The following is a 243,793-nucleotide window of genomic DNA, read 5'->3' as shown; positions in this document are numbered from 1 at the left end:
GTGAAATTGTGCTCCATCTCCTTAAAACAGCTGTCTTCCAAATACTTCTGTCCACATGTGAAAGCAGAGATAGCAATGTTTTTTACCTCAGGGTGCTGAGTTTGGGTACTGGGGAGTGCAGGGGAGGCTGAGGGTGGCTCCAGCTCAGCAGTTGGATCAGCCCAAGCTCCAAGGAGTGTCTGGTGAGGGCAGTGCTTGGCAGGATGCTCAGCTCTGGCTGTGCACTCTCCTGAAGCACAGATTTGTGCAGTGTTTGTTATATCCCTGTGTTTCCAGAGTTTTTTTCCAGGTAAAATCGTGTGCTTACAGTGTGGTGGGGCAGGGCTTTTGGCATTCATAGCCTCAGTAAATCCATACCTGAACCCTGGGCTTTCACACAAGCACCTACATACCTGGCACATCCATCTGCCTTTCTGGATGTGTGACTGCTTCCACAGCATGTGTGTGCAAAGCAGTTTAAGATCATTTAGACCTGTACACTACCATTCAAATACAGGTGTTCTGAAGATCTGAGGTACTGCTGTGGATGCAGTAGAGAACAAGGATGCTTTATCTGTGCATCTTTGTATCTTCCTCATTAAGTGCCCTATGCATGTGTCAGGCAAAGGGAACTTTCCTTCCTGTGGGGACAAAGCAGACCTGTGCATATATGGTTTCATGCTGTTTCGTAACAGAAGGCAATGTCAAATTGTGTCTAAACCTACTTCCAGTTAACAGCAAAACTGCCACAAGGTTCAATGGCTTTACAGTAAAAACTGTACTGCCTCACCCACATGCAGCAGGATTTCAACAGTTCAAGAAGCAAGTGGAAAATGTTACAGCAATTTTATTTTACCTTTGCAATCTATGCACCAAATTCCCTTCTGCCTTGTAATTCACAGTCACTCAGACTTTTCCTAAACATATTCAAAATTCTCTTAAACTACAATCACAATGCTGCTTTCTCACTGCCTTGTATTTTCTCTTATCCCTGGTGCCTGGACCAAATGGCAGTAAAATGTGATCTGTGTTTCAGCAATGTTCAAGAGCCACATTACACTTGTGCATCTGGGGCAACAAGATACAGACTAATACAAGATCAGGTGTAATATATATGTGGCTTTACCACAATGCTGTAGAAACAGTAAACCATAATCCTTGTTTTAATCTGAATTGCTATTATCCTCTTAAAAGGAAACTCTGGCTGACATCTTTTGCCAAGGAATAAACACACAGGACAACACTCTGCATCCCTCCTATATGCTGGGCAGCTCTTACCTAAACAGCCCAATTAAAACCAATGGGGTTTTGTGTGCCCAAGTGCAATCCTGCTGGAGGACTGATTACAGGCTCCAGCACTTCTGGCCTGAAGATGTACCAATGTGTGATCACAGCACAGCTTAAAATATGCCTATTTTAAAACTACACTCACTCGTGTTAAAACCAACCAGTTTTAGGCAACAGCTGTGCAGCAGCCATCCGAGATAAGGATGCAGGGTTCGGATGGTGCGGGCAGGAAGGTGCTGAGCTCTTCCTGCTCAGCCCGAGCCGGGAGCCAGGCTATTCTGGTACTCGGCTTCTGTGCATCCAGATGACGAAAGGCAGCTGAATGTGCTGGCAAGGGCTGGAGGGCTGGCAGGAGCTCTGGCTGCGTTTCTGAGAGCTTCCCACTGTTTCTCTTTTTCAGCAGGTTCGGCCATTGTGCAGAGTTTAGTAATTCTCCTACGTCCCTGCGCGTGTTTTTACAGCGCTGCCGTTTTCCTCTCCCGCCTGAACACCGCAAGGGGTTAAGGATGCGCGTGCCAGGCACATTTGCACAGCCCCTCCGGGGTCCCGTTAGTATGATCTCCTTCGTTCTCGTTCATTTCCTGCCACCCTGTCCCTGGCGGGCCGCTCCGCCGCCTCACCGTCCCTTTTCCCTTTTTCCCGTTTTCCCTCACGCTTGGCCCGCGCCCGCCCGGCGCGTCCCGCCCGGCGCGTGTGAGGGGGCGGAGACTCCCGCGGCCCCGCCCTCCGCCTGCCTCTTCCTCACGGCAACGCCACGCCCCCTCCCGCCCATTGGCTACCCGCGCCTCTCTCCCCGCCTCCCGCCGCGCGGCACGCGCCTCCCGCCCCATTGGCCCCCTTCTCCGCCCTCATTTGCATGACGCCCCGCGCACCAATGAGCGGCTCCGGCCTTCTTAACATGCAAGGAAGCAGCCAATGAGCGGCCGAGGGGGCCGGGCCACCACGTGCTGTTGCTAAGCTTCGGCTTCTAAATTGTTACTACAGGGGCAGCCAATGAGCGCGGTCGGCGGGGATCTGTCAACATCCCCTGCCCCGACGGGGGGGGGCCCTCTGGTCGCCGATTGGCCCGGCTACCTCCTTACGTCCCGCCCCGCGCGCGTTCCCCTCTCGCCATTGGCTGCGCGGGCTGCCCGTCCTCTGTGTGTCAAATGTAGGTTGAGCGAGGTGCTTAAAACCGGGGGCTCGGGAGTCCCCGCGCGTGAACTCGGCGCGGGGGGCTCGGGACGGGCAGCCATGGAATTGAACTCCCTGTTAATCCTCCTGGAAGCGGCCGAGTACTTGGAGCGAAGAGACCGAGGTACAGGGCGCAGGCGGGCAGTCGGTCAGGCACCCGCAGGCGCTCCCAGCCGCTCTCGGCCTTTGTTGTGCGGCGGCCGGGCCGGGGCAGCGGCTCCGAGCCCGCACCTGCCCGGGGGGGACCCGGGCTGCGCCAGCGGCATCGCGCTGGGGGAGCATCGCTGCTCGGATCTTGGCTTTTTTTAATATAAAATCCCCTAAGCAAAGCAGAAGGGGGTTGTTTGTGCCGCCCTGGATGGGGACGGTGCGTGTGGCAGCGCTCAGGATCCCTCTCGCCGCTCCGTGTGTGGCAGTCGGTGATTGTATGGCAGCTCCCCTCCCCCAGCGCAGCGTGACAAGGGTTTGCATGATCCGCCTCGTTTTTAATGTGCACTCCAATAATCCTCCTAATTTCGACACTTCGGTGTTGTTTTTTTCCTCTTTGGTTTACCGAGTTATGTTTTTTTTTGTCTCTCTTCTTTAAGAGATGCCAGAATAAAATCCAAACAAATCAACCGGAAAAAATTCTGTTCTTTACCCTAGCGTTCCTGCAAAGGAGGAAAAAATTGCATGGAAAAAATATATTGCCACTAATGCTGACTTTGTCCCTAGAAGCAGAACATGGCTATGCATCAGTGTTACCCTTCGATAGTGACTATTCCAGAAAGAAAACAAAGGCAGGCACCATGGCCAGAAAATCCCAGAATAACAGGTAATAGACGCACCGCTTTTTCAGAATGAATCGTCAGCTTTTCCAATGTGTCTAGCTTATGTGCAGTGCATACATTTATGAAAAATAATAACTAATCCAGTGTCTCAGTTTTCCCCATCCCGGTAGTCGCCATTTTTCCCCTGGATGGGCTTGGCTCTGTTTTGATCTCTCATATAAACACTGCCACGCGTACACCATCTCCTTAGTACTCACTGCACTTCAGACCCATCCGCCCTCATCGCTCCTTCTGCTCCGCGCTCGCCGACAGCGGCTTTTGCTGCAGACCTAAGCACCATAATCGCCACCCAGATTTCTCTTTGCATGGCACCTAATTTCCCCCCCGGCATTCATTTATGAACCGCAGGCAGCGAGCCGGCCGCCTCCCCCATGGCAGCCCGAGCAGATGCAGCCTCCGGTTGCGGCGGCGCTGGGCTCCGGGCCGGGAGCGTGTGCGGGGCGGCGGGGGGGACACTCCGCCCGCCCTCCGGCCTCTCCGGGAGGTGCGGGCCGGGAAGGTGCCGGAGCGAGCTTGACCTGCCCGCGGGCTGTGCTGCAGCGCCGGCTCGCCAGCCCTTCCGCCCGGCCGGCGCACGCAGACGGGCCGGGGTGCGCGGCTCGGCGGTTGTTTGTCCGGCTGTCGCCGCGGTTCTGGTGCTGCCCCGCAGCCGCTACCTGCGCTGCGATGGCACGAGCCGAGCGCGGCTGCGCGCAGGCTCCGCAGCTTTGTTTGCTGCTCGGGCTGTGTACGTGCGGCAGGCTGGCTGTCTTACGGGGACGCTGCCGGCCCCCTGCCCGGGAGCGAGCCCGGCCCTGGGCTCTGCCCGCTCTGCTCCGCTCCGCTCCTCCAGGGCTGCTCCGGAGAGGACCGAGGAGCGTGCCCTGCTGGGCCTGCTTCGTCCCGGGGCAGCGATGCTCTGCTCTGCATGGTCATGCTGGATGGTGGCTCCTGTAGAATAGCCTAAAATGAACTTGCTTTGCACGTGACTTGTTTTCCAAAGGAGCAGTGAGTCTCGGCGGGCCCGCTCTCGCTGCTCCGGCGGGCATCCTGCGGCCGGCTCGGATGGTGCTGGGGAGGTGCCCGGCAGGCGGCCAGGAGCTGCTCGTGGGACACCGGAGGTGCAAACCGAAATCAAAAGCTGACGAACTCCCTCCTTGAGCAAAAACACGAGCTGCTGAGCGCCCTGGTGGTGCCTGCTGCGGCCGAGCTGTGTGTCTCCAAGATTTCTGAGGGGGAGCAAACTGTGCCCCCGTGCCCCTGCTCCGAGCAAGGCAACCATTTTGGGGGCTGTTAATTGCAGTACTCCTACTTTGGTTTTAGTTTTAGTCGAATTCTTTGTCTCATCATGGAGCATGAGAAGACAGTCAGTTGATTTTAAAAGAGAAAGTCATCAGGAGTGGGAGGAGTGTCTTGTGTCCTGAGACACTTTGCTCCTTAAGATTTTTAATTATTTTCATATAAAGTATGTTCACTGCCTTTAAAAAAATTCAAAACACATTCCATAAGTTTTCCAGCTGTAAATTGCTCCTTGAGTCGTACAGATTTCTTGTGTGTCTCTTGCATTCAAGAAATCTGTGTTACTTACAGAGCTATTATTCCATCGTTTCTGTTCTTAGGGCTCTTGTCATCCGCTGCAAAATAGTTATTTGTCTGAATTGTAAGCTGCTTTCAGGAGTTTTTAGGAGAGGATTTGTAATCGATCAAATACAGCAGAATTAAAAGATTTCTGGTTACAAATTTGCTAGTGTTATTGAAGTTGAGGCACACACATCCACTTGCAGTTATCTTCCTGGTTTTTTTCTGCCTGCAGATTTGTATTTATTTACCTGTTTAGCTTGTTGTTCTGATTCTCACTCCGTAGCAGTGGCAACCTTCAAAAATGCCATCCTGCAATGTGTACATTTACTCACACTTTGTTTGCTTCCAGCTGCAGTGATGAGATGAGGGATGGGTCATGTGTGGGACAGGACAGGACAGTGCTTGTCAGGGAATGGTTTCCAGTGCGGACACGGCTGGGACAGTGGCTGGTTTGGTTCAGCACGGGTACCAGGCTTGCTGGCCAGTGTGGGAAGCAGAAGGACATTGCTTTAATGCAGCTCCCTGCTCCTTCAGGGACAGAGGGGCAGCAGCAGGGCCCTGTGGGTACCTCTGCATTGTCCTTATGGGCTTTGTACCCATGCCCAGCAATCGCTGCTCACATTTGCCTGCACGCTTAGATTTGCAGGGGAGAAATTACTCCCGCATTTAAATATGCAGGGCAAAATACATGATGTACACCAGCATCACTGTTTTATTATTGTTTGGAGCTTAGAGGCTATAGGGGTCGAGCCCCAGACTAGAGTGGATTTTTGGAAACACAGTTAATTCTTCCTAAGCAACTCAAAGATTAACAGAGGGAGACGACTGGCCAAAGTTCAGAGGATCTGGAGTGGTCGTGGGCGATGTGAGCCACTGAGCAGTGTTTGTCCATGTTGTTCCACTTTAACCATTTTCCAGACTCATTGGGTTTGGAGCATTACATGCGGGGAGGCATCTGATTGCATACAGGGGATTGCATACATGTCTGAAATTCATGCCTTATTATTTTATTGTTTTTCGGGATTAAAAATACATACTTAAGGTTGGAGGAGTAGGAAAGGAGCAGCTAACTGCACATTTCAGATCTGCAGGGGCATTGTTGTTTCCATTATCTATTTTTGTATCCTGCTGCTTGCAGCATCTGATCAGATTAAAAAGTGAGAGATGTATATATGCACATACATTGTTTTTTTTTTTTCATGCCTTATGAGGTATACATATAGAAAAGCATGAAAAACATCTCCTTATTCTTGGAAAATCAGAAAAGAGGGGAGGAGGAGAAAAACTGTCAGATGTGAGGAAGCCTGGCGTGCTGTACTCTTCTTTGTTCTGTGTTTTCCCCCCTGTGTGCCTGCCTGTGGGGGGAAGAGCATACCCCGTGTGGCACAGGTGTGCTGGCCAGGCACTGCAGGCTGGGTGATGGGCAGGGACGGATTCCAGCTGCCCTGGGCTTCAGCAAGGGCACTGAGGGACCCCTCCTTGCCCTGCCGAGGTGCTGGTGATGTTCATGTAGGAAACTGTAGGATGAGACCTCCATCCCTTGTGGATGGCTGGCGAGCCCAGACCCGCAGGAGAGGGGGCAGGAGGCTGCCAGCCCTTCGGACAGGATGTCAGGTCTGGGCTAAAAGCTTGCTGGCCTCTTGACTGCAATTGAGTGAGAAGTAATTTTGGCAGGTTTTGATTTGTGCAGGGAAAAGTACCAGCAGAATTACATTTCATTAGCCAAAATCTCTAAGCTTTCTGTCCACTGTAGGAATTTAACAGTTTTGCTTTGTCCACTGTTAGCTTTGAATCAAAATTGAAAGTGGTTGTTAGCAGTTTGTTGATAAACAATATCCTCGGTGTTATTGGTAGCAATCAGACACAGTTTTTAGCCATTTCTGTTTCACTTGCACATTCAAATGTCTTGATCTTACATGTTTTCTTCTCAGTTTCCTGTGATGTGCCCTTTCCCATGTCACACAAACCAAACTGCTTTGTTTTCTTTCTGGTTTGCTGTTCGTACCATGTCCTCAGCTGAGATTCAGACTTGTTTCCCCCCAATAATTTTGACCAAAATCCTCTGGCAAATGAAACTGGATTCTTGTTTTGCGAAGAGGACAGGAGATTAGAAAAAGCCACAATATTATCTTTTGCAGGGAGGTAAACCTGGGTCACATCTTGTTACAATAACACTTATCAGGTACTTGACTATAGTATAATAAATGTCTCCGCAGAGCAGTGGCTGTATGTAGTTCCTAAAGCAGTACCATGCAGTCTAATAATTCTTGTTAAGGAGTACTTAGAATTAAAAAAAGGCATAAAACAAAGAGCTGGATTTATTGCTGTTGTACCTTGGAAATGTTCATAGCAAATATTCAAAAGTCAAGCTTGGTTTTTGCTCTAAAGAAACAGATAGGTGACACATGTGCGATGTGCCGAGGAGGAATGCGACACAAATCTGAAATTTGGTGACGTTTGCTCACAAGGCAAAGCACTCTCACGAAGGAACATGCAACCCTGCAGATAACTGGGCTTTCTTCTGCCCTGGCTGCAGTGACACTCACCAGGTGTTGGGTACCCTGAGCTGTGTGTGGGTTTGAGGTGTGTGTCTGCCCATGCACCAGGGAGCTCAGGCAGCTGCTTCGCCGTGAAAGGGTCAGAAATAAGGTAAAATGAAAAGCAAAATCTTAGTGTTAGATGCCAGTCTACTGAGGTCACAGTTAAATTTACTTTCAGAGAAAGGAATTGAATGTCGGTGATGCAGTGTGTTTGGCCTGTTAATTTAGGAGCTGGTTTATTGAAGGAGAGGGAGCAAAATAAATGCCGGGTTATAAATATATCTTCTGTGTCTATTAATTAATTAATATTTTTGCTCATATGTTATATAAATAGACATGTACTTCGTGCTGTGTTCTGGCAAAGGGTTATATGCAGAAAAAGATGAAAGCGGCATTTGGATTTTCAAATAAAAACAGAGCCTAATGTCCAAATTCCTCTGTTGATGTTGGCTCATGGTGAGGGTGAACCTGTGGCCCGCAGAGCGAGCCCCTTGCTCTCTGCAGATGTTTTTCTGTGCCCACACTAAGCAGCTTAGGGATTGGGGCCTGATTTTTGTTTTATTTTTCCTTAATTTTTTTTTTTTTTTTGTGAGAGGCCAGGAATAAAACACTGCAAAGCAGACTGTGCAGACACAGCTGAATTTTCACCTGGATTTCTGAATTCAATAGATCTTTCTCAGTTTGCCTTCCTGAAGCTAGGACAGCAATTGATATTGCCACATTTGGTTTCAAAATAATGCATTTTAGTCCCAATATAACAGACTTCACCAATGGACCTGTCCCCCCTGAGGAACTGCAGTAGGTCTGCAATGTTTGGAAGCTGCACTGCTTGTGCAGTTGAGGAAAACAAATTGCCACCGTATTAGAAGCACATTCAGACCTGGCCACTGCAAACATGTGGCAGCACCAACTTGAATATGATCCCAGAGCCAGAACTCTGCATCAAGGCTGTGCCAGTGTGCCTGGTTCCCAGATCCCAGCTGAATCTGCAAAACCGGTTAAATTTTGCTATGAGGAGAATGCAAAATTAATTTTTAGTGGATTAATTTGGTACAGGCTGTTTCTTTGACAGGCTGTAAGCAATGTATCCAGTTTGAAACAAATGGGAAAAAACCAACAACCCAGAAGCTATGAATAATAGGCAGAATATGTGTTCATGTTCAGGTTTATCTGTGCTTTGTGGAGTGAACTGTAGTATTTTCAGGTGCATTCCACAGCAGGTTAGGTATGTGGACAGGGAATTTCCTAGAATGAATCTGGATCCTTTCAATGAAAAGCTGCACAGCAGTCACATTCACACAAGGCTGCAGGTGTAAGCTTTGTGCTTTTACACACCTGCACTTTTGGGAGTGGGAACTGGTTGCAGACACTTAAGGTGTAGCACCTTGTAAAGCTTCCTGTTCTGTTTGTTCTTACTTTTTTGTCCTGGACAAAAGGTGAAGTGCTTGCAGTGTAGTTCATGTGGCTGCATGACTTGAGGTGGAGTTGTATCCTGCACATGGGCTGTATCACCCCCTGGCAGTCCTGCCTGCACCAGAAAACCCTGGCACTGGTAAGGTGCTGCCACTGTTTCAAGCACTTGGTTAAGTACCTGACTTTGCTCCCTACAGTGCTTTAAAGTGCTTTGGCAACTGGAAGTGTATTGGTGAGTCACGGTCTAGACCTGCTGCCATTAACACAGGGCAGTAAACAGCATTGCCATACATCCCTGCTTTTGTCAGGAGCTGCTGCCTTCCTGCTGAGCAGATGCCCTTCTGGTGGAGTGGATGGATGGATGGATGGATGGATGGATGGATGGATGGATGGATGGATGGATGGATGAATGGATGGAGGAGTAGGGAAGCTGTCTGAATACTGAAACAGGCTGTGCATCCTGCATACAGTGAAATCTCAGCCTAGCCTGCATGTGACCAGATCCTGCTGGCTCACCCATAAACTGGCAGCAGTGGAGGTGGAGGGGCTCTTGCCTTTTCTGTGTTAGTCTTGCAATCTCAGTTAGCACCTGTCCAAATTTCTTAGGTGTGTCTGCTGAATGTTGAATCAACCAAAAGCTGAAATCCAATACCTAGAATTGAGGAAAGGAAGGTGATAGACGGGGATGGCTCTGGGGACGTCTGTGAGAAGTAGCACAGCATCTTGCAGACCAATGGCTGCATTTGCTTGGTTCCTCCTTGTTCTTTCAAATCTTCTTTTGATAATGTCTTCACAAATAAAATTTATAGTCTGTGAACTGCTTGGCATTTGCTAAAGGGATATTAGAGCTGTCTCAGATCAACAGTGTAGTCTAAGCACCAGCATTCATTATCCCAAAATCTATGATTTTGCAGAGTTTTTTGTTGTTGGCTTTTTCCCTTTATTTTTGTCTGAACCTTTTGTTTTCCTCACTGCTACCCCCAACTTCCTCAAGCTTTTTGTGGAGATACAAACTCAGTGGAGTGAACCTAAGTTAAACACCAGAAGTCTTCCTTCTCTTGAAGCCATTTTTGAGAGGCTCCACAGACCATTTGCCTGCAAAGCACAGTCATATTTCTGTCTCTCTCTTATAAATACATATATACATATATCTTATTAGTTGTGACCTACATCTTATCTTTACTAAAGTAGTAAAAGACTCCATTTTGAAACAGGGTGCTGGGTTGTGTGGAGACCAGTTCTTACGTTTTTTCCCCTCACTTTAGGTTGCATAAACAGCAGGAGATGGATATTCTTGCAATATACTGTGCTGCAGACAGTGAAGGAAATAAAACCCAGTATTTCAAGAGGGGTTCATGTCTTCTGAAAACAAACCCAACCCTGTCATGCTTTGTAATAGGGTATTCAACTTTCTCTGTAGATGGAGCAATTCTCGGGTAAAATGACTCTTGGGTTTGGTTCCTGCCTGGGGTCTGATAGTTGGTGCATTAGTTGGCTCCTGACACCTCCCAAAATGTGTGGCTGGTGCCCACGTTTGCACACTGCAGGCGTTGCTGGGGCTTTTGTGTCCCCAAGAGCTCTGCCAAGAGGCTCATGGTCACTGCTGCTGGCTTTGGCAGCTGGCACACCCACGGCTGTGCTCCAGAGCTGCCCTGGCAGGATGTACCTCAGGAGAATGCCAGGGTCCCCTCCATGTGCCACAGGTGCCCTGTAGGTGTGCTGTGTGCAGGACTGCCAGCTGCTCACAGCATCTTCTCTCAGCCCAGCAAAGAACTCCATGCAGGCAGAATTCCTTGGCCCGTGGTTCCCATGCAGTCCCTGTGTGTGCTCACCACAGCTGCTGGGAGCTGGCAGCTCAGAACGGGCTGGTTGGAGTGATTGTGTTCACCTTTGTGTCTAATTGCCAGAAATGTCAAGGAGTTCATGTCATAGGGATGAATCCAGGCCAGCCTGTATTTCTACTCTGGTTCCAAAGTTCCCTACAAACAGTGTCTTTGATGGGCCTGTTGAGGGTGTTTGGGGACAATGGTTCCCTACTGAACTTCTGTTCTGCATGTGTTTTCATAAACACTGGTGGATTTAGCATGGTCTTTGTCAATTTTTGTGAACGTTGGTGTGGAGAAATGATTGTGGAGAAAGTCTGATCTCTGTGTAGAGAGTAGGAGTAGAATATAAAAAAAAAATCATCTTAAGATAGCCAAATGACCAAGCCCACCTTGCCCTATTAATGTAGAACAGAAAATGTGTTTAACATTTGTAGTGTTGCTGCATTGGTTAGGAGCACTTAAATGGCATTGTAGAAATACACACATTACTTGATCATGGCTCACTTGATGCAACAAAAATACACAAGGAATTCATAGGCTTTTGAGAAAAAGATGTCAGGTAATGGTTGACATAATTGATGTCCTGGTACCAACAGTGGGATGCCTTCTGGTGAGAGAGGATTAGCATCAGTGCTGAACCTTGTATGCATTTCAGTTTTACCTGCAGAGGAGCAGTTCGCTTGGTTCCTTGCAGGATCAGGAGCTGCACTGGCCTGAGATCAGCTGCTCGTGGGTTTGCTCACTGGATGTTTCTTGTGTGAGCTTTGCTTTCTATTTCCCTCTGTATGCCTGGAGTGATTTTCTGCCATCAGTCACGCCCAGGCACAGCATCAAGCAGCTCAGTGTGTGCAGGGAGAGCAGGACAGCTGGGCACCAGGCAGAATTGTGCAGGAGGGCTCCCTCGTCCCCCTGGGATGGCTCTGCTCCCCGGAGGGACCTTGGTGCACTTGCCCTGCCCAAAGGCACCTCACTCTGCACCCGTGCCCAGCTGCAGGCTGGGGTTGCAGCAGGCTCCAGCAGAGCTGCTCTGACATAATCTGCCAGCCCTAAAAGCTGCCACCGCCTCTGCATCTTTTGATCCTGACGTGCTGGGCATGTTTTCAGTGGGACAAAACTGAAAGTACGGAAAATTGCTGGTTCTGAGGCGGCGACAGTAACTTCATTTTAGGAATGTTTTTAATCTGAGCTGTGTAAATAAATAAAATGAATATTTTTAGCTGAATCAGTTTAAAAAAAAATCCCCCAAGAATTTAGGGCTGCCTCCTAATGGCAAAGAAACCGTGGCATCAGTTGAAGAAATAAAAAAAATCTTTAATCCAAGTAGATTGGAAAAGGATAACATGCTGCTGTGGTCAGTACAGGGACTATGATTTTTTTGGGTTTTATTTTCTCTTTGTAGACTGAGAAGAATTAAGAGGATTCCTCTTTTGTTGCCATTAAGATGTCAACAACAACAGCAGTGATTAGCTGCTGATTTTTCTTTCTGCTTTTCCATGGGCTTGAAAGCTGGCTTTTTGGGTGCTTTTTGGTCTTGCCTGTTACCATTTAGATCTTCGAACACTTTCTACCCCCTCATAATTTTTCTTCGCTGATAAAAATCTCGTGGGCTGTTTTTATTACTAACCTGCTCAGTTTTTAATGTTCATTTCTGTCTCTGAATGTATAGAACACTAATAAATGCAAATATATTATAATTCCCCCCAAACCTACAGTTTACTCATGGAAATTAAGTTGATACCCTGAAGAATCTAAAAGTGAACTAATTTAAAAGAAAAGCTGTTTCATAATCCATGTTAAATACGTATTTTAGAGAACTCTTTTGCAATTTATGCAGGTATTGTCTTTAAAATATTATAAATCTTGGTTTATTTATCCTTTCTCTAATATTTCTTTTCTCTTTTTAATAGGTCATCACACAACGAACTAGAAAAACATAGGTAAGTCTTGAAAAAAAGATAATTAAAATATGTATGGCTGACATTTGAATTACTGTGTTTATTGAAGAACATTTTGTTGAAATTATTTTGATTCAGCAGTGAATAATTTATTAAGTTGGTTTTGGTTTTTTTATCAACTAAAATCTAATAACTGTAGTATTATTTGGCTTTTTTTTTCCCCCCTGTTGTCTGGTATGCTCCTTTTGAAACATCCCTAATAGTTAGCTTTGGACTGATTAATGCTGTAACTGGTTAACCGAATTGTTACTAACAAAGAATCTGATTGCAGCAACTGTTTGCTAGAGGTGTTAAATGCTGTAAGTACAAAGTATTTTTGTGATTAAGGTGAATGATTTTCGGGAACAATGTGTCACACAGGGTTATTTTATGTTTCTTTTAAAGTATGCCTAAAGTGCCGTTAATTTTCATCTTGCATGTCAGTACCTAGAGATCAGTTTTTCCCTTCCGTCCGTTTCCTTGCCTGGTGCGTGTCCTGTCCGGAGAGCTGAGTGTGAGCTGGGGCAGGAGCGGGCACTGCCTGAGCCGAGCCTGCTCCGGCCAATGCAGCTCCGGGAAAAGCCGGGCTTAGCCAGGAGAGAGCTTAGAGCAGTGCGTGGTGCGGAGCTCTGCTTTGCCCCGTTCCGGAGGAGCGTTCATTCAGAGGGTGTTGTACTGTGCCAGGGTGTGTGTGCAGCTGGGCCCTGGGCTGCGGGAGGGCTCCGGGAGCATCGCTCCGAGAGACACAGAGAGACACCGCGGCCGTGCTGGCTCTGCCTGTCTGAGGGGACACGGGGAGACACCGCGGCCGTGCTGGCTCTGCCTGTCTGAGGGGACACAGAGGGACACCGCGGCCGTGCTGGCTCTGCCTGTCCGAGGGGCACCGGGAGACACCGCGGCCGTGCTGGCTCTGCCTGTCTGAGGGGACACAGAGAGACACCGCGGCCGTGCTGGCTCTGCCTGTCCGAGGGGCACCGGGAGACACCGCGGCCGTGCTGGCTCTGCCTGTCCGAGGGGACACAGAGAGACACCGCGGCCGTGCTGGCTCTGCCTGTCCGAGGGGCACCGGGAGACACCGCGGCCGTGCTGGCTCTGCCTGTCTGAGGGGACACGGGGAGACACCGCGGCCGTGCTGGCTCTGCCTGTCTGAGGGGACACAGAGGGACACCGCGGCCGTGCTGGCTCTGCCTGTCCGAGGGGCACCGGGAGACACCGCGGCCGTGCTGGCTCTGCCTGTCTGAGGGGACACAGAGAGACACCGCGGCCGTGCTGGCTCTGCCTGTCCGAGGGGCACCGGGAGACACCGCGGCCGTGCTGGCTCTGCCTGTCCGAGGGGACACAGAGAGACACCGCGGCCGTGCTGGCTCTGCCTGTCCGAGGGGCACCGGGAGACACCGCGGCCGTGCTGGCTCTGCCTGTCTGAGGGGACACGGGGAGACACCGCGGCCGTGCTGGCTCTGCCTGTCCGAGGGACACAGAGGGACACCGCGGCCGTGCTGGCTCTGCCTGTCTGAGGGGACACGGGGAGACACCGCGGCCGTGCTGGCTCTGCCTGTCCGAGGGGCACCGGGAGACACCGCGGCCGTGCTGGCTCTGCCTGTCCGAGGGGCACCGGGAGACACCGCGGCCGTGCTGGCTCTGCCTGTCCGAGGGACACAGAGGGACACCGTGGCCGTGCTGGCTCTGCCTGTCCGAGGGGACACAGAGAGAGACACCGCGGCCGTGCTGGCTCTGCCTGTCCGAGGGGCACCGCGAGACACCGCGGCCGTGCTGGCTCTGCCTGTCCGAGGGGACACAGAGGGACACCACAATCGTGCTCGCTCTGCCTCTCGCTCCCGCTGTGGCACCCTCACTGCGGGGCCTCTGCCTTTCACTCACCATTCAGGCAGCAGGATAAACGCCCGTTCGGGTGGTTTTTGTTCCTTTTTTGTGTGTTGCTTGTGGTCATTCGAGTTTCATGCATCCAGTAAAAGCGAGGGGGTGTATGTGGATATGATTTAAACCTGTTTGCTCCTAAATACCTGAAACGTGGTTGATGGCACAACAAGATTGAACTTGTGGGGTTTTTTTGTGTATTGTTCTGTGGTTGCAGTTGTGTAGGAGCTAGACCATCACTTCCCTTGCATGCTTACATGCTTTCCTGTAGTTTAATTGCAATATGAGTAAACGATAGCTGTGCCTAATAGCCACGTGGTCATCCTAGTGATGAGAGGAACTGGAGAAGGCTCAAGCTCACAAACACAGGCCTGGGCAGTAGAATGCAGTGCACTGGCTAAGGCAGTGACATCGTCAGGGCAGAAGTTCTGCTGACAGAGTCTTCAGGGAAATAACTGCATGTAAAATTGTGTCCTTTGGTCACACTTCTTAAAAGAAAAAAAATTGCCCCCAACTATGATTCTTTCTCATTCTGTTCAGTTTCTTCCTCTCCTCCTTCTTCATCATTAAGAATTTACTTTCATCTGCATATTCTTTTTTTTTTTCCTTCAGTTATTTTCCTCTTCTTCCTTTTGCTTTGCCTTAACGTGTTTAAGCAGCACAGTAAATGAGGCACAGCAGCATTTGCAGCAGATGCAGGGCCAGAAGGAGAATCTATTAATTGTTCAATCACTGATCTCACTTTCAGTTCTGTGTTGTATCTTAGTAGTAGATGGACCATATAGTACTTGCCTCGCTACCTTTTCTTTCTTTGCCATCTCAAGGTCAAAATAGGTAAACTGCACAGTATGTCTTGTGATTATACAACTAATGTTTCTAACTGCTGCTGCTTGCTGTGCCTCCTGCAGCTAAACTATACTTGAAGCCAGATTTTTATTCTTCCTGGTGAGAACCTGCAAATTAGTGCAAGATCCTTGTATGTGCAAATGGGTGCTCACAAAAGCAGATGAGGTGTGTACAGTTCTAGCTGCCTGGTGTATTGGTGTGAAGGACTCCTGCAATTTCTATTTTCTTCTTTTTAACAACCCCCTCCTCCAGCACTGTGGGTGTATGAGCAGATAATACCGATCATAGTGTTTTTCACTGTGTTTAACTAAAATTACATTAAGATCTATGAAGTGTCTTGCACGCTTTAATGGAAGATTCACAGCCGTGGTGTCTCCCTGCAGCAGAGCCTGCCTTCCCCCTCCAGTGCAGCCCTGCCCTGCCAGCTGGGAAGCCCTGGATGTTGATTTTGGAGGTGTCTCCTTTCCAGAACCAGTGCCTTGACTCAGCACTGCCATGATGCTGCTCTGGCAAGGCACACTGGATTATCTCACAGCAGCCTGTCAAGGAGGAGGAGAGGATGTCCTCCTCCCTGCCCAGTACCTCACGTGGTGTCTGAGGCTGCCCTTCGTGCTGGAGGGCAGGGAAATGGCTTCCTCATGTACACAACTCTCCTGTCCTGCTTCAGCATGGCCAGAGATGCTGGTGACTGGAAAGCCATGGCAGCCATTCATGTACATGCTGCTGTTTTGGGTTCTGCACTGCTGTTGCACATCAGAGGTCTTATCTCTGGTTTCAATGTTGGTGGGAATGGCAGTGGCTGACCTCTGTGTGTGCTGGCTTGGCCATTTGGCACTACCACTTTATTTTGTGTTTGGTACTGCTGGGTCTCTTTTCTGTGTGCTCTTGAGGGGGTGCTCAGAGGAAGACGAAAGCAGAAATGTAATTGCAAGAAAAAATTTCATTATATGATAGAATTCAGATTACATTTATGGTAAAATGTTTCTCAGTGATTCATACATGAAATTCCTTTTTCTCTGCTTTATGTTTCCCTAGAATGCCCTGCTCAGAACTTTAGTGTGGGTTTGTTACAGGGAAACTCTGTAAGGACTCGTCCCTCTAATGGCAGTCTCATTTTGGTCCTGTGCATTCAAGGTGTGCATCTTGGAGCCATGAAACAGGAAAACCCCTAAATAAAGAGCAGGAAGGCAAGAAATCTTCTATCCTAGGGACAGCTGAGGTCCCAGAAGATATTATAATAATATCTTACAGACAGGTTAGTCAGAGTGGCACTTGGATGTAACTAGCTCCTAATGACAAACATGTATATTCATGTAGGTATTTTTTGTTGTTTCCAGCCAGACCATTAGGTCTGTAGGCTTTCACAGAGCAATATAAGTAATAAGTAAATTAATAATTGTGACTTTTTGCAAGGAAATTTTTAAATCGACCTGACAGCTGTGTAGAGGAATTCAGCTTTCATAGAGTAAAAAAACACCTAAGAATTCATAAGAGACTTAAGCTTCTTTAGAAGACACAGCATAATCTCATTTATTTGCATCAATGTTTACTAGTTCTACACTAGAAGCTAAAAGCCAAGGTGTATGCCCTGTAGACTGTGCTGAGATCTCCACACTGCTCTGTGAAGGCAGGGAGAACCTGCCCTTGGCAGGTTCTTGGCTGTTCACTGTGGTCTTCTCCCCAGCTTGTGCAGGGCAGTGCAGGAAAGAGACACCTCCAGTTAAAGCACATGGAGCCCTGACAGAGGATACTGGGATCAACCCATCAGGACTTCCTTGGTGCCATTCACTCCTGCCTGGCCATGAGGAGCTCTGCTGCAGGAGGGGTTCAAGGGCTTGCCCTTCCCCTGGCAAAGTCTTTGGAAACAGCTCATTAAAGTTGATGATTTTAAAGAACAGCTTTTAAGAATTAGAGAGGAAATGAATAAGCGTACCTCAAAATCAGCCACCTGCTGCCTTCCCCAGACTGGCACCATATGAGCTGAAGAAGTGCTATGTGACCCTGGTATGGCTTGATCTAGGTCCCAGGTCCTCAGGCTTAGATTTGACAAAAGCAGGTGAGCTGAGCCAGATGGAGGTAAAAACCAGGCATTGCTGTTCAAGCTGAGACTGCTGTGGAGCTGGCCTGGATCAACTGAGTGAGACAACCCTGAACTTTGAGATGTGCAAGAAGAGAATGGGGAATACATGAGACACAGTGATTTGCAAAACCTTAAAGATGGAAAAAGCCCCAAACCTACCTTTCTTCCCAAAGGAGCTTAATGTATGTGTTGTGTAGAGTGCTGACTGGGGGAGACTGAAAGTGTTCCCTTGTGCACAGAAGGTAATACTGATGCAATTTTTGTGCAGTCCTTAAAGCTAAAATCTTTCCAGAACAAAGTTTCTATATTGCATCATTGTGTACATGAATGGGTATTCCTACAGAAACACAGGCTTTGATGAGCAATATATATTTTGATGGGAGCATTAATATGTACAACATTAGCTGATACAGAAAACAGAGCAGGTGCCTCTGAAGTTAAGTCCTGATAGATGGTTTTCTCATGGAGGAATTGCACATTCAAGAGCACAGTTATATTCATTGGTACATCAGTTTCACCCACCAGAGTTGCTTGGTGTTTGAAGTTTATATAAGCTGAGAGAATGCCTAGATGGATGTCCTGAAATCTTCTCTGTGGCTCTTCACGTTAGTAAACTGTAGGGTTAATGAAAAGCATGTAATTGCCAGTTGGTGATACACTTGGAAGTTTTGAAACAGAACTGAAAGGTCATTGAAATAATAGCATACCAAAACAATGCTTAATGTTTATTTTTATTATGGGCTGCCTTTTCAAAATCACAAATTACCATTGTGGTTAGCAGTGTTATGCAGCATAAAGCTGTAACTGCATTGATCCATCATGCTGAGTGGCTGTGGTGCCACCACTAACTGAGGAAACCCCTGAACTGGTGCTGGAGGTACAGTCCTTCCAGGGAAGGATCACCCAGTGTCTTACTGCTGTGCTTCCACCAGGAATTTAACCCTGGTGGAAGCTTAAATTCTGGCTGCACACTGGTGCTCCTGGGTCCTGCTTCCTGCCAGCACAGCAGGAGGGGAGAAGCTTCCTCCTTTGGCCAGGTCACCTTCCTGAGGCAGCTCACTGTCACAGGCACACCCTGATGTGTCACGGGGAGAGGGTGGGATGGCTTCTTGGAGTGACAGTGTTAATTTACAGTGTTAATTTACAGTACAGAGCAGTTACAGTTCACTTCTCTGTCAGTTTAATGTTTTTCTTAAGCATCCAGTTTTGGCTGCTGTTTCCTGGAAAGTGCTGTGCTGGATGGGTCTAACTGACCTGGGAAAGATCTCATTGTTATAATGGGTCTATAAAAATTGCTACCATTTCTAGGAACTGTCCAGATTGTACATAAACCATTCAGATAATGTGGCTGCTGTGTTAGTGGTGGGAACCACGTTGTCTTGCTAGCAGAATTGAACCTCTGTACTAGGTCTTTCTGCTGGTTTTCTTGTCAAGAAAAGAGCTTTTTTTACACCTTCTGGTTGGTGTGAAGTGGTTTATTACAATCCCAGTGAATTGCAATAAACATACCTTTGCACTCCTTAAGCAAGGTAATGTCTTGGGAGTGTGATTTGACTTTTGTGAGCTGAAAGCCACCCTGGTTTGGGCATCTGCTCCCCCTCCCCAGCTATGACTGCTTCTCTGAGGGTTCCAGCTGTAGTGAGCAGGTGACTGGCATTGCCTCAGCCAGTGCAAGGCTGAATGTCAGCTTAAAGCCCCTCTTACCAGGTGTTAAAAATCTCTGTAATAATATTTTTTGCAGAGCTTGTTTAGCAAAGTCTATAAAGAACTGGACCTGCAGAACTGAGATTTAATCCTGTGCTTTTGCTGAAGCAACCCATGCTTCTGAGTCTGACAGATCTGTGGAATTAAAGAAATTGGAAGGTTTAAAGCTTTGTACTTAAATGCTGTTCTTTCCTCACTGTTGCCCCATCTCTGGGCAGTCAGCAAGTGTCTGGACCTGTGACTGTCCTGCAGTACCAGCTGCAGTAGCTGCTGTGGATACTTATGCACTGAACTGTTGTCTTTTCAGTGCACAGAGCAGCTCACCTGATGATGCACTCCCAACAAATGTGTCTTCCTACCTACACTGCTGGTTTGGACAGGAGGAGTGTATTAAGCAGACAAAGCTTGAAAATTAATCTGCTCAGGAAGTTACATTACAGGTATCAGAGATGTACACATACTCATGATTTGGACAAAGCTGCTATTTTGCAATGAAAGATGGGACTAAAATACAGTTTGGACTCAATTATTATGTCCTTTTTCCTGCTGAAGTCAGCTTTGGACTGTGGAGCATGAGTGGAGTCCTGGGTCTGGGCTCCAGAAAGCTCTGTGCTTCCTGGCCAGCCAAGCAGCCAGCAGGGAGCAGATGGGTGAGAAACCAAGTGCATGCATTTTTTTCCACTTGAATTTGTTCATCCCTCTCTTCAAACATAAGTCCATTGTGTGTCAGCCTCTAATGGACTGTCTAGAAGGTGGTTTCTGTTTTCAGCATCTGCTAATTGACCTGGCTAGTTCTCATCCAGCATGGTAGAGAAAGTGGGCTGGACTTGTACAAAGTAGAGATGGATGGGCCAGACTTTCTGGTACTTTCAGTACAGTTAGGTGCTGATTCCCTGCATATAGGGCAAGAGAGGCCTGATGGTGGCTGCTCTCCTGATTGGAGGAGAAAAAAAAAGTTGAATTAGGTATTTTGAAAAAGAGGGGTTTTTTAAGCTTGCTTAGCTACATCTGGACAAGTGAGCTGGAATTTGATTTTTGGTTTTTTTAAAGGTATTTAGGCAGCTAATGGACTTTAAGAAGCTGGCCTCTGAAATGAGTCTTACATAATGCAATGGGAATCCTTGGCTGAATCCCAGCCAGTCAGGTCTGTGGAAGCCCACAGACCAATATACAGAAGTGGTACCTGCTGTGGTTTGAAGAAGCAGCAAATGTGCCTGAAAGTCAGCAGTGCAGCTCCAGCTCTTTGAGGCAAGGTTGGCTCTGCACTCAGGATTCACACCAGATCTGCAGGAGCCTGCCTTTCTTTCTCCCAAGTATGTCACGAGCATTCACTGAGTCCCAGTGCCCTTGCTTCGAGTAGACAAAAAGGGATCAACCTCAGCTGGAGGAGGTGGCTGTGTTCTGTGAGTTGCTTGTCCTGTCCCTTCCTCTCCCTGCCTCCATGCTGTATTGGCATCTGTAGCTCTATTTTTAGCACTCCTTTCCCTGGAGTGACTACCTCACTTGGGTATTGGATATACCATGGCCTGGTCCCAAATTCAAAATGTCTCTTTCTGAATGGAACGGTGTGTACTTCCCTGCTGTAGCTCATGCTCCTTTTCCCTCATGGTCTCTGTCAGCAGACACTTGTGCTTAGATTTACTGCACAGAATTCCTTTGCAGGTCAAGTAGTTTTTAATCTGTGTTTTTTCCCCTTGGTACACTGGCAGACTGTGGGCCTAACTCTGCCTCATGCCCAGGGAATTTCAGTAGGAGTTGTGCCTGCCTGCAGGCTGAACCCTGCATCACATCCAGGCAGCTGCAGAGGATGCAGAAAGGTTCCAGAAACTGTACTGAGCATGAGCATTTAGACAGCAGATTATAAATGTGAAAAAGCATAATGCTGTCCCTTCACAGAAGTTTAATTTGGGCCTTTTTTAGAAAAACAAAACCAAAACCAACTCCTCCCCTACCCCATCCCCTTCCTTGTGCATGGGATCCAGTTAAAAACTGACTCCTCTTGTCCTAAAAAACTGTGCAATCCCCAAGAATGGATAAGATATTCCTTCTACCCACCCCTCCCTATGTTTGGAAGGAGAGAGGTGTTTTGGGACTTAGATAGAGTGCTGCCTTTTGCGATGGAAATACATATGCTGAGCTATGTACACATCCTTCTAGGCTACAGCAGAGTGACAGAACTTGTCAAAGGATGTCAATTGGCTAATATTATTGTTTAATGCTAGTTTATGTTACACAAGCTTTTTTCTACATAAATTAGTGTGACTAATTTTGTAGCACGTGGAGATTGGCACAGCCGACACAGCAGAGGTGTGGGCTTGGATGTATGTACATGAGGTCATGTTGCAATGCCTCTGACTTGAAAAACTAATAACTCTGGTTGCAGGCTACATGCCCTACATGAAGAAAGCCTTTATTAGGTTCTACCTTATTGCAACAAAGCAGATTTGTGTAACAGTCAAAGACTACATCTGAAGGTGGAAAAGCACCTGTAAAAGGCTGGAGTTGTAGTGGTGAGTCCTCTTCTCCCAGCTGCCTCCTTGGGACTGATGCCTAACAGATTTATCTGCTTTTCTTTCCTTGATGGTTCAGTTTGGGTAACTAAATGAAGATACAAGATGCTAAATAAGGGGCCTGCCTGGCATGTAATTGCTGTCAGGACTCAGCAGCTCCTATTGAAGTTAGGAATACCAGCAGTGTTTGCAAATACCAGCTGCACAGACACTCTGTGTCTTACATAGCACATTAGCTGGTATTTACAAAACATAAAGGTAGCAAACCCTGTAATTCCCCAAGAAAGCTGACTTAATCCCGATTGGTAAATGCTGTTGTGTTGACTGCTGCAATGAACAACATGGGTGGAGCAAATAATTTCTGCTAGGGAAATTTGGGAGCTTGTTGTGTATGTTTGCTAGAAGCAGTTATTGGGTGTAGGTGCTAAGAGGTGTTTTAAATAGACTGTTGGGTGTCTTGGTTCCCACTGTCTGACTTTACATACTCACATGGCAAGTGAGTCCAAACTTCTGGCGCTTCCTTCCATTGCCAGATAACCTCAGGACACTGCACTTAAGAAATCTGAGCTCAATTTTGCAGGGAAGAAAGAAGGAAGGAGAGTTTTGAAAGGTGTTCCATACCTTATCATCCCCAGATGGATCATTTTCAGATTCTGCTCAACTGCACCTTATCTGGCTCAGAGACAACTAGTTTTATACTGTTCAATGGAAAGGGAAATAGGTTGGAAATTAAATTATAAACAAGGCACTACTGGTTTTGTGGCAAGCTGTATCTAAACTTGGAGGCAGGACTGTCAGATATCTTCAAGCCTCCACTGTCCCTTGATGTCAGATTTTTTCTTTTTTTGTTTGGGGGGGGTGGTGGCAGAAATAGGTGTTATTCAGCTTTTAATTCACCTGAAAGTAAAAGTACCCATTGCAGCCTTGGAAGTGACCATCTTTAATTACAGTCAGTGCATTTAATCCCTCCCCTAAATTTGTTTATACATACACCTCACTGTCTTCCATTCACCTCTAATTACAAGGTTTAAATGAGGGAGTTGGAGACATACAGCAAGACATTTGGGGACATGTGTTCTTAATTACTTCAGTGCGATTTCTTTTCTTCTCTCCTTTGTTGTTCTCACTTGGGGTCTGAACCAGCCTTCAGCTGGCTGGAACAGGCACCCTGCTGTTGTCCCAGGGCACCTCAGCTGTCTCACTGGAACACATCTCAAGTATCTGCACTTGCTGGTAAAAGCAACACCCACCACTTCCTTCCCCAATCAAGTCAATTCACTTGTGCACGCTCAAGCTGCCATCATTAGCTGCTCCCTCTAAGATGGCCACGAGGCTTTGGTAGGTGCATGTGCCGAGGAAGTAATAGCAGAAGCAAAAATGAAAGTAACACATAGCACTAAATATCTCTTTCTGATAGTTTCCTGATCAGAGCTTAAAACTTCCTACCACTGTGAAGGAGCAAGTAATTGTTTAGGTGCTGAACTGGAGACAGAGTTGCCTTAGCTCTGATGAGGTTTTAAAACTGGTGTAAATTGCTGTTGTTTCTTTTGGTGCCTTGTGCATGTGGAAGGTGGAGTCCCTACAGCATTTGTCAGGCTGCTTAAACTGAATACTTGGTATTTGGATATTGAGGTTCAATAGACAATAAAACCACAGTCACAGGTATCCAGTATTGCAAATATTAATGCTTCACACTCATTTAAGTTGATGCAGGAAAAGGCTGCTTAATTCTGGCTGTCTGCTATCCCTAGGCCTTGTGCTCAGTGTGTGACAGCAATGCATGTTTTTAATTTAGCTAAAATAATTCAACTTGACTTGCCTCTCCTTTAATTTGGCATCATACCGTGGTATTAAAAAAAACCCCAAACTTGAACACATTTCCCCTCTCATTTGACACACGTACAAAATAACTAGGTCTATAGGGAGGTTTAAAATTAGGCAGAAAAAGCTCACTAGGCCCAGTAGTGTGCTCTCTTGGCTTAGTGCTGTGCTGCAGCTCAACTTCTCTAGGCTTATTTAAGCATTGTAGTCTCCCCCACACTTTTTTTTTTAAGATCCTTCCTGTTGGCAGCTGTCCTGAGACACGATGTTCTTGCTTAGCATTTTGATGTGGGGAAACAGTCTGATAATTAAAGCCGGTTTCAAGCCATGAGCTGATTTGTAAGCAGTGACTTGCTCTGGGGTGTTGTCAGTCGATAAACGTGTAGCTCATGTGCACAGAGCTGAGCTGCACCTTGGTCCTGGAGCCCCATGTGAGAGGGACTTGCAGCTCCCAGGAGCCACTTCTGGGGGAGGCAGACTGCATCCTCTCCAGCCACCTGGTGGTGAATGGTTAATTTGTGAAAAATCATCACTATCATCCTGTTCCCCTCTGCGTGTAAACCCAGTGCAAACCTGTTGTTGCTACACAGCTTTTCTTTGTTTAAATGAGTGTAATTCTCTTTAACCCACTCTGCAGTCCTTGACAAATTCCTTCCAAGAGTACTGTGAAAGGTGGCAAAGGCCAACACACCTGTTGCAGGTCTGCAGACTCACACCATGGCTTTGGATGTGCTGTGCCAATTTGCTTTATGGTGCTCCACTGCCAGGGAGGGCCAAAGTTTTACTGCTGCACGTCCTGACCCACTGCTGGGGCTCCATGGGCAGCGTGTGAGTACGTGTGTGCCTCCATGTCACATCAAGTGGGAATTACAACTGCTTGATCCTGTAATGGCATGATCTCGTGGCAGCACTTTCCTTATCTAATTGGGTCTGACACTATTCTGAGGTAGCAGACAAACTTGAGTCTCCCTGCAGTGTAATCTAAGAAACTTGAGTGCCAGTAAGACAGATGGGTTTGAGAGGTCTAATTTAGGAGGACTACTAAATTGCAATGTGCACATTTTAATGTGCAAAACAAATGGGTGGCTGGCTGAATGAAGTATTAAATAGGTTTATTAAAAGCATGGCTGACTAGTTTTTTGTGGACTCTGTTTTCAGTATGTATGATGATATTTCCATCACTCATGTATTTCTCTACAAGGCACTGTTGTTCATCTGCCTGGATTAGGTCGGTACTGTGTGATGCTGAGCTCGTGGTACCAGGTGACACCTCCCTTGCCATTGCTTAGAAGTGTTAGAGGGGTAAATGTTAAAGACAATCAGTAGGTAACAGGGCTAAAAATTGAAGACACCTGAAAAAGAAATTCCTTTTCTATAGCTCTAAGAATTGTTCCTATTTGTCTGACGTTGACTTTGAAGGTTTAAAATACAGAAAACTGTTCTTTATAGATGAGCACAACCTAAAGGCTGAAATGCTAAAATATAGGTTGGAATCTCCTTTTTTTCCCTTTTTTTGCAGAAGAAAAGAAATCCATACAAGGGCAAAAACATACTGCAATGGGTTTCAGCTGTTTGCATAATGTTTGATTTCTGTTGCCTCACATTCTTGCAAGGTCAGAGATTTATTGCCTATGGTCAAAAGATGTAGAATCTCATACATGTAAATTTATGATGGATACCATCCAGGAAAGACAAATGATATCCAGCTGCCATTACTTTTGCTTGTGATGCTTTTGAGAATCCCTGTATAGCTTGTAAATTCCTGTTGACATTTCACATGAAGTACATCTCAGATTTCTGTGTGTTGCTGTTAGTTATTGCCGAGACACAAGAACAATGAAGGGCTTTTAAACCTTTCATGGCTGCTCTTCAGATAAGAGCAGCTTAAGACAGTGGGATGGCTGAAGCATGGGGAAAGCTGTGAGGAAAAACCTGCCTGCAGGGATGAGTCTAGAAAAAAACAAGGAGAGGAGAGTGGTCAGATGATGGTCCTGCAGCTCTTAGTGCTGCAGGGGCTAAGGCTCTGGTTCCCCAGTGGGTAAAACAGGTACCAGTGAGAGCTGCTGGTGTTCCCCTTGCACTGGAGTCCTTGCTGAGGTGCTCCTGCCTGTGCTTGCCTTGCCCAAGGGCTCCTCTGAGCCCCTCCTGGCTGCTGGCTGGGCCTGGGGGCGGTGCAGGGCCGTGGGTGAGCGTGCACCATGGTGTGACACATCCCTGTCACACCTCGCACGCCTCAGACAGCTCCTGCTCACTTTGCAGGCAGGGGAGCTCCAGTGGGAGAAGGTTGAGGAGCAGTGCAGCAACAGGCACTAACTGTGCCACTGGGCTTTTGTTTCTTCTGGTGGCCAAAGTCAGATGTGACTGTGGGACATGCATCAGTCTGTGTGCTTCTGCTGCTGGGTGGGTTCCTGAAGGGACAGCCCGTGGGCACTCTGGCAAGCCACCAGCTGCTGAGGCTCTGGTCAGGTCTCTCATGCTGGTGTTGTCCAGGTTGCTTTGCAGGGTCATTCCAGCCCAAAGCAAGCCTCGGGAGCTGCTGTCATTTGCCCTTCTTAGCTGAGGTTCCCAGGGTATACAGCACATGGGTGACCACAGCTCACCTTCTGCTGGGAACCAGAGCACAAAGTGCATCAAAATCTCCTTGTGGGAATTTTGAGAGATGAGGAGATGTTGATGTAGCCCAATGCTCTTGTAACTTAGGACAGGCAATTGTCACCGCATTCAGCAAAGAGCTACTGGAGGGAGGAGTAATGATGGGAGAGACAAAGGAGGCAACATGGGCAGCAAGGTCGCCCAGGTATTCCCTCTTTTAGGAGTCAGCAGCTTCCCTCTCACAGACCAGCTACTAGTCACCTGTTTCCAGCTTGCATTCCAGCTAGCTTTCTGTTAACTGGCCAAAAATGCATCCATTTGTGGCACTGCAGATGCTTCCATTAACTTACGTGTACTGAAAGATGTAGGAGTAAGTTCTGGTTCCAGGTCTATGTTCTAAAATGTGAACAAGTGGCATCTTTTGGAAGGTGAAAAGGTAAAAGTCAAGTGTGGAGTCTGGACTCATCTAGTGGGCTGAAGTGGCACTAAGGGAAAGTAAATAAAATGCACTGTAACTGCTGAAATGTGCATTTAGATGTAGTGTAAAAGAACCAAAATATTTTTCAGAGTGATAAAATGTGCAAAACATGGAAATCACAGGCTGTGTTAACAGGCAGCAGAGGTTTTCTCTATTTCCTTAGCATTGGGAACAGCACCAGACATTGCTGGGCAGTATTCATGTGAAAACTTGCAGATGAGTCCAGAGCAGCACTGACTCTCTGAAAGCTGGTGATGCTAAGAGGTGCTTGCTGCAGTTGTTATCCCATGTTTGGACACTTCCAAGGTGGCTGCTTTTGGTTCAGCAGAGCAGATGCACACAAGTATTCAGCATGCTGGAAATGCATATTGAGGATGAATACAGTTAATATCACAGTAAATAAAGTGGGTGGTTGCAGGGTTGTTGCATTTAATTCATTAACAATCACTGCAATTAGACACTCGCTGCTCTTCCTCCCTGTTAGTTTCCATGTGGGCTTTACTGCAGAATTTAGTTGCAGGGGTTCTATGAGGTGTTAGACACACACAAAAAATGCCTTGGATGAATCTTCACCAGTGGGCAAACTTCAGGCATTTGTTTTTACCATGAAAAAGACCCTCAGCTTCCTGGTGTTTGGTTTATCTTTCCTTGGGTAATAAAAAGCCAAGAGGTTTGCTGTAAGAGCAAGACTGCATTTTCTGGGTTTGACTCCAAGGCACTCAGCTGTGAGCAAGCTTTTCACACATCTCGGAGCAATCTGCACACTGGGTGCCTTGCTATGGTACAGTGCTTTAATACTAAGAGGTTTTCTTTCCTTTTCACTAAAGCATATTTGTTGTGTAGTTGAAATAGATTGAGCAGCTCAAGTGTGAGCTAGAGCATCCTTAAGAAAAAAAAGTATTTGAGGTATCCTTTGTAGAGAATAAAGTATTAAAAGTGTTTCTGAGTGAAATAAATTTGAAAGAAACAGGAATTTTTATTGCAGTAGAGGGCCGTTATCTTCCATTATGTTTAATATTTTGCTGGAGATATGCTAAATACTGTCTGAATCATTAATAAATAGGTTTCTTTAGAACCATTTATCTAATTGAATTTCTGTGATTTCGTAAGCTGGAAGCTTATAAATAATCTCTTTAAATGCCTTTGTAAACAAATGTGTTTTAATTAGTACAGAGTCATCTTTGGTAGCTTACAAAAAGTCTTGTCAAGCTGTAAATATGTAATTCCTGACACTTTCATTAGAGTGTTAGCTTAAAGAGGAGCGAGGCAAGTATGCTTGAGTACCAGCTTCCACTAAGCAGAGTTGGGTACATAATTGCATGATTACCAACATTGCATATGTGGCCATGATATCCAGGGCTACACAAAATAATATGAATATATTAAATTTTCAGTACCATTAAAACAATTTGCAGCAAAATTTTGTCACCACTTCAGAGTGTGACTGTGCACAGAATAAAAAGAGCTGCAGCCCTTAAAAGATGTTGCCTTGTTGTGTCAAGCTCCAGTAAGAAGGGATTGAAGCTGGTATCAGAGGACAGGCAGAGTTTCTCGCCCTCGTTTTACCTTGGTGGCAGGTGAACCCTGAAGTCACACTAGGGAGGTTTTTACTGCTACATTTCTGCATTTTTTAAAAACTTTGAAGTAATGTTGTTTATGAGTAATGATGCTGTCAGTGTTCGTCCTGACCCAGTGCATGTCACAAAGTATCCTGAGCTTCTCTTTGCTGATTCTGTCTAAAACTTGAGTGTTCCCTGTACGCAGGTATTTGCATTTCATAAATAAATCTGTGAAGAGTCTTCCTGTAAAAACATGACTGTCTTACAATTGCAGTTAGCTCACTTCTGTATTTTATGCTGAATTTCATGTCTGGCAGGGAGATAAATTCACCTTGCTTTAAGGAGGGAACACCACCATTAGTTCACTGCTGGTGTCTCTGACCCAAAGCTGTGGGCTGAGGCCAGACTGTTTTGGTTCATAGTGTATCTGGATAACATTTGACTCCAGAAGTGAATTTTTGGTGCAGAGATTCTTCTCTGACTTTACCCTATGCACATTATTAAGCCAGATTACACAGTCCTTATGCAACAATGAAAAATTTAGTAACTGCTCTATATTTAAACCTTTGTGTATTAACTTCATTGCACAGCACCAGGATAGGTTTGAATGTGGAAAAAAAAGTGAAACATTAGAGAAGGAATCAGAATGGCTTAGGTGACTCTGTCCAGTTTGTAATATTGTGTCTTCTAGATTAATTTCAAATAGGTTTCTATTCTTTGAAGTTGGGGTTTAGTTTTATTAAGTTTGTACTGAATTTGCTTTGTGATAGGGCGTGATGCTGTCTGGTTTTTGGATCAAAATGGTTAATGTACAGAAATGACAAATTTTTAATTTTTACATCTATTTCAAATCTATTGCTTATTCTCAGTGGTGTGGCTTGTAGTGATTGCATTGCTTGAGTTTGATCTATAGTGTCCTTTTCTTTTCAGAAGAGCACCAAACAAACGTATCTAGCAGTTGATTTGAGAGTATGTCAACCTCCTGTACACAGAGCCAGTTTGGTGGAGTAAAACTGGGACATCTGAAACAGACACATGTTCAGTCACACAAGTGTTTGTTCAGTCACATAAGTGTTTTTAGCACTAAGGTACCCTACAGAAAGCACAGTTAGGGCCTGCTTGTGAGGGCAGCATTATTTCCTGCCTGCTTCAGTGGTGCACTGTGGTGAGAGGTACGATGGGCTGTGCATGTGGAAGCAACATCATGTCTAACCCTGCCAACTGCTGGAGCCAGCATGAAGGGAAGATCAGGACATGCAGTGTGGGAATATAGACATTTAGTGGCTTTTTGGTCATTTCCTAACCTTCTGGATCCTTCCTCCATCAGCTGGAGATGCTGCATGTCTGAGATGCCAGTATGGCCAGGACAGCTCCACTGGCAGACTGGGAGTCTGCTAGTAGCAGGGAGCAGGTGTGGACCAGACAGAACTGGTCTGGGATGCCCACAGGATGACAGACTGCTGATAGAATGGCTTCTTCCTTTCCACAGCCAGCTCTGGGTCAGCAGAGAATGGGTGCATGGGGGAGTCATTCTTGTGCTCCATGGGGGCAGTGGAGTGAGACCTGGACGATGTGCAAGGTGAACACTTGTCATGATTTTGACTTCTCTGTAGTGAGTTTTATGCTCTTGCTCACAATTGTTCAGAAACAGATGAGCATGGCCCTTCTGACACTTTCAGCAAGTGACCTCTGGCAGTCAGGAACACGATGCCAGCACTGGGAACTGTTTATCTTTGGATGCAGCTTCCAGGAAATGCCCACCCCGTGCTACCCACCACAAACACGTGGAGGGCTGTTGGAAGCTTGTCTGGAGGGAGTGCCCAGCTGGGGTGGCAGGATGGACAGGCACACATTTCACAGGAACTCAGTAATGTCACCCTGGATCATGAGTGTCTGTGGCCGTTCAATGTCACCAGGGCCTGGCTGAGGCATGCCATGCTGAGGACTGAGCAGCTCATTTGGGATATGCCCTTGCCTTTGCAGCTGGCTTTGTGCAGCTCAGTGGCCTCTAAATAAAGCCAGTAGATTTATACTTGAATGGTTTAGGAAACACACCTTTGCTGCTGTCAAAAAACTGTGCAATTGCTGCTTGAACAGCTATCTGCTGTCTGATGGCTGCAGGCCATTTCTCTCTGCTGTGCTGGACCTGACAAAGCCCTGGAGAGCCCCTGTGGAAAGGCTGCAGTGGATCAGGTCACTCCACAAACCTACCAGCAGTCTGTCAGTCAGAGTGGCACAGGTTCAAGCCACACAGCTGGGGATGTTTTGCTGGTACATGAATAGGAGCAATCTTGTGAGTCAGATGCTGAAGGGTTACAGGCAGTTTTGTATTTACACGTTCATAGACACGGATGTGTGTCTGTGAAGGTTTATGGCTCTGTCTGGGTAAATCTTTAAGAACCTCCAAGGACTGCCTTTCTGGGCAACCTATCCTGGTTGTTCACCACTGCCCCAATAAAAAATTTGTTTCCCTGTGCCCATCCTGAACCTCTGAATCCACAGCCATTGCCTTTTGTTGCATTATTTAGCCCCACAGAGAAGTTTTTTGTTCCCATTGCAACCGCCTGTCAAGTAGTTGTAGGAATTTCTTGGAGTTGTTGCAGTTTCCTTGGAATGAAGATTATCCAGGGTGAACAATGGACTTTCTTGTTTCTTATTTTTTTTCTGCATCTTAGTATTCCATTTCTTGGTGTACTGCTTGGATTTCCATCTGGGATTTCACATATGCAGCAAAGCTTATTGACTATTATTTAATAGACTCACTTAACACAATTATGAAATTGATTAGGGTCAAAGATCTTAATAGATCTTTGTATGGCAACCCTTTCTTTGAGAAGTGGTGAACTTGCCTTTTCACAGCCAAACACTTGAGCAAACTGGAGTCTGCAAGGACTAGAGTCAGTGAGTGGTCTTCCTGTGAGGGTCTGGTGGATGTCCTTGTTCTGTAGGAAAAGTCTTAATACCACCTTTTTGCTGCTTTGTCCCTCCATGCTGTGGGGCTCCAGGTTCTGCCATGGGCTCTGAAAGCCCTGCCTCTACTGCCCATCATGCTTACATGGATTCAAAACCAGTTTAGGGCAGTTCCTGCTGGTAGCCTTTGGGTCAGTTGTCAGCAGGTGGCTTTGTCCTTTATGTGAATGTGAGGAACCACCAGACAGCTGCTGCACATGGCCCCTGCCCAGGAATGCTGACCAGCCCGGGCTTACCAAGCACTAGAGGAGCTGTAAAGCAGACTCAGAGGACCCTGCTGTGAACCTGCTTGTGGGGAAACACTGGAGTCTTGAACATCTGAAACCCCTTTATCATCTGGCACAAAGGACGATGTGGTAAATCAGACCTGGGCACCCATGCACCTCTCCATATGTGGGGCTACACCCAAAACAGAGAGCTGCAGGCTTGATTTGGATTTTGGATGGCATTTTTATATCCCTGTCTTCCCAGATGAAATCAGTATCAGTGATGGGGGGGGATATTTCTGTGCATCCACCTGAGGTGAGGAAATTGCCCTTTTCTGTCAGCTCTGGTGTCCAGGCAGATCCACACTGGTGTTGGAAGCTGGAGCAGAGTGTAATTACCCAACTTCAACCATGTTTCATGCACAGAGACTGTTACCCTGTTGCTCTGACATTAGGCTGCTTTTCTTTTTTTTTTCCTTTCTTTTTGTTATTTTTTTAGGTGGAATTTAAGGCGTGAGCTGCAAAACACAAAGCAGCTCTGGCTGTGATTACCTCTGTGAGTGCCTTTCCCTCCTCCTGTGGTCACAGGCAGCTGAGGAAAAGCAAAAGCTGTCAGGTCCCTGCAGAAAAAGAGAGAAATTAATGCTGGCAGAGCCTGTACGAGACAACTTATCTGCTGTGAAGTTTGAGTCCCTTGTTCCTGCTAGTGTGATCTGTTAATGTAACATGCCTGAAATGTTTTCTTACATTCTTACAGTTTTTTCTAAGATGAAAAACGTGAGGATATTTACTCCAGTACTAGAGGAGTTGTGGTGGGCTGGTTTTCTTTTTGTACTTTCACAATCTATGCTATTGATTATAATTAATGAATTAGTCACATAAACATGTCTGCATTTATGTAAAGATCTATGTAAAGCTTATGCTTTAAAATCTGTAATGGATTCATAGGTGTTGAGTAATTAGATGAAAGAAAAAGTCCTTTTAAGATAAAAAGTGAAGTTAGAGGAGGTCTTCCAGCAAGTGTGTTTAGCACATTAACTGCTATCAGTATCAGCTGGTAGTACTGGAAAAGCCTTAAAGCAGTTTTGTTAATATTCAGCCCTTTTAATTCTTCTCACTGGTCATTTAAAAATACTCTTCTTAGATTCAGTCCCATGTTCTTCCTGGCACTTCTGTAAAGTCCTGCTCTACTGGGCTGGCAGGTAACATTAAAGAGTTTGTGCTTTAAAAAGGCACACGGCCATGCCCCTGAACTTTGGTGATATTTCTGTGAACTCCCAGTTGATGTGGCAAGGAAGTGCACTAAAGCCTTGCTTTCTTCTCCCTGTGGTAAGCAGACTTTCCTCAGATAGCAAGAGGCAGACAAGTTCAGTATGTAGTCTGGTTTCATTAATGTTCTCCAGAATTAATACTAAGTAAATCTCACATCAACAGTTCTGTATATTCCTTATCAGACTTCTAACTGCTCCAAGTATATTGCTCATTCTATTCCTAGGTGTTTACCTCTCTATTTACTATTTGGTACCATTCTTCTCCTCTTCCTTCACATATGCTCCTTCATCTTCAGTCCCCACTTTCTTGTCATCAGTCTAGGTACTGTTGCATCCAGGTTGGGCTGAGTGAAACAGGCTCATGTGGGTATGTTCAGAGGCCATTTAGAAAACAAGAAGATTATTTGAATTTAGTCCCTGACACAAGTTTTTGTATTTAAAATGCAACTACCCCAGGTAGTTGTTAGAGATTACAGATGCAGAAATAAACATTTGCCTCATTAAGATTTTCTGTATAAATATCAGTGGTCCCTAATTTCACTATTTTAAAGATTGATATTCCAGGTTAAGGTAGCAGCCTCAGGGGATCCGATTGGGCTCTTTTTGTGAATACTTCAGCCAATCTTTGTTGGTGTTGTTTAAATAAAAGCATTTCGATGCTTAAGTTTAGAACCTTGTATTTAAAAACAAACCCCAGACCTAAACAAAAAGTCTGTCGGCAGTTTTCTCTTGTGACTCAGGTTTTTACCAAAAATCATTTTTCCCTAAGTGGCTTGAAGAAAAAATGTAAAATTTTTTGAAAATGCTTTGTGGTTTCTTAGCTAGTACACTGCTGATTTATAGGCAGACAGAACTACATATGTGAGTATGTAGTCACTGCTGTTCTGTATTAATTCTGTTTTGCTTTGGGTTTTATCAATGTTAATTCTCAGGTTGTTTTCACATTGCACTAATAATTCCAATTATAAACATTTAATTTGTCATTTGGTGCATATTAAACCCTGCTGAAGAGTGTTTGTGCCCCAGAGTGTTTGTCCATTTCAAACACTGATGCTGGACTGTGGTTCTGAACTCATTGTTCAAAAGAAGGTTCGTTCTTGACCAGAAGTGTTGAATTCCCTGCAGTGTTTGTTTCCTTCATGCAGCATTGAGCAAATTTGAAAAAGATGATTATTCCCCTCACTCTTGGGATCTGCTTCATTTCCTCTTATGGCTGTGAGGGCAATGCCAGCTCCAGGTCATGGCTTTGCTCAGCCTGTAACAGGCTGGCAGAAAGGAGGATAGCAGTTATTCATGGAAGCACTTCCACGTCCATTTCTCATTGCAGAACCATGTGAATTCCTGTTCAAGGGCTATGAATTAAAACCAGGAGAGATTTTCTTTAGGATGGAACTGCAGAAACACACTCCCATGCAGTTCTTTGGTTGGCCACTGCCTTGTTTTGGATTGGTCAAGCAACTCTTCCTTGGACTGTTGTATCGCCAGCTGCTTTCTAGTTTGGAAAACATTTGTAGAAATATACTTTGTTCATTCTCTTTTTACTGATAGATATGGCAGTAGTACAGGAGAGGTTGTTGAGAGCAGCAGTAGTGATACTTGCAAGGGAGTAACAGAGAAAGCAGGACCCTGTTGTTGAGGAATATGGCTGGAAGTGTTTCTTCTTGTGTGTTTATAATAAACACAGTGCAGTGAGAGGAAGAACTGTCTCCTTCTGAGGGGACTGTGGGTCAGTAGAAGAGACATCAGGACCTCCCTGTTAAAATACATTGATAAACCATGGCTGGAAACAGCTCTGAACTGTGAGGAGCTGCATGGATGCCCTTGGCTTGCATAGCTGGAGTGTTTCCTATTGCAGCAGGCAGGGATAGGAATGGGGAGAGGGGGATCAGGGTCTGCAGCTGCCCACAGCTCTGTCTATGCCTGCAGAAATCCCTGCATTGGAGGCAAAATCCCAGGATTTTGGCCTTACCCAGTCCCAGGTTGTGTGCAGCGTTGCCTGGATGTCTCAGATCTCTGAGCATACTCCCCTTTGGTTAAGATGGGATTGACCAGGCTGAGCAAAGTGCTCTGAAACACAGGTATGAGCCTCCTGTGTGAGTGTGCCAAGCAGCATTACTGCATTTCAAGTGACCTTTCAGTCTGAAACCCTGCCAAAGGGAGGGGAAAGGAAGCCACGGTTGACTCGAGCTCTGAGCAGAGATCCTGCAAACAGATGGTGTTTGCATATAGGAGATTCTGGTCGGGTGCAACTCCACTACAACTCTTGGTTTTTGATGATTGCAGGCGGGCTAAACTCCGGCTATATTTGGAACAGCTAAAACAGCTTGTGCCTCTCGGGCCGGACAGCACCAGACACACCACTCTAAGTCTGTTGAAAAGAGCTAAGATGCATATCAAGGTAAAAACATTCATCCATGTTTTTATTTCTTTCAAGGGAGAATCTTCCAGAATGTGTATCCATAGAGAGGAAACAAATTTTCACACAAAATCCATATCCATATGTCCAATCTTCTGGATTTATTGGCCTTTATTACTTGCAGGGATTTCAGTCACAGTGTCAAAGTTTAGTGTTTTGCAATTTAGCATCTCAGATATATAAAACAGTGGTTTTGTGATTTCTCAGTTGCTAACTAGTGTATTTAATACACTATAATTTAATTTATTTTACACTATAATTAAAAAAAATCTATCAAAGCTGTTCTTTAATTAATATATTTATTTTTAAGAACCAAGCAAAGTAGCATTGTACTGAATTTACTAAAATGTAAAAAAGCCAGGTCCATTAATGATGAAAAAAAAATGGAATCAAAAATATCCTATCTATTAGTGAGCCGTATCCCATCAACATTTTGTTGACCAGGTTCTCATTTAAATGAAACAAAAAATTAAATGCAATCTCCTGTTAGTTGCTGCTCCCCTTGTTACAAGTTTAAAACAAAAAAGAGCCTTAAATCTCACCTATGATCCAGCAGCAGTGCAGGTTCTACATTTGCACAAGTAATTCAAAGGAAATTACTCCTCAGGCCTTCTCTCTCCAAAGACACCTTCACTCCTATTTTCACTGTCATGGTTTTCAGGGAACAGGGTTATATGCAGAAATAAGACAAAGAGGTATTTAAATGTAAAAGTTAAAGAACAGGTTTCTGCTGCTGTGTCCAGGACTGTAATTACTCATCTGGCATTTTTTCAGTGTTACAGAGAAACAGGTCAAGAAAAGTGTCAGGCAAAATTGAACACTGCCAGTAATCTTGGAATATTTTGGAGAACATCCTGCTGATGCACAGCTTTAAGATTCAGTGCTGTTACAGAAGTGGGTGTGATTCATATGAAGAAATAAAGATTAATCTAAGCAAAACCATTCTTGTGAACAAGTTTACAGAGCTACTTTTTCAGCACTTCTAAGCACATTTACTCCAGCTGGGCAACCCCTGTTTTTACCATTTGAGATTTTGGCCTCTTGTTTATAATTCAGGCTAACATGCATGAAAGGCACTGCATGTGGTTTTTGTCTTGGGCTGCCCCCCTATGATGGGCTTATGCATACAAATTGAAGAAGTGTTTTTACAAGTGGCGAGTGTGCGAGATTAGCCCTGCAGTTACCATTTCAGCTGCTGATAAAAAAAGCTGGGAACAGATTCTTTCCAGATCTCTCTTGCACAGCACCAAGTACTCGTCTTTTGAAAACCCAGACTGAAGTTTAACTTTCTTTTTAAGATTTTAACTGAACCTGCCCAAACTGGGTTAGCATTTAATTGCTCCCCTTTGTCAGGTCAGCTCCCTCCCCTGCCCTGCCAGAGCTTGCCCGTGCCCAGCTGGCATTTTGAGCACAGTCATTAGTGCTCAACTTTTCACACACACACACCCCCCATATATTGAGATCTGCTCTGAAAGACTGCATGGTTTTGAGTCTCCTGGATATGAATCACTGAGTTCTTTCCTAAAGTAGTTGTTAGAGTTTAGGACTGCAGCCAGGAAAATACAGGAAAAGGAAGTCTGATCAATTGGGCACATTTGGTTTGTTGTGTACATGGATGTACCAACCCCTTTTCCTATTATAACATTGTGTATCCACCTATGATGATTATCTGCAGAGTGTATTGCCTGGGAGGGGGCTTAAAATGTGGTGGAAGAAGGTAGATTTCATTGAGCCAGGAAACTGCCCCATTCAAGGGTGTCAATTATTTTCAAACACTTCTATTTCAGGCTTGCATGGGAACAGCAAGATCTCTGAAAGGGTTTTGCTTGTGTTTTGCTGTGCACTGTCCCAGCCTGCTCTCCTCAGAAAACCAAGGCTAGGTTCATTCAGATGGCAGGGAGGAGACTTCAGCAGCTGTATTCACTCCCTGCACATCTCCTAAATCTCAGTGATCCTGTAAACACAGCTCACAGAGAAATCTGCTCACTCTTATGAGTGCTTTTACTGCTACAACCTGTAATTTACTGCATCAGATAGATAATTTTTTTAATTATAAAAGGTGTTTTGATTTGTGTATCCTTCATGCTTTTAATCCCATCATACTCTTACAAATTTTTCCCTAATTATGCAGTCAGGTTTTTTTTTAATGGCTAGCAGTGATTTGGAGAAGGGCTCAGTTCAAATACAAAAAGATACTTTATTCCTGTTACTGTATTTGGACCAACAGTGCAGCACATTTTATCGGGTGTGAAGCATTCTTTTTATTTGCAAAATTAATACCTGCTTTTATTCTGTCAGAGGGGAGATTTTAGGTAGATATGTGAAGGATCCTTTCACAGGCTGTTTGCCGAGAAATTCTGAATTAATACCACCGACTTTGTAGATGATATCACAGAATTATCATACTTGCTCTGGAGAAGTTCAAGGAAAAAAAAAAGCAAGAATAAAGAGAGTTGTTAGTAAATTCCTCCTTCTATATATAATTAATGCTGCTTATTGTTAATGAAGCATTTTAAATGCTAAAATTTTCCATAGCCTACGGTAGGAGGGAGAACATTCAGAGGCCCACGATGGTTTCTTTATGGTGATAGGTGGAATAAGAGACTCATCTAAAGATGCATTATGTTCTCACTGAAACCTGAGCTGTGCTCGAGTTATCAAAGATGATGCTAGTTTCGCCTGATAAAATGATTTAAATACTCCCCACAACCAAGGCAACAATAATTTGGTCTTAGCCAGGAAACGTCTGCTAGTGGCAGGAGAGTCTCTGAGGGATTTTTTTTAAAATTATTATTATTTTTCCCCTGTAACCATTTATCTTACCGTGAAACAAATTCAGCCTGCTAAAATTGTACTGACCTCTACAGAATGCTAACTAAAAAATCGAAATTTTAGATTTAACTCTAACTTTATATTGATTAATTAAAATACTTAAATTGCTTTCAAATTACTGTTTATGAGAAGACCTTAAGTCACTTATGCTTTGACATGGGTACAAACTGCCAGCTCACTGTGTTTCTCTCCCTTTAAGAAATTGGAAGAACAGGACCGAAAAGCTCTAAATATTAAAGAACAATTACAGCGGGAGCACCGCTACCTCAAGCGCAGGCTGGAGCAGCTCTCCGTGCAGGGCATGGAGCGAATCCGCACTGACAGCATGGGATCAACAATATCCACTGACTCTGAACAAGGTAACTCAGCCAGGCCTTCCCACAGGGCCTGCAGCAGCACGGGGCAAAAGGGAAGGAGGGAAACAAGGAAATGTCATTTAGAACTAAAATCAAGCTTTCAACGAAACCCAGACAAAATTATTCCATAATGCAGTTTGAAAAGTAAAAAATTAAGGCATCTTTTTCACAATCTTTGAAAAAGGTTTTTTTTCCTAATCACTTTTGAAGCTGTTAACATTGTGTGTATTTTTAAAGCTATTTATCCTGCATGCGTTTTTGCCAGTTTTTTTAACAATTACCATTTAATATTTTGAATTTTTAGTGTGATTATTGGTAAAGCTGGCATAATATTTTCCCATGGAAAAAAAAAATCGTACTTAGCCTAATTAATTTGTGTGAAAAAAATTATTTCCACATAATTTATTGTGAAATTTTAAAACATTTTCTGTGCAATGATCACCAAGGGTTCTCTGCATTTGGTTCTCATTTAAGACAGCTTGTCAAGCTGGCTGTTGCCATTTCTTATTTTCCCATTTGGACGTTCTTCTGGCAGAACAGTTGCCCAGGCTGGCTGTTTCTGGGCCCAGGGGGGTTGAGTAGTTGGTCTTGGGGCAGTAACCTGGGGACAGGTGGTCACACCATGGGCAGCCAACACCTGCATGGCTGGAATTACCATGGACAGTTCTGCAGTACAACCGCCTCTGAGGGCCAGCTTATTTCTAAATCAGTGTCTGTGTGCAGGTTGGAACAGTTCTGGGAAAACATCTGGTATTTATCAAAGTTTCAGGGTGCCCGCATCACAGGAATGATTGGTATCCCATTCTATTGATTTAGAAGGTTGAACAATTGTTTATTGAAACTATACTATATTACATTGCAGTTATACTAAAGAGAGATACTATACTATGCTATACTATGCTATACTATACTATACTATATTATACTTACTACTAATTGAAAAACTCATGTCTGTCTGCAGACTGACAGTCCACACAGCTTGGACCTGATAGGCTCATTAACCTAAACAATTTCTACCAGAATCTAATTACTAAATTTCTTTAGGTAAACAATTTTCTTAACACACTCACTCTACATGTGCAAAACACTAGGAGCGGCAAGCAGAGATAAAAATTGTTTTCCCTCTGTGCTTCTCCAGGAAAAAACCTGAGAGAGACAATTATGTCTCTCTCTGTTCAGAGAATGTGAATGCCACAGGTATTGATGTCATGCAGTATATTTATGTGGCTGAGGACAGAAGGGATTTTAATTCTCAGGTGGACAAGATGATCCTTTCCTCAGGAATTACTGTGCCAGTTCTTGTTTTTTTTATAATTATTGCAACTGAAGTGTGATTCAGGTGTTGATTGACACTGCCCCATGACCAGTCACTACAACTTTCTGAAAATGTGCCTTCTTATGTTTTCTTTAGAAGTAGACATTGAAGGAATGGAGTTTACTCCAGGTGAAATGGACAGTATTGGAAGTGCCAGTGATGCTGAAGACCACTACAGTTTGCAGAGCGGTTCGAGTGACGGAGGTTACACACATTCCCGCAGACTGAATGCCAGGCTCTCATAGTGCCTGAGTTACCCGCTCAACTCAGGACCATCTGACTGAAGCACTTATATATGAATATTCCAGAGGTGTCAACTGCCACTCTTCCGGGAAACCCCAACCACAATACTCTGACATGGAGGTTTCTTACCCACGGTTCCCTGCACTGTAACCACAATATTAGATATTGTAAATCATGGGTTTGCTGCAGAGAACTGTGGTTAGGTACAGTTGTGACTTAAAGCTAGCTTGATGTAGCCATCCTGCAAATTAAAGGAAATAAATTATGTCGTTCCATTCAAGAAGTATTAAATTCAAACTGTTGGAAGCATGGCGTAAGGGAGTTTGACAGTTTATTTTGATTTTGCAGAAACCATTTTCAAACATGGAAGAATAAATGAAATCTACAATGTGTTAGTGATTCAGAGATACAAAAACCTAAAACTACTTTTTGTGGTATTTTTTCATGAAAAAAACCCCAAACCCAAAACATTTTGAATGCTGTATAGTGGGCTCCATAGAGTAAATTCTTTCAGCAGTTGTTGTTTGGGTGAAGCAGGCAGATAAATCTTCAAATCTCAAATGATCTTTAGAAAAGGTCATATTTACAAGTCACTACTGTACTTCAAAATGGGGGAAAAGCCAGCTCTAATAATGACTTCATGTGGGATGATCTCAACTTTCTTTTGCTTTTTGTATTCAATATCCAACCAGCAGCAAATCATTCTATCCATGTTAACGGGAGCAGTAGAAAGCAACATGGCAGTTTTAACCTGTTACTGTGGAATGGATGACATTTGAAGCATTTCAGTGGTTTTATGGGTTGTTGTTTTCATTTCTTTCTCTGAAGAATACAGAACTCAAGTGATCCAGTTTGTGATAGTTAATCTTTCCTTGCAAGGAAATGAAATCTCTGTTTGCTTGTATTTTTTTTCTTCTCTTCTATTTACACATGTCAATACATTCTTATGGAAGGCATGGCTTAAAATTACAGTATTCAGCTAGAAGATAATTAATTTTTTTTCTTTTGCACACTATAATTGCATTTTCTATTCTTAAAAAAGTGCAAAAAAATTAAAATGTATGCTGTAAAACAGCAAAGTTTATTTAGTACTCATCAAGCTGTTCAGAACATATTTACCCAAATTGTAGCAATACTATGAAGATGTATTTTAATACAACTTCTGCTTAGTGAAGTCATTAGAGCTTGGCTTGCCGGGTAAGAAAAAAATGGACCAGTCTTTGCATTATCTGTTTAAAGAAGGTCTTTTAAAAAAAATGAAAAAAAAAAGAAGAAAAAAAAAGAAAAAAATTGAAAAAAAAAAAAAAAAAGAAAAAAGCTATAAACACTTTTAGGGAAGTGATTTTAGCAAGTGTAGTCTATATTTCCTGTAAGAGATTTTGTATTATATTTTCCTAAATGTTCTCATTTACTTGTATAAGGAGGGGAATGGTACAGACCCAGACCAGAGTCTCAGGGACTCTTCACCTTTGTCATATTGTGCCTTGGTGACCATTTATGTATGCCTCTCCTTCTCATTGTTTAAAGGACAACTAAGCTTTGTTTCAAGACCCTCTGTTCAAATGGTCAGTTGTCCACCTTCTTACGGATGAAGCAGAGAGGTGTATTTATATCTTCACCCTCTCACAACTGATTCAGTGTGGCTTTAAGTAAAATCATGAAATTAGGTTTTGGTGCGAGGGTTAATTGTCTTTGTATGAGCCCTCCCTTGGATTCTTCAGCACCCAAATCTATTTTTTGTTAGCTTATAAAGTCAGGGTCTCTGTGAGACCAGCGCTCAGTGGCTTGGGAAACACAAACGTACTGTGTAAGGCTATGGGATGTCCAAGTGTGGTGCCATTTTTAGCATTCAGATACAAGACCTCATGACAGACTGACCATAATGATCAAAAGCAAAGGTTCAGTTGTTCTTTCAACATCTGACATACGTGTCCTCCCTTTGGCTCTTACAACACGGAGTAGAAATATGAATACATTTTGTGGCAGCTTACAGATCCTTGTTTGCACTCTCGCTTACTGCTTGGAACTTGCCAACAAGGAAACATATACATTTAATTTACATAACCTAATGGATGGCCACCCCTACTTTGGCTCTGGGTAGGGGCCTAAGGTTATCAACTCTGGCAGCTGAATAAGAAAACAATTAACCTTTTCTGTGATGCAGGTTTTGGTATTACATTCTATACACCTTGCATATTACTAAAATCCTCATTGTTGGGGAAAGCACACAGCAATATACTCATTGTGTGTAGCTGACAAGCAGCAGAAATTACTAGCTCCTTTGGTGCATATGTAACTAATTTCCAAATCATGGAAAAAAAAATAAGAGTTTACTTTAACACACGACTGTTAACAGGAAAAAAAAAAAAGAGGCTAGTATATTGTTGCTGTTCATTTATTATATAATGAACACATTCATGGATTGTAAAGTGTTTCCTTTCATGACAAGCAGCTCTTGCACAGAACCTCCTAATGAAAAGAGATTTGAAACTTACAGAAGGAAAAACGAGACTTTAAATTGAACATTATTGTACCTTAGGTCAACCTGAAATTTTCCTTTTAAAGATGAATGTGCTAACTTAATGAGTTCTTCCACGCTGGGTATCCATGGCTTTGTAGATCTTATATTTTCAATAAAAATTACTCGAATAATCTTGAGTGGAAATAAAAAGGGTTTATTTGTTTTTACTTTTTCAGTTGTTACAGCTGGGAGCTATTAACGCTGGTAAAGAAAAATGACACCATACTGCCTGTGTCATTCTCCCTCGAGCACAGCCCAATTTAAGGTGGAATTTTCAGGCACAGCCCCCGGACAGCAGCAGCCCCGTTAGAGGCAGGGGCACAGCAGATCCTAGGGTCAGGTTTGGGCTGGCCTGTTCCCCCAGCAGAGCTGCAGTCAGTGGGGACAGTCGGGGCTCTGACATTCTTTAGGTTCTGCTGCTGAGCAGCCAGTGCAGCACTGCCTGTGGCCACAGCACCGGGGATGCAGCGTTATTTTTATTATTTTTTCTCAGCTGGGCACTTGTGTGTGTGCCCCGTGCGTGTGCACAAGTGTACCTGTGCCCACGGTGGGGCTGCAAAAAGCAAACTTTGCTGCAAGATGAAATCCTGCCCCCACCTTGGCAGCTCTGTCGTGTTATCGTGACGCGCTTTTAGCAGGCGAGGAGGTGCTGCTGCTCAGTTCATCCATTTCCTCTGCAGTTACCACACTGGAAAAGGAGTAGGGACAAGATTACAGGGCTGCTAGGTCGTTTTCTCTGTGGAAGGGGCTCTGGAGAGATGAAGTCATCGCAAAGTTCTTTTTCTGGAGACGCAGAGGTTTGGCCCGTTTCCTGGGGGAGAAGAAGGGAAGGGCTTTCCCTCGCAGCACGCAGGTGTCAGAGGATGCACGCCTCTGCACTGCTCCTGGATTAGTGCTTCCCCAGCGCCCTGCCTGCACTCTGGCATCACCACAGGGAGGCACAAAAAAAACCAGCCTAAAATTGTTAGTTCTTTCTGCATATTCTCTGCTGCAATTCAGAGGATGAATCCTCCTTCGCATCCATCCTCTCCCTGCCCAGCTTGTACCGTGCCAGGCCCATTGCAGCTGATTTATTTATCTTCTGAATAGAGCAGGTTTGGCAGTAGAAGCTCTGCAACACATTATTAACCAGAGACTGGACCCTGTATTGTCTTCTGCAAAGAACAAACTTGGTTCAGAGTGAGTTTTAGCAGGTTAAAACAGAAATAAAAAAGCCTCCCAAAAATCCATGAGAATGACAGTTTTCCATGTGCTGTTTATAGATGAGTTTCAATCCTAATTTCTTAGTATAAGATTTGGAGTTGAAAAAAACGACATAAAATCTAACACATCTAACTTGTTCTAAGTTACAGAATTAAGACTGACTTCAATGGTGTTATATTTTTGACATGGATGAGTATAGGTTCAACTATACCACATGCATATAATTATAGACATAGGAAAAAAGTTACTTGTTGGTCTACAAATAAGTTACAGTGACAAATACTGGTTTTCTGAGCACCTGACTGTGCACTTTGCATAACCCATTTCAGTGGGTGAACTTAAAATACCAAAAGAGGAGAATTGGGCAACAGAAAGAGGTGAAGTTACAAGTGTGGGCTCTGCCTGCAAACCTGCTCTGGGTGGGTACTTCTGCTTTTCCTGGAGGTACTTACAGCAATCTCTCCTCCTGAACAAGTGATTATTTCACCATTTTTATAACTTTTTGGCAGACTGGTAATTAGTGGTGAAATTTTTCATCCTTGCGGATCAGCCATGTGGAAAGAAACACATTTTTGAAAAGAACCACATCATCACAGCTTTTAATTAAGTAATATTAATTTTATACATTTAATTTTATGATGCTGCTGATAAAGGAATGTCTTCAAAACAAATTACTCTTTCATAAATCTGTTAAATTTGTTTTTAAATGGTAGAGGCCATCGGTTGTGTGTGGTATGAGCCAGTAACAGTGCTGATATTTAATCCATTAACTTACACTTTCCAAAATTGATGGAAGAATAATTGAGACCCTTTAGGAACCCTTTAAGGAAGAGCTGTACTCCCTACAAATACTAACGGGGCAAACACATCAGAAATTAACTTTGCCAGCAATGAAATGAACCAATTTGCTTAAGTGACTGTCTAAATGCACTGTTGTTAATTGGTAGCTGTAAAGAAAACATCCAAGCGTGTTCTGTAGCTACCCAGAATTAAAATTCAGGGGGTATATGAAACAGAAAAGACCATTTGGTCACCTTGGCTGTTCTCTCTGCCTGAAGTATTGTAAATAAGCCCAGGAAAGGATTCCTGGGGAGGCATGGCCAGCCAGAGGCTTGACTCTTGGCAAAGCAGAGTGAAGGTGCCCCAAGTTCACAATTCCTTTCTTTCATTTTGCACGAGAGGCATAAACTGTGGTTCCACAGGATTTATGGCATTGGAAGGGTCTGTGCAGGAGGGATGTTTAAGATGAAATTTTGGTGCAGGTGAAGCACTGAGTGAGAGCCTTCTGCTGCTTAGTGGTACAATTGTCACCTAAAGGTGTTAGTGGGGGGGTTCTGTGCCAGAGCCTCTGGGTCCCAGAGCCAAAGGAATGGTTCATAGTCTGTGAGATGCATTTGACTGTACTATACAGATTCATTTGTACACACGTACATGGCGCTTGCTACGTTCTGTAGCACACGGAGTATTGTGTTGTATCATTATCTCGTCATTATATAAATACAAATTTTTATACCTTTTTGTTGTGTTACTCAGGTTTTTTTTTAAACTTTCATCACTTGTTTTTTGTGCATTGTGTTTCTTCTCTTCACAGTTCTTTACATACTGCAAATCTTTACATGTCAGCTTATTTCATGTCAGCTATTTCGTAAGGGGCTCACTGAGTTTTAGCAATTTGAATTAATAGCATGGTATGAAGATTGGGGTGCCACTTAGACTTCTTTTACACACACTGGCCCATTGAAACCCCAACAGTCATTAATCTTATTTGTCTCTAACCATGGGTGCTGTATAAATTTCCACTATTACATTTCTGAAGACAAACTAACCTGTTTGCAAAGTGCAAATTGAAATGCATTAGTGTCTGTTCTAAGTAATTATACTTGAAATAATTTCAGCTCAGTGCAAGACAGGGAAAAAAGCATTAAGAGACAGCCTACAAGTTCTGCATGTTTATTTTATCAAATATGAAAGTCACATCACAAGTGATGTGCAGCCAGACAAAAACAAGCATTTTAACTGATGAGAGATGAGAGAAAGGACGGAGCTGAAACCCTTCTGTAGATTACATTGTTTTCTCTCAGCTGCAGTGTGTGACATCCACTGGTTTGTTTCAGTTTGTCATGCATGTTGGTACTAAATACAGTGGTACCTTAAAAATACAGAAATAGTAGTTTTACATTGAAATCATGGCCAGTAGCTAGTTGATACGTTTATATTTGATTTGAATAAGCTGAGCTGCTGAATCAGTAAGATGCTCATGTGCGAAGCATAGTAAACTAATTTTTTTATCACAGTTTTCTTTGCAATTAACATTATCACAAAACAAATATAAAATACAATCTAGCACTTAATAACTTTTTATAAATTAATCTCCAACAGAAAAAAATAGCTGTAATAAGATTTTAGCAGTGCTGTACTTTGTGTCAGCACCAGTTTCCTCAGCACAAGAATTGCACTGGGTAAAAAAAAAAAATATTATAAATGTGGTGGCACTATTTTTGTAAATCCTGTACAGTTTATGATCTGTACAGGTCTGTTTATGATATTTGTCATATCATACCATTTGTTTAAAAGAAAAATAAGTTTCCTCATTTTGCTAATAATGGATGTTTCAAATTTAATACTTAACATTCAGAGGCTTGCCTTGCCTATCAGGATGAAAATTAGGGTTTTCATTCAAAACAGGTTCAGGAGAGTAAACAAACAATTTTCTAGGAAAAAGAACATATCCCTTTGTGCACTATATGTTTAAACACATTAGGAGTGCTAGCCTGAACGTGTAGGAGCTTCTTGTGTATTTAAAGTACTGAATCCAACAAAGCTGAAGGAAACTAATCACTCTGACCTGCTTTTCTGGGAATACAAGGTCTCAGAATGAAATCTACCATTCCTCTGGAGAGAAGATCCATGCACTTGGCAAAGAAAGCAAGCTGGTGCCAAATTCTTGTCTTCTGACTTTGTTGTAATAAAAGTTCACGTGGCACTTTAAAGTTGTGCCTAATCAAGAATACAATTTTGCTTAAAGCAATGAATTACATTTTAGGACAGGGTGTTTCCAAAGAATAATTGTTGTTCCAACAATCTGCAGCAGGGACCTTTGCAATCCTGCTGCTGTGAGCAGATGTGCAGTGTGATGCAAAATCAAAATGCTGTACAGTTGCAGTTCACCAGCTAAAATCCTAATTCCTTGCCTCCTCTGTGTTGATTTTTTTTCCCCCCAAAACCAAACCACAACCAAAACAACCCCCTAAAGCAGTAACAAGCAAAGAGGTTGAGTTTTTCATCTGACAGATGTATCCCGGTGGGAGGGTTTAGTGCAATGCCTGTGTGGTGGCACTGCACTCCTCGGCTGCTGTGACAGCCTCAGACGATGGGGAGCCGAGAGCTCCTCTCTGAGGTGTCAGGCACAATGATGTCATATTTTGCAGTGGAACAAACAGAACATGGTAAGGATGGAATACTGCAGAGCTTGCAGACATCTTTCCAGAAATGTTTATGCCTTAATCTGCTGGAATTCACCATAAAATGGCTTGTAAAGGCAATATGCTATCTAAGCAGCCTCTCCAGTTCTAGGAAACAGATGCAAAACAACTGCTCCTAGAATGGAAAAAAAGGGTAAGGTAAGCCTTAATTATGTTTTGACTGAACACAACCAAAAAAAAAAAAGATGAATCAGAGGAAAACAATCTTGACCCAAAAGGAGCTGCAAAAGCAAATGCTGAAGGACACGGGTCTGAGGTTGGGTGGGGAAAGGGGTTGTTAGAAATTTTGATGATATATTTGTAGAAGGCTGTTGTTTAATCTCTGCCCTAAGAGCTGATGGATGGTCTAACAGATGAAAATTTGTTTCTCTTCAGAGGCTTGTTCTTTCAAAATGAGAATTTTAAGTGCACAGTGTTCTGACCTGAAATATTTCAATTCTAGCCTGAATTCCTATGCCAGCGGGGATTATGAGATCATGCTGTCTGTCAACTCCTCTTTCGTCCATCTGTTCCCTTCCTCCTTTTCTTGATAACTTCTGAACCTTCTGGCTAATTTTCACCAAATTTGACAAAGCAGAGATAGAATGGAGCCTGCAATTAATAATCCATGATGAAAACTTTCATGGAAATTCCATGTCTGGGTAGAAAGAAAAATAAATGATTTCCTGCATTGAACATGGCCAAATTGAGCTCTTCCCTGTTTTCAAGAGGTGGCCACTGGCCAGCACGGATGTAGCTCCAAACCTGCTCCAGAATGAGATGGAGTGCTGCTTCCCCAGGTGAACAGATGGGGACATAGGTTTGGGAAAGGCCACAAAGGAGGGGGGACATCGTAGCTGTGTGAGTCTGGAAAGAGGGAGAGGAAGCAGCCACACAGGGAACTGAAGGCATCAGTTGCAGCAATCCAGGCAGACAATTTGACAGACAAAAGACAGACAAACTTTAATCAGATGTATTTGTGGACTTCATTGGCAGAGCTGCCTTTGGACAGCAGGATTTTAGGAATTTTTCTAGGTGTTTAAAATTTGCTTTTGTGCAGGCATTTTTTTACATGAGTTACACTGATATTTATAAAAAAAAAACAAACCAAAACCCCAAACCACAACACTGTGAAGCACAAGTCTGCAAAATACCACTGTAGGAGAAGTTCATTTTGGTGCAAGTAACTGACTGAACTGAAACAGCAGGGCATTATGAAATAAGCTGGTGAATGCTTTTGTTCCTTCCCTGTTGGACAGACACAATGCACTCTATCTGCACGATGATTTAAAAATTCAGCCAGCCTAAGTTGCAGCTGCAGATCAGACTGTAATCTGATGGGGAGGAATTCAACACTACAGCTCTTTTTGCCCATGAGAACTCACTGCCAGGTCAGGGTTTAGTCTAAAAAGGTCTTGCACAGACCACATTATACCAGAAACCAACATTCTGCACTTTGCAAGTGATACAGGTGCTGAATTTGATCAAAAAAGCCTAACGTGAACTTGCCTTAGCTGTGCTAAGCTGCAAGATTGCTCATTTCCCTGTGTTGGTTCATTTCAACAATTGCATTAAGTGAGATTAGAGAAGCTGGACATTTAGGACAAGTAGTGGGAGGGCTCAACCACCTACATATGGGCTGGGTCAATGCTTCAGCAGGGTGAAATGTAGAGATAACATTTCTGGATACAAGAAATTATTTCTTTTTAGAATAACTGGCCCTATGAACCACAACAAAAAGAAATGCCATTCTGAATTTAGTCTTCAGCAGTGCAGAGGATCTAATTCAAGAGCTATTAGTGGGTGAGCTGCTCAATAGTAGCAACCACAATATAATTAAACTTAACACTAAGATGAATGCAAGACAAATAAAGCAAACAGATAGTCAATTTTAAGAAAATGACTTATGCAAAAATGGGGAAAAATGCCAAAAAAACCCTAAATGAGCAGTTCCAAACCAAGGAGCCTGCAAACATCTATAAGGCTTAAAAATACAGTTCTAGAAGCCAAGGTAAAATGTCTGACATAAATAAAAAAACATGGCGTAAACCTCCTCCCCCCTTGTGTGACTCAATGAGAACTTTAGGGAGGCTGTTGCAAGGCACATGGGGAAGCCCAGAAAAACGTGGCATGAGAAATGTAAAGAGGAAGTGAAGACAGCTAAACTTGAGGAGTGGCTGATAAAGGATGCTCAGAGCATTAGTGACAAGTTTACATGACGCTCGTTTGAGAGCCAGCCTTTGCAATGCAGAGGTGCTGCAATCTGTGGCCAGAGCGTTCTGGTAACTTCATGGGCAGCAGCAGCCAAAAAGCCAGGAAAAAACCAGGGAGCTTTGTAAGGAAAGCACTGGAAATGAGGATTCCATAGGAAACCTTGATACACCCATGCCCTGAGGACTCTGGTCTCAGCATCCTGAGCGAGGCACAGCGATGCTGTGAAAGGTTCAGACGAAGCTGCTGGGGACAATGAGGGGAATGGAGCACTGGAACAATGCAGGGAATGGAGCACTGGAACAATGCAGGAAATGAAGCACTGCCTCTACAGAGGCCAAATTTTGGGACTCTCCAAACTGGAGAGGAAAAAGCTAAAGGGAAATGCTCTGGGGGTTTGTAAATTGCCATGAATATCACGGGTAAGGTACATGCAGAAGTGGCAGTGACCAAATCCTGAAATGCAAGTACCAGGATCATTTGATGGGTTTTAGAGAGAGCTATAAAACAATTAGGAAAGAGCCTTTTCAAGGAGCACTTAATGATGTTCTGGGATGTTGCCTTGTGAAGTTATGTATGAGCATGTTCAAAAAGGCACCAGGCAAATCCAGGGACCTTGAGCCCATGAATGACTGAAAAGACTAAGCAGGGATGAAAACCAGCAACGCTGGGTACGGATATTGAAGCGCCCGCCGCTAGCCATGTCTGGGCTTCAAAGGAAGCTGAAGGGCACAGCGGTCAAGGCTGGACGACATCAATTGCGCTCAGGTCTGCCCCATCCTTCCCTTCCCGTGTGCTGGGAAGGGAAAACAGCGAGCAAGGGCCACGGAGAGCGGAAGGGACGGGCCCGAGGGCGGCTGAAGACCCGAGGGCAGCTGAGGGACCGGACCAAGTGATCCCGCCCCAGCCGAGCGTCCTGAGGGGAAGGGCGGCCCGGCCGTTGGAGCCCCGCCCACATGACGTCACCGGTCAGCGGGCCGCGCGCGAGGCGGAAAGCTGCGCGCGTGCGCGGGAGGCCCCGTGGGCGGAGCGGGCCCGCGCGCAAGCGCGGTGGAGGGAGAGGGGCGGGGACGCCGCGCGCGCGGCGGGCGGTTCGAGCTGCGGGCGCTTCCGTGAACCTCCCCTCAGCCTTCCCTGAACCTTCCCTGAACATCCCCTCAGCCTTCCCGCCGCCGCCCCTCACCCTCTCTGAGCTTCTTTCCAATCCTCCCGTAGCCTCCCTTCCGCCTTTCCGCTTCTTTCCCTCAGCTCTCCCTGAGGCTCCCTTCAGCCTTCCCGCCATTTCTCGCCTCGCTCCCCTCCCCTCGAGCCGCCGCTGCGGCGGAGCAGAGCTCTGGGGTGAGTATGGAGCGGTGCTGCGGGCTCGGGACTCGCTGCCGGCGGGGCGGGATCAGCCGCCGCTACCGCGCCCCCACTCCCCTCCGACCTCTCCTCCCGGCCGGGGTCCCTGTGTGGCCGGAGGCTGCGGCTGCCCCGGGGCGGGACGTAGTCCCTGGGGGCTCCACTTGTGCGGCCCGCACGGGGCCGGGCATCGCGGGGGCTCCCTCAGGGTGCCGAGCTGTTGTTTGTGGTGTTTGATGGCAGTGGCAGTGCCGCGGTGGCCCAGCGTGCCGCCCACAGGGCTGTGTGGGGGCCCATTATTTCACAGAATCACAGAATCAGTAAGGTTGGAAGGGACCTTTGGAGACCATCCAGTCCAGCCCTGCTGCAGGGTCACCTGGAGCGGGTTACCCAGGAACGCGTCCACGTTGTTTTGGAATGTCTCCGGAGGGGGATTTCACGTCCTCTCCGGGCAGCCTGTTCCAGTGCCCTGCCACCCTCAGCGTAAAGTTCGAACTCGTGCTAAAGTCAAACTCCTGGTGTTTTAGTTTATAGCCATTACCCCTTGTCAGTGGGCTCCACTGAAAAGAGTGTGGCAGCGTCCTCTTGGCGCCCATATTTATGTATTTTGAGGGCAGCCGTTTTAAGCACGTTGGGCAGAGGACGCTTGGGGCGCTGCCCTGTGACACGGGACTCGCACAACGTTCTGTGGCATCTGCAGTGTCTGAGCTAAGTCAGACACATGGGGAGCTTTAGAGGAATGGCTTTACTTGTTCAGCTCTCCAGGCTGGCAGAGTGGGCTTCTCAGGGGGAATGTATGTTTTAGGAACAAAGTATTAGGTAGTATCAAACTAAAAAAAGTCCCTTAGTGTTACTAGAGTATTGCAGGCAAGGCCTCCTGACTGTTGATAACTTATCCTATATTCTTTGCTGTCTGTTGCACACACTTTAGGATCCCAAAGCTGATTATTTGTCTGCTAAGAAACAGAAAAGCAGCAAACGCCCTTTTCATGTAAGTTGTGACCGTTTCACAAGGGTATTTTTACATTTATTTTAATTTAAATTTTTTATAATTGATAAAAAAATCTGCAGTTTTATGTTGAGGTATTATATGTTAAAGCACTTCTTGTTCCATTTTCAGAGGAAAAGGTTTAGAAGACAAGATTCTGCTTGCTGTTGGGGAAAAAAAACCCTTATAGCCAAGATATTGAAATGCTGTGCAACATCACTGTAGTTTTGTTTTTAGAACAAACTGAAAACCCTGATCATTTTAGAAGATTTAAAATAATTGTGGGTGGTTTTTTAAATGAATATGCAGAAAACCATGTAAGTAAAATCACTTTTGCAGGCCAATGAATTGCTCAGTATTAACACCTGTTGCATTTAAATTAATGATACTATACTGTTTCCATAATAAGTTTATGTGAATTAAGGAAAAACATAGGTGCTTGCAATGATCTGGGATGTAATTGATACAAAAATATGTCCTGATTTAACCAACAAAATATATTAAGATATCTGAAATTAAAATTGATGTCAAGTCTTTGAATAGCCACTTTAATCCAAAACAGCCTTCAGGGGTTTTTTTTGTTTGATTTTTGTTTTTTTTTGTGATCTGACACTTCCTTTTTCCTGTACAGACTCATTTTATTAAATACTGAATATCCATTTTAAATGACAAAAAAATTAAAGCTGGAATAATACCTCAGATTTTTTCATGTGTTTGGATCTTTTCTGCTTACAAAAATATTTCCATCATGAGCTGTGGAAAGGATTTTGTGGAAACTCTTAAAAAAATTGGATATCCAAAGGCTGATGAGCTTAATGGAGAAGATTTTGACTGGATGTTTGAGTCTTCAGAAGACAAATCATTTTTGGAATGGTTTTGTGGAAACATAAATGGGCAGCACGTGGTACCTGAAGAAGAACTGCAAGATTTTGATAATCTCCTCCAGCATGGTAAGGCTGTTTTGGAAGGAAATGCACTGGATGATGTCCTTAAAACCTTGGAGCCCACAGGTTCAACAAGCAGTAGCCAAGAGGAAGATGAGGAAGAAGTGAAGAAATTGGAGGATGAACTTCAGACTCTTCAGAAGTTAAAAAACCTTCAAATTCATCGGCATAATAAGCTCCAGCTGTTGGTTGCTACAAACAGCCACTTGTTACAAACGTTCCAGAGCAGAGAGGAAGAAGCACGGAAGGAAAGGAAGGAAGGACTGGAAGTGTTTACTGCAGCAAATAATAAGATTGACAATGAACTGCAGTCTCTTATAGCTGCAGTGAAGGAATTTGCCTCTTTCTTCACTGCTTCAGATTCACAACAAGGGTCAGATGCACATCCACTGTTTTTTTCACAAATTTCTTTGGACAGATATTTGTCTGTGGAAGAACAAAACACTGCAGCACTTACATCACACTTAAAAAAGCTTTTTTATGAAGGTATGCCTAAATGTGCTGAAAAGTCGCATGAAGACATCTTTCAGCTTGAAGATTTAATCAAGCAAGTCCCTTTTGATGAGGCTAATGATATGTGTGAAGAGAGGCAAGAGATAGCCAGGCTCCAGGCATCGTATATCTGTGGTCAGAACCAGCTAATTCAGCTGCAGGCTGAAGAGGAAGGCATCAGTTCAGCTATCAAGTGTGCAGAGAGCCTGCTGCACTCCTTGGACAAGGTAAGGTAAAAAGGTGATGGAAGGTGCTGGAGTTTGAAACAGACAGGCAAGTTCCACTGGACCTAGTGAAAGGAATTGCTGAGTGACTGTTATTTCAGTTGTTTTTATGTGTGAAATTGCACTTGGATGAAGTTTTAGTCTTGCTCACAAAACTGCTCTTGTGAAATATCTTCAATTTCCATAGTTAGAAGTTCTTCAGTGTGGTAGAGTACCTTTAATTCTATTTTTTCAGCATTACTACCTTTAAAATCCTAGAATTTATAGTACCTTTCTAGTTTAGTTTAACTTTGAATTTTCAAATTAGACCTGGCTCTTTGTACAGTAAACAGAATCTTAGCTTTGGTTGCAGTTTTGTGGTATCAGGGAGCCAATGTGATAAATGCATTCCTGTTTATATTGCACAGCATAAGCTTAAAAAGTTTTAGTTCATTCACTCTGACAACTCAAGTATTTGTACCAAATAAATGAATCTGAGAGTTAAAGCCCCAGAAGTCTTTCAACAAGTGAGTGACAGGCAGATGTGGTTAGTGGAATTTGTGAAGAAATCATAATGAAAGGAAAGGTATTTGCTTATGCCAGACATGGAATAACTTGAGGCATCACGTCAGTTTGTATATTTTCATTTATGGATGACTAGTATATAGGACTTGATTGATTAGGGTAATTTGGAAAAGATTGATTCTGCCAGCAGTGTTGATATCTGACTGAGTATAAAAAATTATGTTTGCTTGTGAGATTTCAGTTAGGCATGCTTGAAACAGGTGCTAGGTAAAATGCAGCTCTTTTATTTTTAACACAATAAACTGTTTCCTGACCCTGTGATAGAATGAAATTACTTTTTACTGAAATATATTTGTTATCTACTTTGTTCATCTGTATTTGCATTATTTTGTAAAATTCTGTAAAACTACTGTGGAGTTATCATTTAATTTTGTAGCTAAATGTAACATAAATACATGAATCTTATATGAACTGAAGAAATGTTTGGGATGTGGCTTGGCAGGAACCATGAAGAAATTCACAAATATTTTGTTTTATGCAGGATATTGGACAACAGGAAAACTTTGATGCTAAAATATCTAGTTTAAGTGCTGAAATTTCAGCAATTAAAGAAGATATAGCTCGAATAAATAATGAAGAGCTGCTTCCCCTTCTTAAGAAGAAAGCACAACTTTTGACTGCACCAGTGGTGAAAGAATACTTGGATCACCAAATTGCTCGGCAGGACTGTTATGCTGCAATTCAAGATAAAATAGGCAGGCATTTGATAAGACAGAAAACATCATTTGAACTTATTCAGCTGGCTTGTGAACTGGAGATGAAGAAACACCAGGAGTTCAGCTGCCAGCTTGAGAATTTGGTAGAATCTCTGAAACAAAGCACTGATGAGTTAGAGCAGAGACTACAGGCGATAGCTGAGCAAAGTGAGCAGGCAAAGCCAAGGAGCACTATTGGCCCAGAGGATGGCTTAGCTTGCAGGTAAGTGTTAGAGTCACTGTTGGGCTTTCTTTGAAATAATACTGGGGACATGAAGGCTCAGGCAAGGGGAGCCTTGCCTGCTGCCAAGTTCTTACTTACTTGCTGTAGCTAATTAGAATTTTGAATTTTTCAAGAACTGAAGCTTTCAACATGTGAAACTTGTTTCTTGCGTGTCCTTTGAAATTCTTTGCAGGTTTGCCTGAGGAAAAACCTTTCAATTATCAGTCTTTTTAATATTGCTGAAGGATTCCTAATTAATATCCATAACATGAAGAATGTTTAACCCCAAGCCTGTCTTATCTAGCACCTCCTGATACTCTAGAGGTGTAGATGTTAACAGCAGTGATTTCCCAGGCTGTGTGCACGGCCGGCAAGAACCCCCCGTGTGGTAGGAGAGAGGAATGACTCCTTCGGACTGTGACGTGTTCAGCTCGTTTTTGCTTGATTTGCCATCGGCTTTGAGTGTCCTGGTACCCATGTAGGAGTCTGGTTTTTCACCATCAAAATCATTAAGTCTCCTTAAAGTTCAGGTGATACAGTTAAGGATGTGCGCTGTGCTGCTCCTCTATCAAGACTAATAAACCTTTTGATGTGATATATTGTGTAATTATAGGTGTGTTACTGTCAGACTTTTCCTCCTTCTTTAGAATGATGCTTTAAGTGTGGTTTTTTTCAATAATTGATAAGTGATAGCTGAATATGGTTAGGCACAGTGAATAACTGCAAGAATTAGGCAGCATTAATTTTACTCCTATTGTGTGTTTGTGTCAGCTTGTTACATTTTTGTTCAGCTTTATTATAAAGTCTCCAAATCACTGAATATTTCTGGCTACTTTTTTTTTTTTTTAGATAAAGAGCAGTTAAGTTGAAAGATTTAAAAACCTTATAGGCTTTGTAAACAGAAGACACTTGAAAGACATTCAGTTACTTCTGAAATATAGCTCCTCTTAATAAAGCCAGTCTGATTTTATATCAGGGATTAGCTCCTGGAGATTTTGTTATGCAGGGGTGGTAGTAACATTTGGACTATGTCAAGTTGTCTGTAATCTTACTGAGCCCATTCCTGATACAGTTAAGGGTGCACTTTGCTGTAGTGTGCAATGCTGTCTTTTGCATGACTTGTAACTAATTAGAGAATTTCTTAGCAGTCTCTTCATAGAGAGATAGAAAACAGGAAATACTTCAGTAAGCTTGAAAATGTTACAAAGATGGTTCTTATTTCTCATTGGCTGTTGAAGTCTGCTTTCATTCAGCACTTAAAAAAAAACATCTTATTTTGCTCTTGAAGTGTCAGGAAATAGTTGGCAAAAGCACACTGTCAACTTCTATTTGCATTCATGATGTACTTACTAACTGTTACTTTAATATTTCATTGCTGCTAATTTCATATTGAAATATTTGGATTCCTATTAATCACTGCTATGTATAGATGGAATCCTGAAATCCATGGGAGACAAAGTAGTGTTGTAAAAGTGCCCTCAGCAGAACTTACCTTACTCATCCTCTGACTTCTCAACACAAACATGTTCCCTTAACTAATGATGATAGACACACAAATATTTTAACTTTCCTAACTTCTAACTTCGCTTGTTACAGGCTGTATCAGCTCCTGGAAGGAGGAAGTAAAAAACAACAATTGTTTAAGACATACAAGAGCCTGGAGCAGATGGCTCAGAAGTTAAAGCAGGACTGTGCCTCAGTGGAAGATGAGCTGGCAGCATCTGCTCAGGAGCAGTGTCTCCTCTTGTCCAGCCTAGAGGGGCAGGTGGATGCCCTTCGTGGTGCTCTCTATTGTGGAACAAATCGGATCCAGCTCCGCAGTCCAGTGAGCCCTTAATGATTGCTTTCAAATGACTGCATTGTTTGTCATGTTCTTTTACTGATAAAAGGATAGTGTGAAGGCTCTAGACATTAAAACTGTCCCCACTTATTAGCAACAAATGTAGTAACATAATGATGATGGATGCTGAACATTTACATTGTTCTTGGCTAATGTTGGGTTTTTATAAATGCTGGCAGGTAATAATTTTTTGGTTTCTGAGCAAACAGTTGGATCTATCTGAATTTCTTTCAAAGGCATGTGCAGTCCTGTATTCCTGTAAGTCTGTGGTGTGGGGGATCCTTTGTCTGGGTAGGGTGTCACTGGAAAACTCATTTAAGTTGCTCTTTGTTTCATATGGGCTCTCTGCCCTGTTACCTGTAAGACCCCAGTAGTATGGTTTGGCCCCTTAAAAGCCTGGCCATGGCTGGGTCATTTGGACAAAATAGAAATACCAGAATTTTGAAGGACAGCTGTAGTAGGACAATCCTCCTACACAGCTCTCAGGTATTATGCTTAGAACATCTTTTAAATAGGAGCAGGATTTGTTAAATGCACCTTGTTATGGTTTTTAAGTCCTTGTAGATACCTCAAAAATGCATCAAGGGAAATCTTCTGTTACATAATACTTTCTTGGTTAATTATATACAAATATATTTAACATTCATCTGTCAAATGAATTTACAGCATATAGAACAGTTTTTATTTAAAAATGAGACTGTAATTGGAACAGTATGTATTTAGGGATTGCACATTATTAAATAAAATACCTTCCTATTGATTTAAGTTACTTCTTAAAATATGACATCTTGTTCTACTGCTACTGTTTCTCAAGGAAAGTAATTCCTTTAATAAGGGAATAATGTGCAAGTAGATGATTACTCTGCTTATACTGAACTATTACGGGAATGCCAGCTGGGAAAGTTGTAGCTGGTATTTAATGATTTAATTGCAAAATTGATTTGGCTTTCTGTTGTGCTTTTTTCTGTTTGTTTGTTCCCTTTTAAGATTTGACTAGCAATGAAGACTTGTAATTGATAGAAAATGTAATTCACTCATGTCTCTAGGTCAGGTTCAGATTCTTGTGGTCTTAACTCATTTGGTCAACAACTAAATGAAATTACATTTGCATAATACAATATGAGTTCTGTTACATGGAGCTCAAAAATGATATACATTGAATGGAATCCCTTTTTGTCTTTGTTTCTGTTTTTTTTTATTATTCTTTGATTACAAACAAATGGCTTCCCAAAGCAAAAAACCTTTCATATTTCTACTTCAGCTGGTATATTAATAATAGAAAAGTAATAATATTTTGTCTTTTATTTTTTTGTTAGGAACTTACTGAGCAGTTTCACCAACTGGAATTGGATTTAGATGAACTAAATAATCTCCTTAAGGATCTGGTTGCTGATCTGAAGTCGAAGAGAAGCTTTTTAGAGTCCAATAGGCTGCTTCAGATGGAAAGAGACTTGTATGTGTATTTTTTCAAAGATGAAGGGCAGTTGAAAGAGATGGTGGAGAGGCTTGAGCAGCAGTCCCAGGCTAAAGCCAGTGGTCTGGAAGATGAGAATTTTACAACCAGTGCAGTTCTTAATATCTAAACAGCAACGTACTCTTAAGAAAGGAAAATGTCAATGTAAACTGTCTGAGTTTATGGAATAATAAGCATTAGCTTGTCAAGGCTGACACTTACCTGTCACTGCAGTGACTCTTACTGCCACTGTTACCAGCTGAGATTGTGCTGCTCTATGGCTTCTTCTGCCCCCTGAATTCAATCCCTGTTTTGTCAGAACTCTTGGATATGAAGTAATTGTTGGTTGTTTGAAAGAAGTGTGTTCAGGCTGCTCTTCTGCTGGCCTGTGTGTTCATTTCTTCTGCACACAGCATAGCTTCAATAGGAACGTGAACCCTTGAGTCTTTCTGCATGCTAAGAACCTTTTGAACTGCAAAATGAACGTGGAGAAGGCATTCCAGATTTTGGAACAAGGATGTAATGTGCTCATACTGAAGAGGAGAATTCTCAAAGGCAGCAGATATTCCATGATTGTTTCCCTTACAGTTCTTCTAAGAAGACTTGGTTTTGTTAGAGATGTGTTGGAATATGTACCAGAATCTGTTTTAACTACCAAGACCATCTGTTTCAAGACCATTCCAATATCTCTTAATTTAACTTAAGGCCTATCTTCTCCATTGAAACCAGTCTATACTTATTGTGGCTTGTCAATGAACAAGAATTTTAAATTTATCTTTTGTACTTCTGAGTTTGCCTTATAATTTATAATGATAGGCATTTCAATTCAGAGTGCTGATGCTTTCATACTTGTCCTTTCATGTGCATTGTTAGCCCGTTTATCAAATTTTTATATAGCTTCCTAATATACCAATGGAACTAAATAGGCTTTTATAGTATGATAACTTCCAGTCTTTTATATTTTGATGGGATCAGCTGTGCTTGCTTTCAAGCACTGTACATTTTGATGAAGGTTAGTATATTTGTTTAAATTCAGTACCAGTAGTCTTAAAACTGTTTTGATGGCACTCTTTTAACTTCTATGTGATTATAACTTATTTTTAAATGTGTTATTTTTTTAACTTACTGGTTGGGTGTCTTTATGTCTGGATTTCATGCTGCTTAACTCTATACTTTGTGTACATTATTAAATGCCAAACTCTATCAATTCAGTTCAGTGTGGTTAATATTTGTGAGTTTTTCTAGGCCTTTTCTCAGGCATGGTGTCTTGTTTGTATTTAGTCTGATGGGTTCTCATTTTGATCTGCCCCTGGGGCTGGGACTGCTGCTTCCCAGCTTGGGAAGGCAGGAGCACTTTAACCCTCTGTAGGAAAGAAGTGTTGCTCTTAGGCATAGAAGTTGGGAGGAGTTGAGTGCAGGGAAGGATTGTACTTGTGACTCCTGGAATGTCAGGGAAAAGAAAGCCTTTGCACCTCTCACTCTTTCCTTCACATGCTTCTAATTAGAACTCGATGGATATAGCCAGTGCTCATGCAGAGTGATGGGTGTTCCTCTGAATTAGATGCAAATATTTGCACTTTTAAGTATTAAAAGTTGCAAGGTACCTGTGGTCTTGAGCCAAGAAAAATATTTCCGTGTAGGCAGAGGGACTGCTGTTTGCTGATGGTTAAGTTTGACAGTCTGTTCATGCACTGGGTCCAGTGGGAGAAGATCAGAGTAACAGGAGTCCAGCTCCCCACTTGTATAGGAGTAATTGAGCAATAGCAGGTTTTGCTAGAGTGATCGATTTGTACAGCTTGGATCCTTGCAGTATTTTTTAAAATGTTGGATATTTCTCTTGTGTTTGTGACAAGTTTTACACGTTCTTCTGGTCTAACTGTAAAACAACAACAAGTCAGCAGCGTGGACACTGTTACTTGTGATTCTCCAGAGTGTGGTGTACCTAGGGATTCTGCCAAGCATTTGTAGGTATTACAGAATATGGACAGGTCAGCTGCAAAACCAGCTCCTGTTCAGAAAAGGATAACAGTTACAACAACAGTAACTGGGGTCAAAGCTTGTAGGGACTATAAATGTTACTGACCAGTTCCTTAAATTAACAAGCCATAGTAGCTATTTTAAAGTTACTAATATATGGAAGTATTTGGATGCATCAATTATACAAAATTTAAAAAAGTAGAGGTCTTTTATGATAAATATTTTCTGAAACAGCACATAACCAATGGCTGTATATTGTGATAGTATTGCTTGTTTCTTTAATCTTGTGTTGGCTTAATTTTGGCAATTACTGGAAAGTTAACTATGTCTTTCCTGATGAAATCCAAGCACTAGTGACAGTAAATGTATCCATGTGCTAGATACAGACTACTTTAAAGATGCTGGGAGGGGAAAAGTATCTCAGACATACATACTTGTTTTATTTGTCAGATTTTATTTTCTTTCAGTACAAGTTAACTGTACTTAGGACTGCTGATTTTTTAATTGGGGTATTAAAACACTATTTCAAAGAAGTTTGTTTTTATAAATTATTATATTTTTATTTCAAATACAGTACTGATAGGCATGTCTGAGAGCAAATGTAATTTTCCATTGAGAATGAATGGCTAAACATGTTCACTATATTTTGTCCTCAATTTCAACAGAATATAAGTGAGGATTACTCATGGCCCTGATTAATTCATAATTTGTGTGTTCTGTGTTTAGGTTAACCTTAGAAATGGAGCGGTACATAGGATGTGAGATTTCTAAAGTGCCTTTATCTAATATTGCTCAGAGGATTATGACAGCTTTGCAGTCTATTCCTGTAGAAGCTCAGACTAACAGAGAAAATAACCAGAGTGAGTAAAACTTAGCCTGTGTTTTTCTGTTGAAAAGTTGAAACACAACAGTATCAAACCTTTAGCCCCTGTTTTTAAATAGGTGACAAGAAAAGGTGAGACTTCAGGTTTACAGGTCTAGAAAAGGAATTAAGCTGTGACTGTGACATTTGCTGGGACTTTTCCAGTTCAATAATGTTATGTGAGTGCAAGGAATGGTGCCATCAGTTTAATTTTTTCTCTTTCTGTTTCTCCTATGTTGTACAGAATTATATGGGAATTTCAGACTGTCCCTTAAGTACTACAATGTTGTAAATTAGATGCATATGTTAACTTGACTCTGGACTAGATATTTAAAGATCACTGGAGGTACTAGGAACTTAACAGGAAACCTGTGAGCTCTCCAGACTCATGTCTGTCCTTCAAACACATATTCATTAGCACTGTGCTCCTTGTGAAATTCTAGGGGGAAGAGTGAACAAAAGTCCCAGTGAAAGAACAAATTAGGCAATGTTACAAGTACCTCAGCAGTTCCAGAGTATTGTGGGCACTAAGGAGGTTTTGCAAGGTGCAGGTTTTATTCTCAGTTCTGTGCAAATCACAGGCAGTCACATTATGGCTCTGGAAAGAAGTAGGAAGTTAAGAGTTTTGCTTACTTTCAGTTGTCTGTTTTCTCCTGACAGCTAGATCCTGGAATATTATCTGATCAATGGGCTTTAAATCTAACATTTATTCTGTGTACATCGTGGTTTTTGCAGCCACTGTTGTATATCAATTGTGGTTCAGGCTCCTCTTTCAGTAAAATATTGGATCAGTGGAGCCTGGTGATGTAGCAGTGACAAAGGTAATAGTTCATCACTGTGTAAATCACTGATACACATTTAAAGAAATGTGGGATGAGTTAATATAAAACGTTGCATTGTATATGGTACATCTGGGACCAAAACCCAGGTGATTTTAAAGAAAATTCTAGCTCTTTTTAGCCTCAGCTTGATATTTTACTTTTCTTGCTACCTTGTCATTGCCTATATATATATATTTATATATGTATATATAGCTTTGGTGTGGGTCTGTAAAAAGAAGTTTATCTCTCTTAAAAAACCAAAAACAACTGCAAACCTCTGATGTTAGTGGTCTGTTTCAGACTGCATTGAACTGTATTTTATAGAGAGATTTTGAAATTTTTAATTCTACTTAATGGAAAAAATGTTCGTCTTTAGAAGGTAAATATTGGGCTCAAATAGAAAAGATATCTGCAATGTTGACCTAATTGGTGAAATTCTGTGGTTATCCTGGCTGTGGAGCTCCAATCTTTCCATCAAGCCTTGAGGAGTTGGAAGGCAGGGATGGGTTTCTGCTGCCATCTGGTGACACTTTGCCATAATTCAGAAACTGGAAGTTGCAGATCTCTTCAATACCTGTCATACTGATTGTTGTGTGCTGTCAGAGAGAAATGTAGTGCTCATCATCTTCTCTGGGGGTTGGATTTGTCAAGGAAAAGTGTCTAGCTGTAAAACAATTAAAAGCACTGAATGTAAACTCAAATACTATCATTCTTAATGTATTATCTCGTTGTAGAAAGTGTTGAGAAAACAAAGGTAAAATGTTTGAAGCTACAAACACAGCTGTGCCATTTTGGTTGTTCTAACAGCTTAGGTTAGAATTTTGAGCTGGAGCTCAGTGTCTGATTATACACTAGCACCAACATGCATAAATAAGCTTATTTTCTTCAGTAGACAAAGGTCTTGATTGTCCAGACAAGTGTTTTTTTAAAAACAGTTCTAGTAAATTGAAATAGGTTACCTTATGCTTTTTTTGATATTGGTTAACACCATTGTTGTTTCAGGAAGTATCTTGCTGCTGATAATGCCAGTTCATAGCTGACAGCAGCAGTTTGGTGTTGTACCCAGTGTGGAGAGACAAAACACATCCTCTGCCTGGGAGGTGCCTTTTGGCTGGGCAATAAGAGAATCAAGAGATAAAGGAATCCTAACTGCAAGCTCTGGGGAGACCTGTGCTTGAGGTGCCTGTTTCTGTGCCACTGAGATAATTACTGCAAGCCTGTTACCCCTGGCTCCTGCCTTCCAGGCTTCACTTGCTTCTCCTCTTCTTGGGACTTGGGGACAGTGTTAAGGCAGAAGAGAAATGTGTGTCCTAATGGTTTCATTGTCATGCCTGTTCTGTTGCAAGATGAGCAATGTGAAAAAATCCCCTGCAGGTGAAACATGGTCAGTTTGTAAAGCATGATGTGCTAAACTCAGATACAAATAATGCTTTATAGAACAAAAGTTTTGTGGAATACTGCTGAATTCCAAGAAAACAGTTAAGCTGTGTAAAGTTTCTAGAGTTTGGATTTTTCTTTTTTTTTTTCCTTTGTGCTCATACCCCTAGCTTTACTATGACCAAAATGAGTTGTGTTTCTTTGAAAGAGGCAAATTCACATAATTATGGTATTCCTCTGAATACCATGGAGAAGGTTTTTCTGCTTTGTAGTGAATTTTAAATAATTTTTTTTCTTACTGGTGACAGAACAGTCTTTTAAATATGCATATTTTGGAACCTGCAAGGCTCCTGTCAGCATGAATACTAACTTGATAAATGGTTGTCGAGGGAAATTTTTTTTACACTTCTTTCAGGTTTGGTATAACTGTCAGTAATATAACCCTGTATGAAACCTAAGATATATGGGCTACTTGCAGACTGATTGTGAATTGTTTCTTCTTTTTTAAAGGTATAGAGAAGACAAAGGAAAATAAACTAGGTGATAAGGATGCACATCTGAGAAATGAAAAGGCAAGCATTTTGTAAGATTGAAAACCACTAAAAGCAGTCTTTTGTAGCAGGTTTGAACTTACAGATTGGTTCTTTCATAACAAGCTTTATCATGATACATTTTATGCAGTCATAGTTCAGGTAACTTCCTCTGTCTTATTTTACACTTGGCCTATATTTACCTATGAGAGTCTGGGCCCAGCTTCTGTTCCCTTTTTACAAGAAGTTGGACTTTTGTGACAGATTGATCAGAAATGAGGTTGCTGCATTCAGACAGTCAGCAGAGTTTAGAAATGTTCTCAGACTCCTGTTACTGAACAATCATAAAGTGAGCTGATTTGTATGAAAAATTACTTTGTATTAGGAAGCTTAATTTTGGGTTTAATCATTTCTCTGAATTTGGTTTGGTGTGCATGTGAGTGAGTGCCAGTGCAGGAGTGGGAGCAGGTCACTGTGGCAGCCCCAGCCCAGGCTTTGCTTGTAAAATCCATCGAGTTGATTGATGAGTTGCAGATGCTGCAACTAATCCCAGCTGCAAATTTCACAACCTTCCTTACTCTGACTCTGGTCCATGTTGCACACTTCAATTCCATTCAGGTTGCTCAGGATGCAGAAAACTGATGCCTTGTGTGGAATGAGATAGTTTCCTACAAATTATACTGGCTCACAGGCAGCTGTGGGTGCACATGGAAAGGAGTGGAACCCCTTTTTGTAATGATGACACTCTAATTTTGACTTGCTGCATCTAATGAGATCTTCCTACATTGACATAAATTATGAAACTACATCCTGGGAGTCATTTTCTCTACTTCCAGCCATGTCATTATTTCTAATAGAAGGTCAGTTCTTCACAGAAGCTGCTGTTTCTCTCTGTGGTTAATTGCAGTTCCAGCTGTATTATTCTGACTTGATAATTAAATTCCTTTGTTTATATTTTTTGAATCTTTAAAAGAGAATCGCTTATTCCTGGTTCTATAATTACTAGAGTGTCCTAATTTAAATTCTGCTGTGTTAAATGATAAAACTATTTGCAGTTTGTCTGGAGAATACACTTGAGAGAATTAGTTGTCTTTCTATGGCTCTTAAACATTTGGCCCTTCTGTGATAGGATTTTTCACCTTCTGGTAACTTTATAGTGCCCACCTTTTGATTAGCATTGCAAAAATCCAATAATTTGTCTTCATTTGGAACAGCTACTATTCATTTTGGCAGTAGCAGAAGCTGAATTAGCTTCCTTTTCCTGTTTACTTAGAGTGTTAGAATTACCTTGTAATTGTACTTTTGCTGTAGAGTAGATCCTGTGAAGTATGATCTAAAGCAGTCTTAAGCCTTTTTCACCACTTGACTCTATAGTTCTAAGGTTTGGGAATATGGGAACTGGTTTGAGGGATATTGTGAAACCATAAAAAAGCCCCAAACTTACTGGCTTTGTCATTCTGGCTTGCTCAATCAATTCAGATGGGATGGAGGTGGACAGTAGCCTTTGATCAGTGACAAAAGTCATCTTGGGGACTGGAGGGAGCCCTGTACAGGAGGACTTTGTGCTTCTTCGAAGGGAGGAGGTCTCAGTTTTTGCAGTGGTAATGACAGCAGATGAACTGAATGAGGCTGGGCTAGAAGAGACCAAAATACAGTAATTATGAGAGATTGCAGTTACTTTCCAGTGGAGTTGATGAATATTAAGTTTATGCATGATGCTCCAACAGAAAATTAGGAGACAACTGCTTTGTGGAACAGTTAGAGAACTCATGAGAAAAATTTGTTTTTATTTGATTCTGTGTGAGATCAAGTCCAAAACCTTCCCTGCTGACAAGTGCTCTTACAGAGACTATAATCTTTTGGAGACATTGAAAGATAGGTAAGACAGTAATGATTAATTTTCAACAAGAAAACTATATAAAATTGAAGAAGCTTTTAAAAGAAATTATATGGAATTTTGGATAGAAGCTTTTAAAAGAAATTATATGGAAATGCCCTCCAAATCCAGAACATTTGTAGGTAGTATAGGGATTTATTCAAAGTAGAATATTGATGATTTGAAATGAATACTAAATTGTGTCTGGAAAAAGTAGTATGGCTAAGAGGCAGTATGAAGGAGACTACTGAAAATGTCATCATGCAAAAATGTGAGCTTAGCAGAATTTGTATTATTCTATACTTGCCTGAATTGACTAAGTTAAATGAAATATACAATGGCATAGTTCAAAATAACTTTGAGGAAAAGCTTGCAAATGCATCACTAATACATGATTTTTTCAAATGCCTCTGGAGCAGAAATCTTGCCAGCTCCTCTAAGGCCTCTTTGTGATTGAGGCATAAAAAGGATCGAGGGAAGATGCAAATCTGTACATCTGTAAATAGTTAAACACACATTTACCTTGGGGAATCTTGGAAGGGTCACTGATTGCCATTCCAGAGAAATAAAATCAAGGCAGAGGATCTATTTCAGCTGAGGAGTTTGTAGAAGAAACTAGCAAAATAAATAGTAAGAAAGCACTAGGGCCAGTAGCATAGGAAGGAAGTTTCTGAAGGAAATAAGGATGGAGGGGTAGAATTCCAGCATTACCCTGCAGCATCTTGCTGAATGCTGTTTAGTAGCATGCTGCTTTAGAGGGATCCAGGGACTATCTGGAGTAGGAAAAACTGTTCTGGGTATAGTGGATTAAACAGAATAGAATGTAATATTTATTCATACAGTTCATAATACTGCAATGCAACTTTCTTATGTATTTTTTATGTCTTGCAATCCTGTAAGTTGCTTGAAAGGATTCAGCTGATTCACATACTTGAGATTCTAAAGCAGTCATTAAAGTCCTGTGCCAAAAGTTCTGTAACAAATGAAACTGTCCTGAAAAGTGCTCTGAGTGCTGAAGCTAAAGATGAAGGGTCTCTTCCCTCTTCAGACAATAATAACCTTGTCACTATGGAAGACAGGCTAACTGGACTAGATACCTCTTACAGTTGTTAATTTGCCATTTTTAGTGTTGGACTAATAGTAGGTTAAAAAAGAAGTGGTTGTGGATGCAAATGGTGTATGTCAACAAAATCTCTACTGATACATATTTGAATTTTGGTTTATGTAATGTGGTTCCCCTAAACTGGCTCTGTTTTGTTAGTATCAACAGTTTTTCATAGAATTTTGCTTTCTTGAAAGCTTATCTAAAGTAACTGAGTGCAGTTTTTAATTTCTCCTTGTAAATCAAATAGTTGGTTTGCTAAAAATTTCTGATTTTCCCAGGAGGATTATGATTCCAGAATTGCCACATTAAAAACAACTGTCAGCCCTGAAAAAGGAATTGCTGGTCAGATAGTCAGGACAGTGCATATGGATAAAATACTTGGCTGTCAAGATACCCAAATATTGAGCTGTTACCAGGATTCAGGCTTCCCAAAATGGGAATATCAAGAAAGGAGTCTTTCAGTAGAAGAAAAAGCCCTGAAGGATGGGAGGAACAAAATAGTTATTCCTCTTAAAAGAAAGCAAAATGTATCTACATCTTGTTCAGAGAAAACAAGAAAATTGCATGTAAATACCTCCATGTTACATGAAAGAAGATACAGCTGTACTCCTGGACAAATAAAGTCTTCTGGAAAGTATCCTTGTGATATCAGCAGTTTAGGATGTGAAGAAAAAAGCAAACTCCTTACCACTATAGAACAGGCAGCAGCTTTTATCACTACTATGATATTTCAAGATGGTTCTTCCCAGCTCAGCTCAGAGCAGGTTAGTGAAGGAAGGGTTTTATTTAGAGTCACTTCTGTAGAACCATTTGAATGTGCATGTGAGTGATGATCACAAACCCATGCTCATTGGCAACACTTTTGTGTATGACATACCAAAAATTACATTTTACATTGCATTTTATTTTCAACTACCAAGTAAAACTTAGAGAAAATGAAACCACTAGGATTTTTGTTTCAAGGCTGAAACACTTGCATGCTCCTCTACTGTGTCAATGGTGTATGCAGTAACTGTAGTGTACATAATAGGTTTCCTATTGTAAAATACTTGGGAATTTTTCTTTATAGGATTGCACAAAATCTGTCAGAGGAAACACTATTGTAATTATGCTTAACAGGCCTCTACCTCATCAGTCAAAGGAGTGGTTGTGCTGGTGAAGAATCAGACTGATCAGCCTTGTCCTCCAGGTCACACTTCAACTGGCTGTTCTTGGAATGCTGCAAATGAAAATGATAAATTAATTTATTTAAAAACTGAACAGTCATCTCTCTGGGAACGAGAACCAGCTCACAAGAAATTTTCTTGGTGAGAGCATGAAGGAAAAAATACTCTTGCTTTACATATGCTTTGAGCAGTAATGATGTTGGTTACCTAGCACAGGCCTGATCTTTCCATGTCAAGCTCGTTCAATTTCATTTTGGCTGTGTTAGTTCTGTATCAAGTCTGGGCTAATGGAAACCAAATAACAATTCCTTTGGGCTCAGCATATCACTGACTGCAGCCTTTTCAGAACTAGGTTGGGATCCTGGGAGGAACTGTTTACATTCACCTGCAAATCCTTTATGAACTGTTAAAGCTGGACAGCACCAAAGAATATGTTTTGTCCAGGTTTATCTTTCCTGTATTTTATCTTCCATTTCCTGAACTGCATTTCTTAACTACTACATTTTTGATGGACATTATTGTGATAAACACCCTTTCTGAGCTTTGTTAATACTTTCAATCTTTTTAGCACAATTTTTTAATGGCTTTTGACATTCCAGATGAAGTTTTACTAATATTCAGTAATAATACAATATAATTTTGGAAGTAAAGGCTTTATGTATCTGCTTAATACTTATACTAAATTTTAATAAAAAGCTGGACCATGTTTTAAACTTCCAGTTATTATAACCAAAGTCCATTTTTATTCCTATTAACTTGAAAATCATAACCCAAAAAGGCAAAAATGAGAACTGAATCTGATTCCTAGGTGTAATACTCTAGCATGTTAAAATTCCATCAGAATATTTTATGACTTTCAGTAATTGCTGTCTTATTGTAAACTGCCAAATTTGGATTTTTAAATTACAAAACATTAATTTCAAGATGCAGGACTTGGTTCTTAGTTCTAGTTCTACTTGAAATTGTGGCATGAAACAAGGCATGGCTTTGCTTCTCCAGCTGTAATATTGGGGTTACATGATAAGTACTTTAATAACATGTTGTCAGCTTGAATACAGGTTGTTGGGAACTGAGAATAACATAGCAGTAAAGCATGTACATGTGAACAGTAAAAATTTGATAAGCTGATTAAGAGTATTAGTATTTAGATGAAACCTATGGGTAATTATTTATTGTAAGAATTGTGCAATTGTTTAAAAATGGATCTGTAATGCATACAGCAATACCTTGTGAGCTGTGTGATTTCTAATATGTCCAAACCCTGGAGCTGTGGTCTCATACCATTAAAAATGCTTTATAAAAACTATTAGTTTTCTATATTGCCCAAAATATAACTTACTAAACAAATGACACACATAGTTGGTAAATCTATATACTAATATATATGTAGTTGGTAATATCTATTTAAAAGATCATGAATGAGGGAATTATAGACATTTTCAAGGGGTATGGAAATACTTTACAAAGATGAAACATTTTGGATTTAAACAGCATATTAACACAGGGCAGTTTTGGCAATGTAAATAGTTTAGTAACTTTAAAATCAGTGTTTTATAATGCTATGTCAGTTTATCCTCTGTGATCTTATTTGGGTATATTGGAGCACTACAGGGATGCCAGTTGGTGTTTTGGATTAAGGTTGCACCTCAAGAGTTGAACAAGGATTTGTTTTCTTTATGTACATGTGATAAAGCATATCTGCTAGGATGTTTTAATTTCTTATAGAGCGTGGCTTTGAGGGTTACTGAATTGAGAATTTAATATTCAAATGCAGTATTCTGTTCTTACAGGAATAAGGAAATGTCTTGGGTTAACTGTTTAGTATTAGGAGCTAATTAAAAAAACAAAGTAAATAGATTGACTAAATCCAGGAGCAGTATAGTGTGTGTTAATGAACTACTTCTGTGCAGGGAAGTGTTGTTCCAAATGCTGCAGTGCAAAGTTCCAATAATTTGCTTCAATGCAAAAGATTTCCTGAGGACTCTACTTCAAATTTATGGTAATGAAATCAGCTGGAAACAAGGCAAGTATTGAATCTATGATCTCATCCTGTCATCTCTGTGCTATTGGTGTTTCTGTTAAAATCACTGAGTGTAGAAATAACTAAATTTACTAAGTAATGTATTACTTACTAAATTAAGTTATATATTGAAAAACAGAGCTTAGTATGATACAAAAGAGCACCTTTCTTGGAGGAGGTTGTGACCTTGGCATGTCAAGCCTCATGGATTCTTCTCAGAGTAGGAATTAAATCATTGACTTAAGGATAGCTTCCAGTGGAAACAAAAGCTCTCAACACAGTCCTGACTGTGAAAAGGTCAAAGTACTTCATGTTTCATATTTCCTAGGAAAAAACTTCTTCTGCTAAAAGGAAGGGCTAAAATAAATCCCAGAGATGCTCATAGTTGTCAGAATTAAGAATCACTTAAATGGCCCCATGTTCTTTTGATAGAAACAAGTAAGACTCTTTTCTGTGGATTTAAAAGCAATTGCTAACAACAAGCATAAGATGCAAATATGTCTTTTTTGTTTTGGTTTTTTTGGGGATTTTTTTGTTTATTTTTGGTTCCATATATCAAATTGTTGAGATATTAGGGCGTGGGTTGGGCTCAATGATCTTTAAGGTCTCTTCTAACCTAGTCATTCTGTGAATTCTGTGAAATTACTGCTGAGTGAGTTACAAAAGTACATGCGACCTTTCAGGAAGGGCTGTCTCTATGGAGAATCATCAGCTTGTGTTCAGCATCTGAAAAGTTTCAGTAAATCACAGTGAGGGTCTGTACAAAATCCAGCACTGGGAATGGCAAAGGTGGGAAAGGAAATGCTGTAATGGCACTGGCCATAGTGACAGTTAATAACTTGTACACACAGGAAGTATTTGATAGTACCTGATCCATGGGATTTGAATCTGAAGTTTCTAGTAACCAAACCAATTCTTGTTTAGGCTTTTAAACTTTGAAACTTCATGCTTCTTCACACATTATTTCTGCTAGGAAAAAAACAAGCACACAAGCTCCAACAAAACAAACAAAACCCCTAAAATTCTCTTTAGAGTAGTCCTGTAGCTGTAACTGCGTTATGGACATTAGAATTTGCTTCCAGGTAACTGAGTCTGCAAGGTTGTGTAGCATGGAGCCCTCTATAAATGTCCCTGTAGGTCATGGTTTGTTTTAGTTAGGGGTTACTGAAGAGGATACTTAGGTTTATCTTTGAATATATCACAAAGCAGTCTAGTTATTGGTTTCTCCTGCTCTTTGTAGAAGTGCAGGACACATGTTGAGATTGTAGTTCAAAGGAAAGTGAAACAGCTCTGGGCTTGGCCCATCCTATCCCTCTGTGTGAGCATGGGGGTGCAGTGTAAGCACATATGATGCTAAAGAACAAAAGGTTCTGAGTTTTGGCAACAGGGCATTGTGCACCCATATGTGAATTCATATATACATTAACAGTCTTGGTCTGTTTGCTAGGAAGTAAGTCTCTCCCTGATCCCCAACAGCAATTCTGTGGATATCAGTCAAGTTAACAACAACAATAAGAAAACTACCAGAGGAAGACTCATAAAAAAACCTTCAGCTTGAAGTTTTTCAGTTCTAAGAAATGAAAGTTTTTACAGTAAATCTCAGGAGCCAAAAGTTTACTTATATTTGAAAACTTGAGAAAATCAACCAACCAAAAAAATTCACCCCAACCTCACAAAACAACACTCCTCAAAAATGTGCAATACTACACTTCCTCCTGTGTAGTCATGTTATTGACTATGTGTTACAGCTGTGAATTCAATATTTGATATTTTTGTGGAGTAAATACTTGTCCTTATGATGTGTATGTGCAGGAAAGATGGGCAAAACTTTAGAGCTATTTTTCAGTATGGGAGGTATTTTAAATATTTTGAATAACTTGTTTTTGTAGTTGCCAATAGTGTCGTGTTAGATCCAAGGATTGCAGCATGGCTGATAAACCCCAGTGACACAGTTCCTTCCTTTGAGTGTTTAATACAGAAGTATTTTGAAAAGCCTTTTTCAAAGGGAGCAGAGAATACAGATACAGGCACTTTGAGAAATGTATCTGTAAGTAGTTTGTTTTCAATTGTTTGGGTTAAAAAGGGAAGGGAATGATAATAGAATTACTTTTGCTTAGAAGATATTGCAAAAGAAGATAGATAATGGACAGATTTTATAATGGAAGATTTTATAATGGAAAAGAATATTCTATTAATGTGACGTTGGAAATTGAAAGAAGGGGGAGGAGGGGAGGTTTTACTACATCTACCAAGATGGGAGCTCATTCTCCAGGAACAGCTGTAAAATTTTTCTTTAAAACTGTAAAGTTCAGTATCAACATGAATTAGTATAGAGTTTTATATTTTTTCTCTTTACCTTCCTGTGAAATGATTTCCAACTCTCCAAAATATCTAATGCTGTGTTTGTTCTCCAGTTCCTGTGCACTTGTAGCCTGTATTTAGTTGATTGTTATTAACAATTTTGCTAAATTTCACAGCTGGTACACACCACATCATAGACTGAGAAACAGCAGGGAGTCAAATGTGAACCTTCAAGCATTTGTATGAATTTTAATTCTGAGTGTGAGAGAATGCATGATGAACTTTTTTTCCTTGCACTATGGAAAGATCTTCCTGTATTGTATCAAATGTCCTCTGTATTTCTACTGAAATGTATTTCCTGAATGTTATAAAATATTTGTATCTGTTTTGGGCTATGGGGATCTTTCAGAGGTTGTTTGAAGGATAAGATGACGTAGAAGAACCTAAATAATGGGATTTTTTCTGCCATTCACTTTTCAGAGGCCTTGCTCATTCAGACCAAGTATTGTACAATGATTGCAGGACTTGTAGGACACAAATCTGCAGATGCCAAGTGGGTTTGGAGCATAGGCAGGGGTTGGTTGTACTGGCACTTACCCATCAGTGTAGACATTTCTGAGAAAAGCAGAGGCAGTTTACTTGAAAGCATTGGCTGTAAACTGCACTTGTTCAGAAGCTACTTCATGAATTAAGTTATTAGTGTAGGAATAGACAAGCAAATAGACAGAAGTTACCTATGGTTCTTTTATGTGTGATGGCCTTGCTGTGAGTCAGCACCCTTAATCTTGTCTCTTCCCTTAGCTTGACTCAGTCTTTTGTTCTTCAGATGTCCCATCTGTTGTTAGTTATTTTTCATCTTTGTTATCCTGATTTCCAGCTCTGAGTTAAATATTGAAATTTTATTTCCTTCCTGTCCTACTTCAGGTCTAGTTTGTTTCCTTGCCACAGCCATCTCCAGTGACTTGTTCTCTCAATTCCCAGTTAATGTCTCCTTGTGACATCCTGTGACTATTCCCCCCCCGCCATTCCTTATTCCTTAATTTGTCACCTGCACTCTCACACTTCCTTTTTGGCTTCTCTCTCTTTGCTCAGTGAGTTCCAGTTCTTCCTGTGTCTCCTGGTTCTTTGCCAGGTTTATCTCTTCAATCTTCTTGCTCTGTTTTTACTGGTAGATTCCCAACAGTTGTCTATACTGCCAGAGGGATCTGTGGTAAGTGATAAATCATCTTGTGCCTCACTGCTTCAGTGGAGCTCCCTGTCTTGTGCTAGTCTTGTCCACCCACCACAGCACTTGGAATGACTGCTGGTTTATTCTGTAGCCCACAGCTCACCCACACACCTCTAGCACAAGGATGTGCTGCTTGCTGCTTGTCTGTGTATTTGGTGCTGTGCCAAAGTGCTCATGGTCCACACTCCCTGAAACATTTGCTGGAACAGGTGCTAAACATTCTGCTGGTCTTGTCATCGCTGCATTTACTGCTGAGGAATTTTGGTGTCAGTTGAAGCCTGTCACTGGCCTCTCTTCCACCTCCAGGAAGGGATCAAGCAAGCTGTCTGTATTTCACAGACAGCTCGTTTGTTCCAGAACAAGTTGGTATGGACAAGGTTTCTTGGAGACAAAATGGTGACTTTTCACTGCAGTATGGACTAGACTGTTTTAGAGCAAGGATCATCACCAGTGGATCTGCATATCTCAGTTTTGAAGAGAGCCCCTGCATCTTACCCTCCAGGCCTGTTGTTTCTCAGTCTTTATTAAGTTTATTTTTAATGGTCATGTTACTGCAGCTAACAATCTTTCTCAGTATTTGTATACATTTCAAATGGTACTCTAGCCAATTGAAGGAGGCGACCTGGTGTTGTGTGGAACACCTCTGGAACAGAAAGGAAGGAAACGAACAGGTCTGGCACAAGAGTGGCAGTACTTATATGAGAAAAAGAATGAAAGGAATTTTTCCTCATTTTAAAAGTAGTAAGGGAACTCTGACTTCAGTGTCAAAGGCAGTTTATCAATATTATATTTCTCTGTACTTGATGCAAAATGTAAATACAGGAACAGGCAAAATCTGGAATGTTCATAATCTAGTGCTGTGTTCATAGTCTAGGGCTGTGATTTGGGTTTGACAGAGATCTAACAATGTTTCTGAAATGTTAACAGAAGGTAGACAGAAAAGTGTGTTTTCACAATTTATACCTTTTGAAAAGATATATTGCTAAAATATTTAGAGTATTGTTAGCAATAAAGTTATTGATTTGTTTTTATTTATTTATATCAGTATCAAAACTTAGGTGTGAACTTGGAGAAACTCTATAATGTAATGATGGACCTTGCTCATGGCTTAAAGGTGAGAAAAAAACAATTTGCTCAGGAATAACTATGTAAGTATTGAATTAAAGAGAGTCAATGATGTATTTCTCATTCAAATTAGAATAATAGAATGCTTCAGTCCTTAGTGGTTTACATTGGCAGTCAACATTTAAAATAAATTGCCCGTCAAATTTGCCATTTTTTCTAGAAGAAGATGGTGTCAAGGTTAATCTTCAGGAGAAACTTTTTCTCTGCTACATTTAACTAAATTAAAATTCTGAGAACAGGAAAGGTTCAGAATATTGACTTTTCTTTTAGTACTTTAAATCTATATATTACTGTCTAAAAAGTGTTAAAAGAGGTAGAACATTTAGCTATTTTTTTCTATGTATTCCTTGCTTATGAAAACTCTCAGCATATCTTTTGTTCAAGGTTGTGTTAACCAAGCACTGGTCACATGCTGGGTGGGACAGGCTGCCCAGGGAGGTCGCTGATGGCCCATCCTGTCAGTGTTTGAGAGGCAATTGGACAGTGCCCTTATCATGTACTTTAAATTTCAGTCAGCCCTAAATTGACCAGGCAATGTGACTAGATAGTCATTGTAGGTCCCTTCCAAGTGAACTATTTTATTCTATTTTACCCCTTATTGCAGTCCAGAATGCTTCTCAAGAAATCTGTTGGGGTGTGTGAAAAGTAGATTTCCAGGTATAGAATCCAGGGATAGAATTTAGGGATACACCCAGGTTCTGGGAGAAGAGGCATCACAGTTTCCCAGGGATTGTTTTTGGGGTTGCTGGTAGCAGGTGTAGGGCTCAGACCACGAGGAGATGGAGCCATGTTAATGTGGGTATCAGCAGTGTGGTGAGCAGTCCATGAAGGGAGGCAGCAGGGAAACACCAAAGGCCCAGGAACACTGAAGCTGAGCCCACAAGAGGTTTTAGACAAGTCAGGTTGCTTCAGTGATTAGAAGAACATCAGACTTTCTGTTCTCTGTAAGTAGTTTGGGGACATGACCCTTTCAACTCTTATTTTCTCCCTAATGAAAACAAAATTATGAATTATGAATGGTTGCCTAATCGTTCAAGTGAACAAAAGAAAAAGGGTAACTGTGTGTCCTATTATCATGAAGCTTGCTTTAAAAATAAACTGTTTAGGAAAAAAATGTATATGTATTTCTTTACTAGCATTCTTATACAAAATAGTTACTACTGCAAAATTCCTATTCCACATAAAGAGAAGTGACAGCATTTAGAAACTATAATTTACACTAAGTAGTATTTCATGCCACTGACATGTGTTGTCATGTAAAAAGTGAAATACTGCTCACTGGGAAATACTGAAAAATGTATTTATAACTTACTTTACAGGCTCAAGGTTTGTGGAACTTATTTTGCACATTAGAGCTTCCACTTATCAAAATTCTGGCAGGTATGAAAAGTTCAGTTCAAAATATGAATCTTCACTATTTTCACACAGCTGCTGACTATGCTCAAGTGGAATGTAATTCCTCTGAATATGAAATGTTATCTTAGCCTCGTAACAGCTGTGTGAGATTGAGTTTCCATTTTATAGTCTAAGAAAAATATAAGATTGAAATTGTGAATTATAAATGTTCTTAACCTAAAATTGTATTTACAGTGATGGAAACACACAAAATATATGTGAACAAACAAGAACTGAAAAAAACATCAGAGATTCTAGGGGTAAATTTTGTATTAATTTTTTTTTCTTGAAAATTATATAGCATCATCTTTGTGCTTTTACTGAGAATAACTGATTAAAAAGAGAAGGAACTTTTGTCACTTTTTATGTAACAGTGTGATGTTTTTAGTATATCATTATAAAGGATTATATTTACATTTTAGGATACTTCCCTATTTATTTGCACAAGTAAAAGACACATTTGAGTCATCAGCCTTACCCCAGAACTGAAATTGCATTGCAAAATGCACAGGTCCTCTTGGGTTATGTGTTGTAGAGTAAAAATGACAATGACTCTTTCTGAACCTACGGTTTTCAGTACCCATCTTCCTGAGAAGTGATAGACTCCTCTTCCTCTTTTGATGAACAATACACTCTTTAAATGAGTGTTCTTTGATAAAAATAGCTGCAAGAGGATCCTATTTTGGAACATAAAATTTGACTAGATAATCATACTGGTCTGACAGATGACTAATTTATCAGAATAATTTGTATAGCTGTGTTTCTCACAGATCTCTATAGGCTTCAGTAACCTGAATTCTTTAACCACAAATGTTGGTACTTCTTACTACAATAAATCCCCTTCCCTGATCACAAAGCAATATAAATTAAGGAGTGTATAAGCAATCTACTCAACCAAATGTTGATAGCCAGCAATGATTACACAATATCAAGTACTCCATTTTTAAATAAAGGTCCAATATTCTCATTAACCTTGGAAGCAGCAGATATTGAAGAAAATAATAGTGCAAGCAGAATAATTTTGCTGTTGTAATTTATAGCTGCGGCTCAAAGAGCTTGAACAGGAAGCTCATGAGGCTGCTGGAGAACGATTCCTTCTGACCAGCAGCTGTCAGCTCCGAGAGGTATCATTTGTTCTGCTATTTCTACTTAAGGTGTATGTTCTAGAGGTTTATTGATACAGGAGAACTGTAAAGCATATATATCCTTACCACTTCTGACTTATTCTATATTAATTATTTTCTGGTTTTAATGAAGGACATATCAGTTTTTTGATAAATATGGCAATGTTGAATAATCCGTATTTGAATGTATGTACATAAATTATGCTTTTTTTTTAGTAGTGTCAGTGCTTCAATAGCTCAAAAATAAAGATTTTCAATTCTGTGTTGGTTCTCTTTGCTACAGTATGCTCTATTTACCTTGTAACCTGTTTTCTGTTTAAGTTCAAGCACCCAATAATTTTCCTTTCTATTTCAACACTTGAAACACTGAAAGATTTATTGTCTTTTTCTTACCTTAGGTACTATTTGATAAGTTAAAGCTGCATACGCTGTGTGAGAAACTTCACAGAACTGAAATACAACAGCTCGTATCCACCTCAGAAGTTGTGGTGAGACAGGGGAGGGTTTTAAAATCAGCTGTATGATTTAGCAAAACTTTTAAGTTATATTCCTGTGAAATCGTGATTTTTCTAGATTTTTTCTAATGATTGTGCTTTATTTTTGTATTGTACTATTTGTGCTACAGTTATTGTGCCAGAAAAGAGACTTGCACTGCATGGTGGGGAAAAACAAACCAGCTACTGAAGGTCTCACTTGAGCCTCCTTTTCTCCAGGCTAAACATCCCCAGCTCCTTCAGTTGTTCCTTATCAGACTTGTGCTCCAGACCCTTTTCCAGCTCAGCTGTGCTTCTCTGGACTTGCTCCAGCACCTCAATGTCCTTTTTGAAATGAAGGGTCCAAAACAGAGCACAATACTTACTGCTGAGTACAGGGTGACAGTCACTGCCCTGGTCCTGCTGGCCACAGCACTGCTGATCCAGGCCAGCTGCCATTGGCCTTCTTGGCCACCTGGGCACACCTGGCTCATGTTCAGCCACTCTCACCCAGCACCCCCAGGTCCTTTTCCATGGGGCCCTTTCCAGGCCCTCTGCCCCAGCCTGTGGCACTGCAGGGGTTGTTGTGACCCAGGGGCAGGACCCAGCACTCGGCCTTGTTGAACCTCAGAGCCTTGGGCCCACTGATCCAGCCTGTCCAGATCCCTCTGCTGAGCCTTCCTGCCCTCCAGCAGATCAACTCTTCCACCCAATTTGGTGTCATCTGCAAACTGACTGAGGGTGCTTTGATCCTGTTGTCAGATCATTAAAAAATCATTTTGTGAAGATAATAATAGCAATGGAGAGTCTTCTCAGAAGAGAAAAAGCCTCTGTGCAGCTGCACCTGTTTCTGATTTGGTGCCACGATTGAATTGCTCTAGTTTATATAGGAATTACAGTAAAGTGCACAACTCATTACTGAACATGAACATCTTTGGGGAAGGTAGAAGGGTAATATTTATTCTTAATATATTTCTTAAGAAGGAAATTCCACTTTTCAGTCACGTGTCTGAACTACCAAATATGATCTCCAGTAACCTCAACAGAATAACCATAAAACCCACACAGTACTCAAGGAGAAGGAGGTTTCATAGATCAGACATGTAATCTTGGAGGGTGACAGAGAGCCTTGGGAAGTGGGAGGCATCAGCAAAATAGAATTCATGTCACCTTTTTGTGGGAACATAGGATTTGTAGCTATAATCAAAGCAACGCTTTTATGTAGTCCAGTATTCTCTTTCCAAAACTGCTGAGATTTGGTTATTTAGAGAAAGGTAGGATGAAACTGCAGGAGATAAATAGTAGACAATAAATCTGAAGATATTAGTTTCTCCCTCAGAGCAAGAAAAAACCTTATATTTTAAATATATTTTTTAGTACAGTTACATCTGTTTTTCATCCTGGGCAATTGTAGTTCCAGAAGTTTTTTTGTTGTACTTATAAATATCCAATCTCAATTTAATGATAATTTAATTCTTTTTCTCAACAGAATTTTTGGCCATTTCCAATCAAAGTAATCAGGAATATGCTTTATTTTATTGGTTTTTAATTTGACAGTTTGAATTTCTCTTGAAGTTTTCCTGGAACTTTTATTAAGGCATGAACAGGAGAAATTCTCCTCTTGGATTGTGTGTATATAAATATGTACATGTGTATATATGTATTATTTTGTCTACTTCCATCATGTTCTTTCTTGCATTGGTGCTGTATAGCACAAAAAAACAAACAAAGGGCCATAAATAATACACACACATCACACCCCAGTGTTTTCAAAGTTGCTGTGGAAAAGTTTTTATGTCTATGTGTCTTTTTGTGTCTGGGACAGGAATGACAATGAAATGGGAAGGAATAACCTCCATCCTTCCTAATGAAAGCTTCCTTGGGCCTGGGCTGGGATTGCTTGAAGGGCATCATCCTTCTGCCAATGTTTTGTCCATTCAGCTTGTCAAGAAAATTTCTTCCTCCAAAATGGATTCTGTTAAAGTTTGTTTAATAATATAACTTCAAGAAAAATATGTCAGTAATTTTCATTCTTGACTTTGCAGCTAAATAAATTGCAAGATCTTCATCCCTTGCCTAAGATAATTTTAGAATACCGCCAGGTGAGCTGATATTTTTTTCACAGAAGGTAGTTGCATTGAAGCAAAATTTGGCAAGACAGATACCAAATTCATAGTTAAATAAATATGTTGGCTCTAGTGAAACTTCATTCAAATACTAATTTGAAGTCAGTATTCTTAAGAATTTTAAATTTTAATGGTTATAGTTGCTTGCTCCATGTTAGATTATAGCTAGCAAACAACTTGTACAACGTTGCAAAGACAATTGGAAAACTTGACTGTTAAATTTGTGTAGTGCTGTAAAACATACTTAGGGCAAAATGTCTATTGTTTGAGTTCTGAAGAAATGCTTTGCATAAAGTGAGAGATATAACTGTTTATGGGGAATTTTGGGATGACAAGCCTCCTGAAAATCCTAAATGATCTAGTTAGTCTGCTCCCACACTTAATCATTAGGTTGTCAATGAATGAGCTTCCAAGAACTAAAAAAACAAAAAAAAAGTTTAAAAGTTTGTGGGTTTGTGTTTGGTTTTGATTTTTTTTAAATTTGTTTGTGGTTTTTTGTGTGTGTGGTTTTCATGTAATTTATTGACCTGGGGACATAAGATATAAAATAATAAATTCCAGTAATTAATTTAATAATATCTGCAAAGCTCTGTCTTTAGATTACAACCAAGCACTTACCTAACTTACAGGAGTAGGTTAAGCTGTCAGTGAGTATAAATCCATTATTTACTTGGATAAAGCTGTCTTTAAAAAAAAAAGGCTACAAGCAGAATGCATTTGGAAATTAGGAGCTTTAATTTGAAAAATCCCTTATTTTTGTAAGTAAACATTTATCTTAAATTTTATGTATTTTAGGTTCATAAAATGAAATCAACTTATGTGGATGGACTACGAACATGCATGAGAAAGGTAGAAATATATAAAATAACTTGTAAAATCCTAAAAAGATGTGAAATTATTGCAGTGTTTACAGCTTAAGAACTTTTATACATGGAAAACTTAACAGTATTTCTTTTGTATTTTCTTGTTTTGATTGCAGTGAATTTTTATTACTGATACTTATATTAAATAAAATATAGTTCTACATCTTCATTCTTTATTTTTTTCTGTTTTTCACTTTACTTGATTACAGGGATTCATTTCCTCTACTTGGAATCAAACAGGAACTGTGACTGGCAGACTTTCGGCCAAACATCCTGTAAGTGAGGTTATTGGAAGATTTGCATTTTAATTGAAATGAAAAATTAATATTACTTGTACAAAATATGTAGTATCTTTAATACAGGAAATGTTTGTTTTCATGCAAATCTAGCAGGTGCTGTATTGTATCTAAATGGTGGACAGAAAAAGCTTATTAAATGGGGATTTTACTGTAGGACATCTGTTCTTAGGCATATTTTGTGGTGTCTGTGATTAGAATTAACATTGTTACCTGTAGTAGAGAAGTACAAGAGCCATGCATGTACCTTGGATATTTCTTGTCATGAATTCTGGTGTTCACTAAGCACTCCTTGTAAAGCATCAGTGAGCCCTGGAGAGTGGGTATTACAGAGAGGAAAGGAAGCTCTCTTCTTCTGGAATTTGGCTTCAGGCCTCATAGCAGCAAAGGGCTCAGCTGGCACTGCTGGTGCTCTGGAAGTCTTGCTTATATGTCTGTGACACCTGGGCTCTTTGTGCTTCCTCTCTTGTCTATGATGGTCTCCATGTACATGCCTGAAACGTGTTTTATTTGACTTTATGGACTGCTACAGGCTTGGGTTACTTTTTGTTTTTCTTTTTTTTTTTTTCCTTTCCAAAAGTGGCCTTTCAAGGGCTTACTTGAATGTGTTCTATGATCCCATTTTTCTTGGTGTTTATGATACCCACTGACCACTGGCAGTCAGTCAAAGGCCTTTGTGTTCCCCTCTTGTCACAACCCATGGCTGCATGGATGAGAGTGCAGGACCTGGTGTGGGACAAGACTGGGGCTGCAGAGCTCCAGGGGCTCGAGGCATAGGTGAGAGAAGAGCAGAATAAAAGTAGTGACTGTCCATCTGGGGAAAGTTTCTGTTTGGTTTAACCATGGCCTTTTCTGCCAAAGACCTACCCTCTGTCCCTGTGGGTGACTGGGGACAGATGCAGAGATGGGACTTGTCTCAATAAAGGCTCGAGGGAATCTGTGAGGCTGTTATCCTTTTAACTTGTGCCCCAAAGTGTTGTCAGTTCCTATCCACGCAGATTTGGGTACTGCTTATCTCTGTGCAGGACCCAGCCTTAAGCTTCACAGATACAAATGGGATTAGGAGGTTTCTGCAGGCTTGGAGAAAAGCCATGGTGTTCCACAGCTCTTTGTGGGAGCACAGATTTAACCTTAATTTGTGAGCACTTTGCATGGATGGCTGGTGTGGTTCCTGGCAAGTCCTGCCTGGAACGGTGACTTTGGGTTTCTGACAGGAACCTGTCCTGGGGAGTTCTCACCCTCACCACACTGGTGACTTCCTTAGCTTTTCTTTCACCTGTCTTCACAGTTCATGTTTCATTTGCATCTTCCTACCCTCATGGTACATATTTCCACACAATTTGTCATCAAACAATTTATAGGAAGTGCTTATGCTTTTTGCTGAGTAAAAATCAGTGTTTAGGATTCTGAATTAACAACAGAATGGGGAAGTGTTACTGCTGCTCTCGTTTCTCATGCACCCAGATGGGAAAAAGTGAGAGGAAGAGATGATCATGAAGGTCACAGTTTGCTGAATTCTCTGGAGTGATGCACAGGCATTTCCAAGTCAGAGCTGAACAAACAGCTGTCTTGAAAAACCACATACAACACAAAGTGACCTTAGGCCCATCATAGTAAAAAGGACATGAAATCTATTTTTCTTAAAAGTTGTTTTTCTTCAAAATAATGCTGCTAAAGTTAGCATCCAGGGTTGCCTAAGGCTGGCTTTTCCTTCTAAGGAAAAACATTGGCATGGCTTTTTTTGTTTGAAATGTTTATGGAACTTATACCATCTGTTTCTGAATAATTTATTGATATGGAAAGATATACTGCAGTGCCCAGTCACTTTGCTAAGTGTTAAAAGATTGGTAAGGTTCTTGCCAGAAATCATAAATATTGGAGATATTTTTATGGTTACTATGATATTATGTCAAATTTTAGCTGAATTTTTTGCTGAGGCAATTTATTTTTAACTGTTTTAAAATGCTTTAATAAGTGATTAAAGCAAAAGATAAGTGTGAATCACATTCTTTGAAAATTCAAATGGAAAAACATCCCATATTCTGCAGTGCTTCTGAGAGATTGGACTCCTAACAAAGATTTCTTGATCTTTCTTTTGTTTTGTAAAGAGGATGGATCTATCTGTCCTCTGCCCTTTAAGCCATTTAATGGAGTCCAAGAGGGATTTACTTGTAGGTTTGAGGGGAAATGACTAGACATTGGATACAGAGCAGAATTTCTTTTTTAGATAAACTCTGTCATCTTCTTTCAGACAGTTCCACATTTGATATATGGATGAGGTATATTTTTGGCTTTATGTGGGTTTTTCTCAATAGATAAGTTTATTCACATGAATTTTTATGACTTTTGTGTTGTAACAACTTAGAGGGGGTTTCTTAGCAGCACTTTACTTCAGTGGCTCTCCATGTGTTCATCTATTTTAGTTTAACTTTACACTTCATTTCTTCTCATTTGGTTTCTTCCTGTACAAAATGTGTGCTGTATAAATCATGTGTTTTTCACAAATAACTGTTAATGTATTTTTGCTAAACAATAACATGTATTATTGCATTTGATCTTGCAGTCTCCTGTTATTGCATTGTAGATGTCTATTTGCTACTTTTGGAAAACTTGAGTATCTGAAACCTAAAAGTAATTGTAAACCCTACAAATTATTTTCTAATGTATCCACATGCTAGTTTGTTGTGTTTTTTTTCTCTATGATGGATTGCTTATGACTGTTAGGGGAATTTAATTAGGTTTATTATTTGAATGTGTTATTTTCAAATTGTTTTTTGTATAAGTGTATTAGTCTTGTCTACATTAGGGTGCTTTTTGATTATATTACTCATAGATAACTTTTCTCTTATATATATTTATGACATTCATAAAAGCTTGTTTATGTTCTCCAAACCCACCTGGAAATATCTCTATTCAGTCTCCCATGTTTTAAAGCAGAAATAAGTTGACACAAATGGAAAAGCATAAACCCAATTAAGACCAAGCCCCTTTCAGAATGAAAAGAGAGAAATACTAACTTGAGATATAAAGATTGCATAAAATTAGATGTTATAATTTGGTTTAAGATGTAAATTTCAGTGCTAGAATCAGATATTCTGTGTTAAGGTTTCTTTACTCCAGGCTTCTGCAGCAGAGAGAACTGAAATGCTGCTAATGAGTTTATGCTTCTCTACTTCAGAAGATGTTTGTGTCATTAAATTGAAAAGCACAAAGTGGTGGGCTTCAGGGAGCATTTCCTTCCTTTAGTAACAAAAAGTTATGCTGAAGATAAATAAAAAATTTTCACCTTCTTGGAGAAAGTGGGGAAAAAAAGTAATCCTGCCTTTCCTCAGGAAAAATACTTTTATAGCTTGTCCAAGCAGGCAAAGAAATGAAATAATATAACCTATCAGTCAAAGAAACATGTTAGCCTATAATTTGGAAATCAGGAATGTAATTTTGAAAGGGAAACTAATTAGGGCATATTAAATGTTAACATGCTTAAGGAATGATCATAAAGAACCTGAAATATTGCATATATCTCAATCTCTTCAACAGATAGAAGATTTTCTGGTAGTGAATGCACAATAGAGAATTGCATGCTTGTTTATTAGAAAATGAGTGTTGCAAGTAGTGTTTGGAATATGAATAATGAATTTAGCATCTGGTTTTCATTCTAAGGGGAGAGACTCCCTTGAAGTAGAGGCCCCTCTGAGCAATTGCCATCCAAAATGAGTCTGTTCTCTCAATTAACTTAGCAAACCAGTATTTCTGATTAGCCATACTGTATCCGTGTTATTTCCCCTCTGGGCTGTTTTTTGGAGTGAAAAATGTTCTAATTTTCTCTGAGATAAAATGGAAATGTGGTTTTGGCATAGTTTTGGGATTCTGGACAGTGTGGATGGGATGCTGCTTGTTTGTCTCCCTTTTGTAGCACAATCCCAATAGGTTTTCCATTTTGGCATCCCCACATGTGCACTCCCAGCAGGATGGTCTGACAGAATTGTGCTACCAAAGCTGTTGTGGCAGCTCCAAATTTCAGGCATTTTGTCCAAGGCTTTATTAAGGCTGCAGGCTGATGTGTGCTACCATAAATATTCTTTTTGGAAGTTTGAAGTCTGTGGTTACAATTGGATTCCAGCAGAAACAGGATGTTCTGCAAGGTGTTCCAATAGTGATGTGATTCTGTGCTGTCTTGTTTTATCCCTGCCCCTTTCTTTCACAGCTTTTAGAAGGTTTGGCAGAGGCTGGTGCAATGTGAGGAATCAGACACCAAGTCTGGGAGCAGGAATATGCTTGCATTTTGTTGGGTTTTTTTTTAACCCCCTCCGCAGAATGCGCCAAGGCCTTGGCTGCTTTTGAAACTGCACTGATAGGAATAAGATTTTTGTAAACTTGCTTTCCAAAACATTTGCTTTCCAAATACACTGTCCAACTGAGAAGATTATTTACTTAAAATGAAGAAATGATATGGGCCTTAGTTTTTCATTGATCTTGGAGTGTGTTTTCTATTTTTTTTTGAAGTATGTTTATTGGAAAGCACTGGGGATAGAGGCATGTCAGACACATTACAGGTTCATATAACACATCTTGTCTAAAGCTTCTATAATGTCATCTAGGCTAACAAAATCAGTTTTTGGTAAGTATTCCCTAATGTGGGCTTTGCTTATAACGAGGGTGGGTTAGCAGATATGAGAATGTGTCTGTTCTTTCTTGGGCCTTTGAATTAAAGCAATTTAATGTTGTATTTTCTAGTCAGTACAAACCCCTGTCACTCAGATGAGCTGATGTGCTGTTAGAGAAAGCCAGAGTGTGCTTGCTGATTGTTGTGGTTGATTGGTGTTCTCTGAGCATCTTTTGCATTCGGAGCATATTTTTGTGCCATATTTCTTTTCAGTATGTTTATTCCAATACTCTTGAGTCATATGGTGGTTATTACTGCACTAATAGCACTAAAATAGTATCTCATTTTATGAGTAGAGTTATGATGTTTTTATAGCCACTTTTGTTGTTGCTTTGTTTTGGTTTTTTTTTTTAAGTAATCTTAATGAAGGCCTCAAGAAACTACATTTACAGTGTTGGAGACAGAAGTTCTCTATTTCCTCTTCCTCACTCATCACAGCTGAAGTTCTATGTACAGTTTAAGTACAGGAAAATTGTAAAAATGAGTGAATGGGCATGTTGACAAGACTTTGGTCCAATGACATTTCCAGGATGAAATTTTACACTACCTTAACATTGCAATAGAAAGTTCTTAGGTATTAGTGTGGCAGTTGTAGTGTGGAAAGTCACTGTTGGTCACATTGTAACACTCACATCTGATGCTCCAGAACATCATTATCTTGGTTTATTACCAGAATGCAGAAACAAGGTTTGCTCTTTGTTCTCTCAGCATCCTTTTCTATGATATATGCACATCTTTGGCATTCTTTGTTCTAGTGCTCCTGATTTGTGTAGATTCATTTACCTCATGGTGAGTGGGTGTATCCAATACATGGACAACATTTTATAGCATAATTTGGCTCACTAAAGCTTGTAGCATCATCTGGGCTGTCATTCTTTAAAACAAGCAGTTCAATCCTGTCCTCTTCTGTTTGGGATCATCTTTGCATATATAATTGTTCTGTGTATTATTTAAAGAAAGGTAATGTGCAGCTGGTATAAATCTGCTTCCTTGCAGTAATAGCATAAAAGATACTTGCATTTTGTTTATGCAGGATAAGGTAGTCTGTCGTTATTTCTTCTACAAACTAAACATAAGCACAGAAATAAACAGAGCAATGAAAATTGGCTGCTCAGAAATGAAAGATTCTATACAACTTGGAAAAATATCAGCCAGAGTATTTTTAGCACATTATGAAATATTGATATGGAGGCTGAAATGTTCCTTCACCGTCCTTTAGTTTCTGGCAAAAGAAATTCTCACAGAAGCTTAGATTTGTAGAAATGGGAAAAAAACTGTTCCTCTAAAATCTTCCTATGCTTGAGAGATGACAGCACTGCATACTTCCACTTGTTTCTTTAAAATTAGAAGCTAATATATTTCAATCCAGTATATATAAATTAAATTGTCAGCACTGAGCATTTACTTCTATTGAGTGGGCATTGCTAAGGTTGTTGATTATATGCTGATTAATTTTATCCTTTAAATGACCTTTGCCAGTGATCTTTTGGGAGTGCTCCAGGTAAAAGCCAAAGCTGTGATCATGTTTTAGAAATTCATCTTGGAATAAAGCTACTGCCACTGCCAGGTTATTTTTCTCTATAATATGATTGGAGCACAGAACTAACGAGAATCAGAATTAAAATCATCCTTGCTAAAAAGCTTGTTTTGATTAATGTAGCTTTTACTACCTTACAGATTCAAAGGTGTTTTAATGTAAAGTAATTATAGTAATATCTATTACTGGAAGTATTCTGTTACATGAGTTAGTCTATGCACTATGGGGTGTTTCTTGGAATTTTATTAAGTCTGATTCCATGTAATCTAAGAATAGTTTAAGAGCAATATTAGCATGGAGTTCAGCTTGCAAGAAACAATTAGTGTCATTCACTGATGTCTGTAATAGTCATTGTTCTGCTGCTGCTTATCCATTCATATTTCAACTCCTGTCTGGGCACTTCTCTTGTGCCTGAGGCTGGCATGTGCAGCATCCCCTGATGTCCCCACTGGTCACAGTCACTGGGCCTCTGTAAGCTCTCAGGAGTTGCATGGAGCCCATGTCCTGCTGAGGTAATTTTACTGTCCTCATCCATAAGACATAAGATTGCTGAATCTTCAGCAATGTGCACAAATACATATGTGATCCTTATATTAAATATCTCTGTGTCTATTTGTTATTACGTTTTCTGTTGGAACTTCTTGTGAATTGATTAAGATTTTAGAAATTCTGCCTGATGGTTTTTTTGGTTTTCATATGAAGCACTCCATTAGAGGGAGTTTTAGACATACACTGTAGGAACTACTCAGAGCTTGGAGACTTATGTTCTGATAGGACATTTAAAATAAAAATCTCAGACACACAAATTATGTCTTGTCTTACAAGCTCTCAAAAGGGGGAAGTGTTACTATATTTCTCTGATGGCTGCATTCCTGTTTGCAAGGACAAAATACAGTCTTAACTCCATCTCAGCATAGATTTCATGTTTGAATAGAGCAAAAGTATTTAAATAGTTTATTTTGCTCTGTAGTGTTCTTCTACTGTACAACTGTCTTCCAATTTGTATCTCGGAAAAAATTAAAATATCTGAGAGGACTGACAAGAGCAGAAATGAAGAATGATTAAAAATGGTTTATAGGGGAAGATCAAAGGTTACATAGATTGAAAGAGACTTCTTGTCTTGGATGGACCAGGTTTCACACAGTGATGATTTTCCAAAGCTTTGTCATTGGCATTCCAAAGAAATTCAGGAAAATTATCTCAGTAGCTCTACATTCCTATTATATTCATCTTTCTCTGCTGACAATCATTTTTATTTCTGTGTCATTAATTTTCCATTAAGTGGAAAATTTGCCCATTCTTTATTTCCTCAGCAACCTTTCATAAAGCCTCAGGAAACTTTGTGCAGAGTTTTGGATATGGATGTGCTCTCTCAAGTTGGGAACAACAGTGGAAAAAAACAGTGGTTTGGATAACAGTTGCTGAAGATGGACAGAACAGGACAGAGCTCATCTTGCTGTCACCCCTGTGGCCTTGCTGTCCATAGTTCTTCTGTCCCAGCATGACCATCCACTGGCTCTGACTCTTGGGAATTTACAGTTAAGGGCCACCTCTGTAAAGTCAGGGACTGTCCTTTCCTCACTGGAAGCAAACAGACATTACTTAGGTTTCCTTAACTCCTTCAACCAGCCTCCTGTTCACAGCCTTTTAAGAGGAATTCCCTGCTAACATATGGTCAGTAAATTCCTCAATATGTGGAACAATCTTGTTTGAGATGCTAAATTTTACCCTTTTCATAAAACAACTGTTCCATCTTTGCTTTTAACAGTAAATGCTCCAACCTGGAAATCTTGTAATTTTTTGTGTGGTTAGAGGCCTGGTATTTGTATCTATGGACAATATTCCCTTGACACTGTTTGCTTTAAAGCTATAATATGCAGCTAATCTAAAACTATACAATATTTACTATCTCCAGCTGCCACTCAAGGAGTTATCTCTAAGCCTTAGCACTGTTTTTTTCCACCAAAACCAAGTCATATCTCCTTGGGGTTCATCCCAGAGTTTGATCTTCCCATATTAATGAATATTACTGTAACAGAGCTAGTATTCTGTGTATAATTTTCTTTCAGGAAAATAAAATTAAATAAGTAATAAAATATAGTCAGTTTGTATATGGGAAACAAGCAGTCTTTTTCTCTTGAAAGATACAAAGAGCTGTATATATACAAACTTCCTTGCTTGCTGTGCTAAGGTGAAAATTTGTTACAGAACACAGATTTTAATCAAATCAGTGAGTAATTTATTTTTTTCATTTTAAAAATAACTCATCAAAACCTTTTTCATGTGCTGCTAAATCTTTATTACCTGAGATCATTGTCAGGTCTAAATTTCAAGGAATATGGCAGAAAGATAATGAGTTGTAGAAAATCAAACACTATTCTTAGAGCCTACTCTCTGAAGTAAGAAGTCACGAATTTTGGTTGCCCTTTTTTCCTTCCTTATGTTCACATCTTTCAAAGCTGATTAAGCTTGTGGGAATGGGATGAATAACTTCTAAGTTTCCCACTTGTCTGATGTCTAAAAAATCTTGATAATTCTTTGCTGCTGGTAAAGCAAGAGGGTAGTGCCTTACCTTCGATTGATTATTCTCTGCTGAGAAGTGTAAACTAGTACCAAAAATGAAGGAATCCTTTTCCAGAAGTCTGTGTGATTCTGTGGTTTTTGACAAGGAAAGGAAAATAGATGTCCTTAATTTTCCCCAAGCCACTAGATGGCGATTGCAGACAAGCCAAAGTTTGCTAAGGAATTGCTGTACCCATCCATACCAGGCTGGCATTGCTATGGTGACTTTGTTCATGTTCCTATTTTCTGTGTTTATTGAGATCCATGACATATTTTAAAAATTAGATCTTCAGACTGTCTTGAAATTGTGTTTCATATAGAAGTCATAAAAATAGCTGTTTATTCCTTTAGAACTATTAATTAATGCTAGTGTGGGCAATAATTAAATGTGGCAATTTTCCAAAAGGTTTTTTTAAATTCTTTGTGCTGTGTAATTTCTCATGAGTGAGTTGCTTCCAGCTTTGGAGGTGCCAGATAAATTGAGTGAGTTTGATGTTGTGAGTGGCCTTAGGACTCAGTCTTTTCATTCTGCATTGCAAAGATGCTCTCTAGGCAAGGTGCAGTTTTCCTTGCTAGTTCTCCAATACCTCTGGCCTTTAACAATGGAGCAAGTGAAGTGTTGATGGTCGAGGAAGCAGTTCACTGAACCTGTGCTTAAATTTCTTCTCAAACTGATTAAATGAGATATGAGAGCACAATTTATCACCAGGTGTGGTCCCATTTAGAACAATGAAAGACAACTGAAAAAGAAGGAAAAGGAGTGAGAAAATTTTGAAGAAGCAAATAAACCAGAGGGAAGAGTAAAGAATAACAAGAATTAAAAAAAAAGGGCAATTGGAAATTAAAAAAAAAAAAGGCAGATAAAAATGTGTAATGTAAAGCTCAAAGGAGTTGTCACCCAACTATCTATTAGCATTGTAATGAAGTCTGGTCTTACAGACCAAAGTCTTGCTCCTGCTCTAAAAGTATTACAGTGCTAGTCATCAAACACATGCTGTGGATTTAAAAGCTTACTTTGTGTTTCATTGTGTAGAGCTGAGTTGGTGTTCAAAGAGAATAGTTGTGGCCTAATTATTCTAATAAACTTTCTGGAGAAGAAGTTGCTAATAGAAATCGCAGGAACTTTTGACTTGTAATGCTTCAGTTTTTGCTGGAGTGCTACATTTCATGAGATAAACTAGAATTTTGCTGCTCTGAACTTTTTCCAAATGGAAAAGAAAATCTGTGTATTTCTCAAGTATGAGGAAATAATTGGTTTCCTTAAGCAACATCTATTAGAGCTATTAAATCTTAAAAGATCACAGTCCCAGTAAATGTTATTGTTTACAAGAAATGCAACTAGCTTTTGCTCTTTGTTGGCACTGGTAGCCACTGTAAAACAATAATTAATTCCTTTATTTTGCTCTGGTGATTGGCACTGTGCCTCACTAACAGCAGGTGGGTTGGTCACCACATCAAAGGACATGTACATAACTTTACCTGTCCAACTCCTTCCTTCTATCTGTTTGGTCTAACTCCTTGGCTATTTTTTAACTTCCCTTGTGACACATCCATCCTGTATACATTTATAAATGGGTATTCTTATCTTAGTAGGAAGTTTTGTCTCTGTTCTTATTTTTAAGTAAGCTCTTAGAACAGTGAGGGAATTAGAATCAAATGCCCACAGAATAGTCAGCAGCCACCTCTGTGCATGCCCATTTATTTCAGTAACTACCTGTTACATTGCTTTGTTCCCCTCCCTGCAGTTTGTAGGGCTTCAGAATGACATATTCCATAAAGCTTTAGAAATGCAGATCTGGGTAATTATAGATTAGTGAGCCATTTTCCAGTAAAAAAAAAAAAAGCTTATAACTATTGATGCCTTTGTATACAGACATGGATGTGTATTCTGAGAGTCACTAGGGTTGACTGAGGTTACTTGTTCAAAATAACAATTTATGCTATTAATAATAATGTAAATGGGGAGGAGGAGAGATGTAGGGGTTAGCTGAATCCCTATAAAAAACTGAAAGGGGAATCAGAGTATAGGAAATACAAACAACAACCCTACTTGATGTAGAGTAAGAATTAAAATGCACCACCAGCCTCTGTGATTAGGTGAAATCTAACTTCACTGACTTCAAAGGTAATTTATCCAATATATGTCTGTATACTGTAGTCCTTGGAAGGAACTGAAATAATATACTGGTTTTAATCTAGGAAGGAATGAAAATATCAGTGGCAAATGAAGATACAGAATTTTGGTTACCAGAAATAGAAAGCTCAACAGAGTTGAACTGACTGAGAAGAAACTCATAAAACTGGGGAACTGCTTGTTTGATTTTGATTAGGGATTGTTTCATTGGTAATTCTACTCTCCTTGCATATAGTGACTTTCCTTATGGATTAGAGCATTGCTTATTGAGGCTTGAAGCTGTGTTTGTGAAGCTTCAGCCAAAATCCTTCAGTTCTGAGCCTCCTTGCCAGGACTGCTGGAGATTGTCTATTGAGGATTTGAATATCTCCAAGGGTAGAGCTTCAGAACTTCTCTGGGCAGCCTGTTCCAGTGTTTGACCACTGACACAGCAGAAAAGTTTTTCCTACATTCCAGTGGAATTTCCTGTAATGGTTTCTGATTATCACCTCTTGTCCTGTCATTGGGCATCAGTGAGAAGAACCTGGCTTCATCCTCTTTACATGCTCCCATCAGGCACCCCAAGGAGAGGACAAGGATCAGTCTCTGCCTGCTGGTGATGCTCTTCCTGATGCTGTTGGCCTTCCTGAGTACAAAGCTCATTGCTGGCTCACCTTCAGCTTGTTGATCACCATGATCCACAGGTTATGTTCTGCAGAGCTCTTTCCAGACTGAGAACCCTGTGGGACCCTGACAGCCTGTGTCTCCAGCTGCCTGAGGTCCCTCTGAATCACTCATCTGCCATGTCAAGCACTGCTCAGGGTTTTGGATTGCCTGCCATCTTGCTGAGGTTGCATCGGTCCTGTGATCCAGGTCACAGATGGGGCTGCTGGGCCTTATTTGCCCCTGGGCTGCTCCAGCAGTGACTGATCTCGAGCTGTGTGACTGACCTCCAGCTGTGTGACTGACCTCCAGCTGTGTGACTGCACCTTTGTGCCACTCCCCAAAGCCCTTTGGAGCTGCAGTTCAGCTGGGTTTCAGTCCACCTCACTGTCCACTTATCTAACTTGTACTTCAGCAGCTTCTCTGAGGCTTTTATGAGTGAGTGTTTTGAAAGCCTTGCTGGAGTCAAGGTAAACAACATCTGCTGCTCTCCCTGCATCCACAGAGCTGCTTACTGCATTGCACAAGGTGTCACTGCTTAAACATGATTTCCCCATTCTAAATCCATGGTGACTACCCCAGATCATCTACTTGACTTTAATATGTTTGCAGATGTTTTCTAGGTTTATTTGTGCCATCATCTTCCTGGGAACTGAGGAGAAGCTCATTGGCCTGTAGTTTTCTGCATCTTCCTTTTTATCCTTGTGGAAGATAATAGTGACAGGTGCTTTCTTCAGAAATCTCCTCTGATCATCACAGCCTTTCAGACCTATTGAATCTGGGATTTGGGCTTCATCTATCCTTCTATCAGTTGAAAGCTAATTTTGGATTACAGTGTTGTTTTTATATGTTTTTAATTTTTTTTAAAAATAATGCTAGGACTTTCTTGTTAATTATGTACTAGAATAGCTTAATCTTTTTTTTTTTTAACCCTTACTCAGAAACAGTAAAGAGAGGTATTATAATAGTTAACTTTCACAACCATCTTTTCCACCACACCTTTTCAAGCATTCCTTCTTGTCTGTTGAAACATGATTTTTCAGAGAGGGCAATTTTGTTTCTTTGTATGTTCTAACAAGATGTGGATACCCTTTTTTAACAATAGGGCATAACATTCACATCTCAGATTGGATGATCTGTGAAGTTTTTGCAGAAAGACTTGAAATGTACACATAAAAACAAAACTACAGGTTATATTATGTAGCCCAAAGTGGTGGTGGTCATGTGCCCAAGCCACATTAATTTTCCACTTTTGATACAGGAAAAGAGTCACCTGACTCAAGCAGAGGAAATCTTGATATTTAGAAGACTCTTGTGAGATTGTCTCCTTATTTCTCTATTCCTTTAAATATCTGGATTAAATGAATTTAATAAAATTTGATCTAAATATTAGAATACCTCACCTTCAGGGGAACCTTAGAACAACTTGTCAGTATTTGTCTTATACAGATAGGTTGAACTATCCACCTGGAGATTCCTGTCCTGGCTGTAGATTCTACCCTCAACAGCCAGTAGAGGTAGAATCCCTGTCTGTAGAGGGATTTTACACAGCCTGTTTAAACCAGCAACTTGCCTAAAATTAATTAATCTAAAATTAGATGAGAGGGATGTGCTAAACTATTCCAATAGCTTAAGGATGAACATTACAACTCTCATGTTTCTTGAGTTACCTCTTTTCCAAAGATCTAGTCAAATTATGAGGTGTTAACTAATCTACAAGTGAAAAGACATGTTGCACTTGTAATTACTTACTGGTGTTTTCCAGAATTATTAATAACACTTTTAAAACTGAGTTTAAGGTAGACTTTGTTCATATGCCCTCAATGTAAATAAGATAGCAATGTATTGATTGATTTTTACAATGTTGATAGATTTTGAAATACTTTTTTTTTTAATTCACTTTGTTCACGATTTTGAAGCTAATGAGACAAGGAAAAATATCAGTGAGAGTAACTAGAAACAATTTTAACCTGTGCTGGGAATTACCTGATTAAGTACATGTCACAATACCAGTGTAGAGTCAAATGAAAAGCCCCTCTCCGTCCTCTGTTAGAATGGTTCTATAAATCAGAGTTAAAATATATTTTAATGTGTGTAAAATTAGGCTCCCACATTCATTCATGCCCAGGTGCATAGTAAAGGACTAAATTTTCTAAATTTCTGAGGATCTACTAGATTCCATGGCCACTTGGACTGCATATTATTCATAGGAATGGTTCTCCCCAGCTTCTCATTACTGGAAATCAATAGCTGACAATGGGAGTGTTAGTTTTGTGTACAGATTAAATAACTGCTTGCTTCAAAAAATGGTTTTAAAATATGCATTACCATAAGCATTGACACAACTGTATTTTTAAATGTTTCTAGAAACTAAAAAATAAAAAAATCCAGTTGGCAAGTGTTTCTTCTGAACATTGATGGACTGAGAGCAGTGTTGCTAGTTTTTACCCATGCTGTGAAAATATTCTGTATTTTGTGTGGTATTTTCCTATCTCTCTCTGTAGGGTGCTGTGGCAGGTGTTCAACTTGAATACATTTAATTGTACATCTTTAAGGGTGCTACTAATGCTAGGAATGGCACTGTTGTGGTTTGGGGGTTTTGTTCTTTTGCTTCTGCTTTAGATTTCAATAGCTTTTGCTGTCTGATTACATCCCTCTTAAGTTTAAAATAACAATTTTGAGTTGAAAATTGCATAGAAAATGATCATTCTGATTTGGAAATTATATAGCACTATTCCCACTCTCTGAACTTTCAGTGTTACATAATATTAATATGTTCCTCTAATTCCTGAACCACTTGCAAATTAATTACATGGAATGACAAAATCAGAGCTTGATACACATTCTCTTGTCATGTGTTGCTTTTCTAGATAAAGAGGCATAAGGGCACAAAATAACAGCAAGGAGTTGTTGTGTGCATCTTTGATGCTTTACTGGAGGTGTATGAACCCAGATCTTGAAAAAAAATCTGCTGCTGATCCTAGACCTGCATGTTGGTTGATAAAATTAGCTCTAGTTTTTAACCTGTACTGATGTGATGTAGACAATAAATGGCTCCTTATTTATCATGCATTTAAAAAAAGTAGAAATAGATACCAGAAAAAATCTTAGAGGCTGAAGAGTATTCAGCTCCTTTAGCCTGCAGGCAAGATTCACATGTGTTCTTTTCTCAGAAGTAATGCAATATAACTAAAAGACACAGGTTAAAACAAGAAGAAAATTCTTTTTTATTGGATTGCTAATTATCTTCTATGGTGCATCCAGAGATTAGGCTTTGAAATGGCCACAAGTGAGTAATTGTTCTTAGAACCTTCCAATTTTCATGGAAGAGTAAATATTCAAAAGTGTATACAGATGCAGAGTGTGAAGATTCCTTGGAAGGCAAAGTGGTTAATCTTTCTTATTATATGGGGAAAAGTTGTTGGCACTAGTACCACTAATGCTGGTAATAAACTGTTCCTAAACATATTTTAATGAATTTTTACTTACTAAGCATTTTTATTCTTCCTGTTTGTAGAACATTCAGGGTATCTCTAAACATCCAGTTACAATTGCAAAGAAACAGTACATAAAAGGTAAACTGTGTTTTTATTAAGGTGAAAAGACAGTTTTATCTAATTATTTTACTGTGTGGTATTACATTTTGAAGCAAGCTGATAGGTCCAGCATTAAATATCAGATGATCAATGCTTTGTTATAAATTAACATTTAAACCAATTACTTTTTCTGGTGGTTCCTGAAAAAAATATTTATTGTTTTAGCACTGAGTTAAATAGTTACAAGCTTTTAGATTTATTTTGCTTCCCTCACTTTTTCCAAATGAAATTATATATTTTAAATATCCTAGGGATGATTTTATGTGTTTAGCTCATAAGGCTTTGCCTGAGTCAATGTTTAAGCTGGGCCATTTTAATCATACTCACAACTAAACACCAGTAGTTAGTCAGATGTGTTGTTTTTGATAACAGATGTGTTAAGGCAGATGATTTAAGGCAGATGGTTCAGAGAGAATCAAAGTGAAGTCTAGAAAAGCCTGAGCCAAGTGATAAAGAGAGAAGCCCACAGTAGCAGACTCCAATATAAGAAAGGTTTTGGAACACACATTCTCCTCCTGGAATGCCTGCAGCCACAGCTGGCCAGTGCTGCTCAGTGTTTCTCTGCTAAGGGCAAGCTTTGCCTTTTCACAGCTATTCACTCCCTGTGTTGGAAATAATACAGGTCATTAAACAGGAGGCTAGGGAAGATAATGTAAAATTTTGACAGCAGTTTTATTTTATCTACATGAGTCATTTTTATAAGTATTTTTTAAAAGTTGCTATTAAAAATTGTGTCAGCAGGGGCAGCATAAACCTGAGGTGCTGGACATAACTGTAGCACATGAAACTTTCTGGAGACTTTGTTAATCATCTTATATGCATCTCAAAAATGTATTTCTAATTTTTTCCTGTATCAAGACGCATTTTTTCTATTTTCTTCACTTTTATGCTGACCAGATTCTGTCACATTTCAAACCACTATCCCTCCCTACACTATGTCAAGTGATATTCCCTGGATGCACTCAGTTTCTAGTACCTTGTGGTAGTGTTTGATCATATTATTGGGGATTTCTGTTATTACAGTTTGGATGCCTATGACAGCTGTATGTTCTCAATATTATATTCCCCTACCATCTCAGAATTTGGTTATTAACACATTGCTGCAGCATGTTCAAAGATACAAAAATACATATTTTTACTTATTTTTCTAGATCATTCTTTATGAGCGTATCCTTTATTAAGTGATCTGTGAATAATTTTAGTTATTGTATATATTTGATAGCTTGTGTTTAGGAAAGGTTTTGGATTTGAGAAAGGAAGTAAGCAGTGCTGCAAAGAATGGTGGAGGTAAAGTTGTACATGACTGATATAGTGAAATAATTGTGGTGCTGGCAGTTGGTGCTCTGCTAGTTTGCTTACACTGCCATTTCTGTGGTGTCAGCTGTGTATTTGGTATAAAACCTTCTATGGTTTGCAGCACAATACTTTTGAACTGGAGTTTGGGATTTAAATGTGTATCTCCTCTCTAGGAAAAGAAGAGGACATAATAACTATTTCCCCAAGAACTCTGTTTGTTTCAAAAAAAGGATGTACATTTTTAGCAGCAGGTAAGAGAGAGTGAATTATTATTCTCATACATATTAATAGTCACAGTTCTCTCATGTCTTTTTCCCCTCTCCTTTGGATGACATATTTTACAAGGCTGTCAAATCCCTGAGTAACAATTAATTTTGTTATGTGATGTGTGTTCCTTATTATGTTTTGGAAGTGGATGATGTTTTAGCCTTGTGAGTAGAAACAGCTAATAAGATTAATTGACATATGAAGATAATGAAGGATTGAGACACTTTGTGATCCATAGCTGGAATATGGAATCTTCAGGATGAGCTTCTTACAGGCGTTTGCCTTTTTTGAGAATGAAGAAAAGATTGACTACTCCAGGCTTACATTTTAATTTGTGATAGTCTGGTTAAAATGCAGGTATGTTTTTATTTTAGAGCAATAGATACATTTTAACACTGTTTTCTAGACTTTTCCCATATTGAGTTAAGGATCCTTGCTGACTTATCATCTGAACCAGAACTTCTGAAACTGTTCCAAGAACCTGAAATCACTGATATCTTTACTACACTGGCTTCTCAGTGGTAAGATTAAATGTTGCATATTTTAATAGTAATTAGACAAAATATTAAGAATAACCTAAGCTATTGTATTACTGCATAAAGATAACAAAAGACAGTATTTTGTTACAATATCTATTGTTCATACTATTTTAATACTATGAATTCCCTTCTGTCTTTTTGAGCCTTCTGTTCTCTACATATCAAAATGTTGCAATCTGACTGGCCAGTATGAGCCTTGTGGCTAAAGCTGATGAAATGAAATATTGTGAAGAGTGGTTGCTGATAACTTCCTCCTTTTATCATTTTTAACCAATTCTTTTAAAAAATCCAGAGCAGCACTTAGAGAGGTTATCCATCTGAAAAAACAGAACAGCTTTTCTCAGTAGATGTACAAGCATTTTTGAAATTTATTTAGATATCCAATAGAAGTATTGGAATCAAATTATATGTACTTAAGAAACAGAGACTAGAGCTTATGGGATTTCTTTTGAACTAATAGGGTTTAGTGCTTCCATAATCTGGAATGATTTGGAAAAAGTGCTACCCCAATCATTCAAAAAAAGGTAGATTAAAAAATCTCCATATCTATATAATTGTTTACTGATCTCTTCAGTATGCCAATTAAAATATTAACTACCAAAAAAGATAGAATATTAGTCACTTAGCTGTTGAAGGTATTTTATATTGTTGTTTATATCGTGGTGATGCCTAAAATCCTCACTTGAGACTACTACTCCATTGCACTCAAAAGTGCATGAGCATTCAATAAGTGCCAGGATAGATGTCAAGAAACTTTTGGTTTCAACAGATAGGTCAGAAAAAGATTGAGTAAAATGCTGTAACATAAAGCTGTTTGAACAAAATGAAGTTCAGATAAATATTTTGCAATTTACTTATTTTCTTTGTCTCCCTCTCTCTTTTATCTTTTCATCTCCATTTTAGTTGGATGATTGTTAGCTGAAAATGCAAGCAAAAATACCTATGATTGATTGAGCTCAGTTCTCATCCTACAGTTTCTAAATTTTTGCAGGCATAGTCTTCCCAAATATGGTATTTCCTACACACTTCCGTAGTTCACAGAATCTTAGAATCCTAGAATGCTTTGGGTTGGAAGGGACCTTAAAGACCACCAGTTTCCAGTTCCCCTTCCACAGGCAGGGACACCTTCCTCTGCCCCAGGTTGCTCCAAGCCCCATTCAAAGTGGCCTTGAATGCGCCCAGGGCTGGGGCATATTTGTTAATATGCTCTGAATTTGTACAATGAAACAAAATGGAGCTCATATTTTATTTATTCTGCTGCCAACAACTGAATCAGTGCTTGAGACACGTGCATTCTGGGAGAACAAAACTCCAGACCACAAACATTCCATCAAATATATCTATGGAAATATCACCTTTCTTTTAAAGTTTCTTAGAAGCTTCTCTTGATACTGTAATCAATTCTTAGCTCTAACACGCTATCACTGGAACCTCATGATGGAGGTAAATCCTTATTTTAGTTTGATGATTTATTGGAAATGTATGCATGAAGATGAGTCAAATTTTGTCTCAGCTCTGGGCACAGCTCCAGAATACCATTCTATTCAGCAATCTCACGGCTCTTGGCAGCCGTCAACCTCTTGCAGTTGCTACACGGTAACTTTAAATTTAATGAAGAATTACAGGCAAATATTTTTATCAGACAGAATTGTCATGGTGTGCCTACAAAATCATTACATAATGATTCTGCTGACTCTACTCTCAAGCTTCAGTAAAGCTAATGCTTGGAAGAAACTTCCTATTGAATCTGTTAGATGACTTATGAATCACAGAAACACGAAGGGCGTGTTTAATCTCATCTAACCTTGGACATCTGTCACATACTTGGAGAGATTCATTTGGCAGACTGCTGATATGCCCTATGTAATAAGATCAGTTGCACAATAAAAGTGTTGAGTTCTCACCATTGAGAACAAAGTAGGTCTGGGGTGGCCAGCTTAAACGTGGGCATCTGTATTTGTTCTGACAAATTGAATTCCTCCTGTTGGGTCAGTTCCTACTGAACTCAGCTTGGATTTTTGAATGTTGTCCTTAATTTCTTTGGCACCAAAGAGAAGATATAAAATTACAGGCTTCACAAATGCTTTCTCATTCCAGATATCTATTCATCTTTCATAGTCTGCTATTGATAAATAAAATCTTTAGGGCCAAAAATTAGTCAATTGACTTTATTGTAGTTGATTCTACTGACTGGTATTAGAATCAGTTATGAGAAGAACAAAATAAACAACAAATCTTTTATCTCTTCTTGGTCATCTGGTTTTCTCTGGGTCTTAATCCTTTAAAATCTGTGCAACTGATACACCAATGGCCATAGCAAAAGTTTCATTCTGTTTGAAGGAATTGCATGTTGTTACTATTTGTCTTTCCTGATACAATTGGAAAAACCTTTACAAAAGAAGGTTTTTTTCTCTACCAGATCTATAAAGAATGGATTAGTTTCTGAAGCTCCCTCTCCAAGGACAAAAAATTAGGTTAATGTTAGTATCTAGTAGCATATCAGCTTCGGAATGCATGTCAGGTGGTATCTTTTAGCAGGTTTTCTGTATCCAAAAAATCCTTAGTCTGATAAATATTAAATCATAAATAGAGAAGAATACATTATTGGATAGAAATCTGAGCCACACTCCAGAGTCCAGCCAAGTTTTGCATCAGTTTATTCACTTATTTTTTCTAAACTTCATAGCTTCTTCACTGAAACATGACTCTGGTCCTTAGCTGCCTTTCAGCTGCCTTCAAATGAAATCCAACCTTTTAAAAAACTTTCACAGGCTTTTTATAGCATTTGGCAGGAAATACACATGGGTGGGCAGTTTCTGCAAAGAGGTGAACTCTATGAGTTCCTGATTAAATTAAGATCTCTTATGTATAAAGGCTTTCCTTTCACAATTTGCTTTGGTATTCTATGCTGTGACTCAGCCTATCTCTGGTGCCTTAGAGATGCATTTTTCTTGGAACCCTGTTGGATCCATGTTTCTGCTGAGCATCATTCATACGGAATCTTTACCCTGGTCAGCAGAGCAGGTAGAGGTGTGTGTGTGTCAGCCCAGGCTGTGTCTGTACATGGTAGTAAAGGGCTGAGTAGAGGTATTAACTGCCAAGCTAAAATTCACTCATGTGCAACACAGTACCCAAACCAACCCCAGTGAGAGGCAAGGCTCCTGCCAGGCTGGGCTGGGGTCTTGTGCTGCTCTGGTGAGCTTGCAGAGACAGCTCATTTCAGGAGTAACTCAGCTCCAGCATTCTGTGCCTCCCTGCTCTGGGCTCAGCTGTTTGCTGGAGACACTGCTTGCTGTAGAGTGTTTTTGAAGTATTGTGTATTCCCTTTGGCAGAACTGTCTTGAAGTGGCTATTCAGCTAAAACTATCAGAAGCTGCAGTTAACTTCTACAGAACCACAGAATGGTTTGTGTTGGATGAGGCCTTTAAAGATTATCTAGTCCATCCCCTTGCTATGGGCAGGGACATCTTCCACTAGACCAGCTTGCTCATCTCTGCCTTGTACAGCCAATACATTTTCTGGTCATCTAACATAGTTACCCCAGCTAAAACTAAGGTGATAGAGATTTTGATGCTCTCTTGTATATGCTTAGTGCTCTTCCCCCTGTTTGCTGTGATGATGATTGTAAGGCATTACCAAATTATTTTACAGTGAGTCCTCTCTTATGTCCTACAAAGAAAAAGCCTTAAAGACAGGTCAACACCTGCTATTACAACAACACCAAGAGTGCATTACGTTAATGACACACTGAACACTTGGCAAAGTTTCAAGGCTTGCCTAAACTTTTAAAAATTCATGATATAATGGATTCTAGCTACCTGCAAGTTCACCTTGTGTTATGTTGCCTTGATGCCTTATGACAGTCATAATCCTTTTCCATCCAAATCATCATCCCAGTGCTGAAGGTGATGAGAGCTGTCCTGGCAGCTGTCTGACCAGCCAAGAGACCTAACTACCATTAGACATCCTGATGACAACAAGCCTCAGTGTGAACTTTCTCTCACTTCTTTAGCTTTTACAAAATAAATGAAAAATAAATAATTGTATTTAAAATGCTGTTGATGTGCATATCTTAAAACCACTTTCAAAAATAGATGCTGAAAAATAAATTTAGTCTTTTAGCTAATCTGCACTTTGCAAAATTTAGTAATTCCTGGTGTAATGATTAGCTGTCTCTTTCAAACTGTTCTTTTGTCACCCTTCTCAGTAGGTTGTTGTTCCTCCATCATAGTATATACTCATATTGGCAACGTTGTGTCAAAAACCAGGAGAAGTATCTTGATTTAGCTAAGCACTTAAACACATCATAGTATGATGTATTTCATGTAGGGGTTTCATCCTATCTGACTTCTGCCTACTTTACTGCTTGAGTGCTTTTTTAAATTAGGATAGTACTGCTTCAGAGTTCCTATGATTGGAGCATTCATTCATACTTAAAATATTTGGGTAAGTCCTTTCTTTGTTTCTTTAGAATTTGTCTCTGACAACTGGAGATCCCCAGTAGTGACAAGCTCAGCTGCATCCAGCAGAGCACAGTACTGCCCTCTATTAGGGGTCCTGAGGGCAGCCTGGCCATACAAATGCAACTCTGTTATTTATGGCTCTGAACAAGCTTAGTCAATTTAAGCTTGAAGATGTTGTCACTGTGATCCATTATTTGCTGCAGATATTCCTAATATCTGGAAAGTATATTTATGTTCTATGTTTTATGTTCTCAAGCCTGAAATAGAACACTGATGTGTCTGTCATAAATGGCCTAGCAGATTTATGAGACCATTTTGCCCTTTCTAAATTATAACTATGAACTAAGATGGTAAAACATGTAGACTTTATATCCTCGTAAACCAAGAGGTTCAGAGGAAAAGACCCTGTAAGAAGATTTGTTGCAAATGGATTGAAGTGAAAGTCCAATATTCCTATATCCAGAAATTTAGGAAAGGGAATACCCAGGGGAATTATAGTCTCTAGGGATAATACTAGCATATGAAACAAAGAACATTCTCTTGACCACATTACTTCTCTGAGATTTAATAATATTTCTAGATTGTTTTTATTGATTTACTGCTATCTTCTCATGGTAAATATACATTTTCTTTAGATGATATTTGCTATTTGAGAAGGGGAGAAATTAACAAAGATATTTAGTAAGTTGGTTACAGTATGATCTACTTGCAAGCATGAATTTATTACTGCTATAAATGGTGAGTGTTTAATTGTGTGAGAGTAGAAAGATAATTGTCCCTGTGCACAAACTTTCCCATGCTGTGATAAATTACCTGGGTATTTTCTGTGCTATAGATTTTCTGTAGATCCAGTGTAATGATACCCAAGTTGGTCTATGCCTCAGAAAAATGCCTTTAATAGATAACATTGTTAAGCAGTTGTACTCTAACTCGTTTTCACTATGGAAATCAGAGAACACACAAAAAGTTTGCCTGTTTGCAGTGAGTTTTCCTTAAATTCTAAAAGTTAAAAGAATAGGAGAGTAGAGAAATTTAAATAATCTCTATATAGTAATACTTACATGTTACTATATAGCAGAGGAGTAGGTCTAATACTGTTCAGTATACAGATGTGTTGTGTATTAAAAGCTATAATAATCTGATACCTGCTGCCATTCCAGTATGAAAATGGGCAGCCTCTTTAAAGTATCAATGTCTAGCTCTGAACTGTAATTTAACCTATGCACATTAACTACTGATAGTGAATTAAAGTAACAAGGTAGTTAGTGCATACTCTTTAAGGGTGATATTTGCTCTGATTATACCAATGAAAGGATGGTTTGTGGTAGTTGTGTGCAAAGCTTACACTCATGGCAGTGTTTGAAAGAAGGCTGGAGAATTTGATAGTGGTCTAGTTGCTCCTGTTTCACATTGAGATCTGAGTTTTGTAAGATCCAAACCACAAAATACTCCCTTCTCTCTCATCTGTCATCTGCTCCCTCATATTCATGCTATTAGTGCTTTCTTTTGTGTGGTGATGGAGAGCAGCATGAATACCTGTGCTTCTTCCAGGTATTGAATTTACCTTCTAGTAAGTACTGGACATAATAATTGTTCACCTGAGTCTGTGTGGCTTTCAGAGAGTTTAAAAAATTGGCTCCAGAGAAGAGGATATATCTCATTATGTCTTTGTAGCCATAGCAGTTTATATCTAAAATAAAGAAGTGTGTAATTATCCTGTAAATATTCCAAGGGATTTATAAATTCATTACCACCAATCATTTTGAAAAACATTTATTTCCATTTTTATAGTGTAAGCTTGGTTGGCTGATGCTTTTAAGACATGGAAAGGTCTTTAGCTTATACTATCCATGCCACAATGAGAGGAACTTGAACATTTCAAATAACCTTGGGAACTGTTTATGAAATGTTCTGAACATGAAAGTCCATCTCTCCTCAGCTGGTATTTCTGTGGTATCATGGTGATATCTGTTCTGAACTGTTTTGTTAGAGACTGACATGCTGGTTTTGGAAATTACTTAAGAAAAAGCCTAGAGAGAAACAAAGCACAGAATTACTTGAAATTAGCATGATGAAAGAAGAAAAGGCTTTTTGTTTTGTTTTTGGGTGATTTTTTTTTTTTAATAAGTTCAGCCATACTTGTATAAAAAGACAACAGTGTAGGAAGATTTGGTTTGTTCACAGAATGTCTTCCTGCAGGAAGTGTGGAATTTTATTTCTTTACCACCTGCAAAGCAGAGGGCTCACAGAGCTGATTATATCCAGTGATGGCCAGGTGAGCCAAACTGTTGCATACTGGCAGTTGGTCTGGTAGGAATTGTGACAAAATAAGGACTCTTGTTTTTCCAGCCTCTTGGCAATTCAGGATACTTCCTGACAATAGCTCTATCTGCTGATGCCCTGCTGAGTTCTGAAGAACACAGGAAATAGACAGAGGTATTTTGAATATTCCTGAAATTAATCAAAATAAGTCCCCATGGGCTGAATCGTACAAAAAGATAACTGGGTCTGTTTGGAAAAGATAAGGTCAGGTATGCACAAAGGCTTGGTGGTAGGCTGACTAAATATATACACACCTGCCCATATCCATTTCATATGACTTTGTTTCAAATACCTTCTTTGTATTAAATAGATTAAAGATTAATCCTTCACAAAATAGTATTTTTTCAGGTTAATTCATATAACTGTATGGTATAGCAGATATGGAATTCAGTTGGGCTGCCTACTCAAATGGCAAGAGGAAAGACCAGTTAATCAGGGATAAGTTAAATAGATTTCTGGGAAGTGAACACCACATCTGCAGCTGAATGGTTTTTAAACAGATAGGAGTATTTGTCCTTCTATATTAATTTTATGAAAATATTATCAACAAGCTTGAACAGAGTCATTATTAATCAAGAGATGTCACCTGTGTGTTTGTTAGGTGATTAAGGAATAATTAAATAATCATGCTTATCCAGGTGGATTTCTACTAAGGAAACAGGAAGAGCTTTAGCTTTCCTCCTGTCCCCATTAGCAGACATAGAGTTACAAGATGCAGCCACAGGGTTACACAGCTCCCTTTACCCCAAGCAGAGCTCTTTTAGTTTTGTTCTTTGTCTAAATAATGAGCTATACCAGTTTAGGGTTCTTAGAGCCCCATATTTGTCTAAAGATTTTTTAGATAATCCAGGCTATTTCATACACTTGCTATTTCATACACTTCTAATCTTCTAGGACATGGGGTCTCTTGGATTCATTCATTTCTTCCCTTTTTATGAACTTAATGTCAAGTCTGAAATGAATCTGAGTTAATTCATTCCACTTTATCCATTGAAAAATGGCAAAATCTTTGGTTTTGGAGTTGCAATGAAGAAGAGACATTCCATGCCACTGAGCACATATAAAATGGTGGAACTTTTGCAGTATTAAGACAAATTACAATTATGTCTACTCTTTACTGGGGAGTATTTAGGGTTATTTCTACTATCCTTTAAAGAGAGTGGAGAAAAGTTTTCCTGTGTGTTACAGCCCCCTTAAATAAGTGTAACTGAGCATCTCTGCTGAAGTCTCCCTTTAGAAGTGTGTGACTGTTGTGATCCTTCAGCTCTGAAGTTTGGTTCTGTAACTCAGCCTGTATTGATTCACTGTAAATCAGGAGGTCCTAAGCTCAGTGCTGCCTTCTAGGACACTCACTAAGGTTTAATATAACATTTCTTTCATTAACATTAATTTGGCTGGCTTTCTAATCCTGTTACAATTTTTAGTTAGTTTCAAGGCTTCTACTTACTTTCCTTTGGTGAAACAGATTCTGAAGAAGCATTTTTTGCTATATATATATAATTTCTATTCTGATCAATAGCTAAGATATCTCTCATCTTGTACCTTTATTTAGAGTGATACTGATAAAAAGTGTGGAATCAGTAATTTTTTTCTTATATGCTGTTAAGAGAGACACAATTTCAGTTTGAATGGGAAGGCATGCTCTTTCAAATCAAGTCACAAATTCAGGGACAGGTACTATGTACAGGTACTTTTCATTATGAATCTGCTATTTAATAACTTGTTTGGTAAAGAAGTTGTGAGTGAGGCTGTACCACTTGTGGCTCCTGCAGCTGCTGTATGTGGTAAAAGGGGAAGATGTTCAGTTTGCCTTCTCAGAATCAGAGTTTTAAAATGTTTTAAGCTCCAAGTTCAACACCTCATGAGTGTTGGTGGGGAATATTTTAACAGTGTCACTTTTGCAGCAAACAGATTTCTATGTGTTTTGAAAGCTCATTTGCAATAGTTGATATTAATGAAATTTAACACTTGTCTTACTTTGCACTCTGACAGTCTGTATGACAACCTGTGGAAATTTCACCTTGTACTTTACACTACCTTGTAAAAGTGCAGCTGTGGCTTTAGTTTAGACTGGCAGATGAAGCAGAGGGAATAAAGTCTTCAAGAAGCATAATGGCTTTTGGTTTTAGAAGCTTTAAATAAATCAGGCAGTTAACTATAAGTTTAAGCAGACAGCCTAATTTTAGGTCACATTGGGAGCTTATTATTATTGCACATTAAATGCTTTCTTAGCCTTCTAGAGTAAATGAAAAATAAAGTTTTACAATTGCCACCACCACAACTAACACAGAAACTAGAGAGAAAGCAAGCTCTGAGGAGGCTGGATAGTCCTCAGCTGTTTTGTGGTGTCTGATAACTTTTGGCTTTGCTAATTTCATAGAAAGGTTTTGTTGTGTATGAAACTCTTATCTCCAAACAGTCATGTCCTTCTAGAGTGACTTTGATAAAATGCTCTGTTTTATGAGCACACTCCAGAGCTCAGTAAAATATTTCCTTTTATTTCATTTAACTCAACTTCAACTCTAGTGCCAAGCTAAATTTTGATGAAATCAAGAATGTCACGGCAATTCATTCTTCACTTTTACTTTTGCCTTTAGTTCAGTGTTGACCCAAGGCATAGCAGAAATTTAAGCTGAAAGAGGTGTTTATAGAGAAGATTGAAAAAGATGGGATAGGAAGTTTCTTATCCCTCTCTGCAGAATTTGTTCAAGACCCTTATATATAGCATGACTGATTTCTTCCTTTTTTGATTGCCCGGCCAAGATGTTTCAAAGTCTGTGTCTTAATTTTTTTCTGTATTGTGTGGATGCAGTTTGTTGTAATATGACATCTCCTCCTTCCCCTGCCTATTTTTCCTGAGCAAACTATACATTGTTGGAACAATATGATAACTCTATATTTTGTTCTGTGTAATATCTGAGATGGCATTACATCATCTTTTGATTATATGTTAAGAACTCAGTTCTTTCTGTTTCACTTTTCCAGTATTTATCTAAAGGCTGCTCTGAAGGTCCCTCTATTTCTTTGAGACTTTTGATAGGTCCAAGATGTGTAATTATTTGATGCTCTGCTGCAGCTGCCTGTGTCATCTCCCAAAATGGCTGCTGTTCTGTCTTAACTATTTGAAGCTGCTTGAAGAAAAGCTTTAAAAGTGATTTGTGATAAGTAAAGAAAGAACTCCAAGGGCATTAATTTGCATTTGATCCCTGTTGTTTTATACAAATGGCCTCTGAGAAATTTTATGCCATCCCAGTTTGCATAGACCTCTTAATGCATTAACATTTATTTGTTCTTTCAGTGATGGTGCCCATCACTGTTGATGCTCACACCAGCACCTGATGTGAGGAGTTAGTTACCCTGACTTCCTTCTCTTCTGTGCTCCTAGACCCAGAGAGACCCTAAAATAAGACTGCCCTCATGGCTTTGAAATAAAAAAAGACTATGGATATGTGAGGTGAAAGCCCTTTTTCTTTTTTTCCTATAGGGGTGAAGGAGAGGCAAGGTGAAGGTTGCAGGGTAAAGGTGTGCTCTATGTCAGTGTCAGGGACTTCCTGCTCCAGCTGACATATGTCCAGAATTGGGCATTTTTACAGAAAAATCTTCTAAGTGTCCTTTTTTAATGAAGAGCACTGAAAATAAGTGCTATCTAATTTATCTCTTCAGTATCTGATACCTGAAACAGCAACATGCCAGTAAATATCTTCATAAAGATAATGGATCACTTCAGTCCCAGATTAATCTTTCAGCAAGTCGTTACTGATGATAGCTATAATTTATGCCATAACCTTGTTGCAATTGCTTTATCTGGTTCCCTGCTACTTTAAAATGTAACAACAGAAGACTTCTGACCCTCATGGCAAACTGCAAAGTCATGTCTTTATCTTCTTTAAAATACATGAAAGTTAGATACCATGCTCTTTAAAAGGAGGCTGAGGACTAATGAAATAAATCTTCATGCAGTGGATTATAGAGGCTACTCACACAAAATAAATTATTTTATGATTAGCTACTGGAAGAAGTTTTAAAATGCTAAAGTGCTTCTGGATTCTTGCAAAAGTGTTTTACAGGGGTTATAAAGATTTTCCTGGTGCTAAATACATATAAAAGAAATTAAACCACAATTTGGTAGGGTGGCATACCCAAAGGGAAAAGAGACAAAATGACAAAAATGTTTTAGAGTTGGCTGTAGTCTGGGAAGGAGGACATCAAGCTGACAGCTGTAGTCTTTAATTCAAAGAAGCTGAACACAAATAAAAACTTTAAAAAAACCTTATTAACTAAATGAAACACAATGTTAAACTCCTGAATTGTGTGTTGTGACTCTCTCCCCTCTGACCCATGATTACATGACCCTTACATTTATGTGGAAGATCCATGCCAGGGATCCTCCAGCATGTGCAGTGGCTCCTGCAAGACAGCTCTGCCTCTCCTGATGCCAGGGTAGGGTTAAATATATATGGATATAAATGTAATACTATGTAATACTATGTATTGCCCTTCAGGTGAGGAGGAAGAGATGTGAGGGATCTGGTGTCCTATGCTGTGAGGAGTTTCTTGGTGTTATTCTGTAACCTTTTATCTCACTTATGCAAACCAGGTAATGATAAAATTGCAAATACAGGCATTTGCCATAACCTTTGAATCAGACATGAGAAGTGTTTAGAAGTGACAGATAAAAAAATGCAACAAAAAACTAATATATACTTAGGTTACAACAGAAAGGTTTATCTTTCTGTTACTCTTGACCTGTTGCTTCCCTTCTGGCAAGATGTTAGTCTGCATTTTAGTCTTTGTAGATGCTTTTTTTCATAGAATCCTAGAATCCTACAATGTTTGTGTTGGGAGGGACCTGGAAGACTATATAGTCACAGCCCCCTACCATGGGCAGGGGACACCTTCACTAGGCCAGGATGCTCAGAGCCCATCCAGCCTGGCTGTGAACACCTGCAGAAATAGGGAGTCCACAGCTTCTCTGGGGAGAGGTTTCTTTCCTATTTTTAGATAAGTATCTTAGCTGTATTTCCACTCTTCTGGGCAGTCTAGAAAAATTTCATTTTTCATCCTGCTGTCTCCATGCTCCTGTGTGAAAGATAATCTCATTACTTTTTTTTGAACATAGTTGTGTTAATGCCTCATAGTTATAGAAAGCATAGAAACCATACATTTTACATTTCTGTATGAAAAAAGATGGGCTAATTTTACATATCTTATGTCTAGCTCTTGATTGATACAACACAAAAGTAGTGATATATTTTGATATGACAATGTCTTCAGGGAAACTGTTTCCCAGCCTCTTCATTTTCTGTATTTTGTAGCAGAGATTAGCCAGGCAAAAGTAATTCCAAGTTAGCTTCTGCATATTACCTTACAAATATCTGAGACAAAGTATGTCTGAGCCTTGTCAGCATTTTCCATGAGTCATGGAATAGCAGCTTTCAAAAAAATTGTTTATTCTTGCTCATTGCATTAGCAGTGGATGAGCTGGGTTACAGGTAGCCAATTTTTTTTCTGTATGTCTTGAATACTCATATACTTTGTTATATATATATCTCTGTTATATAAATATAAATATATATATATGTGAAACAGAGTATATGTATTCTGACTGTCTCAGATATAAGGTCTGCTAAACTGAAACAGTGAACTTTCAGAATTTACATGATGTACCCAATGGTGATACTGCTGTAAAACTGGGCTTTTCTAATTTTTCTGATCATGTAAGAGTCCATACCTATTTCATATCCCAACACCAAGTTCCAGCCACAAACTTACAGAATATAAAACTCTCATCTGCTATTAAACAGCAACAGGTGATGGAAAATGAGATTTATATAGTTCACTGATGAAAACATAAAAAGCTGTAAGAGCCATCGGATGAACAAATGTGTACTCACTCATACATTGACTCATTCATTGGACATTAATGACCGCATATAAAATGAATTTAATGCCACTCCATCTCATTTCCCACACCAACAATTCACAGCTTGGACTGGGATGAATTGGCAGATGCAAGAGAGCAGCCAAGGGTTTGTGGCTATTATGAGTGAGCATAGCTTGGCTGGAGTGTAATGCAGATCAAGGCAGCACATGCCTGCCAGATATTGTGTTTGAGGAGTTTGTTCTGCCTTTTCCTGTGCATAAACAGTTGCCTTCCGTCCCCACGCAGCGTTTCCCAGAAATTCTGGAATGTCTTATCGCATTCTTTTAAGACTGATTTCCTCCCATTTCTACCTGTTCTCAAGGTTTTATTTTGCCATTGCTCATATGTTATGCCCTGTGGCCTCTTTAATCTTAATGGGTATTTTATGTGTTTATGTTGTGTGAGCTCATTTCTGTATACTAAAATTCATGTTAGTTTTTTAGTATTCTATACAGGTAAAAAATTAATCCATTGAGATATCTACTCTGTATTAAATGTGCTGTTCCAGTTTACAGTTAAACTTTGTTAAAATTACAGCTATGATTGCTGTATCTTTTTTGGGTATAAAGAAACTTGGTGTTCATATGTATTAGAGACTTAAGACTGAATTCAGTAGAAACTCTTTGATGTGTCCATTAGACCCCATTAATAAATGAAAATGTATAGTGAATTTTGGAGAAATTATGATAATATTCAAATTATTTTCTCTTAAAAAATAAGAAATTATATATTCTTCCTTTTGTTTCGTATCTTAACTTTGTTTCTTAATCATAATTTCATGTTATCCTTCTTCACTGTTTGCTAGAAAATTTTTTCTCCATGTTTTTTACTCTCAGAATTAGGCAGCTATTCACTTTTAGACACACAGTCCAGTTCTTACTAGAGCCACAATTTTAAAGACTTTGTGTATCTGTACTCTCACTGTGTTTGTTAGATATACTACAATTTTTGTCTGCAAGTTGTTTGCTGCTCTTACAGACCTTCCCAGATTGTTTAGCTCTGCTAACTCTTTCCTAGGATACTGAGATTTGCCAACCTGAGCATGTCTTCCAGCACTGAGGGCTGTTCTTTATTCAGCCTTAGAGATGTCTATCAAATAAAGTACTGTAAGGCAAAGTACTTGCAAATCAGTGCTAAACAAAGTAAAGGACAAACAAATCAGAGATGTGGAAATAGCCTGAGACAAGTGTGCAGGCAAGGACAGGAATGCAGAAGGTGAAATATTGCACATTTGAAGATTTGAAGATGGTGAAAATACTGATTATGAGCTTGAATTTTTCCCAGCATATTTGAGAGAGAGTAATGAGAAGGGTATACTAAAATGGGAAAATATGTTTCATGCTAGAACTAGTAACTGCATATTTATTTCCTGCAGGCCTTCAGGAATTTTGCTGTTTCCACAACAAAATCTGCAGCAAATTCTTTTTCCTCCTAAGCTTTTGTCTGTATCAATTTCTATAACATTGCATTTACAGTCTTCTTCTTACTCCAGCTGTACAGAGAGCACTGGCGGGGCTGGAGTCACAGCCTCAGTGTCACTGCCCAGCAGATAAGACTACTTTATGCCCATTCACCTTCCTTTTTCAGATTCAAGTCTATTTAAAAAAATGCATTTCTACAAAAGATCTATGTTACATATACCACACTTCAGCACTGAATATTTTCATGCCCTGGATGGCTTGCTAAAAACTTGTTATGCAATTATGCAGATCACAATGTCTTTTTATCAATATTATGGGTGTTCCATGATGAGTCCGAAGGCAAAATAAAGATTTTATCATGAAATAGGTTCTCACAGTACCCATTAAAACAAATCAATTATCACAAACCTAAATTAGTTTGTAAAGGAAACAGGATAAAGCAGAAAGCCCACTGGGGATTTCTAACATGGCTGCTGCAGTTCTGAGAAACTGCACATCTCCCCTTTAATTTTATTGTTCAAAGGAATAAACAACCTTCACCTCAAACGTAGGAATGCCTCTCTGAATTATAGAAGGAATCAAACACTCTAGTAGAAGCCAATAATTGTCAATACAAAGAGAAAAAACCCATTTATAGGAAGAAAAAAGAATAGTTATGATTAATGACTTCTGTTTGCTCAAGCAGTTTTGATTTATATGGCAATTTCATACCTTATAATTATGTATTCTTTCATGTGGTACATAAATTTGCAAATACTAGAAGTGGTAGATGTAATGCCTCTCTGTCCAGTGCTCACATTTCCCACTGACATGCTCAGAGGTGTTGACTGACCATTTTAGTTGTAACATTATATTGAAGGAAATACTTAAGATAAGGCTCTGAAATTATTTTTTTTCCATGTGTTTCATGACTAATCACAGACCAGGAATTGCTAAGTGACTGTTGGATTGCCATGATTACATGATGCATGTACATCTGCACCAATAACTGTGTTAGGCAAGATTTTATTGTGATTGCTGACCCTACCAGTCATCATTACAGCAATGAGACTATTTCTGTTTTTTCCAGTCAGCCCTCCAAGCTGAAGCTTGGGTAATGCAATATCATCATCAAAGTTCTAGCAGCAGTTCTAATTGTGCACAAATCCAGTTCTGGTGTCTTCTTTCACTGCTAAAACTTCTCTAGAGGCACCAGTCCCTCCCAACAAGTCTCACCTTGTGTCTCCCTCAGCACCATGGCCTGATGAATGTCTATGTTCCCCTACAGGTCTCCACAGTTCTTACCCACTGTGTCCTTTATGTTGTAGCCCTTCTTTTCCAGAGAAGTGAGCAGCTGATGTACCCACTGCCCTCAGCTGTCTCTAGCCTCTGACTTCAGTAAATCTGCAAGTAAATTCTGCTGCTGTTCTCCCATTTCTTGTCTTGTCCAATCCTCTAGTTCAAATTATGCAGTATTAGGAAAGCAGCATTACATTTTTAGGGTTTCCCCAGTTTCAGCATTCCCCAGTCTTAGTGTTGCATGTCAGAAAGGTGATATTTGCTCTTACCAGATTCTATTTTCCCTTGGGATCAATGCTTTCTCAAGTGTCTGTGTAGTTCCCTGCCAGGTTCTTCAGGAAATTCCTGGAGTCTTTCTGCTGGAGATTGTTTCAGGAAATCCTTAATAATGTCTAGTTTCCTAATTCTGCACTTATTAGCTCTTATTGCCACTTTGCCCTTGTATTCAGGTACAACTGGGAATCTCAACCTATTGTATTCAAAAAGATCCATGAACTTTTGACCTGCCCCAGCTAAGAAAGTAAATTGTAAGAGTCTCAAACTAGCAGAATGATTAAGTGGGAACAGTCTTCATTACAGGTGGAAACACTATTAAATTACTCCTGTTTCTCAACTAAACTGAGCAGTGAAAAGTTTTGTTTTATCTTTGAGCAGTTAGTAGTAGTCAAAGGAACAATGTGAGCTTCTGCAAAACCAAAGACTTTTTGTCCAATGAAGGCTGGAAATTATATTCAGTTTTATTTTTCCTCTTCAAAAATCTGTACAGCTGTAAAGAGTTGCTTAAATCTGATTTCATCCAGTGTCTGCCTGTTTCTCATTCAGAGTGCCTAATTATATCAGCACTGAGCATAGGCTTGGCTAAAATCAGTGTGTGAGATAAGCAAGCAAAAATTTGTGGCTCTGCTGATTTTCTAGAAGTTTGAATGTCTTAATAGTGTTGAAAGACTTTCCTTGAAGAAGATTCAGAGAAATACACCATCTTCTCTAAGCTCCTCAGCTAAAACCTTCACAACAAGACATCTTTAATGACAAAAAAGCTTTCATAGCAAAGCATAGAAAACTTTGGTTTTAAAAATGCAACCAGACTCATGAAAAAAATTGACAGTCTCATGGGGAGACTTTTTTCCCAAATGATCATCAAGTATCTCTGATAGCAATTAATCTCCATGTTTCAAAAACAATTTTTGTAGGTATTTTTTTTCAGAGAGTGAGTGTATGATTTCCCCCAACACCCTTCCATTTAAACCAAATGATCAATATTCTTCAGTGCTTTCAGTTGTTAATAATTTCAGTATTCTTTCTGAAGCTGCATTTTGATAAGGAAAACTATAGGTGGCACATACTTGATTGCAGAGTCATAGCTTTTCATTTTTCACATTGCTAAATCCATTAGCATTTTTGTAGGACTGTTTTATGTCAGTGGGGAGAGAATGGGAACTGGGATGGAGGACACTTGTCTGGGAGTAATCTGGATGCACTCTTGAGTTCAGAATCAGCCACTGCTGCTGTTTTATGGAGCCTTGCTATTGTGGAGCTCTGTAAGGCATATGGAGCAAGCAATGCTTGCTTCTATCAGTCATTTCTTGAAAAAAGGTTGGATATTTCTGTTAGTGAAGCCCTGACAATAATCTTATTTAAACAAGCTTTAGGTCAGACTTCTGCTTTGAGTCTCTAGACCCTCACATCTTGAAGAAATGCTGCTGCTGGAAATAATTAACTTTTCTCAAGAGCCACTATTAAATCCTCCTCAATCTGAAAAACTAGTAATACAGTAGTAGGATTTTTCCTAACCAAGAATTTAATTGAAAAGGAAAGGGGAAGATTAAAATTAAAATTAATAATTTAATTTCCTATGAACTATTACTATGAACATTTGTAAAGAAGTTGTGCATTCCTGGCTGAAAACAGAAGCCCTTAAGCCCATATCTTACAATTTTGTAGTTATTAAATTATTATTGACTTTAAATAAGTTTTCTGTGGGGATAACTAATTAATTTTAACAGAAAATGTATGATTTTTGTTTGTCTGTTTAGGAAAGGGATTCCAATTGAACAAGTGAAACATGGTGATAGAGAGCAAGCAAAGCGTATTGTTTACTCTGTGGTTTATGGAGCAGGTAGGCATTTATCGAAAAACCCAACCACTGTAAATTTATACTTTATTCATCATTTATATAAGTAGAATGAAATTATAAAGGTGAGTAAAAGTTTGTAAGAGTATTGCATTTATGTTTTTGTCCAGTATTAATAAATTATCTACTCAGTATAAAAATTATGAAATTAATGTAGTTGCATTGCCATATACAAAGATTGCCTGATTTTGTATTTTTTTACTGCTGATATAACTGAAGCATATGTCTAATTTTGAGTGGACTTTTTAATTAACTAATTAACTAGAAATAACTAATTCTCTTACTATATAGACAGAGATGAGAATAACTGCAATGAAATTTTTAAAACTCCATTATTATTTGAAATCACATTTATAGAATCAGAGAATGGCAGAGATTGGGAAGGACCTCTGGAGGTCATCAGATCCAGCCTCCTGTTCAACCAGGGCTGTTTGCCCAGGTCTGTGTCCAGATTTTCAATGTCTTCAGGGCTGGAGAAAGGGCTCTTCAAGGCTCCACAGCCTCCCTGGGCAACCTGTGCCAGTGCTTGCTCACTCTCACAGTGTAAAAGTGTTTCCTTACTTTGAGTCTTAATGTTTGCTGCCATTTCTTCACAACTGCAGAAAATTTGCAAAAATCCACTGTTACCCATTCTGCCTAAGTCTTGACCAGGTCCTAGATAAGTCAAGATGTTCTTCACACTTTCCAAAACCACCTGCTATTTCTAAATGATGCCCAACTCTCCTTGTACTTCCTACATGCCTTGAGTTACCTTTTCTAGGGAGACAGATGCATGTATGTCATCAGCCTAGAAGCTCTTGTGAATTGGCTTCAGTCAGCACCTGAGTAACTTTCTTTACAGAGGATGAGTTCTTGAAAAAGTTATTTAGGAAATCAGAGGCCTGAGCTGCAAACTTTATGTAACTTGGAAACACTTAATGCTACATCTTGAGTTCCTGGTTGTGAATGCTTTCTAAGCCATCTTTTGCACTGAGTCCTTGAACCAAAGGCAGGATCAGCCAGGGTATTCCATTTATCATTTATGGTATTCAGTTGGGAAGAAATGCATGAAATTCAGCTCTCCTGAATATCTATTTGATGTTTAGGGGTGCATGTGTGTGTGTACATATGCATACACACCTGCATTTTTACATTAAGCTGTATTGCATTTGAAACTTCTGTGTTTAAAATCTGTATTTAAAAAGCCCAGCATTAGTACCCTACACTGTAAATTTAGACCTGTCTGTGCTGAGACTGGAATCAAACCTTCCATTTCCCACCTGAATAGTTTCATCACTGGGTTATTTTACAAAATGGCAGCATTGTGACCCCTGCCCCTTGGTCCATGCAAAAGGTCCACATTTCCTATGGTGGACCTTTCCAAAAGGTCCATCTTCCCTTCACTGTGGGTGGAACAGGCAGATATCAGATGTAATCAGAAGAATCTCCACCAGTTTAATGCCCTGTAGTTCTGTATATAGTCAGAAATGCCTCAATTCTTGGGGCTCAGTGGATCCTATGTCTGTCTACTAACCTATAGAGAACTTTAATGTTTACATTTAAGCACAGTATTGGCACTCCCTCACTTGCTCTGAACCAGGCACTAAAGATTTCAGTGCTTGATATAAGTGTCTCCATTTACTTGTTTGCTTTGTGTCCCTCTCTCTCTCAAACAAGGGCAGTTGAAGCACCTCAAAGATAATAAGAAGTTTCCAGTTCATTAGAAGTGTGATCAGATCCTAATTAAGACATGAAATGATATCATTAAACCACTTAGATGGAAACTGGGCTGACAAAAAGTAATTGTTAGATACCTGAAATTGATGGTCTGAATTCCACCCACAGTTTGTCTCCCTTCAAAAGACAGCTCACTTTTCATAAATGAGACATTTTTATACAACTGAAGAGTGTGAATAATATTTCTTTTAGGATTGAAAACTACAAAAACACTCCCTGAGGAGCTTGCCTGTATTATGCTTACAGGAGCTAATAAAAACCTTTCATGTAGTAAATAGTAATCTTTTTATTTTCTTTTTGTTTTCTTAGCTTGTCTGTTTTGTTTTCTTAAGTTGCACTTGGTTCGTGCTTTCAAGGTCTTTTCTTTAATTCTGAAGGATAATAAAGGAAAAAGAAGATTGGTAATTAGGAAAAAGCTTTCACCCAGAGAGGTGGTTGGGCCCTGGAACAGGCTCCCCAGGGCAGTGGTCACAGCCCTAAGCCTGACTAGAATTCAAGAAGCGTTTGGACAACATTTCCAGGCACATGGTGTGACTCTTGGGGTGACTCTTGGGGTGTCCTGTGCAGGCCCAGGAATTGATCCTTGTGGGTCCTTTCCAGCTCAGGAGATTCTTTAAGTATTTTTGGTTGGTTTGGAGCAGTTCAATTCACCTGCTTCTGCCTTAGTCATCTTGTAGAACTAAAACACAGGCAACTTAAACATCTGTAAAATAAGGAATTCCTTCTATTCAATGGCAGTATGTTCAAGCCCTGGACTGACACAGAGGGCTATCACAGTGTTTAAATGAAAACTAATGCTATTTTCATTTTTGAAAGATGATATTGCAGAATGGAGAACACTGAAGCTCACAGGCTGCTGCTGATAATTACCCTGGCACAGATAACTCAAGAAGAGTGCTCAGGGAAGATTTAGTCCATCCTGGGCTTTGCCTTGCATGGCCTGTGCTCCTGCACTGTGGAGCATGATCTGACACAATTATGTAGCTGTTCATTCCCCTCTTTTTGCTTCCTGGGAACTGCATTTCCCTGGGACCTTCCAGATGTCCTTGCTAATATTGTGCTTTAATTTTCCTAGTATTTTATGCAATTGTTCTGTATATTAATAGTTCTTTAAATGGATAACATGGACAAACTTAGATGTTACAGTTCTCTAAGGAAGCTACAGTAGTCTCTTAGCTGTTAGCAACGTGTACTTTATCAAATAATTTTGTCATTTGCTGACCCAGGAAGAAAACCCAAATTAATTAGATGTCAAAAAAAAAAAAAAAAAAAAAAAAAAAAGAGTACAAATCTATAGTAGCTCAGCAAATGTCATCCTGGATGTCTGGGTGAATTTCTTCCTCTAGCACCTTGTCCAGACTGGTGTTCTTGCAGCTCAGTGCAGATCCTGGCGTGACTGAGAACAAAATGCTACAAGAATTGTTCTGAAATGCACATCAGCCTGACAGTGATGGCATTTAGATGGCTGCAATCCTCTCTCTTTTTAAAGTGCCAGACAATTTTTCTTGACAGTCTTACTGTGACAATGACTATTCTGTGCCTTTGGTGCCTTGAGATGTCTCCTCTCAGCTTATGCTCTTTGCAGACAGTGCTGGTTCTGTGTTGCTGTGCAGCTGACATAAATATATCTGTCTTTCAAACTTCATATGACTAATGTTGATGTATGTTTTATTTTTTACTGGAACTTTTTGATTTATAAGTGGATTTAAACGGTAACTCTTAGTTTATATTTTAACACTCTGGAATATCTTCAGGTTTTTTCCACATTTTCTTATAAATGCTCTTAGATCCAGCATAACATATATTGTGCACCTATATCCTGTCCAAAAGCTGTTATTCCTTTCTCCCTCTGTTGGAACATGTTTTCTGTTTTTTTCTTTTCCCATTTTTTTCTTTTTCCAACCCTTTTATCTCAAAACTTGGACCCCAATTTCTACTGACATTGAGGTGCCTAGGACTCTTTGAAATCTGTGGGACCCAGCCGCCAAACATCCTTTCTAAATTCAGACTGAATTCTAAAGCTTCTAGCTAAATTTAAACGTCTCCAGCCTTTTTTAGATCTTCAATATATTTGTGTTTGTTAAAAGTTAGTTTCAAGTCTTTATCTGCTCTTCAAAGTTTGGAGATTGCAACACTGATCTAGTAGAATGATACTTAAAGCAACAGCATTGCTCTGTGAACAAAAGAGATTTCAACCACTTTATAGGTATAAATTTTAACTAGGAATTTCTTAATTACATACTTCCTATATATTTCTTACTAATTATATACTTAATCCAGTAACTTCAGTAAAACATTCAAGCTCAGGGTTAAACATTTATTTTGCTGCAATATGATTTTAGTGTATCAGATCCATCTTCTTTCATAGAGGTAAGTAAAGTTAATTAATTCCACTAATTGTGCATGAAAACAGTGCTATTGTATGTAGTGGTTTTCTGTTCTGCTGTATTGCACACAGAGATAATTTCTGTGCCACCAGGTAAAGAACGTCTCGCTGACTGCTTGGGAATTACTCCTGTTCAAGCCAGTCAATTTATAGAGAGTTTTATGCAAAAATACAAGAAAGTGCATGAATTTACAAAGAAAACCATTGAGCAGTGCCGGAATAAAGGTAATCCAAAGTCTGTGACCATATTTTGTTTATTGATCTGCACTGTGTGACAGTGGTGAGGACAAAGATTCAACTTGACCCAAATTCAGATAGTTACAAGACAACAGAAAAGGATGGAATATCCTTTCTTGGTGAATCAGGTTTGGGGTTTTCTTCTTTTTTAGCCCTAAAAGGAGCTGGTTAAGTCTGCCTTTTCTCAGAAAGACACTAACAGAATAAGACATCTGTTCTCAGAATGAACCCCACTTAATGTCAAGTTACACTGCATCATTTTGACATATAATGTACTCCAACAGAAAAAAAGCCCAAGGAATCTTCTACCTAATAAATTGGGTACATGGCTGCTGGACCGTGGAAGTTCAGTCAATTTACACAGCCCATTTTTTTAAACTTATTTTTTCTTTGCATCAATCAGAATTTATGTTCTTGAAGTTCAGGTGGTAGCTGTAGTGACAGATGTGCACAGAGTGCTTCTGGAGCCAGCAGCTGCAAACTCTTCTTGCACCAAGTTTGTTTTTAGTCTAAATATTCATTTCTATTTAGTGAATCCTAGGAGTGCAGTAATTTGAGAAGAGAAAACATAGCTGCTTGAAATATTGTCTTTTAAAAGCTAATCAGTGGAACTGTCAAAATTGAGTTCTCTGTTTCTTAAAAGGGCAGGCAGTACTAAGACATTTTTTAGAAATAAATAGTAAATTTGCAGTATAATATTACCCATCACTGTATGGGTGAGTGTCATGACAGAAACATATAATTCACTTCTAGTAATGAAAATTGGTAGAATTAATTTTTTGTACTTTGTAGGTTCTCAAAATCTACTGGAAGTATGAACTGTCATTGTGTCACACATTTGCATTCCTTTGTTTATTAATATTGCTCAAGAAAAGTGAAGTTACTGAACATCCATTTTTAACTGTAATTAAGCCAAACGTAACATACTTACTAAAATATTACACATTTATTATATATTTATGGTATATTTAAAATAATTTAGCATTCTTTTCTTTAAAGTGAATGAATTTCAATGAACAGACTTCTGTGCAAGAGAATCTCCTTTATGAGTTCAGTAGACAGGAACATCATGACTAATACTCTCAAATCATCACAGCACCCTTGTCTAATTACTTCTTCCTCCTTCTTACATTCCTGCCTATCAACCATTTTAACCATTAATGGTAGAAGGGCAACCTGTTTAGGTTGTACAAGCTTTAGAAATCTGCAGCAGATCAATATTATTTAATATTTTTCTTGTTAATCCACCTTGGATTCTAACTTTCCAAAAAAAACCCAAAAAACATTCCAACCTATTAACCTATTGAGCTCATTAGAAGGTGATTTTTCTTAACTTATCTGCAGTTCAAGGGTGAGCAGCACGGCCCTGACTAATATTTTTTAAGTGTTATGAATATCTGATGCTCCTTGTAGACAACAAAAGCATATAAATAATTCTGTTATGAGGAAGATATTTGTTAGTGTATATATTACTATCCTGCTGTTGTTTTTATGAAATTATTGACATATTGAAAAGACCACATTAAGGCCTCATTCAGGCATGCATTTGCAGATTAATCATTGACACCAGGCACCTTCTTTGCCACTGTTACATAAATGATGGTGCTTGTCTGGGGATGCTGCTCAGTTATGAGGAGTCACTCCTCACAGGAATCAGGATATTGCAGCAAATCTGATTTTACCTAAGAATACAATGTTTCAAGAATTCCATCTTTAAATGCTGCTTTTCATGGAAAATACTAGTTAAATTGGGAAGAATGATTTGCCAAAGAATACCCTAACTTCCTGATAATTCAATTTCTTGTTTCAAAACTGGTACTTTTGGTATCAGCCCTCCTGGAAATGCACTTATTCAGAGAAAGCTGAATTAATTCATCCTCTGCACACAAGCTTGGGTATGTGTTGTCCATAATAAAGTGATAACTTTTTGTTTGAAGAGGTCTCCTCACCGCTTGTGCTTGCACAGCAGAGGAGATGAAACTATGTCAGTCTGAATTTTCATGGTATCTAATGGTGATTCATGGGTAGTCAAGGTGATCAGAAATATAAAGAAAAGATGCATTTTTAACATGGATGGTTTTTCATTTTTCTTAAAATAAGAATAGAAGTTTATTTTTGAAGATGAGCTAAGTTTGTGTGTGTTATTTTGACAAGAGGAACCTCATATCTCTTTTCCTATCTCAATTCCTCTCACTTGTGCTCCAAATAGAGTTTTTTTAGGAAAACACATCATAGGGCCTAACATAAAGCTTTAACTATGTTTATATGTTTATTTTAAACTAAAAATTCCCACCACACGAGAGTTAAGGAGGTTTGGCTGTGAAAGGAGCACAGAAATACTATATAAAGAAAATGGAAAAAAAAAAAAATTTTTCCCAAAAAATCCCATTTTATATTTTTGGGAAATATTAATTACTGATTTAATTACTCTACAAATTGATTTTTCTTTTTTATTCCCAAGTAAACTATTCATTGTGTGGAAAGCTCTAATTATGGCTGCTAATAGATAGCTAATTCTGCTAGGTATTTATAGTTTCATCTCCCACAGAGAGAGTTTGCTGGTTTATCAGTAGACATTCCTAATAAAAATTTAACAGCCTTAAAGAACAAAAGTTTTCCTTGTATAGCATGTACCAATTCTCTGAATTAAATAATACTTACACCAAAATAAGTGTTTAAATAAGCTCTGACTATTTTCAGTGAACAAAATATTAAATTGACTCAGGCAGCACATAATTACAAATATCTGTATTATTTTCAAAAATTATTTTTAAAATTTGATTTTAATCACTCTGTATCACATAAAAGTAATTTTTGTTTAAATCCTGCAAGGTTATGTGGTTTCCATAATGGGACGCAAAAGGCCCCTGGCCAACATCAATGCACAGGATTACAAACTCCGCACTCAAGCAGAGAGGCAGGCTGTAAATTTTGTTGTTCAAGGTAAAGATCTGCCTCCCTACCTTCCTCTCTACCCACCTGTCTTTATCCCTGCTTGGCTTTAGTAGGCAACAACTCTGATAATCTCAGAAGAATGAATACTACAGTAGTCTACTAGAGTAGGCGTGAGTTTGCCTGTGAAAAAGAAGTTAAAATTATATATTCCATCTACCTTGGAAATTGCCAGTAAACAGAATAATATAATAATAATTATAATATTAATAACAGCAACAGTATAAATGTCCTAATGCACTACAGTGCTCTGTGATAGTAAAATGTAGGTATTGATACAAACTATGTATAGAGAGAATATCTAGAATTACATTCTTCAGGTGCATTGTTTCTTTAAACACTTTCCTTTCTGGTTCTTGTTAATAATTTGTTACTCCAGAAGGGTTGCAGTGATTCTTTCTTTGATTCTTTCTGTGATTTCTTACAGATTCCAGCTTTTATTTTGCCAGGTAGCTTTAGTTTCAGAAATACAGAATGTTACAATAATTGTGCATTGCTATTATTTGTTTTGAAATCCAGCCCATTCTTTGCAAAAACTTCAAACATAATTCTGTAGAGGGCAAGAAAAAAGGTATTTTTTTTTCCACAGAAAACCATTTTACATAATTTTACATATAGATTGGAAATGTAAAAGTCAGCATTCTGTGCTCATGTGTTAGTTAATCTGATGCAATAACATATTCTGGTTAGGTCACTTGGAGCTCAGGTGTGTACAGAATTTAGCCACCCAAAGAAAAAAAAAACCTGAGCTGTCAGCCCAAGACTGAGATCCCTCCTACCTTGGTGTCACTTAGAAGAATTATTTTTTTAATTGGATGATGCTGACAGGGTTTTCTTTAAGTTACCCTGGAAGTGTACAATTTACAGGCAAGGAAAAAGTGCTTTCTAGACATGGCGATGGCATGCTCCTTCTAAAGTTATTTGAATTTTCCTTTTCCTTAAAGTATCATTTTCTCTCCAAATATTATTCATTTTAATGTTTCATTTTTAAAATGACTTAAGTATTTATGTCATGTTTGACAGTCTGAGTACTGTCTCTGCAAAGATACCTACAGGTCTAGAATTCTAATTCTGGTTCTCATTCTGTGAGTCCTGCAGTGCACACAGCGTTGCACTGATAAAGAGACACAGCCCCCTGAGCAGCATTTGCTGTGTCCATCTCTCCCAAGAGCTGGAGCAAGGCTGTCTATGGAACACTCACTTCTATGTAGCTCCAATAATGAGATTGTCAGATTTTGCTGTCAGTTCAAGTGATACTGGAGGACAAATCTGATGAAATATAATGTAATTGTTACTCAAAATGGAATGTTAGAAGGAGTGGTGAAGTAAGGATTAAAAACTCTAAAATATTCAGTATTCCCAAATTTTATAAAAAAAAGTAATTTTAGACTACCATGATGTTTTAATTTTAAGATTTCAGCTATAAGATAGTATTTGAAGTTTGTAAAAAATTTCAAAATTATAAAACTTTTTATCACATTTAGTTTACTAAACTGCATGTAATATGTGTTTTATAGTTATGCCTAATAGTCTAATTAATTTAAGTAGTTTACATTTTGTTTTTAATATCAGCAACTGATAGCAGAACATTTCAGATGCATGACAATATCGAAAGAAATGTAGAATTGCAGCTTTGAATTATTACAATTGGGTTTCTCACGTTCCTTTCATAGTGTTTTTTATTTTTTTGAATATTTCCCAGTTTAATAGTTTTCACCATTGTACAGCATATTATTCTTCAGTTGCACCTATTCCCATAGAGCAAACAGTTTGTTTTATCTTTAATTATTTATTTATAATTATTTTCTTTTTTAAAAGGAAAATTATTTTCTTTTTAAAATAGGATACCTCTAAAAATAATATTTCAATAAAAAATATTTTGAGAAGCCTTTCAAATTTTATTACTCTACAATGTTTCATAGGGAATGCATCTAGAACGTATCTTTTGTGATGGACTAAATGCTCAGTATAGTTTTATTCTCACAATCACTTAGAAGATATTTACCTAACCTTTGCTGAAACAGCCTTTCTTACTTTTTATATCAGTTGTCCCTTTTTGTAATGTGTTGAGTAGTTTGCCACATCATTTGAACAGGAAAACAAGACAGGTATTTCAGGCTAAACCCACAGTCAGACATTGCCATCTCAATCATCAGCTGAGGGTCTGCCTGGGTGCAGTTAATGAGCAAAACAGTCTGTGCATGAGATCCAGAGGAGGCAGTCATGGATGACTGTGGAGAAGGAAGAGATGTTAAGCCTTTGTCCTTGTTTTCTTGGATATTCTTCCCTAGAAAAAAAGGTCCCACTGTATCCTGGGGGACATCAGGCACAGCCTGCCTGGCCAGTCACTGTCCCACTCTGCTCTGCCCTGGTGTGGCCCCACCTCACATCCTGTGTGCACGTTGGGTGCCTCCATAGAAGAAGGACATCAAACTGTCAGACTGTGCAGAGAGTCACCAAGACAGTGAAAGGGGTTGAGGACAAGACTTACAAGGAGCAGCTGAGGTCCCTTGTGTTGCTCAGCCTGGGGAAGAGAAGGCTGTGGGGTGACCTCATCACTGCCTACAGGTTCCTCAAGGGAGGCAGTGGAGGGGGAGGTGCTGAGCTCCTTTCTCCAGTGACATCTGTAGGACCTGTCACTTCAGGGAATGGCAGGAGGCTGTGCTGGGGAGGTTTAGGTTGGATATTGGCAAAAGGTTCTTCACCCAGAGGGTGGCTGGGGACTGAACAGGCTCCCCAGGGCAGTGGTCACAGCCCCAGGCCTGACAGAGTTCAAGAAATGTTTGGACAATGCTCTCAGTCATATGGTTCAGATTTAGAGTCCTGCAAGGAGCAGGGAGTTGGGGAGTTGGACTTGATGATTGTCACTCTTGTGCCGGGGTCGGGGCAGGAACAGGCGAGAGGCAGGATCGTAGCAAAGGCAAAGAAGGCTTCATTCAAAAGAACCGTGTGGTTTTTATAGAGTGGTATGATAGATTCTGTTCTATTGGCTAACTAACAGAAACACCTTTCTCGTGCGCTGTCCTTGAGAGGAACAGAAAAATAAAGTAGAAAAACACCACCTGCAAATTGTTTCTAGTCAACAAGTTATCACATCTTTCCAGCTCCCTAAAACTTCTCACAAGCCTCTGTGAGAAACGCTTGCTGTTTCTCTCTCTCTGTCCCATGGCATCCACAGATGATCTCTATGTGTCCCTTCTGGTTGGAGATTTCTGTGATTCTCTGATTACCTCTCAGGAGAGTACCCTTGTCACTTGGCTACCTGGCTGTTCTCTGCCCCTATTCTGAAAGTTGAATCATTTGGAAGAAAAAATTCAGAATTCATCGAGTTACAGGGTTGTAAAAATGACCATGATCTAGGACATTTAGGATGTTTAATGGGACAAGGAGGATTATGGCTTCCATTCTTTACTCAAAGGATTGTTTCTATATTTTATCAGATAAATCTTTTGTGTAAAATGTTTGGATCAGAACAAAGCCCTTCACCAAACTGCAGACCTGGAGAATTATTCTGTCTTGATGACCAGAAATATGTAATTTATTTTGTGCCATGACACTGTTTTATGCACCACTGCTCTTAACACTGTAATGTAATGAATATACTTTACATATACATAATATGAAAAAGTGTAAAATTAAGGCTCCAAATTGAAATGCAGCACTGAAACAATGTTCTGACCTTTTGTGACATTAAACTTTAATTGATTATTAGATAAATTTTAATTAAAGCTTAGAGATAGATAATTTCATACCTTTTTTATAGAAAGTAATTTTTCAACATATAGTCATGAATGACAAATTCACCTTTAATTAACACATGATGTCATATTGTTATTTTCTAGTTTTAATTAACATGTAATTACTTCCTCTGTTATTTATTAATCTTATAATGTTTCACTTATTGTATTAATTGGATCTGCTAGTTTTGAAAATTTTTATAATTCAGAATCTTCTGATGTTTTTTGTTTCTATGCCATAGTTTCAAAAAGAACATTTTCTTTTTGCATGCTTTAAATTAAAACCAGATCACTTTATTTTGTAGGTTCTGCAGCTGATCTTTGTAAAATGGCTATGGTGAAGATTTTTGCCTCTGTTGTCATTTCTCCAACTCTAACAGCCAGGTTAGTAATGAATGACTGCAAAACTTCTTGATTTCAAAACAGAATTGGTTTAAATGAATGTGTTTCTGGCATTTTAAGCAGCTTTAGGACTACCATGTGTACCTCCAAGTCTTTTAACAAGCAAGGACATGCAGAATGCTTTTATACATTTAAAGTTATATCTTTGTGCTTAAATGGTTGGATCTATAAATGAATCCCAAGGCGTTGAAGTGCCCCAGGGTCATTTAAGCTCAGTCAGATCGAATTCAGTGGTAGTTCTGCACCTTTGAAATTAAGCCTACTGATCATATCCTTCCTGTATTTGAGTGTATTGTACAGTGGGAATCGAACATTCAATGGGCTGGGAAAAAAAACAGGAATCAGGAAACCAGTGCTCAAGCAAAATAAATGAACATTTTTTCATTCTTATATAGATGGCTTTTCTTTAAAGAAAAGCTTGGTCATCATGATTCTCTTCTGTTGTGACTGCTCAGAGTTGGGTGGGAGATCACAGAATGTCCTCAAAGAGTTTTATGCCAGTAGCAGAAATAATGAAGTCTGCTTTTCCTGTGGAGAAGCTGGTCCAGACAGCCACTGAACATTATTATTTGCTGCAATAAAAAGAGACTTTGAAGTCAAATATGTAGAAAAAACTCCAAATAAGTGGTTTCTCATCTTTGGTAATGCAAAGATTTTGTAGCAAACAATCCAGTAGAACATGAATTGGTGCAGTAGAAGTTCAGACAAAAGCAGAGTAGTGCAAGTAGGGCAGAATATCAATGTTTCTGTTGGCATCTAGAAAGGATGATAACAATTTAGCTGTAGCAATCATGCATTGAGGACTTCTGTGAGTGTGTAGCTCAGTACAAAGAAATAGGGTTTATCCTTCTGAATGTACTTTTATGGGTATTATCTAATCCTATAAGTAATTTGTGTGTATTGGTGTGTGTATCAGTTACACACAGCAGTGTTGTCTTAGTTGATCAGTGTTTGAAAATACAATTTCTAATTACAAATAAAAGTTCAGTTTGTTGAATTCAAAGTAGTTGGACTCATTCCTATGCTAAAATTAAAACAACTTCTGAGTAACTCTTAAATGTTCTTGCAACTTTTAAAGCAAAATACCATTGAACTATTTAAAAAAAATAAAGTGACCCACTAGTACAAATCTGAAAAGGGAAATTGTTCTTTGGTGGAGATCCTGCCTGCACTCAGACAATGATACATTTATGTATTAAATGTTGGATGATGCACTATCACATATTGCATTGTACACTGCCAGGCAGATTGCCTGCACTGATTATAATTCATTTTGCTACCTGAGTTGAATGAAGAGCCCAGAATCTGTCAGCTGTGGCATGGATGAAAATTTCTGTAGCAGTAGCAGGCATAACTGAGTTAGATGAGTGATAGAGGAACAGCCAACAGCTTTTAGTGGAGGAGGCAAGTGGAGGTGGTGCAAGGGCAAAGGACATACTACATTCTGTAGTTCCTGCCTGGCACACAGATCTTTAGGTTCAGCAGCTGCCTGTTTGTTGTAATTCTGAGAAAGCCAAAGTTTTTTGCTACTAATGTCATGTCTGATTAAGCTTGTGAATGTTTTTTTCTCTCAACAGAAAATTTTACTTGGGTTTTTCTTTCCTAAAATTATTTATTTTAAAGAAGTAATGTCATCAAATGGCTAAGGAGGTAATGGGGGAAGTATTGGAGCTGTACATGTTGAAATTCCTGGTGTTGTGAAAGCATAGGGGAATGGCTACACCAGATAACAGAAAAATATCACTGCCTATCCTGCTTGTTCCTATCATAAATGTCACAGCTGGGAAAGACCAACACTGCAAGGGCATTTAAAAAGGATAGACTGTATTAAACAGGGGTTTTGAACTTCTGCCAGCCATTAACAACTGGATGGCTTTGCTAGAGGAGAGTGTTTTAGTAGTCAATAATGGCTCCTTGCTGTAATATTTAGTAGGTACTTACAGATCAGGCTTGTCAGAAAAGCACAATCAATGCCTTTGTAAATTCTGTAAACACTTCCCTGCTTGGACAGTGGCATTTGAAAACGTCATAAGGATCTTGCCAAAAGAATATGGGACTGAAACTTGAAATATTGTTTTTCTGCTTGTCTGCCAGGTCACATTCAGTTAGGTTTTTTCCAGTGGTCTGTTTCTTGATTTTCTTATCAGTCAGGTCAGGATAATGATTCTAACATCCTTTATAAAGCCTTTTGAAAAATATTGTTGAAAGGAAGTGTGGACATAATTGGTGCTATTGTAACAGTGGGAATGTACAGTAGCTCTTCCAAAATAAGAAACATAATCAATCTCTAATTATCACTCCATCAGATCATATTCATTCCAAAGACAGCATACAACTATCTTTTCTTCTATCTTCATACCCCTGTAAGTGTCTTTATTTCCGTGTTAGAATTTCTAATTTTGGAAACAGGATTTTCACTTTGAACAGCATATCAAAGGGAAATATCATTTTTACATGCTTTAGAAGTGATTATGAACATTTACCCTGGGAGACAGTATTCTATTAAGCATAGCTAAGTTTTGGCTAACACTCAACATTTTGTCTTCCTTACCTTAGAAATAGAGAAAAAAATAATTCTAAATAAGTTCTTACAGTTTTTAGTGTTAGTTTGCAGGTATGCTTGCAGTCTTCACTCTCAACACTTCATTCATTGTTCCTGTGCTGGAGGCTGTTCAGCAGTGAGCAAGCTCTGACCCAATAGTGTGAAGCTTCATTTTTGTGTGACTAGCAGTCAGTAGATTTTTAGTTCTTGTTTGCACATATGACACTGTATTTGGAAGTCAGGAAAGGTGATTAAATTACATTTTCATGATGCTTCATCAGAGAGGTGTTCTTGATGAAACAGTGTGATCAATTCTGTCAACTAACAATCTCATTTTTCTCTTTATGTTTCTTTATCTTCTAACTCAAATACTAGCCTAGCAACTTACGCAGCTGACAGTAACAAGGCAATCAATTACTTGGAAGCAATTTTACAGAAATCAGGAAAAGTAGTATTAAATGTAATATATATGATACAGATCTAATATTAGTGTGGGTTGACTACTGGCATCAGTGTTAATATCTCTGCATTTTGTGTGGTGCTGACAAGTAATCAAAAGTTTTCAGACTTCTCCTGTATTACCTAGATCTTTCTTAATATGTTTTGCTGCTGCTGTCCAAGTTGCTCACTGAAAATGTGCTGCTAGCATAAATTATTGGAGTGCCAGCTTTTTACCCATCTGATGCAATCCACAGAACCTCCTCATGATGTTTCCTGCAGGCAGATGATAGCAGACAAACTTTTGAAATGAGATCAAGGCATACAGTAGCAGCTGAAAGAAAGATTTGTGGAATTGATGAGAGTGCAAAGGTAAACTTGGTGAACTCATATGGACAGTTGTATTCTTTTCTGTGTTTAAAACATCACTGCAGTGAGAGTCACATGGAAACTTAGTGAGAAAGAAGGGTGCTGGCAAATTGTGGAAGAATTGCTGCCTATAGCATTGCTTGTACATATTATCATTTTGTAAGCTGAAGAAGCATTGATGTTACCCAAAGTCTACCAGATATTACATGGACTTCTCAGTATCTCAACAACATGCACATGAATTTTAACAAGTCTACAGAACTATTGAGTAATTTGGTGTGAATCCACCAAATCTGCTTTTGCACGAAATTATTGTTCCTTCAGCACTGGACCTGTGCCACAAACACACAGCTTTACTTCTCAGCATGTCTGGAGCCCAGTTAAAGAGACAGGTTCAACCACAGGCCAAATATAAATGAGTAATCTGAAAAGGAGAAACCATCAGCAAATAAAAGGAAAAGGTTTATTTTCTTGTTTGATCCCAGCTGCTTTTCAATAGCAGTGGATGTTGGAGTTTTGTAGGTCTTCCTCAAGGAACACCTTAATCAAGCTAATGATTTTCTGTGCTGGTGAGCTGTAAATACAACTCACTTCTACAGATATCTAAATTAGTTAGAAACAGCTCTTATTGTCTCAGTAACAAGTATTGTTTTATGTGACCTGGATTTTTTCAGATAAAAGTCATGTGATCAATCAAAAATGATTAATTTCTTAAAAGTGGCTTTCAGTTTTAGTACAACACAAGAATCTAGCAGCATTTTTATAAGGTGTGTAGGGATTCAATAATTATTACTTTATAAACTGCTTATAATCTCCCAGATTCATACAAAAGGGCATATTAATAAGCCCAACTTCCTGATTGCATCACAGTTTCAAACAAATAAATGAAGTAAAATTCGTAGTGCTGCTGCTATGTGTGTTGATCATCTTTAATTCTGGGCTTAAAAATTACATCCATCTATCTGTTTCTTCAGGAGTGAAAGAACTGTTTTTACTCACGTTTCTTCTCTTGCAGTTAACCAGGATTTTCAAATAAATGCTTTTTGCTCTGGTGTTCTGCCCACAATTCCCACTCAGTATGTGCCCAAACTTCCTTAATGTATTAACTGTAGCAAGATGATTAACTTTTATCCTTAGCCTGATACTGGAGAAATTGAAGCACAAGGAAAAAATAAATTCTGGATTCTGCTTGAGAGGAGAATAAGATTGTTGTTTCACAGACAAATGCTTTTGTTTCTGTAGCAGAAGGAAATCTCTGAGGTCATATTGCACTCTCAATAGCTGTTGTCTAATGTGTAGCTCTTTGCCTCCCAAAGTAGCCAAATAACATTGAATTTCTATGCAAGCTGTAACTTTAAAAAATCATCACTTTCCTCAAGCAACCAAAGCAGTATTTTGCATGTATCCACAAGATGGTGAGCTGTTACCTGAACACTTCATGCTCAGTGAGCCAGAGCAAATCAGACTAATTTATTCTTTATAGAAAGAGCCAAGTACATTTAAAATGCTGAAATATCACAGCCAAAAGGGACATGCATGATTTAGCAGGTTTTTCACTATTCCTTTATGTAAGACATTCAATACAAATAAATATATTTCATTTATAAAACCTTTTTGTAGGTCACCTTTTAGATTTGTATGTTTTCAAACATTTTGGATACATGCAAAAATTCTATTATCTTTAATTAGCCATCTGTTCAGTTTCCTACTCTTCATGATGTAGCTGCTGAGAAAACCCATTTCACAGGCTGGCTGAATTTTTATGGTAAAAATTTTAAAATAATTTGGTCTTTATAATGAAAACACTGAGAGAGGTAGCTTAAAGTTAATGCAAGTAACATCTATTCAGGCATGATGTATCCTGAGCTATGACTTTTATATTACAACATTAGGAATCCACATAGGTGCAGCCTCAAAAAAATTTTTAAAAGGAAAAATTCTAGAAAATATTACAATATGCTAATAATCTTGTTCCTTTCTTACATGACAATAGGCATTGTGTGCCCTTCAATCTGTGGGCTTCTGTGGGGAAACTGTGGCACAATTACCCAACAGGTAGTGTTAGTAGTATCAGAAAATAAATGAATAGTGTTTCAGTATAGGGAGCATGGATATTTCTGAGAGGAATTGGATCCAGCTTCCATCTGGTCCATTATCACTGAGCGTGGCCAGTAACAGATGCTCCAGGAGGGAGGTGTAAGATCTGTAGAGAGTACAAATGTCTGTCTGTCTGTCTGTCTGCAGATTTTCGTCTTCCTCTGCTTGTGGGGATGAGTCTAAGTTCTGAAATGTAGGATTTAAAAGTCTTCCACCAAAATCATTGTATGTCATAATTTCTAAATATTCTTGACATCCGTGCAAGTGTTTGTTAAATGAACGACCATTCTGGCTTTTTCTGGCAAAGTATTTCATTATGTGCCTTTTTAGTCAATATTTTATTTTATTAAAAATTTTATTTTATTAAATATTAATTTATTAAGTGTGAATGTGTCAATTTTTCAAGTGATTAATTTTTTTATTTAAAAAACATGAAACATATTTCCATTTGTTTTTTGGTTTTGATGGATTGGGTTTCATTTTTTTTCCATATTCCCCCATTTGTCTGATTTAAAAATACCTTATTGTTTTAATCTTTTTGTTTCCTAACCATTTAACAGTTTTTATGCTTTTTGGGTTTATTTTTAAACTTTTTACACATAGCTTTTAACTGTGTACTCCCATATCTGCAATTTTGAAGTCTCCCATTAGGCATTTATAGGTTTCAAATTCAAAACAAAAAATGTGGTGTTACTAGTTGGATTATTATTTTATTGATTGATTTGCTTATATCAAAAAAGGGGAAGATCATAGGATGAGAGACAAAGATAGTAATCTTTGGGGTATAAAATCTGATACTGTTGTATGACCTTCATTTCACTGGTCAGAGGCATAGTGCTTTTTAAAATGAGATGAAAACCTTGTGAGAAATAGAAAATTAGAAATATTTTTAAAATATTTAAAAAATATTTTAGAGACTATTTTAAAGAAGTATTTCAAAGTTTATTCTACCAAGTGATCATTAATGCCCTATTTAAAGCACTGTACTTTTAGTAACTCTTCAATGTTTATATTTTTATTGTTCATATATAAATACTTAACTGCTAACATTGTTTTAAATTCTCAAGATTCATTATAGTTTTTTATTCACTAGAATTTTTTACTCCAACCATTAAGTTATAATGGATTTCAAATAATTAATCTTCTTCACTCCTTCTCCAAAGACCATCCTTTTGTTTTAGGAAATCTCTTGTTCAAATACGATTTAATTTTCAGTATCTCTTCAAGTTAAAATATGTCATACGTTGTGGAAATTTTACACTGGTGTGCTCTAGTTCAGAATCAGACCTGTGACCTTGTCCTGCACCACTTTTTTTCTGAAGATGTAGGAGTGTCCAGCAGGAACCATCTTAAACTTTAGTCTGGACTCTCAGCTTGAAGGCTCTTGGTGAGAATAAGGTGCCCTCAATTCCTTACAGAATTATAGTATCAGTTAGGTTGGAAAAGACCTTTAAGATCATTGAGTCCTGCTATGTTGTGCATGATGATCAAACCCTCTTTTTTAAAGCTTTTCCAGTTGCCCAGTTTTAAACCTTATTATAATTTATTTTCTATTCAAATTCTTCAAACAGACAGCTCAATGTAATAATCATAGAATCAGTTAGGTTGGAAAACACCTCTAAGGTCATTGAGTCCAACTGTTAAGCTGGCACTGCCAACTCCACCACTAAACTGTTGGTGGTTTATATTTTATTTTATCTTTCTACAGACCAATCTGGAAAGCTAAACCATGTTATGCTTTGGTGTGTTGCTAACAGCAGTAAAAATTTCCCCAGTGATGCAAAAACTATATAAAAAATGTACAGAGGGTTAATCTCTGCCTAACTTCAGGTAGCTGTTTTGGGAGGTGGCACCGCCACAAAGCCACCACACAGAGCTGGGGTTTTCCAAGTGTGAGCTCAGAACATCTAGGTCAGAACCAGCCTTAGTCCCTTGTCTGCAGAAGAAGCATGAATTTAATTAGTTTGAGCATCTCTTGGCACATTCCAACATCCTGAAGCGCTGCATGTTGCTGTTAAAAACCTCCTTCTGATGAACACTACTATGATAATCCCGTCTTTCTTTTTCCCCTCTCCTACACTGGCCTCTTCTAGTGAACATACCTGCACTGGAGCCTGCAGCATGTCATGCCACAGTGCTCTTCTTTTGAGTTTAGACAGAAAGTTGTTTCCTTTATTGATAAAGAAAAATGCAGTTGCTCACTAATAAGGTGACAGCTGTTTTGGTGAGGTCAGTTCAATAGTGTAATAATTTCTAGGTGTTTGAAGTAGTCATGGAAAACCTTCAAATTCTGTACTTTAGAACAGAGTAGTCCAAACCTGGAATATATTGATTTCCAGTAATAAACAAAATCTTCATTAGTTGTTTTATTAGACAGCTGGCCTGGTACTACAGAAAGATATGCTCTAACAATATGGCTTCATGAATAGAATACTATGAAAAAATCTATTGAGAACAGTTTAATTAGTTTTGGCATATATAATTTATTAATATGATTATGATACAGTAGTAATGGCTGGGCTGATCCACTGGAGGCCTGAGAATTTAGTCTCTGTAATGCTTTATAGGAAACTGGAAGAATGATCAATGTAGTGTTAAGAAAATGAAAAATATCTTCTTTTTAAAATCCTATAGTGCAGCATAATAGTTTAAGATGGCTGTTGTTTGCTGGGCACACTAAAGTGGTGTCAAAAACCATGTTGAGACTGGCACTCACATAAATATTTCTGCATTTGAAGGCTCAGGCTGTAGCACTATTTCTAGTTCCACACTACAGGCATGCTCAGATGCAAGTCATGTTTCTCAGTAAAGGAAATCATATGTGAACTCATCAATAAAGATGCCTAATTTTTAGTCAGGAAAGAACATAGTTAATAAAATACTAGTTTCTAAATCAAAGGCATTCTTAACATCTGTAGAATTAAAAATGTACTAGTGTCTGCCTGGTTTGCAGTTTCTAATCCAGTTGGCCATAGCTTTTAGCACAAGATAATGAGAGGAGCTTGCTATTGCAATATTCCTTCAAAGTTAAGAGGATTCAATTAAGCTATTAAGCAAAAGTATAGGAGCTTTTTCAAACTTCTTTCACTCAGACTATGCAATGGCTAGGTGGGTGCATGCAGGGGAATGGTGAAAACTGTAAATTTTGAATGTACAAATTGCTTTGATTTTTTTCTTTCATCTTTATTGATGTCAAATTGAATGCTTCCTTCTGTGGAACAGCATATTGCATGAAAGTGTTATTACTTAAGCAAGCTTGAAAAAATGCAGGTGGCCTTGTACTGCAAGACCAGAACTCATTATTTGCTGTGAAACATGTAAGAAGAAGAGATAAAACAACATTATTACTTAAGCAAGCTTGAAAAAATGCAGGTGGCCTTGTACTGCAAGACCAGAACTCATTATTTGCTGTGAAACATGTAAGAAGAAGAGATAAAACATCATCAAAAATTATCTATCTTGTTTGATGAAGATTAAGGAGGAAATAGTGTGTACTATTTCATTATTGGCATCAGTCTAGGAAATCATGTTTAGTGTTAATTAAATCTTCTGTAATATCTTTCATTTGAAAATAGAAGTGTATTAGAAATACTCATTCCTTAGATCTCAGAAATATTATTCCCATTTTCTAACTGAAGGCATTGGTTAGGAGAGCAGCAGAGCTAGACAGAGAACCAGCAATGCCAACTTCTAGTTCTGTATTTAGCAGAGAGAACATGGTCCTGAACTTCAAATGAATCACTAGATGTGTAAGATGGGGCAGATGCAACTCTGCAGCTCCAGGCAGCTCCTGAGTTAACTGGCAGTGCAGCTGAGCTGATGGGCTGTGATGTTCAGGATGATGTGCATGAGAAACAGAAATGTCCTTTAGCCACCATGGAGAGCTAAGCTAAAGGAGCTGGGCTGCATTCATTTGGTGAACTGGAGCATGTAGAGTTGTGTCAAGTCTATTTTGCTGTCCAGAGAGAAAATTTCAGGTAATTTACATTGCTTCCACAGGTTTTTGGGCATACATAAGATAGCACTTAATTCTGGTCCAAACCTGCTCCTCCTGTTTTACTTTTAGCATGGAGGTGAGGTGATCAGTTGTTACAATGCTGAGATGTTTTGAAAATCCTATTCTTTCATTCCTAAATCCTGAAAAATTTATAATTAAGTTTTTATGTATATTGTAAGTTCTTCTAAGAAAGGACTTTTCCTTACCAAATATTCAGAATATATGGTGCTTTAATCCTGACTGAAGGCATGAGACACTACTCTGGAACAAACAATAATCAGTCTATTGTGTTTTTATTGCACTGGTTTAATAAATGCAATTATTTTCACTTATTCAATTGATTGACTGTTTATTCATCTTTAATATTCACTGTTCTGATTTGTACCTTTTGCATGTCATTTCAATGGTTATCAGGATATTCTTGTTTTAATTAATTTACTTGAATTAGAAATTACAACTTTTCATGTAACTGTGTTCTCCTGCTACAGATGATCCTGGTCTTTTCATCTATTTCTTTTTTTGTGTCCTGTGTCCTAATTTCCTTTTAAAAATATGTTAATCTGTTTCATTCTGCTTCTGACTGTGTTGTAAGTGACTAATAATTTAAGATCTATTATTAGAGCTCACCACACTGTTAGTCAATGTCACACTGTAATTTAAGGCAGTGTGAAACTATCTTAAGAAGCTGTGAAAAGTTATAAGTCATAACCATATTGATGTTTCAGCCATTTGTAAAGAATTATTTACTTGAATAACTGCTATTATTAAGAAAAAGTATTAAGAAAAGTCTACAAATGACATTTAATTTAAATCCTGGAATCACAGCATGGTTTGCATTGGAAGGGACCATAAAGACCACCTTGTTCAACCCCCTGCCATGGGCAGGGCCACCTTCCACTAGACCAGGTTCCTCCAAGTTCCATCCAACCTGGCTGTGAACATTGCCAAGGGTGGGGCATCCACAGCTTCTCTGAGCAACCAGTTCTAGTGCCTCACCACCATCATGAGGAAGAACTTCTTTATATCCGATTCAAAAAACCAAACTATATTAACCAAACATCGTCTGTCTCCATAATTTCTTGTATTTTTCTGCAAATTAGGTTGGTTTTAAGTGATAGCTTGTTATGGCATCAAATCCCTGAATGACATTTATAAGCTGGCAAGCACAATTTGGGTTTACCACTATGGCTTTCATGTTTCCAGAATACAGGGAGAGGCAATTCTTAAGTCTATTAATGATTTTTAAATTTTCTTTGGATGTTTATTTTCACTTTAACTTATCCATGAATGGAAAGCACTGTTAAATTTTTTTTGCATATATTATCTGATATCTCTGCAATTTTTCAGGTTAATTGCTCAGATCCATGACGAATTGTTGTTTGAAGTAGAAGATTCTCAAATCCAGGAATTCTCAGGTAAATACAATCTCTCCTGCTCTTTTCCTCTTAGAGAATAAAGAACTAATGTAGTGAGAAGAAGTGCATTGCTTCTCTTAAGTAAGAAAATGTATACTAAGCAGATTTTTCTGAATGTCTTCCACCACTGGCTCGTATGTAGATAAAATGTGATATACTCATTTGGAATTCATTAGCATGATTATTTGTATTTAGTTTTTTAATCAAGATTTCATCATCCACTGTGTGAATCCTGTAAAAGTAAATAGTATTTCCTCCAAGGTTTTAGAGGAAAATAAACCAGTTTGAAGTACTTTAGATTAGGGGCTGTTACATAAAGAAGTATTCCATTCTTCATGTAAGATTATACAACACTGTAATTTCTAAGTTAGTTTACTGCTTTTTTGTATTAAGAAACCTTAATGATGGCACTCTCAAGATTAAGGTTAGTAAAGGTTTGTACCTATGTTTCTATCCTCTCATCTGGCTTACTTCCAGACATTATTCCCTAAGCCAGAGTTTGTGTCAGCATCTGGTACAAATTTAGCAAGTGAGGGCACATAGCAGACTGTTGGGTCTCTTCTCCAGTAAATTGGGGATTTATTCCTGTAGGCACCAAGTGTTTGTTCACAAACATTGGCCTAGTTTGAAGCTCAACAAAATGTTTGGCTAAACTTATTAGCCAATACCAAAACTGTTTTAAATTAACCAATACAAGAAATACCTTCCATTATAGCACAAGCATTTAATAAAAAATTAATTTCACCTTCCCGTGCTGCATTCATTTGAACAGTGCAATCTGCTATATTAGTCTCATTTCATCACTGATCCCTCTTGTGAATATTAGTTCAGAATGAGAGCATTAAAACTCTATCTAATCTAAACAAACTACCTGGGAAGTATTTCAGCTCAATATATTCAGGGCATTGTAATGAATTAAGTTAATATATTAACATTTGACCTCTAAATACAGGAATTAAAATCAGTTTTAAAGTTATAAAAATATATACAATTTGTAGGAGATTGCAATATCTGTTCAGAAAATGTCTAAAAGTGACATAGTTTCAGAGTTAGGAAGTGTAGTGCATTGAAAGACATCTGTAGGACAGCATAGAAGGATTTTTATTATCTTATTTTGCATCAATTTGCATAAAGTATAGAGCTAATATTATACCCAAAATATAAAAATGATTCATGGTTGATTATACATATAGAAAATCATAGATTCTGCCCCCATTGGGTCAAATTTAGATCTCCATTACTAGTCTGAATTTGTAGCAAATTCAGAAAAATCAATACTTTTCAAGTATAACAGAAAAAAACCTCTAGCTATCATATGAATAATAGTAATACATTATCCCACTATGGAAACATGATGACTGGAGGCTTTCTTCTGAAAATGCAGAAAGAGTGCAATTCAAATACTCATGTTTAGACTGTGTAGTAATTAGTTTGGTGATCTCCAGGTCTAGCTGCAGGGTGCAGAACAAACATACCTGTAAATTCCTTCTTGTGCCTCAAAGTTATAATCCTATAATTGAAGTTGCTAAGATGACCTTTATAAAATGGACTTGGGCAGTCTTGAGGTATGAGATACTTTGGAAATTGTCATTGCACTTAGCATAGGCTGCCAAACTTGAGTGTTCAAGATGGAAGTTTGTTTCATTCTGCTGATTGAAGACTGACTTTTCAATTTGTCTCCACTTTGCCCTAAGAGCCAAAGAAAAAAAGGAAATTCTGCATTACAGGAACTTTCAGATATACTCCTGTCAGAACAGAAGAATGATAACTTGTCTTATTCTTTACACAAAAGACCAACCTGAGATATTGATTTCCTTCCTTTTTATTCATCACTGGGAGAGCCTTACTTGGAGTACTGCATCTGGTTCTGGGCTTCCCAGTAAAAGACTGAAGCAGGTGCAACAAAGGATGACAAAGATGATGAAGGATCTGGGGGGAGAAGGCAGGCTGAGACCTGGGACTGTTCAGCCTGGAGAAGAGAAGGCTCAGGGGATCCTGTTAATGTATATATCCTAAGGGAGTGGGCATAGAGGAAGTGGTGGTGCCCAGTGACAGGACCAGAGGTAATGGGCACAAACTGAAACACAAAAGGTTCCCTCTGTAGATCAGGGAACACTGTTTTACTCTCAGGGTGACTGGGCACTGGCACAAGTTGCCCTGAGAGGTTGTGGAGTCTCATCCTTGCAGATGTAAAAAAGCCATCTGGACAAGGTCCTGGGCAACCAGCTCGAGGTGCCCCCTCTGAGCAGCAGGGCTGGACCAGGTAACTTCCAAAGGTTCCTTTCAACCTCCCTGACCATGGTTTGCAAGTAGTTCTGCTACTGGTAGAAGAACTAATCTAAGGTGTCCTAAAAGGGTCCAAATCTGGTGATTCTTCAGTCATTAATGAGGATTTTATTTGATCTGAATAGCAGAGAGAGTGTGGATCTGCTCTGGCATCTCACTTGCAGCCAGCAGCAGTGCTGAAGCACATCTCCCTATTGTCCCAGTCCTTGGTGGGAATGGTTTCAGTTCACATCACAGAGCAGCCTGAGAACAGTTGACCTAGATTCCTTTCAGATGAAACTAAATAGGAACACTCTTTTCTCCTAATATTTTCCAATTATTTCAGGAGCTGCTAAGTAAGGTAACAGATTAGATATCTGAGAGTTAAACCAAAGAGGAGTCAGTAGGATGTGTGTTCCTAATTCACTTAAGTGCTTTGAAAGTCCAAATAGAGTTTTCATCTCTTTACCTAAAGTTCTCTCACCCTTTTTAAAAATCCTTACTCTTTTTGCTTTTATTTGCCAATAATCTTTAGCTGTCAGCTTTGTCTTTACATATCTAATGAGCTTTTGTCCATTCAGAAAATTTAAATTACAGAATCTGCTGACATGCAGTTTCCAGCCAGCAGTTTAATGATCCAGAGAGAAATCTCAGTTGTACAGTCACAAAGCTCAGTAAAGGGAAGGACGTGGACTTGAAGCTAAAGAGCAGTGTTGGAGGGTTTTAATGGATTACACTTCAGTGCTGTGTTATTCTCCTGCATTTAATGTGATCCAAGAAGTACTGGTCTACTATTCAGCATGTTTGCATTCTGATTCCAGTCATGCTTCTGATCTACTTTTTCAGGAAAGCATCAACAAATATATGTCTCCTTTTTCTTGTTTGTAGAATGAATATGAAACTTAAAATATTTTTAAGATTTATAAATTAAGAACATAAAGGTAAATAGTATTATTTCATAAGATCATAATGCAGGATATAAGCCTTCTCAGCAGCATTTCCCTGATGGAAGAGTCTCTTTTGAATTGCTTCACAACATTAAAATGTCCTTTTGCTTCTTAGATTCTCTTGAATGGCAGCTGAAAATTGCCACAAGGCATTGTAGTATTGGCACATTCTTTAGTCTTGCATAGGACTTCGTATAAGAATTTCCAGGACTTTACAATATACAGAAATGCCATTTATAGTGCATCTAAATAATGCACAAATGATTTGGAATCTTCTGAATCTAATAAACAAGAGGACAAGCAAACAAGCAAAGAAGTGTTCTTTTTTTCTGATCTACTTCTGCACAAAGTACTGCATGAGGTGGGTCATCTCAAGGTCTCATCTGTATTTTGGAAGAATACCTTCTTCAAAAAGATTCCATTGCCCACAGTTTCATGGTACACATATGGCTCACTCTGAATGGACAAGGCAGAACATCATTTATTTATAATAAGGTTTTGACTACCCAAGCTTTGACATACTTTGAAATACAATGAAGCACATAGTACTCTGAATAGTGCAATTTTCATCAATGATATGGAATATTGTTTCCTTCAATTCTCTGTTTAGGGCAAGAACATGACAGCAAAAGAGCTTTTTAAACTCCTAATTTCCTATTAGAGGGTGCTTGGGAAGTTCAAATCAAAACATTTGGCAGAAATTCGTTTTGCTTGGGCAGAAGATTCTCAGCTTTACCATCAATAATCTGCCTGGTTTCTGGCCAGCTTGCCTGTCTGGCTTCCTCACATCTTGAGCTCTCCAGCAGCCCAGGAAGCAGAAAGGCAGATGATATCATGGGAATGCCAAAAACTGGGTTCTTGGATCTAGGGCGGCTCAGTGTCTCTGAGTCCTGAAGTCTGTGTAATCAGGTAGTCAGTCTGTCCCCAAGTCAGACTGTGAGTCTGTGTAGAGACTCTGGAAGAGTATTTAGGATTGGCAGAACTCAATTTTTCATTTTGTGAGACTGTTTCTGACACTGGTGCTCCATGCTGTGTTTGAACTGCCTCTTTGGCCTTGGATTATGCTGAATGCATTACAGCTAAAAGGGGGAACACACCTTGTGGGGAAGAAAAGCCAATTTTTTTTTTTTTTTTACGGTCCAGGGATACCTGTAGTTACAACTGTAGAATCTGGCTTCTAATGTGTGTTCCATAAATAGCTGGTGAGTTTGAAATGTGAACTTTGCCAGTGGCAATTACTGTGGACTCTTCTATGCCTTTCTCTCTGCTTGATTGCATCCATTAGTGATAATTAAATGAAAGATACTTGGTACTTGAAATAACATCTTTTTGGGGAAATAGATGTATTCCAGTGCTTTGTGTTCAATAGCAAAGTGCATTAGAGTAATATTTAAAGGTGTTTTTTTTAGAATTCATTTATAATTATGCAGTATTGATAGAATTAAAGAATTTCTGCATCTGTTTGTATTCTTGATACATGTACAATGTAGAGTTTGAAACAATTTTTCTAATACTTTACCAGGTATGAAACATTTCAGCTGAAGTTCTTACCTTAAATTTAAGAACACTGAAATGACCAGTAAAAAAAAAAAAAAAAACAGACCAAAAAACCAAAAAAAACCCAACCAACCAACCAAAAAACCAAAACAAAAAAAAACCCCAAATAACAAAACACAACCAAAAAGAAAAACCAGAACAACAATCAATATCAATTAAACCTATTTATGTTGGTATTAAGATCACTTGCTACCCAAAGAATACTATCTTAGACTTTTTTTTTTAACATCTGCCAGTACACATTTTTGGCTCACATACAGATTACATGAAATTTCACTTTATTCTGCTGCCATTTTATGCTTACTTGGTACTGAGGCAACTGCATAAAAACGTGCACATGTTCAAAAGGGGACTGCAGGAACAGAAGAACAAAAGAATGAACTGGTCATCACAAGTTAGTGACATTTTCTGTCCTCTGAGATGCTGTTTTCTAGCATGGAAAACACTGGTGTGTAAACTAAAGATGCCTCTAGATAGCTTTCAATTTGCAAAAATCCCTGCTCCATAGATCATATGTCTGGCCAGCTTTGACATGTTTCTAGAGTCATAATTTCATAGGTGAGTGCACTTGAAAAATGTCTTCAGTTTGATAGGGACAAATAAGCTTTTGTTCCACAGCAGGCATGCGTGTCTTATCTTTGTTCCCATTCACAGCACTTTCAATAAGCATATTTATTCTGGTCAGTATCAAGAAAATCTAATATACAGTAAAACATATGTTAAAATTTCAGTTCCTCTATACTCTTTTAACTTTGCTGTCACCATTTTTTATACACAATATTTTAGCATGTATACTTAGCTTACAAAGCATTTCAAGATGAGTATAATCAACAGCTTTCCTAATTGCTGACTATGGCTTTTGAGAGAAAACTTGCAAAGATTGGGAGAACAGCATTTTACAGATGCATGGCTGGCTGTAAAGGAACATTTTAAAATTAATAATTTATGTGCCCTAGATATACTAGATTCTTGACTGAACAGAAATAATCATTATCCCCAAAGTCTCCAGTCTAAATCTTAGAAAAGAAACAGAAAATTAGGAGTGGTAGAGACAGATTTATTTAGACACTGTGGTTCTGTTTTTTAGTGACTACACTCTAAAATATATACAAGATAAGGAAGATATAGTTGTGTATGTTTGATTATTTATTGTGAGCCTTGAGAAAAAGGGTAATTTTCAAGGAGATTTGAGAAAATAGTGGAAGAATCAGATATTATGTACATGGGACTAAAGGGAACCTTTCCTGTGATTACATACCCCCATGCCATATGGTCTCTTTTATAAATTATCATCTTCATACGAAAAATTACTCCCACTAAGGACTATTCCAGAATTTTGCCTCTCCAAAATCTAGAACTTTAAATTTCCAGCCTAAATGTATTCAGCCACTATACCTATTTATTTTTGTGCAAAGACTGTAATGTATTTAAATTCTTTCTTCTTCACTGTTTACAGTCTTAGCAGACCACTGAACAGAAATGGCAATCCAGCTGCTTTTTCCTGATATTTGCAAAGGAGTGGTTTCAAAAGGCTGAAATGCAGACACAACAACTTCAGATTGCTTGAAATGAATGGCTTTACTAAACTCTGGGTAGAGAAAAGTCAGTGTGACATGAGAAAGAGAACAGGGAGCTGAACTGACAGGAAAAAAAGGAAAGAAGAAAATGAAGCAAACCCATGGAGAGGTTTTTAATGGTTGTCAAAGTGAATGAGGAACCATTGGGTTTGTTCACTGATGTGGCCACTTTAATCTGTGCATTTTAAAATTAAGAGTATTTAAGAATGCAGCAGAACTCTGGTAGTGCCAGATGCCTTAGAGCAAAAAGTGTGTGAACCAACAGAGAAAGCTGTTGCAGTCATTGCTGCCATCATGAATCCCCTTTTGGGGATAACAGCTAAATGGGACAGAACTAGTCCAGTTCAGAGGTCTAGAGAACTTGGGGGAAACAGGTCTAACTCAGTGCACAGGAGGCAGCAGCCTTTGTCATATCTATCCCTCACTTATTTCATCCCAGCAAGTGATGCTGCTGACTCATGCTCCATCTTTTACTGTCTGTTGGAACTCATTTTGTCAAGACCTATTCCTCTGCTTGCCCAAAGGCTCTGCTGCTGTTTATTTATCTAACAACACAAGAAATATTAAGCTGCTCAGAGTTGAGTGTGCCCTTCATAAGTGTCTGGTGGAACACACAGAGCTGAGTGATTCTGTGTGAGGAGTGCAGAATTCAGGTGTTATCCTCTCAAGAGTTTTGTGTAGTCATAGCTTGGAAAAAATGTTTATCCAGGACTGACTGGCAGCACATTGAGCCTTCTGAAGGCATCCCACCTGGCTGGGGTGCCCCAGCACCTGCTGCATTGCTGACCTCCTGGAGCTGACAGCTTGTTGAAATTCAGAGTGGGCTTCTCAAGACAGAGGCAGTCCAACACTCCTCTATTAATAGCCATGTTGACTTGGACTGGATTACAAATGAGTAATTATTTAGGCCAGCACTTCTCTTTTCACAATCTGTGGATTGCAGTGTTTGTTTCTGCTCTTGAAAAATGTTATTCTGTCCCACAGTGGACCATGAAGTACCTCAAATCTGACATGAAACAAGTGTACAGGTGTAGCTGTACGTAGATGTATCAACAAATGTCTTGGTTTCCTCAGCTCTGGCGCTTGATCTGCAGATACTTTGAGTTCCTGCATAGTTTGGACTTCATGAAAAGCTTATGACAGCTCATTAGCACACAAATCTGAGTGAGCCAGCATGGTCTGATCACTGTTCAGGCAGAGGCTGGTTATCCTCTTCATTATTATCAGGCAAGCCTTGGTGTCAGTGACATGACATGAAACATTACAGACTGCTCCTCATTGCTGGCATCATTAGAAAAGGCTTTGGCAGCAGCCAGAGCAACAACATCCACAGCTTCTTAGAGTTCTTGTCACTCCTTTGCCTCTAACCTCAGCTGCCAAAGAGCTGTGATGTGCAGTGAGGGATAACTTCAAAGGAAGCTGCTCAGTAATCATGTGGGTTTGCTCTGGCAGCTCCTATCACAGCCCCTGCTCCTTCTCAGGCCTCTGAGGCACATGACCACATCCATTATTTAGTCCCCCATCCTGTCAGAGCAGGGCAGGTTCTGGGGCCACCTGGTATTCCTGCTTCACTTTCACTAGCCAAAAATATCTTCCATTTAAAAGCTGTTGATCCTCTCCTTTTTTTTAATAGAACAGTATGTGTTGAAGCAGCAATCTTTGTCAAGCAAAACACTAATTAGCAGGACCAGTGATGGTAAATCTGATCCCAGATGATTGTTTTGGAATAATTATAGATGCATTTGCACAGTAATAGTGAGCACAGTGTTATGGCATGATGAGTTGTTAAGTTACATGAATTATACTGAAGTTAATTGTTTAGAGTCCTGATAGCTCCACTACCCCACAGGGATAATTTTTTAAAAAATTTGGCTCTGATCTTTTTACTTTGAAGGGTAAAATATTTTTTAAAGTTCAGATTCTTGTGGGCTTTTTTCCTAGCTTCTTTTTTAAAGTGAGTTTTATGGTTGCACAAGAAAATTAGAAAATTAAAATATATAAAATGTCATCAAACAGATAGTTATGAGTAGGGAAGTTGAAAACTGAGCACTCACACATGCTCTACATACCTTTATATGTAATGTAGTAGTGCTATACTTCTTTATATATGGGCTATATAAATTAAATCATTCTGCAAATTTTACCCAAAAATTCAATTTAAAAAAAGAAATTAAACTGTTCTCAAGAGATAAAATATCACTTTAAAATAATCTGAAAAAGTTGTAAGTGATAATTTTTAATGCAGAAATGCAGGTATTATGTAACAGAATATAAAAACCTATTTTTATATATATATATATATAAAAATAAAACAATTCTAACATGGAAAATAAAGTAGATTTTCAAATTTACCTTACAGCACTGGTAAAAAGAATAATGGAGTCTCTACAGCAAACCACAGCCTTGGAAGTGCCACTGAAGGTAGGGACAGCTTTGAATTTCCATTTCTTTCTCAGGCCTGCTTAGCTTTGTACCTCATCATCATCATCACATTAGGAATCTAGAAACAACTATTTTGCTTTTTACTTCAATTGTTTAATTTTCATATTTGCAGTAATTGCTTTTTCAAATTACTTTAAAGTTCCAAAGGAAAATAACTGAAAGAAAGGACAGTCCCTTTTGGAAAGTGAGATTGTTGTAGCAATGCAAGTGGTAATTTAAAAATCTATTTCATTCATTGCCATGAAACTTCTGTTGGGTGTGGTAGAGTGAGAAATATGTCCCTTTAATGTGTGCCTGCCTTTCTAGATGTGCCAGGCATTCATTACTGCTGAAAAAATATTGCAAAAGATCTTTCTCCAGTAATTTTCACTTAGAAAATGGGTCTATTTAACATTTCTGTGTGGATGCCTAGCACACAAAGCAAACAAGATCACTGGTCATTGCTAAAGGTAGAGGACATCATCTGCCAGACCAGCATCTGTAGAAAGTGAGTCAGTAACTACACAGCCATCTATGTATTGGACCTAATGGTAATTACATGATAAAATAATTATGTTTTTCTCTCTACAAAACTGGTACCTGTCACTGTAGCCTACTGCTCAGCTTTTGTTGCTTGGTAAAAGGCTAAAGCTCCTGGCAATCCCTAAACTTCAGTGAGCCACAGCCCAAGGGTTTCCAGTGTCCTAACAAATGGAGTACTTGGTGTTGCCAGGTCACTCATTCAGCAGTAATACTCAACAAGATTCAGGGACAGAAACAGCTTTATTCTAATTAGTTCAGAAATGGTTGCAACATACAGACTTGCACTCATGGAAACAGTTGAAAAAGAAAACTACTTGATAATTTGTCCTGTATTTCTTCCTGCAGATCTTCTGTATCTATTGCAGAATTCCAGCCACTTTGTGAGGCTTTCTCTGGAGGTCTTGCAGTTACAAGACCCTTTAGGGGTCCTTAGGGAGCCCATCCTCCCATAAAAATTGAGAAAGGATAATGAAGGATATCCCAGATTCAAATTACTCTTTCTGGTTCCCATACTGATTTCCCTCCTCACTGTTCACTTAACCTTTGTAAGATTTTACATTCCTGTTAACTAAATGTTAAAAGTCCAGTGAGACTTTTTGGCCACACTGGGATTATAAATTTCTTACACTGATATCCCAAGCTTTGCAAAATGCATTTCTGTAGGTTGCTTACATTGTACACCTGTGTTTGCCTTTCTTCTTTTGTAACAAATTCCTCGGGGGAAGGGGGGGTGGGGGGGAGAAGAAGAGCCAGAGTGTTTTCTAAGGTATATTAAATTTAAATATTTTTAATTACTGTATTAGATACCTGGCATTCATGCTGCTAAAAGGTTCTTAAAAATAATCAAATATGGTATTCTAGGTGACATATAAAGTGATTAGCAACACTATAGTCCTTTCTGGATAGGAAAAGTTTAAGGAGACTTTTTGGTGCCTTTTTCAGAGGTAACAATGTTCATACTTTGTCTGAGGAAGTCATGGTCATGAAATAAATATAAGCACTGTAATAGGTTTCTAAGAAAGACAAATGTTTACATGGTTACTGAGAGTGTTCCTGGTTGCAGGGGTAGAATATCATTTTAGTGTTACATTTTTCAGACTAACCATTAAGTGGCAGAAGGTTTCAATGTCCTGTGGACAAATGGGACATACCTTGTTATTCACCTCTGTCTAAGGGGTTTTACTGTCACACACTGGCAAATCCTTCTCAATGCATTACACAGATGGATTCAAGATGTCATTCCCATGAGAACAGTAATTCTCCTTTAAACACCAACTATGCCTTAATAGGTGAAAAGAAACACGTTCTTAGACAATAAATAATTATCTGGGGATTTCAGAGATTAGGACTTTTTAGTAGGCAGTAGAAGTATTTGGAGATACACATTTCATTACCCTTGTTTGGTCTCCTTTTCCTAAAGCAAATTACTGTGGCAGTCCTGACATACTTCTGCTTGTGCAGGTTAGACTACATCCATCATGGAGATACTTCAGCTTCCTCTGAAGCCTCAAAGAGAGATCAGTGACAGAGGCCACATAGAAAACATAAAGTTTGATCTCAGAGAAGAAATTGAGAGTGATCTTTAAAAAAAGTCTGGTTTTTTGTTTATGTTGTTTACCCTTCTATACAGTAGGAAAATGTCTTTTAGGATTAGAGATGTTGAAGATGAAAAGATTTTTGTGAAATGCTCCTGCTCCCCTTCAGCAGACTGACTTTAACTAAATATGTATTATGTGCTCCCTTATATATGAATATTATTTCTTAATATGGAGACAAAATGTCACTAAAGTAGAGCACACATATAGTCTTAATGGGGAGAGATCTCTTTTTCTTCTTTGAGGTAAAGGATGTTTTATCTTTGAAGTAGCTTTTTTTTCCCAAAATATAGTCCATGCTAATGAGGCAGCTTTCATGTCAACAAATCTACTGTGTACAACAGCACCAGGAACTGCAAAACAAACTGAAATTAAGCCAAAGCAACAATAAAAATACCTCAGAACTTGAAAAGTGGGGGGTAAAAAACCCTAGTATCTTTATGCATTGCTGACAAAGTTGCTGATGATAAACATCAAAATCATCATTTGTAGCTCTTTTAAAAGCATGAGATGAATTTTGCTTTAGTGTATTCATTGCAATTCACTAACATGTATTTGCAATTTGAAAAGTAAAGGTTAGTTTAAATTGTTAAGGTATTTTTATCAGAATTATAGCAATAATTGAGTATTAATACAAATGAAAAACATTTCACACTGGATGGGCATGGAATCTGGAGCAGTATCCAAAGGGAAAAGCAAAAATAATAATCTTGCTATATGTGATGTGTTTATTTGTTTAAATTTTTATTTTTTTTCCCTGACAGGTTCCCTTGAAAGTGATTCTCACCACTGGGAAATCATGGGGGTGTATGACAGAATTGCAGGAGATGTAAAGCAGTCATTGGGGATGTTATTCAGTACCCAAACACCTCATTGGCCTGTGCTGATTCCTGGCTGAATCACTAGGCAACAGCGCTGCTGGATCTTTCATAAGCACCTAATACTCTGCATGTGAATTTTTTTACTTCATTTTGTCTGTAGCCCTAGGCAACAGCAGTGAGATAAAACTGGTTTTTACCAGTTCATTGTGTTTCCTTTAGCCAAGGTATCCAGCAGGGAGCTGCTTTTGTTCACAGCTAAATTACTACATGTAAGAAATGAAACAAGACAGTATTAACCCTTTGGGAGCATCACAAATATATTTGAGTTACACAGATGTTTAGACTTTATTATTAAATATTTTGTGAAGTGCTTGTGTAGAAATACTTATAAGCTGTCAGTATTTGAACTGTGTCAGATGCTTGATTGTTGTGTTCAGCTTATTTTGTATTTTGTGAGTAGAATGTACTGCTTGGTGTTCATCACATATTAACTGTTCCATTCCTCAGACTCAGAAAAAGAGTTAATGAACTTAATTTTTGTCTAGAATTTTGGAGCAAAACAGATAAACAGAATAGAAGCTTAAAGGTATTAAAAATAAGGAGATTGTTGTCCCTTCAAATAATTTCAAACTGAGTTTGCACCATAGCCTTAGCATATTTTAGACAAAGTATGACAGTTTTGCCTAATCTATTATTTTTATTACTGATATAATGAAAAATATTGTTTAGATAAATTTTAGAATTCAGCCTTATCCCTTTTTAGGATTCAGGCTTTTATTTCAATGTTTGGATTTTTTATTAATAATTCGTTTTTCTGTAGAGTGTATTTTTCAAATGAGATTTGTTTCATAACATTACTGTTTTACAAATTCTGTCTCTGTGCTTGTAGAATATGAAATTGTCCTTGAAGTCTACTAATTATTCAGAAGTTAAAGTCAAGCACAAAACTTTTAAGAGTTGTTCAGTATGTTTCAGCATTAGACTTCAAATTATCACAGTAATACAATTTAAATTCTAGAACTGTATGATTGTAAAGACTTTGCAGCATTTTTAATTTGTATAATTAATTAATTTTACTTTGCACTTAAAGCCATTAAACTATTAAACATTGTTTTCTTATGTTGCTTATTAATCATACATAACCTGTCAGCTGACCTGAGTCAGTAGTTTCTAAAAATTGATTCTTATAAAACTGGCATTGATCAGGTAAGCAAAGTCAGAATCTGCTGCAGATTAATTGGGGTCAGCTTTGGCAGGGGGATGCAGCCTGCATGGCTGTGACACCGTGCCAGGTGCTGGGAGCAGGGGCCCTGATCCCACCTCTCCAGCAGAGAGGAGGTTGCACAAGTTTCCTTCTGGTTTTTGCAATTTTCAAGCCCTCTGTGTTTGCAGTGGCATTGAATAAGTGTGAAATGTTCTACTGTCTCCTCTCTTTCACTCCTCTTGAAGATCTACTGGTTTTGGGAGGCCTCTACTAACTAAGCCCTGTTTCTGTAACTCTAGATTGCTAACCTTCCTACCATATGGAGCAAATAATAATTTTGGTACTTTTCCCAGCTGATTTTCACCTTATGCATTTTTCTTAGGATGCATACTTTACAATTAGATGGATGGTGCATTTTTTCAAGCCCCTTCAGCCTAAAAAAAACCAAAAATACACTTAAGAACAAAAAGAACCTCAATCCACTTGTGTGAATTGACATCTGTTCAAATCTGCAGCTACAGAACTGCAGAGGTCACCACACAACTTTTCAAACACAGCCCTTCACAAATGACTGTCAGTCACAGTTCCCCAGACATGTGCACTTTGTGTAGGTTGTCATACAAGAGGCAAAGTTGATATTTTATTCTCCTTGTGTCACAGTTTCTTCAGGGTTTTAAATTCCCAAAGAATCAGCTAAGAGAAGGAAAAAGGCCAAGCAATAAACACCACTTTTATCACACGTGTCCAAGGGCTCATTCTGTGAGTGCTGCTGTGAGGGCAAAAGGCAAAGGGGCATCATTTTGGAGGATTGTTGCTGACCAAGTCTTAAGATTTGGTGAAGTTTGTGTCCCCCCAGCTGGTAGGATACATACCATGAACTTGAGATATCAGTGCTCCAAATTCTCCAGTAAAGAAACTGAGAAGCTTTCTCCATTTGAGAAAGAGTAGTGTTTGCAACTCATTTCCCAGTGAGGTCCTCTGGACAAGGCATCAGTTTCAGCTCACTTGTGTGCTGATCTATGTATAATCATAAAATCTGTGCAGTACAGTTTTTCTAAACCTTAGTTGAGGTCTGAATCTAAAGAGCCATTATAGGAAGCAAGGCCAGTCCTGACCACAGATTTCCTCCCAAATAAATATAGGTGAAAATATTCAGTATTTGATGACTGCCTTGAATTCCTTTGGGTGGCACAATAATTTCACACCACAGAACTCAAGACCCTTATTATAATAAATAACCAGCTTGTCAGGTTATTTTGGTTCTGCATGAAAGGGACTTTAAAACATGGTTAGGCTTGAGCAGAAACAATCATAAAAGCACTTTTACATCCTTTAAGCTCTCAGTTTGGTCTCTAAAATGATTCTGTTTTCCTCACAACCCACAAAGAGGCACTGGGAGAGTAAGAAACAAAACCTTCTGTTTGAATTGCAGAACCCTACAAAAGTACTGATCAATGAGCATGGGAAATCACAAAATAAATGGGCAGGGGGAAATAGCTGGTTGTACTTAATTCCAGATATCCTTTGTGAGCAGGAATTTCATTAATTGATTCTCTGAACACAGTAATAACACCCTTTTAAACTGATTTGTGTCTGGGTTTAATTTCAGGCTTGTCTTTGATGGCCTGAATCTTCCTTTAGTTCATCTGCAAATCTCTTTGTTTGCCATGTGAAGTAGTGGGGAAAGAGCACTATTTGAAAATCCTTTAGCTCAGTGTCTGTGGGAAATGGAGCAGCTCAGCTGTTTGCTGGTGCTTGCATGGGATGCCATGACCAATACTTCCCTGCTTGCAAATCTTGGCATGTCCACACACAACTGTGGGACAGCAGGACTCTGATCTTCAGTGCTGGTCACACACTGACCTCAGATTTTATATGAGCAAGACATCTTAAACATGGGGAGGGGAAAAAAAGTGTAAGTTTTTGAAAAGTAAGAGTAGATTAAGAGATTGAATCTACTAGATCACTCAGGACATAGCTTTATTCATGTTAATGATTAAGAAGAAGCCCTTAAAAATAAACTAATTTTATCTTTTGGAAGTTAACAAAATCTATTCCTCTCATTTTTTGTTTAATCTGATCTTAAGAGGAGGCCAAAGAAGGTTGGTTCAAGGTCGTTGAACAAGGTTCAAGATTGAAACATCTCTTCTTGCTTCATCACTAGAAGACCAGACTGGACAAATCCCTGAGTAGCCTCTTTTTGACCTCATAGCTCACCCTACTTTGAGCAGGAGGTTGGACTGGAGACCTCCTGAGGTCCCATCCAACCTGACTTTTGGTCTTGTGTCATTCCTTAGATAACAGCAATCACCTGGGTGGAAAACAAACCAGAAATTCCCTTTATCCTTAACATGGTGCAGCAGAATGTTTCTAGTGCCATTCCAGAGGAAGCCCCAGAAGTGTTTTGGAATTTGCCTTCCCACCTGTGTTGCCTCATTCTGTGCCAGCATTTACTATACTCCCTGGCTCACAGGCTCCCTTTTGGCTGGCATACTTCCTTTTGGTATTAGCACGTTGTCAGAAACATTCAGGGAGTGGAAAGGAATCGTTTTTTCTGCCATTCTGCAATGGTTGTAGTAGAGAGTTCTCTGGGTTTAAAATAAGTTTCAAGTGTGCCCTGTCTTTGCCTTGCTGGGAAACATCCCCAACCTAATAATCAGCTCATCCCTTCTGGAGACAACAGCCAGACTGTTCTCACTGGGCAGCTGCTTCTCTTGAGACACATTTGAAGGGCACCTCTACCACCTGTTTCTGGAAGTCCCTTTTTTGCCATCAAGCAAGTTATTATCTGCTCTAAGTCCAGGCAATTTTTTATGCTGTCTGCTTATGTTTTGAATTGTGGAGGCCCAGCTTCCAGCCAATGTTTGCACAGTTTTTGTGCACTTTTCCATGTCACCTTCTCCATTCAAGGTTAATTAGTTGGACAATATTTAGCTCCTTTCTTCCTCAACTTTTGCTTCCTACACTGACAATTTTCCACTGCTAACCTTTCCTCCCATTCCTCATAGATAACTGTTATTATTTCTAGTAAAAATCTCCCTATCCATTGTCCACAAGTTCAAAAAAATTGCTTCTATTTTTACCTCTAATCTTTGTGCCCTCAGTTCATTGCTCTGGCATTTGGTATGACATTTATGCATTTATGGCATTTTGGAGACTGTTCTCTGGCTAACTATATTTTTACTGTTATTCATTTCATGATCAATTTTTCCAGGCTATCAGAAATTGACTGTAGAAATCCTCTCTGGATCCCCCCTCCCTACATTTTTGGCAGTTTCATCTACTGTGCACACTGAATTTCTCACATCTAATTATTCCAAAGTGGCATGCATCAGATTACAATCCCATTTTCCAATTTGTGGGTTAAGCAGAGTACTGTAGTTACAGGCTCCTGAAATCAACCTCCATCCTCACCACGAGTGGCTGCTGCCTTTCTCTACAGAACTGGCTGAGACAAAATTAAATATCTCCCTGGGTTACTTGGCTTCTTTGCACTGATCCATTTGTCCACATCCAGCTGAGTCCAGAAATTAGTTAATTGCTGATTTATCCTAAATGTTTTTATTGGTATCTGGTTAGGTGAAGAAGACAAGTGTCCTTAGGACTTCTGCCAGATATTTTTTTCCTTTTTTTTTAACTCTAAGCTATGCTCCAGAGCCTGTTCAGGCTGATGATTGACTCCAAACTGCATGTGAAAGACACCTATAAGAACTTCATTTCTTCACAATGAATAAATTCTGCAGCAGTTTGAAAGCTGAGCCACCCTACTCTCCTGCCAGCAATCCCCATCTCTGTTTATCTTCCCATCCATTCACTTGAACCGTGATGGTAAATTAAATAAGCTTCCCAGGGAGGTTTTCCTTTAAATATAATGAGCTTTTGTAACATAGGAGCTGGGAGAAGTCAACATCTTCCCTTGAGGGCTCTGTGGGTCTCAGATGAGGTTAAAAAAGTGTTGCAAATGTTGGGCTGTAGTCAAACTCTCTGGCTGCTTCTGATATTGTGGCTTGTGATAGATTTGATTTTTCTTCTGGAGCTGATTTGTTTTAAGTCCTTTCACTTCTTCTCATACCTGACCTAAAATTTAACCTTTTCCTGGCATTATCCATATCCTTTAACACCTTCCATTCCCTGGAAATCAGGTTAATAAAAACCTCTTTAATTCATCCCACGCCTCCAGTCTGAGTAGACATTTATCATTGACAAAAAACCAAATATTTTTCTGCAAAGAATCATATATTTCTTTGGAAAGCTCTTGAATCCTGTTTATATTGCTTTTGTACAATTGAAATCTTGCTTTAAATCCTTCTGGCCAACAGGTTTATAATTCAAAAGGATTTTAACAGGACAATGGAATATTAGTATAAGATGATATAAAGGGGTGAGGATAAATGCAAAGCTTCACACAAAAGCAAAACCAGTTAGCTACCCAAATGTAGGCAACATATTTCCTAAAATGTGGGGAACAGCTAGTTAGGTATCAATTTCAGGAAAGGACCTGGAGATCTGAAGGTGTTTGTAGAAGGATCAGGAGTGGAATAACCAATCCCTCCACCCACTTCAGCCCCAGCAAGGTCTCAGTTGAATGAATGCCTTGCCCAATTTTCAGAAGTGCATTTCAGAACATAGATGGAGCAACAGGAATCCATAGGAGACCAACAGGAGTGATCAGAGCTATAGACAATATCACCTGTGAGGAAAGGCTGCAAGAATTTAAGTCAATTAACCTTGAGAAGACTGAGGAGAAATCTAAAAGGATTCATCCAGTATGAGATGGGCTGTCATAAAGGTGGCAGTGAGCTGCTCCATAGCTCCCCTGGGGATAGAATGAGAAGAGAGGGGCTTAAATTTCACCAAGGTATAACTAGGGGAGATGTTAAGCAAGTCTTTAAAAAGAATGCTAGCTATAATTGAACATTTGGATGGAGTTGAATTGAGCTTTCAGGTATTTATCACTATGCATTTCTAGAGCAGGATTTACAAATGCATGTCACAATATACTTATGCTTCTCTGATCCTTCTTCAGTCCAAGGGCAGAGGCTGAGCCTTTCCAACCCTCCAGCCTTCAGAGAATGCACATACAGCAACAGAAAAGGTGCCACTGGCAAACCAGACCCCGAGTTTCCAGCCCAATGCAAAATGAGGGGGCTTCCAGGGCAAGGTGTGTTACAGGTTCTGGGCAGACTCTGCTCTGTGTAAGAGCAAACAAAGCTCCCTGCTCTCCTCTCTGTGAAGCTGGCCCTGGGGACAGGAGCAGAAGGAACCAGCTCAGATCCTTCCCAGCCTCAGTTGTTCTGTGAGTGTATACACCAATGCAGAGGTGAAGCACCCTGCTTTCCTGCTGGCTCATTCCCAGCCAGAGTCCCAGCTGGGCCCACTCTGCAGTCTGCCTGCATGACAGTGCCACGGTCTTACTTGCCTCAGAGAAAGAGCCCATCATGGTGTTTTTTAATCACTGGAGCTTTACTGGTGGGGAGAAAACTGGGATTTTCTGGAGAAGTCTGTCTCAACTAGTGCAAGTGGATTTTTCTTCATACTGAAACAAAATAGTTAAATTCTGACCTGCCCTTGATCTTTAAAGGATCTTGATCTTTTGATCAAGCAAAAAATAGCAGTGTTCAAACTCTCCAGACTTTGTTGTTTTGCTCTCTCCCCACACATCTTCCTGCCTGCCAGTGTTTATTGCCAATTCCTTATGGATAACATGTTACAGGAACCTCTGCATCAACATTGCTGAGCAATCTTTGTTGGGACTGGCTGAGGACTGGAGACAGGACCCTTCTCCATAGTTCTTAGGGAAGCACCTTCAGCTGTGTGAACTGAAACTTGATACAACTTTATCTGTATCCTTGTAGGTGACTTGCTGCTCAGCTGGTTGAGGTTTTGAAACATTTCCTATCCAGGTCATGCCTTTTATATGTGACATGTGTATATGACATATACATAACTCTGTGGTTGTTTAAACACATCACTTAGGGTACAAATTGGTGTCTTTGAAACAACATACAAGATCAGTAAGTCCTAAGACAGAAAACACTATTGCCAGGTTGATTTGCAGACAGCTCCTTAAGACTGACCAAAGTTTGTATTCATCAGTCTTCCATGAGAAATTACTGGATTTCTTTCAATGTTGGGCAACACCTGAATTTCTTAATTAATGAAAAATATTATTTTCATGTATCCTAATATGTTTAAGGCACACAGTTTTGACTTCAGAGGTGATTTTCCCCTCTGCTCAATTTTGAGGAAGACATGCCTCTGCAAGCTCAAATCACAAAATGGGCATAAAGGTTCATAGTCCCAAATACTCCTTCTGGTGCATTTAGAAGAGCTCATCACTGAGGCATCTACAGGTTGGTTTTCTGTGACTGAACACTCTCTTCAGAACTATTGCTGTCAGTTCATTTGGGAGCTTGAAAATAGCAAACCCACACATCTGTGACTTACTCAAAGATGAGTATGTGTCCTTTGAAAGCCTCAGCTCTAGGCAGACATGACCAGGAATGTGGTGGCTTTTGTGTAATAAGTGCACCTTACCCTTGAGGCTGGCCAAAACTCAGTGTTTGTCTATCCCAGCCCACCCCAGCACCACCCTCCATTTCCTGCTCACCTTCTTGGTGTGCCCATCCTTGCCATGCAGGGAGGGGACCTGCTGAGCTGGGCACTTTATCTTTGCTTATCTGGAAGTCAAGCTTGGGTCAAATGAACTTCTGACCCTTCTTTTCATCAGCTGCTAGTGTGAGGATTACTCAGCCTGACAGGAGCAGCAGGAACTGGCAGACTGTTGGTGTCACACAGCATTTTTAGGACCAGGTATACACTCAGCACTCCACAAAATACCTAAGACCTGCCCCTTGTTTGCCAGCCCTCTGAATAACCAAGCAGCCCAAAACCTGTGCCCAGGGAAGTGATTGATTCTGCCCCTCTGGAGTTTAAGTGCCAGCTTCTGGGATTCACTTCCTTGTGACTGATATCCATGGCTTTTTGTTCTAGCACTGAGAGGCTGTTCCTTCCTTCAAAAGGCAGCCAGAGCACTGGATGTTGCAGCTCCTCCTGTCCTTTTATCTACAAAGTGTAGGAAACCTTTCTCCCTGAAAGGCTTTCAGCATCCACCACCCACAGGAATGCACAAATCACCAGATTACAGGATGTTCTGCTGAGGAGCTTTCTGTGCTCCCTCTTGGGGCTGGCCACTGCATTTGAACCAATCAATATTTGAAAAAAAAAAAAATTAAAAAAAAAAAAGGCATGGCTGTCCATCCTCCAAGTTACAGCATCCCACAGAAGAGAGAAAAGCCTGGCCTCTGTCTCCAGCCTTCAATCCAAGCAATGCTTCATGTTTCTAAATATGTCTGTGCCCTTAGGTACATCCCAGTGAAATCCCTTCCTCTTGCCCTTGGGCTCTCCACCTTTTTCACCAGTCCTGCATTACGGATCCTCCAAGTCCTCCTTCAAGCTCCACACTGGTGCTTCAGAGCCAGGAATGTGCCTTCTTGTCCCTGCTTCCCCTCCATCATCTTCTGACTCAAGAGTGGGCATTTCAGCTATTTTTATGTGATTTCTTAGCCTTAAAACTCCCTTCTAGATTCCTCAAATTTCAGTTATTTCAATAGATTATCTTAGCAGCAGGTGTTATTCGCTCCCCATCCCACTCTACCTCCTGCTTTTTTTTGCTCATTGATACTTCTGTACCTAACAGTTGCCAATAACATTATTTTTACTCCTTACTCCAAGGACATTCATCCTGAGCAACAGCAAAGTCTCTTTTTTTCACTTGTGGGTTTGTTGGGTTTTTTTAATTTCCAAATCTGCCAGCTTAAAACATTGTCCTGTTTGTGGTTTGTTCAAACACATTAGTCATAGGGAGGAAACTGTGGAACTGAAATCCCTTTACTGCCTACATGAACCTCACATTGTAGGCTAAGTGTTTAATCTTCAGATACTTCCTTTTCCTGCCTTGGAGAAATAGGGAAATAAGCCATCAAATTGCCTGGTTCATAAAGCCATTGGACCAAAAGTCAATTTTGAAAACACTGCTTGATATACAGTTGAAAAAATGTGAGTTTTCTTCCCCAAAAAACAGTGAAATGACAGAATTCAGCAGATAAAACTGAGCCTAAAGGAAGCCTGCATGGAAAAGACTCAATTCAGAAAGTAGGGAGATGCCCTGAAGAAGCCTTTGCCTTTCCGCTTCCCACAATTAAGGAACAGGAAAGTTTTGAACCCTTTGGTACTGATAACTGAACTTGGACACCACTGCAGGGGTCCAAGGTCTCAAGCCTGCTTTGTAATTTTAGCATCTGTGAGAGGTTTAGAGAAGAACCACAGCTCAGAGCAGCCCTCCCAGTGTGTATCTTTAAGTGCATCATGATTTCTTGCCTCGGGTTCTTTGAAATTTCATCTGAGCCATCTGTCCACCACTACTTTCCCAGACAATTTAGTGCTTACAGGCCAAGGCATTCCTCCTCACAGTGTGTGCTGGGATAGATCTCAATTTTTGCTTACAGAGAAATAAGGTTTTCAGATCACTTCCTTTTGGAATGGTCAGTGGTGCTCTTATTCCCTAAGGCTATGGCACAGGACTGTGAAAACAGCCTCTGGCAGGGCTACCAGTCAGGACACAAGCATGGAACCACTACCAAGGCAGGCTGTATCAAACATTTCATGGGAAGTGTCTTAAATGTCTATTTATTTCTGTTTTCCTTAGACTCTGGCATGCCTTGTCTGTAAAGCTGATCTTGAGTCACCTGCACAGAACGTGGCCTTTGACAATCCCCCACAAAAGCCTCCAGTGCCAGAGCCACACAGATTCTTCACCTCTTTGTAAACTAAATCAAACCAGCCCCTTTGAAGACCTGGCAGTGTAATAATTGGGATAGTTTGTGTGTAGAAGTCATAAATAGGTGAGCAGGATAGACAAAAGGCTTGGCATTTATAATTTAAGTGTCTAACTTCAGTAGCACTCCCAGAAATAATAATTAAGTAGGAACTAAATGGCTTTCTTGAATTAAAGCATTTTGCCAGGAAAACAACATTGTCATTATAGTGCAAGAGTTCTATATCATTATATTGCAAAGGTTCCATATTACCAGAGTTTTGTACCTCCTTGATGTTTCTTGAGGGCAGCTCCTCCAGGCACTGACTCTTCCTTGTCCTTGCAGCAGCCAACTGACTCCAGTTCCCCCCAATCCACTCTTCTATAACACTCTTCTTACTGGTTACAGGTGTGGCCTGTTAACATCAGGCTGCTCCTAATCTTTAGTAATTGGTCCAGCTGCAACTCTTTAGGGGTAAGATTACATTCTATACCACCTTCATTTACCCATACTGTATCCCCCTACAAAACAACACTGATAGGTACTTCCCTTCCAGGAACTTCACATCCCAATAAACTGACCAAGGGTTACTGTGTTGAGTTTCAGCAAATGCCTCCACAGCCATGGCAGGAACTCCCTGCCAGTGCAGTTTGGGAGGCTCAGTGATGGTGGAGCAGCAGAGAGCACAGTGTGGGCTGCAGGAGCACTGGGCAAGGTGCTGTGGGAAGCTCTGCTCTGTTACTGCCCTGCCCTGACGCCTCCTACAGACTCACGGACCCAGAGGAATTCCTTTAAAGCCCACTCCGTGGGTGTTCCTGAAGTGAAGAGGGGCAAAGGTACCGTGGTCCATCTTTAAAAGGCCTGCAATGGGCAGAGGTGACCCCACCATGTTTGGGAGCTGCCTGCTGAGGATGCTCTGCAGCAGCAGCCACGCTGGCTTTGAGCATCTTGTTTAGAGCAAGAGCCACCAGTGAAAGTGCCTGGGACCTGTCAGCTCTGCAGCATGAGAATCACACAATCTTTATCAAACTCTTAGCTGTAGAATGAATGTAAAGAGATTTGTGTGACATTCTCTCATTTAGTGGAAAGGGAACAAAGAAACAAGATTAAACATTGTTCCTTACCTCGACCTTGTGCTTCAGCTCACACAGATTTTCCACAGCACCAGACATGAGAGCAGGCAAAGCTCTCTGGGCAGCCACTGAGTGATGGCAGAATGAGAACAGCTTCCAGTTCTGTGCAGCTCTTAGCATCCAGGGAGCAGGAGGCTGTTGCACACCCATGGTAAAATAACTCTTCAGTTTAAATACAAAACTCTTAAAAATATTTTTCTGAGAATGAGTTTTTGAGTACAGGACACACTTAGATAAATTCTTCTATACCTGCATGCTGGAAGTGTATGAAGTTCACAGTTCTTACCCATCTGACACAGCCTTTTGTAGGGCCTGAGCTTCTGGGCTGTTTTCCCTTAAGACTTCTTTACATATGCAAAAAATACTGAAAATCTTGTGGAAGCTCTGGTGACAAATCCTTTGAGACTCTGACATGACGAAGGAACAAGCCATCTCAATGAATAATTTTGCAGTTTATTAGCATAGTGAAGTGTTTTGATTACTTCTGCTTAAGTGAATGACAAAGAAACCTTTTTATCACATACCCTGCTCATTTCACTATTATTTGTCCTATTGAAAGCTATCTTTTTTTTTTTTTCAATTAGGCACAGGCATAGCAAATTCTTAGGACCAGAGGTGTTATGACATTGATATTAATTAAAAGGCTACTATAGAAATAATAGATAATCATGTGATTAAGCTGTGTGTCTCAGATGTTCAGAGTCTAGGAAAACAAACAATCCCAGAGAGGGAAAGGATATTTATATTTTAGCCTTCATAACTTTCAAGTGCTGAAGGTATCTGTGTGACTTGTCCACGTTTGCCATGCAAACAGAGCATTCAATAAATCTTAATGACTCAGCACAAGAGTAAGGGAGAAGACAACAATATTTCTTACCTCTCCAGCTGGTAAACTCTCCCAAAGCACTGCTCACAGCCTGGCTGGGCTCACTGCAAACATCTAAACACAGGCTGTCTCAAATGATAGTAGATCCTCATGTTTATCCAGCTGAATCATGCCCTTTGTGTTTCTAGAGGGCATTGCTGTCCATATCAAAATCTATTGTGTTTCTGTGAGAAGGAGTGGGAAAAAAACAGCATCTGCCTTCACTAAATGCACAATTTCTGCAAGTCACAGGGAGGGAATCTTGCCAGGCTGCCCAAAATCTCAAATACTGGTTTTAAACACTGCAATAGAGCTGAAGCATGAAGAGGAATTGCAGTTCTCCTCCCCAAGGCCAGACTGAAGGAGATGGTGTGTGATAATCCTAGGTGTATTAATTGACATTTAGGAGACTAATACTGCAATAATAAAAAGTTCAGATCTAGCATCAGTGAGAAACACCTCAGCCTTGTGAAAATTTAATAAGCTATCATGGATATTTTCTGCAGTTTAATGTACCCAAGTGCCAGCCATACAAATTTTTCCTGTCTGGGAACCAAACTGGAAAGTTTTCACACTATTGTATTTGCAGAAACTAGCTACAGGTTGATTTTTTTCTATTTTCCATTTGTTTCCCCTTCTTTTTAATTTTTTTTTATTTACTCACCCTTTTTTCAGTTCCCCACTTTTCCCAAGACACTGATGTCCCATCTAACATTATCTGAAACAGAATCTGATGAACAGAGCTACCTTTTTTCTTCAGTGCATTAACCCCTACAAAACTTAATGGCAATGAAGAGAGGGATAGGTCAGTATAATTTTCCCTGTCATTTGAATTCCATTCACATTTAGCAATGCCAAAGGAGGATCTCCAGTTCTTACAGTGGACTCAGTGGGAGAGCTGGGTGTATAATATACATTCTTAAGAGGGAAAAAAGCTGTCTTCATTACAGAAATATATATGTATTTGAGTTTTTATATGAATTGACATGCATACAGGCTAATAATGATGCTTTAGACATCATTCTTGCATTAGAGAGCATTTTGAACAGAATGCTAATCTCTGCAATGTGAGGCAGAATCACAGTGTGTTTTTTCCCCTGTGGTTAACCTTGAAGTTAATTTTGGTGGTGTTTTTCTGGGTGTGCTGCCCTGAAATGGAAGGAAGAGCTGCTCCTCTGCCGTGCCCGTGTGTCTGTGAACATCCACGAGAGGATGTGCCCACAGTGGCAGCTGCACCCAGAGCCCGGCTGCCCTGCCCACCCCTGCATTTCAGAGGCACAAAGTCCCCTGGGCTTGGAGCCTCTCACCCACCTGCTGGGCTGGAGGGAAAATCCAGCTCTTAGTGCAGGTTTGACATTCTGCAGGAGGTCATTGTTCAAGGCATGGGGTTTTTGTCTGGCCAAAGCAATCCAAACCCTACAAACACCTCTTGGATTGCTCAGCTCCTCTATCCATGGAGGAAAAAAAAAGGAAATCAGTATGTGAAGAGAGCATCCAATCCTAAATCCATTTCCTGGGGTGATCTTTTTGGGTCTCAAGGCTGGACCTCCCCCAATGACTCTCCAGCAGGTTGGAGACTCCTCGTGCTTTAAGAGGAGGAGGAGTCCAGCACCGTGGGACTGGAGAGTTCTCCACCTTCCACACCTGGCAAAGGCCAAGAGCAGCACTGGTAACCATTTAGTCATCCCTCCCTCAAACATTCCTTGATGTTTGCACACTTCCCAGGTGGGGGAAAGATCCACCCTTCCCACCTGGCAATGGCTCCTGGTCCAGTACTGAATCCTCTTCCCCTTGAAGCTCTGCCCAAATACCTTCCTAATGCACATTACTTGGAGGTGTTTTTAATGGTCCACTGACTTCTGGCATTTCTTTCTGTTCCTTAAACTGCTCCTAAAGAAGTCACAACCTGTAAGACTTAAGCATTTACTTTTTTGTCTTTTTTTTCTTTACATTTCCACAAAGGAAAAAGCACAAAAAATTAATCTTGGAAGCCAATCCCATCATACAGATCAGCTTTTCCTGTTGAGAAACATGGCCTCTTCAGCAGAGAAGGATGTAAGAGCTTCTGTTTTTACAAGTAAGTCCAGCAGCTCTAAATCAAAATGGCCTCTAAACAACAGAATTGAAAAACTGATGTTGATTTTAAATGGCTATTATTCAGGGCTGCTGCAAGGTAAAATATGAGTGACAGCATAAAACAAATAAAGAGGAGTGAAAGGTAATTCAGTTTGGTGTAGTGTTCCTTTCTTCCATTGCACTTTTCTCTCTGCAGAAAAACACAAAGCAGCTCTTTATTCTTTCCCTATCCCATCAGTTTTTTTCCTGTATAGGTCAAAAAACTGAAGTCATTAGACTCTAATGTAAGTACTGGTGGTGAGCAATTGATTTTCACACTTCTCTCTAGTAGATGGAACCACAGTGCAGATAACCAGTGCAGCTGGACCACACTAATGACCACCTGAGATTTTACAAATAATTTGTCTTTACCACAGCTTCAAACCTTTGATTTTTTAACAATCAGGAATATAATTCCCTGTTAAGTCTTTAATCTTTGGTTACTGAATGCAACCATTTACCTTTAAAGCCCAAGTGAATATCTGTTGAAGAAATGATAATTTGTCCTTCAGCTTCCCTGAGTTCTCAGGTGCAATTAAGCTTCTCTACAGAAGCATCATGTTAGGATTTATCTCACCTTAGGTGTTTCTGGGATAGACATTTACTGCTGGGTAGTCTAGACATGTCTTGGACTGGTTATTAATGGAGAGAAATGAGTGCTTTTTGGAGCATGATTCACCTGACCCTGCCTTTGATGTCCAGATGAGAAGATTCATCTTTCTACAATGCTCATTCCTCTTCTGTTATACAGATATCAGGTGCTGGATTTACTTTATTGACTTTGCAAACGCAATCAAGCACAGAAAAGAATGAAAACCTACCATGGAGAAATTAATAGGCTGATTCCCTGACAAATTTGGCCAGTAGTGTTTTAAATAGGTTCAATAAAAATAATCTTTGTGACAAAACACCCTCACCTTCACCCTCATAAGGATTTCCTATCTATTAAAATGGAAGAGGTGGTAACTGATACTTTCATTTGTGAAAGAGAGGCTGTGAGCCAGGGAGGTGCTTAAGGGAGTCAAGAGAGAAATGTCACAGAAAGCTCTGTGAAAGACTTGGGAGAGGAAGAAAACTTCAAGCTGACTCCAAGCAGGCTCTGCAACAGCTGAGCAGAAGTGTCTCTTGGCAAAAGGTGGGGATGGATGGATGGATGGATGGATGGATGGATGGATGGATGGATGGATGGATGGAGAGAGGAAGAGATGTAGCTAGATGGATATAAGTAGACAGATGGAATATTTTGCAGGTGTTTGGCCAAGAAAAAAGCAGTTTTGTGGGCTGGATGTTCTCAGCTGGTGGACCTGGGGTCCTCCCTGCCTGGTTCCAGCCTCAGCCTTCCTCCTTTCTTTAGGAGAGCCCCAAACCCCTGGTGGGAGGCCATGCTTATGGCAGAGGGGACAGCCTGGAGTGGGCCCATGCTGCTGCTTTGTTTGGCTTTTTAGGAGGCACCAAGGTGTACACAGATGGTGGCTGTGCTGGGAGCAACAGGGAAAGGGATCACGAGGTCCAGAGCATGAGATGTGTGCCTGGGAACACAGGGCATGGAGCCAGAGTCCTTGTCTCCATGAATTCTAATTTTTTTATCTGAAGAAATTCACCACTAAAGATGAAAGAGGCCAGGACAGGGATGTGGCCATGTGTGGCTAGTAGAGAGTTTGAACCCAATTAGCAGTTAATTGAGGTGCTTTAAGGCACACAGCATACCCACACTGCAGCAGCTTCTAAAACCAACTCAGCTCTTGTTGCCACTTCTCTGTTATTAAAAACTAAACTAAAGCAGTTTTAAGGGTGGAGGTGTTTTTTGGTTAGCTCTGATATAAAATAAAGCTTGTGCACGTGCCTGATTTTACAGCTGTTCTGTCCCCAGGCCGAATCCCAGAGCCCGTTGCTATCAGTCCCAGGAGGTGTTTTGTGTTCACCTCCTCAGAGTGAGATACAGCTATCAGGGTCTGCACCTCTGGGTAGGGTGGGGAAGTGACAGGGGCCAGATCCACAGGGCAAATGCATTAACTTTATGCTGCACATGGCTGCTGACTGCTCAGCGAGATAACCCTGCACATCCCACAGCTGCACTGCTGGGGGATGATGGCCCTGGGGTGCTGCCTGCCTGACCCAGAGCCAGGCTGCCAGGGCCATGGTGCTGGGAGGTGCTGCTGGCTGGCAGGGCCCTCCTGCAGCATTCATACCTGCCACTGGTTCTCAGGAACACACATGCCCAGAGGCTGTTCCAGCAGCAATCAGTTTATTTCAAATGCATCTCATTGTGACTGGAGGCTGGAGCCCCATTCCCCCCCCACGACCAAAGGGAGGTCAGTGATTCTTGGCCTCACAGAGATGCTCCAGAGAGGGTCAGAAATAGCCTTGTGAGGTTTCACAAACTAACAGAAGGAACAGCCCTCTGATGGGTTTCTACCTAAGGTAATGCACAGGTGTAGGCAAGAAAAAGGGGCCTGTGTGGCTTGGGGAACCCCCAGGATGCACCCCCACCATGAAAGTATCCTCAATAACTCTCACCCCATCACCTTATGGCCTTGGTGGTAGAGAGCAGACACTGTGTGCTTTTGTTGTGCCCTCTGCTCCAGTGACACCTTCCCCAGGGCCACCTCTGACCCCTGGGGGGATTTGGGTGAGTGCAGGTGCCTGGAGCAGTCAGGTCCCAGGCAGGGCTGTCTCCACAGTTACTGAGTGCAGCTTCTGGACATGGCAGTAGGAGCTGGAATAGCATGGAAATACAATCTAAGGACAAGCATGAGGCACCAAAAGATATCCCTCTTATCAATGGAAGCAGGAATGAGTGATGTCTGCCCATCTGGAGCTGGGGAGCTGGAAAAGATGCAGGCACCATCTGCACATCAGTAACTTGACAGCAATACAGTTTAGGAAAAAACTGACATAAGTTTTAGATTTTATTCATTCGTACATTATTTACAGCAGTTGCTTTCATATTACAATTCTCTTTCATCTTTTCAGTTTTCACTTATAAAAAATTAACCAAATAAACCTTATATAACCAAATTTATCACAGCAGGTCTGGTTAATTTTCACAGTTACAGCGGCCATCAGGAACAGAACTTAAGTACCTACAAGTCACTTGTCCAGAGCACCTGGCCTGCCCTGCCTGAGGTCACCCTGCTGGCCCTGGGGAGCTGCCTGGCTCCCGGGGCTGCGTGGGGACCACGCTGGGGAGGCTGCAGCTCAAAGCCTGAAGCACCCCAAGGGATAACTTGTACCCACCTTAGCACCTGCCACGCCTGGGGAATGGTTTGCATTGCTACCCTGATGGTATGCAAACTGCCTTCCAACAGAGCTGACTCCTGCTTCCTCCACAGGAAATGGGAGCAATTGATTCTGTTTTCTGCCATTGCTGAGCCCCAGAAGTGCAGTAGCAGAGTGTGCTGGGGTACAAAACTGAGGCAACAAGTGTTCACCTTCCTCTGTGTGACTCTGACAGCTCTTCCTGATGTCTGTCTCTCCCACCAGGGATGGTATTTGCAGTAACTCACCCTGAACTGGTGAAAAGCCTGCACTGCATCAGGGCTGGCAATGACCCGGCTCTAGGGACCCCACATGGGCAGGTTCTCTGCCAAGGTGACACCCAGCTCCAGAGACTGATGGCCTTCCCCTGTACTTCCTCCTGCTCCCCAGGTGCAACAGCACCCCTTAGGAACACACACACACACGGTGTGCTCCTGACAGCATCACCTTCAGGAACCATCTCCCTGGGCTCTCCCCCACGTGCTCTTTTGCTTTACAGTGGTAATTATTGCTGTTTTAGAGTATGTTCGTTTTTCTTTGAGGACTTGTAGCCACTTCCCATTACAGATACAGTACATACTATGCTGAACATAGAAAACACAAGACTCATTTCACATTGGTCTTGTACAACGGGGAGGAGATGCAGCGTAAGAGGCTGTTTGGGGGAATCCAAGTTTCTTATTTAGACATGAGTGAGTAAGCCACTGCCTTAAACACAAGCAGTTCTGGGAAGCAATTTAGCCTGTTTGTTGTTGGTTTTGTTTTTTTTAACTGACATTGGACATTTTCCAAATGCATACCACACATCTGCTTAACACTACCAAAAATATTATTTTTTTTCCTTTACTGCATTTGTCTCAAGAAGACTTTTGCTTTAATAAAATAACACAAGCACACAAACTGCTTAAAGCTAACTGCCCAGCACAATCATAAGTACAACTCACAAAGCAACTGATGCTTTGTTAAACCTAATTACATTTTAAAAAAATCAAATATACATATTACAAGGCAAAAGGATTAAGCTTTGGAGGAAAAGAAATTGGAAACAATATTAGCTGTAAGTTCATTACACTTACATAGGAGTAGCTGCTTCTGCATTCAAACGTGTTACTTGTAAATAAATTTACAGTTGCATTATGTATTTGTTATGCTCTTGGTCTCACTAGGCCTGTCTTCTACTATTTAGATGTTAAAAGCATGTTCTCTCCCACAGGTGATCATTGTGCAATACAAAAACAGCACTGAACAGTGATTTTAACTGTGATCAAACTCCAAATGCTGACTTGGAGCTTGTTATTTTAAACAATACTGTGTTTTGACTGAGCTCTCAGTTATCCAAATTAATCTCCTAATTTACTTTCTATGAAAGATACTCCCAAGCACCATTCAGGTAGCAGGTTTTGGTGGGTGGGATAAGCTCTGTTGCATAGTCTCTATGACTGAGAGATGCAAGAGCAGACCAATTTTTCCTCAAGATTCCATGTGGATCTATTTTGAGGGAGAAAAAAAAGAAAATTTCCCTTTTGCATTTTAAAGCTTACTTAACACTTAGCATTACTTCATTTTCTTTATGTGGTGCAGTATATTCCACTGCAAGACTCCAGTTATTGTCCAATTAAAATGCCTTTATTAAGCTTTAAGTAGAGTGCATACCAAGAGCATCACACCAGCACTAATGAAACACAGGCCCCAGCACACCCAAAGTGAGATTGTTAATTCAGAGGTAACCAGAGCTGGTTCCTGCCTTTATGTGTTTGGCAATTTGGAAGTCCCTGCAGTTTCTATCCATTTGCACCTCAGCCAGCAAATCTGGCAAATTAAAAGGCAGCAGACCTGCATCACATAGGGGTGTGGATCAGTGAGCAACAGCAGCAGCAAGGATTGGGACAAGGAGCCACAGCTCCCCTGGGAATTCTGACCATGGGACTTTCTGTTCTTCCAGGTGGCCACAGCAAGGACAGGGCCCAGGACAGCCCCAGCACCAAATCCTTTCTGCTCCTGCTGCAGGTGAGCAGCACCAGGACCCCACCAGGCACATCCCAGCCCCAGCAGCCACTGCTGACCCTTGGTCCTGCCTCCCCTCCCCAGGGACTCAAACTCTGACATCATGGCCTGAAGAATCATCCTCATTTCCCATGGGGAGGAACACAGGGCAGAACAACCCCAGGTCCCAGCCCCAGGGACAGATGTCCCCAGGGCCATTTGCCCCCTGCATTTGCTGAAAGGCAATTCTGAAATGAGTCCTGCAGGCTGCACCCATGCACGGGACCAAGAAGCAGGATCACTTCTGGAGAAAGGTAAAGGCTTTCTCAGAGACAGCATCCCACACTGGGACAGAGGGGAGGGAAAAGAACAGCTTTCCACTGATGGCAATGCCCTGGACTTTTCTGCATCTCCCAGCAGAGACACAGGTGCCATTCCTAAGCACCTTCAGGGGCTGTCTGCTTCACTGAGGGAAAACACAGCATGAATTTACAACAAATACAAATTTAAGGGTTTCAAGTCAGACTAGAAACCACATTCTTCGTTGGTTTGATTGCTTAGCATTATCAGCCTGGATCTGTTCAGGGGCCAAGCTTCCCAGACAGCTTATTGCCAAATCTGACATGTGCTTGAGATGCCAGTTAGCTCAGGATGTGGAGGCAGTTCCCACTCACTCCACAGGGAATGACCCAGGCTGTGCTGGAGGGCTGGGGCAACCCCAAGGCTGTGGATCTCAGCCACACTAATGCAAATTTTCCCTTCTTTTCTGTTTCCTTTTTTTTTTTTTTTTAATTTTGCTTTCCTCAGGGAGCAAGGGCTCTGTCCTAAGCCCCTCCAAGCAAAGGACACTTGAGCAGTGTCTCCTGCACAGGGATTAGCAATAAAAGGCCCAGTCTAAGGAGAGAGCAACCAGGTGAGGAAACTGCACCTCTGCAGGCAGCACGAGGGGCTGTGAGAGCCCACCTGCACTGCAGAGCAAGAGCAGGGTGGGAAATGCCTTCACATGGCTCAAACACCCTCACCTAAATCTGAACTGGTCTTACCTAACCACCACATTTACCAACCTTGGGCTCAAACCCAAGACATGCTCCACTCTTCCACACAACTCCTGCCAATGTTGTCCTTGGAAAGAGAAACCCCCAAACTCAATCAATCAGGAAAATCCCCTCCCATCTCACACTGATGTGGGTCTCTGTTGGAATCAAAACTCAAGGACTGGCAGTAGTTCCAGATCCCCACCTCATCTGCTTGGGATCAATCCTGCAACCACCTTGTGCTGCTCCTCACCCACCCAGCCCTGAGCTGGGACGGGGAGAGTCAGGAGAAGATGCTGAGGGCCTGAGAAAGAGCTGTGCTGATCTTTTCCAAGCACTTTGTTTAAACCAGTGCACCCTAGAAGGTGCAGAGCAGAGGGATGGATCTGCCCAAGGCAGCTCAACCTCACCGTGTCACCCTGTGAGCTGCACTGTGGTCTGCCCACACACTTCCCTGGCAGCAGGTGAGCCTGGCATGGGCAGAGCCCAGCACCCCTGACCCCAGAGCTGTGCCTGAGCTATGGCATTTAGGGAAACCTCCCATGAATGCAGACAGAACAACAGTATCATGTGGTGCTTTTAAGCCCAACCTTGGCAGCACCCCTGTCCCACAGCTTCCACCAGGGATGCAGCTCTGGCAGCCTGTGCCATCTTCCAAGGAGAGCAAATCCCAGCCTATTTGGCAGCCAGCCCTTTCCTTCAGAAACAAGCTGTCCTGGCTGGAGAGCTGGGAGCAACCAGCTGGATTTCTTCCAAAAAGCCTGGTCACAAAGCAACTGGCAGAAGCATTAAGGGAATAAATTTTCTTGGCAGCTACCGGCCAAGTGGCAACAACTCAATCCTTATCAGTGCATTTCCGTGTGCTGGGGAGGAATGCAGACAGCACCCCCAAAGCCACACCTTCCCAAAGCACCTCTTCCCCAGGAAACTCAACAGGTATTACAATCAGATACTGTAATATCATCAGGTAAAGTTTACACATTTTAGAAGAAAATACTGGTAAACCTGATGGTACTTCTGTGTCTGTGGGATCTGGTGGGATTTATTCCAGGTTTGGGTTTTCTGACAGGATGTGGAGTTTTATTTCAAAGGCACAGGTATCAAATAAAACCAGCAACATTAGTTTAATTAAATAGCCTAATAAAAAAAGTTAATGCTCAATTTAGACTTTACATATTCCTCCCTTATTAAGAGACTAGTTTTTGCTTTTTGTTTTTTTTTTTTTTTTACCCCTCTGGAAAGGTTTTAGTGCAGTGATTATATAGCAACAGAAAAATAAACTAAAAAAGGCACAAACTTTTGTGTTTTTTCTTTCAACTTTTGCTAACACTTCATATTTGTCTGTTTTACTTCGGTTAATAAATCACTGAATGCAGCAAGAAAATATTCTGCCGATTTCTGTACACTATACAAGAACCCCTACCAACAGTACATTATTTCAGCTTCAGGAGAAATGTACAGCATAGAAAGACTTTTAAAAATATAGTGCCCCATAGAGAAATTTTGTTAATTAAACTCATGGTCTCTTGCTACAGTGTCCTTCACCATCCTCATTACCCCCTTATTGCTGGAACACACGCTGGGACTCTGCCCCTCCAACTCCTCACAGGCTGGACCCAGCCCAAGCCAAGCAATGAGAGGGCAGCTGGGGTTGTGCCAAATGGCTGCTCCATCCCCAGCATCAGTGCCTGGCCCATGGCCCTGGCAGGGATGGGCTGAGCCCCCTGCCCCCTGCTCTCCATCAGCGCCACCAGCCCCATCTCAGTGCTGGGAAAGCTTCTGGCTGGAGAGGAAAGGGCAGCTCCTGGTAGGAGTGGGACAGACAGCACCCCATGTCCAAGGTCTGTGCTGTCTGTCCCCCCATCTGCCCCAGGGCTCCTGTCCTCTCCCCACACCCCAAGGCTCCTTCCTTCTGCAGCTCTCCTGCTGACTCTTCCATTGTTTTTACAAGCGTGGTTAACACATGCTCTACCCCTTCACCAACTTCATCGCGGTGAGGTGGGGGGTTCCCCCCTCACCACACACATAATACTTCATAAAATTATAATTGTTTTTCCCAGTAAATAAAGGGGTTTTCCCTTTAAATGTATTAGCAGAGCCAAACCCCTCTACCCACCCGAAATTAAGTGCAGCCAGAAATGGTTTTCTGTAATACCTCTAATACCACGCTTTAAAAATTAAAACCTACCAGTCTTCTTTTTCCCCCAAGATGTAATTCATGCAAAGTTGCTATTTGTTTAAATAAGTTATAAAAGTTGATATCTCAGGCTAGAAGAAGCTGTAGTCTTGGTTATTCTTTAGTTGGCAGGCACTGTACATACATACCGGGTACAGACACATGCCGAATCTGCTTTGCATTGCTTTTTGCATTGTACAATTCACAAATCTGACATCATTAAAGCAGTTAATTACCTTTGATGGAAGGCTGCAGTGAGGCCATCTACATTTATCAAACAAGCAGCTGGTTAAGATAATAAGTACGCTCCCCCCACCCTGGTGCTCCCCAAAATGCTATTATCTGTCACACGTTGCTTCTCTGAAGTGGTGAGATTTGGTGCGCACATTAATGTGCAAATGTGTTGCCATAGGAACTGCAGCCTCCATTACGCCTCAACGACACCATTCAGCAAAAGCCAAAACTAAAAATAACAACAACAACAACAAAAAAAAAATAACCCTTAAAAATAAGATGAAAACAAACAAAAAAAAACCCCAAAAGGCAGCAAAGAGAAAGTCCAACGCACATGCGGAGTCTGGCCCAGGACTGCAGGTTACGCGTGGCTACGGAACAGCGCAGGAGATGCTTAGGTTTGATCTTAACTTCACACTATGGTACAATGGGGCTCAGTTCAGCCGGTCCGAGTCTGTGCTGGCTTAGGAAGGAGGGGGAGCTGGAGCGGAGTCGTGGTTACCGGATGCACCCGGGGTCTCTCAGACATTTGGCAGAATGAGGCACATCCAAAAAAAGTGCAACACCAGTGCCGTGGTGGCAGTGCGATGTGTTTGAGTGCGTGCGCTTCCCTCTTCATGCATTGTAGCAAGCGGGTTGGGGCGGAGGGGCAGGGTGCACCCCCACCTTTTCTCTGAAAACTATTAACCAGTAGGTTACGGTAAGAGGAATGCATATTCTACTTACTGGTGCGTGAAATACTGAAAACTGCATTCAAGTAATATTTCTGCACTATTATGAATGCATCACTATGTTATCTTACACCTGGAAAAGGAGAGGGCTATGTACACCAGAGCAGTTGTACTATTTTGCAGTAAGTTTCTGTGCTTTACAGAGGTACCTGGGAAGGAGAGGCCGCTGCTCCGCTCCGCCCCACTGGGTTGCAGGACTCCCAGCACCACCACCTACAGCATGCGAGGAAGGGGCACTGCTCGGCCGGCCCATCGAGCTGAACGGAGCAAACCAAAACGTGACGTGAGGGTACAAAAACTCTAACCCAAAATTGGCAAATCAATGGTGATGAGAAATAGAAGGATAATTTATTATTTTTGAAGGAGGAGGAAGGGGGGAAAAAAATAATTTTTTTTTTGTTTTGTTTTGGTTGGTGGGGGGGTTTTTTTTATTCTTCCCGCAGCTGCAGGCGGTAGCGGTGGTAGCGGACCTGGAAAAACATTCTCTCCAGTAAGGAGCGCGTCATCCCTGGCAGGGCGTAATGTTCGACGACACCCACGTGCTTGAAGCCCAAGGACTCGTAGAGCTTGTGGGCTGCCATCTTCACGGCCGTAGTTCCCAGCACGACGGAGGAGTAGTTGTTGAGCATGGCGAACTCCAGCACCTTGCGGCCCAGGGCCTTGGCGATGCCTTTGCCGCGGTAGTTGGAATCCACGGACATGCGCCGGAGCTCCACCGTGTTGTCCTCCTCATTGCCCCGCGCTGCCACAATCCCCACCACGTTGCCGTCCAGGACGGCAACCCAGAAGCAGGAGCCTGTGGGAGATAAAGCAGCACATGGAGTCACCCCTGATGGACAAGTGGCCATTGCCAAACACACATCTGGGAGCAGGGCCTGGGGTCCAAAATCACATCACATCTGGGGACTAATGACCTCCATAAATAAGGAACAAACACTCTTTTTTCCCTGACAGCGTGAAGGAAATGCTGTTTTCCCAAGGAAAATGCACAGGGGCTACAACCTCCTCTTGTAGAATATGTGAAGGTCTCCCATGATCCTCCTTTTCTCCAGCCTGAACAGCCCCAGCTCCCTCAAATGCTCCCCACAGAACTTGCACTCCAGACCCTTCACCAGCCTTGTTGCCCTTCTCTGGATGTGCTCCAACATCTCAGCATCGTTGAGGGCTCCAGAACTGGACGCAGTACTCAAGGTGTTGCCTGACCAGTTGCTTAATTATCACCCAAGAAAGCCACTATTCAATACAGCAGCCAACCATGGGCACTGAGAGGTCTCTTGCCCAGATGAAAAGCACTGACTTTCAGTGCTCTGGAGCAATTTGTCTTCATCCAGAAGAAGAAGACTCCGTGACAGGAGAAGCCCCAGGTGCAGGCCATGGCCTTCTTCCCAGCTGCTAAACAGAGAGAACCTGACTTGGGCAGCAGCTCCATCTTCTGCACCAACCCTGCCAACTGCTCCAACCCAAATGCACGGCACATCTCTGTAAGACCTGAGTTACACAGCCCAGGAGGGTGCTCAGGGGGGCAAAACCCATCCTGAAAAACAGAGGAAACATGAGTAAGACAACTCACTACACTTTGCCACTGGCAGAGAGCAAAGCATGGGGTGGTGGGAGGTGCCTTTGCAGCTGCTGTAGGAAAAATGCACCTTGTGACTCCATGAAGCCATCCAAAAGAGATGCCCAAGGTCTTCCCCTCTTCCCTGTGCACAGCTCAGCTTCCAAGGAAAAGCTGGCTACAAGCAAGGGGCAGGGAACCAGCCCAGGTTCACCTCAGCACACCGGGCTCATCCTCACATTCGGAGGAATGTGCAGCTCCAGCGATGCTCACTCTTGTTCCCACTGTGAGCAAGTCATCGTGCTGCTGCTATCTAGGTCAACAGCTAATTTTTAAAACACCAGGGCCCATCTTGACCCATTTATCATGAGCAGTGGAGATGTCTCTGCTCCGCTGCCGTGCTGACAGCGTTACTTGTTCCCCAGCGCTCGCTTGGATCTCAGAACGTGATTTATTCAGACACGACCCCAGACGAACACCTACAAGCACTGAAATCAAGCAGCCACTCTCCCTCTGCATACAAATTGCAGGGTAGAGAGCTCACTGCTGGTCTTAAAGTGCTCATCATGTGGTGGCTGAGCCCAGTTCACTCCCCAGCCCATCCATCACACCTCTGGCCACACGGCAAGCACACCAAACATAAGGGCCACAGTGATCCTCCCCCTACACGCATGGCTACCACTCCTGTAGTGTAGTTCCAAAAAGGAGGTTCAGGAATTTCCCCACACTTGGGGAGCAGGGGTGGGATGCTTCCCTGGGGCTCCACGCCTGGGGCAGCCCCCAAAAGTGCCCTGAAGCAGCCATCAGCTGGTGTCCACTGGGCTGCAGCTGGTGGCACAGTTGTCACATCCCCCTCATCCAGCCCCATCCACAGCAACTCCTCCCAGAGCTGCTTCTTCAGCAAGTCTGCCTCATTTCCCCTCAAAGCAGAGAAACAACCTGGGTTCCTCTCAGCCCGAGGTTACACAATTGCTTCCACGACTGCTTCCCACTTTTATTCCTTATTTTCTCTTCTCAGCAAGCACCTCTTCTCTGTGCCCACCAAACCTGAGAGGCTGCTAAAGTTCGCTCAGCAACACTTCCCACATTTGTAAAATGGCACGTTTCTGGTACTTTGAGGTATTCTGAATATTTAAAACCCAAATCTGGACATACCCGCTACCGCAGAGCCACCAAACCTTTCCCATTCCCAGCCCTCTGACCACCCTGTCCATACTCCCACACCTGTCCCTCCCAGCAGGGACTGGGCCCGGTTGCAAGCAGCATGACAGCAAACCTGCACTCCTTGTTAGTTTTTACTTACAATTTTAAAGCTTAATTATAATGATTGTGAGTTTAACAGGAAAAGAAATAGTATCTGGCACATGTCCCAGTGTGTTTTGTGCACACAACACTTATAATTAGCCACAGACAGGACACATCTGCTCAAACAATGAGAGTTGTATTCAGCTCTCCTTTACACCAGTGCCATCAGTCCCCAAGACTTCTACCCTGCTATCCTCCTTGTGTCTGTGTGTGCTCCAAGGATCACCAGCAGCCAGTTCCTTCAGGCTACTAAAGACACCTCAAGCTCCCAAAGGTGGCTACAAGCCCAGGAACAGCTTTCCCCCATGGGGCTGTCAAATCCCTCCTCCAGGCAGCTGCATTCCATTGGGATGGAGACTTGCCCCTGAAAGCTGTCCTGGAATCACCACATGCTGCCAACCCTGGGCATGTGTTTTCCTCTGGGAAAAAATCCTCCACTTTCACAGCAAGAAGGCTGAAGGTCCTCAGATTGATTTTTACCCAAGCTCAACTAGATGACCTCTAAAGGTCCTTTCCAGCCCAAACTATCCTGTCCTATGATTGCACGTTTTCCACAATGCCAGCCAGCTGCAGCTCCTCACCATACCCACTCTTCCAGCAGCACTTAACTCTGGAACAGTGTGGAAGGAGCCTGGAAAAAGCACCCTGCACTGCCACACCCCAGGGCTGGGAGAGGGTCTCCTCCTGACCTTTACTGGGCTGAGGATATTGACTCAGAGCACAGCTTGTTTTTGCACTTTTTCATACCTAGGATGAAACAAAACTAACTTCATCTCAGCTGTCAGTAATGAGCAACAGCCTTGTTTGCAGCGCTATTATTAGCAGGAGCTGACGTTTTACTCTCTCACATGCTATCTGAAAATAATCACTGCTGCAAAGATAAACACAGACCCTGACAGCTACAACTCTCCCTGCCCTTCCTGATACTCATCTCATGGCAGCATCTCTATCTTTGCCTTCACCCTCACTTGCCTCCACCTTCTGCCAACCCATCACTATGGTCATCCAAAGCCCTTGCTGCTCACTCCAGGATCTGTTCTTCATGGACATCTTCCATTTAACTACACCTGCCCTGGGAACACCACTCTGAAGCACTGGAGGCACTTTCCAGAGGTCCTAGCAACTCCCAGCCAAACCCAAGCACTCCCTCCTGACTCCTGGGCTGCCAAAAGCAAAAGTGAGGAGAAGCAGCCATGGAAAACCCACTACCACCTTCCTTAGCTCTCTCCACTTCTTCAGCTTGCTGCCTCAGCACACAATGTTGACATCAGGAACTCACATCACAGACTAAAGATACAATAAAGAAAGATTTCTTTTTTACCATGAGGGTGGTGAGGCACTGGCACAGGCTGCCCAGAGAAGCTGTGGCTGCCCCATCCCTGCAAGTGTTCAAGGCCAGGTTAGATGAGGCTCTGAGCAACCTGGTCTGATGGAAGGTGTCCCTGCCCATGGCAGAGGGGTTGGAACAAGATGGTCCTGAAAGGTCTCTTCCAACCCAAACCATTCCATTAAAAAAACCACCTTGTGATGCACACACCTATGGAAAAAGGCACTAAATGGCTGTGATGTGCCTGCCAAGGAATATGATTTCAGCTTGCTCATGCTTCACAGCAAGGTCAGACACGGTTGCTCAGCTGATGGCACCCAGGGTCTGAAAGCACACAAGATGGCACTGTCTTTCTGCTCTAAATTTAAGAATGGTTCCCTTAAATTTAGAGGCAGACCAAAGAGGGTATTCTCTAATCCATCCACCCAACTCCCACAGCTCAGGGCTGCCCTCAGAGTCCACACAGCACTGCTGACACCACATCCCAAGGATGTCCCCACAGCAGTGGCACCACGCTGGCCACATATCCTCCCCTCCTGCCCAGGATGCCATGCAATCCTCTGGCTGTGCCTGCAAGCCTCCTCTCCCACCCTCCTCCACTGTCATGAGCTGCACAGCTCTCCCCCACGCAGCCGACGAGGATGGATGGTGGGTGAAAATAAATTCATTTATTTTTGCTGCAAATTCTTCTACACCTTTTGATGAATAAAAGGCCGGTGGGTGGATGGGTGGAAAGACTGGAGCCAAAAGCAATAGCAGAGTAGTGCTAGAAGGGAGGGGGGACATCAGACTTCCTCACCAGCATGAGTCCCACATGACTGACTATTGCAGGAGCCAACAGCTTTCTTAAGCCCTCAGCAGGCAGGGGCCACTGCCCCAAGCCCCAGAGTTGTGTTGCTCTGAAAAGGCAAAGCTCTGTCTTCCACATACTTTTCAAATACATTATTTTCTAGAAAATTCTAGCATTCCCACAAGAGCAAGCAAACCTTTGCTGCCCCAACACTTGGGTGCTCCCTAGTGCCAGCACCTGCTCACTGTGGGGTGAGGGCTGAGGCAGGTAAAACCTATCCCTGTTTTCCTTAGGGCTGGGGAGAGGACAGAGCAGCTCCTGTGGCACCACTGCCTGTTGGTGCTAATTTTGCATGGATGCATCCCTGTGGGAAGGAGTTTTCCTTGGAAGCTCAGCACAGGCAAGTATGGAAATCTTGCCCAGAGGCATGCCAGTCTTCTCTCCTTTTCTTCAGGGGTGGCACTGCTATCTATGCAGCCAAGCTCTCATTAGTTCTTAGAGGCTTATGCATGGAACATAATTTCTAGACAGACAAGCAACTACTTAAGAAAATATCCCTTCAAGCACAGACTGTGACTTTCAATTCTGCTTTGGCATGTCACAACAACACAAATGTGAGCAATTCCCCTGCTGGCTCAAAGCTGTCACAGGTGATGTCCCTGCAGCATCATCCAGCAAAGGGACTGGCAGTTTCCATCACCACGGCTGGGAACCCACCAGGACATCACCAGCTCCTCTGCATCCTTACAGCAGAGGCAGGAAAGCATCCTGCACAGGGCAAACCCCTCTCCTACATTTTTCCCCAGGCTGCTATGAAGGGGCAAAGGGAAGGAAAAACAAAATCCAAATACCAAAAAGCTCAAAATAATTTCTGCACTTCCCATAGGACAGAGCCTGCAATTGCCTGTGTTCTATGCTCTTAATATACCTACACAAAGGCTTGTTCATCCCCAGAGATCCAAAAGCTCCCTCCTGACTCCTCCCTGTGACCCCTGGGTGCAGCACAGCCTGGTGTGGCACCACCACACAGAAGCACCTGCACAGAGGAGGCACAACATGCTGTCACATCATGGAGCTTCGAGTACTTGCCCTTGCAGTCACTTGTTCAGCCTGCTGTGCCACCTTTTGGTGTGATTTTGGCCAGAGCAGCAGCTCTTTGTGCTAAGCAGGGGTGGCCCAAGCAGGGCAGTGCAGAGGGAATCAGGACCCAGTGCAGAGCTGTTTTTCCCAATTCACCAGTAACCTGTTATAAAGCCCCAAAGTTCAGTGTCTGGGCTCTCCTCCTGCCAGCACTATTTACATACATCTCTCTAAGAGACAAGCTGGACATGGCAGCAGGGGAACAGAGCCCTTAGCCCAAAGCTGGCTGTGCTGTGGCTGTGTATTGCTGATGTTGATTAAATTGCTGCTCTTTTACCCTGTCTGGATCTTGAAGAAGGAGAAGAGGAATCATCCAGCACTTGAGGCAACACTCCCTCCTCCTTCCCCTTCATCCTTGGTGAAACACAGGCAGAGCAGCCGAGTTACATCAGCATCAGGGGAGAAAGGAGGCTCTTCTGGGGACAGCCTGGCTGCTGGGATGTGAAAGCTGCTGGCAGGGGGGCACAGACACAGCACATCAGCTGCCACCCAGCCAGACACAGGCAGCCTGGGTGCAGGGACCAACCAAGGACAGGCAGCAGCTGTCCCTGTCACTGACTCCAACTGCTCAGCTAGCCAGGATGGGGAGGGATTTATCTCTGTGTTTATGAGGCATGCCATTATCCTATTATCCCTCCTTCCCTCCATCTTTCCCATGTGTTGAGTTTCTCTCCTTTCCACCTTTCTAGTTTCCCTTGGCTTCAGGCAGGGCTGCATAACAGCTCCCACAAGTTCTGCTAGTAACTCTACACTTGACTTCAGTTAAAAGGCTTTCCTAGAAGGGTCCTACAAAATAATGGCATTTTAGTGTAGTTTATGGCTATGAAAACTGAGTGAGATGCAAGAGATCCTGACTCCAACACTCCTGACGTCCATGAGCATCCCTCTGCACCAGACAAGGCCCAGGTGTGGGGGAACAAAATATGTCAGGGACACAGGAATTATTCATGCATGAAATGAGAAATGCTGTGGAACACCTTCCTCACCATAAATAACCCCACATAATCTACCACTGCAGGACACATTGCCCTGTTATAAATAATTCCTGGCTGGAAGAGCACAGGGCAGTGCATCTATATGCCGAGGGTGGGTGACATCCCTTGATTCATGAAGATTCTGGGCAGCAGGCAATGAGATCACCTACAAAGCATGAAAAGAGATGGATGGTTTGGTTCTGAGCAACCACTTCATCTACTTCTCCATCTACCTCCTTTTCCATCCTTGCTAGGTTTCACCTGTGTTGTTACCAAGGGCTGCAGGTACTTGCAACAACCCCAAAGCTCAGCCAAAGCCTCTGGAGCTGCAAGCAGCAGGGAATCAGTGGGATGACAGTGACATCCAGCATTCAGTCTGCAACACAGCCACAGGGCAGATCCATGGACATTTGCTACCAGAAACACTGTGACCCCAATCCAGCACAGCAGTGGGTCTCAGACTGCCCCAGGAGACAGGAGTGCAGAGTTGGCCTCTGAGCTGAGCATGGAATGAGAGATGGGTGATGGGGTTTGGACTGCAGGAACTGCTGCCCTAAGCACCAGTGCAAACCCCAAACCACGTCTGCGTTCAGAGTGGTATGTGCTGTACCATGCCAGTGCTGGTAAACCTGGAGCAGCAGCACATGCTGCAAAGGTGATGGCCCCACTGCAGCTCTACCTGCACCTGGGGGTGGAAAGGGTGGTGGTGTTGCAATTTAGAGTAACAGTCTGAAAACTTTTATCAGTGCCCTCTCCATGCTTTCTGATGGAGCTGGTGCAGCCTCAAAAGCACCCAGCCACTCCAACGCAGGTATTCCATTTTGGGGTGCCAAAGCCCCCAGAAAACCCCTAAGATACTAATGGCTAACTACAGCTTACTTTCACTCTCATATTTTGACAGGAAAAAAGAAAAACACATTCTGCAGCAAAGGGACTTCAGGAAGTGGCCAGGTTTGGTCCTAAACAGCATCTCCTGCTGTCACTGCTGGGGACATAACCCAGCAGGCATTTCTAATCTTCTAAAACCTTTGCTTTAAGCCTCACCCTGTTCCTGTGAAGCACCTTTCCAACAGCTCCTGCCCACGCACCTTACAGCAAAGCTTTGGAGCGCCCAGCCCAGATCAATGCAAGCTGTTCGTGGCCCTGCCCCATGTCAGCACTTCACTGGTTGATTTTGCAAACAGGCTTAAGTCCCCTGGGGCCCAGAGTGTCACCACGTGTGACAGCACCCGAGGGGGTGCTCAGCAAAGCCCCGGGAAGTGCTGGGCACAGCTCAGGAGCAGGCTTTTGATGAGACAGCCAGAAACCCAGGTGATGCCGCAGACGGGATAAAGACAGCCTGTCCAGCACATTTCAGAGGCTGCTATATTAAGAAGTGTAACAGCAGGACTTTAAAATCTTCTATCAGGCTCTTTTTGTTGGCCATGCTGCACCTTGAAAAGCAAAGACTGTAACGAAGCCAGTGTATAACAACTGCTCAAGCAAAAGCTGCAGAAGCAGTTGTGGGGGATTAGAAGCAGCCTGGTTATCTGGACAGATGCAGCCTGGCCCATGGCTCTGCTCTCTGCTGCTGAAAAGGATGATGTGACACAGAGAAAGCACAGACAACACCACAGATGCAGCAACCAGGGTCTACCTGCTGCTGGATCACCGGGGGAAAGCAGGGATTGAGAAACGAGGCAGCATCTGTGCTTTTGGCATGTGAGCAATTGTTATCGATCAGCAAGGAATGAAACAGCTTAAAGGAGCACATAGAGACTGGGATGTGTGAGTTTGGCTGGGCATTGTCCTCCAGGCTGGCTGGGTGATGAGTCCCAGTGCAATGGAGCTGGCTCAGCAGAACAGTCTGGTCTGCACAAATGGACAAAAGCAGAAAAAAGTATTTAAACTTTTCCGGGTAGATGCTCCTTATGCATGAAAAATACACACTAAGCTGATCAACTGCAGAGTGAGGCCTTAAGTAAGCCTATATTCTAGAATTTAGACTGGGTTTTAGTTAGAAGTTTTAAGGACAAAAGAAATGAAGCTCTTCTGCCTGCTTTGCTAGCTTAGCTTGTGCCAGCTCTAAAAGACTGATGTGACAATTAGTTCCTTGTTAGTGAAATTGGTTTACAAGATCAAATGTGCTGCTGGTTGTGTTTTGAGCCAGCTCCTTAAAAGGACATTGTTAAGGCTTGGTCTCCATCTTCTACATCAATCTTTCACTACATGGCTTTATTGCTTTCAAAAGGTACTGAATTTGCCTTGCAGCAATTTTCACTCCCAAACATTGAACAAACTGGGAAATCTACAATTATTGGATGTTCTAGAATTCATTACTTGGTGGCTGACTTTTACTTTATATGCTTTACTGTAAAAAGGGACTGAGCAATAACTATTGAATGGCTTTCTTTAGCTTAGCAGTTGGCCAAGCCATAAATCAAACAGGGAAAATGGGCAGAATCAATCTGATTTGTACCATCCATCACTACTTTCCTGGTCTAAATTTAGCCAAGACTCCCTTTATTCAACAGAAGTGCCTGTATCTACATAGGCATTGCACCAAGTTCTTCACAGCAAAGGGAGAAACTAAGGTTCATTTACTTAAGGTTAAATAATAAACATAATTCTGAGCTGTACAAAGACTTCCAGGGGGTTTTATGCTGCTGTGAGGTCAACAACCTTTGAGATGAGTCACTTTTCAGGAGAGCCCCTCTCCTGCCAAAGACCACAGCTCAAGCCTACAGAGCTCACTGCAAACGACTGCTTTCAGTCAGGAGGAACTTAGGTAAGATGAATTGCAGCCAAGATGTAAGTTCAAACTTAGGATATGGCAGAATGATGCATCAGGACAGAATAACTCATCTGTGCATTCAACCTCTTTAAATCAGAGTCAAAAACAAGGCTGAGAGGTACCTCCCCTAAAAGGTAAAAAAAGGGAGCAGCTAAGAATATTTACATATTTAAAAAGTGCAAACAAAAACCAAACAGAAAAACACACGCAGGAAAAGAAACCACAACAGGCCAAGTCAAGTAAAGGGTACATATTCATATATATACCCTATACATATTGGCATGTATTTAACCAAATCAAGGTCCACAGCATGTTTCAGTGCTTCTGAGCATGATGTTAGCCCTCTTGCCACATTCTTGCAGCCCTCAGGAGTCTCTAAATGAGGACTTTCCTACCACAGCAGCCAAGGAGTGACAATGACAAGGCAGTATTTGTGGTACAGAAACAAATTTTCTGGACTTCTCTGGACCAGAAAAGTCTCAGATCCCAGGGCATCCCCTCTGCTTTCCTTCCCAGGACAAACTGGATCTGACAGACAGGGACTTGCACTTCACCAAAGCCTGCACAGCCAAGAGAAGTGACCAGGACACTCTCCTAACACCCACAATAAATATGGCTCTGCTGCACTCAGAGCCTTTCCTTCTGCACACAACAGTGGTTCCACAAGAATCCTCCCTTGTTGCTGGCACAATGAATCAAGCCTCCCTGACCTCTAGCTTTTCATAACCTATAGGAGTGAAACAGCAACCACAAGGAGTTATATTCTCTCTGAAACCACAGTGAAGAATTCATTACTCAATATTGAGGAAGACATCAGGAAAAAATAAGAGGTTTAGGGTGGAGATTTGGTAAAAAACTACAGGCTGAAGTCAGGTGGTAGATGGTTTGCTCTCCTTAAGTCTATTGCAAGCAATAAATATTTCCTATTTCTAGTGTAACACCTTGAAATGGTGCTGCACACACAACCTTTCCAGAGCACAGGCTTCCAACAAGGACACCAGTTATCAGCTGGGACCAACCCACCCTGTCACCAGCTGCCACACCCAGATGAGCCCCTAAAGTCCATTACAATGGATTGGGAAGAGATCAAGAGGCGAGGAGTGAGCGTGGCTCGTTACCTCTGTCCTGCCCAGCTGCTCACCAAGGGCTCTCACTTGGGCATTTCTCACTGGACCAACCCTCTCTGACCTGCATGAGCCCCCCCAAACATCTGGGCAAACTTATTCCCCTAAGCTCGGGGGAAGGAGTATGTGGCTAAACAGGGAAACTGGGAAAGATAATCAAACTGGTAAGGAGAACAGGCTTGGACAACCAACCCCAGGCTTTCTGCCCTGTTCCCACCAAGGCAGCATTCATTCTGTGCAGAGGTGCTCATCCTGTCATGGAAAGTGATGCAAAAAAAGCAATTTCTATCTGCAGCATGCCATGAAACCAAGTCTTTCCCTCGGAATGGGGTCTGATGTACTTCTGACATCCGAGGCTAGAGGAAGTAACAGGACTAATGCTACAGTTTGTGGCAAATCCAACTCCTGACCCATATAAATAAATGAATAAATAACAACAAATCTCTCTGGAAGCAAACACTGAGTATTCTTGATGTGCTTTTAGCAGCATCACACTTCTAACACTGGAGGACTTCCTGGAGCAATGACCCTCTCCCTGCAGGACACCAACCAGCTCATCCCACTTGGGAAGAGCAGGGAAGGAGGCCCTTTCCCCACCACACCCTAAGGTGTTCCCTAGTCCTGCTGGGGCTGGATCCGACCCACTGAGAGCTGCAGGCACCTCCTGGTTATCTGCACTTCCCACATCTTCAACCCAACCCTCAACCAGGTGGATGGTGACTTCCATGACCAGGCAGAGCCAGCAGACAGGGGTACCACTGCTTTCTCATCCCACTGTGTTTGCAAAGCCTGGTTTTGGGAGATGCTGAGCCCTCCTGAGATGGTGTCTGAGGGTACTCAACCCTTCTGAAGCAACTGGCACAGCCAGGGGCACTACTGCAATGAGAGCTCTCCTTGAAAATAAACACAGCAGGAGAAGGCAACCCACCATCCTTCAGGTACCACCTCGCCATGGCCATCCCACCACAGCTCCCACTGTAAATGAGCACCTTTGCAGCCCTCTTACTTCTCCAGCCTCACTGTGAATGTGTAACCCCTGGGGGCTGCAATATTTATCCCTAACTCAGCCAAACAAAGCCCTGGGGTGAGTTGCTCCAGTGTATTGTGTGTACACACATTCACCTGGGTATGCCAAGGCAAAGGGCTCCCCACTCCCACTCTGCTGCTGGAGCCTCTCACAGCAAGGAGGGCAAACACTGCCTCAGGACTTCACCTCCTTCTGCCACAAGTCAGAGAATCCTACCATGATTTGGGTTGGAAGGGATCTTAAAAATCATCTGGCTCCAATCCCCTGCCATAGGCAGGAATGTCTTTCAATAGAGCAGACCCCAGAAAGACCTCCCAAGCAGCTGGAGCCTTCATCACCACACACTGCTTCAACCCTTAACTCAGCAAACCAGTGGCAATGCCCCATGGGAGGCAATGCCTGCCATGGTGCAGAAAAAAGCACACACCTGGATGGCCACTCTTGTGAAAGCCAACATTTTTCTACATCCCTCTCCCAGCACATCAAAGCCAATGTGCCTTGGGTACAGCTCCACTAGCCCAGACTCAAACCAGCACATTTATTTAACGTGGCAGCACAAGAAAATTCCACATCCATAAATACACAAACATCTGTCAGGCTGGGCACAGACAATGGATGTGCTGTGGATGATGCATTAACAGAAAATGAAAATTACATGTGGAACTCTCTACATCTCTAAAACTAAAAAAGAAAAAAACGCCCAACCTTTGCCATGCATTCAGGCCAAGAAAGTCCTTACAAAAGCCTAATCCATATCTCCTGTGATAAGCACCTATCAGCTTGTTATACCCCACATTCATGTGAACCCCAGCCTCCAGACCAGTCACAAGAGCTGGGGATTTGAAAGACATCTGTGAAGTGAATTACTGGAGTGAGTGAGTAACAGGCCATGTCTCACTCCATCAGGAAGACACGTGGCAAATGAAGGGCAGGCTGCTCAGGGCTAGTGAAAGCAGACACCTTCAGGCTGCTCAGGGCTAGTGAAAGCAGACACCTCCGTGCCTGCCCCCTCACACTGAGGCCCATTCACAAAGGACCTGGGGAAAGGGGATCAGCTTACAAATACAAACTGAATACAAACTGCACTACAGCAACCAGAGCCAGAGGAGATGCAAATCCACACGAGACTGGGTAGAACTGCAGTGTTTTGAGGATCTGTTGGATTGTCCCATCTACAAAGACAACACTAAACCTCCACACACAATGCCAGGACAGGGCAGGATGAATATATCCAAGGGCAGGTTCACAACTACAACTCCTTTTTCCAGTGCACCAGTATTCCCTAAAGCATCATAAATTCATCTTGCAGGCAGCTGATAGCACATACAGCAAAGCCAAGGTTTACCACCATTTATGTCACAGATCCCCTGTAACTATCCAAAGAGCACTTGGACCTATACTGCCCCTAAGTATATGCTAAACTCCCAGCAAGAGACAAGGGATTTAAGCCCATGATTAAGCTAAAGCAAATGCTCCACTGAATCTTTAAGCCAAACTGTCCCAAGAGTTCAGTCTCAGTCAATGTGGGGGGTTATGTGAAGATTTTTTTTTAGAATTTCACTGAAATCCTCTTTAGTTATTTGAGTTATCCATGAAAAATATTCCCACTTCTTGAGAATCCTTGCAGATGCTTTGATGTTCCTCAGACTACTGGTGGCTCAAAAAAAGCCCCGTAAAACCTGACGATGGCTTATTCCCAGACAAAAATCACTGTCCAAGAGGCACAGCTTGATGTTATCCTCTCAACACTGACAGCTTCTGAAACCCCACCAGACATAAATTTTCAGAGACATTAAGAGAATCTAATTGACTTTACAAGCAGCAAAAGCTTGAAAAGGTGTTTTACAAATACCCATTTTAAACAGATTGGATTAAAAAAAACACCCTCTCATTAGCATCCCTATTGTACAGTAACTTTTTCACTGCTTGCTTTCTCTCTTTTTTAACAAATCCCACAATAACAATGTAATTCCACCAAGGAGGACTTCATCAGGATGCTCAGTGCTGCTCAGCAGCCAGGTATCTGCTGTGCTTTCATTGCTCTGCCTCTCACTAACCATCATCTGAATTAGCACTTGGAAATGGCAGGTGCTCCAAACCAGGCTGTTTTCAAAAGCTTCTCTTTTCAGTTCTACTATTTAACATTATTTTAAATTGGAAGACTACAGATTTAGGTCTTCCCTGGATTCCCACCAGAAGTGTTACACAGTGTTTCTGATGCTGTTCTCTAGATCCAGGGAGGATGAACAGATTTGGCACCTCCAAAAAAAGAACAAAAAACCCTGGTCTCAGAAAATGAAGTGGTTGGGCTTGGGATTTTTTTTCTTGCACGCTCTGAATGCAAGAAGGATTTTATATATCTTGTTAAAATGGGAAGGATTAGGTTTGTAAGAAAAGTTATAGGGGAAAAGATCAATGGATACATCTGGAAGTGATGTGGGTCAGATGCTCTGAGGAAGGTGTAAGAAATGTTGCTGGCAGTTCACTTGCCTTTAGGTAAAATGTTCTCCCCCCACCAGTGACATGTGGGTTTGTGCACTGTTTGCAGCTTAGCAGACACAATATCCTCGTGCTGCTGACTTCTATTCATTTTCTCATCTTTGTTATTCTCACTCTTCTACCAAAAGATACTTGCAAGTATTTACTTGCACTCACCACACATCTGGACAAACTAAGAAGAGAAGAAAGTACATGTACAATAGAATTAGATAAAGGCACATAAATTGAAAAGTTTGGTGGAAGGAAGGGGAAAATCAGAGATACAGAGGGATCCTAGGTAGGGGACCACCACCCACGGGAAATGCCAGAAGTGATGACTAAAGCAAGAAGTAGATCAGACCAAAAATCACTGGAGAATTCAACACAGGGATAGACAAGAGAGGGGAGCAGAACTCAAAGGAATGCAAATATTGCAGTTAGACCCAAGACTGGAAATGTGGGATACAGAACTACTGTGCTAGGGGATGGAAGAGGGGTAAAAAAATGGGAAGAAAAAATAACTCAAGGAATCACTAATGATATCTGATACCTGTTAAAGTGAACATTGAATGCAAGGTGCACATGACCAGACAGCTGGTCCAGCACCCCCATTTCAATTAGCAGCACTAGCACAGAGCCCAAGAGTTGCAACTGTACAAAGCAAACAAACTTGCAGTGCTGATGCTGGCTTCCAAGTCAGGACTCAAGCACACTGGCAAGGGAGAGTGGGAGCAGCTTGTATAGCAATTACTGGTGATTGAGGGTAAATCTAGGCAAGCAGCTTACTTAAAAATGCAGTTTTTGTCAATGCAAACCAATTCACACATTTGTCCTGAATCACCAAAGGCGGAAAATGAAAGGCAGAGGAAAGCCAGGCTGCCACAAGTCCTGCACAGAGCTCATCCCCCAGCACTGATGGCCAGGACACAGGCACACAGCTCAGTGCTCCAAGGATCACAGGGGATGGATGCCCCAGGAGCCAGGACTTCAGAGATGGACCCCTCAACAGCACTTCTTCAACTACTGCAGCCGTATAAAATACCTAAATATGTAATTCAAACAGGGCCTGGGGTGCCTGAAATGCCAGCACTGACTCAGTATAGATTTAACAGTGCCATGCAAAGCAGGACCTGCCTGAGGGGTAACAAACACTTTACCATGCCATGGCTCTATCATGATCAGCATTTCTAGGTATGCACTTGGGTCTGACCTGTGCTTCCTAAGGAAAGCCTAACAGCCAACCAACCATTCTGTTTTGGGCTGAAAAAAGCATTACACCCTCCCACTAAACACAGATCCTTGCTTCATCACAGTGAAAAAACACAGAGGGAGTAATAAATCAGCTTGCTTTGGACCAAAACTATCCTTCCTTTTACTTTCCAGCTCCTGAACTGAAAAATCATTTTCTCACAAAACCTGTTTTTCAGTTTTGCCACTTGGATAAGCCCTAGAAACAACACATGAATTTTAAGTGACAAACATGACTTGCTAGTTACAATTTCAAGCAGGACACACTGTGGTGGGACTAATACCTTGCATTATTCCATTAGCATTTACAATGTTGCAAAGCCCACTTTAAATAACAGTATCTCATGTAGCCACTTAAAAATTGTGTAATACACAACTGTAATACATGCTTCCCATTACCAATTTTGAAACGTCTCCTTTCACTCCCAGAATCCCATTTTAAAGCAGAGGCCCAGCCTGGCACTAAGCCCTGGGAATCACAGGTGTACATTTTAGAACTATCCTGTAAGAAATAGAATTTTTTCCTTTTGAAAGAAACACTCTTCAAACAGTTATAGAAGACAATGAATGATACTGTACTGTGCTGTCATAAATTGTTAATTGATTGCTGGGGTCCAATGGGTCAATAGATGACTTAAAAGATTGGCTCAAAGCCATCTGTAACAGATACCACAGCTTGTACCTGGCTCTGACCAGACCATTATGAACTAAATTTTGATGCATCCTTAATAAAGGACATGAGGCTTCTTGGTGATTGCATGTGCCCCCCTTACCAAAACACAAAAACAAAAAAAGAAGAAAAAACAAAACAAAAACAAAAAAATCCCCTCAAAACCCCCCTAAACTCTATTATTTCGTTACAAGAAATAAATTTGTCAATAGAAACTAGGTAAGACATGCTGCTATCTTTGGATATTCTTTAAGAGTCCTTTCATTAGCCACCTGTCAGGATAACAAAACGATGCCTCAGCTTTCTACAGAACAGAAAAAAAAGAAAAGAGAAAAAGAAAATCTAAAAATACACTTTGAAGCTCTCTGTTTTGCTGATGCAGAAAGTAACAACAAAGGCTCATACATCCCTCAGCTCATCACAGAACCAGATACCAGCAAAACACTCCAGGTCTCTTTTTGCTGTAGCCTGGAAGGGAGCAGCACCAAGTATGTGATTATTTGTAACAGATCCCCAGCAGTGCATTGCCAAAATAAAGCCATGCACTCTGCAATGCACCAGCAAACAACTCTGTGAGCTCCCAGAGTCCCTGAGGGGCTCACAGCCACCCCAACAGTCATTCCCATCCTGAGAAATTAAATATAACCTGCCTGAATCAAGATCTAAACCTACAGAAGGAATTTCAGAAATCCACTCTGAAATTCAGGGAGATTTTGAATGCTTTGCCTTCTTGAATAATCAGGGCATGCATTTAGACTTTTACATAAAACCAGGTTTTTTTCAATATATTTAGAGGTCTTCAAGTAGAGAGCAATCCCCCATGGCAATTTCTAAAGTATTAAGACCACTGGTGGTGCACATTGAGAAGCAACATGACCACACTAGGGTAATCCTAGGAGGCTGAATATAATAAATAAATACAACAATGTGAGAATAAGATTTTTCAGTTCATGTTCCTACATCCAAAATTCAGTGTCAAGAGGGGCTCAAAGCTTTGTACCTGTAAAACTCCTGCCACTAGTCAGATATCCAACACAGAGCCTAAATTTAGGCTATTATGAAATCTTAAAACTAAAACACTTTTGAGCAGTTGTTTTAAATCTTGGTCATTCCTAAGAAAGCAAGAGGAAAAAAGAGCTGCCAAAACCCCTTTATAAGAGTAATAAATTTGCATTTAAACTTGTGAACAAAATTCTGGAGTCAGAACCCGTTTAGGTTTATTCACTAAGACAGTCCTGAAAAATTGCATACAACCATGCCAGAAAACATTTAATACTGGAGAAAACATTAAAAAAAAATTACTCAAAGCTAGGAAAAAAACCCAGAACACCTGATGTCCTTGACTCCATCACGTTCCTAAATCCTAATGTGGTGTGTTTGCTGGTCTGGAGAAGTTAACTGTGCCTAAAAAACTACTGATGTTCAATTTACACAACTGGTTACCTCTTGTACTGAAGATTAATGACCAGCACTGGCATGTGCTGAGGATCTTCAACACCTGCAGGCTGAGCTCAGGTTCAGCAGCATCACATCCACCCAGTCATGGCTACAACTCAAACACTGAGTGATGGTCATGTCCATGAGGGACTGGCTACTTTTAGGCAGAATGCATTACTCTGCAAAATTTACTATAAAATCTATTTTCATCTAATTTTGACATGGGACTGTGCCAAAGTTGTGGATCTAAAGGGAGAGCTGTTTTTATGTCACAGGTATGCACATTGAGTAATGGGTTTGCTGCAAATGTTCCTGCTCCTGTGATAAATAAATAGGGAGGGGGGGAGGCTGCAGCTGCTTGCCCATAAACATGTTTACTCCACTGGCTGTGGATGACACAGCCCTGAATCCACAGACTGCTCCCTTCATCAGGCAACTCCAGTTTTCCTGTGTGGGCCCTTCACCAAGAGCATTGCACTTCTACTCTGTACTACCTGAGCCCCAAGAAGTGGGGGAAAAAAAAAAAAAAGAAATATTTTGTGAGGTAGAAAGACCCTGCAGGCCCTCCAGTGGGTTGAGCAGAGCTGGCCCACGTGGCTCAGCACTGCAAGGGACCCAAGCTGTGTCAGGTCCCAACCTACCCCAGCTGTTATCAGCAGGGCTGCAGCACTGGGGTTCTGCATGGGGCTTGCTGCTGGGCCAGGACAGCCCTTGGCCAGCTCTGGGAATTCAGGTGCAGGGGGCAGGGCTGGTGCCAGCAGCTCTTTGCCTTGCTCACTGTACCCATGCCCCACACCTACAGGACAGGGCTGCCTCCAGATGGAAAAGCCAAGGCTCCAGCACAGCAAAGTGAGGCAGCCATGAGTGATGGAGTGCCAGTGTGAGAGGAGGTGGGTTTTGGGAGGCAATCCCACTCTAAAGACATTTTACATTACTCAAATAAAACCAAAATATTTCAGCCCATTACAAATGCTGGACAAAGCACATCCCTAACACCTGGAAACATGAGTTGTTTTTATCTTGCTTCCCAAAAAACTCTGCACTGGAGATGAGAGATGCCAAACCACGCAGTTTCATGCTGCTAGGTTGTAGAAACCCAAAATCAACAGTAAAAATTGCTGAGCTGAAGAATCCCTGACTGTCCCACTTGCAGGAGGTCAGCTTTGCAAATACTTTGAAAATACTCTCCCACTATAAAGTGTATTAAAAGTCTGTAATCCTAATCTTCGAGGATCTCTCTGCTATGGAGGTCACATCCCTGGAAGCACTCTCATGGAATTGCAGAGAGATGCCAGCAGTGATATGCTCACAGGACAGACTTTCCTCTGCTGAGGAGACCTAACCTCAGTTCCCAGCAGTGATAGGAAGCAGAGCTGGGAAACACCCAGGAGGAGATAAGGACACAGCCTCTCCCATGGGTTTCCCAGCCCCACACAGAACTCCTCACCACCCTACCCCACTGTGGGAAGGGCAAGCATGAAAACCCCAACACAGGACAGGCAGCTGAGGGCTTTGGCAGATACACGAGGTCAGGGCACTGCATGAGCCAGCAAGAAATGTTGCAGATAGGGATGCTTCAGATTCCAGCTGCCCCTTGGGCACCAGGAGTGGGGCAGGGCTCTCCAAAAACACATTCCTCCCCTGGGAAGCAGCAGCCCCGAGCCCTCTCTGGCTCAGGTAACTGAGCAGTTTCATTGCAAAGCAAGAGCTGCTCTATTCTTCCCAAACAATGTTATCATTCGGCAGCTTTACTCCTGCTTATCTAGCAGCTTGAGCATTATCCAGAATGTGGAAGAACTGGGCTCTGTGGCTGCCTCTCTGCCGGGGGGCTCAGTGGGGAGAAATCCCCTCCCCACCCCCTCTGCCTGTGTCTTTGGAAGGGTTTAGGCAGAACAACCACAGCTCCAGGGCTGAGGATCTCCTCCCAAGGTAGACCCTATATTTTCCCAGCACCCCAAAAGTCACTGGTGCTCACCTCTGAGCCTCCCTAAGGCTCAGCACTTATGGAGCAGAGGGAGCAGGAGCCACAGGACTCACAAGCAGCTGTTCACCTTGCAAACCTTGTGCTAGAGGGAAAAAACCCACTGCCAAATGGCCTGATGCAAGACACAAATAGTCACTTGTTACCCAGACAGACACCTCACTGCAGGTGAGGGAAACCTCAAAAGGTGGAGGCAGCAAACAGGACCTCACCTGCTCAGAACCCAGCTCTGGACCCACCTCAGCTGGTGTCCTTCTGGCAGAAGGGCATGATCCCAGAACCTCTGCCAAGAAGGGCAGGACATGGCCCCTTTGGGCTCAGCTGAGGAATGTGCCACCCAAGAGCAGCAGAAACCAAACCCTAAAGAGCCACCCCCCTGCAGTCCCTCTGCCTCAGGGCCCTGTGCCCCAGGGAGGTCAGGATGTCCCTGCAGGCTCCTCCCGTGCACTGTCACACACAGGGGACAAAGGGCAGCAGGACAGGAAGGCTCTGCTCACCCTGGATGGAGGCAGGAGAGCAAAGCACCCAGAGGTGCCTGGCTGCCCTCAGAGCAGGAGCTGGAGCTGTGCGGCTGCCACAGCCCTCGGCGTGGGTGGCTGCTGGGACCCAGCACCTGCAGCAGCACTGCAGCTTCAGCTGCTGCATCACCAGGGCCCCCAACACCCCCCACGTGCTGCAGCCTCAGCTCCCCAGGGTGCCCATCTGTGCTGTCTGTCTGTCCACCCTCCCCTGCAGCACTGGGCACTGCGATGCAGCCACCAAGCTGTCACCAGCTCCCAGAACCCGGACACAGGCCAGCTGCCACCACCACCACCACCAGGTCTTTGCAGGACCAGGTCAGGTATGCACACACCTCAGCAAACCCTGCCAGGACAGCCAGCAGGAGCTCTTTGAACAACCACAGAGACAGGGAAATTCATAAATTCGTCAGCCAAAGCTCCAGTTCCAGTTTCACTTTGGGGAGCAGCAGTTTTGCATGGGACACAAGGAGTCTTGGTTTCCATAAGCTCTCCAGCTGAGACCTCAGCCTCACAAGAATCTCTCTAACACACCAACCACTGCAAAAAAAACACAACACAACCAACTGGGACAGAAGCTTGAAGAGACACTGTAAAATTGATTAGTCATCAAAATCATCAGACCATAAAAGAAGCTCCCAGCTGTGCTCATCTTTTTTTTGTGTGGATAAATGCAAGAGGCAGGGTTCTATTTAAAATTAATTCTTTTTTTCTGGTTGGTTTTGGTTGGGTTTTTTTCTGTTTACTAGAGCTTGTTACTCTGGTTGACAATTAAGCCCATTATCCAATTCCTTTCTTTTTCACCATTCCACTAGACTTTTTTCATAGCCTTTGAAGAAGGAAAAAAAAAAAGAAAGGTGAATTCCAAAGAGTGCTATTTTAAAATGAAAAATATGAGTTTACAAAGAGCTCAAGAAGGTGTTTGAACCATTCAACCTTCTGTTTTAAGACCCCAGCATGCACAACACAAACAATTCCTTTCACATTGAAAGCAATTTCAAGTCACACTGCTGTGTACAAGCTCCAAGTTAAGCACTGGCCCAAATGTTCTGCCAGACCCTTGGCATAAGTGTAGGAGGGCAATAGAAAACAAAGATTTGAATTTTGGCTAGTGTACTTCTGCAAAATCACTGTCAGCACATATTTTTCAGTTCATACAAAACCCAGCAGAGGAAAATTCAAACAATAACTAACTTGGAGGCGAGAGGTTCAAAAAACTGCAGAAGAAAAGCCCTAATATGGTGCAACTCATGGAATTGTTCAACACTAATCATTAACCTGGGTGCTCACGGTATCCCACTGCAAACCTGGTGCTTTTGGCTTGGTTATAAAACTGACCCACATGTTCTGTGGATGCTTTCACAATACCACCAAGAATCATCCTTTTTAATAGTTAAAATATCCCCTCACTGTAGATGCTTGCCTCACCAGAAGCTGTTTGCTGTAGATACTCACTACAACAGTACCCCAGCTCTAGGCACCACGCAGAGCTGGCTGCAGACAACAGGTTTTTGTGCCTGGGTATCTTGGATTCCAAGAGCAAAAACCTCAGCAAAACCTCAACCAACATCTTTATCCAAGACCTTAAGACCATGTCCCAGTTCTACCTTTGCATTCATCACCCTGAGAAACAGGAATTCATAACCCCACCACAAAAACCTCCCTTTCTCTTTTTTCCGTGCTGAGAAAAAAAAAAAGATATTGAAGGAGGAAAACATGGATTCTCTGAAGAAGGAGCAGCAAGATGCCTGGTCATACTCCCAGGCCAAGCTGTAGTTATATCAGGTTGGGTTTAACTTGTCTGGCCAAGCTCTGGCCATCTCCAACCTCTCTGGGACCCTGTCCCCACACCCCATTACTCTTCTCTAAACACCTCACTGAGAAAGCTCTCACAAATATTTCAGCTGCCACAATACAACGAGCCCTTCTCATTCCCACTGCAGTAATTCTGCCTGGGTGCTAATTTGTAAACTAGGCAAATAAAAGACAAACTTGGGGCTTGAATTTGTTTTATTGCCATTGTTGTGTCCTTTGGGTGGGACAGGCAATGCCAGTGGGACACATTGCTGCTTTCCTCTGGATGTTCAGCCAGCCAGCCTTCAACGTGCACAAAACTCTGGCATTTTCTAGGATGACTGTGTTTATACTGCTGTCCTACAGGAAAAAAATCCACCAACTGCATTTTTGGAGGAAACAGGAGCAAACCACTGGATTAATACCTTGTGGCCAGCGACACCAAATAGCACCACATAGATTTAGGGCACACAGTGGTGGTTCCAATGCACAGACACCCTTCTCCAGACCCCAAAGCCTCCCTGGTCCCTTTATCCAACACCACTATCATCAAGAACCTTTAACAAGCACCAACAATCCCATAAATCTGCTTTTTATGGCACGGCAGAAGCCTAATTACATGATTAAATTCTGTCAAAAATTAAAGCCCACACATTTGCTCTAAAATTGCAATTAGCTCTTTCAGGTACCAAATAAAAGCAATGCTAACATTTCAAAGACATGTTGGCAACACAGCTGAACTAAATTACATTACTGACCCTAAACAAATTGAGGGCATTACTTTGAGTCTCTTTCCTTTATTTTCTGTGTCTGCAAGTGTTATAAACACAGGCACTGTAATCCCTCTCAGTTGTGACCACACGAGCCCTGAGCATTAACAAGCTAAGCAGCTCACCTATTAACTCCATATCACACATTCTTATTCTACTGGAATCTTCTGCTCTTTTCTCCAGCATAATACTTTGCTGGGCCTCATTACAGAGGTGCAGAAACGTTTTGCTATGAACCCTTTTATTTCTGTGACACCACCTTTAATGAAGATTGAGTTTTTAAATACACATCACTTAATTTTTACAAAAACAAGCTCTGTAAATGAAACACACTCTGTGTGTAAGATGGCACATAAGATATGCACTATGTATAGATATATCTGTATAAGATAAGCACTATGATGGGAGGAGACAGCTAAATTAAGCTAGTTAACGATTTTCATAAGAGGAGCAACATTTTAGCAAAATGTAACATTGCATATTAGAAGTGAGGGAAGGCTTGTGGCTATTACACTTCCTAGCAGTTCTCTAGAAGTGCCCAGGGAGAAGTTTGTCACACCTGGGGAACAGGAATGATACAGCAAATGATACAGCAAAAATATGGTCATGTGGAAAAACAACACAGCAGGTACCCAAGAAGAGAGCAGGAACCCCAAGAAGATGGAGCTCAGGTGGGATACCATCCTTGCCTTGCTTTTCCAGCTCACCACTAGCACTCTGTGACCACCAAGAGCAAACCTCAAACCCCAACTGACTGCCCAGGCTCTTGTCCTAAATATGGATTTGTGCCTACAAAAAGGGAAAAAGCACCTGAGAGGTTCTAAAGACCCTTTTTTTTTTTTAATGACCTAAGTTATCTTTTACAGCTTAACAAGGTAATATTATCATTAGATACTGTATTTTTAATTATATGCATATATGGAACAAAGGGATGAACCCAGATCAGGGCAAGCTTATGTGGCAGCAGCCCTTTACATACCTGATCCAAGCCTCTTCCAAAACACCTGCATTAAGGAATGTTCTTGAATGACATGGGAAAATGGGCTCAATAGCTAAAATGGGCTCCTCTGAGCATTTGGGCTAAAAGGCCTTTCATCTCCCTCTCCTCCTACAGTCAGAGCTAATACCAAATGCATGGAGCAAAAAAACCACCGAGCTGAGGATGTAAGGGCTGGGGTGGGCCCAGGCTGCAGGGAATAACCTGCATCCTCCAGAATAACATCCTCCAGCCTCAGTGTCCCCAGGCACCTCAGCCCAGCCCTGGGGGTGGCCGTGGGACCCAGCATGCTGCACAGTGCTCCAGAGGTGGACAGAGCCTGCCTGGGATGACTAGGCACTTGGGGGAGGGGGAGTAATGAAAAAAAAAAATTAAAGAAACCAAAATCAGCAAAAAAAAAACCCAAACCAAACCAAAGCCAGAGATGGCTTTGTGCCTGGTGTGGCTAAAGAGCTGCATTCTGGCGACTTTTGAGCTTGCTCAGTGCTGCTGACAGGAGGAAAAGGCGCCAGCAGCAGGGAGCAGCCATGTTCCCCAGCAGGCTGGGGGAGGAAGGCTCCCTCGGGGAATTCGTACTCACCTGGCGGTTTCATGTAATATTGCTCAATATCGGACATGTCCGTGTGCAGCGCACAATCGAGATAGTGCAGGATAACTTTTCTACTGAAGTAGTACCTCATGCCCATCAGAAAGATGGGCAAACAGCAGGTCAGCAGGAAGGACTTGGTCACAACAAAGCACATTACTATGGAGATAAGGAAGAGAAATAAACGACACCTGTCAGAAAAGAGAATTTAGTGTTGATTTCGGAATACAAACTCATTATAAAAATAAATCAATAAAACAAGCACAGTCAAAATTTACATTTGCAGTACACACACAGTTCACGCTCTCGAGATTATCGTGTTAAGGGACGGCGTATCGCGACGAGACAACCCGGAGAAGTTTATGAGGTCCTGAAGGAGCCGGTGGGGAGGATGCCGCCGCGCCAGGGCCCACCGAGCCCCTCCGGAGCGGGGCCGTGCGGACCCCGAGAGCCCCGCACGCCCCCGGCCCCCTTTGCTGTCCCCGGCGAGGCCGGAACGCGGCCGGGTGGAGGAGCCGCGCTGCGGGCACCGCTCCGCAGCCATGTGTTCGCCACTGCGGCAGTGCTATTTCCATCAGCACCGACTCCCCGGGCAGCCACCCTGCCCCTTCCCATCCTGGGGGGCTTCTGCGGGTGCCTCTGAGCCGGCGGCTCTCTCGGCACGGCCCAGAGCCACCGGCTGCGTCCCCCAGCTCCCCGACGCCTGCCGGGGGTCCCTCTCAGCGTGGGATCCCGTCCGCCCCGGTGTCTGGGACACGGGGTGCGACCAGCCTGCAGCCGCCGGGGGCAGGAGACCACCCCAAAGCCCTCTCGGGGCGGGGGGCGCGCGTTATTAATTATTGGCACGGCTAGGGGACACCTTGCAAGCGCTATTTTTAACTCAGGGAGGTGAGGTGACCCCGCGGCTCGGAGCGGCTGCAGGGGGACCCCCTCCCCACGCCGGGGGGGAATGGGGGCCTCTCACCGGCGGGCCCGGCTGTCTCCAGGCAACGCCGGCACGCCGTGCCCCCCCTCGCCGGGCTGCGCGGGGGCGGCCGGTGCGCGGTGCGCTCCGCTCCCCTCCGCGCACCCCCGAGCCCTGCAATAACCACAATGACTGATCTGCCCTCACCCCCGCCGCGACCTCCCCTTCACGGCTGCCCGCCCTTCCACCGGCGAGGGTCGCGCATCCCCGGCGGCGCCAGGCTTCCCCTCCCAGCCCGCCTGGCCCCGCCGCAGCGCTGCGGCTCCGCGGCCGCCCCGCACGATGCTGCGGCGCTCCCCGGCCGCACCGCGCCCGCGGGTCCCGCCGCCTCCCGCCTCTCCGACCATTTTGTGAAGACCCACAGCGGCGAATAAACCCGGCGCCCCCCCTCCCCAAAAGGGAGCGGATACTCACCCGCCAGCAGCCCGTAGAGCAGCTGAGTGAGGGGCTGCTGCTTCAGCCCCCTGAACGCCGTGTTGGGGATTCGCTCCATGATCCCCTCGTAAAAGATGCGGCGCACCACCTCCTGTTCAGAGGGGTGGAATTCGCGGATATAGACATTGTCGCGCCTGGGGTCTTCTTTTGGTGGGGTGAGGGGAGGTGGGGGTGAGGGAGGGGAGCCCGCCAAAGAGGGCCACATCTGGGAGGAGGAAACAATGATCGTGTCTTTTTTGGATCCCGGGATTGATTCATGATCTTCCGCCACAATCTTGGTCTCACAAACCATCTTGGGAGACAGACAATGCATGCAAACCGGCCGCGGGGAGGGGGCAAGGAGAAAAACGGGAGGGGAGGTGTCAGAAAATTAACAAAAAAATAAGATTAAAAAAAAAAAAAAAAAGGAAAAAGGGGAGGGGGAAGGAGCGGGGCGCGGAGCCGGCACGGAGACCCGCGGGCAGCGGGGCGCAGAGCAGCGCGGCCGGGCGGGACGAGAGGAAGGAGCCCCGCTGCATTTTGGAGAGGCATTTATAGGGCGGGGGGGCCGCGGGTCCCCGGGGTCCTAGAGCCCCCCGCATTGGCTGCGCGGGGTCGCCATGTGATCGGGGGGGCGGGACACCTCCCCCTTGCCCCCCCCCCATCCCTGCACCGCCCCTTGCAAATTACTACGGCGCGGGGTTGCGCGGAGAGACGGGGGCCGCGCATCCCTGCCCGCATGCATCGGTGCACGAGAAGAGGGTTATTAATTTATTTTTTATGTGTCTGTTTGTCTGCTGCGAACGCACTGTGCACTCAGCAGATTTCTGGAGTAGTCCCTGCGGGTGCGCGGAGCTACGCAAGGCGCTGCGGGAGGAGCGCGGAGCCGCGGGGAGGGAGGGTCGGCCGGCAGGGCTCCGCACCGCGTCCCCGCGGGCTGCGGCGCGGCTGCTCCGCCGTGAGCCCTTCCCCGCGGCGGCGCGTCTGTGCGCGGCCCCGGCGCGGAGCGCGCCCCCGCTCCGCCATCCCGCCCGGAACGCTCTGCGGGGGCGGAACGGCCCGGGGGGTGCAGCCAAGTAAATCCCCCTCTCCATCCCTCAGCGCCCCCCGGTCAGTAACTTTTCCTGCCGTGCCCACGCCACTACGCGGTGCGGAGAGCGCTGCCGGCCCAGCCGCCTCCGCGCCCCTCCGCGGGGCGGTGAGAAGAGATGGAGGGGGAGGGGGATGCGCAGGGAGGAGGACGGGCTCCTCCTCTTCGCAGGACCCGAAAAGCTTCGGCCTCTCCCGGTTGGAACCGGCCGGCATCTGCCCGAGGCATGCGCCGTGCGCGGCCGGTGCAGGGACGGGGTGGGCGGGGGATGCTGGGCGGGGAGGCGGGAGGCCCCGGACCCCCCCGGTCCCGTGAGGTGCATCCCCCGAGAGCTCCGTCTGCGCCTCCCCCTGCCCGGTGACAGCCCCCAGCCGTAGCAGCTGTGCCTCTCCTCAAACTTCACCTGTGCATCCCCCTGGGACTTGCAACTCCTGCGAGCCTCAGCCATGCCTTCACCTTCAGGGTGCACCCGTACACCCCACCAAAGTTTCATCTGTGCCTCTTGCTCCGGTAAGGTGCTCCTGTGCACCCCCCGTGCAGTTAACATCCCTGTGTCCCCTTGCCAGGTGCACATGTCCCTGTGAGATGCACCCGTGCACCCTCCCTGCAAGTTTTGTCCCTGCATGTCCTGGGAGATGCACTCTGCCGTCAGGGAGTGCGGCTGTGTCACTGGAACTCTGCGGGATTTGCCTTCCTGGAGCTCACAGGCTTTGGTCCTCAGGAAGATGCGGTGACTGGATCTTGGCTTCAAGCTAAAGATTTATTTCACTGTGATGATTTCATAGTGGTTTCACTGCTTCACTTTTCTATTAAAAATAGTTCAGGAGTATGAGAGGAGGGAGGGAGGGAGGAAGGTTTAGATAAGGACTTGGAAGCCTTCCCACCCCGAGGAGTGGTGCCAGCACCCCACAGGCTTGCACTGCACTGGGCATCCCTGGTGAGAAGCTGCTCCTCGGGTGGCTGTGGGACCTGCTCGTGGCCAGGCACAGCAGAGCTGCCAGGCTGCTTGGGCACCTGCAGAGCTCCCCTTTCTAACCAGCATCACCTGCAACTGCAGCCAGAGAGACCCCCAGCTCCCAAAGCCTCTGCACTGGAGATCAAAACACAAGGTTATAAAAGACATCGTGGTACAGGTACAATAGTGGATGAGTTGGCCAAAAGAGCATCTCCTGCTCTAAAGTGGAGCCTCCCCTGGGAGGGAGATCACCCCAATGAGGAGAGACAAGGCACATGGCACCCCTGCATCCCCCCTCACATCTCCTCTCAGCAAGGAAGGAGCAGTTGGACTCCTGCACTTGGGAGATACCTGGCAGCCCCAAACTCACCAACACAAAGAGTCCGTGGATGGGGGAAAAAAGCTGAAAAATTAGGGCAGTGTTTGCCTTTGAATTCTGAAAGCTTTGGGCCAAAGATAGGAGGTTGCTGTTTCAGAAATATAATTAAGATAATGTTTAGTTCCCATATGCCTGGGTTAAGCAGGCATTTATTTTTGTTTCATCCTTTCTAGTCAGATGTATTCTTTATTTATGAAATTACTACAGTAATAATAACAACTCATTCCTTAAAAAAAAAAAATAAAAACAACCTACTGCAGTTATGTAACAGTCAAAGGAGCTCCCAGTTCTGGGCTGTGGACCTGAGTGTTTGCAGATGAGTAATCTTAAGAAAAGTACTAAATACTTGTTTACTATTTATGCTGCCACATTTGAGCATCTTATGAGCAGTAATGAATATCTCGTGTTCCCCCTGAGATAAGGGGGTTTCATCCTTGGCCACAGCAAGGGAACTGAGGCACAGAGGGATGCAGTGATTTGTGCACCATCATGCAGTGACTCAAAGAAGGCACAAAGCACTGGACCAAATTTCCTGAGCCTTTCCTCACTGTATGAATGCCAAACTTCGCCTTTATTATTGCAAAGCCAGGATTCAGCTTTCTCTGTAAATAGGGGTGAAGGGGAGGTTCTGGGGGTGCTGCACAATGGGGAGGAGGGAAGGAGGAGCTGAAAGCTGTGACTGACTGAAGCAAATGTCAGTGAAAATTAAGGGCCTCTCTGAAATCCATTGCAAAAGCCAGTCAGGTTCACAGACGGCAGATTTGGGTCCCTGGAATGAAAAGGATATTGTTAACAGCAGCTTGCTGGCAAGGCAATTGCTCTGCCAGGAGCTTTTAGTCTTTAAGAACACAGTTGTCATCCCAAGTCACTGAGGATTTTACTCTTGAGTTTACTTCTGCTCCTTCAGGACCTGAGGGTAAATCTCCCACATGCCATGACCGACTGCTGAACCTCACGGATAGAACTAATTTAATTAAGATGGACAGTTTAAAGTTTGAGTGTCGTGCCAGTGCTCTCAGCAGCTCTCACTGCTCAGTGTAAAACAGGAGATTGTACAGATGTTTGATCCATTGGTACATTGGGGAAAAAACCTGGGATAATGAGGGCAGGCTGTGTGACTCTGGGGGCTGAGGAGGTTTGAGTATTTCAGTAAGAAACATGCTTTGCCTTCAGCAGGTCTGCTTTAGGCTTACTTTGCTTTGGATTAGCACATCAAACCAGTAAGCCTTGGAAATGCCATTATTTATCCTTCCCAAATCAGCATCTCTCATCTTGGGTCAAGGGGAGTCACTCCCTCCCATGAGCCCTAGGAAACACCCAGCAAATGTAGAACAGAATTACCAATTCCCCTGCTGACAAGATCATGCCCTGCTCTTTGTCTGAAATTTTGTGTTTTCTGTGCAACCCTGGTCTTTGCATGACTTGAAACATCTTCCAGCCAGATTTTACTGTAACTCCTGAAGCAGTGAGATCAGTGTGATTGCAGATCAGGGAAACAATTCAGGAAGAATTTTTGCTCTCCCAAAGCACCTATACCTAAGGAGTGGGGAACACCAAGGCAAACCTCTGTGACCCACTGCTCAGTGTCTGCTGGAAAAGGAGAGGCCCCGCTGCCTCTTCTGCAAAAGCTGCAAGCAGCCACAATCCTTTGCTCATTAGGGGCTGTATCTATCAACCTCAGCAATTAACTGGTTGACAGCAAAAGCTGCCCCAGGTTATATTAATGCAGTGATTCTGGAACAGCTCATCCCAGCAGGATGAGGCTGTCTATCAGGGATGGCTCCCACCCTGTCCTTTGCAATGTCTCTATCAGTGAGCAGGGGAGAAGATATTCAGGTTTAAAGATCTTCTTAACTGCCTCCAGGTACTCCTTTACCCTGGACCTTGGTAATTTCAGCTGTTTTTTCTATGCTTGACCCAAGATGCCCAGAGCAGGCTGAGCACCCCAGCACCTCTGGCTGTTTGGTCACAGCAAACTCCCACCCTTCTGCTTTGCTGGGCTGGGGGAAAAGTAAAAGCCTCTTTGTTGACTGCAGATGCGCATATGAATGTGAGGCATTTGCCTAATAAATATCTTCCCAAAGGGGGATTAATTAGCATCCCAAGGTTTCTCTTTGCACTCCCTCTGACTGCAGCAGCTCTGCAGCACCTTCTCTTAGGGACGCTGGTTTCCTGCTGAGAGCGTTTTGCTGGCCCCTTTCCTGCTGCACAGACCCCCAGGGCTGAGGATTCACAAATCTCCTGCTCAGGAGCCAACACTGGCGGCAGCTCCTTTGCTGTGAGTGTCTGGCAGTAACCACACACACATCCTGGTTTCCCCAGTCCTGCCATTCACTGTGACCCATCACAGCAGTGATGAAGGCTCCCTCCTTCCCTGCATGTCTGGGTGCTGTGAATAAGTCACTATAAAACCTGACATGCTGAATTATTTCCAATTGGTAAAAATCCATGAATTGGTAACCAGGGCCAGAGGTGGGATCTGCTGACACACACAGATCTCTGCTGGTGTTGGAGCTGGCTGACTTTTGGTTTGGGCACAGCAAAATAGGAAAACAGGTTCCTTTGGAGTCATGGAGCCCCACAACCCAATGTGGATCTCAAATAGATCGAATGAATCATGTGCTAAAAGCAGTTGAGTTTATATATAAAAGAGAGTTAAGGGTGACTAGCTTAGCTGTGTAAGTCTCCCTGGGGGATCTCTGAAGATTAATCTCTTCCTACAAATTTTTTGGGCTGAAAGAATTTTGTGGGTTGTGAATTAAATACGAATGTTTCCCAAACAGTGTGCACGCCCACGGCTGGCTTTATCCTCTGTCGAATGGGGATTTTGGAACTTGCATGTACATTTAATGTACAATAACATCTATGGTGAAGAAAACCCCTTCTAGATCAAAGCAACATTCAAATCTGAGCCATGTAGCAATTACTTGGAGATTTATCTAAAGCATCTCAGTGCAGCCATCAAGAATACTTTCCAACAAAGAAGTGTTCAAGCTCAGAGAGAATGGGGCTCTGAGCAACCTGGTCTAGTGGAAGGTGTCCTTTCCCCTGGCAGGGGATTGGAACTGCATGGTCTTTAGAGTCCTTTCCAATCCAAACCATTCCATGATTCTGTAGAGATTTTAAGCATTTTAATATAAGGAGTAGTATTTTCTGACACTGGATATGAAGCCCCAAGGAGACAACATATCTTTCTTCCTTATTATATTTTGCTGCAAGCTTAGATTTTTTTTTAAAAATGAAGGTTGGGTTTTCCCCCAAACATTACCAGAAACTTTCACTTCAATTAGCTGTAGGAGACAGAGCTGTGCAAGCAGACCAAGCTCTGTGATGAATGGGGGAGGCTGTCCAGGGGCTGTGTTGGGAGCATGAGGCCCTGAAGGAAGGGACAGGACAATGTGTGTCCTGAGAAAAGCTGAGAGCACGAGAGCCCTTATGCACGTGGGAACAGCACAGGTGGTGTGAGCCAGGAAATGCTCTTTTCTTGGGGTTTTCAGTGCAGGACTTTGCACCTTCTCTGTAAATTAGCAGCACCACTTTGGAAAATCACCTTTCCTCCACAGTCAGTTCCTTCTTTTGCTGTAAATAACCTCCAGCCACCTGAATTTTGGCTACCTGCTTGGGTCAGCAGGGTAGCATTATTACAAAATCTGCTGTATCATGAGCTACTCTGTCAATGTGTATCCATCTTTGCTAAGGAAGAAGGGGAGAACGTGAGGTTATTGACTGTACTTTTGACCAACAGCTATTTTGCTGGTGTTTTAAACAATGATTGTTTTAACTAATGATCACCAAAGCACAGCTGTAGCTTTATGATTGGACTTGGATGAGGAGCATCCTATTTACTCTCCACATGGCAGACACTGCAGCAGCCTGACAGCAGGCAGGGGGGAAGGAGTTTGAAAAGGACCAAGGGGAGGCTAAAAGGAAAACAGGAAGAAAATTGGAGCAGAGAAGGCATGAGGATATTCTGTAGCAAGGACAGGAAAATTAGATTTGAAACTAACCACAGGTAGAAAAACCTCAAAATACTACTACTAAATGCCCTGGTTCAAGATGAGCTCTGCAATGATAAGGCAGGAAAAGATGTGGCAAGGTTACTTGAAGTTTTTCTGGCAACATTTGAGAGTCAGTTCTGCTGCTGAGCAAAGGAAAGTCACATTTTCAGCTTGGCCTGCAAGGCTGCCCTGTAACTGCTTGCAAGGTCCAGCAAATGCCCCAGCAGTGTGTGTGTAGCCTCAGGGGAGGCAATATAGATCATCCCCTATATGGGTTGGGCTCATGTCAGAGCTGACTTTACACTGGTTTCTCCAGCACTTGATCCAGGCTGGCATTTTCCTTTCCTTTCATAATGCCTTTCAGCAAGGAACTGAGGCAAATTTTCAGGTATTTCCAGTTTTCCTGCTCAGTGATGCCCCCAAGCCACACTGCTGCAAGACAAGGACCACAGATCCCCTTCCCTCTGTACGTGGGGTAGGGGGACACTCACCCCACGTGACACAGGGACCTGGAGAAGCAACACCTATCACAGAGAGAGGCATCTGACTGATCCTCCCTTCTCTGTCTGGGGAAGAACTCAAGTTCTTAAAACCACACTTCCTACAGCTGCCTGGAGCTTGGTGCTCTTCTCTACAGAGATCCAGGAGTCCAGCATCCTCCTCAGGGACAGTTTGAGCATGGGGACAGGTGTTGGGCATCATCAGTTAGGGTCCACAAAGAGGTTTTGGGGAAGCCCTGGGCAAACTCTGAGCTGGCCACAGGCAGCAGGGATCACATGTGCCCCTGCAAAGGGCATTCTGGACATCTGCTCAAGGAAGGTTCCACCCCAAATTCACTGTTGGGGCAGGAGAATAGACCTGCTGGAGGAGGACACAGCCATACATCTGTTTCACACACTGGTTTCCAATGTTAGATGCAGACCTGCCCAGAGAACCAGGAGTCCCCATTTTCCTTGTGTAGATGAAGCTAGAGCAGCTTCAGCCTAGGCTCTCCTGAGAAGTCCAGTTTGGTTTTCTGTGTGTTCTGCTCTGATTTTGCTGCAGTGGGGATGTTTTGATCCTTGTGTGCTCTATTTCCTTTAAAACTGAAGTCCTAAAAGCTTGTGAAGTTTGAAAGATCTGGTGGCATTTTCATTGTGGTGAGGTTGTTATGTTGAATGCACTGGGCAAATTCAAAAAATACAGTGCCTTCCCATGGCACCACAGCCCAGAGCCATGAGCACAGCCTGGCACCCTGCAGAGGCCAGGGCAGGGAAGATGCCATCCTGCCATTGTGGGTGAATAAAACTGGGCTCAAACACAGCCCAAGTGAGCCAGCCCTGAGTCACCTGTGATCCTGCATCCTCAGTGTGGGCGCTGAGCTGCTCCCTCTGTGTCAGACAGCTGCTCTGCCTGTCTGTTTGTCCAGCTGGGAAAGTGGGTGAGCACCTTCCTAGAATGAAACCACTGTGCAAACACACACTCATGCCATTATCCTGAAGCTCACAAATGAATTTGAACTTGACTAAAAACAAAATCAGGGCAATAGATGCAGCGGGGGCCAGGGAAGCAATGATGGATACAGGCAAGAGGTGCAGGGCTGGAGCTGCAGGGGCTGGATGACAGCAGCTGTCTTCAGAAAATAGCAGCCTGTGACCCTGGAAAAAAAGGAGCATTGCTGTGAGAATACCAAAATCACCCAGTCAATGGCACCAGCCAGGGAAAGAAAGGTTTTCTTGTCCCGAAGGTAGAGAGCTTCGTGCTGGTCTGGCCCGAGGATGAATTCACTCCGAACTCGGGAAAGGTGCAAGTTCCTTGGGAAACAGAGAACCGGTGCAGCTTCAGCTGCCCGAAGTGCCTCCTGCGTGGAGAGCAGCCAGACGAGCTAATCTCCCCACGTTCGAGTTCTGCTCTTGGATTTTTGCCCCACCGTGGAGCCAGAGGGAGCCCAAGGCTGCCCTGGGACGCTTGGATGGAGCGGAGCCGCCCCGGGGGACGGGGCTGGCCCGGGGGCTGCGCGCACTGTGCGGGCCGGGCTGAGGAACAGCGAGCGGGGCTCATCCCGCGCTCTGCGGGGAACAGGAGACAGCGAATGCACGCAGACCTCCAGTGGCCCTCCCGAGTACTACACGGCACTGTCACTGTCACTGGCACTGTCACTGTCACTGTCACCGCCACCCCAGGGACGGGGACCTCGCCTGAGGCGCCTCTTCCCCCGCCCCTGCAAGTGAGTGAACAAGAGCTCATGTGCACAGTGAGGGGTCCTTAGGAAAGCAAAGGGACATGGGAGAGCCACTCCTGTCCTCCCTGCTTCAGTGGATGGAACAACCTTACGGTCTCACCCTTCCATGGGGCTGATTTTGCAATAAACCATCTTCAATCACCTCATCTGTATCCCGAGCAAGTGGCCAGTGCCTCAGGGTTAAATAAATCAGGTTGGCTGAGGCTGCAGGCTGTGCCTCGGGTCTCAGGGAGAAGACAGGACAGTGCCTGTGCAGTGGAGCACTGTGTGACACTGCCCCATGGCAGCCCTGGCTCCATCTCACTTCTGAGGCCCAAAGCCTGCAGCTTCTCTAGGAGAGTGCTCTCAGGGAGGGTGCACTCAGGGACAGGCCCCTGGAATTGCAGATAAACCTGCCCAGTCCTAATGTGGCTCTGGGACCTGGCATGGGCTCAGCTCCTTACAGCCCCTGCTGCTCCTTGGAAACACCTGAGAGCAGGTGAGACAGTCAGGGATTTAATTTCCCATACTTGACCATATGGGAACAACCAGGGACCAGGGCTTGGGAATGCTCAGTGGGAAGCACTGAAAGTCCAGAAAAGGTCTGCCCTAAGGATCTTTACAATGCATCACTGGGACAAGCACCACGCATAACCTCCCACCCATAGGAACGGGTGCAGCACAGAAACTGTGCCTCCAGGCTTCCTTCCCTCCCTCCCCTTTACTCCCTCCTTCTTTGAGATGCAGAGGGGCTTTCCCATGGATATTCTCCCTCCTGGTGTTCTCATCCAGACAGGCACAAGGCTTGAACTCATCAGCTTCATGTGATTTCATCAAAGCCCTTCTAACAACCACCACTTCTTCATGTGCCTCTATTGTAAACACCTCCATAAGAGTGGTTACTCATTTACAAGGTAGTGCTCTACGTGCCAGTCTGCTGCTCCTGCGAGGAAAAAAAGTAGCAGTACAAACCCCTAGGGTTTGGTGATGATTTCCTGGGTTTAACAATGACCAAGGAATTAGCTTTGAGGCTTTTTTCTTCTGTGATCCCTTTGCACCACATGGCTGGTTTTACTTCACCTAATTTCTTAGCCCCAGTCTCCTCCATGGCTTTTTCTGATTTTCCTGATGTCCATCACCTTCCCATCATGCCCTCTGCAAGAGACAGAATCATCTCAAAATTCAGGACAAATTATTCAGATACCAATGAGGTATCTTGAGTGGCTACAACAAACAGGTTTTATAAGGGAAAATCAAGAGCTGTGCTGAACACAAAAGGGAAGATCAGAGGGTTTGACTTCAAGGCTTAGTGTCTAATTTCAGCATGTCCAAGTGAGGACTGAAGCTTGGTAAGAAAAACCTCCTTCCTTGCTGTCCCCCATCCACCTGCTGGTGCTCCCTGGGGAGTGCTGCTGACTGCTTCAAAATTCAATTTCTGCCCTGGCAGTGGCATGTTGGGCCTGGCAGTAATTGCTTTGTCAGACAACTCTCTGCTCATCACTGCCTGCATGCTGGGGGGCCAGAGCAGCTGGGATGTGGTGCTGGGATAGTGCCATAAGTCACAGGGCTGCAAGAAGCCCTATGCCTTTGGGTCAGCATGCCCTGCACTCAGCCGTGCACTCACTCCACGTGTGGCACACCAAGGCTCAGTGCCTTGTGGTTGCTGAGGATTAGAGCCTTGAATCAGCAGCACTGAGTGAACAGCCTTCCTCATCCCATCCCATCCCATCCCATCCCATCCCATCCCATCCCATCCCATCCCATCCCACTCCACCTCGTCCCTGCTGTATCCTCCTGCTGTACTCTGGGGTGCCCCTACCTGGTGGGAAAACTTTTGAGTGTCCACAAGTTCCCTTGCTGCTGCTCACCCTCTGCTGTTCCCTGACTACCCCGTGCTATTTCCAGTACATCTCCAGAAAATAGCTCACTCCCCCCGACACCACTGGCTCTCTACAGCAGGGAGCGAACTCAGCAATTTACCAGAGGGATTCTGATTCTTATTTTAGACTCCTATTTTAGCCTTCTTTTTCTTTCTAAATTTGTGAACTTAATCCTTTTTTTACAGCTCTGGGAGCGAGGTGCAGCATCGCAGGGCCCCCAGAAAGACTTACTGGCTTCTCAGCCTCACTCCCTGCAACCTGCTTTCCTCACCTTGCCCCCATGAGCCCCGTGTAATTTGGACAATAAAAGATGCTCTGAGCTAAGCAGCTGCTTTTTATGACTATTATTATTTTTAAATTTGCAAACATCACCATCTCTTCAACTATAGCAGAGAAGGTGAAATGGAAAATGTGGGGTTTGGGTATGCCTCATCCAGGATGGCAGCAGTATTGCCTGGGACTGAAAACTTGAGTCCTAATGTAAGTTAATATTGTGGGTGATATCTGTTACCTTGCAATCTGCTCCATCTCTGTATCCCTCCTTGCAAAGAGTCCTTCTCAAGACCATGCTTTGCCATGGGATCTGCCTTGTATCTGCCATGTGCAGAAACCTGGTCTCCAGAAAATCTGTGTGCAACATCTGTGGGTCATCTCAGTTTCAGTGGCTGGGAAGAGGGTGATTTGCTGTGGTCATGTGAGTCTCTTTTCAGTTGTTTTAGCACATCAACACGCTGGTACAACTGGCCCAGATGACATCTGTTATTTCTGCAATGCCAGCTATGTATCATCTTGACTCATTTTCTATTAAATCCAGCTGTTCTGGCTGATATGCTATTGACCTTTTCAGCTGGTTCAGCCCTTGGCTACTGGATGCCACTTTGAAACAGGCTCAGTGCTTACAGCTATTCTGCTGGGGTGAGGATGGATTTCATCCACCTGTTTTGAGTGTGAGCACCTTGAAAGATCAGCTGGCCTTTGCTATCAGCACAAGGTCACTGCCATACCTGCAGGCTTCAGGAAGCATCCATAAATCAGTCTAGCCCTGAAGTTTTAGTAAATTGTGTCATTTGGAATGTGCAGCTCAGCAGCTCATTCCCCCACTCTTGGGAACTACAGGTTCACATCACAGCATGACCAGGTACTGACTTCAGCTTCGTTAGGTGGGAGGAGATGCCATAGTGATGCATGTACTAAAAATACCTATTAAATATGTAGCAGCCCTGGGGGAAAGCATGGCCAGGACTGGGGAAAGGGGGGAGGATAGAAAGACAGGGTGAGTGGCTGACAAATACACATAACTGCAATACAGGAGATGGGAAGTAAGCAAAGAAAAAAATGATGGGATGTCATATTTCATAGAAAGGCCTGCTCTTCTGGGCAGTGATTTCTCCAAGTAGCTTTATTTTTTATTTTTGTTCATCTGTTTGTCCATCTTCAGCCTCTGAAACAGCATTTCTGGTTGAGATGGGGCCAGAGTTTATGAAGATTTCCTTCATCAAGCACAGTGTGTTTCCATATTATTCTAGGCAAAGTTAGTCTGATCTGTCATTATGAACCTTTCTAGATGGGGAGTCTGAAGCTTTCTTCAGTACTTTCATCTCTGTTTTTATTGTCTGGTGTCTGTCTCCTTTTAGTTACTTGTCTAACTCGAGCCACTTTTGCTGGATATTATCTGTTCTCCTGTCAGGAGCTGAGGGACAATGTCTGACCATCTCCAGCTCTACAGCAACCTTTTCCATGTGGGATGATTATCCTCTTTTGGCATTTTAGCTTCCTTTTCTAGACAAAACAAGCCAAGACCCTTCTGAAACCCAGAGATTCATCTCCTTGTTGCAACCATTGTGTTTGGCAGTGTGTGTCTGCCTTGGTTCCCAGTGGCAGTACCATGTCCCAACTTCTTCAGGAGGCTTCTAAGGAAAGGACACAACCTGAACCTGTGTCCTTGGTTTTGAACTTGCTGGTGGTTTTGGCTGCTTTGGTGCTGGGGACAGGGAAGGAAATGGAGCAGAATCTTCAAGGCTTTTGCTTTGTCTTTGCTCAGTGCAAAAGCCTGTGCAACATTCCTGGAGCAAGGCAGCCTGGGCTGGGTAGTACATCTTTCTGAGGGAACATGCCTGGATACACTTTTCCTCCCCTTCCTGTAGGGAAAAGGTAGAAATCTGTCCACCTTGGGCTTTTCCCACAGGTTTCCTTTCCTCTCTGCAGGTGGGAGCTTATATAACTGGTGTGCTGTCACAGAAGGCCACCTGGGCCAGATGTCCTTCTGGGAAAAGGAGGACAGGAGAAGGACAGAAGGCAAGTCAACCCCCAGACACCACATCCATACCAAGGTGAGGTTTGGGTTCCTTATGGTTGGATCTACACTGAAGCCCCTCTGGGTCCCCTGTGTTGAGGACAAGTTTTGAGAAGTTTCACTTCATTTCTGCTTTCAATAATTCCCTGCATGTCTCAGAGGCCCCAAGGGGAATCCACATCCTGCTCAGGGACTTCCCTCCATCACTTGTGGCAGGCATGAGGCACTTTGTAGGCTGGAGGGACACACTGGGAACAGCACGTTTGGCTCGTTCTGCTATCTCAGAGGGGCTGATTGTAGGGAACAGCTGGTCCGGCCAGGAGAGAAGCACGATAGAGAGATGCCAGATGAGTAAGACTGAACAGAGCTTGTCCCAGCCTGCCTGGCCCTTCCAGCAGATCAAACCAAAACTGACCCACTCCAGCAAGTCACTCAGATGAGAGCAAATATGTTGGAATTCAGGACACCCCTCTGGCTGTCCTGGACTGCCAAGACCCCTGCCAGGGGGCTCAGAGACCCTGGCACAGAGCCCAAGACGCCTGTGGTTTTGATTATGACCCATGGAGCAAGTTACCAACTTTATATGAAGATCTGCAAGCCATGATAGTTTAAGTAGAATGATAGTGAATTTATCACAGGGTGAAAAAAAATAGATTTTTTTGGGTTTTTAGAATGGGGGCTCAGGGGGAAAGATGGAGGAATCTGGGCATGTCCAGCCTTTCTCCTTCTTCTTCTTGGCCTCCATCTTCTGCTGTGATGTTGGCACTTTTAGATTGGTTTAGAGTAGAAGCTCACTGTCTAACATAGGTGATAGGTATTGGAAAGTAATTGTAAATAATGTACAGGTAGTTTTTAGTATAAAAAGATAACACCACCCTGGGGCAGGCAGAGTGCCTTGGACTGTCCTGCTGAGCAGACCTCAGCTGGACAGGAGAAAGAATTTATAGATAAGATACAATAAACAACCTTGAGACCAAGAACTGAAGAGCTCTGACTCCTTCTTTGAGCGCCAGGCTGGGAAAAGAGACTTTCTAACGCATCTCAGGGTCACTCTGACCAGCTAAAGTCCAGACACAAATGCAAGTCAGTGCCTCAATTTTAAAAACCAATTCTCCTCACAGAAAAGGACCTGTTTGAAGGACCCAGCACCCTGCCTCCCTTGTGCCCTGCTCTGATCCTCAGAGACTGCCAGAATATTTTACTGTACTGCTAATAATGCTCAGTTTTTTCTACCAGAAGCAATTTCTGTTGTAAATTCTGGTTGTAAATCCTTGTAAATATCATGCTGGGTACTGCTTCCTGCAGGGACATCCACCTCCTCAGCCCAGGGGCAGGTGGCCATTGCAGGGGATGTTCCAAGACTGCTGGTGCTTCTCAGCCCAAGGCACTTTGCAAATCTTTGCCTCTCCTCCTGAGCCAGCCTTGGCTCATTGTGTGGGGGAGATCAAGTTGTCAGCCACTGAATTCTGCTGCTAGAATGTCGAGGTGCTGGGGCCCTGCAAGAACTTTGGTCTGAATTTAGAGGTCTTACATTAAGTGTCCAGTTTAATCACGGGGCTTAATGTCAGGAAAGGGCTGGGATCCACCCTCCAGACCTGACTGCCTCAGCAGTGGGGAGAAGCTCTACAAGCAGGAGTATGAACACAGCCATGATCTCATTCTCCCAGTAACATTTGGGTAGAGAATATGTTCTCTTTAAGCAGATGAGGACCGTATAGTGATCTTGCCTAAACAGAGGAAGGTAAGGCCATTTCACAGCCTACCTGGTTTCCAGCTGCTCTGTATGGGGAGGAACCTGCCCCAAGCCCCCTGTCACAGCCACCACTCCCCTACAGATGGTCCAGTACCTGCAGAGCACCCTCAGTGGTGCTCTGTGCCTCTGCATGGGCAGCTGCGTGGGGCCCATGCTGGCTCTGCTTTGCAAAACCAGACCCTGGTGCAGGTAGGCACTGCCTGCTGGGGTCACTTGTACCCAGACTCCAAGATGTCATTGTTTGAGACTGGAGCAGCTCCAGTTGATCTGATTATTGACTGTTATTGTGACTGTTTGGGTTAAACAGGCAGCTGCACAACTGGGCTTTGGGCAGCCCTTGTTTTAGCTGCACACACTACAGCCTTCCCTGCAGAACAATGCCTGGCCCTCAAGTGTGTGTAGCCAGAGCTCAGCAGAGTGTGGTTTTCTCTCCCTGAGAAATTTGTTAGGGTGTCAAAGAAAAGAATAATAAATCCGTTATGAGTTGCCATGAAAAGCCACAATCACCAAAGTGTTTTCCAGCTGTAAACCTGAAGAAAGATTCCAGTATGTGCAACTGAAATGTTTCACTTCCATTTCAAGAATGCAGCAATTGCCTGTCACCCCACTCCAGCTGCAAAACAATATGTGTTCAACAATGTCAAGTGTGGTTTAAAAAATACTTTTCCAACTTGCAAAATTACTCAAAGCCAACTTTTTTTTCCAGCAGAACACAATGTTTTTAGCTCATCTGATCAATTTTTAATTTCCCCATGAATCTTGTTAGCCCAGCAGCAATCCAATAAACTCCAAAGGGTAGCTAGGCTCTGCCATTTCTGTGAGCACTAGAGGAATAAATGTGGCGTGTGGAGTGATTTATGCAAGTTCACTTGTATTTCCCAGTTGTGGTTGCAGTTCCCCTGCAGTTTCAACACTCTTCAGGAATCTTCTTGCTTCTTGCCCTACTGCTGTGCTCCTGAATGGGCTGTCTGGGTCTCCCATCTGTGCTGCTGTCTCCCAGCCCACCCACACCAGATCAACCTGTCACTGTGATGAGTGTGGAAAAGGGAGCCAGGAGTGGGGCTAAGAAGTGTCTGTGTCAGCCCACCTGCCTGCCCAGCAGTGTCAGGCCAACACCTCCACCAGCCTGCTCTGACTGTGGCAGCAATTGTGGCAGGAGGAGACATCAGAGGAGGACAGCAAGGCTGGGGGAACCAGAAGCACAGAGGAGTTAGTGGCACTTGGAAGTTTATTTCATAAAGATGTATTTTAGAGGGAGCATTTAACTTTGGTGCATGAGGAAAATGTCTGGTCAGGGAACAAGACAGAGGCAGTCATTCTTATTAGGCATCTGAAAGGATCATGGATTTCTGATGAGCTTCGAGACCTGCAGAGCTTCTCCTGGGTCTGAGATGTGAAGTCAAGCATGGAATGAAATCAGTTCCTGGGATGAGTTAATATTTAGCATTATTGAACAGTGAACAGGAGACAAGGCAAGGAGGAAGTCTGTGCATGGCAGTCAGGCCCTGTGTCCTGCCAGGCACAAGAGTCATGGAGAGAGTCCCAGAAGGGGACAGGAACAGTGACTGAGCCAAGGAAGCTGAAGAGCAAAGATCCCAACCATATCTCTGCAAGGGGAGAAACAAAGGTATTCCCACTGCTCCTTCAATCTCTAGTTGCTGTTGAGGATGTACTCAGTGACTCAAGTTATGTTTCTTGTGGAGAATCCTCATCCTTAAAAAAAGAATCAAGTTAAGTTGAGATCCCAGCAGTACTTATAAGTTCCTCCTGAATGCTAAAGTCTTTGGGATGACAAATTCCCTGGACTGCATCTCTAAAGCACATATTGCAGCACAGACCTGATTCTCCTCTGGGGTTTCTCTGACTGCAGCAGGAATGTGTAGCTCTGGTGTAGCCTCCTGGGGCCTGGCATTTCTGTGGGCTCCTCGAGCTGTTGTGGCTTAACTTTTTTCCACAGGGCTCCTTGGGCAGGTTTGGCTTTGACTGAGGACACAGAATCATAGAATGTTAAGTGGTTTCCTCCTAATATCTAACCTAAATTTCCCCTCTTTCAATTTTTATCCATTACTCCTTGTCCTATCACTACAGTTTCTGATGAAAAGTCCCTCTCTGGCTTCCCTGCAGGCCTTGTTCAGGTACTGGAAGTTTCCTATGAGATCTCCTCTTCTCCAAGCTGAACAGCCCCAACTTTCTCAGCCTGTCTTTGCAGGGGAGCTGCTCCAGTCCTTTATCAGCTTTGAATTCCCATGACCCAGATGCAAGACCCTGCACTTTGCTTTGCTGAACCTGAGGAGGTTTACACTGGCCCACCTCTCCAGCCAAGGCCCCCCATCACTTCCCATGGTGGTGGGGGGATTGGAGGATGGCCTCAAGGGTTTACAGCCCCTGCCAGCTGTGGCTCTCCAGCAGGGACAGGGAGGGCCCAGGCACCCTGCCAGGAGGTAATGCTGCTTGAGCACTGCTGGCAAAGACTTCAAACCCCTCAGCTAATTTCGGATCTTCTGCTTGTGACACAGAAAGCTGCTTTCCCATCTAGGAAAGAGCTCTTCCCTGGGACTAGGAAGGGAAGGGACTATTTATTAATATGACATTGTTAAGAGTGGCACATCTATCTTTCTGAAAGCCCTGTCTGAGGTGGTTTCCTTCATGTGATACTTTTCCTCCAAGGAGACCCAAATATGCTACAGAGGATGCCATCACGAAACGCTGGAGACACAATGCAGGACAACCAGTCCCTCTTCTTCCAAGAGTCAGAGAATAAAAAAGGCTGAATATTAAAAGCAGAGAGAAAAAATTGGACAAAGCCATGTTTACTTTTCCACATTGGCAAAGTTACACATAACTTTTCATCTACAATAAAAACAGCTATAGCTATATCTATAATAAATACAACATTTTCTTTAAGCCAGCTAAAAGAGAATTTTAGCTGGATCAGACTTGGACCCTACATGTCAGTGGCAGAGCATCCTACCTGTCTGTGAGGCCCAGGTAAGAAAACATAAATGCTTGTCTCCAACTGGAGATGCCATTTTTTTTAGCTCTCTCTGGTTTAGGAGTTGCTGGCTGCTCCTCAACCTAAGGAGAGCCACCCAGGCTCCCTTCAGTGCTCCCTTGAGGAGGAAAAGCCTCTTCCACTGCAGTAAGACTAAACAAGGAAACCAGTCTGGGGAGGCTGGATTCCCCACATCTGGCCTGGGAAGGATGATGGGAGTGGAGACCTTTAATCAGTGAGGGACTTCCCAGAGTATGGTGTTGACAGATGCCAGTAATGAGATCACAGAAGAGGCATCAGCATCAGATGACCTGATCAGTCTCTCTTTGTCCTGGACATGTGTCTAACCCAGAGCCTTGTAATGCACTGGATTTGTGTTGACAGCATGAGATACACATGGCCTGTGACAACACTTGGCAAGGCTGAAACAGTGTCCCCTAGCCCTTGCCATGGTCTGTCTCCCACCTTCTCCAGTGACAGCCACTGTGATCATCAAAGCTGCTGGATTTAGGAAGTTTGGGGTGGGCATTGCTCCTTGTGTGTTGTCAGCTGTATGGTGAAGTTTTACTCCTAGCTGCCTGGTTCCCCTTCTCCCCTTCCTGTAGGGAGAAGGTAGAAATCTGCTCTCCTTGGGCTTTTCCCAGACGTTTCCTTTCCTCTCTGTAGGTGGGAGCTTATGTAACTGGTGTATTGTCACAGAAGTGGTTGTCAGGATGTCACCATTACTATCATGACTCTTCTCAGGAAGCCACAGGGTAACAATGTATTGATTCCTCTGCTTTGCTGTCGCTATTGGGTAAATATGTCTCAGTGCCTTGCAGACTGGCCCTGCCTTAGATCCTGTAAATGTGATATCAGTGTCAGTACTGGAATTTTCATATCCTAATCCCCACATCTGAAAGTTTCAGTCAAAACTGAGAACAGGATGGGAATGAAGACTCCTTTGTGACCTTCTGGTTTTAGAGATGGGAGAGTGCTTTGTGCAGGGACTGAGAGGGCAGTGAGGATCCTGCAGCACAGGAGCTGCTGGTGCCAGGACACCAGAGCAGGAAGAGTGAGTGCCACTGACTCTGAGAGCAATCCTGAGGCTTTGGTACCATGTTGCTTCTGTTGAGTGTCAATTACTTGGGACTTGGTGAAATTTAGACTCAGGACATGTTTCTTCCTCCACAATGGTTAAAAAACCTCAGATCTGTATGAATAAACCTGCTTATTTTCAGTCCAGAAAAAATAAGAAATGTCATGTACTTCCATACTGTGCTGCAGGTTTCCCTCATCACTCTGGGGATGTGCAATTGAAGATTATGAAGATTATCCCTCTGGGATAAGGGACACCAAGAAATTCTCAGCATCACTGTTGATCATCTAAATAGAGAAGCAGAAAGGGAACACAATCTCCATGCAGAGTAGCAAATCCAGGCACGAAAAATGCAGTGACATCCACAGTAACAAGACAAGCCTCTGGCACAGACAAAATCTCCTCAGTCTCCTTTTTTGCCCTGGCACTGTCTGCTTGTTATAGCTGCAAAAGGCTGTAGGAGCTCTGGGATGTGCCCTCCAGACCCTCCACGCTGGGGTCATGCAGTAGCTGATGTTACTGCCACAGCCCAGGTCCCACGTGGCTTACTGGAACCTTCATCTGAGTGCTCTGACCCTACAGCACAGATGTTCCCATGCTCCATGGGTATGTCAGGATTTCTGGGCATCTGCTTGCCTGGTAAGATTGGCTGCCCCAGTCAGGCTGCCTGACATGTGTAAATTATGGACAAATGTGCTGCAATCTACAAATACCACCATGGCTGAGACAGAGAGCACGTCCCCAGGAACACGGAGAGCTGGCTGCCCTCCCCTTGCTGTGATGTTTTGTACACATGTAGCAAGTGCTTTCTGTCATTTGCTCTCATAGACCTTCCTTATAAATCCACCTCAGCTTGACAGGCTTGCTGCAGAGAGTGGGAGTTTTTCCTGTGGCTCACAAGTGCAGTTGGGATGTGAAGCTGCACGGGTTCGCACACTGGCTCAAATGTTGGCACCAAGACTTGATGCACAGCTGTGGAGGAAGGGAGCAGAGAGGATGGGGAAAGGAACCAAGAATGGAAAAAGAGGTGCTTGTTTTAAAAGAGGAGCACAGAGCCAGGAAAAAAAAAAAAAAGGAAAAGAAATGCAGAAAAATTAGTGAGAAAAGAGGAAAGAGCAGGGAATGAAAGAGGGAGTTATAGAAAATCAGGGGATGCATTTATTGTGCTGCAGGTGCCTGCCTACACCAGACTAATGTTCAGCTGGTTCTCAGTCCTCTCAGAGAGAGAGAGAGCTGGCATCACTCGAACTACAAACCATGTATGTGCAAATAAAACCCAAGCAGCTGAAACACCCTGAGATGAAACACAGGAGATTAAATTACAAGCTAATTGGGCTGAAATGCTTTCACAGAAATGAAAGTTTTGGCAGGAGGCAATTTCTCCTGAGGAGATGGCCTTGTCAAACCCTCCTCTTCCCCTTCTCTATTAAGCAACCTCATTCCTGCTCTGCAGAAAAGGCTGTGCAATTTTTTTGGTCTGTGGGAGGTTTTCATCCTGGGCAGGTCTCCAAAGGACTATGAGATCTTCTTCTGCCCATGACTTAAACCAGTATTGCCTGCTGCATTCCAAATGGGAACCTCTTTAGGTCCCCAGTGCCAAAACACATTTCTAGTAACATGGTCAGGGACCTCCTGCCCTTGTGGGCTCATTTAGTCTGGAAAAAGAGAGTGAAAGGAGAAATTCAGCAGCTGTTCACAACTCCTTGATAGACATGATAAATGATAAATGATGGAAACAAAACCTTCTCAGGAGCACAGGGCAGTGAGAGAGGGGAATGGGCAGTCTGCAGCTTGGGAAGGGCAGCAGGAAAAACATAATTTCATGAGAAATGTAGTGCAGCACTGAAACAGGTTGAAGAGAGGGAGCTCAGCCTCTGTCTTTGTAGATTTTCAAAATCTGGGTAGCAAAGCCACATCTGACCTAATCTAGAGCTGTCAGTTGTCTGTCTTTGAGCAGGAGGTTGGGCAAGAGGCCTCCAGAGCTCCCTTCCAACCACTGTGTCCACAGTTCTAGGGTTATTTCCACTCAGGTTCAGCATTTAATAATTTTAGCTTCTGAAACTCTCTTGCTATAATTATTTTCCTCTTAAAAAGACATCCTTGGATTGTAGCAGGTGATTGAATCTGATCCATCTTTGGTATGTCACTAGAAAACCCTTTTAGTTGTTAAAACTACCCAATTTGTGTATTCTAAAGCCAGCTAGAAGCACAAATTGGATTTGAGGTTGAGCATTATGCAGCTGGGCTTTTGGGTAGAGGATTTTATTTTAATTTAAGGGTGGTTTTCCTTTTGTTAATAAAATATTCAGCCTTTAATGCCACATAGTCAAACAACAGTTGGACAACCAATGGCTTGGTGGTTCCAGTTCTGCAAGTTCATTAGGAAAACCATAACATTTATCAGGTGCTGAAAGATAACACATGATGTGTTAAATCTGTGATTTAAAATGAGCTTGATATATAATCCCTGGGACACCAGAGCATCAAGGTTAGATAAGGTTTCCCTGTGCTACACTTAAGAAAGCCAAATGAAAACAGTTGAGGTGAGTGAGATTAACAAAAATTATTTCATATGAGAGCAATTTACTTCTGACTCATACAATCTTCCCCTTTTGTCAGTCTCAAAATTAAATAGAAGAAAATCTGTGTTTTTATGGAAAAAAAAAAGCAGCACATTTTTTCTTTGGATGCTCTGAAGCTGAGCTGAGCAAAATCTGATTTACTCAGATTTAACCCTAAGTCATATGGTTCCTGCAGGAATCCCACAGCAGTATTCTATTTTTTCAGGTGCAGAAGAGTTTGGGGTTTTTTAGTTTTATTTTATGTGATTATTCACTCTGCTGACATTTAAGGAAATGATGGTTGGTTTCCCCATTGTGTATAAAACCTTTCCCCTTCCAGGAAATGTTATCTACTTTTTTCCTAATCCTTCACTGGCCAGGGTAAGTACAGCATTATAGGTTTCATACCTTGTTGTTTAATTCTTTCTTGGCTTTAAGAAGCTGTGGTATGCAAGTGTATTTCCAGTCTTCCAAATCTTCTCCTTCAGATCAACCCTTTTGATTCTGTTAGGAAAGTTAATACAGAACATAATCAGAACAATTTGTTTTTACAACTGTCAGAAAACTTCCTGTAAAAAAATCCTACCAAAAATTCTGGTATTTTGCAAAATCGATGACCTGCTGTCCCCCTGGTCAGCAGCAGTGTTTCAGAAAGGCAAGGCAGCTGTAACATGAATTTAGCTAAGTGCCAACATTTAATAAAAAGCTGTCAAACTCTGACAAAAGGTGAAAGGAACAAGGAGGTCACGTTGTAGAGGGCATTTCCCTGTGCTCTGGTGATAATAGATTTGCTCTTCTTCAGGGAATCAACCTGGAATGAGCAGTGACATCACTGATTTGAACATCTTGCCTTCTTCCCAACAGAAGGGCATTACATTGCATTTATATTATTGTTGCTGTTACATTGCAATTATATCATAGAATATTATATTATACTATGTTGTCTCTAGTTGTCAGGGTTTTTGTTGTGGCAACTTTAAATGGTGTTTACACAACATCAGTGTTTGAGTCCTGAACAAGAGCTTTGGGATAAAAATCATTGTCCTCAGCAAGCCCTTGGCTCTCTCCCAAGAAATACGTTTATGGTGTTTGCTTTCTAAGCAGACAAAATGGTTAACAAAAACATGTCCAAAGACTGCCTGGGTTTTCTGATCACTGCCTGAAGGGTTAAAGCTTTCTTAATGCAGCTGCCTCAGGAGAGGTAGCTGTCTTTGTAGGACTGTCATATATCCCTGTTGAAAGTGTTCCTTTGTGAACTTTTATCTGCTTGTTTACGAGCTGCGAATTGATTTCTTGATGACAGTATTTCTTCAGAGTCTTCAGTATATATAGCAGATCCCTCCAGAGTCTTTTGATGCCCCTAAGGATTACAGGTAGTGACTGAAAAATGTTATTGTATTTCTCCTTTTTTAAAAAGTTTTTTACTTATGGGAATTGTGGGATGCCTCACAAAAGCCAGAGATTTCAGTATGTGGTCTGCAACTCCTGCTATATTCATTGTAAGGTGACAGTGATACAGAAAGCAAAACTGTATATTTATTTGTAGTCAAAATACTTTTTAAAATTATTATTAAATGTATCTATTACAGGCAGGAGTAGATATAAAAAATAAATCAAGTAAAAAACCAAGGAAGCAAATGGTGAAATTTCCATTGCCTGCCCCAAGGACCCAGCAAAATGCTGTCTAGATGCACTTAAAATTTTGGTATTTTTTTCACAAAAGGAATACTTCTGTAGCATGTATGACTGAACTCCCAGGAGCATGGATGCAGGAAGCAAGTGCAGAAGAATCACAGCTGCAGGGGAGAAAGGAAATGGTCATGGTTCTCACGAGCAAAGCGAGACCTACCAAGAGTCTCTTACTGCCTATATTCTCTTCTGTCAGCCAGTTTCATGGTGATAACAATATCAAGTGAAAACAGAAGTCCAGCTGTGATGATATTAATCCAGACAAAATGGCAGGTGAAAAGGAAAGCAAAAGCCAGAGACATCAGTCAGTTATGCCCTGAGAGTTAGTAAATGCACCCAGCTTGCTTTGAAGTGGTGGTGCTGTAGATTTGAGAGTTTTCAGCTTTTTTTTAGTGGACATCTTGTCAGGTGAAGCTTCCAAAGGCCCAGCCAGAGGCAGTACAAACATGCAGGAAGGGTAGCCCTGTTCAGGGCTGGCTGAGGACTGGACATTAATCTGACCAGGATTAGTTCATGTGGGGCTGGGGACATTTCACCAGGGGCCTGCTTCAGAGGAAGCAGAGAAATGACAACAATAAACAGGATGTATCAGTGGAATGTCTACAGGGTAACAGTAAAGAACACACTGCACTGGTGAAACAGGGTACAGGAGGGGCTTGGTAAGATTATGCAAAATGGCAAGTCACTGCACATAGAAGCTTCTGAACAGAGAAAAGGGCCTGGTTTCTGCCAACCCCACCAGTCACCCGCTGAGGTTGCACAATGGGAAGGGCCCTGCAGGCCTGGGAGCTGCTGCCGCCTCTGCAGAAGGGTTTGGAGGGAAGGCAAGGAGCCAGGGAGTGCCAAGTGTTGCCAAGACTATATTGGAGCATGTGCAAGAAAATGGAGTAGAGTAAGGGACCTCTGGAGGCCTCTTGCCCAACCTCAAGCTGCAAGTTTTGTACTCTGGCTCTGCAGAAATACCCACTTCCAGCTGTCTGTCCAGCACTGCCAGATCTCCCATGGTGCCCATTTGGTACCTGCCTACATAGCTGTTCCATGATGCACACAATCACTTACCCATTGTCATCTGAAATGGCACTGGGCCACATTCAAACAGCCAAATCGTGCCTTTAGACTGGATACACGCTTGGCATGACAGGATACATACAAGTCTGTTTCCAAGACTGGGGATCCCGAACAGTCAATTCAGAGTTTGACATGAACACCTAGAGACCAAAATAAGTCCGTGATTTGAAATAAACTCTTGAGTGGCCTTTCCCTCCCAAAATGTGGTGAAGGAGCAAACAGCCAGACTGCCTCCAAGAAAAGCAGGTTCATATAAAAGCAGATTCACATCCCTCCTGCAACTGGAATCCATTTGGCCAAGAAAACACAAAAATGATGATGGATGTGCAATCCAGCAAAATGCCTGTGAGCCATTATCTTCCTTCTCTCATGTTCTTGTTTTACAACTTGAATCCCTTGAAAGGGTTAACAAAGCTGCAGAGCAGGGAGGACTCAAAGGGCTCTCAAAAGGCTTTTGATAAAGTCCTGCACAAGAGCCTATTGAGAAACTTGGCCAGGGGTGAAAGGTAAAGTCTTGTCATGGATTAAAAACTGGAGAAGAGATAAGGAGCAAAGAGTAGGAACAAATGGGCAATTCTTAGCATGGAAAGAGATTAATCATGGATAGCTGCAAGGACAGTATTGCAGACTGATGCTGTGTTTACTTACCACTGCCCAGCCAGGAGCTAAAATGTTGTCTCAAAATGTTCAGGATAGCCAAGAATGGGAGATTTAATACAAACCCATGGGAAAATTACTTAAGAGTCCAGTTCTGCCAGGAATTATTATCATCCAGCTTGTCTTAAGAGGTATGACGAGAGTAAAAAGGCAGATTGGTGTGAGAGGCAAAGAGGTGGCAGAGACAGAAAAATACAGGCTAATGCTGAGAGGACAGAACAAACACTTATTAAGCCATTGTCATGGGCAGCAAAATCAGTGCACCAGAATTAAAATGCTGAAAAAGTGAAAATTGGAAAAGGGAAGTGACACAGAGAGCGTGACACAGCATTGCATTTGGATTAACTACACTGCCACCCACAACACCTGATGCTCACCAATGGATGGGAGCAAGGCAATACTGAGACCTTTGAGTGAATATGAACAGCCTACAGAGCTGTGCATAAGTTACAAGAGTTCTCCATCCTCCTGCTCCCCACTTAAATGAATAATCACTGTCTGGACTCAGAAGAGGTACTTGCAGTTTTCCTCTGGAAATCTCTCTCATTGGAGAAAAGTTTTGCACAGGTTGTTGCTTTTTCTTTTATTGAGTAAAAATGGCAATAAATTCAATTCAGCTTCCTGAACAGGATTTTAAAAATATATGTCATAAATTAGCAGCTAAAATTTCATGGTTGCCCTCATATCATACCTAACAAACATTATTGTCTCCATTCCACATGGAATATCACTGCAGTAAAGAGGCACTACCACAGTCAGTATTTACCTTGAAGGTGAGTTACTTAACTTAAACATGTTTATTTGGTGTGGAATGATACATCTACAAGCATGTTTCTCTTCCTTCTCTCAGCAGGGGAGGTCTAGGTGAAAACTTGAGTTTAACTTTCTATTTTAAAAGGTCAGAGCCTTTTGTTGAGTCCTTCCTCTAGTGTTTAGTGCCAGAGACAGAAATAGTTCCCAAAACTCCTCACTCCCAATGTTATAGTCAAGTACAAGAGTCCATAAGTGTCCTGGAAGATGTGAAGTGGAGGTTGTTCTTGAAATGTTTTGGCCAGGCAAGAAAACATAATCTCAGGAACCATCCTTGGAAGGATGGAAAAATGATGTGAAAATTCATATGCCCTGGTCAAATCCATCAGATGTAAAGGGAAGCTAAATAATCAAAAGCTGTTTGCTGCAATGAAAGGTGAAGGGAATTTAACCTACATTTCATGTACATATGATCTCTTTAGGATTCAGTGTTACACAATGCTGTCTCAGGAGTACCTGGCATTTCTTCTGCCCTTCATTCAATTTTGTTTCTCCTCACTTCTGATTCTTTTGAAAGAGAATACAGAAAAGGAATAGAGAAAAATGGACACAACAATTAAAAAGCAGATTGTGTCTTTTCTACAGAGGGCTTATCTGTGGCTGCCACAAAATTGTTTGGAAATATCATGGATTCCCTTGATGACAGCATTGCAATTTAATTAGGTGCACAAAGTGAGGTAATTAGGTGAGTGCAAAGTGGCAAAAGTTGAGAGCTTCCCTGCTATTAGAAATCTCAGACAAATTGCTTCCCCATAGGTTCAGATGGGTTTCCTCACGTATTAAGGTCTTCCAGCAATTTGTGTTATGCAGGCTGCAGAAATTTGATAAATAGCAATGTCACTTTTTCAGGTAGCATCAATATGGAGTTCTGAAGATTGATCAAGTGTTGTCAGAGGAACTGGGTTTGCTTTCTGACACATACAACAGGAACCTTCCTGTCACTTCTATGTCCTAAGGGAATGATGAAAATGGCCTCTGCAAACAGCTGAGATTTGTTTTGCAGTGGAGAGATGAACTACATAGGTTGGGTACAGCTAACCACCAGAGGTTCCACTTTGTCATAAACATCAGCAAGAGGACTTTTTCTTAAACATGGTCTCTGTCTGCTCTCTCTGAGATCAACTGGAAAACTATTGAATTAGCAGAGAATGAAGTGAAAGCAGAACCTAAGGCTGATGATCATGTCCTATTCCTCCCCTGCCTTCACCTATTCTCCAATATATTCATATAATAGAGCTGAAAGTTACAGCCTGGGGTCCATGTAGGCATCCCAATGAGCAGGACTGACATCCATAAAACAGGCTGGTGAGCTGGATCATCCAGAGATGCAGCCAGAAAAGTTCAAACATGAGCTGAATATGAATGGCTGTCACCAGACACCATCTCTCTTGTTCCTACCAGAAGTCATTCAAGTGGCAGATTTAGTAACTTGCTAAGGAATGAGCTCAGGATGAGCAGCTAAAATCTGAGCTCACCCCACCTAGCTCCAGGCACTGAACTGTGGTCCCAAGTTTGGAGTCTCACTCCTTGTCTCTGTTTTTAGCCAAATAAGAGGTAGACACTGCCTCATAGTGACTGAATAACCAAAAGGAAATATACCAGAAGGGTTCATCCCCTCATCCAAAGCCAGGACAAAAGCAACTTAATGCATTCCTGACAGTTAGCTGTCAAACCTACACCTAAAACCCTTTAGTGATGGAGATTTCATCCTCAGATCTAAATTTTTTAGAAAACAAAGTGTTTTTCAAACATCCAGTCTGTCTCTCTGAGTTCAATCTAAGATTTCTTGCCCAACAGCATGGGACCAGTCAGGTTGGATTCACTAGATACAAACAGCTGATTTTTTAAAAAAATATGATGTTTGCATATGAAAATCAGATTTTTTAATTTCAGATTGTTTTAGGCAGCAGCAAGAGCAGGGCTTCCATAAGGAGCAGTGAGCAGCCACTCACCAGGACAAGGTTGGTGAGAGAGAGAGAGACAGAGAGGGAGGTCCTGTCAGCAGCTCAGTGACCTCAGACATGGCAAGGTAATGAGTTAGGTGTGAGGTCCTCCCAGGAATAATAGCTGTTGTAGTTCAAAAATTGTATGCTTAGGAAAAGCACTTATATATTTCAAACTCTAGAAGTCGTATTTTGCTTCCAAACTACAGTCAATTAGTTCTAGAATGTCAGTTATGACTTTTGCGTATTTCTGTATTTGACAAATAGGTTCAGATTTTTGAAAATGCTGGTTTTGTTCGGTGTTTGCACCTCAGCCTATTATGAGTCTCTGACAGAAAGCACCTTATCATTCCTTAGCCAACAAAACAGTTAATAGTAATGTGCAAACAGAGAAAGAAATACTGAATATCTGAATGTCTCCCTTATGCATTACATTTACTTGCTCTCCTTATGCTTCTGTGTACATTTCAAAGCCAGCTTTCAGCTGAACTACATCCATGCTTTTTGCCATGCATGCAAGGAGGATGAGATGCAGCAGGTACAAGTTGATATCAGAGAGGTTCAGACCAGGAAAAAGGAGAAATTCTTTTGTCATGAGGACAGCAGAGGAACGGGTTGACCTCATAGCTGGCCCTGCTTTGAGCAGAAGGTTGGACTAGAGACCTCCTGGGGGCCCTTTCAGATGGAATTATCTTCAATCTTGAGTGCATTCAACTCATCTCACAGAGGCAACCCCTCTTCCACCAACTTAGTGCGATGGGCTCACCCTGTGAAGACCAGCAGGGTTTTTGGCCTTCTCCAGACCCCCAAAGACCTCCTTGGGAAATGACAGCCAGAAGATATAGCACCAGAAACTCTCAACAGCACTTTGCTGGGAATCTGCAGCTCCAATCCACCTTGGTACATCCACAGGGAAACATTTTCACTCACTTTGGTTCAGGAAACATCCAAGGAAATGGTTCCAACAAGAATGATGCAGGAACCATTCTGAATCTCTCTACCAACACCATAAGTAGTGTTTGTAAAAATCAGTTGCTGCAGAAACAGGGACAAAATGAGCCTCCTTTTCTTTCTCAATAAACCCAGATCTCAGCAGGGCCATTTTGCATAGTGAACCAATTAATCAGCCCAGGCACTAGATCAGACAAATAATTTCACTCCTGTGAGGAGCTGTCAGCACACTAGAATGATGAAACCAGCTAAGTATGTGTGGAACTAACTGGGAAAGAAAGTGATACATGACCAGAATATATTTTCCACTCAATAATGCCTGCCTGAATTTAGCCTCTCCAATCATGCTAAACTTCAAGTCTGGAAAATACTTTGAGAGGAAGAGTAGACTGTCCAGTGCAAATTGAAATAGTCAGCACTCCTCTATGTGTGGCATCAAAACACCAAAAGATTTCAGTCATCCTTCATGCCAGTCCCTCAGCTTTCAGGAATGATTGCTGAAAACCTCACCAATTATTTTACCATCTCAATTTTTCATTCTTGGGCAGAATAACAGAGAATGACAAAGTCAGCAGGCTTGCAAAAAGAACCACCAGCACTCCTGGTGCAATTGTCAGAAAAGGTGTAGACCACCACAACAGAGAGATTCCTGTGCTTGATCTGGAGGACAGCCTCTGTACAAATGGATGGATGATGATTATCCATAATTTAATCACCCAAATGGCTTGAAAAGTCTGTCAGTGGTCACCTGAACTCTTTCCAAAGGGGAATTGCTCCATAAGAATATTTTCAGAGAAGGACATTTTAAGGTACTCAACATCTCAAAAGCTTGTTGCAACATTGTGACATTTGAACAATTTGTATGGATGAAAGCACCCATAATTGTCATTTTGCAAGATGAAGTTGTTTCTTTGATTTTCTAACATCACTCAATTCCTTCTCACAGGCCCTATATTATGACCCTGTGATTACATTTTGTATTCTTTGATTTAGTGACTCCAATTCTTAGGAGCTTATCAGAAGCTTCATAGAATTCAGCATTTATCTTAAAGATCTTGCTTCCAGGGCAACTGATTACATGAGAAAGTTACATTTTAGTCAAAAGAATAAGTTTCTAGTCCTCTGGGTTACAAACAAATTTAAAACTCAGATTTGAAATATCCCAATGGTTTGTGAACGGTAAGATAAATTGGAAGAATGCTTCTTTCTGTTTCTCATTATTTTGAAGTCAGTCTTAAAATTAAAGACTCTTGTAAATCTTGTAAAATGGCAATTATAGGTGATTTCCTCCACATAAACTTTCAGTGTCACACTGAGACAAGCTGAGACAAGCTTTAGAGAAGTCTGATTCATGATTTTGAAATATTTTAATTTGGTGCACCATAATTTGAAATCTGTAACCATGAATATTTTGGTGCTTGTGTCTCCCATACCAGATACCAGACATTTTATGTGAGAGTATGAAACCTCTAGCCTGTGCTTATATTTATATTTCCCCCAGCCAGATTCCTAAAGAGTAGACACAGATATTGCATAGACAGTGTAATTCCACCAGATTAAAAAAAAAAACCCCATCATATTGATTACCTCTTTCAGTCAAAGGCATCACATGGCATCCTACTTTGCATTGGATTTTGGTATTCTGCATTGGATAAGAAGTACTTCTAGTATTTTATGTTTTGTAGGTTTGTTCATTTTCTCTCTATGGAGTCCCTCTCCACAAAATCTCGTATCTGTATCCACAATGACTATCCTGTAAATTTGTGGGTTTGGTTGAGGGTACACTTAATATTCAGAGTGCAATATATTTTTATCCAACAGCAACAGAACAGATATTAATAGAAGACAGAGATAACTTCTGTGAAGTGCATGGACCTTAGTTCCTGCTTTCCTTTGCAGAGCAAAACCACAGTCTCTCAAACAGCATTTGCCTAAATGTGCTCTTTGTTGCCTGCGTGGATCCATGCTGCAAGAAACCAGAGCTTTCCCAGGAAAGTGCCACAGCTGGAAAACAGCACTTGGGCAGAATGAAGACTTTTTTCAGGTCTGCACTGGTGTTGATTTGTGCAGCAGCTCCTGGGGTGTGCTCAGAGCCAGGTGAAGAGCCAGTGCAAGGGAGGGCCAGGATGGGGACTGTGTTTCAGCCAGTCCTCATCCCTTACAGGAGGGGTGTTGCTACCAACCCTAGACCAACAGTGGCTGAGCAGCGGAGGAGGTGAACAACAAGACAAAAATATTAGCCAAGATGTGTATGTATGAAAAGGTAATGCTAAAATACAAGAGCTGCATGCTCAGCACCTTCATAAGGTGGTGTTCAGTTCTCTCTGCAAGGCACAGAATGAGAGGCTGGCAGGCAAAGGCCACTGTCCTGCCAGAGCCTTGGGTCACCCTGTCCCATGGCACAGGGTATGGGTATTCACCTCCTCAGGAAGCAGAGCAATGCTGGTGAAAACTGCCCAGTTAATTCCATCTCAGGTGTCCCCAAATATGATCCCAAAAGCTAAACTTAGCTGTAGAAGGTATAAAAGATGCTTAGTCCCACCTGGCTCTCTCTCTGACCTTAATAGAGACCTTGGGCTGCTCCTGGAATACCAGACCATATGTGAAAGCAGAATTTCTAGCATATGATAAATGGCCTTGATGTTCTCACTGGAAATTAGTTTGTGGTTTGAAGTGTGCTGAAGCTATAGCTGTCTGAAGCTTTTCACGAGCTGAAAATTCTTGGAAAATGGCAGTTCTGAAACAACGTGATGTGATGCTTGAAAATGAAATGTCTTCCTTGGACTGTGAGCCTGCCTAGCAGATCTGATGGGCTTATGTTTCCAGATGCTGTTGAAGATTAATTTTTAACATGCATACCTAGTTGCTTTTCACAAAAACCTGCATGCAATCACAATCTCCTTTTCTTCTAAAGGTTATATAGAGTAGATGCAATAGAGAGCAGTATTTTTAATGTATATGCTAATTTAAATTGTGATTTAAATAATGCTATGACGGGCACCATAGAGTGAAAAAGTGGTAAGTATTTTAAAATGAAAGTCCCAATTCATCAGGAACACTCATCAGTGGGATTATTTCCATACATGAAGTTTGGTATTCACTTAAGTACCTTTTTGGACCTGAGCCAGGGAATAATATTGATTTTGATGAGCTTTCCATTAATGACTCTAAAAGATTAAACACTTGGTTTTGGAGGTGATCACACAAGTAAACAAATTGGTTTGATTTTCTCTAAAATATCCCATTGGTCCCAAAGGCCAGCTGGTTCAAATTTACTCTTGGAGTAAATGCTTAGTTGCCATTAGATGTCTGTGAGGCAGGAGATGGCATTCTATAAATACTGTATGACCATGACCACAGCGGGGTGATGCTCATTCCTAAATTGGATCAAGTGAATGCTGATATGTGAAATATGTTCCCTGCTCTCTTTCCTGGCCTCTTCTCCTACTACCCCGGTTCTGCTCCCTCTGATTGCATCTTACCATGCCTTATACCCCTTAATGCCTGGATAATTTTAGAATCAACATCATGCCAAAGGCATGGTGATAATCATATATGCATAGACAAAATATGTGAAGCCCTGTAGGTTGATAGTGTGCCATCTTCTGTGGACATTTATAACCCCCTTGGAAAGGCTCACTAAGGAAATGACATATGTTACTAATTAGTCGTGTTGCTAATAATAGTAATCTTTGGTTTACAGTGTTGGTTTCTTTAATCTGGAGCAGGTGAGAATCACCCAGGGTCCATGACCTGCACAGGGTTCATGAAGCAGTTTGAAAATGTGGAGTAAAAACATAAGTTGGAACATAAACCACCTACAGACCCAAACAAATGCAGACTTTGGGTCACTTTTCTGTGAGAGCAGTATGAACACATTCAGTCATTGCTGCACCTTACTCTGACACTTGGGAGCAGACAATGTCTGGGAAGAGTTGGGGCAGCATTGTCCGGAAAGCTTCCAACACACTTCCAACACCCATGGGAATTATTCACAATGATGCTGGAGTAATTTGGGTTGAAAAACAGCAACTGTCTAACCACAACTGAAGCTATGTAGGATTAGAGGGAAAAAAATAATTATCCAGACAAAATTATGTGTAATATTTTAAAGTATGTTCTTCTTTGAATATAACTCTGTTGATGCATGCAGATACCTTATAAATGGGATCCTAGGTGCTTTTCTCCATGGGGTAACATAGACCTTCTTTGGGATAATCTTGTTAATGCACATGAACACACAAAATACCCTGGACATACACCAGCTGCCAATATTCCAAGCTATGATTTTAAGTCTGCCACCAACATCTCTTAGATTTCTTTCTATAGCTTCTCTGACTGTTCTTTTTTAAATATCTAGTTTTTCTGCCTTTTCTATCAGCTTCTGTGACTTATACCTCTAGTTCTCTTCCTCATTCACTCAAGTATTTGAAAAATGCCAAACTCCCTGCATTTAGATCCAATCTGGATCAAAGGCTTGTAACCACACAACACAATGTTACTTGATGACAGATGACTTTAGCTGTAGGGGTTGACTGCCCAAAGGCTGTATTAATTTGCTCTTTTTAAACAGAGCTTGACCACTTCTTCCACCTGGCTTGAACAAATACTATATTCCTCATCTACAGTAAAGCATCATTCAACCATCACCAAAATAATAGGTTATTGTAGCCTTAACCAACCTAATCATCTCACCTTGCTAATTGTAAGGTTCTTCTACTAGTTTCTATATTAAGTGTGCATAAGAAGAAAAAAGAAATAGGACAAATATAATTTTATAATGAGATAGATAAAAATCAGAATGTCCTTGGCAGTGACTGCTCTGAGTTATATCCCTATGAAATAACAGGAAGACTGAATAAGAAAAAGTGAGGTTATAAGATACTAAAGACATGGCAGCCAACAAAGACTTAGATAGGTGAAGTAGGCATGAATCATGGCTGTGGGGAAGCAGCTTGGAAAATTCAGAGAAATCAGAATTATATCTTCAGAACTTTACCTGGTGTGGCTACTCTGGTGAAGGCATTTGAACTCACTCAATTTAATATCCGTAAATCATGCAAAATCTACCTCGTGGGACTTTTCATAGTTACAAAACTATAATTTTAGCTCTGTGAATGAAAAGACTGAAGAGACAGAGAACAAAGCCCTTGGTTTGGTGCTAAGCTAATACCAACGAATGAATGTGCTGCTGAGGGAACGTCATGGACGTGAGGGCACTCCTGATGGCAGGAAAATGTAAAACTGAACTCTGTTTCTCTATGATGTGGTTAAAAGGACAGGCCTCTTTTGATAGATCACGCTCATTTCCCACCTGTGTTTTGGACTCCCTCCAACCTGCAGAAAAGAGGAAGCAGTGGGATTTCAAAACTCCCCCAAATTGCCAGATCCTTAGAATAGAACAGGGAGAAAATTTTCTCAATACTTCAGGGAACTTGAAAGGGTCTTAATGGACAGGAATACCTGGAGATGTCATAAAGCCTCTCTCTCCTGTAAACAATGCAAGATGGAGAAGAACTGGTGGTGAATCAGCGGCCAAGCCAGTGTTAGAAATCCAAGGGCCATGACTGTAGCAGCAAATCCTTCATCCAAAGAACAGACTGAAGGAAGAAGACAAGCAGTTTTCTAAGAACTGGTCTGACTGCACTAACTGTAAAACTCATACCCAAAAGCAGAGGGTGCAGTGAGGAAACAGTCAGCAATCATTTAATAGAAAATCAAAATATGGAGAATTGAATTAGTCAAATTATCAGAGATACAAAGGGAAGAATTATATTGAGAAAGGATTAAGTGGCCAAAAGAAGGAGAGGCAATGACATGATCAGAACTGCTGGGATCTTTCTGACAGCTCAGAAAGAAGTCCTTGACAGTCAGTGATTTGTGTCCTCACCAGTAAAGAGGATAACAGTTGGTGTCTTCTACACACCAGCCATTCACACTTCAGTTATCTGCTTGTAGATACACAATTAACAAGTATCAAATGTAGCTGGAGGGAAAGGGAGGAGATCCTTATTCTAATACATGCTGGAGGCATTTTTCTGCCAAAACTAAACAGCCTTAGAATTTCTAAAAATTGCAGAAGTTAATCTCCTTACTCAAACTGTTACATCTAATCCAGGAAATTGAGTATTAAACCTCATCTTGACAGTCTAAGAAGAACCGACCACAGAATTAATTTTAGTGATGGCTTTGATACAAATGGTTATGCTTAATTGGATTTCTTGTATACAGGCAAAATGAAGCCCAGATGATTAGTGTAGTGAACTGATCCATATTTTCAATCCCTTAGAGAAGTGTTTTACAAATGGAAACAGTGATAATCCAAATAACTTCGAAAGAAGCATGTGAAAATATGATTGTTAGCTCAAGCTTTTAAAGATTTGTCTTAAAATGGTCAAAAAATATTCATAACCCTGCAGTCAAGAATCAGAACTTCTGAAAACCTCACTGAGAAGCAAAATAATTTGTTCATTTTTGAATAAATACAATTTCAATTGACAATAGAAACAAAAGATCATTTTAAAAATTTTGAGGAAAAGATTAAAAAAATCCACCCAGCATACACAAAAAGGGAGGCAAACTGGCTAAACTAGAAAATCTCAGAATTACAAGAATCATAATTAATGAAGTAAATTTCTACCAAGGCTGCACAGGGCTTGTCCCCATGCTATTATGTGTTTCTATTGCTCATTCAGTGGTGAGGTGCTGGCACAGGTTGCCCTGAGAAGCACCTCCACAGAGTGGAGGTATTGAGCAAACATGAAATTGGGTGGACAAGATGACTTTTACCATGACTGAATGCAAATACTGTACTTTGAGTGAGAGATTCTAAGAAATTTTCACAGCCCAAGACAGTTCTGTGGAAAACTGCCTTGGGAAAGCATTAAAAAGCAGCAGTAGCTGCTTAGCCAGCCATGGCCTATGGGTTGATGCAGTGATTAGAAAAGCAAATGGGACTGAATGTCCATGCCAGATGTCTCTTGCTTTTTGATGTCCTCCTTTTTGGGGTCCAGAATTCAAGAAAGTGTCAATAAATTTGGGCAGGAATAGTTGACTTAGCATGTGGCTTGGAAAAGCAATAATAAGAAAAAACATCTCTGTGACTTATGAAAAAAATGGAAGGTGACTGAGATCTTTGATCACTGTCTAGCAGAAGTCTGATAACCAAAGGACTTAATTTTTATAGACAAAGGTGCAGGTGTCCAACCATGAGGAGTTGAGGCCAGGTAACTTCAGAATAGAGGTTTCTACCAGCGATAGAAACTGGCAACTAGAACAGTTTACAAAAAAACATGTTCATATTTCATTGCTTCTTGTCTTTAAAGTCTTTGGATCAAGAGAAAGTGGTTTCTTTTCTAAGAAGGTAGTCTTGCTGGAATAGAATTCTGAGAAGGCTCACATCTCACCTTTGGGGAGGTGTTGGACTAGAAGACTAGGGTCACAAAGTTCTGGCCTTATGAGAAACAAATTTGAGTGTGGATTTTAATCAAACATATCTTTGTATGCCCCTGTCTTGGAATCATCTTCCTATTCTTCCCTCAAATGTTCCCTAAAGAGGAATAGAAATGTCTAAGAAGAAAAGTTAATTTTGCAAGTAAGCAGATATTGGTTTTGCTATGCTTAATCTAAATCCCAAATACATTCTTATTGGCTTTCCTGGGGTTTGGGAGATGTCAAGTGACCTTGTTTCATTGAGTCAGTTGCTTAGATTTAAACCAGGATTGCAGAATTAGTGATCAGCCTGTGCTGCACTGTGCTGCCGAGTGTCTGGTTGCAGTTTGTGCCATATGTGCATTCCATTTCAAGGGGGCCTGTGAGAATTTTGAGGACATCTGTTAGCAGCACTGTCCCACAGGAATGCTCACAAGTCACTTGTGAAACAGCCCATTTTAATTTTGAAAATCCTCTGCTTTGTCTATGAGATAGGGGATTTTCTTTACAATTTGTCAGGGTTGACTCTGCTGAATCCAACTGTACCAGCTTTGGCGCTCAATTCACAACTCTGTGTTTGGAGGAAAATAGTCCATCTTTACTAGTCAAGATGTCCAATTTGCATTTCATTCATTCATTTTTCATTTGTGCTGCCAGGTGTTCTAAGGCCTCATGATATCTCTAGTCTCCCAAGCAGAATATTTTCCAAAACAGGAAGTATTTGAAATTCATCATTAAAAGAGCTTGCCCACTTTTCTCAAATCCCCTCTCATCTTGATACACCACATATTTCATAGGCTCAAGTTTGAGAACAGGATCTTGAAAGGCTCAGCTTCCCTGCATTTTGAAGGCATTTTGAAATCACACAATTTCAGATCTCAGTGGAAATATTTGATGATTTCATACTTGACAGTTACCTCTTACCACAACCCTTGTCGCAAAGTGTGTTGCTATTGACAGCTCTTTAGTGCCCTCTCATGATGATTTGTGTTTGACAGCATAAGAGGGAATGTGCTCTTTTGCCTAACTCAAGAGTGATGGTTGAAGTGCAAACCTTTGCACTCCTGCACCATAAGTGACCCTTTGTAATGAGATAAACACATTTAAAAACTACAGTCCTATCACTCATCTCCACCCCTGTTATGGGACCAGAGGGCAAGGCTCCTGTACAATCCTGCTATTGCAAAAGAGATCTGAAAACCCAGCTGGGTAGGGTTCTGTGTCTGTAATGAGTATCATCTCCATTGCCCAAAACTGCCTGGGTTTTTGCAAGAGGCACAGAAATATAAGGTGCCCTAAGTCTGTGAATGCTGATAACAGTGCTTCTCTTGAGTTCATCAAGTTTACTATTTTATCAATGACTCAGTCTTAAAATAAAAAGAAGGTACCTTGTAAACTGACAAAGAGTGGGGAATTAATGGGGGAGGACTACAACAGAAATTTATCTGGCCTTACTCAATTTAACTATATGAGCCTAAGTCTTGTAGATGTGTGTGTGTGTGTGTGTGATTGAGCATTAGGCAAAATAAAACCAAATCTCTTCTTTAATCCACTTAATTTAAATATTTGTGAGAAGTCAGCTGGTGAGTGGTGGATATCAGAGCTCACTGAAGATCTCCAGGGAAAACACAAGTATCTTAAAAATATTAAGGTCCTTTTCTGTCTAGTCACAGTGCTGGTGCTGATGAGGTGCTGAGAATGCATCCATGGGTCCATTTAAAAACATTCTTCAGAGGCATTTTATATTGAAAAATCAGACAGAGGCCCCAGCAAGCTGATATAGTGGAAGATGTCCCTGCTTATTGCAGGGGAGTTGGATTAGATGATCCTTAAAGGTCACTTCCAACTCAAAATATTTTATGATTCTATGATCTCTCTTTATATAGTGTTGGTCAGCAAAGTTGTATTTTAGACATGAAGTGACTTGTTTGGCCTAAAGCACTTGGCTGGTTACAGGGTTGGGTTTTTTTTTCAGTGAGAATACAAATTGACCTGTCAAAGCTCACAAATAAAAAACTTGGTGGAATCTGGCTACTCTTTCATAAATATACAGTTTTCTCTTCTGCTTGCTTAATGGCTCAGGAAGCTTAGATTTCCTTCACAGGAAAAGTTTCCAGAGCAGTTTAGCTGCTAAAATAATGTATTTATAACCATGGTAAAAGTAGTCATCTGTTTCATTACGGGTACTTTTCTGCCATTTTTTAATTTGCCAGTATCTCTGGATAAGAAGGAGATATCATGAAAGGAATAATATAGTATGTCTGAACAGTAGAAGACTGTAAGAACTGGCAAAGTTAGCTGATAACAGAATCAGTACCTTAAAAACCCTTATTGTGGCTGTTTGTCTACTGTAAGCAAGATACTCCCTGAAAAAAGGCCTTTAGACACAAAACACAGTGTAGAGAAAAGTGTCTGGGAACAGGAGATATGACATCTGCAGAATCCTTATCAAGAAACTGAACCTGATATGCAACTCAAAGATGACATAATAGGAAAATAAGCAATCTTGAATAAGGAGATACACATCTTGGAGGTTTTCCTATCCTTTTAAATTATGGCTCCTCTTCCTAAACAAGAGCTCTGTTAATGCTTGGTTCTCAAGATCTTTCAGATGGAAGAAATACAAAAAACTTCAGATGAAGGACCATTTTGCTACTGATGGGGAATCATGCAATGTCCAGCACCACAGAGTGAGCTTGAGGAATTGTAATGTTAACTGTGCTGCACAGCAGCTCAGAAGGGGTAAGAGATGAATCACAGCTTGATCCTGCTACCCCACTGGGCTGCAGTCCTTTATGGAATAATTACATGTATGTCAATGGGATTGCAGGAAAGGTGAATTCTGCATGGAGATTTTAACAGGGCACTGGTTTTGAGAAAGGGCTGCAAGATGTATTTATTCCTAGAAATGACAAAAACTAATTTAAACCAGGTTCAGTTATAAAGCAACTGAAAACAAGGATTTAAAAACTGCTGTGCTGGCATTTTGTCTCTTCAACACAGGTGTCACATGAACCTGCAAGTAGCTGCTCAGTGGCACAGTTCTGTGTGGAGCATTTCCAAACCCCACCAAGCAGGAGACAGAGCACACCCAATGGTGGGACCCTCCTCACAGCCTTCAGCACATCCAACACATCTCACAGTCCTCTCAGTTCTTTAATTCCTTATTAAAAATACTAAACATCAGTCCTATGAAGAATATTGTAGGGGAAGGTTCATGTACATTCTTTGGCCTGTTGTAACTTATCTTTTCTTTCTCTTAGGCAATTTCTAGTCCGTGACAATATTTGGTCTCGTATACCAGGGTATTTTTTTCCCAGATTGCCTCCTGTGGAGGACTTTGTCCTATGTCTCTTGGAAGTCTAAGAAAGTCACATCCACTCTTCTGGCAATGTATTAAAAAAACTAGTAGATTAGAGACAATTTCCCTTCAGTGAATCCAGACTGAGTCGTCCCCATTCTGTCATGTTCATCCAACTAACTTCTGGTTTTGATTAGTTTCAGCCAATGCAGCTGGCACTGGAGAAGGGCTCACTGGTCCCCCATCCTAGGATCAGCTCTCTCTAAAACACAGATATGACATAAATGAGAGGCAGCATATTTTTGTTAGCAACTCAGCTCCTCTTTCCTTAAATTCCTCCAGTTCTCCTGGGGTATATACCTTTCATTCCTAGCAGCTTGTGGCTCTTTAGCTTGTTCAACACCTCATGTTTTAACATCTCACTGTCTACAATTTGAGCCTGAAAAAATACATCTGGGGCCAATATTTCCCAGCATTCTTTGTGGTGAAGACTGATATTAATAAATCCTTTAACTCTGCTGTAAAGGTCTTTATGCTCCTAAATACTTCATTGTTACCTTGCTGCTCTGGGGAGTCTCTCAGAGGCTTCTTGTTTCTGCTGTGGTGAAGTTTGACATGGTGGGCAATCTGCTCCTCTGAAAGCACAGCTCCACAAGGCCTTTGGATAGGTGCCTCCATAGGACTGCATTTCCATTTGCTGATCTTTGGCACTGAGGCACACTGCTGTCCTCACAGCATGCAGCTGAAATAGATACTGCTAAAATACACAGTGCACGTGCAGAACTGGAGCTCCTTAGAAGCCTGAACATGGCCAGGTTCTGCTCTAAAATGAATAAAGAAATCATTCAGATCCCCAGTCATGGCTTCTTTTGAGTGTTCAGTTACCACAAAAAGAAGCATCAGTCTCATGGTGGTCATGTGCCAAGATGCCTGGTTTGAGGAAGTGCATTCTCTGGAGAAGATATTTCTTTTGAGGCGATAACACTGAGCCAAAAAATTCCTTTCAAAATTGATCTTGAAATAAATGGTGCATTATTTCACAGGCTTCTGTCAGTTACAGCTGACAGTGAAGCATACCCAAAGGAAACAGCACCACCAGACTGAGCAAGTTTGGTGGTACCACTAAGCTCTGGAGCAGAGCTGAAGGGGTATTTGCCCACCTTTGCTAAAGGCAAGTGGATGCAAACCATTCTTGCCAGCTTGGAAATAATTGCTCTTCTAGCTCCCTTGTTTATAGGTGCATATTTTCCCATGTGAGGCAGCAAACACTGGTTTCAGCAGATGTTATGCAAAATGGAGAGGATGCAAAGTGTGGGTGTTTGTTCAGAAGAGGCAGTGTTTATCCACCTCAGATGCTGAAGGTTTTATGCAGAGCAGCTGGCCTGGCCTCCCCTGGTGAGTGAGACAATAGATGTCTTATTCTTGTAACTCTGTCACTCAGATAGGAATTTATTTGCCCTATGAATATCTTCAGAGTAGCTCTCCATGGCATGGCTCTCCCTGAACTATCACAAGGTCAGGGAACTTCAGGAGAAGCTCAGCCCATGAACCATGCACTCAGCAGAGATTAGATAACAATTAACAATGGCATTTATGAGGCCAAAACTGTGCAGAATTGGAAGCAGAAGACCATAACAGAAGTGGAGAAAATGTTTTTGGCTGCAGTCCAGACCATAGGTATTTTCCTGACCCAGCTTTCCCTTTCTAATTATTATAATTTTTTGTGTTTATATTGTTGCACCAACATACCATTAAGCTAAACCCTTCCTTCAGCATGTTGTTAGCCACTGGACAGGAATTGCTAATGAAGAGCTGCATCCTTGCTTGGATGGAGCAGGAAGCCATCACAGGGAACAATAATTTCAGGCTGATGTTAGAAGTTGTTTGTGTTCACACACTGTGCTGGGCAGATGGGCCAATGCTCGGTGCTGTCTCAGGCATTCAGCTGCCCCAATACCAAGGCTGTGGTTGCCATATCCTTGCTTCAAAAACCCTCCTCAGAGGGATAAATTGGCAGATTATGGCATCTTCTCACCAAGGTTTTCCCACAATCTAGTTATTAGTTTCTAGTTTTTCCCACAATCTAGTTACACAGTACTGAGATCCCTCAGCCTGGACCTCTGTGCCCAGGGCCCTGCACTTCTCCATAACCCCTGGATTTTTTCTAAGAAAAAAATCCTTCTTTTGTCTTACTCTTTTCAGTGAATTTCTGCCCCTATTCAGTCTGCAGAAGATGGGGCATGTGAGTCTGCTGCAATTTCAATACTAGCCACAGAGAGGTCACAGACTTACTGTGTCAGCCCATGTCACGCTTCTATTGCTCTGTGCCTTCAAATCCCTCATCTTCACACTTGACACAGCAGGTAGGAGCATGCACAAATGTTTTTGTAAGTAAACACAGATCAGATTGAAATGTAATTGTGCAGCCACTGTGACTTGCCTCTCTATTTTCCAGTGTCTGTACTTAGATGTGATTTGTGACACTTGGTTTAGGAATACTCTTTTACATTGATTTAGCATGTCAGCCTTGTATTGATCCCACACTCAGGTCTTGTCATTTGTAGACAGTGCAGACTGTAAGCTTCTCTGACTATTTGAGGGCTGACATCCAAATCCTCCATACATGTCACCATCCTCCCCCTGTCATGCTCTTGTAATAATTCTCCTGGCTTATATCCTTTAATATCCTGTCCCAAATTGTGATTGACTGAAAATCAAGTTCTGTTGACTGTCTGTGTTTCCAGGTTTTCTCTTGTTGTGTCTTAAATGCCTTTACTGATCTCATCCCTCCAGCTTCTATTGGCATATGAGGAAATCTGGAGGAGTGGAAAATCAGCTGAACTACATCCTCCATTAGTCTCCTTGGGCTTGTCCAGGCAGTGCTGCACCATGGCAAAATCCTTATTTGTGTTTCAGTATCTTGTTTCAGATGATGACAAACATAACAACTTGTGGGTAACCTTTGTTGCCATCATGAAACATGATGCTGCTACCATGCCACATCCTTGAAAATAACCAGGGCACACCAGCACTCCTCAGTCAGTGTGGATGGGTTTTGAGCCCAGTGTGTCAGACTGGAGCACTGTAGGCATACATGCTGGGAAGAGGGCCCCTTCCTGTGTAGGATCACAGAGTCACAGAGTCAGGGAATGGTTGGCCTTGGAATGGAACTACTGAAGTTCCTCTAGTCCAGCCTGCCTCCTCAAGCAAGGCTCCTGAGGACATCACTCACAATTGTGTCTAGGCAGCTTTAGAAGATCTCCAGAGATGGAAACTCCACAGCGCCTCTGGGCAACCTCTTCCAGTGCTTAGTCACCCTCACAGTAAAGAAGTTCTTCCTCCTGTTCTGGAGGAACTTCCTGTGTTCCAGTTTCTACCCATTGTCTTTCATCCTATTGTTTGGAACCACCAAGAAGAACCTGGCTCCATCTTCTTGACACCCTCCCTTCAGATGCTTATGGACATGGATAGGATCCTCCCTCAGTCATCTCTTCTCAAGGCTGAACAGGATTCCAGGATGAGCCATTCCATCACATCTTCAGTGACTGAGGTGGGGTATTTAGGACATCAAAACGAAATGAAATAAAATGAAATTAAATCAAGTTTAATTAAACAGCATGTTGCTAATGCCATTTGGCATTATACTGGATTTAAATAATCTTCCTGGGGGAAAACCCACATTTTTTATACTTTAAGTGAACCAAGAAAGCAAACTAATTCTTTACATTTCAAGGCACCTTTCTGATCCATTCTATTCTGATCCATTTTTCTATTCAAATTTAGCTTTCAAATCTCATTACTTCTCTATCTTCTCTGACTGTTAAACTTTCCCTTTGTTTGTCATGCTTTAGTGCAATACAGTGGAGCTCAAAACCCTGATTTAATTACATTTTAGAAGACCCAGGTTGCAACCACAGAGCTTTCACCCTCACATAGTCGACTCCCAGGCTGGAAATATTACCTTTTATGTCTACAATGTAGTTCTGTGAAGGAAAAAATGGAGCAGAAACCCCTCTCTGCTAAATGTAACAGTGTATATTGGTTGCTGCAATAATGATGAAGTTGTATTTTTATCTAATTAGCAGATTGATCCTCAGAACTGACCTTCAAAGATATACAAAGTTCAAACTCCCTTGCCCAGATACTGAGTTGGAAGAAAAAACACAACCAAAGATTTATAAATCACTTATTCCTTTACTCATCAAACTCCTTTACCTAACCTATGGGATGAGAGGGCACAAGTGTCTTCCACCTGACAAATACAAGTAGGTTTAAAGCAGAGATGGTGATTATTTTGCTATATCAGAGTGATAATCAGAGATGAGCTGAGATATGATCACTACCAGGGAGCTATAAGAGACCTGGAGAAGAGCTTTTCAAGGGCATGTGGTGATGGGACAAGGGGGAATGGCTTTAAACTGAAAGAAGGAAGGTTTAGATTGGGTATTAGGAAGAAATACTTTACTGTGAAGGTGGTGAGAACAGGTTCCCCAAGGAAGTTGCAGGAACCCCATTCCTGGAGGTGTTCAAGGCCAGGTTGGGTGGGGCTCTGAGAACCTGGTCTAGTGGAAAGTCCCTGCCTACAGCAGGAGGGTTAGAACAAGGTGATCTTTAAGATCCCTTCCAACCCAAACCATTCTGAGAGTCTATGATTCTCTGTGGGAAATGGCACAGGACCTTATATACTCTTTTTTCATCCTTGGACCTAGCTCAGTTTTGTTCCACTGCAGAGACAACGTACAAAAATACTTAAAATGCAATGATGATGCAGATATCAGGCATTTGACTGAATTTTCTGTGTTCTTTGCTTCTGTACCAGAAAATTCACATCCCTTCCTAAACAAACATTTCTGTTCTCCTCCAGTGTCTCCTTTGCTTTGCTATTCAGTATACAATGGTATTTATCCATATGCCCCTGCTCCCCCTCTCCTGGCAGTGACACTTGCCTAGCAGTGTGACTTAGCAGGTGACTTATTCCTGCAGCTTCCAGTCTCAGCCTCCCACAGTCCTGCCCAGGTGGAACTGGCCAGCATTCAGGGAATTTCATTATTTTTCTTGGGGAAATAAAAGAGTAATTTAAAAAATGAAAAGCTACCAAGATATTTTTTTCCTTTTTGATGAAAAATATGTTTATTTAGCCACAAATTTGTCTATTAACACAGAAGCATTTAGTAAATCAGACTTTGTAATAATATTTTTTATAAAAGTATCCACAAAAGTCATTCAAGGTTCTTGCAAACCTTGGTATGCTTCATATCTTCCCATAAGGAAGAAAAATATGAAAATTTTCTCCTCTCTGAAATATTAATTTTTTTTCCAGCAGGTCTGCTCTGCTGACAGCACAACTCCTTTGTTACTGTTCACTCCTACTTTCTCTGTGGCCATTGCAAAGATCTTCCCTTTCTGTCCTATTGAGAGAGATTACAGTTGATTTGTGTTTAATCCAACAACTAATTACCTCAAAACATGAGTCTGTGTAAGCACAGTCAATGGCACCATGAGGCATTTATATGTCTAAATAATGAGCTAAACAGCAATGCCCATGCTGTTTCCACTCCACATCATCTCCTTAGCAGGGATTGCATCAAGAGCTTGCAGACATTATATGTCAAGACATTCACAATATGCCAGGATTTTGCCCCCCATTTCATTCTTTGTAACTTCAGCCTGACTGAAACACTTGCAGCTTGTCTGAGTCTAGCCAAGCACTCACTGCCAGGATGTGACTGGCCTTCAGCCACTGTCTTCCCTGAACTCCTGGATGCACAAACCCTCTTCATCTCTGTGCCACTGGCACTGTGGCCCTACAGCCAAAGCTGGCTGCAAACCCACAGGTTCACACAATGTTTTGTGAGAATAATAAGAGCTGATGAGACCTTGTTTGTTCCTGTTCCTGCTCTGCCCAGCATCCCAGCCTGTTGAGGGGAGGATTGTGATACCTCTGCCAGCCCCAGTGTGCTGCCAGTGGTACCATGAGCAGATGCTGTGGAACCCTTCCCACTTCCAGCAGCTTTGGGTCAAGCTCAGACCTGGCTGCTTGCTGCAGAAGCCTCAGTCTGTTTGCAGCATCTGTGCCCCCTTCATGTCCAACTGGTCTTTTGGAGGGCTTTTTGC

At 41.8% G+C, this 243,793-nt stretch overlaps 4 protein-coding genes across 6 annotated transcripts; 3 read left to right on the top strand and 1 right to left on the bottom strand.

The window, feature by feature from the left end:
• Nucleotides 1-2,410: 2,410 nt before the first annotated feature.
• MXD4 (MAX dimerization protein 4) lies at nt 2,411-42,268 on the top strand. Of its 3 annotated transcripts, none has more exons than XM_071447393.1 (6): nt 2,411-2,563; nt 3,157-3,253; nt 12,516-12,545; nt 34,738-34,852; nt 37,902-38,061; nt 39,470-42,268. In XM_071447393.1, exons 1-6 carry the CDS (start codon nt 2,500-2,502, stop codon nt 39,616-39,618), a joined length of 615 nt encoding a protein of 204 aa, XP_071303494.1. In that variant the 5' UTR covers nt 2,411-2,499; the 3' UTR covers nt 39,619-42,268. The 3 variants fall into 3 exon arrangements, with proteins under 3 accessions (XP_071303494.1, XP_071303493.1, XP_071303492.1); XM_071447392.1 differs by having other exon boundaries at nt 3,154-3,253; XM_071447391.1 differs by having other exon boundaries at nt 3,085-3,253.
• Nucleotides 42,269-52,088: 9,820 nt separating this feature from the next.
• HAUS3 (HAUS augmin like complex subunit 3) lies at nt 52,089-58,987 on the top strand. Its single transcript, XM_071447390.1, has 4 exons — nt 52,089-53,004; nt 54,047-54,483; nt 56,080-56,308; nt 57,640-58,987. Exons 1-4 carry the CDS (start codon nt 52,090-52,092, stop codon nt 57,904-57,906), a joined length of 1,848 nt encoding a protein of 615 aa, XP_071303491.1. The 5' UTR covers nt 52,089; the 3' UTR covers nt 57,907-58,987.
• Nucleotides 58,988-59,111: 124 nt separating this feature from the next.
• Nucleotides 59,112-150,256, top strand: POLN (DNA polymerase nu). Its single transcript, XM_071447389.1, has 24 exons — nt 59,112-60,613; nt 63,324-63,385; nt 66,603-67,088; nt 67,444-67,631; nt 69,401-69,513; nt 71,400-71,557; nt 74,085-74,153; nt 75,484-75,544; nt 75,755-75,819; nt 76,600-76,683; nt 77,082-77,171; nt 79,202-79,258; nt 80,078-80,131; nt 80,355-80,420; nt 95,497-95,554; nt 97,045-97,122; nt 97,545-97,659; nt 115,118-115,200; nt 119,411-119,542; nt 122,387-122,497; nt 126,549-126,627; nt 137,436-137,503; nt 146,209-146,270; nt 149,173-150,256. The coding sequence occupies exons 1-24, from the start codon at nt 60,493-60,495 to the stop codon at nt 149,239-149,241; spliced, it is 2,529 nt and encodes an 842-aa protein (XP_071303490.1). The 5' UTR covers nt 59,112-60,492; the 3' UTR covers nt 149,242-150,256.
• A 15,984-nt stretch (nt 150,257-166,240) lies between these two features.
• On the bottom strand, nt 166,241-199,274 carry NAT8L (N-acetyltransferase 8 like). The gene is made up of 3 exons (XM_071447177.1): nt 198,651-199,274; nt 197,267-197,431; nt 166,241-173,574 (listed from the first exon to the last, which is right to left on the bottom strand). The coding sequence occupies exons 1-3, from the start codon at nt 198,982-198,984 to the stop codon at nt 173,207-173,209; spliced, it is 867 nt and encodes a 288-aa protein (XP_071303278.1). The 5' UTR covers nt 198,985-199,274; the 3' UTR covers nt 166,241-173,206.
• Between the last annotated feature and the right edge of the window lie 44,519 nt (nt 199,275-243,793).

This window comes from Agelaius tricolor, unplaced genomic scaffold (assembly GCF_023055355.1).
Source record: "Agelaius tricolor isolate 1412-34295 unplaced genomic scaffold, bAgeTri1.0.p SCAF_24, whole genome shotgun sequence".
Taxonomy (NCBI): domain Eukaryota; kingdom Metazoa; phylum Chordata; class Aves; order Passeriformes; family Icteridae; genus Agelaius; species Agelaius tricolor.
This window is presented reverse-complemented; position numbering and strand designations above follow the sequence as displayed.

What these genes read in the sequence shown, in the direction of transcription:
- HAUS3 (XM_071447390.1), top strand. Translation starts at nt 52,090, where the DNA reads ATGAGCTGTGGAAAGGATTTTGTGGAAACTCTTAAAAAAATTGGATAT. An exon ending in TGCTGCACTCCTTGGACAAG is followed by an intron (nt 53,005 to 54,046) that starts GTAAGGTAAAAA and finishes TGTTTTATGCAG; the next exon opens with GATATTGGACAACAGGAAAA. An exon ending in GGATCCAGCTCCGCAGTCCA is followed by an intron (nt 56,309 to 57,639) that starts GTGAGCCCTTAA and finishes TTTTTTTGTTAG; the next exon opens with GAACTTACTGAGCAGTTTCA.
- NAT8L (XM_071447177.1), bottom strand. Translation starts at nt 198,984, where the DNA reads ATGCATTGTCTGTCTCCCAAGATGGTTTGTGAGACCAAGATTGTGGCG. An exon ending in GCTCTACGGGCTGCTGGCGG is followed by an intron (nt 197,432 to 198,650) that starts GTGAGTATCCGC and finishes TTATCTCCATAG; the next exon opens with TAATGTGCTTTGTTGTGACC. An exon ending in ATATTACATGAAACCGCCAG is followed by an intron (nt 173,575 to 197,266) that starts GTGAGTACGAAT and finishes TATCTCCCACAG; the next exon opens with GCTCCTGCTTCTGGGTTGCC.
- MXD4 (XM_071447391.1), top strand. Translation starts at nt 2,500, where the DNA reads ATGGAATTGAACTCCCTGTTAATCCTCCTGGAAGCGGCCGAGTACTTG. An exon ending in CTTGGAGCGAAGAGACCGAG is followed by an intron (nt 2,564 to 3,084) that starts GTACAGGGCGCA and finishes TCTTTACCCTAG; the next exon opens with CGTTCCTGCAAAGGAGGAAA. An exon ending in GAGCTAAGATGCATATCAAG is followed by an intron (nt 34,853 to 37,901) that starts GTAAAAACATTC and finishes TCTCCCTTTAAG; the next exon opens with AAATTGGAAGAACAGGACCG.
- POLN (XM_071447389.1), top strand. Translation starts at nt 60,493, where the DNA reads ATGGAGCGGTACATAGGATGTGAGATTTCTAAAGTGCCTTTATCTAAT. An exon ending in TACGAACATGCATGAGAAAG is followed by an intron (nt 80,132 to 80,354) that starts GTAGAAATATAT and finishes ACTTGATTACAG; the next exon opens with GGATTCATTTCCTCTACTTG. An exon ending in AAAGAAACAGTACATAAAAG is followed by an intron (nt 95,555 to 97,044) that starts GTAAACTGTGTT and finishes TCTCCTCTCTAG; the next exon opens with GAAAAGAAGAGGACATAATA.